The sequence below is a fragment of the Carcharodon carcharias genome, chromosome 11 (genome assembly GCF_017639515.1).
Source record: "Carcharodon carcharias isolate sCarCar2 chromosome 11, sCarCar2.pri, whole genome shotgun sequence".
Taxonomy (NCBI): domain Eukaryota; kingdom Metazoa; phylum Chordata; class Chondrichthyes; order Lamniformes; family Lamnidae; genus Carcharodon; species Carcharodon carcharias.
The window spans coordinates 35,271,787-35,515,579 of NC_054477.1; the positions used below are offsets into that span (position 1 = coordinate 35,271,787).

General features: G+C 41.5%; 1 protein-coding gene across 2 annotated transcripts; it reads right to left on the minus strand.

The window, feature by feature from the left end:
* Nucleotides 1-107,465: 107,465 nt before the first annotated feature.
* cog6 (component of oligomeric golgi complex 6) lies at nt 107,466-243,257 on the minus strand. 2 transcript variants are annotated; one of them, XM_041198510.1, is made up of 19 exons: nt 243,075-243,257; nt 228,575-228,718; nt 219,834-219,905; nt 218,026-218,084; nt 162,304-162,415; nt 162,129-162,211; nt 160,696-160,766; nt 157,315-157,408; nt 138,627-138,755; nt 138,457-138,548; nt 136,511-136,575; nt 131,800-131,891; nt 127,524-127,641; nt 124,787-124,918; nt 120,050-120,217; nt 115,281-115,388; nt 115,128-115,181; nt 110,788-110,867; nt 107,466-108,427 (listed from the first exon to the last, which is right to left on the minus strand). In XM_041198510.1, exons 1-19 carry the CDS (start codon nt 243,207-243,209, stop codon nt 108,280-108,282), a joined length of 1,956 nt encoding a protein of 651 aa, XP_041054444.1. In that variant the 5' UTR covers nt 243,210-243,257; the 3' UTR covers nt 107,466-108,279. The 2 variants fall into 2 exon arrangements, with proteins under 2 accessions (XP_041054444.1, XP_041054445.1); XM_041198511.1 differs by lacking the exon at nt 228,575-228,718.
* Between the last annotated feature and the right edge of the window lie 536 nt (nt 243,258-243,793).

The following is a 243,793-nucleotide window of genomic DNA, read 5'->3' on the forward strand; positions in this document are numbered from 1 at the left end:
CCCACACCTTAAGGGTGTGCAGGTAGAGAGGGAATGGGCGATCACCAGATAGTCAAGAAGGGCCAGGCAGGTAGTACAGGAATCCCTTGATTGCATCTTGCTCTCGAACCAGTATTTCATTCTGAAGTTCATGGAACCTCAGCTGGCTCAGCTGTACAGCGAAGCAGAAGGACGATTTGGAAATCAATGCATCCAGGATACTATGCTGGCTCTCTGGTACCAGGGTCAGGGATGTCACTGCAGAGAAGTCTGGGAAGGGAGGGTGAACAGCCAGAGATCGTGGTCCATATTGGTACCAATGACATAGGTAGAAAGAGAATGATGTCCTGCAGGCAGTTTTATGGAGCTAAAAATGAGACTAGGAAGCAGGACCTCAAAAGTAGCAATTTCCAAATTACTCCTGGTGCCATGCATTAGTGAGCATAGAAAGAGGAGGATAGAGCAGATGAATGCATCGCTGGAGAGGTGGTGCAGGAGCGAAATTTTCGATTCCTGGGATTTTGGGACGGTTCTGGGGGAAGTAAGCCCTATACAGACTGGACCGGTTGCACCTCAAAAGAGCCTGGACCAATGTCCTGATGGGGCAATTTTCTAGTGCTGTTGAAGAAGGTTTTAATCTAACATGGCAGGGGGATCGGAACCAGGGTGATAAACAAGGTTCACAAAGAATTGGGAGATACAGATAGCACTAGAGGATGAAATAGTAAAGTATTAAGTTGGGTCAGACTAAGAGGTGATGCATTAAGATATAAATTAGCTTACAGTTCAGGTAGGTAAATGCATGGCATGTGGTAAATAAGGTTGGGAAGTAAATAGTTGCATGGGAATATGATTCGGTGGCAATAATGGGAACTGGGCTCATAAAAAAGGTCGTGGTACTAAATATTCCTAAATACTTGGTGTTCAGGAAAGATAGAGAAGCAAGAAATGGAGAGAAAATAAGTCACTTAGACAAGTGTAGATTGATTAGGGAAATCAATGGATAGCGTAGATATGTTAAAACAAATTGGCTTCCTCCTGAGGTCTCGGAATTGCAGGTGGCAATTTAGCCAATTCAATTCACTCCATGTGATATTAAGAAATGGCTGAAGGCACCGGATACAGAAAAAGCTATAGGCTCTGACAACATCTTGGCAATAGTACTAAAGACATGCTCCAGAACTAGCCGCGCCTGGAGCCAAGTTGTTCAAGCACAGCTACAAAACTGGCATCTACTCGACAATGTGGAAAATTGCCCATGTATGTCCTGTCCATAAAAAGGAGGACAAATCCATCCCGGCTAAGTACCATCTCATCAGTCTACACTCAACCATCAGCAAAGTGATGGAAGATGTGTGGCATTGCAAAGGAAGATGGTTGTGGTTGTTGAAGGTTAATTATCTCAGTCCCAGGACATCACTGCAGGGGTTCCTCAGGTTTTTTTTTACATTTGTCTATGGGAGGTGGGTGTCACTGGCAAGGCCAGCATTTATTGCCTATCCTTAATCGCTCTTGAGAAAAGTTGCTGCCTTCTTGAACTGCCACAATCCATGTGGGGCACAGTGCTGTTAGGAGGGGAGTTCGTCTGACTTCGTAGTGGTTTGATACAACCGAGTGGCTTGCTAGGCCATTTCAGAGTCAAACACATTCCTGTGAATCTAGAGTCACATGTAGACCAGACCAGGTAAGGATGGCAAATTTCCTTCCCTAAAGGACATCAGTGAACCAGATGAGTTTATACAATAATCAACAATGGTCTTGTGGTCACCGTTAGACTAACTTTTAATTCCATATTTATTAATTAAAATTAAATTCCACCAGCCATGGAGAGATTTGAGCCTGTGTCCCCAGAACATTAACCCAGGCCCCTGGATTACTAGTCTAATGATACTACCACTACATCACCACCTCCCATAGGATAGTATCCTAGGTCCAACTCCCTTCAGCTTCCTTCTGTCATAAGGTCAGAAATGGGGTTATTCGCTGATGACTGAACAGTGTTCATTACCATTGATGACTCCTCAGATACTGAAACAGTCTGTGCCTATTTGCAGCAAGACCTGGACAACATTAAGGTTTGGCCAGATGAAAATGGCAAGTAATATTTGCGCCATACCAGTACAGGCAATAACCATTTCCAACAAGAGAGAATTTAATCATTTCTCCTTGACATTCAGTGGCATTACCATTGCTGAATCCCCCACTAACAACATCCTGGGAATTACCATTGACCAAAAATTGAATTGGACCAGCTATATAAATACTGTGGCTACAAGAGCAGGTCAGAAGCTGGGATTCTGAGGGGAGTAACTCGCCTCCTGACTCCTCAAAGCCTGTCCATCAAGTACAAGGCACAAGTCAGGAGCATTACGAAATACTCTCCACTTGCCTGGATGAGTGCAGCTCCACTCAAAAAGCTTGACACCATCCAGAACAAAGCAGCTCCCTATCCACCACCATAAACAGTCACTCCCCCCACCACTAGTCTACAATTGTAGCATTGTGTACTCTGTGCAAGATGCACCACAGAAACTCATCAAGCATCCTTTGACAGTATCTTCCAAACCCATGACCTCTACCATCCAGAAGGACAAGAGCAACAAACACATGGGAAAACCACCAACTGCCAGTTCTCCTCCAAACCACACACATCCTGACCTGGAATTATATTGCTGTTCCTTCAGCGTCCCTGGATCAAAATCCTGGAACTCCTTTCTTAATAGCACTGTGGATGCATCTACACCACATGGTTCATGAAGGCAGGTCACCATCATGTTCTCAAAGCCAATTAGGCATGGGCAAAAATGTTGACCTTGCCAGCAAAGCTCACATCCCGTGAAAGAACTTCTTAAAAAATTGTTTAACTAACTTGTTTTTTTGATAAGGTAACAGAGATGGTTAATGAGGATAATGTGGTTGATGTGTATATGGACTTCCAAAAGGCATTTGACAAAGTGTCATGTAATGGACTTGAAAATGGAACAAAAGGGAGAGTGGCAGCCTGGACACAAATTTGGCTGAGTGACAGGAAACAGAGAATAGTGGTGAATGGCTATTTTTCAAATTGGAGGAAGGTATACAATGGGGTTCCCCCAAGGTTTATAATAGGAAAACTGCTTTTCTTGATATAAACAACCTAGACTTGCAAGTGCAAGGTGCAGTTCCAAAATTTGCAGATAACACAACATTTGGAAGTATGGTGAACTGTGTGGAGGGTAGTGATAGACTTAGGGTGGGATCTTCCAGCACCGCCCACTGCCGGGATCATCTGCTCCCACCAAAAGTCAATGGGCCAGCAGGGGGCGGGGCCCGCTCGCCAATCCATACATCGACACAGGATGATGTCGGGCGGAACCCCCGACATCACCCCACCCCATTTAAATTTTCAGGATGGCGGGGACGCAGTAAAATCAGCTGCGGGCTCGCCGACCTGTCAATGGCCTTTTGAGGCCATCAACATGATCAATTAAACAATTAAAGGACCTGCCTGTCCAATCAGGAGCCCCAGCAGCAAATAGAAAAAACATGAAACCTCATCCACTGGCGGGATGAGGTTCCATGCAGGGTTTTAAACATTTTACTAAAGTTATTATGTAAATTATGAACATGTCCCATCACATTGTCACATGAGGGGGACATATTAAGGAAATTTTTTTTCTATTTTTTAATATTTTTAAAAGTGTCAGCGATCTCCCTGAGGCAGCACTTAGCCTCAGGGAGATGTGCGCTCTTTTGTGCTCAAGCACGAATGAGCGCACTCTCGTTTTTGGGGAATCCTTCCCACCGGACATCAAACTGGGCGGGGCTTAATTGGCCCATTCACATAAAATGGCGGCAGGGCCTGCTTCTCCGGCGGGGATTGTCTCCCTGCCCGCCCGACAGGCAGAAAATTCTGCCCAATGGATATTTGGCTGGGCCGCCACATTCCCCCGTAGCAGGGCCAGAAAATCTCAGCTTTCAAGAGGACATAGGCTAGTGGAATGGGTGTCAGATGAAATTTAATGCAGAGAAGCGTGAAATGGTACATTTTGGTAGGAAGAATGAGGAGAGGCAACATAAAACAAAGGGCACAATTCCAAAGAGGTGCAGGAACAGAGAGACCTGGGGTAGATGTGCACAAATCATTGAAAGTAGCAGGGCAGGTTGAAAAAGTGGTTAAAAAGGAAAATGAGATCCTGGTATGTAGTAATAGCGGCATAGTGTACGAAAGCAAACAAGTTATGATGAATCCTTTTGTTCAACCTCAACTGGAGCATTGTGCCTAATTCTTGACATGGCACTTTAGGGAGGTGGTAAAAGCTTTGGAGAGGGTGCAAAAAGGATTTATGAGTATGGGTTCCAGGGATGAGGGATTTTAGTTACATGGATAGATTGGAGAAGCTGGGGTTGTTCTCCCTAGAGAAGAGAAGATTGACAGGAGGTTTGATTGAAATATTCAAAATCATGAGGGGTCTGGAAGGTCAAGATCCACCAAATTAAGATGATTAGAGAAAGAACCAATGGCGACACGAGGAAAATATTTTGCACCGTTAGGATTCAGACTGCACTACCTTAGAGAGTGGTGTAGGCAGAATCAACTGGGGCTTTGTAAAGGGAATTGGATAAGTACCTAAAGAGAAAAAAATTGTAGGGCTATGTGGAAAAGGTGGGGGAGTGGGACTGGCTGAGTTGCTGTTTCAGAGAGCTGGCCTGAACCATTTGACCTCCTGCCATGATTCTATCATTTTAATCTCCAGGCCCTACTTGCTTTGCGTGATGGTGGTAGAATTGGTTGAAACGGCCGTGACGTGAACGCTTCTACCTTGGCCCCAAAGCACCCTATCTACTTAGGAGTCACCCCTGACAGATGCCTCACCTTCAAGAACCAAATCGAAAAGACAAAGGCAAAAATGAGCGCACGAAACAACATCCTGAATAAACTCACTAACACAAAATGGGGAGCAAGCTTGAAAACATTGAGAACCAATGCACTTGCTCTTTGCTATTCCATTGCCGAATACGCCTGCCCTGCATGGGAAAGATCTATTCATGCTAAGAAGATGCCGTTCTGAATGCAAGCTGCTGACTTATCACAGGTTGTTTAAAACCAACAAACGCCAACAGCCTATATATCCTGGCGGGTATCGCTCCCCCGATATAAGAAGAACAGTAGCCAGCAAGAAAGAGCGACTCCGTCAAACATCAGATGAGAGGCACCCTCTACATGGTCATACACCTACACCCAGCAGCCTAAGGTCAAAGAAGAGCTTTATGAACAGTGTTGTTCCATTACAATCAACCCCATCTAAAGCCTGCATCGCCTTGTGGAAAGACCGGCTCGCCAGTCTCAAACAACCCCCAGCGATGGAAATTCTACTGGATGAAAGCCTTCTCCCAGGAGCTAATTGCAACTGGGCAACCTGGAAGTGCCTTAACAGACTTAGAACTGGTGTAGGTCATTCAAAGGTGTCACTAAGCAAATGGGGATATATAACCTGCCCGACAACTTGTGAATGTGGAACTGAGCCAAAGACTATGCAACATCTCCTGCAATGCCTATCGCTAGAGGAACCATGCACTGTTGCAGATCTTGCTGAATTCAACAACAAGGTGCAAAACTGTGTCCAGTTCTGGCTGGGCCATGTATAGACTGTCCGTGGACACGATAAGAAGATGATCTCCAGGCCTCCCTGCTAGAGTTGATGAAATCCAGCTCTGTATGGCCATCACACTCATCTAGCAGTATTTAATGACTTGCAGCAGACTTTATAAATTTTTGCACGTTGAAGTTGTATGTGGTTGGCTATTCAATGACAGGAGAATGACAGCTGAACTCAACTCTGCCCTTATCCAATATCTGCAGTGATGTCCTTTTGCTAGCTATATGTAACACAAATGAGGTACATGGATGCCATTTCCTTGAGGGTCATTGGTGGGGTTTATTTACAGCGAAATCAGTACAAGCAGTTGAGCAATCTCTAGACACATCCTGTTGTCTAGAGTACTACAGTGCAGAGAGAGACTGTGGCTTATGGTCACATGATGACATCCAGGTACCTGGCTTACTGCATGTTAAGCTTTTTAAAGGCACGTCACTCTTACAGCGATATTACAACAGGTACACATGGCCAATGAGGGGCAATGAATAGCAATTAAAAGCAGAACCATTGTTTTCTCAAGTCTGCTCAGGTAATTGCAACACCCATAGAGTCATGACAGTTTATGGACAAATTTATGATTGGATTTGCATCTGTCAGATTAATAAAACTGTCCCAACTCACTTTCATAATGGGAAATCTAGAACTCTGCTAGTTTGCGTTGGATTAAAAGCCATGTTCTACTTAATGCACAATATACTGCATTACCCTGGTCACCTTATTCTCAGAGTTATTGCAGCTTTGAACTGTTCACTGCCATTGAACTGAATGGCATCATGTGCACTTTATAGCAATATATCATTACCATCATAGTTTAAAAACCCTGTAATCAGTCCATCATACAGCCAATTGATATCCACTGCCCTGTCTTCAAAATAAAATGGTATTGCGGTGGAAGCAGGCCACCTGGCTGTGTCCAGGCATGGAATATTATAGTAAAAGCAAAATAGTGTGGATGCTGGAAATCTAAAACAAAAACAAAAGTACCTGGAAAAACTCAGCAGGTGTGACAGCATCTGCAGAGAGGGATACAGTTAACGTTTCGAGTCCGAACGACTCTTCATCAGAACTAAGGAAAAATAGAAAAGAGGTGAAATATAAGCTGGTTTAAGGGGGGGTTGGAAAAGGTAAAGCTGGATAGATGGCCAGTGATAGGTGGATAAAAACAAAAAAACTGCGGATGCTGGAAATCCGAAACAAAAACAGAATTACCTGGAAAAACTCAGCAGGTCTGGCAGCATCGGCGGAGAAGAAAAGAGTTGACATTTCGCGTCCTCATGACCCTTCGACAGAACTTGAGTTCGAGTCCAAGAAAGAGTTGGACTCTTGGACTTGAACTCAAGTTCTGTCGAAGGGTCATGAGGACTCGAAACGTCAACTCTTTTCTTCTCCGCCGATGCTGCCAGACCTGCTGAGTTTTTCCAGGTAATTCTGTTAGTGATAAGTGGAGATTGCCAAAAGATGTCTTTGACAAAAGGACAAAGAGGTGTTGATGGTGGTCGAAGTCAATAAGGAAAGAAGTAAATTAATAAAAGGCCATAGTGAAAATCTAGGCAACATAATTAACTTAACTTTGCACACTTATCAGTGTTTTTAGACGTGTCTTGTGCTTTTATTAGCACTTGCTTTACCTTGCACCTAAACAGTTACTAACCTTATAAACTCATTCATTGTTAGCTAATTTTCAGTCAAGTGAAAAACCAGTCTTTTGTATCTCATTGTGTATGCTTTGCACACCGCAGCTGTTAAAGCCTTGGGTGTAAAAGAATGTATCACTGGCACTGGTTTATGAAAAGATTAATTATTTTAAATTGTTAGATTCAAAAATGAAATTTAATAAAATACAAAGTTAGAAGTCAAATTTATTATGAAAAATTCTTGAACGGTGTAAGAAAAACTGAGACTTGTAAATCACACTATCTACCAGAACATCATCTGAAGGGTGTGATTTCATCAGATTAGCTATTCCTCTCATTGTGAAATGAGTTATTATATATCTATATATAGACAAGAATGTAACCTTATTAAAGATCCTTGCAGCATATTTGTAAACAAAGCACCAATACTGTATTTGAAGCTACAAGGATGTTATCTCCTTGATGGAGATGGTTTACGGTGGCTCACTTCACAGAACAATATGCTCAGTGAACAGAATTACCTGGAAAAACTCAGCAGGTCTGGCAGCATCGGCGGAGAAGAAAAGAGTTGACGTTTCGAGTCCTCATGACCCTACGACAGAACTGTCGAAGTTCTGTCGAAGGGTCATGAGGACTCGAAACGTCAACTCTTTTCTTCTCCGCCGATGCTGCCAGACCTGCTGAGTTTTTCCAGGTAATTCTGTTTTTGTTTTGGATTTCCAGCATCCGCAGTTTTTTTGTTTTTATATTTTTATGCTCAGTGAACTTTTGCTTTCTGGCTACTGCAGCAAGGTCACACATGAGGTGATGCTATCGGGGAATTCTTCTTCACTGTTTGCAGCTAAGTCACTACTTTATTCTTTATGCAAATATATATGGGGCTGAATCTTCGGCTCGGTGAGCGGGGGTGGGGCCTGCTTGCCGAGGCGTAAAATGATGCGCAGTGACATTGGGTGTGCGTCCCAATATCACCGGGCGTCATTCAGACTTTCAGTTCGGTGGGCCCACCAAACTGTCAAAGGCCTATGATGGCCATTTAACTGTCAATTAAAATAATTAACGGAGCTGCCCATCCAACCTTAAGGTTGGTAGGCAGGGGAAGAGCCCAGTCGCCCTTCGCATTTTTCATGGAACCTCATCGATGGGCGGGATGAGGTTTCATAAATGATTTTAAATTTTGAAAAAAATTTTTATTGAAATTAATGCACATGTCCCAGCTCCTGTTACAATTTCACATGAGGGGACATGTCTGAATATTTTTTAAAAATCTTTTTCTCAGTTTTTCACACTCAATCTCCCTGAGGTGGCTCCGTGCCTCAGGAAGATTTCTGTGCTCTTTTGCCTGCATATGACTCAGGCAACCCCCGTCCCCCCACCTCACCCGCACAGGAAGCGCACAGCCCTTCTGGGTGCGCATCACACTGGGTGCATCTTAATTGGCTCGCCCACGTAAAATGGCAGTGCAGACCCAATCGGGGGCACCGATCGGGTACGCGCCCACCTGTGCCAGCTCCCGCCCAGCCCACCCGACAGGCAGAAAATTCTGCCCATGATTTCACTGCAAAGAGCAAACTGGGGAAATCCTGCTGCAGCAGAGAATTTTACAATGAAGTTTTAAAAATATTTATCGCTGGCATTCACTCAGCGGTGTGTGCTGTTGAACTGTTCAACCAAGTTTAATTCCTGATGCATTCCAAGTGAGCTCATCTCAGGAGGGTTCTTCAGTTGGACTTAGAACGGCCAAGAGAGCATAAAAGGTCAGCCGGGATTTCAGCTTCTGATTGGTCTTACCGTAAAGTGGGTGAGGGCAGGATGGGGTTCAGATATGATTTGTTCTCTTCAGCCACAAACAAAATGCAATAGCTTGAAAAAGAATTACGTAAAGGACAGCTGAAATTTTTGGGACTGTACTTAGATACTGGTTAAAGGCTTACATGTTAGCTGTGGCTCCATGGTAGCACTCTCACCTCTAACAAGAAGGTTATAGACTCCAGTACCTAAACTAGGCTGACACTTCAATGCAGCACTGAGGGAATGCTACAATGCCAATTGGTCCCATCTTTCAAATGAGCTGTTAAAAATTCTGTCCTTTCAGGTGGATGTAAAAGATCCCAAGGTACCACCTGAAGAAGAGCAGGGGAGTTATTACCAGTGGCCTGGCCAAAATTCCTCCCTTAACCCATATCATTAAACCAGATTTATTGCTCATTATCACTTTGCTGTTTGTGGGAGCTTGCTGTATGCAAATTTGCCATCAAAATTTCCTATATTACAACAGTGACTATACTTCGAAAATTGAATAGGTCTTTATTTTCTATTTTTCAGGAAAGAAGAAGAGAAAATTTGGAGAATTTAGCATATTTACTTTAACTTTATTACAATTAAGTTAAAAAGAATGAAATTGCATTACCAGGTTAAATCATCTGCCCCCACCTCCAGCAGCATCCTACCAGACATGAACTTTCTATATATGAGACCAATTCAGATCAGAATGTGCTAACCTGACAGTCAATCACTGCTGTCTTTCAAAATAATAAAGAGATTATTTCTTTTAACTTCAGCACAAACCAATCAGAAAGATTTTCCAGATGTAATTTGTAGGACACACTATTCCTAATTGGATAGGTAATGTAGTCCAGGTTTTCAGTTGACAAGTGATTAAAAAATTTCTAATAATCACCATATGTGATCACCACAGTTGAGGAAGTCAGCAATTATGCCTGTGAATTATTATGCGATGTGGCAGCTCTGCTTGATCTATTCAAAATGTATGGGCCTAGACATTAGAGTGTGCTGCATACTGCAACATAAAACAGGTACCCAGGTCTCCAGTATGGTGGGCAGCATGCACCTTCATTCAGTGCTGGAAGTGTACAGCCTGTGCATTCTGACATTTTTTGAAGTGACTGATGACTGAGGTCACAGATTCCAATGCAGACATTACAGCCTGCATGGGAATAACAAACTGCGGCAGTCAAAGCTCAGGCAGCTGCCATGCTGTGGAGGCTCAAGAGTCCTTGGTTGAAAGAGGTTTGCAGAGTGTCTCCGATCTGCCATCCAGCAGATCACAAGGCTTGCTGAACAGAGTCCCCAAGGTAGTGGTGTGGAAATCATGGAGCAGGAACTAATCTGTCCAGCAATGCTTCTCCTTCCCCTGCCACTGCACCATTGTCCTTGCCCGTCAGCCAGTTGGGCCAGATTGCTAAAGCCCATACTAAGATGGTGCGACCTGACACAGCGTCTATACAGCCCACAGCCTCTTTAGGGGATTGCAGGAGGACATCTGAAGTGTCTTCTTCAGGTTCTCGGCAACCATTCACCTTGACTGTTGCTGCCATCAGGGGTGCACTTCACAGATACACTAGATTGCATAAGAGCATTTACAGGTAACTACTAAGGGTAAGCACAGGATGAATAGTTTAATATTTGTTGGTTGTGTCATATTTACATTGTTAATTTTTGATGAATGTAAAGATTGACAATGGTAATTGGATAGTGATGGAATTTGTGGTCCTTTTTTATTGTAATTGTTATGGAGAAGAGGTTGAAAGGAATAAGTGCAGATGATGGACTTCTGGCAGATCCTAATTCATATAAGATATATCATGTGGCAACAGTGCTCCAGAGTCTGATGGTGGTGCATGTCTCTCAAAGGCACTCTTCTGCTAGCTGGTGGTGAACATCCAGATGTGGGCTGTTGAACTGAAAGTCTCTGGTTATCCCCTTGGTCCCCCTCCTCCTCCTCTTGAGGCTGGTGAGCTTGACCCTCCGTCACAATTACTGGAGGTAATGACTCACCTCTCCTAATCGCCAGATTCCAAGCATGTGACAAATCACCACAGATTTTCTAGCCGAGCCCTTTAGGGCACCTCCTGGCTGGTCAAAGCATCTGAAGTCCTTTTTCTGGACCCTGATGATCTGCTCAATGATATTACTGATGGCTGATTGAGTTTCTGGGGAGTTTTCAAGGCGGTTATTAGGTATGGCAACAGAGGCTATCCCTTGTAACCTAGCTGCCAGTAATGCACATTGTGTTAAGGCTCATAAATCAATGGGATGAATGACTGTCTCATTATAAAAGCAACGTGGCAACTCCCTGATTGGCATTCATTCACCGACATGATGCACTGTCAGTGATCACACACCACATTGAGGGAATAGCACTCCTTCCTGTTCCTGAACCACTCCAAGTTTAAATGAGGGGGTTGCATAGTCACATGTGTACAGCCTATGGGCCATGAGGAATCCCACAATCTTGTCGAATCCTGGAGCTCTTACTCTTCTTTGGCAATAAGGAATGACATAAAATCATTCCTCAGATCTTATAGACCCTCAGCACTAGCCTTATGCTGAAATGCACAGAGGATTGTAGGATGTAACTTACGTTGCATGTGCCAGCCTGCAACGTTCCAGTAGCATAAAAATTGTTACTGTGACCCTGACTGCCACAGCCATTGCAGTGCAAGCTGTGCTGTGACACTGGACTCTACATTCCAGGTGGCCACGGATGTCTGTAATGATCTCCTTCATAAAGCACAGCCTCCTCATGTACTGGTGTTGTCATATGACTGTAAGAGTGCTGTTCTCTAAAGACTCTGGAAGGATAGAGCCTTTTCCTAAGAGCCCTTCTCACCCTCCTGTTTCTCTCTCTCTTGTATCAGTTGGTGCTGGTCTGCCTGCCCTCACCTACTCCTCCAATTTCTCATGCAGAACGAGATGCCATTATGCCTGGTAACTCCTAAGGTGTCTAATACAGCCCTTGCTCTTTGAGAATGAAGTCTTGAGAAAATATCCAGGTAAAAATGTTGACAGAGTGTTTAAGTCTTGACAATGCCTTCCAATGTCATAGGCAGAGAGTTGTATCAGGGCACAGAAGAAGGTCATTCGGCCCATCAAGTCCATGCCGATTCTCTGTACAGCAATTTAGTCAGTCCCATTCCCGTGTTGTATCTCCGTAACTCTACAGCTTTATTTCCCTCAAATGCCCATTCAACTTCCTTTTCAGATCGTGCATCGTCTCTGCTTCCACCACCCTTGAAGGCAGCAAGTTCCAGGTCATTACCATTCCCTGCTTAAAAAAAAGTTCCTCCTTACATCCCCCTCTGCATCTCTTGCATGAAACCTTAAATTTTTGTCCCTCTAGTCCTTGTAGCATCAACTAATGGGAACAATTCAAAAGTCTTCTTCAAAGGCATTGTAGTCAGTCAATTGTAATCAGAAAGTGAATATTGATAGCTGAACATGGCTTTAAGTAGCAATCGCATACCTCAGAAATAAATTGTTTGCTCCTGTTCAGCTGGTCGCTGTTAGGAGAGGTTGGTAAATGAAACATTATCCACCAAAATATCTATGCAGCGTCTTTAAGTATCAGCAGGCCATGGCCATTCCTAGTGGCATGTTTCAGTTCCTTTACCAAGATGGTATCTTGCACAAAATAAGGGCAAAACCAACGTTGCAGTTTATGACTCCACTTTGGCCACCATGGAGGCTCTTTAGCACCTAAAGTATTCAGTGAAAACCACCACCTTAGTTTCAAATAAACAAAATCCTGTATTTGTACAGTTACACAACAGAAAATAAAGTATGAAAACATCATTGATTGTTTCCTTAAGAATTTTTCTTTGTGAAGTCTGAGCATGATATCCGTAATATTGTTGCAAGATTGCATTTTTAATTAAAAGAGGAACCCATTCTTTTGGATAGATTGTAGCTAAATTGGCAGAATTATGGCTCACTGCATATAAAAGAATATACAACTTAATGTTCTGTGATAATAATGTTCTTGACATCGAATATTGGTGATTGGTATCCTTCCACCTGTGAGAGATGATGGGAATAATTTTTTACTTTTTATTTCATGGATATGTTAATGATTCTCATAGGGACCAATGACCTTTAAAGAGATATTTGAATTTCCAGTGACTGACTGGAAGGATCTCACAACAAGCTTTCAAGCTTAAGGCTTAACAAGCAAACTAAAAGCAACATTATCTAAACACTATTCAGTAGGCAACTTGTACTCTAAATTACAGGAAAGTTCCTCCATTTAATTTTTAAAATGATTATAAATCCCCCGCCACAGGTTACACTTTACTCTCTCCCTTAAGTTGACACTTCATTCTCCAGGAATGAGTCCAAAGCTATTCTCAGCTCCCAATGACTTGCTTCTTTTTTCCTTTTCTAACAAAATAACTCCAAATCCCTGAATGGCGAGGGTTACCCTGGAGATTCCTCTCTTCAGCCACAGCTAGGCGAATCTTCTAGCCTTGTTTAAATCCTAATGAATTCGGTCTCTTTAATTCAAGTGTAAACTCCCTGCCACATTCTGTGTGGTGAAGAATTGATAGTGGCTGTCTCTATCTCGCTGCTCTCCCTCCCTCTCTCTCTCTCTGTCTTAGATTCTTTCAGGTTCAGTGATACCTTAGAAAACCCTGTAAGCCGATACTATAATGGCTTGCTATGGACTCTTCCCCTCTTAATGCCTCTCCATGGTAATGTGAATCACATGGGCCTTCTATCCAGGTAGAAATTCTGATTAGCTATCCTGTAGAGCCCAACTCCATTTTATCTTGGAATTAAATAGACAGCTTAAAGTCTAATCATTTATAAAACCTGACATACCTGACACCTCCCTGTGAGAATTGGAGACTGAAGCCTGAACTTGCACAATGCCAGAGAGGCTCTGTGCCTTAGCCTAAATGGCACCAGAGTCCTGATACTAGAAGTCCCATGCCAAAACCTGGCACCGGGGGAGGGGGTGGATTGTAGTTTGCACATCTGTGGTTCATGGGGCTAGCTGCACAAGTAAAACTGCAGCTGCCTTCAAACAGATACAATTTTTGTTAGTGAGATGCCCAAAGCACGACTTGTGGTCTTTCAGCATTTCAGAAAAAGGTCCAAAGATACCAGAGTTAGTTGGAGAGGTAGGCTATCCTTTTGGAGAGGTCCAGGTACCCTTTAGGACAGATAAAGTGGGAGAGGGCATGTTTCCCTTTGTGGGAGGCAAGGTGCCCTTTGGGATTGTTAAAAGTAGACAGAAAACGCGTAAAAAGTGGACAAGCTCAGTGGAACTGTCAAGGCATTTAAATCCCAAAGCTCTTTAAATTTTTGGTAAAAAGAAAATTCCTGCAGTTGAAATAAATCAGTGCTTGCAATGTCATTAGCTGTCTGTTGACATAACCCTGAGGGCTTCCATTACTGGATTAGTGCTGTATGACTGATTCCATAATTTATCATTATCACAGTGGAGGCCTATAAGTTCACGGTTTGATTGACAGTTTCAAGTGGTTATAAAATCTTTGATGTGGGGCTATGAATACAAATGTTTGTTTTCATTGTGGATTAAGTACTAGAAGGAATTTAAGGTGTCGAATGGACTTTTATGAGTTAGTGTTTTTTAATAGTGAAGTCATCAATAGTCATATAGAACTTTATTTTATTTCATCCCACTATGGCCCCTGAGGTCTGGCCATGTTGGATTCTGGGTGAGTTGGCATAGAGGGTGTAAGGGAAAAGTGCGATGGGTGGAGGGCATGGGTTGGCATTAAGTTGGCATAGGAGCTATAAAGGACCATGTGGATGAGAGGAGGTGCATGAGTTGGCATGGAGGGTATGACAGGTGTTATAACACAGCAGATGGTAAATGCTGAGCTGTTCATATCCCAGAGAGAAACTTGAAACAACCGTCAATTTTCAATTTGTATAAATTTTAAGATGCATGCTTTGAATTCAGTAGTATAAGACCACCAAATCTTATAGGTTTTTACAAAAATAGATCAAACATTTATTAATGAAAAATGATTTTAAATGCATACATAGATCTACAAATTATTATGATAACTTCTGAATCCTCTAATCAATCTAACTCCCAGTTATACTTGCATTAAGGCAACAATAAGACATACAGATTTTAAAGACTCAGGAAATGAAACATGATACCCTGAACAAGTTGAATTCAAAGTGAGTTTTCTTAACTTCAGTCCCTTGAAGACGGCAGCTTGAGACATAGATGCTGAAGGCTTTTTCACACTTGTAAGATGTTAAAATGCCTACCCTTACACACAGCCTTTGCTCCTTTATACATATTTTCCCCTTTGAATGCAAATACCCATTATTTCATTATGTCTTTGGACTTTAACACCCTGCTAATAAAAACTTCTCATAGCACTAAGTTTTACCGGTAATCTTACGAGAAAAATAAAAACACAGTTTCTAAACTTCACCTAGCTAGGTGACACATTTCACCCCCTCTTTTGAAAACAATCTAGTCTGGTTTATTTAAAAATGCAAATGTTCCCTTGATGCCTATGAGCTGAATTTTGCCGTTGGCGGGCAGGGGACGGGGTCTGCAATGTCATCCCGCCCCATTTAAGTTTTCAGGAAGGTGGGGGCGCAGCAAAATCAGCTGCAGGCCCGCCGACCTGTCAACAGCTAATTGAGGCCATTGACACGATCATTGAAACAATTAAAGGACCTGCCCGTCCAACCTTAAGGTTGACGGGCAGGCCAGGAGCCCCGGCGGGCAACAGAAAAAACATGAAACCTCATCCACCGGCGGGATGAGGTTTCATGTAGAGGTTTAAAAAGTTCAATAAAGTTTTAGTGAACATGTGACATGAGTGGGACATGTTAAGGAATTTTTTCCCTCTATTTTTAACATTTTTAAAACAGTCAGCGATCTCCCTGAGGCAGCGCTTAGCCTCAGGGAGATGTGCGCTCTGTTGTGTGCATGCGTGAAAGAGCACACTCTCGCTTCTGGGGATTCCCCCCCCCCACCCCCGCCTGTACAGGGAGTGCCTAGCGCTTCCTGGCAGATGTCACGCTGGGCGGGCCTTAATTGGCCCGCCCTCATAAAATGGCAGCAGGGCCCGCTTCTCTGGCGGGGATCAGCTCCCCGTCCACCGGAGATTGGGTCAGGCCCGCATGCCCGGTAGGGAGAAAATTCTGCCCTATGTTTCTAAACTTCCCCATGTTTACCTAATTAACATTTCAAACCTAACTTCTCTTTCTTCATCAAAGCACCCAGACTAACTGGCTCTAATTCAATTAAGTCTTACACAAACACACAGACATTATAGACACATCCCACTATCACTCTATTTTACAATAAATTCCAATAATATTATGAGAATGATTGTATCTCCTTGATACAGGCCATGAATGTGGGTAGAGGGGCATAGATTGGCACAGGCAGTAAGAGAAGCCATAGGGATGGGTAGCAGGGCATAGGTTGGCAGGGAGGGTATGAAGGGTTGTAAGGGAGGGCGGAAGTGTATATACACTTTGAGGGGCCATGAAGGTTAGGTGGGGGCATTAGTTGGCACGGGTGAGGCATGGAGAATGTGGGGGGGGGGGTGGGTGGTGAGGAGTGAGGGCTGGAGGGCTGTTTTTGGTTTTAGTGTTTTTTTTTACAGCTGGGACCAAGTCCTGAAGCACTGATGTAGGCCTTTCGCAGAGCCTGCCTTGGCACCTGGCAGCCCCTCTGGCTACCTTCACACTCTTTCCAGGGACAGTGAGCCTGACTCCTGTTAACATCTGCTCCAACTTCCCATCCTGGAACAAAAATCCATAAATCCGGGGCACTTTCTCCTCAGTTGGGTTTGCGGAGTTGGGAATTTTCCTGACTCTGTGCTATTGACTCAGGAGTGAAAATTCAGCCATAACAGTCTACCCAAAGTCACGCAGATGCTCTTACCCCATTGTCTACAGGTGTGAACAGCTTGCACCTTCTTCCAAGTAAAACAACTTGCTGCCACCCCCCTCATCCCACAACAGCCTTTAACAACCAATCCACTGAAGCTCATTGTTGGTTAGGATTCAGAACAGGTCACTGACCCCCTTCAATCCTCTATTTTACCCTAGATTACAGAGATGGCCCCAAAACAGAACAATCATATAAACTTCATTTTTGTAATGGTATCCATTTACTATATGCTTGTCAGAATAGGATCCCTATTCCTCAGGCATCTATAGAGGAAGACAGGCGTTGTTGCGTCAGTACCTTATTTAGCTGGGGATTGCCCAACTTAAGGCAGATGGTGGCAACCTGTGGTGCCTTTCATTTACACCATTGCACTGGGCTTATAAACCGTAAACTGCTACCTCTTGTGTTGGCTATTTCATTGGTAAGAGAAAAGAGGAAGTGTCTTCTCCATTTGTATCAAGGGTGAAGTGTCCTCTCTATTTGTTTTGACTGCATAGCTTGGGTAGGAGACACATGCCTTCTCAGCATCTGCATCTCCCTCTCTGCCTTATGGATTGAATCCAGAGGAAGGACAGGAGCCTCTATGTCTGGAGCCCACTCAGTTGCAGGAGTTGTCAGAAGGTGCTTGCTTAAAAGGATCACCAGCCACCTATAGGACTCCATTCCAGTGCCTTAGAGCTAGACCCACAAGGCAGTGGCAACTCTTTGACCCATAATTGGGATGCCAAGCTGTGTCCACATTCTGCTGGTCCTGCATATCAAATCTCCCCTGGGGCCAAGGTTCCTCTGAGATCTCCTGCCATAGGGTGCCTGCTTGCCGTGTGTTGCGGTAACGAGGCATTGATGGAGATACTGTGTATTGGCAGGAGAGACTTAGGTACTTGGCTCCGTCTCCATAATAGACTAGCCAGCGGCAGTGGATCATGCAACTGCACTTGACACATAACATCACCCTGTGGCAAACCACTGACATAGACTATTAATAGGCTGTTATATCATGTGCTGCATCATTCCCAAGTCTGATCATGCCTGTACATGACCCTTTCCTGTTAGTGATTTGACAGGTTTTAGGGGCAGGGACCTTGGCTGATTTTCCCTCCTTTAACATATGGGCATTTAACGTCAATTATAGCATCTCTATTATTGCCCTAACTAAACTGCTTGCATCAGCAAGTTGTTCAGTGGAGCAGCTATCGCATACCAGTCTGATTATGTTTCCATCCATCACTAACCCATGTGCGCTTTGCAGCAGGAATCATCAGACGACAGTTGAGAACACTGACTGATTTTACCTTTCCTCCTAGACTAGGGTTACTGAGGCCTATACTTCAACCCATGCACTGGCAGGCACCAGCCAAGTGAACACTGCTCAGGGATCAAACCTCATGCCTTCCTGGTCTGTAGAATACTGTTTGATGCAGTTACTCCATTGAGCCTTTGAGTTAGGCTCTTTATAACATGAACTAGCTTTTATACGTTATAAGCCATTATATAATTTATTCCACAATCTTAGGGGACTATTTTTTGGCTTCTAGCCTTTATCCATCTTCTCCTCAGAAAAGCTCTAAAGAATACTTCAATTTCATGAAATAAAGCTGAGAAATAAGAGTTGAGAGCATTAATTGATGTCCTTTCCATATACTGAATATTAACTGTCTCTTATTCTCTAGTGTAATATATATTGTCATGCCATAACTATTTCCCTCTTGCTGCATATTAGCTCCATATATATTATAATGGAGTGAAAATGAATATTAACAATGACATATACACTTGACTGATCCGTGGTTTCCAGATATTTAATGTGAATTCTAACCCTGTAGAAAAGTGTTAACAATATACCACAAAACAGACTAAAGAAGCTTTCAAATTCTTTCAATTTATTTTCCGATTTGACAATCTTCCAAAATTTCCAATCAACTCCAACAAATAAAGAATTGCTTTGTGTCAATTAGAAATAGAAGGATTTTATAACAATGAATATCTTACTGTGTGCTGGATTTGAATTTCCTACAGTGCAGGTAGGTAGGAGTTCCTTTGTTAGTATAATAACAAAATTCAAAGCTGCTACTCCTTAGGTTCACAGATGGATGCAGAACTGGACAGAAATCACTTGGGCAGAAAGGGCTAATTGCCAGGAAGGGTGTTTGACTTGGTGTATGTCATATGAAATGTTTGCCAAATTTGAACAGTACAGCAAGGGGACAACAGGGACACTGGGTTCTTACAATCCCTGAGCACAATTAATAAATTGAATGATAAAAACAAAAAAACTGCGGATGCTGGAAATCCAGAACAAAAACAGAATTACCTGGAAAAACTCAGCAGGTCTGGCAGCATCGGCGGAGAAGAAAAGAGTTGACGTTTCGAGTCCTCATGACCCTTCGACAGAACTTGAGTTCGAGTCCAAGAAAGAGTTGAAATATAAGCTGGTTTAAGGTGTTGGGGGGGGGGGGGGGGGGGGGGGAGGGTGGGTGGAGAGAGAGAGAGAGACAGAAGTGGAGGGGGTTGGTGTGGTTGTAGGGACAAACAATAAATTGAGTGTTCCACTGAAGTTAATTGGGCAAAATTAAAGCTAGAGTTGAGCCAATAGGGTTAATACAAATTTCTTCTGTATCTTTTGCTGTTTTTTAGGTCGAAATTGTTTTCAGGTTGCCTTGCAAAACCCAATGTAAACAGAAAAACAAGTTTAAAATCATTCTAAAATAAACAAATTTAGCATTAAAACTCTACCACAAAAGGCTTTGAAGTGACCAAATTCTACTTTCTACACCTCCTGTTTCATAATTGTTATTGCCTTTTTTTCTTAATTGTCATAATTATTTAAACCACATAGATATTCTGCACACAAATGGCACGGAACAGTGGCCTTGAAATTCTGTTGGGGTTCGACTGAATTTAGTACGATTTATTTGCGTAATAATGAGAGCACCATTTCAGGGTGCCAGATGAATACAAATTCCCTCTCAAATCCTTTGACAATGGCCAAAATATAGAATTATTTTTCATTGTTCTTTTCCTTGGGCTGGTGCCAGCCTTTCCACTGGAGCTAACTCTTCTAATCCCATCTCTTCAGCCAAATTTTCAGTTATCCTCCCTAATCTTTTTCCATCATTCGGCACTGGCTTTCCTTATTCATGAAGTGCCTTTGGGCATTTCTTACATTAAAGATGCCAAAACATATGCACGTTGGTATTGCTATTGTTATACTTGATGGCAACTGGAAATCGCATTTAAAGTATCACTTGATGATCTCCAGTTTTATATGATCCCATATTTACTTAATTCAGTGAAGGCCATGATGGGGAGTATTAGCTTTAAGAGGTGCATGCTACCTTTAGATTGCTGCTGGTATTCCAAACCCTTCCCCCTTCCGAATGGGCGAGCTGCCTAGCAGGATATTAACTGAGGATATTAGAATGGTTCAAGCCTCCTGCCAATGCATAACATGATATTCACCCCATAATCTCTTTAAAATGAGAAAGAATTGGTATTGTTATGAGGCAACTGGGGAGCGTGTTTTTCTTTATTTTGTCCAAGAGGCATTTCAAATTCTTTAAAATTTTCAATTTAAATGATTGCAATGATGCACAGGAATCAAACATAGCAAAATGATCCTGAACTAGAATATCTCTCCAAAATAAAACACTTGGGAAAACATCAGTTGTTTATCCCTTTTTTCTCCAAGACTTGACAATTGGTCTTGTCCAAACTCCAGTGGTAGGACCAATGCCAGTTTCCTGGAGGCTCCGCTGGTCTTTCATTGGAGTCACCAGACGGCAATCCTTTTTAAAGAAGCACGTAATCTGGGTTTACATTTCAGTGCTTACTTGAGGGAATGTTTTACTGTCCGGTGTGCCACCTTACATCATAAAGCTTAGCCCTATCTACATGGTCAAGTCAATGTAAAATATCCCATGTTACAGTTTGCCCAAGAGTTGGATGTTCTCTCAGTATCCTGGCCAACAATTCCCCTCAAACAATACCACCACCAAAAATAAATGACATGTTCATTCATTCATTTGCTATTTGTGAGACCTTGCTGTGTGCAAGCAGGCAACTATTTTTGCCTACATAACAACAGTGACTGGCTGTAAAGTGCTTTGGGACATCATGAGGATGTGATAAGGTGCTACATAAATGCAAGACCTTTCTATTTTTACCCCTCATGACTGGATCCTCAGATAATAATATAGTTGCTATAACAAATTAGAACCATATTTCCTCCACACTTCGGTGAAGTTAATGTGGTAACTAAAAGAAATAGTGAACAAAGTCATGACACTCTCCTCCTTTCATCTCAAAGTCAGCCAGATTGGGTTGCATCATAATAGCCTGCTTGACATTACACAACCAACATGATATTGACCCAGCAGACACTGAGGCACACATTTTGTTCACTGTGGGCTTGTATCAGGCAGGAAGTACCTATTCGTTAATCCCAAATTATAGTTACAAATACATTTTTATTTATAAATAAAGGAAAAGTTCCTGATTTCTACTTGGGATCTTTTACACAGTCTGCTGCAAGGTAGGGAACACAACTCAGTATTTCGTCAACTCACAAGGTGAATACAGATCAGGGAGGTCAATCTGCCCCTTAATTTGTCCATCCTAGAAAAACCTACACCCCTCCCAATATGGAATCCAATTGTTTCTTGAATGTGTTCAAAGTTTTTTGCCTCCTCTGTACTACCCAGAAATATGTTGAGCGTGCTCTGTGTGTGAAGAACTTTCTGACATCAGTCCTAAATTTACCTTTACCAGTTTGAATGAGTCGTGCTGTCACAGTTTAGCTACTTAATTATTGAGTATTTTTAGAAAAGGCAGGAAGGAAAACTCCTGTAAGTATGGTCTAGAGATTACGGGTTGAAAATCAGGTCTGTAGATTGTTGCCTACAATGTGTAATAATATATCTACAACAATTCAAAATTCTGGATTTAAATGAATGAATTTCAAAGGAGCTTTTGAACAGAGTCTATGTATGTTATGAAGAGCAATAGTCCAAGATAATCTAAGGCTGGTGCCTTTCTGCCAAATTGTGAATCTTTTTGTAACCAGTCCATGTCCATGTGTTTCTCTCTGTCTCTCTTCTTCCATTTCTCTTCCTCTCTTTCTCTACTCCTCTGTTTCTCTCCCCAGCTCTTCTTTCTACTTGTCCTTCTTTCCTTTTCAGTCCATTTTTCTGACTCTTTCCTCTGGGTGGAAGCTTATGAATAGTATGGTCGATAAAGAAACCACCAATGGCAGCATTTGAGGTGGAATTGTAGGGAAAATGTAGCCACCATCTTCAACTTCTCCATCTCCTCTCCCAATCAGTCTGCTTTCTTCTACCCCTTCATTCCCATTGCATCCCCTACCCCTTCACCTTCATGCTATTTCCTTCTGTTGCTACCACATTCTGGCTCCCATGACTACACCTATGTATCATTCCTTCTTTCTTGGTCACATGTCAATCATCTAAACCTTAACCTACCATACAATCCCTCTTACTCCTCCCCAAACTCACCAAGAGCCAGAGGCTAGAAGCCAGAATTCATCTTGATCCTAAATTTATTTTCTATCTCATTCTTCCATCATTCTTCCTTCCTTTTCTTCATATCTGTTTCATTAAGAGAGGCTTTACTTGCTTTCAAAATTCAATGTTTTTGTTTTAAAAAAGATCAAATTAGAATGAGGAAAGAAATTTGCCATATTCTTAGTTTGTGACTTAGCCTCTTTTTACTCCTTTGATACTTTTTTTACTCCTTAGGCTTGATTTTCATGATAGACTAGAAATTGCAAGTTGGGCCATTTCCATACATCACATTTCCAAGTTCTGAATGAACCAGTGCACACACACATTATTTCCCCTGGACGAGTTGGGGGTGGGCTAGATTTTGGGGCCACCACCTCACGAATCAGGGCCAAGGTAGGAATGGAGGTGGACGGATGCCAATGCTGACAGGTTAGTGTGATAACTTGGCAGGAAAAAACACTGGTGCATATACATGGAGGTATAGTACCCAATTGAACTGGTTTATTCTGATTTGGCTTATATACATACATATACAAATGGCCACAAGAAGGTGCTATTACACTCCTCCCTCCTTAATGAAAAAGTTACATAATGTTCAAACTCCATACACCTTATATATATTTCTTGTTTTTCATTTATTTTCAAATCCAAATTAACCACTGGTTTCCTGTTCCTAAGAGGATACCACCTTTCCTGACCCAAATCTGTAGAACTTGGGTAAGGGCCCTAACTCATCTCAGCCTAAGTCTGAAGAGGTTTCTCCAACAAAGATTGATTTTGCTCTTGACATTCAATTGAATTTTCCACTTCATCAGGCATGTCTGTCTGACTCTGACTTGGATCTGAACTGGTTTCAGGCACAACTTGTCTTGGAGTAACCATTGGTACACTAATCATATCCAAGCTATCCAATTCATCAGATACATTCGATCCTTCCCCACTCCCTCCTTCTTCATGAACCACTGAAGGTAAAACATGATCTATATGTGAAAAACTAATCTTTCCACTACCAAACACCTTGACCAAATATGTGTGAGGATCACATATTTTCATGGCTCTTCCTGGCAGCCACTTCAACCTCTTATGATGATAAGCTTTTATCTTAATCTTCTGGTTCAACTTCTGACTTCTTTCTCTCACTCTACCCCCATCATGACCCTCTTTTTGCCTGGATTGTTTCTCTTCCAGTGACTGTGCTAAATGTGGCTTCAACAATGAACACCTCACTCTAGGCTGTCTCGTAAGAAACAATTCATCGGGCGTTCTGCCAGAGCAGTGTGAGGGTGTGTTCTGGTAAATAAACAGAATTCATCAGTTTGTGACATTTCTTCCAATTAGTGTCTAGCATTTGCTTAACAAGAGCATATGAAACAATTTGTACTGTGCGCTCTGCTGAAACATTTGAAGCAGGATGACATGGTGGACCTGTAGTGTGTCATTTGTCATTAATTTTACAAACTCTTCTGAACAAAATTGAGGTCCATTGTCAGACACAATTTCCTCTGGGAACCCATAAACAGCAAACAAACTCTGCAAAATATCTAGAGTTTTTATAACTGTTGATCGGTTCACTGGAAATCCCTCAACCGACTTCGAATGTTATCCATCATGCTGGTTAGCTGTTGCCCTTCAAATTCTACAAAATCAATGTGCAGTCCCTGCCGCACTCCAACTGGCCATTTCCATGAGTTGCAAAGGTACCAGTGGCAGCTTCTTTTCTGCAGCTTGACATACTCTACACTGCTTCACTATGTCTTCACCTAATCCTGGCTACCAAATGTAGCTTCTTGCTAGACTCTTTCTCAAGCTCATCCCTAAGTGTTGATAAAGAAGGTCACATAGCAACTGCAATCTGTACCTTTCAGGAATTACGAATCTGACTCCCTACATAGAACAACCTTTATCAATTGCCAACTCATTCTTATGCATAAAAAATGGCCTGATTTCTTAACTCAGTATCTGTTTTGGCTACTCATTTGTGATATATTCATATACCCTTGCCAATACAGAATCCTTATGGGTTGTGCTACCAATGTCATCTGCCATGACTGGCAACATGCGAATAGAAAAATACATCTTCCATGTTGGGCTTTACCTCTGAATGGGATGGTAATCTAGACAATGCATCGGCATTACAATGATCTTCTGATCAATTAGTACTTAAAGTCGTACTGATAAACAGACAAAATCAAAGCCCCTCTCTTCATTTGGGCTGCAGCTAAAGTGCGTACTGGAGACTTTGTTTCAAAATAGCCGAAAGTGGCTTATGATCAGTTTTGATCATGAAGCTACAACCATATAGTATTCATGAAATCTTCTTCCAAAAATCAAAGACAATGCTTCACATTCTATCTGAGTATAATTTTGTTCGCTGACATTGAGGGTGCGTGAGGCAATTGCAATTAGTCTCTCCTCACCATTATCCAACATATGAGAGATCAGAGGGCCTACACTGTATGGAGGAGCATCACATGCTAGCTTAATCTTTTTGAACACATTGTAATGTACAAGCATTGTAACATCTACCAAATTACTTTTACATAACTTGAATGCCTTGTCATACTTCCTTGTCCAACTCCACAGAACAAACTTCCTCAAGAGCTCATTCAATGGGCGACCATTGGCAATAAGGTTGCCAAATTTTATTTGACTTTACCGTAATAATTAGGTCAAAAAAAGATCTGTGTTCAAAGATATTCTGAGGGTGTGGCACACTTCTTATTGCTTGAATCTTATTTTTGGTAGGAGGTAACCCATCTTTGACCCAAGTACTCAATAAAGTTTTGAAACATTTCACACTTATGTGCATTTGCCTGAACTCCATGCTTTTCCAAATGTGCCCATCACCTTTTTCAGTCTGTCATCAAGGGTCTGTCTGTTTATAGCTGAACTAAGGATCTCATCCAAAAAGCACACTACACCCGGAATTCCCTGCAAAATTTCATTCATCACCCTTGGAAAATTCTGGGGGCTGAAGAAACATAAAATGGCAGCCTATGAAACTGAAATAGACCCATGTGTGTATTAATAGTCAAATATGACTTAGACTCATCATCTATTGCAGTTAGACATTTGTCAGATCTAATTTTGAAAAAATCTGGCCTCCTGACAACAAGATGAAAAGATGTTCCATGTTTGGCAAATTGTCAGGTGCACTATATTCTAGTACCTGATTTATGGTTATCTTATAATCACCACATATTCTTACACTGCCATCTGACTTTGGTATTAGCATTATTGGAGTAGCCCAATTGTTCTACCTTAGAGATAATATTCTCAGTCTCAAATCTTTCCAGCTCTTGCTCTACTTTCTCCCTTAGAACATAGAGTACTGGACAAGGCCCGGAATAAACTGGTCTTGCATTCCTCTGAACCCATACATCAACTTGTTTCCTTGAATCAGTTTGCTGGTTTCAGGGAACAGCTGAGGGTACTAGTCGATCACATAGCCTTGTGCTGTGAATTGCTTCAACATGTTCCAATTTAACGTAAGTGCTGTTAACCAGTTTCTTCCTAACAAGGCTGGTTTTTCACCCTTCACCACAATGATGGGCACATTGCTGTTTGTATGTGACTGTAACTGACACAAGTTCAATTATGTGAATTTTCTCTCCTCCATAACCTTGTAACTCTATGCACGATTTTTCTCGCTGATGTTGGCTCAAATTTTCAAGATACAGCAATTCACCAATCATGCAAAGGCTATGGGCCCTGATGCAGTCCATGTCCAAATGCAGCAAGACCTGGACAATATCCAGGCTTGGGCTAATAAGTGGCAAGTAACATTCATGCTTCACAAGTGTCAGGTAATGACCATCTCCAACAAGAGAGAATCCAACCATTGCCCCTAATGTTCAATGGCACCACTGAATCCCCCACTATCAACATCCTGGGGATTACCATTGACCAGAAACTGAACTGCACTGGCCATATAAGTACTGTGGCTACAAGAGCAGGTCAGATCAAATCACCTCCTGACTCCCCAAAGCCTGTCCACCATCTACAAGGCACAAGTCAGAAGTGTGATGGAATACTCTCCACTTGCCTGGGTGAGTGCAGCTCCCACAACACTCAAGAAGCTTGACACCATCCAGGACAAAGCAGCCCGCTTGATTGGCACCACATCCACAAATATTCATTCCCTCCATCACCAATGCTTAGTAGCAGCAGTGTGTACCATATACAAGATGCACTGCAGAAATTCACCAAGGCTCCTTAGTTGGTACCTTCCAAACCCACGACCACTACCATCTATTAGGACAAGGGCAGCAAATAGACGGGAACACCACCACCTGGAAGTTCCCCTCCAAGTCACTCACCATCCTGACTTGGAAATATATCGACTTTCCTTCACTGTTGCTGGGTCAAAACCCTGGAACTCCTGGAACTGTGGGTGTACCTACACCACATGTACTGCAGCGGTTCAAGAAGATAGCTCATCACCACCTTCTCAAGGGCAATTAAGGATGGGCAAAAAATGCTGGCCTAGCCAGCAAAGTCCACATCTCATGAATTAATTTTTTAAAAATGCAAACTGAAGCACCCGTATTGACCTCCATATTTACCGGAGCTCCATCCAATGCTACTTGGACCATAATGCTTTGTGAATTTCCACTGGACATAGAACCACAGAAAAGTTTCAGCACAGGAAGAGGCCATTCAGCCCATCATGTTTGCACCGGCCGAAAAATAAAAATAAAAAACTAGCCACCTATTTTAATCTCATCTTTGTGCTTCAGATCTTATGGACCTCAAGCAACTCCTCATTGACCTGCTGCTGTTCAGCAACAACAGGCAGTGAAGGCCATTTTCTCCAGCCAGCATTTTCTCTGTTTACATTCTTCCGCCATGCCTTGACAAAATCTCCTTTCTTCTTGCAGCTATAGCACTCTGACTTCAGAAATGGACAATTCTGTACCCAATGTTGGCTTGAGCACTGGTAACAGGACTTTGTAGTACCATTGCTACTACTAACTTCCTTTGTTGGGGCCTTCTGCTTACTCAGCTGCAGCTTATTTACTTCAGCAGACGACTGGTGGTTGTTAATTCCAATTTCTCTAGAGTCACATTCCACCATGTCCATGGACAATGCTGTTTGGCAAGCTATGTCAAAAGTTAACCTTGGCAACATCAGCAACTTATTGAGAATTGTCCATTTTCCAAGCTGCATGCAAATCTGTCCCACAATGCTCTCTTGAATATCTCTAAAACTGCAATAGACAGACAGCTTTTTCAAAGCCACAATCAACTTTCCAAAGCCTTCACTGGGCAACTGATTCCTTGTTCCAAACTGATAGCTTTCTGCAAGCTCCAATGGCTTCGGACAGTAGTGCTGCTCAAGCTTACACAAAATGTCCGATAGCGGCCTGTCTTTTGGCTTAGCAGGGGTAAGCAAGGTCTTGAGCATTTCATACGCTCCTGGGCCTGCTTCCTTCAAAAATATCTCCCTTTTCCTTCCCCACTACCCCTGACTGATTAACAATTGGATTATCAGGATCTTTGAGGACATTATTAGCAGTGAAAACATCTCTAAGTCGTTCCAAATACTGAACAAAAGACTCTCATGGCTGTACTCTTCTAGTCACTCAATAATGCCTGTTAATGTAGCCATCTTCAAATGTCAGTCCACCCATGTGTAGAAATAGCCTTTTCTCTAAGACTAGATTTTTAAGGCTATTTGCTACCAGAATAAACTCATCTAAACATTCATAATGAGCTTTCATTGTACAACTGTATAAACAAACCCTCCAGGGCTCAGTACAGTAGAGCATTTGAAGTTTCCTGAATAGGTAACCACCTTGAACATTGCTGGAAATAGAAAATGTTGTTGAAATTTTCCATCTTGTACTCATCAGGACAAAGGCAAGAATGCTAAATTTCAAATGACCAGAACAATTTATACAACAGGAGAAAAAGGGTGCTGATTGGTTGACAATATGGCTCTGCTTGGCCAAGGAATTACCATGGAGAAAGCAGTGGGAAATCAAAACAGGCACAGGTCTTGAACATATTCCTTTTTTTTGTAGAGAATGTGTCCTTACCTATGAAGGTATGTCAATTCTAGCAAGTGTAAATGAGCTACGTTATGAGCTTGACTGATTATTTTAAGTTGGTTGTTAATGTAGCTATTAGCGCACTCAGGATTGTTCAGCAAGTGTTGCCCAATAGCATAATCACATCTAACAGTAGATGTTTGTTTTGGTTTTGCAAGCACTGGCTGGTTGAGTACAGTTTGTATTCTGTCCGTTGGAAACATCCAAAGGAACATGTTGTTTGATTTGACAAGCCAATCATTGGGATATACAGCCTACATACCTGGCATCGCACCAGCACCGAATTTCATACATAACATTGCTCAATTGTATGATTGGCAGAATGTATTTTTAGACTGACAGCAGCATCCTATTAATGGGGAATACCACTAACGTTGCCACTGCATAGTAGCAGTGTGAACTGATTTGCTTAATCTGTTGTTCCTATCCCTTTTTAGAATTACCAGTGAGCTTAGGGAGCCTATAATTCCCTGTTGCTTTCTCCATGATAACCCCTCAGCCATTCAGAGCCAAACAATCAGCATCCCTTTTCTCTTGTAGTATAAATTGTGGTGATCATTTGAAATTTGACATTCTTGTATTGTCCTGATGAACACAAGAGAAAAAACTTCAGCAACATGCCTCCTTTTTCAGCAAATTGAAAGATAGGTCTTTCAATCAAAAAATCAGGTGTCTATTCAGCTATTTATAAGGCTGAATTAGATGTCTGGACAATTGATGTAAAATTCAAAGCACAGGGTCCAGATGACACATTAATATTTGGTTCTCAAAACTGTGGAATGCAGAAGAGCACTTTATCCCTGGAGAAGGTATCCTCATGCATCTGAACACTTGCACAATGCTGGTCAATTTAGTGGTGACTTGCCTTTTAAGGACAGAGCCCTATGATCAAACACTGCATTAAAAACATACTTACCTTATCATACAGCATCTAATTATGACATTTGAATTTGGTAACATCTTTTAAACTTACATGTCAAAAGGTTCTTGACTCCACAACAGGTTTACCCCAAGGTTCATGAACTGACTGACCTAACGTGATTCACATAGCCTTCAGGAATCCGCCTACCTCGTTGAAGATTTCAAACTCAGGGAAATTCAAAATTGAGGCAGGCATTTAAAAGGCTGAATCCAACGTCACTTTGAGTAGACATTGGTCACAAGTCACCGCTGGTCAAAATGTCGGCTGGTGGGAATGTGAGAAATTTGAATTTACAGTCGCCCAACTCCATTTTCGGCCACCCGATGTAGGTTTGCTCAACATTGGGATAGCAAGACCCACCCCTTTCTTCTCTTTCGTTACCCTTCTCTGTCACATGGGTTTTAGCAATTAAGAAGTCCGGAGGCGGAACTTAACTCGCATCGATTTCTGATGTGAAATGAGTAACACATTGTGAATACACACCCAAAGACATCTGTCTGAAGCCCCTTTGAAATATGAGAGGACAATTTGACTACTCCCATTTTCAGGCATGGTGGTTGTGATTTGTGATTGAGTATTAGGACAGGGGATGCAAAAGAAGAGAGAAGCAATGTTTCTGTAGGTGGACAGGAGGTCCTCAAGACAAACTCTCAAAAGGGAATGGGTGCAGGTGGGCAGGGAGGTAAATTCCCAAAGTCTGGTCCTGAAGGCTTGGCAGTAATGCAACAAGAAGCTCAATGACCTCACAGGATGTTCAGGATAAGTGACTGCATCTTCATAGAACCACAATACCAACCTCTCAAGCTGTTCAATGCACCACAGCCTATCACTCACTCATCAGCATTCTCTGGCCCTCAGGACTCAAGCATAACATTTAGAGCTTCCATCTCATCATCACACACCTACCAATGCTAGCAGTCTCACATCCACCTTTCACTGCTTCTACATACCTCCAGCTATTCAGCTATAGTAGGCATATCACCCAAACACAGTTCTTCACAATCACTGATATTCTGCTCTCCCTCTCGCAAGGCAAAGATGACCTATAACAGAAGAGAGCAGAGCAGAACCAGAGTGGGACAGGCACGTTTGCTTCACTTAAGCCCTCTGGTGGAGTCAGTGCTCTACATCGTGGGGACAGCTGTCACAGAGCCCATTGCATCTGACATCACTGAGTATTTTCAGTATTATAAGGAAGGTAAGTTCCTGCCTTATCCCACTTCACTATTATCCTGCTCTCTGGCAAAAAGATCAAGCAGCAGACTTGTGACCATGGACCTCTTGCTTTCAACCCTACCCCTGCTTCCCTCACCCCACCCTTCTCTTCTCCTTTTATGCTTTCAGAACCCTAGGAACAGCATCTAGCCAGCCACTACAGCCTCATGAGGAAGGGCAAGAGCTGCTACTAATCTTATCACATGATCTGACACTTGCAGCCACCAGTTCATAAACTGGACTGGGCATACCTGAGAGGGCAGCATAGAGTCAGGATGTGCACAAGGTGAGAAACGGCCATGTGTGGGCTTCAGCCAGGCTAGGAGGAAAGGATAATGCATAAGCTCATTCAATCGATAGCGAGGTTGCAGTCAGGTTCTATTGCAGCAGACACAGATGAGAACTTTGTGCAGGGCACAGGGGGACCATTGATTGTCATGAACATCGAGATGCTTGGCATATTGGCAAAGCTGCCAGACAGCCTGTTGTCACTATCAAGGAGCAGGGAAGAGTCTGGCTTCAACTTGGTCCAGGCTTCGCACAGAGCTTGAAGCCCATCATCTCCCAGGTGGAAGTCGTGGGTAGCTGCATGACAACCATGATGCAGCATTTGGTGGCCAATGACACAGTTTCCACAGCAGGAAATGCAGAAGCCACCCAACATCTAGTGCTGCAATGGAGGCTCAAACTGAGGTCTTGAGGCCTATGCTTGCTTCCACTGAGGCTCAGAGGCACCACCCTAAGGAGTGGCAGTGGTTTCAAATCTGCTGTCCACTCTCAGAATGACTGCTTTCGTGTTCCCACCGCTGCCTCATTACCAGTGCCCTGTTGCCTCTCAGTCAGTCAGCCCATACTGCTGCTGCACATGTCAATGTGCTACAGTCCAAAGCTGGACCTGCAAGGCGCAAGGTTACTTGAGGGTGTCCTGCATGACCACCTACTGTTTCCCCCACTGCAAGCCAGCAGCCTTCCACCGGCCATGTTGTAGCTGCTACGTAGGAGCACTATGACAAGCAAAGGCACATTGGAAGACAGGCACTTATGGAATTGACAAGTGTGATTAGTTCAGTTGTGTATGTATTATTGGAAGTGTTGTTGAATAAAGATTTATAGAAAGGTTTTTACTTCAGAACTTAAGCCAAGTTGAAGCTGTGATGACACTTAGCAGATGAGTTGAAAGATGGGAATTGTGGAGATAATGAGATGATGTTTTAAGGGAAATGGAGTCTCAGCTCTTGGAGTCTCAGCTCTTAGCTTGCTCAGGGAAGCGTTCTTGCACTGCTGCTATACAACATCTACATGAATGACCCACCTATAGAAGGTGTCACGCGCCATTTTATGTATGCTGATGACTTATGTGTCACTGCCCGAAGCACTGATTTTAACACCGTGGAGAAAACGTTTTTGAGGCCTTGGAGGGACAAACATCCTACTATTAAGAAAACAACCTTTGCGCAAACCCATCAAAGATGCAAGTTTGTGCATTCCACCTCAGAAACCGTGGAGCCAAACGCCAGCTTAAAGTAACCTGGTGTGGAGCAACACTGACGCATTGCGAGCACCCTGTCTACTTAGGAATCACCCTTAACAGATGCCTCACCTTCAAGAACCACATCGAAAAAACAAAGGCAAAAGTGAGCGCACGAAACAACATCCTGAATAAGCTCACTAACACAAAATGGGAAGCAAGCTCGAAAACATTGCGAACCAGTGCCCTTGCTCTTTGCTATTCCACTGCTGAATACGCCTGCCCTGCATGGGAAAGATCTACTCATGCTAAGAAGATGCCGATCTGGCTGCAAGCTGCTGACTTATCACAGGTTGTTTAAAACCAACAAACACTAACAACCTATATATCCTGGCGGGTATTGCTCCCCCTGATATAAGAAGAACGGTAGCCAGCAAGAAAGAGCGACTCCGTCAAACATCAGATGAGAGGCACCCTCTACAAGGTCATACACCTACACCCAGCCGCCTAAAGTCAAGGAAGAGCTTCATGAACAGTGTTGTTCCATTACAATCAACCCTATCTGAAGCCCGCATCGCCTTGTGGAAAGTCCGACTCACCAGTCTCAAACAACCCCCAGCAATGGAAATTCTACTGGATGAAAGCCTTCTCCCAGGAGCTAATTGCAACTGGGCAACCTGGAAGTGCCTTAACAGACTTAGGACTGGTGTAGGTTGTTCAAAGGTGTCACTAAGCAAATGGGGATATACAACCAACCTGACAACTTGTGAATGTGGAACTGAGCCACAGACTATGCAACATCTCCTGCAATGCCTATCGCTAGAGGAACCCTGCACTGATGCAGATCTTGCCGAATTCAACAACAAGGCGCAAAACTGTGTCCAGTTCTGGCTGGGCCATATGTAGACTGTCCGTGGACACGATAATAATAAGAAGAGCTCTTGGACAGTTTGTCTGGAACAAAGGGTGGTGGATGCCTTTTCACTGCTTCCTCCCCTCTTTTCCTTTTCCTGAGGTGGCCTTCTGGTGCTTCCAGGTGGCAAGGGCGGTGCCCGCAAGATAATGAGGTTATGGAGAATGCAGATGACTACCACAAACTTGAACACCCATCCTGATGAATTCTGGAGGGCACTTCTCACATGGTCCTGACAACCGAATCAGTGCATGAAGATGTCAATGTTCATTGTGGCTTCATGGCTCTCATTATAGATGCATTGCCCTCCTGTGATTGGATGGCAGAGGAAGTCATGAGCCTTGTATACAATGGATACCACTTTTCTCCAAGAAGCCAACCTTTGGTTCATCATAGTGGCCCAAAGACACTGGAATGAAGGCATTGTGGCTGCTGCCAGGATAGCAGGCATTCATCACCATGCTGCTCTGGGCATGGTCACACACCAACTGCATGTTGATGGAGTGGTAGCTCTCGTGGTTCCTGTACCTGTTCCTGTTACTTGAGAAGCCTGAAGAGCCATGTGCATGCGTTTGATGGCCTCCATACAATTGGGAATTCTGTTATTTTGTGTAAGCCACATGTTCACTCCTCCTGTTTCTCTCTAATAAGAGAGAAGACTATGAAGTCCCCTTTCCTAGTATGTAGAGCCTCCGTTACCACCCTGCTGGAATGGTGGGTAGCCAACTGGGAAATATTGGCTGTGTTGCCTATTCCAGCTGGAAGGATTGGCTTCCATATAAGTTGAAGGTGATGTGACCTTGCTGACCACTGGCAGTACAATTGTTGCCCTTCTGTGAAGCCCTGGCCCTGGTAAAGGAGGTGTCACAGTGCTCCATCTCCTGCTGAATTGTAATGCTTCTTGCTGAGGTGGAGGTAAGAGAATCTAATCCCTGAAAACACAATGGGTATGGCCTTCATCAAGACCCCTGCTCCTTCTGCCTTTGCGTACAGGTTCCCCTCTCTGCAACCAGTGTTCCATCTTCCTGTCATGCTGCAACTGAAGGGGGGTGCAACTATAGGTCCCCATACTTATGTTGACAAGGCAAAGAATACCTCCAACCTCCCTGTCAGGGTGCAGTGACACCTCCTTCAAAATTCAACACTTCACCAAAACTCTTACAAGGACACATCACGGTACTTCCACAAACTTTGCAGCAAAAGTAAGTCAAAAGCACTGTGACTGCAAGTTGGATGGCTAGCCCCTTAAAGAACATCAGTTGAGGGGTCCCTCATTTGATGAACATGCGCTCAATTGGGAGTGCTTTTAGGATACAGTGTTAACTGAACCTGCAGAGTCCAAATTAGAATAACGTGCATCAAATCAGCCTGAGAAGCTGTTTAATGTCACCCATCTTTCCATTGTGAAAGCTTCCAGTGCACCTGCATGAGCACCTTTACCAACATAGCCTGGCATGCAGGAACTAATACTCCCAACATTTTTGGCAATTCTAGCTTCGTAGAAACCGGCACTACAGAACTGATTTTTTTGACTAAGGTCTCTGGCCTTAGCTACATTAAACTAGTGGCCTGTAAACGCCAATAAGATGAGTTGCAGATGCTAATCAGCCATTGGGATTTAACTTGTCATTTGGGGCCTTGGGAATTTTGGCTGGCTACAATACTGAGCCAGCCCATACCTAAATCTTGGGATGCGGAGGCAAAGTGGGTGGGTTAGCAGCCACCCACAATTCTGCTCCAGGCTTCACAAAAATTAAATTGCTAAAAGGTTTTCTTACTATTATGCCAATCTCCAGTAGTCCCTTTAATGATTGCTGCTGAGGTCACTGAGGAATAACTGCTTCAAAATTCAATGTTTTTTGGGAGAATTGAACTCGAATTAACCTGAACTTCCTCTATTTCTCTTGACAGTTGTGGATCTTTGGAACTCTCTACCCCTTTGTGTATATTCAAAATTAGATTGATAGATTTTTGATCTCAGTGAATCAAGGGATATGGGCAGTGGGCAGGAAAGTGAAGTTGAGGTAGAAGGTCATGCTGAATGGCAGAACAGACTCAAGGGGCTGAATGGTCTACACCTGCTTCTATTTCTTATGTTCTTATGAGTTTTTTTCACTCTATCTATCTCTGTCTCTATCACTCTTCCACCCGCTTTTCACTTACATTCCTTTGATCCCTTAGCCCAAAGCAAATGCCACAAAGGTGTAATCTGAACTATGCCAACCAGTGCATTTATGTGGCATCTGTAACAAGGTGCTTCATGGAAGTGAAACCAGAGAAAAATTGATAGTTCTGACAATATCCATAACATTTTCTCTAACACACAGGGTGAGATTTTAATTCATTCAAAACACCAATCTAAAACTGGGCCTCCGCATAGATGCAGATGCATGAATGCATTGGGCAAAATTGAGCTTTTGTCAGTCTGAAGAACTCTGTTATATTTCAGTTGGGGATTAATCAGATAAACTGGCTCAACTGTCCAGTCAGATTGACTCAGGTCTTCAGACAGAAGAGGCCCTCCAAGGTAAGGATAAGCCATCCGAGCCCAGCAAGAAAATTTGCAACCTCTCCTGTCTTCGATGCTCTCTCTCCCTTCTGCAATAACTTCCTGAAACTCCCTCGCATTCAGAATTACATGCATATCTATGGAGTTTACTTCTGGATGGGGTAGAGGCAAGGAGGGACTATAGTGCATTTGGCCAAAGAATTCCAAATGGACAGGACTAACTTGATATACTAAATGCCCTTCATTTATTCACAACTACTTATTTTCTTATTAATGTGTTCCTTATTCACAATGTCCACCTGTGGCATGATTGGAAGAAGCATCCCTTAATATTAAAAAGAAATGACTCCGCTGTGAGTCCGAGTTAGATATTTCATTTTAAGGAGGAAGCATCCTGTCTGTCTATATGCCAGTGCTGGCTGCCAGAATCTTTATATGATTGCTCTGAACTGTGCTTGATCCAAACCCACTCAATATCATGTCAGGCATTCTCAAAATAGACATGTCTGCACTGAGTGGAAATGATGAGGAAAGTAATAGCAACAGTCACAATATGGTTAGTGGAAGGATGCAGCTTCAGATTTATCTGCCAAAGGCATGACATCATGCGGCCTACATTTTGGCAGCAGTAGAGCATGGAGTTGGATCAATGGCAGGTTGCAGTAATTCAGAGGAGACTCAACACTAATGTCAGGTTGACGTATGGCAATTGGCAATCCATTATGAGCCAAGGAAGGGAGAACTATGCTGGAATATGTGTTTCCTGTACATTTGGAATGTAGCCTTATGGTGAAAACTTGGCCGAAGATTTGTGTAATTATGGCATTTCCAATTATATTTAAAGAGATTTTCCCTTACTAAAGTCCAGTGATATCAAAATCCTTATTGCCTAGAGTCAGAATATCTAACAAATCTGTATAGTTCAAACATATAAGTTGTTATTTATTGTCTGATGTTATTTTTCTCCCTTGCTTTAAGCTTCCCTGCATTACTCTCCACAGGCCTCTATACATTTGATGTGGACATCACTGACAAGATCAGCATTTGTTACCCATCCCTAATTGCCTTTTAACTGAATGGCTTCCTCGGTCATTTCAGAGGGTAGTTAAGAGTCAACCACATTGCTGTGGGTCTGGAGTCATATGTACCAGACCTGACAAGGGTGGTATGTTTCCTTCCCTAAAGGGCATGGGCGAACCAAATGGACCTTTACGACAATTGATGATAGTTTCATAGTCACCACTGATGCCAGCTTTCACAAACTGAATATAAATTCCACCAGCTGCCATGGTGGGATTTGAATCTATGGCCTCCAGAGCATTAGCCTGGCCCTCTGGATTACTAGTCCAGTGACATTACCACTACATCACTGTCTCCTCACTATATTGCTTTGTATTTGGTTGTAGGTGTGCATGTCAAAAGCAACAAAGTTACTTTCCCACTTCGCTCTCCTTTCTCCTGATCTTATTCTACAACTCACTTGTGGGGCTCTCAAGGCATAATCTGAAGATATTTATTTTCTTATTAATTTTTTGCCACTCCTTAGAGTTTTTGTTGAAAGTGCTCTTAGGCTTTATCAATCTCCATTTCAAATACTTCCCAGTGCTGTTCTGTCAAGCTTTTGCCAATCTATCCTCCTGGGTTCCATTCTCATTCCCTCAAAACTAGTTATATTACTTTCTATTGACCTTCACTATTTATGTCTTTCTCAATTATTACCTTGAACTTAAATTGTGTTTCATCACTATAGCCTAAATGTTCCCCCATGCTTATTTCTTCTATCTGCTCCTGTTCATTCCCAATACTTGATCCAGTAATGGTTACTCTCTTGTTGGACTTCTTAAGTCCTGGATAAGAAATGAGTCTCGAACACTTGTCAAAAAATCTATTTCCTTTTCCCATTTCCCTACCTCTTCTTGCCAGTTTATTTGGAGGCAGTTGAAATTTCCCATGCTTATTGTTAACAGGATCCCAGCTGAAACCAAGACAAACAGTTTTTCTTTATTGAGAGATATTTTTGACTTGTTCAGTCTCATACCTCTCCTCCCACATAACCCAGTGTCCCAGCTGTCCCCTACTTATACTCTTTTTTTAAGCAAAACAAAAATCAATAAATTGAACAAAAATCAATAAATGAGAGTGTTGACAGCCCCAGGTGGAGCAATCCCCTATTTATATGTGCTCAAATACAATTAATACCCATCATCTGTTTCTTTTGACCTTAACAATGTAATTGACATTAACAAACCTTACCACTGGGATTGATAAGATATTGACAATTATCATGCAATTTTTTTTTTACTCATTTCACAAGTTTACCTATATTCCTTCACTTTTCTTCCACTAGTTGGTGGTCTGTAGAAACCCTTATTCTCATAGGATTGATCCCTTATTATCCTTTGTCGCAATCCATCTGAATTCTTTTTCTATCTTTATGTTTACTATGTCCCTTTTTTCTATTGCCATTATGTGTCTCTGATTAGTGCAATTAACTCCAACATCCCAACATTCTTCTCTTCTTTTCTATCCTGGTAGCCCTTTTCTTTATGTGGCTATTTTTCAGTTACCCCTAGTACCTCTGGCTTCTCAATATCAATTATTGGTTCCAGTTCTGGGGCAGGATTTTCACCCTGATATGGGGGTGGGAACAAAAGTGGGTGAGTGCATAATTTGCCATCTCCAACTGGCTGCCTGGCATCATCCCACCACCAATCCATTTTCCTGGAGGCTGATGAGAAGCGGAATGGGTACTTGCATGCAAGCAGCAGGTAGCTTATTAATACCGTTGCCTAGAGGTGGCCTCCCAGTGGCAGCTGGGGTTGGCAGGAGGAGGGGACAATGCTCCAGGAAGACTTTGAGACCATCCGCCCTCCCAGCCTACCTAGTCATAGTTGTAGCCACAAGCCAACCTGTGTAGAGGTACCCCCTCTACAACGGTGGTCTGGCAACTGTGGCCATTTTTTACTTCAAAAGTTTCAGAAGTGTTGAGAGGGCAGCTCAAGATGGAGGTGCCCTCCCCCTTATCTGTAATGGCAGGCTGTAACTCCTTCCATGCTGGAGGGCTTCCTATTGGCCATCTAGCTTTGAGAGCCTGAAAATATCAAATGTGCCCTCGGCCACTAATTGTCAATCCAGGCAGAATCAATGTTGGGCAAAACAAAAACAGAATTACCTGGAAAAACTCAGCAGGTCTGGCAGCATCAGAGGAGAAGAAAAGAGTTGACGTTTCGAGTCCTCATGACCCTTCGACAGAACTTGAGTTCGAGTCCAAGAAAGAGTTGAAATATAAGCTGGTTTAAGGTGTGTGTGTGGGGGGCGGAGAGAGAGAGAGAGGTGGAGTGGGGGTGTGGTTGTAGGGACAAACAAGCAGTGATAGAAGCAGATCATCAAAAGATGTCAACGACAATAGTACAATAGAACACATAGGTGTTAAAGTTAAAGTTGGTGATATTATCTAAACGAATTTGCTAATTAAGAATGGATGGTAGGGCACTCAAGGTATAGCTCTAGTGGGGATTTTTTTTTTATCATGGAAATAGGTGGGAAAAGGAAAATCTTTATAATTTATTGGAAAAAAAAGGAAGGGGGAAACAGAAAGGGGGTGGGGATGGGGGAGGGAGCTCACAACCTAAAGTTGCTGAATTCAATATTCAGTCCGGAAGGCTGTAGAGTCCCTAGTCGGAAGATGAGGTGTTGTTCCTCCAGTTTGCGTTGGGCTTCACTGGAACAATGCAGCAAGCCAAGGACAGACATGTGGGCAAGAGAGCAGGGTGGAGTGTTAAAATGGCAAGCGACATTCTTGCGGACAGACCGCAGGTGTTCTGCAAAGCGGTCGCCCAGTTTACGTTTGGTCTCTCCAATGTAGAGGAGACCACATTGGGAGCAACGAATGCAGTAGACTAAGTTGGGGGAAATGCAAGTGAAATGCTGCTTCACTTGAAAGGAGTGTTTGGGTCCTTGGACGGTGAGGAGAGAGGAAGTGAAGGGGCAGGTGTTGCATCTTTTGCGTGGGCATGGGGTGGTGCCATAGGAGGGGGTTGAGGAGTAGGGGGTGATGGAGGAGTGGACCAGGGTGTCCCGGAGGGAGCGATCCCTACGGAATGCCGATAAGGGGGGGTGAAGGGAAGATGTGTTTGGTGGTGGCATCATGCTGGAGTTGGCGGAAATGGCGGAGGATGATCCTTTGAATGCGGATAGGGTCCCCCTTGTCCTCACTTATCACCCCACCAGCCTCCGCATTCAAAGGATCATCCTCCGCCATTTCCGCCAACTCCAGCATGATGCCACCACCAAACACATCTTCCCTTCACCCCCCTTATCGGCATTCCGTAGGGATCGCTCCCTCCGGGACACCCTGGTCCACTCCTCCATCACCCCCTACTCCTCAACCCCCTCCTATGGCACCACCCCATGCCCACGCAAAAGATGCAACACCTGCCCCTTCACTTCCTCTCTCCTCACCGTCCAAGGACCCAAACACTCCTTTCAAGTGAAGCAGCATTTCACTTGCATTTCCCCCAACTTAGTCCACTGCATTCATTGCTCCCAATGTGGTCTCCTCTACATTGGAGAGACCAAACGTAAACTGGGCGACCGCTTTGCAGAACACCTGCGGTCTGTCCGCAAGAATGACCCAAACCTCCCTGTCGCTTGCCATTTTAACACTCCACCCTGCTCTCTTGCCCACATGTCTGTCCTTGGCTTGCTGCATTGTTCCAGTGAAGCCCAACGCAAACTGGAGGAACAACACCTCATCTTCCGACTAGGGACTCTACAGCCTTCCGGACTGAATATTGAATTCAGCAACTTTAGGTCGTGAGCTCCCTCCCCCATCCCCACCCCCTTTCTGTTTCCCCCTTCCTTTTTTTTCCAATAAATTATAAAGATTTTCCTTTTCCCACCTATTTCCATTATAAAAAAAAAATCCCCACTACCTTGAGTGCCCTACCATCCATTCTTAATTAGCACATTTGTTTAGATAACATCACCAACTTTAACTTTAACACCTATGTGTTCTATTGTACTATTGTCGTTGACATCTTTTGATGATCTGCTTCTATCACTGCTTGTTTGTTCCTACAACCACACACACCCCCCTCCACCTCTCTCTCTCTCTCTATCTCTCCGCCCCCCACACACACACCTTAAACCAGCTTATATTTCAACTCTTTCTTGGACTCGAACTCAAGTTCTGTCGAAGGGTCATGAGGACTCGAAACGTCAACTCTTTTCTTCTCCGCCGATGCTGCCAGACCTGCTGAGTTTTTCCAGGTAATTCTGTTTTTGTTTTGGATTTCCAGCATCTGCAGTTTTTTTTGTTTTTATCTCAATGTTGGGCAGCTGATTCCGACAGTGCAGGGGTCTAACCCGTATTTGACCCCAATGCTGACGTCCCAACACAAAACGCAAAATTCTGCCCTTCTTGTTTTGTTTTTGATGCTGTGCACATTGCTGCGCAGGCAATTTAATTTGCTCTTATTAATTGTTCCCCTCAGATTATTTTTAAGAGTATCTTATACTTATGTGTTATAACTGTATTTGTTATAGCCTTATTCCAAAGCTTGGTCTAAATTCACTCTAATTCCCTATTTCTTTTATTTACAGACATAAGTTATCAGATTCCTGCCCCATCATACTAATTTAAAGTCCTATCCATAATCAGGTTTATCCTTTCTGTTAGAGTGTTGGTGTCATTCTGGTTCAGATAAAAAGCCCATTGCAGAATTTCAACTCCTGTCCTAATATTGGCGCCAGTGTCCCATGGTATGGAATTCCTCCTTCCAGCAATAATCTTTCAGTCATGCATTCACCTTCCTGATCTGCCGATCCCTATTCCAATTTACATGTGCCTCAGAGAGTAATTCTTCCCCTTCCCTTTCAAAGTTTCTCTCCAGTTGCTCCAAGATATCCTTTACTTTTGCACCAGGGACCCTTCTGGACTCTCGGTCATGAATGCACAGGATGTTATATATCAACCTAATTATAGAATCCCTTATAACTACAACCTTTCTATTCTGCTCCTTCACCTCCCCCACCAACTTGGACTATGTCCTGCTCCAGCGTGTCATGGTTAGTATTTTGGCAATTCTCCCCGCTGTCTTTCTTCACACGGGTCAATGCCAACCACTTTATACCATTGTCCAAATGTAAACTTATTCCCAGTGATTTATAGTTGAAAGCGGCATTCAATTTGGTGCTAATCTTTCTCTAAAACTCAGAAGGATATAATGTGGGAAAAATGTAAATACAGCTAGAATACAGAGGAAGCAGGCTCTTAGAGAAAAGTATAGAGGAAGCCATAATTGCTGCAAGTACACTTCATGGTGTAATGCTCATATATTTTGCTCTTCATTGTACACCTGAGAAAGCATTCTTAAACAAGCCTTCAGTCCTATCTGTAGTAAATGTAAAAACAACTCCTTTCATAGATAACACTGGAAATTTGTTTTCTACAATTTCACGAGAGACATGAATTATTCAAATTGTTAATACATCATGTTCCCACCGATTCTAGATCAGTGAAATGGTGCTACAAAGTATATACAATTGGCAATAAATTCGTTTTGGAACATGTAATCTCAAATGAATAGTCTAAAAATCAATTTTGAAAAGCTTTTAGTGTCAATATCGGGTGTTCTCTGTCAAACCTCTGTTATTGTACCATTTCACTGTGAGAGACTTCACTGATCAGTCTTTTGCTTTTATACATGGTGTTCCGTGAAATCATGTTTTCAACAACAAAACAGATGGGTACAAAAGGTCAGCTGAAGATACACATGTACGCACTGTTTGTTACTTCTACCAGCATCGGTGACTCACTGAGAACCACAAATCAATGAAATATTGATGGAAAACATTGCATTTACATCCACTTAAAATAAATGAATCCATCTTACATTAAATGTTTTGATCTTTCACTTTGCAATTTTACTGACTGAAGCAACTAGAAATGTTATCAATCAGAGGTGGACTGACTCCCACAAATGGGCATAGTAGTCTTATGGTAAAGGCACCAGTAATACAGCTATGGAACACTCAGGAAATCATGTGATTTCCTAGTGGTTAGTCTGACCTTGGTACCAATATATAAAGCAGTGTAACTGGAACTTAGTCCTTTTAATGAAAAAGGAATTTGAACATATCAACAGGAAAGAACTCATCGAGCCTGTCCCATATAGTTGTAGTGACATAAACACTCCCTCCTGACACTGATACAAACATATGAAACAGCTTGGTTAAATTTGTGTGGAATTTGAAACTTACCACGTGAGTTTGGCATCAAGTTACATATAAAGGCAAGTAGTGCTGAGGATGCTGCAATTGGCTTCAATTTCCCTGGACAAGGAGAAAAACATCAAACAGTACTTATATTCCTGATTGCTGTCCAGTTACATTTCCTTAAAGGGCATAGCTGTGTGGAAAAGGCTGAGTTCAAGGATAATGATCCCACCAACACTTGATAGTGCAGCCCATCTGGCACTGGATGATCCAGATGTTGGCTGCCCCATTGCCAAAATGGGCTGTGCTTGCACAATAATGCAAGATCAACTCATTTAAATATTTCAGCTGTGCTTCTGGCAAGATGATAATGCAAAATGCAATTAGGAATGCCACAGGGGTCAACAGTGGAAATTCTGTTAGCTGCAGGTGCAGTTTCTCTTTTAATGTGATGGGGAACTAATGTCCCTGTTGACAATTTGACTCTTGAAGTTCAAGGCACAGGTGGTTGACTAACGAATGGGTAGCCATATGATAAAGGGTGAGCCACTCAACATACCTGACTATCGTTTTATTTTAACAAATATTATTCCGATTGTGTGCATGTGGTCATTTTTCTTTCTTCAAGATTTATTTTTCATATTGATTCCTCTGGATTTTTTTTTTGCTCTCAAGTTGTTTTGGTTACTGAATTTGAGTTGCAGTTCTCTTTAAACTAATGGAGCACTGCTTACATTTATTTGGTAATGATCCTTAACCTAAAACTCTGGACCTTTTCTATTATGTTATTCTAGCTTGTATTTCAAAACCTATTGTTGATTCTTAGAAGTGACATTTCCCTCATGGTATGCCTTGAATTAATTGGCTCAGCTGGTAGCACTCTTATTTTGTGTCTGAGTTATAAGGCTGTGGATTCACACCCCACTCCAGAGACTTGAACACATAGGGCAGAAATTTTTGCTCGGTGGGTGGGCGCATGCCCAACCTGCTCGAGTGTGAGTTGATGCGTGGTGACGTTGGCCGAGTGTGCCAACATCAATGTGCAGTCACACGATAGTTCGGTCAGTGGGCATGCACCGGAGCCAGCAGCACACCCGCCGACAATTAAAAGGCCGGTTAAGGCCATTAAGTAATCAACGAACATAAATTTTTCGCTGCCCGTCCAACCTAACGGTTGGCAGGCAGGCAAAAAAGCCAAGGAGCCTTTGCATTTTTTGGAAACCTCATCCATGGGATGAGGTTTCCAAAAGCAAATAAAAATAAAATAAAAACTTTAATTTTTCATTAATAACATGTCCCTGCCCATGTGAGGGGACATGTTTCATTACATTTTTAGTTTTTTAAATTATTTTTTCATATCTCTTCATCTCCCTGAGACAGCTCTGTGCCTCAGAGAGATTATGAAGCTCCCAACTGCACGCATGTACGAAGTTCGCGCTCGGTCCACCCGCCCTCCTCTTCCCGCACAGGCAACACTCAGCGCTGCCGCTCACATTTCACGCTGGGCAGGCCTTAATTGGCCGATCAACATGAAATCACGGTCCGGTGCCGATCATGGAAGCCTGCTCGCCAGAGGCAAAATTCTGCCCCTAATCTAGGTTGACATTCCAGAGTAAATTGAGGGGGTGCTGCACTGTTGGAGATGCTTTTTTTTTTAGATAAGATACACTGTACCCTCTCTAGTCCAGAATGTTTGCAACCAAGTCATTTCTGGATTTCAGAATTTTCTGGATTTTAGGATGAAACTAGAATGCCTAATCACAAGAATGTGAACCAGAAAACACTGTAGTTTTAAACATAGGAAATGCTGGAAAAACTCAGCATTTCTTCTTCGAAGAAGCATCATCTGATCTGGAAAACATTTTGAGTCCGTATGACTCTTCTCCAGCTCTAAAGAAAACTTTTCTTCAGAACTGGAGAAGAGTCATACAGACTCAAAATGTTAACTCTGTTTCTCTCACCGCAGGTGCTGCCAGACTTGCTGAGTTTTTCCAGCATTTTCTGTTTTGATTTCAGATTTCCAGCATCCGCAGTATTTTGCTTTGTTATTACCATAGATATAAATATTTGCTTGAAATATAAAACAGAGATAAAATGTTATTAAAGTAATAAAAATAGTTCCACTTATCCAAATACTATAGCTTCCATTTTTCTGCCCCCAAACTACTGTATAAAGAAGAAAATGTGAGTTGCTTGGGTCTGCTCAAAAAATTACTAAACATCTGATGTTTCCAAACGGACTGGAGAGGTTACAGTGTATTAAACCAAGGTGGACATAAAAGATCTCATGGTGCTATTCCGAAGAAGAGAAGAGGAGTTCTTCCCAGTGTCCTGACCAATGTTTATTCTTCAATCAACATCACAAAACAGATTATCAGGTCATTATTACATTGCTGTTTTTGGTAGTTATTGGTACGCAAAATTGGTTGTCACATTACCTACATGCAGTAATTATGGTTTTATCTAGTGTGTAATGTACCTTTAAGGGTAATACTTGTTAAGGGAGATCACATGATCCATAGTAACCAATGGGAGAGCAGCATGGGCTACCTCAGCAGTCAGTGTAGAGATAGAGTTGGAGTTGAAAGCACACATGTAGTTGCTGATGAGTAGATTGTAAATAAACTTAAGGGGAAGAATTTTCTGCCTGCTGGGCGGATGGGCCCGACCCAATCTCCGGTGGGCAGGGAGCCGATCCCCGCTGGAGAAGTGGGCCCCGCCGCCATTTTACGTGGGCAGGCCGATTAAGGCCTGCCCTGCGTGACGTCCAGCGGGAAGCACTATGTGCTCTCTGTGCAGGCGGGGGGGGGGGGGGGGGATTCCCTAAAAGCGAGAGTGCGCTCTTTCACGCATGCGCACGAAAGAGTGCACATCCTTCTGAGGCTAAGTGCTGCCTCAGGGAGATCACTGACTCTTTAAAAAACATTAAATATAGAAAAAATAATCCTTAACATGAGATGGGACATGTTCATAATTTACACTAAAAGTTTAATAAACTTTTGAAATGCCTACATGAAACCTCATCCTCTGGCAGAAGAGGTTTCATGTTTTTTCTATTGCCTGCCAGGGCTCCTGGCCTGCCCACCAACCTTATAGTTGGACGGGCAGGTGCTTTAATTGTATAATTGATCCTGTGGGTATTGACAGGTCGGCGGGTTCGCAGCTGATTTTGCTGCGCCCCCGCCTTCCTGAAGTTTTAAATGGGGCGGGATGATGTCAGGGGTTCCGCCTGACGTCATCCCGCATCATTTTACGTGTCGGCGAGCGGGCCCTGCCCCCTGCTCGCCAACGGCAAAATTCTGCCCAACGTTTCCACCCAAGAAGTGTGAGCAGATCAACTCTATCATTAAGAGTACACTGTGACCACCCTACAATACTTCATCACAACTGTGACTGCACTTCAAATACACTTTATTGGCTGTAAGTGCTTTGGGATACCCTGAAGTCATGAAAGGCACTATGTAAATGGAAGCCTTTCTTAAATTCTCACAGTTTTCTCAAGCATTTCTTGTGAAAGATTTCATCTTTGATTCAAACAGGAACAGTATTTTTGAATTTTGTTCACTCTCCCTCCCCTCCCATATTATTCTTGGTTGAGAGAGCCCAACAGTCCCGGATATGTCAATGAATGCTGTTAACATTGTTCCCTGGCTGACTTCCAGGACATGTATTGCAGCAACATATGGATGTTAATGATCCAAGGAATGTAAGTGGACTTTGATGCGTACACTTAAATTATGGAACAAACGTGATGCAATTTTAAAGGTAATGGTGTCATTAAAAGCATGGGATTTGTTGACATTTTCATTCAGAACTTAGGAGTAAACATGAAAAGGAGAGGTCAACTAACATAATAGATTGGCATTTCGATGTTCTGTGCCATGCAGTGGTTCACAAATACGATTCCCTGCAGCAGAGAGTTCTAATCTTAGCCACACAAGAGCAATACCCAAATCAGGCAGGTATCAAACTGCTTATGTCCCCAATTTTTTCAAGTTTAGAAGTATGCAGTGCTTCCAGGCATAAAAAACAGAAAATGTCAGAAATATTCACCTATCTGTTGAAAGGTCATGGACCTGACTCTTTTCTATCTCCACAGATGCTGCCAGATCCACTGAGAATGTTCCAGCATTTTCTGTTTTTATTTTATGTTAAAAATGTAGCAATCTCTCTGTGCAAGACTGGCAGACAGCACATTATTGTTAAGGATGATAAAAATGCAACAACATATTTAAAAATAGTCCTCATCACTTCAGCAAACCTCATTGCTGTTTTTGTAATGTTAAATGGGATTACTGTTCTAAAGGATACTTGTGGTTTAACTGTGTATAAAGAATAATTTAGGGTGACAGGCTGCAAAGAATTTTCAAATTTTATAAAGATCCGTATAAAAATAAGTAAGCCAACAGCATTTTTTTGTAATGTTAACACATACTTCTATAAATGCACCCCACTTTCCCTGCCACGTGGCACTAATTTAATTACCTGAAAACAAATCAGAAGCATAATGGAGTAGGATTACTTAAAAATGAGCTACCAGAGAAGGCGGTTGAAGCTGATGCTAAAAATGAGATCATCATCATGAATAAAAACATTTTTTTGTGTATATTTTTGATATAGATTTTTGTTATATAAAGGTATCAAGGGATATGATTAAAGGCAGGTAAATCATACAGAGCTACAGACCAGATTGAATGGTGCAACAGGCTGAATTGCGTACTCCTCTGTCCTACATTGTGAATGCTATGAACCTGAAACCGTTTAACAGAACTGTTTACCGGGTATATTTATATTCCTAGACTGGTATTTCAGAAGCCTAGACAATCTAAGGTGTGTTCAACTCCCACCATGGTTGCTTTTGAGAATTTGAATGCAATTTAAAATCATGGAAATAAAACTCTGGTGTTCATATAAGTGACCACAAAACTGTCAGGTTGTTGGAAAAATCCAACTCATTCACTAATGTCCTTTGGCAAGCAAACCTGCTGTCTGGCCAATTGTGATCCAATCACCACCAAAGTGACTGATTCTTAACTGGCCTCTGAAGTGGCCTACCAAGTCATTCAATTGTTAAAAGAAGGCCCGCCTCTCAGGGAATCTGGGAGGGAGCAAAAAATGATGGCCTTGCCAGCAATGTCTACATCCCAAAAATAAAAAAATGGTATCCACAGTAGGAACTACGGCACATTTTAAACTTTTAGCTGGTCACATTTCCTGCTGTTTTATAGCTTTCACAAGCCTGTTCCATTCAAATGACTTGGAAGAATGTTTGGAACATACAGTAAATCTTGTGATAATCTGTGTAGAAATTGTACCAAAAAAAACATGCACTTTTAATAAAAGAATTACATGTAAATGGGGTTTCTGCTGCATTTTTGGTGAAATAATGCTGTTGTTCTGAGGAACCCAGTCTGAAATGGCATTAAGGATGAAACTGTCGTGTGTATTGATCATGATATCAAGGCACCAATCAACTCATAAGGGATTGTGGAAACACATTGTGGGTTCATTTATTAGTTCTAGGCACATGTGAACAGATATACATGGACAGAAAGCTTAAAGAAATCAGGGTGTCTGATGTGTGTCTGCGCTATTCTCCAGGCCAAAGTGAAACTGAGTTTAGATCACATGTCACACTTCCCTTAAAATAATGGCATGCAGCTATCCATTAAAGGCATATCACAACAGAAGTGACATCTTCAAAATAGAATAATGTCCTGTTTATGCTGCCAGTTCAGTTTCTGCCATTTTTAAAAGGGCCTACCAGTGGGCAGTCAAAGCACCTGCCTGGTTCAGGTGTTAGGTCCTGTTAGTGATTGCTCCCTGGTTGCTATTTTTGGATGGAACTGAGTAAGAGCATACATCATGGACTTTAGACCAGTTCGACTAATGGTATGATGGAGAAGACGTCAAAAAACGTAAGTTTAAAATAATTTCTATGAGGCCAGATGGGGCACAAGTACTCCACAAAAATAATCTGGCCTACTGGCAAACAGAGCCCCCACCCCCTCCACCCGATCCTAATCACAAAACCACCCTCTGCTTGCTAATAGATAGGGAGCCTCTGGGGTGCCTGATTTTTCACTGGCCTAGATCCTATTTGGCAGGCACAGAAACTGGTTCTATTTAAATGGGTCTTGGCCTTGAAATGGTTCCAACCTCTTCATTCCTGGCATGGCTCGTGCGTTCCACTTCTCTCTGGCCACCCATAGATGAGAATCTTTCCCCCCAGCATGGTTTCTTTCTCCTCCTATGTGCCCCTGATGAGCTATAAAGCAGATCAGAAGGTCGATTTTTCAGAAGATCAAGGTCTAGAATTCTAAAGGTTGGGATGGTCACATTGTCAACAATAGAATTAGCGGTATTCATGTTAACAGTACCCGCCATACAGGAAACAAGTGGAAACAAGTCAGCTGTCGAATATTATGCTGCCTGATTCTCCTTTCCATTCCTGTGATTCCATTGAAGGGGGTGACATATAGTGGCTTATTAGCTCATGTTGGAAACAGTTAATATCAATCCCGGTCTCTGACATTAATTTAAGTGTCAATTTGGTTGCGTGCTCACATTGGATGAGTATATATCAGGCAATCTGATCATGCTTAATTAATAACTCACTATCGGACATGAAGTGACAATAGAGAATGTCTGACATCAGTAAGGAGTGAATTTTGCTAAAGTTAAAAAGGCCTTTATTTCACACTGATGGATGTCAAAAACTGTTAGGTGAAAAAGATTCAGTTTGGAGTTTTGATGATTTACTCTAGGACCAAGATGTTCTTCGCAGGAAATATTAACATTCATACCTTACTCCCAGAATTGTGATATCAGAATAGTTATTCTTATAAAAATATGCACAGTTTCATTAACTGAGGTATGCACATACACACTATCTAGTGATCATGACTGAAGACTTTGGGCTGAATGTGGTGGGGCCTGGGAAAGTATCAGGGAACAACCCCGGGACGTTTCCATTCCTGCTGCCAGGGAACTTTCCCGGGGCAGCCTGGGCAATGTATCAGCTGCCCACACCACAGAGCCATTCCAATGAGGATGATTTAGAGGGCTCACTAGCATTTCGCTGGTGCACCCACACATTCTCAACCACCCGCCCCCGCCCCCACATCACTGTGTGCAGAGGCTGCCGGCTCAAATGGAGGTGGCCTCCTTTTGACAATCTAGGAGTCACTGGAGCTGGAGGCTCCATGCTTCAAAGAGGGGTCCACAGGCATGAAAGTCCATCCCCACCCCATGGTTCCAACAATACATCCAGAGGCATTTTCCCCCAATCCAAAAAGCCCACCACCTTACCCTCCCCACCCCCCCCGACCTCCCCATTTATTAATTTGATTTGAGCCCACCGAAGGCAGCTCCATTTTGAGATACCTTCGCAGTCTCTTACCCGCTTTAGTAACACCCACCTCTCCTGTTGAGACTGCCAAGACTTTGATTGGGCCCACAGCTTTGGAAGCCTGCCAGCCATCCTTAAAATAATGCTGAGCAAGGAGACAGCAAATTTTCAGGTCATTTTCAGGTTGACAAACTGTAACTAGGGGAGTGCCAGAGGGACCAGTGCTGGGACCTCAACTATTAACAATGTATATTAATGACTTGGATGAAGGGACTGAGTTGTTGCAGCCAAATTGCTGATGATACGAAGGTAGGTAGGAAAGCAAGTTGTGAGGAGGATACAAAAAGTCTGCAAAGGGGTATTGACAGGCTAAGTGAGCGGGCAAAAATCTGGCAGATGAAGTATAATGAGGGAAAATGAGAGGTTGTCCGCTTTGACAGGAAGAATGGAAAAGCAGAATGTTATTTAAATGAAGAGAGACTGCAGAATGCCACAGTACAGGGGGATCTGAGTATCCTCGTACATGAATCACAAAAAGTTAGCACGTAAGTACAGTGAGTAATTAGGATGTCACATAGAATGTTGGCCTTTATTACAAAGGGTGGGGGGAGGGGGCGCGGTGCAGAGTATATAAGTAGGAAAGTCTTGCCACAACCATACAGGGCATCAGCTTGCAACTAGATCACTATGGGCAGGTTTTTCCAGTCGATGAGTGGGGGCGGGGCCTGCTCCCCGACGTGTAAAATGACGCAGGTATACATTGGGCGTGTGTCCTGACGTCACCCCACCCTATTAAGGCCATTAAAAAACTAATTAACCACATTGATGGACCTGCCTGTCCAACCTTAAGGTTGGCGGGCAAGCCAGGAGCCCAGGCGGGCCTCGGAAAAAGCATGAAATCTCATCCACGGATGGAAACAGGTTTCATGAGGGTCTTTAAATTTTTACAAAAGCTTTCAATAGAAGTTATGGACATGTCCCAACTGATGTGTGACAATGTCACATGAGGGAGCATGGCAGGGAAATTTTTTAAACCTCTTTATTTAAAGTTTCAAATCGGAGATGATCTCCCTGAGGCAGCACTTTGCCTTAGGAAAATCTGCGCGCTCTTTCGCAAGCATGTGCGAAAGAGCACACTCCCTGCTGAGGGAATACCTCCCCCCCCCACCACCCGCACAGGGAGTGCATAGCACTTCCTGGTGGACGTCATGCTGGGCGGGCTTAAATTGGCCCACCCACGTCAAATGGCAGCACGCCCCCGACCCAGGGCGCCGATCAGAGTCCCATCCGTCCACCCGCCCGCCCACGTCCGCTCCCACTCTTCCTCCCCAATGAGGGGGAAAATGTTGGCCTATATGTACATTTTGGTCTCCTTATTTAAGGAGAGACATATTTGCAGGGAGGCAGTTCAGGGAGATTTCACTGGGATGGTTCTTGGGATGTGGGGTTTGTCTTATGAGGAAAGCTTGAGCAGTACTGGGCTGTACATATTGGAGTTTAGAAGCATGAGGGATGATGTTATTGAAAAATCAGATTCTGAGGAGACTTGACAGGGTAGATACTGCGAGGATGGGAATCTAGAACAGGGGGCACATTTTCAAAACAAGGGGTCTTTCATTTAAGACAGAGATGAGGAGGAATTTCTTCTCTGAGGGTCATTAATTTTTGGAAATCTCTACCCCAAAGAGCAGTGGAGGCTGGGTCATTGAATACATTCAAGACTGAGTTAGACAGAGTTTTGATTGACAAGAGAGTCAAGGGTTACAGGGGCCAGGTAGGAAAGTGGAGTTAAGGCCACAATCTGATCGGCCATGATCTTGTTCATCATCATCATCAAATAGCCTACTCCTGTTCCTAGTTCTTAGGTTCTTAATTAGGGTAGCCTCCATGAACATGGGTCGAGCCAGTCTCACTGCCACCAAGTCCAGGTTCACCCCCATTTTGTCCTGACACTGGGGTAAAGCCCTTGGCACAATCTAACCATTTAAATTGGGAAAGTCTTTAATTGTTTTTCTTTCAGGGATTTTTGTGCTATGTTCAGCTTGATTCAGGGCAGTAACTTGACTCTGAGTTACAATGTCAAAATTTATTCCTCCATTAAAACCGCAGTGGATTTAGTCCCATCTAATTTGCTGCATTAGGCGTTGCTGTGTGAAAATTGACTGCTGCATTAACAACATTGATTATATGTCAAAACTGCTTAAGTAGCTATAAAGTGCTTTGAGAATTCATGAAGTCATGAATAGTACTATACAAACATAAAGCTTTATTTCTCCCTTCTTACATTTTTGTCAGTTGCTAGTCTGCATGTATAAAAATGTATGAATGCCTGAGAAATATTTAAAGCTGTTTAAGTTGAATGTCTCACAAGCCCTGTGAGTTGGAGGTATACAAAATTTTAAGATTCTGTTCCTGCCAAGCTTAATGCAACCATTTGCGATACATGCTCTTCCAATTTATGATCAAGCAGTTCTAAAACAGATGGAGGTTATTTTGTTGTCTGCAGCTCCTAAAAATGGCCACAATCTGCTACCACAAATTGTAATGATTGAAAAGTCAGGAAGAGCCAACTGTGACAGAGTTAGAAGTTACAAATGCTCTTGCACAGCCACAATTGAGAAAATTAGCCGCTTCGTAAATATTTTACTTTGACATGGGATTAAAATATGACAAAGGATCATCATTCCTTTCGATAGGGAAGAGCGAGTATTTGCGGAATTAAAAATAAACAACCTGTACGTTTGGACAGTTCAAGAAAGTTTAAACATTTGGAATGGTCTTGCACAATAATTGGTAATCCTGATGTTTGTCAGACAGGGAGGTATCTTTAACGTAATGGCAGTAATAGACACAACATGAATGACGTCCACATCTTATAAATAAAGCAGATAAAGTCAATGGGGTCAGGTAGGGTTCCTTTAACCTGGATTCATTTAATGATAAATGTTGGCTTTAGCTTTTTGATAACTCTTCAGTGGTGCCAACAAGGAAAGCAAACTGAAATCAATGGACCCAGTCTACAAGAGTCCAGAATATAAGAGATCAAAGGTTAGATGCAGCAATAAGTTATATTGCTCAGAATCTTTTAGTGGTGCCAATTAATATCAGAAATTTAGTAAAACTAAGATACAGAAAAAAACCCAAACAATGATTTGACAAAAATAAAATATTTTAAAAGAAAAAGAAGAAAAGCTTTTATATTTTTGATTGCAATGATAGAATTGTATTGACCAAGACAGATTTGGTATATAGTTATTTATTGAAGTTGCACAGCAACACTTGAATAATGTTCATTCATGAAATTCTGATTTCACCTGATCGTATGTCAGAAAAATGTAGATCAAATGCTTTTTGCTTGAAAAATACACTATTATTCTAAAATACATAGCATGGCATTCTTAGCCAAATATTTAATGAGTTACTCTGGAAATTCATCATAAATGTATTTACAAGTGCATAGGATCCTAAAATGTGGTTCAAACCATTTGCATTTTGAAGTTGTACTAAGTTAAAAGGTTCAATATTTAACAAAGTCTCATCTTCTGGTCTGTGTAGAGTTGGCCGTCACTCAGATATTGACACACTTTGATGCTTCATCCATGTGTGCGGGACATAGATACACACAGTGGATTGATGCCATCATGATGCAGCCCGTCATCCATGATTGGCTAACCTCCTTACAGACCAATTTGACATCTTTGCTTGTAAACACTTATACTAGCGTGTAGGATTCCATTTATTTTTGTGGGCAATGTCTTGATTTGTGTCCTTTACAAGAAAAAGATGAGAGGAGAATATAGAAAAACAGGACAAATTGTCAAAAACCTAATACAAATAACTTGAACAAATGAAGTAATACAGCAACAATCCACAATCTCTGAAGGTCATAGGCCTGGATTTTCCAGCTCCGTTGTGGCGGGGCCTACCATGGGAGACTCAGTGGTCCAGCCAAAAGTCCATTGACTCTCGATGGGACCAGATGATCCTGGTGGCGGGCAGAGCCGGAAAGTCCTGCCCATAGTGTGGAAAATGGGAGAAGCTATGAATCATTGAGAATTGCAAAGACAGTGAATTTTGAAAACAGTACTGCTGCTTGGATATATCTTCTGCTTAATGTGATTAAAGCTCATACAAACTGAAAATTAAAAAGGAAAAATTTATAAAACCCAATGAGCATAAAAATTTCTACCTCCAGAATTTCCTCATGCTTCCACGTGTTCACTAGTTCATTTTTCTTCAAGATCTGCTTTGATGATTTTCTATTAAATTTTACTTAAATGGTTATGAATCAAAAGTCCCTCCACAGTGTCAACTAGAATTTGTACATATCCAATGGTAACTCAGAAAGTGAATAATCCATCAAGTGAAAAATATTTACATCATTTAGGTGTAAAGCAAGAAGATTTCCCTGTGCACTATAGTGGAATGCATACAATTAAATCATGAACACAATTCTAAAGAACTGGGTCATTATTATTTTTTTTATCTTTGAAATGAAGCAATGACGGGTTCCCCTAGAGGCTCATCGAGTTGATCTAGTGACTACCTGGATCACAAAGATCAGTAGGATCCTGGATACAATTGCGGAATCACAGAATGGTTACAGCACAGAAGAAGGCCACTTGGCCCATCATGTCTATGCTGGCTCTCTGCAAGTAGAACTCATCTAACCAAACTTCGCCATCTTTCCCCCGTAGCCCTGTAATTTTTTTCTCTTCCGATACTTAAATAATTCTGTTTTGAAGGCCTTGATTGAACGCCATTATCAAAGCTGCTCTTAACTTTCGCTTCTCCAAAGAGAGCAGCTCCATCTTCTCCAAAATAGGAGAGAGTTCATGGTATGAAGTTGTTGAACTCAATGTTAAGTCCGGAAGGCAGTAAAGTGCCTAATCAGAAGATGAGGTGCTGTTCCTGCAGTTTGCCTTGAGCTTCACTGGAACATTGCAGCAAGCCAAGGACGGACATGTGGGCATGAGAGCAGGATGGAGTGTTGAAATGGCAAGCGACAGGAAGGTCTGGGTCATGTTTGCAGACAGACCAAGGTGTTCTGCAAAGCGGTCACCCAGTCTGCGTTTGGTGTCTCCAATGTAGAGCAGACTGCATTGGGAGCAACGAATGCAGTAGAGCAAATTGAGGGAAGTGCAAGTGAAGCGCTGCTACACTTGAAAGGAGTGTTTGGGCCCTTGGACAGTGAGGAGGGGGGTGTGAAGGGGCAGGTGTTGCACCTTCTGCGACTTCAGACCATGAACTCTCTCCTCCATCCTCACCCCTTTTTTATTCCCTTTTTTCAATATTCATTTTTATTTTTTAAATTTTATTACCTTTTTCCACTTATTTTTATTATTATTTTAAAATTCATTTTCATTTTTATTAATTGTTTTATCCCCACCTATTATCCTGTTTTTGATCTTTTTTCCCACCCCCATCCCCTCCCCCCACCCCACCCCACCCCCACTAGGGCCATGTCATTTGCTTATATTGTTTTTCCAGAGTGCTTACCCTGGTCCAGCTATTATCACTTTCTGCTTTCTACCCTTAATGTCACCATTATCACCTCCTTTAGCCAGTACCACCACCATCAACACCGCTTTGATCTTTTGTTTATGACATCTTTGGCAATCTCTCCTTCGCCTCCACCTATCACTGGCCTTCAACCCAGATTCACCTGATCCAACCCCCATTAAACAGTATAAATTTCACCACATTTTTACTTCTCTTTAGCTCTGAAGAAGACTCATACGGACTTGAAACGTTAACTCTGTCTTTCTCTCCATAGATGCTGTCGGACCTGCTGAGTTTTTCCAGCATTTTTTGTTTTTGTTTCAGACTTCCAGCATCCGCAGTATTTTGCATTAATCAATTGCCTAATTGGTTATTTAAATTATTTACATGATAGGTGCATGGAGCTCCCCCCCACCCCTTCACCTGCATTGCTGACCCAATGAAACCCAGAAGGGGTGGGCGAGACCGTGTCGGTTTTCTGTACCAAGGCCACTTTTTGGGACTTTAACCGATATCAGCACCCAAAATTGCCAACCCCTTGGCTGTTCAAAGTTTGCCTTTGGCTTCTGGTTTTGTGATCGGAAGGGATCTGAGATAATGTTTAGGAATCAGTGATAGGTACACAGCAAATGCATTCTTGTAATTAATGATTTGTGGGAAAACTAGAATCTCCTGATAACAGAGAACATTCAGAAGAAAGCTTTGTACAAGTAGTAAACAAGCTGTTTAAAATAAATGCATTAATGCCTTTGCTAAATTAGCAGAAACTGTTCCTGAGAAACACATTAATGTAATTATTGCATAATTTCCTGACCTTTATGTTTATTTCTGAGTTTTGATATTAGTGTTAAATAAAATTATGCAACATCACAGAACATTTCTGAATTGGCAGTATTGTTCACTGAGCAAAGCATACAACTGGAATTGTGTTTTTCTTAGCTTTTGAAATGTTAACACAAAGATTCAGAGTTCAAAGATTATAGGTTCCAGGATGCAACAGCATTCATGTTAGTTGTTTTTCAATTGAGCAACCTTTGTCTATTGAATAACAAGCTTTTAAAACTAGAGAGCCCAACACTTAGTACACCTACTCAATTAATGTTTAAACACTGCACAGCATCAGGACTCAAGATGTAGGTTTGGACAAAACAATTTACTCTGAGAGTACATGTCTGATTTTATATTATTTTGTAAAGCCTGGTGCATTACATAAACTCACATCCAGTGAGAGAGAGGGCAATTTGCCAAAAGCAGCTAGAAAATTCATTTTAGCTTCAGATTTATTTAAAGTAATAGAAAATGTCAGTGTTAATGTTCCATGAGCTAACTCTAACCCATTCCACTCCACATTTGGAACAGGAATGCTACCTACAGCTGGGTTATTGATTTGACTTTAAATCTCTCTGCCAATTTTCTCCCTTCAACTGATGCAGACTCTATGAAGCACCTGGGCTATTTTCCTACAGTAAGGTGCTCTATATCAAATAAATAAAAAAGTTCCCAGAATACAGTTGATGCAGGCAAGGCTGCATTTATTGGCACTAATGTTCTTCAGGAGGTGAAATCTGTCATCCTTACCAAGTCTGGTCTACATGTGACTCCAGACTCTCAGCAATGTGGTTTGTTTGGCTTTTGAAATGCAATCATTACTACTTGTCCTATCTGCCTTCCTGTAGTCATGTGACCTCTGCCATGAGGCATAGGGTTGCGAGGAAACATTTTACATTCAGTTCAATAAAGACATTACACTAGAAAGACTGTAGTCTTTGAATTCATAAAATGGCTGATGCTTAACCCCTCTCTGAACTGACCTAGTATGCCTTTCAGTTGTATCAAACTACTGAAGAAACATTGAATAAGAATAAAACCTGATGGAGTATCCTCATCAACCAAGGTATTGGAATGACAAAGGCACACCCTGCCCAGTGCCCTGCAAAGTCCTTCTCATTAACATCCTGTGCCAAAATTAGGAGACCTGTTCCACAGGCTAGTCAAACAACAGCCTGATACGGGCATACTCACCAAATCATCCCTTACAGCCAATATTCCAGACTCATCCATCACCATCCCGGTATATCCTTCCCCCCACCAGAATAGATCCACCAGAGGTGGTTTCACAGTGCGATACAGTGAGGAGGGAATGGCCCTGGGGGTCTTTAACATTCATCCTACAACATGTATGCACCAATGTACCATTCCACCAAATAAGATTTACTGTTTTCTTTCTTGAAACCAAGCAGTAAAGACAAGTGCTCTGAGACATTTACTGTAACGACAAACCACTATCATAAGGCTATGGCCTGAAATATCTTCATAAATAGAACCTTATAATGCACTCCACCCTTGAGAAGGATGATCTAAAAACTCCATATGGATCCTTAGGTGTACTTATTAAAAATAGATCCCATCCACAGAAGTTCCACGGGCTCATTATGGAGCCAGTACAAACCACAAATAGAGCAATAGAGTCACAGCTATTTTAAAAAGTCAGGCCCCATAGTCATTAAGCATTGCTCAGTTGCCATCTGATGATTACATTGCAATTACCTTGTTATCAAATGCTTGTTCACATCCTCCTAAAGCAACAATTCCCCTTAATCTCAATGCTGCAATTCTGATTTCAAAAGAAAAACCACAAATGCTAGGAGCCCGAAACAAAAATAGAAAATGCTGGAAATACACAATAGGTTCATCAGCATTTCAAAGCGAACGACAGGTCGGCATATTAGAGAGAACCCTTTATCAGAACTTGTCTGATGAAGGCTTCCACCCAATATACGAGCCTGTCTTTCTCTTCCAGATGTTGATTAACTCATCAAACCATAAACTCTGAGTCACAGCTCCCACTGTAGAGTCTCACTCAAGAACATAATTCAAAAAAAAAAATTAGACACTGTCAGTGTGCTTTAAAGTCAATGAAATAAAACTTAGGAGAGATGTAAAATGGGCTGCTGACTTGGTATCACAATTACATTATTGCACTGAGGTGAGAAAGAAATCTATGAAAAGAAATTCCTTATTGGGCGTAATGGCCTGTCCTTGTTCTTAAGAATTCTGTTTTCTTATATCTCCACAATATTTTGCTGTTTTTGTTCTAATTTGCCTCGTCTATTACCACTGTAGACCCTATAATGAATTTTCTATATCTTAAAATTTCTTGCAATGTAACTTTCATTTCTTGTTCATGTAAGTGTCAGCCTCAGTGTACAGTGTCATTTTCAGCACTTTATCAGCAGGAACTTTATCACAACTGGTAGTGATGAAGAACAAGCCTTATTTGATGTAAAATGCTATTAATGTCAAAATGACTGCATATCTTCCTTATTAAAATATTATAAAACTCCCACCTGTTTTGGATGGAAGTTTCCACTGGAAACTTGGGTGTGAAACAGACTTGGTGGAAAGCCAGCACAATGACCACGTATTTATGTGCTCCATTATGCCCTGTCTACATTTGTATTTGTAAAAGAGATTAAAATAATGCACATTTGAGGTGATAAATGTTAAAGAGAAATACATTTGATCCCGCTTCTTAACTGTGTATTTGTCTATGAAATTACTTACAGGAAAGCATTTAATAGTCTCCTCAAAACATCCTTTACTGCAAGTTGCACTCATGACCCAGCTCCATGGGCTATTATTTTAAGTTCCAAGCAACACTGTTTTCTTTCCAAGCCATATTTTCCTACAGTAACTGATTTTGCTCACCCACTATCCATGGTGGTGCTCAGTCTTCTATGTAGTCTTTGATTTCCATGTTTTTCATGGCATGCACCAGCTGTCTTCTTTCTGCTTATGCTTTGCTCAGTTTTGCTTGAACTGCAAGTACCGTTCCAGGATAGAGAAACATGCATATGTCTGTGCCAGCGTAACATGAGTAGAAACTAAAGAGTTCTATTTGTCAACTTTTTGGAGTTGCATGTCCACTAAAAATTGCTATGTTTAGTACAGTTTTACATTTCAGGATTATTTTTCAAAACTTGCCTTTTATTGCTATTCCACTCCTGTGCTAGAACCCGTCTATTCCAGTAAAACTGGTTAATTTTATGATAAATAACATATCCGTCTCTTTATGCATTGCTTAAGTACTGTGAAATATTATTTTGCCACTAACATTACTTGCCAACTTGTATTACAATTCGAATTGGTTTTTGAGGTGATAATATAGAACCTGCTCCTTGCTAAATTAGAGTTGACACTAAGGTGGCATGAGGATATGGAGGCAATGGGGTGAGTAGAAGGCATTAAGTTGGCATAAGGTAATTGGGCCATGGGGGTGGGTGGAGGCATGGATTGGCTGAAAAAATCCAATTATCTAAATAGTACAAATTAAGAAATTTGAACAAAACAGCAGAAAACTATTTTTATGCATGATTTCGATTCAATGAATAGATAAACTTAATTAAAGGGATTTGACATTAGACCCATAATTGCATACTTTATTCAAGAATCACTTATCTTGATAAAAGACATTGTAAGTGAGATGTTTTATGTTCTGTGGTATATTATGTTTATTTACCTTTTCTGAAAGAAGAGTGCTGTCATCCTCTTTAAGGCTGACTGTACTACACATCAATATCTAGTCCTCTTGCTATCTTATTTTAAGTGACGGACATTTGAGTCACCCAGGGTGAGTCACCATTTTATGAAAAGAAAGGATTTATATTTACATGGCACCTTTCAAGCCGATGCCGCGAAGTACGTCGCAGCTGTCAAGTTACTCTTGAATTGTTATCACCGTAGACAAGTGCGGCACCCAATTTGAAAACAAAAATTTCTACTAATCTAATGAACCAGCTTGATCTAGTATTTTCATGATGTTGGTTGAGGGATAAATATTGGCCAGGGCAACTCCCCTACGTATCTTCAAAAATTGCCTCAAGATCGCTACGTGAACAAGTAAGCAGATTGAAAGCCCTGTCTTTCTCACTTGAACAGTGCAGCACTCCCTCAGTACAACATTAAAATATCAGCATAAACAATATCATGTGATGAAGTGAGACATGAACCTCTAATCTTCTGAGACAGCAGTAGAGAGGTAGGAGTACCAGGATTGAGTCTAGACTTATACTGAAGACTGATGATGATATTGATCACTTCGACATGCCATGTAGGCAATCTCAAGAATAAATCTATTGCCACAGTTTTATAGCATTCTGTGCAAATTCAGACCGGTGTGAGACAGCTCCTGGAGAGTTACACACTTCACACTTGTAGTTTGCTCAGAAGTCTTATTCTGCCACTGTTGCACACCCAAAACTATTTGCATCAACACAAAAACCTAGAGCCAGATTATTGTCCTCGGATCAGGCTCGTAGAGTCAGGAGATTTCCCAGCTTGGCGACTCCAACCATTAAAAATGGCCACCTGCAGGTCAGATTTTCGGTCAGGGGCAGTGCGCTAATATAGGAGTCGGGCCGGGTTACCCCGAAACGAGTGCAGAAGCTGCAGGGTGCAGAGGTGGCCTGGGCACAGGGCCTGCCTCCATGCTCCAGCACTGTGTTTAAATAAATACAAAATAATAATAATAAAACAAAAATCATCCCTCCTGCCCTCACCCCTCACCCTCCACACACTCCCTATTCCCCATCCGTGCCAACCTATGCCAAATCATGTCCCCTACATACCTGCATGGCCCCTCACATCCCCATTCCAACCCATACCCCCACCAACCCCCATGGGTCTATTACCCCATGCCAGCTTAGTGCTCTCTACTCGCTCCCATTCCCCCATGCTATCTTAGTGTCCCTCATGCCAACCCATGCCCCCACCCACCCCAATGGCCCAACTACCCCACACCATCTTAGTGCCCTCTACCCACCCCTATTACCTCATACCCCCATGCCACCTTAGTGTCGATTCATGCCAACACATACCCCCCACCTGCCATCCTTTGCCCTTACTCTATCCATGCCAACTCACCTGGTATCCTTAGACAGTTCCTTGACAGCTTTGACACTTCCTGCATAGCTTTGACAGTTTTGACACTTCCTGGACAGCTGTGACAGCTGGACAACTCTTTAACAGTGCCTTGACAACTGCTTGCAGCTGAATAGCTCTGACAGCTTGTCAGTTACAATGAGTTTGTTTGTAAAAATGCATAATAATATTCACTTTTAACAATCCTAAAGGGTGCCTTGTTTCTTCCAAAGGTGTCCTGGGACCATATCCAAAGGAGTACCTTAGATCTCCAAATGGGTACCCTAGCTCTCCAAACGAATCAACCAAGTTCAGACCTCCTCTTACCTGTTCAAATCTGCACAGTCTGGATTCCACACTCCTGCCCTTCCAAAATCTCACTTCAATGGGATTTAAATGACCAACTGACTCCACAAATCGCGAACCCTGGCCTGGCTTCAGTCCCATCCCCATAAAGTTGGCAAATGCTGGGTTCAGGAGTGGGACTTTGAATTTTCAGCCATTTCCAGGATTTTCGCCACTAGTCTCGCTCTTAGACAAAAACACAATTTATTTCTGAGCACATGGAAACACGGACAACTGACACACTTCCTGGAAAGTTCTAAATCTCAGCTTGTCCAATTATCATTCATTCTAGCCAGTACAGGCATGATGGGCCAAATGGCCTCTTTCTGCATTGTATGGATGATTCTATGATTACATTTACAAGCTGAATGGCATTTGAGGTGCTTAAGCAGTGACATAATGCACCACACATATTTCTACATCCAAAAATGAGAATAAAAGAGTAAAACAAAAAACTGAACAGATATGTATGATCACTAAAATAGCAAACTCTACCATAGATTTATTTACTGGCAATAGCCACTACATTTCTCATTTAAAAAATACACCGTGAGGGATTTGTTATCCTATATCTTGCTTCTTGCAGAGGAGTTTTTAATACAAAGTGTCATTTGAATGTGTAACTTTTTCATCTTTGATAATTATTTGTTTTTGCAACTATTGCATGGATACAATGTCACGATACAGTAACTGGTGTTACTTTCTCAATTTGCATTAAATGAGAGCCTGCCAAATGGAATACAATCAGTGGCCTGTGGATGACCCTGGCATCAGTATGTATGCTGGTGTTCAGTGTGATTACTGGGGGAAGGAGATCAGAGGATTATTATTATAAGCTAGTTAGGCTTAACTATACTGAGTCCTTGTTGGTTTATTTCAATTGATTTGGATATTGTGTGTCTTTTTAACATTTATAGTGAGGGGGTGGAAGTGGGTGTAGGGGTGGGGTAAGGCTGTACATGTTGCCTTCATGCACGCCAACCAACGATTCTGTGATTCTTTGAAAACTGGCAAAAAAATTATCCAACAGCTTCACAAAAACTGACAGAACCCCATCCCCTTGTTCCTCCCCATGCCCCCCAACTCCCCCAAGAAAGCTGATAACTTAAGGATGTCCTTGATGATAAGCCTACGGCAGGTGAAAGCTTTGTAACTTGTATGCTCAGGGGACACACCCGACATTTCTTCAGCTTTACTGAAGGGGGAGAAAATAAGTATATGAGAGCCCAAAGGAGGAAGTCCAAACGCTAAAGGCACAAAATTGACCTTTCCATTGAAAAGCATGAAGTTTTACGTTATAAATAGTTCATACTGGTTAATTTTAAACACTTTTGCACTGCATAGATAAGACGAAAAAAGAAAACCAAAGTAACATACTTTCAACAGACCAACCAAACCATCACTAAATTAACTCAACAGTTTCGCTCCTACATCCAACCACTCTCCCCCTTACCTTTGTTGCAAAGTCTCCCCAGATCTAATTCACAGAGACACCATATTCAATGTACCCTTTTAACAGCGAAGTCCTCATCGTCAACACCCCTTCCACTTCATACTGGCATTTTCCCAATCCACACATAAGAACGCACAAAACTCAGAAAAGCTGATGAATAGATTCACTGAAGCTGACAACACAAAACACAGTGCACAACTGAAGAGTGGCCTGCAATAACGGCCAATGGCCAAGGCCTCTGCTTCAAGACAATTGAAGAAACTAAATTCATTTATATAACTCAGATTTAAAGGTTTTTATTGGTATTTTGTGATCCTGTCCTGCAATTTAGTTTTTTTTTGTGAAAACTAAAATTCAATGGCCTTAAGTAGGACATATCAAAAAATAATAGTTTACAACTGGATATGAACTTACCATGACTTCAGGTGCAGTGAAACCTAATATTTCATCAGTTCTGAACTCCAGAGCTGAGATGAGAGTGACTAGCCTTGACATCAAGACAGCATTTGACCGAGTGTGGCATCAGGAGCCCTAGCAAAACAAAAGCCTAGAATCATAAAGAAAACTCTCCACTGGCTAGAAACCTAGCACAAAGGAAGATGTTTGTGGTTGCTGGAGGTCATCATTTCAGCCCTGGGACATTGCTGCAGGAGTTCCTCAGGGTAGTGTCCTCGGCCCAACTATCTTCAGTTCCTTCATCAATGACCTTCCCTCCATCATAAGGTCAGAAGTGGGGATGTTCGCAGATGATTGCACAATGTTCAACACCATTCACGATTCCTCAGATATTGAAGCAATCCATGACCATATGCAGGAAGACCTGGACAGCATTCAGGCTTGGACTGAAAAGTGATAACAATCGTGCCATAGAAGTGCCAGGCCATGACCATCTCTAACAAGGGCAAATCTAACCACCTCCTCTTGACATTCATTGACATTACCATCGCTGAATCCCCCACAATCAACATCCTGAGGTTACCATTGACCAGAAACTGAACTGGGCCAGCCATATAAATACTGTGGTTACAAAAGCAGGTTAGAGTCTAGGAATTTTGTGGAGAGTAACTCATCTCCTGCATCCCGAGAGCCTGTCCACCGTCTACAAGGACTCTCAAATCCCTCTGTGCTGCAGCTTTCTGCAGTCTTTCTCCATTTAAATAATTTTCAGCTCCTCTATTCTTCCTGCCAAAGTGCATAACCTCACATTTTCCCACATTATATTCCATCTGCCAAGTTTTTGCCCACTCAACCTGTCTATATCCCTCTGTAGACTCCTTGTGTCATCCTCATCACTTGCCTTCCTGCCTATTTTTGTGTCATCCACAAACTTGGCGATAGTACATTCACTTCCCTCATCTAAGTCAATAACATATATTGTAAATAATTGAGGCCCCAGCACAGATCCCTGTGGCAATCCACTAGTTACAGGGTGCCACCCTGAAAATGCCCCCTTATCCCAACTCTGTCTTCCATTAGTCAATCAGTCTTCCATCTATGCCAGTATACCACCCCCAACACCATGGGCTCTTATTTTATTAAGTAGCCTTATGTGCGGTACCTTATCGAATGCCTTTTGGAAATCCAAATATATTACATCTACTGGTTCCCCTTTATCTATCCTGCTTGTTACCTCCTCAAAGAATTCTAATAAATTTGCTAGGCATGATTTCCCCTTCATGAAACCATGCTAACTCTGCTTGATTGATTATGTATTTCTAAATGCTCTGCTATTACATCCTTTATAATAGTCTCCACCATTTTCCCAATGACAGATGTTAAGCTAACTGGCTTACAGTCACCTGTTTTTTCTCTCCCTCCCTATATGAATAAGGGTATTACATTGGCCGTTCTCCAATCCCCTGGGACTTATCCAGAATCTAAGGGTTCTTGGAAGATTACTACCAGTGCATCCACTATCTCTGTAGCTACTTCCTTTAATATCCTAGGATGGAACCCATCAGGTCCAGGGGATTTATCAGCCTTTAGCCCCATTAGTTTCCCTAGTACTTTTTCTCCAGTCATAGTTATTATATTTATTTCCTTCCCTTCCTTTGCCCCTTGATTATTTAGTATGGAATGTTATTTGTATCTTCTACTGTGAAGACTGAGCAAAGTATTTATTCAACTCCTCTGCCATTTCCTGGTTCCCCATTATTATTTCCCCAGCCTCATTCTCTAAGGGGCCTATGTTTGCTTTGGCCTCTCTCTTCCTTTATATATATTTAAAGAAACTCTTACTGTCCATTTTTATATTACTTGCTAGTTTACCTTCAAAGTTTATTTTCTTCTTCTTTATTATTTTTTAGTCATCTTTTGTTGGTTTTTAAAACTTTCCCAATCCTCTGGCTTAGCACTGTTGCCTTTATGTTTTTTTATTTCAATTTGATACTGTCCTTAACTTCCTTGTTTAACTATGATCGGTTTATCCCCTTTCTTGAATCCCTCTTCTTCACTGGGATATATCTTTGTTGAGAATCGTTAACTATTTTCTTAAATGTCTGCCATTGTTTATCAATCATCTTTTCTACTAAACTGCTTTCCCCGTTCACTCCAGCCAACTCTGCCCTCAATCCTTTGCAATTACCCTTATCTAAGTTTAGCACAGTTGTTTCTGACCCAAGTTTCTCACATTCAAACTGAACGCTAAATTCTACCATATTATGGTCACTATTTCCTAGGGGATCCTTTACTCTGAGATCATTTATTAAACCTGCCTCATTACACATTACAAGATCCTAAATAGCCTGATCCCTGGTTGTATTCCAACATATTGTTCTAAGAAATTGTCCTGAATACACCCAATGAATTCTTGCTCATGTCTATCTTTGCTAATTTGATTTTCCCAATCTACATGAAGATTAAAGTCACCCATGATTAATATACTGCCTTCTTTACATGCTCTCATTATCTCCTGATTTATTCCCTGTCCTACAAGTTAGTCAGGGTGTCTATAGGCTACTCCCACCAGTGCCTTCTTCCCCTTGTTATTTCTTACCTCCACCCATATGGATTCTACATCTTCCAATCCAAGATCATTTCTTGCTATCGTACTTATTCCATCTTGTGCTAACAAAGCTACCCCACCACCCTTTCCTTCCTGCCTGTCCTTTTGAAAAGTCACATACCCCCTTAATATTTAGTTCCCAGCTTTGATCTCCTTGTAACCACATCTCTGTAATGGCTATAAGATCATTCCCATTAACATCTATTTGTGCCGTTAATTCATTTATTTTGTTCCGAATACTACATGCATTTAAGTAAAGGGCCATTAATTTTGCCTTTTTACCATTTTTTCCCCTTTTGACCCTATTTGCTGATGTTTATTTATGTTTGTACACTCTGTCCTTTCCTGTCACATTCTGGGTATTACCTAAATAGCTGCCCTGCAAGGCTGCCATGTCCTTTAGCTTTGTAAGCCTATGTATCTCCTTCCCAGAATCCTCCCCATCCCTTCCACCCCAACCCGATTTAGTTTAAAGTCCTCTCTACGGCCCTAGTCATTTGATTCACCAGGACACTGGTCCCAGCACAGTTCAAGTGAAGCCCATCTGCCCGGAACAGCCCCCTTCTACCCCAGTACTGGTGCCAGTGCCCCATGAACTGAAACCCAATCCTCCCACACCAATCTCTGAGCAACGCATTTAGCTCCTTGGAGTTTATTTACCCTATGCCAGTTTGTCCGTGGCTCATTACCCGGGATTATTACCTTGGAGGCTCTGCTTTTTAATTGAGCTCCTAACTGTTCAAATTCTTTCAGCAGAACCTCTTTTCCAGTCCTATCAGTGTCATTGGTACCAACATGGATGATGACAATTGGATCCCTTCCCTCACACTCCGAGTTCCTCTCCAGCCCTGAGCTGATGTCCTTAACGCTGGCACTAGGCAGGCAACACAGCCTTCGGGACTCACGCTCGTGGCTGCAGAGAACAGTATCTATCTCCCCAATTATATAGTCTCCTATCACTACTACATTCCCATTTCCTCCACCGACTTGAATGGCTCCCTGTACCACAGTGCCATGATCAGTTCACTCATCCTCTCTGTAGTCCCCGCTCTCATCCACACAGTTTGCAAGAATCTTGTAACTGTTGGACAGTTGCAGGGGCTGTGGCTCCTCGAACTCTACACCCTGGGTTCCCAAACCTGTTTCACCAGCAGTCACACCCTCCTGTCCCTGATCACAGACCTAACTTGAATTACGTAATCTGAGGGGTGTGACCATCTCCTGGATCAAAGTGTCCAGGTAGCTTTCCCCTTCCCTGCTGTGGCACAATGTCTGCTGTTTGGGCTCTAGCTCCTTAACTCGGATCCGAAGTTCCTCAAGTTGCAAACATTTGGTACAGATGTGTTTGCTCTGGATCACCTTGGTGTTCAGCAGCTCCCACATGCTGCAGCACATACCTGCCCTGCCAGCACCATCGTATTTTATTCAATTTATTAATTAATTACTCTAGTATCCCCACTCTTTAGACTTCATTATAATTATTTTTATACACATCAGTATTGATCTTATACTTAACAAACTACCTTTAAGAAAGAGAAAAACTAGACTACAGATCTAAACACAAACTAAAGACTTTACTTTAAAGATTAGAAATACTGACAATCCTACTCACCAATTAGCTGCTCTTTTCCCTCCCATGCTTTTTAATGGTCTCATACTCTTCTCTCACTCTCTCAATCTTAAAGACCCCGCTTCTCTCACACTCTCTCGCTGTAAATGATGCTGCTCCCCTCACACTCTCTTGCTGTAAATGACCATGTTGTTTCTCTCGCACTCTCTCACTGTAAATGACCACACTGTTTCTCTCACACTCGCTGTTTCAGAGTGTGGTGTGCCTGGCCACAGATTGCCTATTGGTTTACATGGATTGTGTACTTACTGTGAACATTAGAGTATAAAATAGCTTTTGTAACTTGTGTTATCCATACGAATCTGTATATATCTGTAAAAGTATAGTTGTGGGTGAAGGAGTATTGTAATGTACTTCATTTTTTCTTGTTTAATAAATGTTTTATTCTTTTGTTATGAGTTCAACAGCTGATTCCTGTGACTGTTCACTAGCCACCCTCCACATTTCTAAACAAAAAATAAAAGTTAGGCTCTATCAAGCGGGGTTCCACCCTGGAATCTGACTTGTCCAGCTGGGATCATAAGGGTCATAAACTAGGATCATAATCCCAATAAGCTAACATACAAGCTCAACAGGTAATAGGGAAGGTAAATGGAATGTTGGCCTTTATTTCAAAGAATAGAGTATAAAAATAGAGAAATCTTGCTAAAACTATACAAGACACTAGTTAGACCACACCTAGAATACTGTGAACAATTTTGGTCCCCTTTTCTAAGGAAAGATACACTGGCATTGGAGGCAGTCCAGAGAATGTTCACTAGATTGATCCCAGGTATGGAGGGATTTTCTTATGAGAAGAGGTTGAGTAGGTTGGGCCTGTACTCATTGGAGTTTAGGAGAATGAGAGGCGACCTTATTGAAACATATAAGATTCTTAGGGGGCTTGACAGGGTAGATGCTGAGAGTTTGTTTCCCCTTGTAGGAGAGTTTAGGACCAGAGGGCATAATCTTAGAGTAAAGGGACACCCATTTAAAACAGAGGTGAGGAGGAATTTCTTCTCTCAGAGGGTAGTCAATCTGTGGAATTCTTTCTCTCAGAGGGTAGTGAATGTCTGGAATTCTCTACCCCAGTGAGTTGTGGAGGCTAGGTCAATGAAAGTATTTAACGAGGAGGTAGATAGATTTTTGAAATATCATGGAGTTGAGGGCTATGAGAAGCTGGCACGAAGAGGATTTGAGGCCTGTGGCAGATTAGCCTTGATCTTATTGAATGGCAGGGCAGGCTTGAAGGGCTGAATGACCTACTCCTGCTCCTATTTCTTATATTCTTATGTTAACTCCCCCCAGATGCTTGTCACACTGTGAGCCAACCAGTTTCACTGAACTTCGTCTTTCACATGAGGGTTTCCCGATCTCCACTCTTGATGAACCTGTTTTGGAATCTTCTCCCAAACAACACTTTCTCTTGGATGCCTTCCACAAGGGTCCACTCCGGGGTTTCAAACTCTCCTTCCATTGTTCTCTCCCCTGAATCACCATGTGCATTTAAGTTTTGGCTTCCACGCACTCTCTCTCAGATACTCAGCTGTGCCAACAGAACACCAATGCTTCACATGCCCATAGTGAGGAGTCACCAACCTTTGGCTGTCTCCTCAAATCTTCTGGCATCTCGCAAGCCTATTTTGCTTTAAGTTTGTGCCCTGCAGCTTTCTCCCTTTACGCTTGGAGCCTTCCTCTTCTCCTCATTCTTAACTTCACTTAACAGGACCTTTTCCAGATTCCTGTTCTTCCTTTGACTAGAAGGTCTTCTTGGGACCTTTCTCCTGTCCCACTCTCTGGTTTTGGCTTCTTCTTTAGTTTGGGACTTGCTACCTGTCCCTCTCCTATGCTGCTTCTCTTAGCAACTCCTTTCAGCTGAACTGAGACAACTTTTTTCTGTTTTTCTCTGTCTCCGTGGATCCCTCTCTCTGGACCCCTATTGCTAGGCAACAGCACAGGTTTTTTTTTTACCTTGCCTTTGTTTTAACTTCCCTCCAAGAGTCATAAAACCTCATTAGGATGCAGGCTTAATTTAAAGTCAAACCAAAACTTAAGTTCCCCCCTTTCTTAACACAAATGCAGAAATACAAATTAAACTTAATCTTAAAGCTAAAATTTATTCCTAACACCCACAAGTACAAATATAACTTACTTAAAATATCTCTAGTCCCTAACAAGTGTGATAGAATTCTCTACACATGCCTGGATGAATGCAACTTCAACAACAATCAAGAAGCTTTTCACCATCCAGGGCAAAGCAGCATGCTTGATTGGCACCCCATCTACCACCTTAAACATTCACTCCCTCCACCACTGACACATAGTGGCTCCATCTACAAGGTGCACTGCATCAGCTCATCAAGGATCCTTCGACAGCACCTTCCAATCCCATGACCTCCACACCTAGAAGGACAAGGGCAGCAGATAAATGGAACACAACCACCTGCAACCCCAAGTCACACAGTATCCTGACTTGGAAGTATATCGCTGTTCCTTCACTGTCGCTGGGGTCAAAATCCCGTAATTTCCTTCCTAACAGAACTGTAGGTGTCCTTGCAACACAGGGACTGCAGCAGTTCAAGAAGACAGATCACCATCACCTTCTCAAGGGCAATTAGGGATGGACAAAAAATGTTGGCCGAGCCAGCGATGCCCACATTCCATGAATGAATAAAAAAATGTTACATTATAGAAATAAGAAACTTCTGTACCCAGCAGTGTAATTTTTTTGTGGGTGAATTTAGCTGAATGCATATGATAAAGAACAGTAATTTACCTCTTCTGTTCATCACTCTCTTCTGCTGCTGCTCCCTCATTCTTCTTCTATCCCCTCAGTTAAATCTGGCACTCTTTTTTTCCTTCTCAAAAAAATCCCACCTCTCTTCCCTTTCCTCTTTCTTTCATTTCTCCCTTCCTCGCTCTTCTTTACCATTCATTTCCCTCTTTGTCTCATTTCACCTTCTCCTTCATTGCTAACGGAATTGTTACAGCGCAGAAGGAGGCCAAATGGCCCAACGTGTCTGCCCCGGCTCTTTGAATGAGCAACTCACCTGATGCCATTCTCCAGCCTTCTCCCCATAACCCTGCTCATTCTTCTTTTTCAGATAACAGCCTAATTCCATTTTGAATACCTTGGACCTCAGAGGCCTTAAAGTGTGAGTGGCAAATGTCAATGAGGCAGCATCTGGGCAAGGGGGTGAGCCCTGGCTGCTTGGAATGAGTGTCTTGAGGCTCCACAATCGGCTGAGCCCTGCGAGGTGTTCCTCAGTAGGGTTGGCCAGGCTGCAATGGCAATGCAGGTACAGGGTGGATTAATCAATGCTCCTCTGTCCTTTCAGGAGAAGACATCCCATAATAATGCCGAGAGGTTTCAGACTGGAGGAGGACCGCCCAACCTACTCATCCTAACTCGATATGAGCAGGAGGCCCTAGAGCTGGAGAGGCGCCATGCGCCTAGGACAACTGGCTGCGGTGAGGTTAGGGTGCCACCGGGAGGTAAGAGTGCCATGCACTGAGGTCAGAGTGTCGGTAATTGCAACCATTCCACTGTAGCCTCCATGTTGATGTGAGCATCAAGCATGGAATCCCCACTGATATCAGAAAGACGAGAGCACCCTGTTCCAGGTGCCAGGCATGCACAGAAACAGTGTAATGACTTCAACTAATGACATGTCCTTGTTCTTCCTTTCAGGCTCACCATCGGGGTGAGGAACCTGAAGGCCCATCGCTGACCCCAGAGGACAGCACCCAAAGAACGCACCTGCGTCACACCCTCTCAGCCAAGCAGGTACCAGCGCAGTTACCAGCACCTCGGTGGGCATTACATTGGTGGCTAGGATCTCGGTGCACAGTGTTGAGGACATTTCACACTTGCTTGAGGTGCAGATGGAGGCAGAGAATGCCTGGGGCACCGGCAGTCTGACGACTGCTGGGCATCAGGAACATGCTCAGTGGCTGATGATGTGCCTCTGGAGTCGCCCCTGAGGCAGCAGATGCTGGAAGTCCAGCAGGGTAAGCAGGGGGATCTAGCGGAGATACATGAGGGAATGCATGCCATGGTCTCCGTTGTGGAGGAGTCCTTGCGCAGCATGAGAAAGGCAATGACCCTCATGACCAAGCCCACTGCCTCCTCCATGGAGAGAGTGACGATTCTCTCCAGGAGCTGAATCGGGGTTCCTGGGGATACGCTCGGACCTGCAAACCCTCACACCGGCAATGACCTCAGGTGGTCACTGTCCGTGTGGGAGATGGATTGGGCACCCAGTATCCCAGCTAGTTGAGCAGAGAGGTCCGAAGTGACCTCACACCGGCACACGAGCTGCTTGCTGTCTCTGCGGGCTCCTCTCAGGGATCTCCAGATGAGGGCAGCAGCCCCTCTGCCCCTCTGCCAGTGACCATGGCATCCGATGAGGCTGCGGTGGCTGGGGAGATGCCAGCCATGGCACAGGCCACTCCCTCCCACCAAGGCCAGCACAGGCTCCACAGGCCAGAGCACACCTGCCAAGGCCATCAAGGCCAACAGGGTAGCAGGGTGAGCAGGCTGTCTCCAATGCCAGTGCCAGTGAGGGGGGAGCACCTAGATGTAGCACCCGCAAGCGAAAACTTAAAGCACCTTACGCACAACACGGCTTATGACTGGTAATATTTTTTCCCCCACTTTTAAATTAGATACTATTTGCTGTGATGGATAACACCTATCAATTTAATTTGTATTATGTAAGCCAGGCACCACAGCATTAAATGTGTTCCTGTTCAACAATTCTCTGGGTGCTTCATTAGTTCTGCAGGTGCAGGGTAACCCATGATGTTATGCGTAACTTATTTGTCATTGAACTTTATTGAGATGGCACATAGCGCATGTTGTTGACCAAGCAAATGTTCCTGTCAGGGATCGAGTATGGAGCCTGCAACCCTGGCATGTGGTGGTGGTTCTTATTTGGTAGGCTAGCTGAAGGAGGGTTGGATCAAAGCATCCCGGGTGTCCCTGCCTCCCTGGAGGTTGCCCAGTTCAGCATCCATCCGCTCAGTGTTATCCTGACGGCGCTCGTCCTCAGACTCACTACTGGACTCATCGTCTGCTGCCATAGCAGCTGCGTCAACATCTTCTTCCTCCACTGCATCCCCTCTTTCCAGTACCAGGTTGTGGAGAGTGCAACATGCAACCACTAGCTGGGGAGTGCTGGAGTGCACTCCCTGAACGGTCCAGGCATCGGAAACGTACCTTGAGAAGACCGATGGCTCTCTCTACCATCATCCTTGTGGAGGCATGGCTCCTATTGTACTGCTGCTTGGCCTCTGTTCTTGGATGCCAGAGAGGCATTATGTGCCACCTTTTGAGGGGATAGCCCTTATCACCCAGCAGCCATCCATCCAGTCAGGCTGAAGCACTGAAGAGCCTTGGCACCTGGGAGTGTCCGAGGATGTAGGCGTCATGGGAGCTGCCTGAGTACCTTGCACAGACTTGTCGAATCAGCATCCTGTGATCACACACTATCTGCATGTTCATGGAGTGGAATCCTTTCTTGTTGATGGAGACACCGGGCTCACCTGCTGGCGCCTAGATGGCCACGTGCGCAGTCTATTCCACCTTGGACGCAGGGGAACTCAGCAATCGTGGCAAAGCCTCTGGCTCGCTCCGCCTGGTTGGCCTCGTCCGTGCGGTAGTGAATGAAAGTCAATGCACGCCTGAACAGAGCATCTGTCACTAGCTTGACACAACTGTGGACAGCTGATTGGGAGACTCCACAAAGATCACCCACCGACCCCTGGAAAGAACCGGAGGCATAGAGGTTGAGGGCCACTGTGACTTTCAGCGCCACTGGCATGGGGCGCCCACCCACATAGTCAGAGCTGATCTCAGGGCCGATCATCTGACAGATGGAGGTGATTGTCTCCATTGAGAGACAGAGCCTCCTTCGGCATTGCACCTTAGATATATTGAGGTAGCTGCATTGCTGCCTGTAAACCCTGGCAGTAGAATAGTGGCATCTTCTGCAGCTCCTTCCGCCTTGGGCTTTCTGCTGGCGTTGCGCCCCTTGTGCCTGCGCCTCTCCTCCCAAAGGTGGCTCCCCTGGAGGCTGAAAATGGACACCTGGCCTTCTCCCCCTTCTGGCCCTCTCTTCCTCCTCAGAGGAGATGCCTTCAGCGGAGAACACAATCCCCATTTACCAGGGTAATGGAAGGCTGTCTGATACCTGGAAGGACCCAAGTGGTTTGACTCCTCTGGAGTGTTGAACTGAAGCCTGTTATTTCTGTCAGAACAGCTCTGAAGCGAAATGAAGTTGTCCTGTTCACACAAGCAAGCAGCAGCAACTTATAAGCTAAAGTACAAACAACTCACATTTACAAGACCCCTCACCCGGCTTATCCTGCCTATGGATGAGGTTTTTGAAAACGTGGCCTACCTGCCTGCCTGTTGGGCCCGGGCGACACACTGAAAATCGCACGGGCTACGTAAGCTCCCAGACAATTGGTGTCTCAAGGGCCTTAACTGGCCCGTCAATTAATGGCTGGAGGCCTCCGTTTTCATCCCTGCCTGCCTAGCGAAATATCGCGAGGGTGCGTGGTGACGTCGGCATGCACGCCCGATGTCATCACGTGTCATATTACGCTTGGGCGTGTCGGGCACGCCCAATGTAAAATTCTGGCCTTTAAATCTCTGCCCTCTCATTCTCAATCCTTTGCCGAGCCCCAACAGTTTCTTCCTATCTATACTCTGTCCAGATTCCTCATGATTTTGAATATCTCTATCAAGTCTCCTCCCAGCCTTCTTTTCCCTAAGTGTGCATTAAATGTATATATTTCAGAGAGTGTATATTAAATGTATACACAATTTCCAGCATAGATCTCACCTCCTGGTTTTCAAGTTTGCCCTGGTTGCACACGAGTTGATTTTTTTAAATCCATTCCTTGATTAGGAAAAGGAATATTAAAAAAATCAAAAGTGAAGATGCTGCTAGAAGTCACTGCTACTGGCTGCTTCTCTGATCAAACTAATGGTCCAAACAATATTTCGTTGAAGGAGGCAAAAATACTGCAGATTGCAGATACTAGAAATTTAAAATGAAAACAAAAAGTACAGGAAACACTCAGCCTTCAAGCAGCATCTGTGAATTGGGAGGGTGGGGGGGTGGTGAGATGGGGTGTTAATGTTTCAGGTCGATGAGCTTTTGTTATGATGTGGCTTAACACAACTTACATTCTCTACATTCTAATGTTTTCCATGTGGGTGGGCTGTCCATTATGGGTCTAGGTTTTTCAAGCAGGTTTCTCAATTACGAAGCTTCATAAAAAAGTATTTGGCGAAACCTTATTTCATGTCTTTATTAATTGAACCAGCGATCCCAATTATAAGTTAAAAGAAACCCTTTAAACAAATGCCCACACATAAATGCTAACTGCTATCACACTTGGCGTTTTCATTTGCGGAGAAAAATATGCGTTTTTTTCTATAACCCCTTAAATAATCGAAGTTATTTTATGGAATGGATTTTAAAAAATCAACTCGTGTGCAACCAGGGCAAACTTGAAAACCAGGAGGTGAGATCTATGCTGGAAATTGTGTATACATTTAATATACACTCTCTGAAATATATACATTTAATGCACACTTAGGGAAAAGAAGGCTGGGAGGAGATTTGATAGAGATATTCAAAATCATGAGGAGTCTGGACAGAGTATAGATAGGAAGAAACTGTTGGGGCTCGGCAAAGGATTGAGAATGAGAGGGCAGAGATTTAAAGGCCAGAATTTTACATTGGCTGCTAAAGATGGTTTGCATTTTAGATCAAGAAGTGTTTAATTGGCCATTACAAATTTCCTGCCACTATAGATTTCAAGGTCTGCAAATTGACCACGAGAAGGTACAAGTTTAATTGTTAGAGGAAAACTCAAAGCACCCAGTGGTTATTTGAAAAAAATGGCGTTCACCATCTTTAAAGGCAACATCATTTTCACTATGGACATTTTGTTCATGAGGTTCCTTAAACAGGACTCTATTTATGATCTACATCTCCTTCCTTACCCTTGCATCCATACTGTAAGAAAGACAATTGCATTGCAGCATCATTTTTTATCCAGAGTTCCTAACTTCCCTCTGTATTTCTTTCCTTTCACAACCAACTGGCTTTTAAAACTTCACACTGGTATTTGAATGAGATATTAAACCAAGGCCCCATCTACCCTCTGAGGTGGATATAAAAGCACTATTTTGAAATAGAGCAGGGTCATTCTCCCCATTGTCCAGGTTTACCGCTCAACCGACATCACTAAGAAACAGATGATCAGGCAGTGCTCAAATTATTGTTTGTGGGTCCTTGTTGTGTGCATATTGGCTGTCACTTTTCCTATATTAAAACAGTAACACTTCAATTAAGTCATTCACTGTATGTAAAGAGCTTGGGATGTCCTGAGGTTGCAAAAGGTGGTATATTCATTAAGGTTCTTCCTTTATGTTACCTAATTTATTGCATCTTCTTTTTTGCTTCCTCCAAGTTGATGTCTGTAATGTAGGTCTCCAAATGTAAAAATATACATCTTGAAACAGTTTATGAAAAATTTAATTTCTTTACAAATACATTCTGCGTTGATATAAATTGTGTTAAACCACACCACCCAGATAGATTTTGACTTTGTGCCATATTGTAAATTGAATAATAGTGAAGAGGCAACCGTTTTACATCTTGCTTCATTCTTAGTTCTAATGACCAATGGCAATGAAAATCAATGTAAAATGGGTTGCTAACTCACTATCATCCATTTTACATTATCCTACAAAGTCAAAATCTACCCCACCTTTTCTTAAACCATATCAGAAAGAAAAGGAGATTGCCCAATTAATTTGATCAGAGAAAGCCTGTAATGGTATTCACAATAGCAGATCAAGAGCGAAATTTAATCCAGTCCATTGTGACGGCAAACATGGCAGCCAGGCCCACTTAATCCTAGAATAGCCAGTTTATCAGTCTCCCGGCAGCAGGAAATTCTCCTGTAATTAAGCTGGAGACCAAGAGGGGCCCATGTGGGAGACTCCCCTGTTATGAGAGACTGGTAATATCACCAGATTTGTAAACCAGAGGCCTAGCCTAATGCTCTGGGGACTTGGGCTCATGGTCCACCATGGCATCTGATGGAATTTGAATTCAATTAATAAATCTGGAATATAAAGCTTAGTCTCAGTAATGGTGACCATGATAACTATCAATGATTGTTGTAAAAACCCATCTGGTTCGCTAATGTCCTTTAGGGAAGGAAATCTGCCATCCTTACCTGGTCTGGCCGCATGTGACTCCAGAACCTCAGCATTGTAGTTGACTCTTAACTGCCCTCAGATCAATGGCAATTAGGGAGGTGCAACAAATGCTGGCTTTGCCAGCAACATCCACATCCCATGGATGAATAAAGAAAAAAAATACACCCACTAATGGCAGGATGTCAATTAGGTTCATTATTAAGCACTCCTGTTACTTTTATTTCCAGAAATATAAAAGTTGCAAGGTGTTTTTGGGTGACCTAATGCAGTCCTGTTAAGAACCATCGGTTAGGCTTCACAAGCTACGCTGATTTGCACCTGCATTTTGTATTAGGACCTTACAATTGACATAAATCCATGACTTGCATAATAAAACTGCAAAAATATGCCTGATTCAGGCAAGTATGTTCCTCATCCAATTCTAGCCCACTTCAATATGGCATCAAAAAACAAAAAACTAAAAACTGCGGATGCTGGAAATCCAAAACAAAAACAGAATTACCTGGAAAAATTCAGCAGGTCTGGCAGCATCGGCGGAGAAGAAAAATTTTCTTCTCTGCCGATGCTGCCAGACCTGCTGAGTTTTTCCAGGTAATTCTGTTTTTGTTTTCAATATGGCATCAGTTGGACTTGGGATGCAAATGAGACTACAGAAGGGCCCATCCAATTTCAATTTCTGCCTTCCGTTTTCTGGCACAAAATGGACAGCCATGAGTTAAATTTCTCTCTTAAGTGGTCTGCGATATTGCAAATAAAATTTGCCTTTGGAATCTCACACTCTGGTCTTATTTGGAATTTTACATTCTGCATGTTCTATGCAAATATACAAAAAGCCAAGTGTCTGAGGTGTAACTCTTTTTGGCACATCATTTCCTCCACTGCCGTTACCTAGGTTACAAGTATTTTATTTTGTACATGATAGCCTACCACTTCATAGCCACTTATTTTCCTTTTCTTTTGCAGATGGCACTGAGGTTAGTTATTGCTGAAAACCATTCAATTGCCTGACGTTTTTCTCCTGTCACTAAATAGATGGAATTTCACTCAGTGTTATCAGCTGTGTTCCCACTATTACCAGCATTAACATTAAACCTTCAACTTTAAATGGGTGGATTTTGGGCAGAAGGGTAGCAAGCTAAGTTCAAAACTTACCCGCTTCCCCAGAGCACAGTTCCGGGGTACTTTAAATCCCAGAGCTCGTTAAACGCACAGACTGGTTTTTACTGACACAGCGGTGTCCCACTTAATCAGCACAATTTCTGGCGGTTCGGCCAGAGGCCTATTTAAAGACCAAATACACCTCTTAAAGCAAGGTTGCATTCCCTTCCTGCACAATTTTGATGCAGGAGCTGTGGAGCATGACCAAGGCAGCTTGAGTTGTAGGCAAGTCCACAGTTCCTCAGAAGTCTCCCTGAAGAGATGGGTGTGTATTGTAATGAGAATTCCTGCTGGGAAAAAAAAAATCGGGGTGTGGGTAGAAGTTTTCTTTCCACTCATTGGGAGGTGCATCTCTAAAAACTGTGCACCAGGGATATAGAGAAATTGCTGAAATTCCCAGCTCTAGGAGCTTTACCTCCAGGATCTAGATGGAGTACTGTAAGAACTTCAATCACCTTACAAGAGCTTTAAGGATGGGGTTAGCTACATGTCATTACCTCCCTCGAAAACATGTGGCAGTTCTCCTTTTTCCCTTACCTAGTACTCAACATTACCTTCCCCCCACTTGCAGACTTCACCAGCATATGGCCACACGACACCACTTCTCTTTCTCACACACTCACCTCTTCCTTAATCACGTCACATCACCTACTACCAGCATTCTCTTCTTAACTGATAGCTGTATTGCAGAATTAACAAGTTCTTTCACACTTTACACTCTTGAGTAGGCGCTTCCCATTCAAAACGTCGCCATCCTGTTTGCATTTCGCTTCTTATCCCCCTTAGCACCTGTATGACAAGCAGAAACCCTAAACATGTGCACCCTACTTTATAAGAGACACCCAATTATGTTTCACCCTCCCTCGCTGCAGGACAAGACAACACACATTACAAGGGAGAGAAGGACCAATCAAATTCTCTCTGAGTTGCAGCAGCAAGTGCTAGAAGTCAGTGACCCCTCTGGAGATGTCAGAATAGGATTTATCCAGGGTGGGAGTTTCTCTGAACAAGGTCACTGACTGTTACTTGCGTCCCATCATGAGCTTCACTACATCAAGGTGCATTGGGATGCCTGGCATCTGTTACTGCCCAGCCTCTCAGTTCATTGCAACCTTAGTCCCTTTTCTCTTTCCTCCAAGTCCTTCTCAGCAGCTGCAATCTACAGAAGAAGATACTTCTGAGGAGGAGAATCCTTCTTAGAAGCTATTATCACACTCTGCACCATCTCCCAGAATCAACACTGATACAGCATCCAAACTGGGTTAGTGGGTGAGTTAAAGTTATCTGCATGTGGTGATGCACCCCAGCACCAGTGAGAAGTAGCAGGATTTGGTGGCAGTAGGGATAAACCAAGGAACAGCTTGCGGGTGGTCGTAGTTCTCTCTGAGCTCTACCAAGCTTCACAAAGATAAGGAATTCATGTGGCCAACAATGTCAAGAGAACTGCTTGTCTCTCACAAGCAGTTACATCAGGCATTGGAAGGCCTGTCAAGGAGTTTCAGCACCATGGCTGAATATATGGAAACATCAGCTTTTAGCTTGTGTGGTATCATTTTGCAATCAGCTTTCTTTAACCTACCATCTTTAACCAGGGCCACTGCAGCTAGGCCCTCACAATTGGAAGCAATGCATACAGCCTTTACAGCTTTAGTATTTGCCCATACAGCTGCCATTCTTGTGCTGAAAGACAGATGTCCACTGTGAAAAGACAGTCTTTGGAGGAGTTATGAACTTCTGCAGTCTGTTTTCCCACAGACCCAAAGATCTTCTAAGTCTAAATTGTAAATATTATAAAAAGCCATTGAGATAAAGATGGGTTAGGTTAAAACCAGGATGTTAGTGTCTTTGAAAGAAAGAAGTTATGAGTATTCCTTTTATTTTAGTTAGTTGTATTACTTAGCGAATGCAAATCCCTGAATAGAGAAATGCAAAGCTTATTGCAACCTTCACAATTCTGCTCCTCCCCAACAGTAAATTATCAGTTCATTTACAATCTATTTAAAAAACAAAAACATGCAAAATACACAAGTGATAACACAAATATGTTGTTATTTCCCTATTTTTTGTTCCTTATTCTTGTTTATCACGGTATGTTAGATGGAGATAGCAAACAGGTAACATATTCCAAGTCCTCTATTGACTTAAGATTTGTGTGACAGTAGCCTGTGATGACATGCACTTTTTTCCCTGTGGATGAGCAACTTACTGGCTTTTAATATGCATCTTTCCCAGAGCCACACAAAGCACTACAGACATGAATTCATGTTATATCATTTAACAATGTGTTGGAGCATACCCTGTTGTGTTACCTCACCATCAAGCTATTTCACTGGTTCAATTAATTGTTAAAATGAACAATTCAAAGAAATGCAACTCTCACATGACTAAGATAAAAGCAAAAAACTGTGGATGCTGGAAATCCAAAACAAAAATAAAAATACCTGGAAAAACTCAGCAGGTCTGACAGCATCTGCGGAGAGGAACACAGTTAATGTTTCGAGTCCGTATGACTCTTCAACAGAACTAAGGAAAAATAGAAAAGAGGTGAAATTTAAGGTGGTTTAAGGCGGGGTGGGACAGGTCGAGCTGGATAGAGGGCCAGTGATAGGTGGAGATAGCCAAAAGATGTCACAGACAAAAGGACAAAGAGGTGTTGAAGGTGGTGATATTATTAAGGAATGTACAAATAGGTGACATTAAGGGTGGAAAGCAGGTCAAGCAAGGTACAGGTAGACCTAGTAGGGGTGGGGTGGGGGAAGGGATCGAAATAGGCTAAAAGGTAGGGGTAAAACAATGGATGGAAATACATTTAAAAATAATGGAAATAGGTGGGAAAAGAAAAATCTATATAAATTATTGGAAAAAAGGGGGATCTGAAAGGGGGTGGGGATGGAGGAGACAGTTCATCATCTAAAATTGTTGAATTCAATATTCAGTCTGGAAGGCTGTAAAGTGCCTAGTCGGAAGATGAGGTGCTGTTCCTCCAGTTTGCTTTGAGCTTCACTGGAACAATGCAGCAGGCCAAGGATGGACATGTGGGCATGAGAACAGGGTGGAGTGTTGAAATGGCAAGCGACAGGGAGGTCTGGGTCATGCTTGCAGACAGACCGAAGGTGTTCCGCAAAGCGGTCACCCAGTCTGCGTTTGGTCTCTCCAACGTAGAGGAAACCGCATTGGGAGCAGCGAATGCAGTAGACTAAATTGAGGGAGGTGCAAGTGAAATGCTGCTTCACTTGACAGGAGTGTTTGGGCCCTTGGACGGCGAGGAGAGGGGAAGAAAAGGGGCAGGTGTTGCACCTTCTGCGGTTGCACGGGAAGGTGCCGTGGGAGGGAGTTGAGGTGTAGGGGGTGATGGAGGAGTGGACCAGGGTGTCCTGGAAGGAACGATCCCTGCGGGATGCCGCCAGAGGGGGTGAAGGGAAGATGTGTTTGATAGTGGCATCATGCTGGAGTTGGCGGAAATGGCGGAGGATGATCCTTTGAATGTTGGTGGGGTGATAAGTGAGGACAAGAGGGACCCTATCATGGTTCTGGGACGGAGAGGAAGGTGTGAGGGCGGATGGGCAGGAGAGGGGCCGGACACGGTTGAGGGCCCTGTCAACCACCATGGGTGGGAAACCTCGGCTGAGGAAGAAGGACGACATGTCAGAGGAACTGTTTTTGAAAGTGGCATCATCAGAACAGATGCGACGGAGGCGAAGGAACTGAGAGAATGGGATGGAGTCCTTACAGGAAGCGGGGTGTGAGGAGCTGTAGTCGAGGTGGCTGTGGGAGTCGGTAGGCTTGTAATGAATATTGGTGGACAGTCTATCACCAGAAATTAAGAAAGAGAGGTCGAGGAAGGGAAGGGAAGTGTCAGAGATGGACCATGTGAAAATGATGGAGGGGTGGAAATTGGAAGCAAAATTAATAAATTTTCTAGGTCCAGACGAGAGCATGAAGCAGCACCAAAGCAATCATCGATGAACCGCAAAAAGAGTTGTGGGAGTGGGCCAGAGTAGGACTGGAACAAGGAATGTTCCACATACCCCATAAAGAGACAGGCATAACTGGGGCCCATGTGGGTACCCATAGCCACACCTTTTATTTGGAGGAAGTGAGAGGAGTTTAGGGAGAAATCGTTCAGTGAGAGAACAAGTTCAGCCAGATGGAGGAGAGTAGTGGTGGATGGGGATTGTTTGGGCCTCTATTCGAGGTCCACTTCTCCATCACCCCCTACACCTCAACTCCCTCCCACGGCACCTTCCCATGCAACCGCAGAAGGGGCAACACCTGCCCCTTTACTTTCTCTCTCCTCACCGTCCAAGGGCCTTTTCAAGTGAAGCAGCATTCCACTTGCACTTTCCTCAATTTCGTCTACTGCATTCACTGCTCTCAATGCGGTCTCCTCTACATTGGAGAGACCAAACGCAGACTGGGTGACTACTTTGCGGAACACCTTCAGTCTGTCCGCAGGCATGACCCAGACCTCCCTGTCGCTTGCCATTTCAACACTCCACCCTGTTCTCATGCCCACATGTCCGTCCTTGGCCTGCTGCATTGTTCCAGTGAAGCTCAAAGCAAACTGGAGGAACAGCACCTCATCTTCTGACTAGGCACTTTACAGCCTTCTGGACTGAATATTGAATTCAACAATTTTAGATGATGAACTGTCTCCTCCATCCCCACCCCCTTTCAGATCCCCCTTTTTTCCAATAATTTATATAGATTTTTCTTTTCCCACCTATTTCCATTATTTTTAAATGTATTTCCATCCATTGTTTTATCTCTACCTTTTAGCCTATTTCGATCCCTTCCCCCCACCCCACCTCCACTAGGACTATCTGTACCTTGCTCGTCCTGCTTTCCATCCTTAATAATCACCCATTAGCACATTCCTTAGATAATATCACCACCTTCAACAACTCTTTGTCCTTTTGTCTGTGACATCTTTTGGTTATCTCTACCTATCACTGGCCCTCTATTCAGCTCTACCTGTCCCGCCCCCCCCCTCCCCTTAAACCAGCTTTTATTCACCTCTTTTCTATTTTTCCTTAGTTCTGTTGAAGAGTCATACAGACTCGAAACGTTAACTGTGTTCCTCTCCGCAGATGCTGTCAGACCTGCTGAGTTTTTCCAGGTATTTTTATTTTTGTCTCACATGACTAACCCAGGCAAAATGTATGGATTATGACTTATAACAGATCAAAAATGTGATAGGTAAGATAATCCATCACACCTGATCACAATGACCTCAAAAAAACATGCACAGCTACCACAAGGACTAGTTGAGACAAATAGAATATATGCATTTAACAGGAAGCTAGATAAGTACATGAGGGAGAAAGGAATATTAGTAAATGCTGATAGGGTCCGATGATGAGGGCTTGGAGAGGGCTTATGTGTAAGATAAACACTGGCTAGTGTACTTAACCAGTTTGGCTGAATGCCCTGTTTCTGTGTCATAGCCTCAATGAAGGTAGATGCTACTATTCAGAAAACGTTTTGATTGATTTTTAAAAATACATGTTTACCTTCAATACTTAGTTCTGCAGAGTGGAGGCATAATCTGAAAGTGTGCAGTATTCAGGTCCGATGTTGTCACAATATATCGCCAGGCTCTAAGCTGTCTATGGCCCTTTGTAACAGCTGTGCATAATGAAGAATGAAGAATGAAAACACTAAATTGTATTAGGATTGTGTGTAACAGCAACATTTAGAGTGTAAATAGAACAAGGATGTTGTAGGTTTTACAATAAATATCAGTTCAGGAGAGGAAACCAAAGGAAAATTTTGAAACTAATTCCTTTTTTTAAATGCCACCTTCGCGAGTGTAAATAATTTCCTTTCTGGGGATAAATTGATCTGTTACATTTTATAAGTGACTTCACTCCCATTCACAGCTCCAGCTATCATGGACCCAGCAAAATAATAGATTTGTCTGTGCAGAACCATTGCAGTAGTACCCTCATTTTCTTATAATTGCAATACCCCTAGACCATGTGAGGGTGAATATATTGTACACCTGACATTATTTCCAGTGGAAAATCCCAGAAGCAATAGCAGTGAGCAGGTGGAGCAGTAATCAAAAGATTTCGCACTTCAAACCACTGGAGTTATACCAGCAACTCGAGTGGAAAGTCTAGTTCTTAATTTATAACATAATAAATAGACAAATAACAATTCTCAAAAGGAATTGATAAACTAATTTTAGAAATCCCTGCAATCTTCTTTGCATAGGTCTATCCCTTTTACCAGGGGCCATTGATGGAGCTTTGGCACATTTCTTGATATTTGTGCTGTCATTTTATTCAATATTTTCTAGGCACTTAACAGGCTACACTTCTATTCAGTCTCTTTTTATAGCTTGTGACAATTAAGAGGCTGCCATTTTTATTCCTGGCAAACCTTACTTGCGACAAAGCCACACTCTTCACTGCAAGTAATAATAAATTCCAAGGTTCTTGCCACCAAGTTTATTTAAGTTTCCGCTGCTCAAAGAAAAAATAAAGTTTGTACCAAAGTAGTAAAGTGGGGATTAACAGGCAGCGTTTTTAATCTGCCACCAGATCTTTAACTTACTAAATTGCACAGTTACCTCCGATGTCCTCCAAGGATATATCCTCGGCCCCCTCCTATTTCTCATCTATATGCTGCCCTAGGCAACACCATTCAAAAACACATCAGTTTCCATGAGTACACTGATGATATCCAACTTTACTTCACTACCACTCTCTCTACCCCTCCATTGTCTCTAAATTGTCAGACAGCTTGTCCGACATCCAGTACTGGATGAGCAGAAATTTCCTCCAATTAAATTTTGTGAAGACTGAAGCCATTGTCATCAGTCCCCACTACAAACTCCGCTCCATCGCCACTATATCCATTCCTCTCCCTTACAACCGTTTTAGTCTGAACCAGACAGTTTACAAAATCGACATCATATCTTACCCCAAGTTGAGCTTTCAACCAGATATCCATGCCATCACTAAGACAGCCTGTTTCTACTTCTGTCACATTGCCCAACTCATCCTCTTCCTCATTTCATCTGCTGCTGAAATCCTCATCCATACTCGTTACCTCTAGACTTGATTATTCTAATACACTCCCACATTCTACCCTCTGTAAACTTGAGATCACCCAAAACTCTGCTCTTCAAGTCCTAATTTGCACCAAATCCCATTTACATATCACCTCTATGCTCGCTGACATACACTGGCCCCCAGTTAAGCAATACCCTGATTTTAAAATTCTCATCCTTGATTTTTGAATTCCTCCATGGCCTGGCTCTTCTCCATATTTGCAATTTTGAACAGATATATCAAGATGTCTATACTGTTCTAATTTTGGCTTCTTGAGCATCCCCGACTTTAATTGTGCCACCATTGGTGCCTTCAGTTGCCAATTCCCTGATCTCTGGAAAACCATCTCTAAAACACTCAACATCTCCACCTTGCCTTCCTCCTCTAAGACTTTCTCAAGGCCTACCTATTTGTCAAAGCGACCCTAGTATCTCCTTATGCTGCTTAGTGTCATATTTGGTTTAATAATGGTCTGTGAAGCATTTGGGACTTTTTTTTAACGTTAAAGGTTTTGATATAAAACAAGTTGTTGTCAGGTTCTTAGTAGGAAGTCTGTTGGAACATTCTAAGTAGAAAATTTATTGGAGAATGTGTTCTATTGGGTTTGTTACTTCATTGTGGTTTTTGAAATGAATTATTTGAGTTTGTCTTAAATTACCCATGCTTTATTTATTACAGATTTGATCTCATTGCATTCTGATCACAACCACGACCACATTGCTTCCTGATTTCAAAATGCGAATTCATACCAGCTTCCCAGTTCCCAAAGAACTACACAGACATTTCTCAACAGTTTCTTGATTTTGCCTCTTCTGGAGATCAATAATAATTCATTCAAATTGTGGTGAGCCCAAAGCAATAAGGAGTACAAATTAAATAGTATTTTGTCAATAATATTATTGTGATACACATATGTATCTATGTTATTCAAAATCTTGTCTCTGTGTGATTGTGCTTGGCTGTGATGTAGTACTGTGGTGTTGTCGAGTTCCCAAGACCGATTGGATCACTGAACCAGGAACCATTATCTCTTCAACCAATCGGCTGATCATGAGTACTGATTGTTAACAAATCAATTGTTTCTGCTGGTGTCTTTTCCTGAGATGTGCCCTGAATGTCATGGAGACTTCCTGTTTGTACTTTGCATATGCTCCCATCTCAAACCAGTGCATCTCTCTGATTCACCACAAGTGGCAATCTAGCAAATTGAAAGAATTTAAAAAGGCAACAAAGGGAAACGCAAAGTAATAAGAGGTGCAAAAAGAGAATATTGGATAGCAGAAGTTTTTCTAAATATGTTGGGAGAAAGAGAGTGGTAACGGAGAACATGGTCTATTAAAGATAGGTGCAGGAGAGTCAATAATAGAAAATAAGGAATGGCAGGCTGGTTACATGAATACTAGTATGGTTTTCACCATGGAGAAAGAGGATAAACCACCAAAAGGGACCCTAAAGATCATTTGACAAACAGGAAAAGTGGATTTTAAAAAAGTAACGGAAAAAATAATGAAACATAAGATAGACAAGTTTCTAGAACATAATAGTTTTTGCCCTGACGCATTACAGGAAATAGGTATAGAAATTGCAGATGTCTTAGTCACTATTTCCAAAGCTCTCTGGATTCAGTAATTGTTCATTTGATTGGATAATTGCAAAAGTTACCCCATTATTTGAGAAGCATGGGAACGAGAAACCGCAGACTTGTCTGTTTAACATTAGCTGTGGGGGAGTTGCTGGAATTCATTATCTGAGACAGGGAGACAGAGAAAGAGAGGAGAATTTTAATCCCAAAGCTGTGAGAGTTTGGGTTGGGAGGGATGTTAAAAATCTCAAACCCGACCCAAATCATCCTTGAATTCACCCACTTCCAGTTTTAACAGAGGCAAGGTGGTGTTGGGGGGTTGTGGTGGGCAATCAGTAACTAGCTTCCAGGAGACAAATCCCACCTTAAGATATTATATTTAGGCAGTGTGCCTCTGATTTAATCTCCATTTTGCTGATGGGGTTTCTCGGGCCTCAGGAAACGTGGCAGTTACGAGGTGGAGGGGACTGCTGGATTCATTAGGGTAGGTGCTTGCCTCTCCATGATAGGATAATCCTCTGAGCCACAATCTCCCCCTGCCTGACCCTTCCACTTTCCCTCTTGACCCTTCCTATCTCTCTTCCGACGCTTCCGAACTTTCCTCCGGCCTCTGATCCCCACTCTGGCCTTTCTGACCCCTCCCTCCTCTTTGTTCCTTGGCTGCAGCCTGGTGCTAAAGGCTCATCTGCCCAACAGCTTGCCAGCCTCTCAATCCAGCTGGCTGTGATAAGGAAACTGAGGCAAAAAGATGTTAAGATCGTGCCATTAGATACGGCAGGGCCAGAGGGAGACCCATCCTTCCAAGTTTCCTGACCACAAAAGAGTAACTCCTGCCTCCAACTAATATGGGGGCCAGAGTGCCTGAGCACTTGAACAAATATCAGCTGATCAAGGACAGTCATCATGGAACAAAAACAGAAAATGCTGTAAAAACTCAGCAGGTCTGGCAGCGTCTGTGGAGAGAGAAACAGAGTTAACGTTTTGACTCCATGTGACCCTTCTTCAGAACTGAGGAGAAGTGGATATGTGATGAAATTTATATTGTTTAAGGGGAGTGGGGCAGGTGGAGCTGGATAGAAGGCCAGCGATAGGTGGGGACAAAGGAGGGATTGACAAAGATGTCATGAACTAAAGGACAAAGGGAGTGTTAATGGTACTGGTTAGTGCTAAAAAAGGTGCTGATAGTGGCATAAAGGTAAGAAAGCAGAATGTGATAATAGCAGAACAAGGGTAGCATTGTATGAAAGAACAAGATAGAACAAGTAACAGATGGCCCCGTAGGGAATGGGGTAGTGGAAGGGGGAGGTGGTGGGGGAAAAAAAGGATAGGAAATGGAATAGAAAGGGGATTAAAAAGGGGGCTAAAACCATGGATAAATGAATAAAAATAAAAATAAGTGGATAAAAAATAAAAATGAATGTTGAAAAAAGGGTATTCGAAAAGAGGATGAGGATGGAGGAGACAGTTCATGATCTGAAGTTGTTGAACTCAATGTTAAGTCCAGAAGGTTGTAAAGTGCCTAACTGGAAGATGAGGTGCTATTCCTCCAGTTTGTGTTGGGCTTCACTGGAACATTGCAGAAGGTCAAGGATGGACATGTGGGCATGAGAGCAGGATGATGTATGAAGTGGCAAGTGACAGGAAGGTCTGGGTCATGCTTGCGGACAGACCGAAGGTGTTCCACAAAGCGGTATGCATTTGGTCTCCCCGATGTAGAGGAAACCGCATTGGGAACAGTGTATGTAGTAGACCAAATTGGAGGAGGTGCAAGTGAAGCAAGGTGAGGAGGGAGGAGGTAAAGGAGCATGGGAAGGTGCCGTGGCAAGGGGATGAGATGTTGGGGGTGATGGAGGAGTGGATGAGGGTGTCCTGGAGGGAACGGTCCCTATGGAATGCTGACAGTGGGGGTGAAGGGAAGATGTGTTCGGTAGTTTTGAATCCAACCCTACAGTCACCATGGATCTCTGAAGGCTATGTCATTCCTGAATAATGCAGTTGATATTTCTGACAACGTAACTAACATGGTGGATGAGAGTAACTTTCAGATTTGGATGAGATACAGGAGACCATATGCGACTCAGGTAACAGTGCTTTTCTACTTTTATTTCTTAAGTGCTATGTTCTGTTTGAATTTCATAGACGTGTCAGTGCTTGCTACCTCATGGATGGATGAACCCCAAGTGAGAACACTAATACTACAATTTTGGATTGAACAACTGAGGTAATATTTTCTGTTTATACCAGGACAATGCTGCCCATTCTAGGACAGTGCATGGAGATTGTGCTGAACATTCAATATAATTGTATGGGCTTGATACTTGCTACGTGTTGAAGAAAGTAAGTAATAAACATGGAAGAAACATTGTTACTTGAGTCGCATTTGGTCTACACTCCACCCTGTAAAAAACCTTATTCCTCAAAATCACAAACTTTACCTATTTCAAAAGGACCTTTCACGTTGCATGTCATGTTAAGACGCCATCACTCATTAATTATATTTTCACTCCTCTCCTTTAGTTGCTCCTTCTCTGTCCACTTTACCTCTGGAATATTGAAATTCCTCTTGCTTCTTGAACATTAGAATGCTAAAAGTGTTAAAATATTGTGTACATTGTGACATGCCTGGGCTTTATGAGGAACGCTAAGTTAGACTGCATTTGTCAACAAAACAGTTTTTCAGTGACACTCCACAGTAAATAATCAGGAGATTTAGGCTCATCCTATGTTGGCCATAGTGAATACCTCTCTATCAGTATTGCTAATACTACAATTTTGGGTTGAACAACTGACTTAATTTTTTCTGTTCATCCCAGGACAATGCTGCCTATTCTAGAACAGTGCACAGAGATTGTGCTGAACATCCAATAAATGGTGTGTGAATTGCCACAGAGGACTGCAATAATGTTTCTGAAGCTTTGTTTGCTCTTACAATGACAGCAAGTTTAAATTAAATGTATTAAAAGTGAAGAAGGCTGGGAGAAAGCATAATGAAAGTTAACTCTGAAAACAATCCTGTTTACGGGGTTTTCAATTGAGCCACACTGACCCTCCAAATCTTCTGTAAAGCACTGAACTCGACAGTTTCAGCCACCTGTATCTTTGCACTATTTGCAGATGCAGTTAAAAGACTAAGCAGAGAGCAAGTCTTTTACAAAAAATGTTTTCTGAAAATAGACCAGGCATAATGACACTTATAGTAGGAAATGTCCATGCTCTGGGAGGCAAGGGGTGTGTAGGGGTTGCCTTTGGCTGATATTATTGGATTACATCTACTTCACTGTCATTGAGTAAATGAAGAAACTAATTAGATTCTACTGGGACTTTCAATTGTGATTACGTTTTGACATTTTTCATGGGAGGGGAGCATAATTATCTAGGGGTAAATGCTTACGTTTAATAGTGCATATCCTTAGTTTATACTTGAATTTAAAAAATCCTCCTGGCTTCATCACCTCACGTTCTTACTCAGCCCCACAGACAGAGAGTGAGGTGGATTACACATATTGGCTACTGGGCAAGAACTACTGGATTCTGAACTCAATCCCAAACCCACGTTACAATCAAATTATTTATTCATCTCATTTATTGAGAAATTAAGTCTCTGTAATTTTAAAACCACTGATCCAAAACATAATGCACTTTCTTTTTGCAAATAATGAATTAACCTCATCCCCATGAATCTACTGATCAAAACCCTGTTTTAAACAAGATTAATTTTGTACTCCACTGAAATGTATGCATTTAACAAGATGATACACTTAAGCTATACATAGAAATATAGTCATGTTCTGGGTTTTGTCATGCAAAACAACTTGCATAACAGTTAAAATTCATCATCTAGGTGCCCTCTGGTGATCCACAGCATGAAAAATATTGATTGAAATATTTATTTAGCAGCATATATTTTTTTAAAAGGATTAAAAGTACCTAAGGAGGTATTGAAAATTACATGATCATATACCATGTGAGCTATTTCTAAAGTGTCATATGAACCTTTAGATTATGCAACAGAATTCATGCATTTTCCCATATAAAATATTCAAAAGAATTACCTGTGCATGCGTTTATACGTGTTATTAAAACCACCTTTATTGTGCAGGCATCTCCAGAGAATTCTCAACTTGAGGGATGGCTTCTTGAAAAAATTTCAGCTCAAACACTGAGACTGGAGAATCACCTAAGGTCACATCAGTAATACTGTACGACTAAAATATCTGGATTACTTTCATTACTATAATACTACGATAATATTGGCATATACTCAAAATAAGTCCTAAATAACAGTAAGCAGGTTGAAATAATACTTCTAGCTCCTTTCTTCTCCAATCTTTTTCTCCGATATTCTCCCCTAATATTTTACTTTGCATTATTTATTATCTGTATTTTCTGTTCTATTTTATTTCTTAGCCGTTTTGTACTTGCAAGCTTATTTGCTTTCTTGTCACCTGCTTTCAATGTGAATGTTGAAAACCACTATTTTTCTAGCCAACTGGAAGAAAGATAATTGAGGTTTGAACCAACCATGCCTGAGAGCAGCACATTTCTGAAACACTTTTGAGCTGACTCAACAGTCTCACGGCAGAACAAAGCACCCAGTGAATTTATTCAGAGATGGGCTAAGGCAAAATGAAACACTGATGGCAATTTAACTCAAAGATTAAACAATGTTCGCAGACCTGATGACACAGCTGATTTATGACCAGGTGGAGGGTGCAGGAAGGAATAGACGTCTGAGCTTGACAGCTTTCAGGGCCTAACTGAAGTCAAGCCAAGATTGATCAGATGAGCACAGTCACCTCTTCCAGGCCAGTACATTCCTGCGCTTCCTTACCAGTGGGACTTGTATTCTCTTGAATCTAGATTGCTTAGGGGTAATTTAGTAGAGGTCCTTCAAATGATAAAGGAATTTGGTAGGCCGGATACAGAGAAACAATTTCCTCTGGTGAGGCAATCCAGAACAAGGGGACATAACCTTAAATTTAGAGCTACATGTGAAATCAGGAAGCACCTTTTCACATTAAAGGATTTTGGAGATCTGGGATTCTTTCCCCAAAAGACCATGAATGCCAGGTCATTAGTAATTTTCAACACTGAGACTGATAAGATTTTTATTAGGTAAGGGTATTAAAGGAAAATTCAGCCATGATCCAATTGAGTGGCAGAACAGGTTTGTGGGGGCCTGAATGCCCCACTCTTGTCTCTATGTTCCTGTGGTGCAGTGGGTTATATCAGTATCTTTTAAAATAACAATGGCCAATTGAAATAAATTATATTGTCAGTACATTACATCATTACTTGGTTATGCATTAAAATAAAAGCAAAATGCTAGGAATCTGTAGCAGGTCAGTTAGCTTTTACAAGAGAATGATTGGCTGTATCCAAAATATTAAGTTTTTAGCAGAACAGAATTTACAGGAGAGTATTTATAAGATATTACACTTATATATACAGCCAATTTTCCAGGTGTATAGGGCAACCAAATACATTACTTGGGCCATAAACCATATTTATTTGTATGCCTTGACCTCTTGCTAAGTTTCTTGGGGTAGAATTTTTGCTGTGGGCTCAATTGAGAAAATGTGCCGAACAGGCACATGAAATGGCAGTTGGGCTGTACATTTCGGCTAAAATACATTAGCATGATCACAGATGTAAAATCTTCCATGAACATAATAGAAAGTAATAGCTTTTTCCTTTCATTGCCAAGTATCCCTTAATGTATTAAAGAGCTGTAATGTGCTGCAGTTTTATTAATATAATTGAAAACAGGCTTAACACCAAAAAAAAGAGCGGGAGCTGAGAGTCAGCGGAGATTTAAAAGCAGCGGGAGCTGAGAGTCAGAGCAGAGATTCAAAAGGAGCTGGACTTGGACAGAGCGAGAGTTCTGGGGAGACTCGGGGCTGAAAGCGGCGCAAGGACATCACGATTCAAAAAGTGATGTGATGCATGGGAGGCAGCTGATTGGTAACTAGGGTCAGGTGAGTACTTCTACTTTTTCTACTAATTAAACTGCTGTAGTCCATTAGCTCAAATAAAACAAGGTAACTGCTGTAGTGGGAGTGTTTGGAGTGGAATAAGGCCCCTAGCATAATTACTATTCCTCAAAGGGAGCAGCTAACGTTTAATCTAAAGGCATGGTAGCAGAGCTCGCGCCCATGATATGCTCCTCCTGTGCTATGTGGGAAGTCATGGACACTTCCAATGTCCCTAGCAACCATGTCTGCAGGAAATGTATCAAACTGCAGCTACTGGCTAACTGTATTTTGGAGCTGGAGCTGTGGAGCATCCGCAATGCTGAGATTATTGTGGACAGCACGTTCAGTGAGGTGGTCACACCACAGGTAAAGACTGAACAGGCAGAAAGGGGATGGGTGACCACCAGGCAGACTAGAGGAAGGCAGGTAGTACAGGAGTCCCCTGTAGCTGTCCCCCTCTCTAACAGATATACCGTTTTGGATACTGTTGGGGAAGACTTCTCAGGGGAAAGCAGCAGGAGCCAAGTCCATGGCACCATGGGTGGCTTTGCTGCACAGGAGGAAGAAGGCTTTGGTGATAGGGGATTCAATAGTAAGGAGAACAGACAGGTGTTTGTGTAGCCGCAAAAGAGACTCCCGGATGATATGTTGCCTCCCTAGTGCAATGGTCAAGGATGTCTTGGAGAGGCTTCAGGGCATTCTGAAGGGGAAGGGTGTACAGCCAGTGGTCGTGGTACATATTGGTACCAACGACATAGGTTAAAAAAAATGATGAGGTCCTATAAGCTGAATATAGGGAGTTGGGACTTAAATTAAAATGTAGGACCTCAAAGGTAGCAATTTTAGGCACACCAGTGCCACGTGCTAGCGAGATTAGAAATAACAGGATATATCAGATTAATACATGGTTGAAGATATGATGTAGGGGAGAGGGATTCAGATTCCTGGGACATTGGGACCGGTCCTGAGGAAGGTGGGACCAGTACAAACAGGACGGATTGCATCTGGGCAGGACCAGGACCAATGTCCTCGGGAGGGTGTTTGCTAGTGAGGTCAGGGAAGGTTTAAACTAGAATGGCAGGGGGATGGATACCTGAACAGGAAGACAGAGGAGGGGGAAACAAGGATAGAAACAAAAGGCAAAAAAGTAAGAAGCAAAAGTGGAAGACAATAAAAACAAGGACGAAAAACAAATGGGGGTCATAGTGCAAAATAAAACTAAGATGACTAACAAGGTTAAAAAGACAAGTCTAAAGACCTTGTACCTTAATGTGTAGAGCATTCACAATAAGGTAGATGAATTAACAGCGCAAAAAGATATAAACGGTTATGATACAGTTGCAATTACAGAGACATGGCTGCAGGGTGACCAAGGATGGGAACTGAACATTCAGGGGTATTCAATATTTAGGAAGGACAGACAAATAGGGAAAGGAGCTGAGGTAGCATTGTTAATAAGGATTAAATCAATGCAATAGCGAGGAAGGATATTGGCTTGGAAAATCATGATGTGGAATCTGTTTGGGTGGAAATAAAAAACACCAAGGGGAAGAAAACGTTGGTGGGGGTTGTCTATAGGCCCCCCAAACAGTAATGGAGATGTAAGGGAAGGCATTAAGCAGGAATTAGACACATATGCAATAGGGTACTATAATCATGGGAGACTTTAATCTACATATAGATTGGACAAACTAAACCAGCAATAATACTGTGGATGAGGATTTCCTGGCGTGTGTACGTGATGGTTTTTTAGGCCAATACATTGAGGAACCAACTAGGGATCAGGCTATCCTAGACTGGGTATTGTGAAAGGATTAATTAACAATCTTGTTTTGCGGGGTCTCTCGGGGAAGAACGAGCATAAAATGATAGATTTGTTCATTAGGATGGAGAATGAAGAAGTTGAATCCGAAACTAGGATCCTGAATTTAAATAAAGGGAACTATAAGGATATGCGGTGCGAGTTGACAATGATGGATTGGGGAACCTTACTGAAAGGGTTGACAGTGGATAGGCAATGGCTAATATTTAAGGAATGTATGCATGAAGTACAACAATTATTCATTCCTGTCCTGGTAAAAATAAAACAGGAAAGGTGGCTCAACCATGGCTTTCAAAAGAAATTAGGGATAGTATTAGATCCAAAGAAGAGACATATAAAATTGCCAGAACAAAGCAGCAAGCCTGAGGATTGGAAGCAGTTTAGATTTCAGCAAAAGTGGACAAAAAGATTGATCATGAAGGGGAAAATGGAGTATGAGAGTAAACTTGCAAAGAACATAAAAACAACTGTAAAAGCTTCTATAAATATGTGAAGAGAAAAGGATTAGTGAAGACAAATGTAGGTCCCTTATAGGCAGAAACAGGTGACATTATAATAGGGATCAAAGAAATGGCAGAAGAATTGATCACATATTTTGGTTCTGTCTTCACAGAAGAGGAAACAAATAATTTCCCAGAAATATTAGGGAACTAAGGGTCTGGTGAGAGGGAGGAATTGAAGAAAATCAGTATTAGTAAAAAAAATGCTGCTAGAGAAATGAATGGGTTAAAGGCTGAAAAATCCTCAGGGCCTGATAATCTACACCCCAGAGTGCTAAAGAAAGTGGCCCTGGAAATATTGGATGGATTGGTTATCTTCCAAAATTCTATGGACTCTGGAGCAGTTCCTGCAGATTAGAGGGTGACAAATGTAACCCCACCATTTAAAAAAGGAGAGAGAGAAAAAAGAGAGAATTACAGACCAATTAGCCAGCAACAGCAGAGGGGAAAATGTTAATGTATTATAAAAGATATGGGGAGGATCTTCGGCTTGGCGAACGGGGGCGGGGCCCGCTCGCCGAGATGTAAAATGACGAGGGGTGATGTCGGGTGTGTTTCCTGACGTCACTGCACGTCATTTAGATTTTCAGTCCGGCGGGCACGCAGCCTATTAAGTCCATTTAACTAATAACTAAAGTAATTAACGGAGCTGCCCGTCCAACCTTAAAGTTGATGGGCAGGTGAAGAGCCCAGGTGGCTTTTGCATTTTTCATGGAGCCTCATCAATGGGCAGGATGAAGTTTCATGAATGGTTTAAAATTTTCTCTAAAATTTTTATTGAAATTAATGCACATGTCCCAGCTCATGTGACAGTTTCACATGAGGGGACATGTTATAAAAAATTTTTCAACACTTTATTGAACTGTTAAAACTTAAAACTAATCTCCCTAAGGCACAGAGGTGCCTCAGGGAGATTTCTGCGCTCTTTCGCGCACCCCTCCCCCACCCTGCCCAGAAAGGGAGCGCACAGCGCTTCCGGGTGCAAGTCTTGCTGGGGGGTCTTAATTGGCCCGCCCACATAAAATGGTAGTGCGCACCCGATCGAGGGCGCTGATCGGGTCCGGGTCCATGCCCATCCACGCCTGCCCTTGCACAATGCCCCCATGGGGGGAAAATTCTACCCATGGTAACAAGACTTGGAAAGCATTAACAGGATTAGACAAAGTCAGCCTGGGTTTATGAAAGGGAAATCATGCTTAACTAATCTACTGGAATTTTTTGAGGATGTAAGTCGTTGAATAGATAATGGAGAACCAGCAGATGTGGTGTATTTGGATTTCAAGAAGGCTTTTGATAAGGTCCCACATAAGAGACTAGTGGGCAAAATTAAAGCACATAGGATTGGGCGTAAAATACTGGCATGGTTTGAGAATTGGGTGACAGACTGAAAACAGAGTGTGGGAATAAATGGTTCTTTTTCCAGGTGGCAGGCGGTGACTAGTGGTGTACCACAGGGATCAATGTTTGGGCCCCAGCTATTCACGTTATATATAAATGATAAAAGCAAAAAACTGCAGATGCTGGAAATCCTAAACAAAAATAAGAATATCTGGAAAAACTCAGCAGGTCTAACAGCATCTGTGGAGAGGAGCAGTTAACGTTTCAAGACCGTATGACACTTCAACAGAACTAAGAAAAAATAGAAAAGAGGTGAAATATAAGCTGGTTTAAGGGGGGGTGGGACAGGTAGAGCTGGATAGAGGGCCAATGACAGGTGGAGATAGCCAAAAGATGTCATAGACAAAAGGACAAATAGGTGTTGAAGGTGATGATATTATCTAAGGAATGTGCTAATAGGTGCCATTAGGGTAGAAAGCAGGACGAGCAAGGTACAGATAGCCCTAGTGAGGCTGGGGTGGGGGGAAGGGATCGAAATAGGTTAAAAGGTAGAGATAAAACAATGGATGGAAATACATTTAAAAATAATGGAAATAGGTGGGAAAAGAAAAATCTATATAAATTATTGGAAAAAGGGGGATTGGAAAGGGGGTGGGGATGGAGGAAAGAGTTCACGATCTAAAATTGTTGAACTCAATATTCAGTGCGGAAGGCTGTAAAGTGCCTAGTCGGAAGATGAGGTGCTATTCCTCCAGTTTGTGTTGAGATTCACTGGAACAATGCAGCAGACCAAGAATGGACATGTGAGCATGAGAGCAGGGTGGAGTGTTGTAATGGCAAGCGACAGGGAGGTCTGGGTCATGCCTGCGGACAGACCGTATATATATATATATATATATATATAAATGACTTGGATAAGACAACCAAACGCAACATTTCCAAGTTTGCTGATGACACAAAACTGGGCAGGGTTGTGAGTTGTGAGGAGGATGTAAGGAGGCTTCAGGGCGATTTAGACAAATTGTGTGTGTTGGCAAACACATGGCAGATGCAGGAGGACATGGATAAATGTGAAATTATATGCTTCGGTGTGAAAAACAGAAAGGCAGAGTATTATTTAAATGGTGATATATTGGGAAATGTGGATGCACAAAGGGATCTGGGTATCCTTGTACACCAGCCAATGAAAGTAAATAGGCAGGTACAGCAAGCAATTAGAAAGGCAAATGGTATGTTGGCCTTCATTGCAAGAGGATTTGAGTTCAGAAGTGGGGATATCTTACTGTAGTTATACAGGACCTTGGTGAGACCACACCTGGAGTGTTGTGTGCAGTTTTGGTCTACCTAAGAAAGGATACACTTGCTAGAGAGGGACTGCAGTGAAGGTTCACTAGGCTGACACCAGGGATGGCAGGACTGTCGTATGAGGAGAGATTGATTCGACTGGGCCTGTACTCACAAGAGTTTAGAAGAATGAGAGGGGATCTGATTGAAATGTATAAAATTCTAACAGGGCTAGACAGACCGGGTGCAAAGAGGATGTTTCCCCTGGTTGGGGAGTTTAGAACCAGGGGCTACAGTCTCATGATATGGGTCAGGCCGTTTAGGACTGAGATGAGGAAAAGTTTCTTCACTCAGAAGGTGGTCAACCTGTGGAATTCTCTACCACAGAAGGCTCTGGAAGCTGGGTACTGAGTATATTCAAGAAAGAATTTGATAATTTTTTGGATATTAGCGATATCAAGGGATATGGAGAGAAAACGGGAATATGGCGTTGAGATAGTGGATCAGCTATGGTAGAGCGGGCTCGAAGGGCCAAATGGCCCTTTCCTGCTTCTAGTTTCTATGCTTCTATTGCAATTTTTAATAAGAGTATTTTCCACCTGTGAATAATGTGATTTAAAATTAGCTTGAAAAAAATACACTGAACCATTTATTAGTTTATTTGGTATACATTAATCAATTGCTTAGTAACTTAAATATTTTTGATATGAATAAACTTTTAAAACATGCCTACTAGTGCTAAGAAAATCAGTGCCTTTGAAGAGCCTTCTCAAATCAGGGCAATCAGTGGAATATTTTTGATATGAATAAACTTTTAAAACATGCCTACTAGTGCTAAGAAAATCAGTGCCTTTGAAGAGCCTTCTCAAATCAGGGCAATCAGTGGAATCTCACAATTTCAACCAGTGTGTTTGACCAGTTTTGTGATTTGGCCAAATTGATTCTTGCACTAGCTCAAATAATCACAGAAATCATGAACATAAGTGGCTTTGGGTGTAACTCACTGAGATTTAAAATTCTCCAATCTTGAATTGTGCTGATATAACTAGCAGAAACGAGTGGAAACTCAGCCTCATTACTTCCACCAACATTTTATTTTTAATACTGAATTTTGGGAATGATATGTTTTTTTTCATATTTCAGTTTAGAGACCCAGCCTTAGCTTCAAGCACTCCAATATCGCGTGTAAGCTTAGTCCAATACATTGTGTATATGATTGCAGTGTTCAGTACAATTTGCAGTTCCTCAGATGCTGAAGCCGTCTGCGTCCATATGCAGCTAAACCTGGATAACATTCCCGCTTGGGCTGATAAGTGGCAAGTGACATTCAGCCACACAAATGCCAGGCAGTGCCCATCTCCAACAAGAGAGAATCTAACCATCTCCCCATGACATTCAATGGCATTACCATCACTGAATCCTCCACTATCAACATCCTAGAGGTTACCATTGACCAGAAACTGAACTGGGGCAGTCATAGTCTGTGGCTACAAGTGCAGGTCAGAGGCTGGGAATTCTGAGGTGAGTAACTCCAGATTCCCCAAAGCTTGTCTGCCATCTACAAGGCAAGGCTGTCCCTTAAATGTTCTCCTCCTGACACTTGATGCACTTGGCCCACCTCATTCTGGTCCTCTGTTTTTTTTTAATTCATTGGGTGTGGGCATTGCTGGCTAGGTCAGCATTTATTGCCCATCCCTAATTGCCCATGTTCAGAGGGCATTTAAGAGTCAACCACATTTCTGTGGGTCTAAAGTCACATGTAGGCCAGACTAGGTAAGGACAGCATATTTCCTTCGCATTAGTGAACCAGATGGGTTTTTACAACAATTGACTACAGTTTCTTAGTCATCATTAGACTTTTAATTCCAGATTTTTATCTGCCGTGACAGGATTCGAACACAGGTCCCCAGATCATTACCCTGGGTCTTTGGATTACTAGTCCAGTGACAATACCACTACGTCATCACCTCCCCCTTGTACTCTTTAATTTATATTGTCTCTCCATGGTCTTCCTGCTAAAATGAACCACTTCACATTTCGCCGCATTGAACTTCATCTGCCACTTGTACCCCATTCCACCAAATTGTCCGATGTCCTTTTGAAGTTCTACACTATCCTCTTCACAGTTCACAATACTTCCAAGTTTCGTATCATCTGCAAATTTTGAAATTGTGCCCTGTACACCAAGGTCTAGGTCATTAATATGTATCAGGAAGAGCAATGGTGCCAAACTGACCTGTGGGGACCCCCACTACAAACCTTTCTCCAGCCGGAAAATAACATTAATACTGTCATTCAGCCAATTTTGTATCCATGTTGCTACTGTTGCTTTTATCGCATGAGCTACAACTTTGCTCAAAAGTCTGTTGTGCGGCATTGTATTAAATGTCTTTTGGAAGTCTTTGTGCACCACATCAACAGCATTGCCCTCATCAACCCCTGTTAACTCATCAAAAAACTCCAGAAAGTTAGTTAAATATGATTATTCTTTAACAAATCCATGCTGACTTTCCTTAATTAACCTACATTTGTCCACGTGACTATACGTTTATCCAGAATTATTATTTCTAGAAGTTTCCCCACCACCAAAGTTAAACCAACTGGCCTGTGGTTGCTGAGCTTACCTTTACACCCTTTTTCGAACCAGAGTGTAACATTTGCAATTCTCCAGTCCTCTGGCACAACCTCTGAGTTTAAGGAACGCTGGAAAATTATGGCTAGTGCCTCTGCAATTTCCATCCTCACTTCCTTCAGTATCCTTGGATGCATTACATCTGATCCTGGTGACTTATCAACTTTTGAGTACAGACAGCCTATCCAATACCACCTCATTATCAATTTTAAACTTTTTTATTGTATTAATTACCTCATCTTTCACCATGGCCTGGGTAGCATTTTCTTCCTTGGTAAAGACAGGTGCAAAGTATTAATTTAATACCTCAGCTATGCCACCTGTCTCAGTGCATAAATCCCCTTTTTGGTCCCTAATCAGTCCTAATCCTCCTTTTACCACCCTTTCACTATTTAGATGTCTATAGAAGACTTTGGGATTCCCTTTTATGTTAGCTGCCATTTTTTTTTGCATATTCTCTCTTTGCTTCTGCTATTTGCTTTTTTACTTCCCCTCTGAACCTTCTAGTATACTCAGATTGGTTCTCTATTGTATTATTCACCTGACATCCGGTATAAGCACACTTATTCTTCTTCATCTTAATCTCTATCTCTTTTGTCATCCATGGCTCTCTGGATTTGTTTGGTCTACCTTTCCCTTTCGAGGGAATATACTTGACAGTGCCTGACATATCTCTTCTTTGAAGGCAGCCCATTGTTCAGCCACTGTTTTTTCTGAAACCTTTGACTCCAATTTGCTTGGCCCAGATCCATTCTTACCCCATTGAAGTTGGCTTTCCCCCAGTTAATTCTTACTCTGGATTGTTTTTGTCCTTTCTCATAGCCAACTTAAACTTTATGATACAAGGATCACTGTGCCCTAAGTGTTCTCCTACTGACACTTGACCCACTTGGCCCACCTCATTCCCAAGAATCGAGGATGTCAGTGTTTCCTTTCTCATTGGATTAGAAACATACTGTTGAAAGTTTTCCTGAAAACACTCTAGGAACTCTTGCCCCTCTCTGCCCTTTACGCTACCACTATCCCTGTCTATATTCAGATAATTTAAGTAATGCATAACTACTTTATAATTCTTGCACTTCTCTATAATTTCCTTACGAATTTGTTCCTCTACATCTTTCCCACTAGTTTGTGGCCTATAGACTACACTGAGGAATGTAATTGCATCTTTTTTTTTGTTCTTTAGCTCTAGCCAAATAAATTGTGTCCTTGACTCCTTTAGGTCATCCTCTCTGCAGCATTGCAATGTTCTCCTTAGTCAATACCACCAATCTTCCTTTCCTATCTTTCCTGAACACATTGTATCCAGGAATATTTAATAACCAGTCTTGCCCTTCTTTGAGCCAGGTCTCTTGTTATAGCCACAATATCATGGGCTGAATCTTCCATAAAGTGGCCATCACTGTGGGATTGTCACTCCGATAGCTGCTCCTGGAGTCTTTCCCTTGTAGTGTAGGAGTATCGGGGGGAGCTGAGCCATACCCCTTTTTAAGACAATAGCATATTGTGGTATGTCCAACCATTTTGATAAGGTAGGGACAGAAGGTAAGTGTGTAAGTTAAATGGGTGAGAGGATAGGGTGATTGTGTTAGGGAGAGGTCACGTGGCCAGTGTAGTTGGCTGGTAGTTGGTGGTAGTCGGGTAGTGGTTCCGGGGGATAGTTGGGGGGCAGGGTGGTCAAGGGGGTAGAGATAGCTGGGGAGTTGGGAGGGTAGTCGGGGAATAGTGGGTGGTCGGAGGCAGGTAGTCAGAGGCGTGGGGAGGGTAATCGGCTGGTCAGGAAGGAGGTATTCGGGTGGATCCAGTGCAGGATCCTGGGGGGGGGGGGGGCGTTGGTCAGCAGTATAGTTACTCAGGAGTTAGGACTGGTTTTAATCCTTCTAACTCTCCTGCATAACTGTTCTGGGTAACATACTGGCATAGGTAGAAGAGTGGCTGGCTAACAGGAAGCAGAAAGTAGGCAAAAAATAGATCTTTTTTCAAGTTGGCAAGATGTAACAAGTGGTGTGCCACAAGGATCAATGCTGGGACCTCAACTATTTACAATTTATATAAATGACTTGGATGAAGGGATGGGCAGGATGGTTGCCAAATTTGCTGATGACACAAAGATAGGAGAGTAAATTATGAAGAGGGCATAAAGAGGCTACAAAAAGATATAGATAGATTAAGTGAGTGGGCAAATATCTGGCCGAGTATAATGTGGGAAAATGTGAAATTGACCATTTTGGCAGGAAGAATAAAAGAGAAGCATATTATTTAAATGGTGAGAGATTGCAGAACTCTGAGATGCAGAGGGATCTGGGTGTCTTAGTGCAGGTACTCCAAGTAATTAGGAAAGCTAATAGAATGTTATCACTTATTGCAAGGGGAATTGAATACAAAAGTAGGGAGGTTTTGCTTCAGTTATACATACTACTAGTGAGACCACATCTGAAGTAGTGTGTACAGTACTGGTTCACTTTATTTAAGGAAGGATGAAAATGCGTTGGAAGCAGTTGAGGGAAGGTTTACCAGACTGATACCTGGAATAGGTGGATTGTCTTGTGAGGAAAGGTTAGACAGGCTAGGCTTGTATCCACTGGAGTTTAGAAGAGTAAGAGGCGATTTGAATGAAACATATAAGATCCTGAGGGGTCTTGACAGGATGGATGTGGAGAGGATGTTTTCTCTTGTGGGAGGATCTAGAACTAGGGGTCACTGTTTAAAAATAAAGGGTCACCCATTTAAAATGGAGATGAAGCAAATTTTTTTCTCTCAGAGGGTCATGAGTCTGTGGAACTCTCTTCATGAAAAGGCGGCGGAAGCAGAGTCTTTGAATATTTTTAAGGCAGATGTGGATAGGTTCTTGGTAAGCAAGGGGATGATAGGGTATTGGGGTAGGCGGGATGCAGATTTGAGGTACTATCTTTTAAGCCATGATCTTAGTAGGCTCAAAGGGCCAAATGGCCTTCTCCTGCTCCTTGTTCATATGTTCTAGTGAGTCAGAACTATCCGAAGTCTCTGACCTTGAATCGGAGTTTCGGAGGATTCCAGTTGCACAGTAATTGTCCAAAGGAAGTTGAAACATCCCAGGCAATTTCTGTGCAGTCAGTGAGTGGGGACTTGCGAGGGGTCCCACGGTCATCTTCTGGGGTACAATTCTCCGGAGATTGGAAGATCTGTGCCCACATTTGTACGTCAATCTGTGCCTATAACTCACCAATCTTATGAACCACACTCCCTGCATTCACATACATGCACAATAACCCATATTTGGATTTATTACTTTCTCCCTTTTTCTGACCCCACTCTAACAACTTACTATTCCCTATTCTAATGCTATCTATCTCCCAGAATTCTGTGCATCTTCGTATTCCTCTCTGTTAATTCCTTCTGGTTCCCAACATCTGCCAAGTTAGTTTAAATGCTCCCCAGTAGCACAAGCAAATCGCTCTAAAAGGAACTCAATCCTGACTATGTTTAGGTGCAATCCATCTGGCCTGTACAGGTCTAATTTCTGCCAGAGTCAGTCCCAATGTCCCAAAAATCTAAAGCCCTCCCGCCTGCACCATCTTTCCAGCTTTGCATTCATCTACTTTATCTTCCTATTTTTATACTCACTTCCATGTGGCGCTGAGATTAATCTGGGAATCAGTACTTTTGAAGTCCTGCTTGCTAATTTCCTACCTAGCTCCCTAAATTATGACTGCAGAACTACATCCCTCTTTCTGCCTATGTCATTTGTACTAAAGTGGACCACAACTGCTGACTGTTCACCCTCCTCCCTCAGGATGCTTTTCAGCTGCTCAGTGACATCCTTGACCCTGGCGCCAGAGAGGCAACAAACCATCCTGGATTCACGTGAGCTGAGCCACCTGTGGTGCCATGGACCTGGTTCTTGCTGCATGCCTCAGATGAACCAGCACTCTTTATCAGTGTTCAATGAAAATTTGAAATAAGTTTGAAACTGGAATGGTTATCACACAATCAGATTTGTGGTACCAAATTTGGAGGACAGTAATTACTTCATGTAAAATTATTAGGTCTGGAATAAGTGTTTCACTACAGAAAATCTTTCTCTTTATGAAATTATTCTATTCTACAAATGGTTACAATTAGCTCACATAAACACAATCATTATCAAAATGTTTAGTAGATATATTACTGCAACAGTATGATTATCATTAATGGGACAGAAAAGAGCTTCTTTCATATGCCTAATAGTTCAAATATCATAATATGAATGTCTAGTAGCTACTATATTCATAAGCAAATGGTGCTAGCTTCAATTCCTGTTTCAAATTGATATTCAAATTTAAGTACCTTTATTTGGATGAGTTTCGCCAGTTCTTATCTGAAATCTTAATATGCAATTTGAAGAACATTGCAAGGCTAAAAGGAATGCTACTTACATTGAATGCTTCAAAAGATCCAGTTTTCATGCCTCATTATAAAGCTAAAAGTTCGAGAGCACAAATCCAAATCTGGATGTGTACAGCTGCTCTAAGTTCTGTGTTAGGATTGACAAGGGACTGACTAAATTTCTTTTGCATCAAATTTACAGCACAAAAACAAGGCATTTAGCCCAATTTGTCTACGTCACTGCTTATGTTCCACATGAGTCTCTTTCTATTCTGCCCCGCTCTACATACGTCTATTCCCTTCTCGCTCATATAGTTATCTAGCTGCTCCTTAAATGCATCTATTATATTATTAACCTCAACACTTGTAGTAAGGAGTTCTACATTTTCACCACTCTTTTGAGTAAAGATGTTTCTCTTAAAAGATAGGACCAATTTGTCCACTGTCAGCTTTCATATTCAATGTCTTAATCAATGATATGATGGATGACATCACATGTGCTGGCAGTTCCGTGTTCATCCTCAAAATATTGCAGCAAGCCTCCATCTTCAGAACACCTCTCAAATGCTTTATAACCAATTAAGTACTTTTAAGTACTGTTGTAAAGTAGGATGAACACATCTCACTTAGCTTATGTGTAGACCCTTAAGTGTGCACTATCAACATCCTGGGGGTTACCATTGACTAGAAACTGAATTGGACTAGCCATATAAATACTGTGTCTACAAGAGCAGGTCAGAGGCTAGGAATGCTGTGATGAGTAACTCACCTCCTGACTCCCCAAAGCCTGTCCACCATCCAGAAGGCACAAGTCAGGAATGTGATGGGATACTTCCCACATTCCTGAATGAGTGCAGCTGCCACAACATTCAAGAAGCTTGACACCATCCAGGACAAAGCAGCCCGCTTGATTGGTACCACATTCACAAACATTCAATCCCTCCACCACCGACGTACAGTAGCAGCAGTGTATACCCATCTACAGGATGGACTGCAGGAATTCACCAAGACTCTTTAGACAGCACATTCCAAACCCACGACTGCCACCATCCAGAAGGACAAGGGCAACAGATAGATGGGAACACCACCACCTGGAAGTTCCTCTTCAAGTCACTTACCATCCTGATGTGGAAATGTATCACCGTTCCTTCACTGTCACTGGGTCAAAATCCTGGAACTCTCTCCCTAACGGCACTGTGGGTGTACCTACACACATGGACTGCAGCGGTTCAAGAAGGCAGCTCACCACCTTCTCAAAGGCAACTGGGGATGGGCAATAAATGTTGTCCCAACCAGCAAAGCCCAAATCCTGTGAATAATTTTTTTAAAAAGGGTATAGTTTGAGGTTAATCAGCTAAAACTACATAGTTGGTCAGTACAGGTCACTGGTAAGCTTCCTGTTGCTGGTCCAGCAAGGACTATTTTACCCATTGGCCCACTGGATTGGAGGATTATTTGGAGCCAGATGGCAAGAATCCGAATCCCAAGTATCATCCATGGCTTAGCTGGTAGGATCCAGTTGGTGAAGGGTCTAGAGCCTGGGGACATCAATTTAAGCTGAATGGCAAAAAAACCCAAAGGTGACATGAACAAAAACCTTTTTACACAGCAAATGGTTAGGTTCTCCAAGCGTTGCCTGAGAGTGTGGTGAAAGCAGATTTAATCGTGGCTTTCAAAACAGAATGGGAAAATTATCTGGATGGAAAAAAATTGCAGGGCTATGGGGAAAAGGTAGGGGCGTGGGACAGCTGAAGTGCTGTTGCAGAGAGCCAGCGCAGAAAATATGGGCAGAATGGCCTCCTATGTTGTAACTATTCTATGATTCTAAATGTACAATCTAGGAGCTAGTCATTGGACTACATTGAAGCAGCTGCAGAGAAGTTAGCTGCTTAGACTGCCCCATCCTTCAAGGTAATAGTGATCAATAGGCAGCAAATTCAAAATTAAAATAAATAAAAATTGCATAATCAGAAAATTCCAAGTTACTTGTGGGGGAAAAAATCTCAGGTCAACAAAGACATTAGCATAAATTTAAGTATTCTTTCAAATTTGTTTTACAAAAATGTTCCTATTATAAAATTTTTCACAACAGTATTGTCTGTGAGGGTGAGAAAATCAAAAAAAAAAGGGGACACCTATGCTCTAACAGTGCTAACCGGCAGCTGCTTTTGGAAGGGCTGAAAACCTGTTTGAAGAATTGGTTTTGATTGTCACCTCTAAACAAACAAAGTTGCAACAAGATGATTAAATGCCATCTATTCAAACAACTGGCATCTTATATAGACACATCAGCTGGATTAAATGGTTTTCCCATTTCTCATCTGTGCCAGCCCCCTCAACCCCACCCTCTTCCACCACCTTCCCCCCAGCCCCACTCCCCGCCCCAAGCCCCAGAAGGCCCGTCTTCTTTTACGGGAAAAATTTGAAATGAAGTCGCAAATTCTGACATTCAAACCACCGAACATGCATTTCGTTCTGAAATAATTTGGTAATATAAACACATGAAATGGTGCTATGGTCTTTGAACTACTGCTTGGCGTTATGGACAAACTCAACTGAATTTATTTGCTTAACCAAAATTTTAATTTAAGGCAAAATCTTTCCATATACTATACCATCACTTAACGTAATGCATTATATACAAAATAATTCTGTAATTTCAAATCCTGAAGATAACCATTTTAAACAAGAACATTAAGCCACCTTTTACTTAAGAAACATTTTCTTTCCTTTCTGTTTAACTTTTAAACAGGGCATTTGTGAGATGCATATTATCTACAAATTGGCCAAATTACCTGTAAAGGGTGACTTTTTTATTCTGGTGGAAAATGTAACCTTTTCTTCTGATTTCCTTGGGTTTATCATATTTATTATATATTCCAATGAATTTACAAACAGTTCCCCCTCCCTTTTTAATCAATGAGGTTTCTTGCATTCTACTGAAGTTTGTAGCTGCACAGTTTAACATCTCTATTCACTTAAAACTGATTAAAATAGTAAGTGCAGACCAAATGTTGCTAGTTTAGAACTGAAGATATTAAGCCTGATTTGCAGACATGGAAGTTTCTATTCACACAGTTATCTGCATAATGGCAGGAAAATGGTGCAAAGCACCTTTAGTATAAATTGCATTAGTTCCACAGTAATCAGAAAAATCTTCCCTAACAAATACTTGATCTGATTTTGAAAAGGATATCAAGGTTAAATCCCTACCCTCCTTACCTGTGATATGAGGATATTGATGTTAGCTGGATATAGATTGTAATTACATAGAGGAAGCATGCTAACTGAATCCAAAGCAAATTTTCATAGAGGATATAGAAAAAACATAACACATGCTGTACAGTGATTGGCATGAACTAGTCCTGTTGGAATTGGTTAGGATAGCAAAGTCTGCACTTGTTGTGGAGATCTTTGCAGGATTGTTGCTGGTTCCTTGTACTCGTTGGTTGGGTTCACAACTGCTGCGTAGATGTTGCTGTAGGCACCATACACTAGCTCTGTGGATCGTTTGAAAATTTTCTCTCTGAAAGTTAGAACAGAAATGGCCAAAAATGGAAATCTCATATCAGAGTATGAAAAGGCTACAGGTAACATGTACAATTGTGCCATCAGCTAGGCAACATCTAATTCCTTTGCTTTTGGACGATAGGTTTTACTAAATGAGACAAACTATTGCTCACAGGAAGCATCTGAATATTCTAAGCCTCATTAGAACACAAGAAAGAGAAGCAGGAGTAGACCGCATGGCCCATCAAGCCTGCTACGGAATTCAGTACGATTATGGTTGATCTTGGGCTTTAACTCCATTTTCCCCTCCACCCCCCCCATAATCCCTTAATTCCCTGAGACACCAAAAGTCTGTCTATCCCAGCCTTAAATGTATTCAACAATGGAACATCTACAACTCTCTGATGTGGAGATTCCAAAGATTCACAACCCTTTGAGTGAAGTAATTTCTCCACCTCTCAGTCCTATGTAAGCCCAATTTACTTAGCCTCAAATCATAGGACAACCCCCTCATCTTAGGTACCAATTTAGTGAACCTTTGCTGTACCGCATCCAATGCAAGTTTGTTGTTTCTTAAACGTGGAGACCAAAAACGCACACAGTACTCCAGATGCGGTCTCACCAAAACCCTGTACAACTGTAGAAAGGCTTATTTATTCTTTTACTCCAATCCCCTTGCAATAAAGGCCAAAATGTCATTTACCTTCCTAATTGCTTGCTGCACCTGCATGCTAGCTTCCTGCATTTTCTTTTCCTCTCTTTGAACATCAATGCCTACAAGTTTCTCACCTTTTAAAAACTATTCTGCTTTTTCACTCTTATGACCACTTAGATACATTACTCTGCCTCTTCATCCATGTCATTAATATAGATTCTAAATCGCTGAGACTCCAGCACTGATCCTTGCGGCACTTCACTATTCACTGCCTGCCCATTTGAAAGTGCCCCACTTATGCCCCCTCTTGGCTTTCTATCCGTTAGTCAATCCTCTATCTATGCTAATATATTACCCCCAACTCCATGAGCCCTTATCTTATTTATTAACATTTGTGTGGCACCTTATTGAATGCCTTTTGGAAATCCAGGTATACTGCGCACCAGTTCCCTTTAGCTACAGTACGAGATGCATTCTCAAAAAACTTGAATAAATTTGTCAAACAGGATTCCCCTTTTGTAAAACCACGTTGACTAGTTCTAATAATATTATGCTTTCTAAATGCATTAAGAGTTCCTTAATAATAGATTCCAGCATTTTCCCAACAACTGATGTTAGATTAACTGGCCTGTGGTTCATTGTTTTCTTTTTTCTTACTTTCTTGAAAAGCGGTGTAACATTTAGCAATTTCCAGTCTAGTGGGACCATTCCCAAATCTGAGGAATTTTGGAGCTCATCCACTTTTTCTGCAGCTATCTCTTTTAGAACCTTTAGGTGTAGGTCATCAGATCCTGGGAATTTGTCAGATTTTAGTCCCTTACGTTTCTCCAATACATTGTCTCTGCTATATTAATTATCCAATCTTCATTAATTATCCAATTATCCTCACACTTTTTAGCCCCTAGGTTATCATCTATTTCTGGTATGGAACTTGTGTCTTTTACTGTGAAGACAGACACAAAATATTTGTTAAATGACTCCGCTATTTCCTCATTCCCCATAATTTCTCCTGCCTCTGCTTCTAAGGGACCAATGTTTACTTTAGATACTCTCTGCCTTTTTACATACTTATAAAAGCTCTTACAACCTGTTTTCTATTCCTGGTTAGTTTACTCTCATATCCTATTTTTTTCCATTTTTATCAACTTTTTGGTGGTCCTTTGCTGGTTTGTAAAACACTCCCAATCCTCAGACTTGCTACTGTTCTTTGCACATTGTAAGCTTTTTCTTTTAATCCAATACTATCCTTAACTCCCTGAGTGAGCAACAGATGAGTCCTTGCTGAGTTTTTGTTCTTCAGTGGAATGTATTTTTGGTGAACATTTCAAATTGTTTCTTTAAATGTTTCCTACTGTTAATTTACCTCCATACCTTTTAGCTTATTTACCCAATTAAACTTAGCCAATTCTCCCCTCATACCTACGTAATTGGCTTTGTTTAAGTTTAAGATTTTTGTTTGCGATTGGAATATGCCCGTTCAAAGCATTTGCCTATTTTTCACTTTCAGATTCTGGTTGACCTGTTGTGTATTTCCAGCATGTTCTATTTGTATTTCGGATTAGCGGCATCGATTCTTTTCTAAACCTTATCTATATTATAACGGTGTAAGTGAACTGTTTTCCTGTTGGGTTATGTATTTGCATTCCCCCACAAAAAGGCTTAAAATCATTAGTACTAATACATTTTCAAAGTGTTGCTTTGAATCTTTCACATATACTCACTTTAGTGTTCCACTCAAAATGAAATTCAGTTGTGGCATTAATAGACTATCTGGAGAGGACAGATAGCGATCAAACTGGACCTACAAAACACACATATCCAATTTAATTAGTTATAGATATTCAAACATTTGCAACAACGATTTTTACAAAGTTAAACTACTGAAGTTTTATAATAACTGAAGTAAAGGATTGAATTTTCTTAATTTAGCTAGATTGGTGGAAAATAAATTATTCGCATCAATATTGATTTCAATACATTAGAAGTAACATGTGAAAAAAAATCTATATGAAGGAGCATTTTGTGCGTTGGTAATTTTGCTGTGCCGTCATAGGCACAATATAGTCTCCTCCTGTGCTGTGTCATTCTACGAAACAGAGTGAGGGATATCAGTAGTAGGAAATTAACACTGTTACAGCTTAGGCCACTTAACGCCAATATCTTGGAGATCCAGCTCAAGCACAGCTCATATCCTGGATGTGGTGTAAAGCTCCTCTACCTTGTCATTACTGTAACTGCAAACTCACAAGTGTAACCTTTTATTCCACCAGTGTTAATGTAATTTCCTAGAGTAGCTATTGTGATGGCCTCTATTTGTGATTGGTATAGTAGTAAACTGTGGACAGTATTTTGCTGTGGGGTTGACAATATTCAAAATTATTTCACTTGGGAGCCTTAAGCTGTTTGGGGGGGGTGGGGGGCGGATGTGTGTGTGTGTGTGTGTGTGTGTGTGTGTGTGTGGTGGGGTGGTGGTGGGGGAGGCAGAGAGAGAGGGAGATAGATGATAATTCAACAATCTCTTCCATGCAACTAGTTGCAGAGACAGCTGAGGCTTTCCTGAAAATACGTTCAAACAGTTGCTCTGTCTTCCAAATGCCTGGAAGGCTCAAATATTCTCCCACAAGTCTCCCAGCCATACCCCTCTGATCATGATCCTATAATCTTTTGGTCACTGCAATCATGCATCATTGTTTGCACTTTAAATTCACAATGATGCTAGGGCTGATAGGCAAGTTCGGTCTCTTTGTTTCTGATGAAGAATTTACTATTCACTAAGGTTCACTCTTATCTTGATTTTTTCCCAATTTTATTAGCTCAATCAAGAAACTAAATGCTTGAAATGTCTTTTTTAAATATGACCCTTGTTTGTTGTCCTCTCTTACATCAAATTATGCAAATTGCTTATGTGTAATTTATTTTCTCTTGGGCAATCTTGTTCTAGAGTCATGCAGCAAAGATGTGATTCTATAATGTTAATAGAATTCAAACTTTTGTAATGGTTTACCTTACTGCTGTTTGTTTAATAGTACATTCTGGAGGTAAAGTGAAACTAAACTTGTGTAATGAGAACATAATCACAAAGTTAAGAGTCAAATGTTGCATAGGTAGGTGTCCTTTTCAAAAACACAACCATGCCTTTGGCCTGTTTTCAGAAAGAGCTGGGCTTCTGCTGTTTGCAAATTTATAACCTATACCTTGTTGAGTTTTAAACTGCCCATCTACATTAATCCTTAAGGGGAAGTGTTAGTCAAGGAAGCATTGAGCAATTGTCAACTTAACTTGCGACAAATATGATTTAAGGGGAAATAAGTAAGGTGGTCTCAATGTTAAAAAGGGCTCCAACTCTGACCTGTATTGCTTTTCAATAGTGGAAGGACAAGTAAATAGAACATGCCAGAGTTGAGTTGGGAACAGAAGTTGGGGTAGCTAGTGCGGGGATTGTGTAACCTTGTGTTATCCTTGGCGTCATTATGTCAGTGGCTCTGCAAAGCACTAGGCTCATTGTACATTCAAACAAAGGTTCAAAAATGTAATGAGTGTGTCTGAATCCTGCATCATCTAGTGCAAAGAGCCCACTGTGACTAATGTTAAATGAGTCAAGTCTTCATGAGAAAATGCCTTGGTATTCCCAAACTTGGTAACCAATTAAAGAGAGAACATAACACATTACATGTAAAAAGGTAACCCTGTTATATAAACACATAACAAGAATTAGTGACCTTATTTGACTCAGATTTCCCCTCAGTGTTTTCGTGTTGACGTGCTGGAATTCCAGCAGAGACGTCAGGAAGGAAATGGCCTCACATGGCACAACACAGTTGCTGAAGCCATTTCCTCTCCACAATGACTAGACAAGTGCTTTTTGAACACTCAGTGAAATCAGGTTAGACTTTTGATAGCTGTGAGAATAAAAACATACTTTACTCATCTTAAGTGGCAATATTTGACTTCATAACTACCAAAATTGTGTTCTCCACAGAAAGTGATTCATTAACTTAGGTTTCTGTGCAGTAAATAGAGGGGGACAGATGGGTAATGATTTGTGATACAGCAACATTGGCTGCATTATAAAGCACAAAGGAGACACATTTTATTCATAACACAGATATAGTGTTATACTCCTGACTCACAGGAGTATTCACTTTTCATTTTTTTTTTTGGTCAGTTTTCCTGTCATTTATTTTTGGGTGGGGAATGTTTTGTAATTTTGAAATTATAAAAAGCTTCATTTTGGGGTGGAAAAGAACTGTTCAATGGAAGTCAAAGGGGTATCTGCTTCAGTTGCCACATCACAAAGTGACTTATCAAGTGGAAAGGAAGCTGGCCATTTTTGAATACATTTGGAGACATGTTTCTATACAGTTATCACACAATGAGATTTACAAGTACCTCACAGGACCAAATGGCAAGCCAAACCATTGTACCTTTACCACTGCTCCTGAACAGATTCTTGCATGATATTGTAAGACAGGATGTGTTGTGCCAAAATCCCAGTTTTATCTCTGTAAGCCTATCTGCCTGAAAGGATTCAAAACTGAGCCAGTGCGCATGCAGTTAATACAATTGCTGATAAAAAATATGTATGATGTGGTCTTTATTCAATATGTGTCACATTGTTTCTCTGATGATCCTGCACTGAATTTTTGGACCCACTGGAACCTCAGCCTTGGTAGTAGAAATCCTGCCTCTCAGCCAGAAGTTTGGATCTCAAAAGTCGACACTAAACTCATAATTTAGGCTGACATTTCAGTGGAATACAGGGAGTGTGCTGCATGGTCCGAGGTACCTTCTTTCAGATGAGACATTAAATTCAGACCTCATGTGTCCTCTCAGGCAAATATAAAAGCTTCCATGCATTATTCAATTAACTGCGAGGAAGTTTGACCAACATTTATTTCTCAATGCCATCCTTAAAGCAGATTGTCTGACTATTATCCCCCTACTGTTTGTTGAACCTTGCTGTATATTGGCTTCCCCATTGCTCTACAACAGTGATTACACTTCATGGTAGTTAATTGGTAGTACATTATTTTGGGATGTCCTGAGGTGTGAAATGTTTATATAAATGCAAAATATTTATTTATTACCTGCAGTAATATATTCTGAAACTTCTATGAAAATTTTCATTAATTAGAAAAAAATAGAGCTGATGTCAATACTTAAAAAAATTGACTTCAATAAATTTGTACATACATATAAGTATTCAAGCTATTAAAATCAAAAACTGACAAAAAATGATGAATAACATTTACCTCCTTGAGGAATTATTTTGATTATTCTACTTGGTGACATGAAACATAGCAAAAGTACATTTAGTTTAGGTTATGTTTTGAAGTTTCAACAAGAAAACAGAGCAGTACTCTGCGCAATAAAGTTTAAAAATGATGGTTATTTCTCCCCATCAGGGCTAACTGAACTTAGTTTCAATTATGTTTTTAGTCTAAAAATTATTCTTTAAAAAATATTTTCACAAAAATAGTGCTGCTGCCCTGTATTGCTGGAGAAGAGATGAAGGAAGGGGGTGGTCACGAAAAGCAACAGATCAGGATTGAATTATGGTTGAACATTCTGGAGCTTCTCTTATTTATCCTTGGAACATGAGAGGAATTCTACAAAACTTCTGCATAAAAATTAAACAGGAAACGAAGAAGAAAAGAATCATGAAGCTGTAGATTGTACACTGTTTGTTGAAGGAATGAGCTTGATGAGCTGAACAACCTTTTCTTGTTCCATGCATCCTAAAGTCATATTCTTTTCTAAAGCCATATTCCTTTCAGAAGTATAATCAATACCTTATCAAAGCATGGAATGTTATATCGTGCATCAATCTTTAGTAAGCAACCTTCAAGGAAATAATATTGTTAAACTGCAAAACACAAAGAAGTGCATTTCAGCTAATGGAGGGTCAGAATGGATAGAAGTTTCTGAGTTGGGACAAAATATAGTTGCCTTGCAAAACATGATGCCAACACACCTCTGTGACGAATATATGCTGTAGAATGTTGCACTATTCTATTGCTCATCAACAATTATAAATGGTTTTTCTGATTTTCGCACTTACCATGGCAGCTTTCAGTGATCCTCCATCCATATTAGGAAGATTGGATAAAGGACCCTAGCACATAGGACAAAAGGAGAGTTTAGAAATGCGGCATGTACAGCTGTCCTGGCCTGGCATGAATTACAGTAGGCAACTAAATTTACAGGTACTTACCTGCTCTGGTTTGTGTTGTTGTACACTGTTGTAAATGTAACTTAATCCTGCCCTGGTTAACACAAATGAAGCCTGTTCATTTATTAAAGTATCTAAGTGAGCTTCTATCTGCAGAAAGAAATAAAGAACACGTAAACAAATTTTTAACAAGAACCTGAATCTCCTCCACAGAGTATTAAGAATAAAGCTTATGGATTGTCAAGATGTGATCCAACTTGCAGTCCCTGATCATATCAACTAAATACTTTACAGATCATGTTATGGCAGCAGTCCATGCATGTCACCAAAACAGCTCATTCAAAAGCAGAGAACATCCTGATTTGAACTATGAAATGCGAGTACACTTGAGTTCACAGCAGTTCCTAGGTAACTTCTTAGCTAACTTAGCACTTCAAGACACACCCTGGTTGCAGTTGTAACATAAATTAGTAGGACGATTTAGGTGAGAAAACAGACTCAACACACTGAGTCACCATTTCAGAAGAAATTAATTAAAATAAGTACACCTTCGAACAATTAGGAGCTATCTTATGTATGTATGTGTCAGCTATGGCTTAACTGGTAGTATCTTCACCAGTGAGACAGAAAGTTATGGGCTCAAGTACCACTTGAGCTCAAAAATAAAAACTGACACTCAAGTGAGGGAGTGCTGCACTGTTACAGGTGCCTTCTTTCGGATCAGATGTGAAACAGAGGTGCCATCTGCCCTGTCAGGTGAACATAAAAGAACCCATGGCACTATTTTGAAGAGGAGCAGGGAAGTTATACCCGATGTCCTGGCCAATACTTATCCCACAATTAACATTGCAAAAAGAGATTATCTGCTCATTATCACATTGCGGTTTTTGGGAGCTTGCTATGTGCAAACTGATTGCCATTTCCTATATTAAAACAAAGACTACACTTCAAAAGAACTTCATTGGTTGTAAAACACTTTGGGATCCCTGTGATTGTGAAAAACACAATCGAAATTCAAGTCTGGAACCTACCAGGGAACAGGTTCGTTTAGATCTAGTAATGTGTAATGAGACAGGATTAATAAATGATCTCATAGTAAAGGAGCCTCTAGGTAAGACTGATCATAACATGATAGAATAATATCACATTCTGTTTAAGGATGAGAAATCTGGGTCGGAAACTAGTGTCTTAAACTCAAATAAAGCCAATTACAGAGTAGGCTGAGTGGACTGGAAAGATAGGCTAAAAGGTAAGACAATAGGGAAATTGCCACTGCGGCAGACATTTAAGGAGCTTTTTCACAACAATCAAGAAAGAGATATATTCCATTAAAAAAGAAAGACTCAGCAAGAAATATGCACCATCCATGGCTAACTAAGGAAGTTAAGGATGGTAACAAATTGAAACAAAGGATTTACAATGCTGCAAAGATTAGCGGTAGCCCAGAAGATCGTGAAAGTTTTAGAAACCAGTGATTAAAAACAACAAAGAGGGAGAAATTGAAGTATGAGCGAAAACTGGAAAAAAAATTAAAAAGAGATGGTAAAAGCTTCTACAAGTACATGAAAAGGAAAAGAACAACGAGTTAAAAACAAAAAAACTGCGGATGCTGGAAATCCAAAACAAAAACAGAATTACCTGGAAAAACTCAGCAGGTCTGGCAGCATCGGCGGAGAAGAAAACAGTTGACGTTTCGAGTCCTCATGACCCTTCGACAGAACTTGAGTTGAGAACTCAAGTTCTGTCGAAGGGTCATGAGGACTCGAAACGACAAGAACAACGAGTGTTGGTCCCTGATAGGGTGAGACTGGGGAATTAATAATGGAAAATAAGGCAATGGCAGTGACTTTGAGCAAACATTTTGTATCTGTCTTCACGTAGGAGACACAGAAAGCATCCCAAAAATAGTAGAAAAGCAAAGAGAAAAATGGAGAGAGACACTTAAAACAGTCACAATCACTAGAGAAAAAGTACTAGGAAAACCAATGGGATGACAAGTCCTCTGGACCTGATGGCTTGCATCCTAGGGTCTTAAAGGAAGTGGCTGCAGAGATTGTGGATACATTGGTTGTAATCTTCCAAAATTCCTTAGATTCAGAAAAGGTCCCAGTGGATTGGAAAGCCACAAATGTAACAACTGCTACTCAAGAAAGGAGGGAGACAGAAAACAGAAAACTACAGGCCAGTCGGTCTAACATCTGTCATTGGGAACATGCTAGAATACATTATTAAGGAGGTAATTGTTGGGCATTTAGAAAATCATAATACAATCGGACAGAGTCAACATGGTTTTGTGAAGGGGAAGTCATGTTTGACAAATTTAATAGAGTTCTTTGAGGACATAACAAGCAGGGTGGATAAAGGGGAACCAATACACGTAGTTTCTTTGGATTAGCAAAAGGCATTCGACAAGGTGTCACATAAAAGGTTACTGCAGAAGATAAGACCTCATTACGTTGAGCACAGTATATTAGAATGAATAGAGGATTGGCTAACTAAAAGGAAACAAGAGTTTTCAGGTTCGCAAGCTATAGCTAGTGTAGAACTGCATGGATCAATGCAGGGGGCCTCAGCTATTTACAATCCATATTAATGACTTGAATGAGGGACAGGTTGTTTTGCAGCCAAGTTTGCTAATGATGCAAATATAAGTAAGAAAGCAAGTTATGAGAAGGATACAAAGAGTCTGCAAAATAATAGATAGGTTAAGTGGGTGGGCAAAAAACTGGAAGATGTGAGAAAAGTTGAGGCTGTCCACTTTGGCAAGAACAACAGAAAAGCAGAATATCATTTAAATATACAGAATGTTGAAATATAGAAGGATCTGGGTGTCCTTGTAACTCTTTTGAGCACAAACACGTTTCCATCTGTTTCAGATGAAGTTACATTGTTTCATAGTTTGCCATTGTGAGATTTGAACTCTTGATCTTGGGGTTACAAGCCCAGTACCATAACCACTTGGCTATTGAGGCCAAGCTCTGGGTGTCCTTGTACATGAATTTCAAACAATTAGCATGCAAGTACCACAAGTAATTAGGAAAAGTAGGGAAGTTTTCTACAGCTATACAGGGTATTGGTGAGACTGTACCTGGAGTACTGTGTACAGTTTTGGTCTCCTTACTTAAGGAAGGATATACTTGCATTGAAAGAAGTTTAGAGAAGGTTCACAAGGCTGATTCCTAGGACGAAGGGATTGTCTTGAGCAGGTTGGGCCTATACTCGTTGGAGTTTAGAAGAATGAGAGGTGATCTTATTGAAACATACAAGATTCTGAGTGGACATGACAGGGTAGATGCTGAGAGGATGCTTCCTCTTGTGGGGGAAGCTAGAACTAGGGGACACCGTTTCAAATAAAGGGTCTCTCATTTAAGATGGAGATGAGGAGCAATTTCTTCTCTCAAAGGATCATTCCTCTTTGGAATTCTCTTTCACAGAGAGCAGTGGAGGCTGGGTCACTGAATACATTCAAGGCTGAGTTAGACAGATTTTTGATTGACAAGGCAGTCAAGGGTTATGGAGGACAGGCAGGAAAGTGGAGTTAAGCCATGATCTTACTGAGTGGTGGAATAGGCTTGATAGGTCGCGTGGCCTACTCCTGTTCCTATTTCTTTTGACGTTAAGACATTTTTTTTCTATAATAATAGCTTTGAGGCAAGTACTATTACAAAGTGCAAACGGGGGAAATGTGTGTATGCTATTTCTGGCTATCCATCAAAACCATGTGCTCAAACATTTGGATTTAATTATGGTGTGGCAAAAATAATAGAGAAGTGCAATGCTTTGGAAGAGCAAAACTTCAGATTATGAGAAGGGTAGCATTGAAGATCTGATCAAAAATTCCAAGGAAAAAATTGGCTAACCAAAAAAAAAACGTGGAAATGTACAACATTATGCAGAATAAAGGTAAGGCTGAGACCAGGGACGGGGTTGAATGAGTAAATTATTAACAACACAAAACTAGTCAGTTGGGGGATAACTAAGCACAGTATTTTTTCTACTGTAAATAATACACACGAGCAGGGAGGAGGGGGAGAAAAGTACTTCACAAAATAATCTCAGTCCTTGCCACTCTGGGATGCCCACTCTTCAAAAATTTGATTTCCAGACTAACCCCAAACTACCTTGCTGAAGGCTGTCCTGGCCCAATCATAGGGGCTGTTTGGTGCCCCACAGGTTGTCACCAAAGTTCAAATGAAGCTGGGACCTCAAAATCACGGGGGAGCCACTTCAACACCAGATGGGGGGGTTGACCAGCGGAGTGCCCAAAAGTCAAAATCGAATGTGTATCTGGTTTAGATGTAATGAGGAAACCAGAATGGCTTTGGAAAAGTAAAACAGGTTTCAAAAGTCTGAAATGTTTGACTGTATTAGATTTTCAGAAGGTACTTGAAAAAGTTGCACACCGGAGTCTCAAAGAAGGTAAAATGTGTAATTTTTGGTGAAGTAGCTACCTCAACTGAAAATTGAAAAGAAAGCAGGAAGCAATGGTAAGGGGGAAAATGGTTGCACAGAAGTAACAAGTGGAACTCTGCAGGGCCTTCTAGCATTAAAATGAAAAACATGAATCATGGGAATATGAAATAAAAGCAGAAAATGCATGAAATGCAAATTAGGTTAATTAACATGCACCTGAGAAAGAATAATTGATGCTTGAAGATTTGGATATGATGTTCTGCGGGCCTACTACACTGTTGCTTTCAACTTTAAATGCAATTCTCTAATATAGGTTTAGCCTGAATAGACAAATTGAGCAGATCTAAAATCTCCTCTAATTACAGTTGCTTTTCATATGTGAGCACTGAAAAATGTACCTGAAACTGAAGCATTTCAAGCCGCTTATCAGTAAATTCAAAGAGGGACAAAGTTGTCTTCATCATGTGTAGAGAGTTTACCATGTAGGTCGCCATGTCTGCGGTGTCAAGGTTACTCGCGGATACAGTGCACAACTGTAATAGTGGGTCCATTATACAGGAAAGTACCTGATGGTAGAAAGTAAAATACTTCAACATATTTGTTTAGGTAAACAACCTACATGCTGTTCTGCACCTTCACAAAGTTTTCAAAGTTGACTTCTCATTATTCATGTCCTCTCTGCACCAGATTGTCTCCTAAATTCATTTGTAACCATTCATTTGTTGGTTGACTTTTTTTTGCAGTCGACATACCTTTGCCTTGATTTTTTTTCCCACATGCACCACAGTTTTCTGGCTGTAATCCTCACCTTGATTTTTTAACCTTAGCCATCGTAGCTGTGAGACGCACTGAGTGGAAGCTGATTGCTTCCCAATGGAAATGGAAGGAATCACTAAGCAACAGCAACAGAGTCATTGTGATTCACTTTCAAACATGCAGGCTTTGGTGGAGATCTGGGGGCAGGACAGCTGCCTTATTCCTTGAAATTACTGGCAGCCCAAGGGACAAAAAAAGCCTTGGGAAACTTTTAAAAGAATTAAACAGACAGTAGACTTTAAAACTGCTTGCCTGATATGTTTGGACCCAAGAGCTTTCATATTTCATTTTGCAACTTCAATTTAGTTCAACCTTTTAAATTTGGAATTGTACACACCAGCAAATAGAACACAAACTTGTTCAGGTCTTAAAGAGTCAGCTAATGATAAAAATAAAAATCAGTAAAAGTAAAATGGCTGAACCAGAGAAAAGGGAATTGAAACTAAAGGTAATAAAGTGCTTCATTAACATTTTTATATATACAAAAGGAGTATAGTGGAAACTACAGCATCAGCTTGCTTGCAATGAGATAAAAACTTAAGACTTTGGACTGATTTTCCTGTGAGCTTAGGAAAACCTGACCTACAAACTTTAATATCTTAAGAAAGACACACCTGACCCATGCGTTACTTTGCCCAGGATTTTTGTCTTTTTACAAAGAGGTTGGGGTCACAGTACATTTTGCGAGTCGCAGTGGAGTGCATGAGGGGTATGGTTATGGTAGGGGCCAGTTAGAAAGTCCACCTCGGTTCTCCAACACATTGCAGCCCAGCTCCCAACTATGTTTCAAGGTCCCCTAATCATCACCCCTCATCCATCCCACCCCTCCAACCACTCCCACTCCCCCCCTCAAATCGCCCATGCCACCTCCATGCACCCCACGCCCCCACCGGACTCTTGTCATGCTCAGTACAAGCATGAGGATATTAGATATTCCAGGCTGTAAGATTATACTTTGTGAAAGCCAAAAAACCTGTTAAGATGGCTGCCACTTAACATGCAACAATGGGCATTTAAACCGTGGACAGTATTTGATTCTGAGGCCAATGTTTAGTTAAACAAGATCTGACTAAGGGTACTTCATGGCCAACTGTGAAGTTTGAACATCTCATTATTTCAGGATGAAACAGCACTTGAATGATAGGGCATCTCTAAGCTGCTGGTCTCCGAGTGCCATATTGAACAAAGAAGGATATTTGAGCTCAGGTTGGGGCAGAGATAAGAGTGAATGACCATTGTCGACTTCTATGGTATCGTGCTGGTCTGGAGCCCAGAAGTGTTAATCCTGCAGTCATGTGACAAACTGACTTTCAGGGACTGAAGTTTAAAATATCCTGAACAAAGCAAATCCAGCAGAGAAACATCTGAACCATCAGAAACATCTGAAATGCCTGAACCATCATAGTTGAAAGTCTTCTAATACAGCTAGTATTGTATTTTCTCCAGCGGCCTACTCCACCTGAGAGCCAATCTCATGGCTATTTGTCTACAATAGGCTTTACAGCTTCAAGAGAATCCTCTATTTCTGAAAGATGTTCAGTGCAAATAAAGTATCAACTCAACTAAGATGACATCAGGTCTGCATCGAACTAGGGACTGAGTTATAAATTCCATTTGTATGATTAGGGCCTTAACTTCATCTGTATATAATCTTTGCATACGTGATAGTGAGTGAAGAGAGTGATTGAGACATTGGCCAGAATTTTCTGCTTGGCGAGCGGGGGTGGAACCCACTCACCGAAACGTAAAATGACACAAGGTAATGTCGGGCGAGCGTCCCGACATCACCGCGCGTCATTTAGATTTTTGAGCGCCCGCCGAACTGTCAAAGGCCTATTAAAAATGAATTGAACTAATAAACTGAGCTGCCTGTCCAACCTTAAGGTTGACGGGCAGGCGAAGAGCCCAGGCAGCCTTCACATTTTTCATGGAACCTCATTCACGGGTGGGATGAGGTTTCATGAAGTGTTTCAAAACTGAATAAAACTTTTCTTAAAAATTAATTGACATGTCCCAGTTCATGTGACACTGTCACATGAGGGGACATGTTTAAAAATTTTAAAATTTCTTTATTTAGATGTTTAAAACATAAACTAATCTCCCTGAGGCACCTCTGTGCCTCAGGGAGATTTCTGCACTCTTTCGCGTGCATGCATGAAAGAGTGCAGGCCCCGACTCAGGGAACCCATCCCCCCCAACCCGCCCACACAGGGAGCGCTCAGTGCTTCCAGGTGCGCGTCACGCTGGGCGGGCTTTAATTGGCAAGCCCACATAAAATGGCAGCGCGGACCTGATCAGGGGTGCCGATGAGGTTCACCCCCGCTCCCACCCGGCCCCGTACAACCCCCCCAATAGGGGGGGAGGGGGGGGGAATTCTCCCCATTGTGTTTCAAACATCTGAAGGAAGTGTGTGATAACAAATTACCTTCTTTATTTTTAAAATCACCAAAAAGCCTGCTGCTGGAATTTATTTTTAAATTAGGAAAAATCACTCTGCGGTAAGGAAATACACACGCCTTACATAGAAACATCCTGATTACAGACTTGAAGTGACCACACAAATTCTGTCCATAACATCCTCTATAATCACTCACCCAGTATACAATATGTAGAGTCCTCAGAAGCCATGCAATAGCAATGGGAATTATTTTGAAATCATTAGGGAAAAAAAATCACTAGCAATCTAATAAAACCATGAATTCAAAGCCATGATCATTGATAACTGGAAAGAAAAATCTACTACAGTAAAAAAAAGTCATCCTGCAGGTGCCTATTAAGGTTGTAAACAAACAACAAACGAAATAAAAAGCATAATCTGTTATTACTGCCTCTTAAAATGTCAATCATTTATGGATCAATAGAATACCTGCTGAGCAGTTACAGGTATCATAACAAAGGTTTCCAGCTACACTGCCCAAAATCGATGGAATGGAATGGTGTCCAACTTTTATTTCAAAGCAGAATGCCTGTCAATCAATGAAGAGGATCAGGTGTGGAGATTTTTTCAACTTTTAGAAGTAGGATTTTTTTTCAGCCAGAGCTATCAGTCAAATTAAATCATCCCACAAAACATGACAGCAGAGGCTGACAGATTTTTTTTTTTTTACATTTTTTAAATGCATTATGGCATTTTCTGCACTGAAAAAGGCATTGTAATGCATGACACATTGATGGTCAATGTAAGGGTCAACTTACCTTTGCAGGACAGATTTCTATGATGAATCACTGCATTAAAAACACATCTACATTTCAATACCGCATCTAATAGTGATGTTTGAAGGGGCCAAAACATTTTACACTTACCTTTCAAAATGTTCCCGACTCTTCAGCAGGCTTCCTTCCATGGTCATGAGCTCTCCAAGGTGGTGTTTTTTTTTTAGGGCTTCCAAAACCCACACCGATACACAAAAGCTGTGCGCTGGAAGAAATGTAATTTTTTTTGTGGTCCTCACAATGGAGACCCAACTTCAGAAGAGGTGCTTGTGGCTTTTGTCAACCCGCCTTCCCGCCCCGCAAAAAGGCCACATGAAACCGGTGTGAGGTCAGGAAGGCAGAGGAAAATAGTTTTTTTTTTTGCTGAGACAGGAATCCGACCCTTAGATTTCCATTCCTGCTGACTTACGGTTTAAAGTGGGAATGATGAGGCATATCACCTTCATGTCTCATTGAGTGCATACCCACTCAACACTGTTAAGTTGCTGATGCTAACAAATCTTGATTGAAAATGTATCCACAAATTAAACTAAGAATAGCTCTTCAAAAGCTTCATGAAATTCAACCAAGATCAAAACATGCATGAAAAATAAGTGAAAACAGAACAGTTGGCTGGACTAAAACCAAAAAATTGCAGATGCTGGAAATCCAAAACAAAAATACCTGGAAAAACTCAGTAGGTCTGGCAGCATCGGCGGAGAAGAGCACAGTTGATGTTTCAAGTCCTCATGACCCTGTTCTGTTGAAGGGTCACGAGGACTCGAAACGTCAACTGTGTTCTTTTCCGCCGATGCAGCCAGACCTGCTGAATTTTTCCAGGTATTTCTGATTCTGTTTTTGTTTTAGTTGGCTGTACTGTTGGACATCCTGCATTAGAGAGGCTAAAAACTTCTTTAAAGAGCAAGCTTTTGACATTTATAGAATAATGTGCTGAAAATGATGAAAGGGTTTCAACACGTTCAAAACTAAGTTCTTGGCAATGCAAATTCAGAATCTCTACAAACCACGTACTATTGCGATTAAAAAAAGTGCACAATTTGATACATTTGAAAAATATCAAGGCCTTTGACCAAAGGAATTACATTTTTGGGTAAGTTTCAATTTACCTGAACAAAATCCGCTTGTCTTGCATCCAACGGCACAACTGAGGAGTCATGACAGGAAAGAACTTCACGCAACAGGGACAAAGTGTGATTCAGTGCAGTGGTAGGTCCTAGGTCAGGAGGAGGGAGTTCAACCTTTGTGAATTGAAATGGAGGCGTTAGTTTCTTCCTTAATGGTTACTATATCCACAGCCTTTAATGTAGTAACATGGCCCAAATCACTTCACAGGGGCGTTTTGAAACCAAATTTGGCACCAAACCATATAAAGAGATATTAGAACAGTTTTGTCAAAGAGGTAAGAGTGTCTTAAAGTAGAAGAGAGGGGTAGAGCGGTGGAGAGGTTGATGGAGGGAATTCCAAAACTTAGAGCCTCAGCAGCTGAAGGCATCACTACTAATGGTGGAGCAATGATTTTTGGAGATGCACAAAAGGCCGGAATTGGAGGAGCGGAGGTCTCAGGGAGTTGTAGACAGAGTTCCATTTAAGATACGTGTGTCTGTGGGCACACAGCAGGTCAGAGCTAATCACACAGGGAACAACAAGCCGCACAAAGAAGTAGTCTCTTTAAAATTTGCATATGTATGCTGTAAGGGATTACGCAGTCTGATGGGCTGTGCACATCAAAGGGAAATTAGAGGGAACAAGGATTGTAGGAGATTACAGAGATAGGGAGGTCAAAGCATTGGAGGGATTTGAAAACAAGGATGAGAATTTTTAAATCGGGCTATTGTTGGACCAGGAGCCAATATAGGTTAGTGAGCAGGGTAATAGGTGAACAGGATGGGGATTTGGTGCAAGTAATGACAAGGGCAGCAGAGTTTTGGGTGAGCTCAAGTTTACAGAGGGTTCAATGTGTATAGCTGGTCAGCAGAGCTTTCAAATAGTTCAGTTCAGAAATAACAAAAGCAGATGAGATTCAAACAGCAGAGCTGAGGCAGGACAAAGACAGGTGATGTATGGAGCTGGAAGTTGGCAGTCTTAGTATGATAAACAAACAGATTTTATTGAGTGAAATTGCTAAGCAAGGCATTCACAATTGCTCTGGCCCTTCACATGAAAATATGCTGGAACCTCTTAAAATGTTATTGTTTGAGTAAACGAAGATGCTCCTTATCCTAATGAACGTTTTCATTTACATACAGTAATTAAGAAATCGTTTCTGTTAGTTGGCACTTGACAATCCCAATTTTACAGGATCTAGCTAATTAGCTACAGTTAATGACTAGATAATTTACGAACATATATGAACATATGAAATAGGAGCAAAAGTAGCAATTCAGCCCCTCAAGCCTGCTCCGCCATTCAATAAGATCATGGCTGATTAGTTTGTGTTTTGAATTCCACATTCCCATCTACCTCCGATGACCTTTGATTCCCCTGCTTATAAGAATCTTTCCACCTCTGCCTTAAAAATATTCAAAAATATTCGGAAGCAGAGAGTTCCAAAGTTGCACAACCCTCTGAGAGAAAATACTTCTCCTCATCTCTGTCCTAAAAGGGCAACTCCTAATTTTAAAAGTGTTCCCTAGTTCTGGACTCACCCCACCCACATTCACTTTGTCAATACCGCTCAGGGTCTTATATACTTCAATCAAGTCACCCCTCACTCTACTAAACTCCAGTGGAAATAAGCCCAGTTTGTCTAATCTTTCCTCATAAGTAGGCCAGCTCATTCCAGGTATCAATATAATAAACCTCCTCTGAACTGCCTCAAGCACATTTACATCCTTTCTTAAATAAAAAGACCTTGCACAAAATATTCGAGATGTGGTCTCACCAATGCCCTGTATAACTGAAGCATAACATCTTACTTTTATGTTCAATTCCTCTCGTAATAAAGGATAGCATTCCATTAGCCTTTTTAATTACTTGCCGTATCTGCATACTCACTTTTTGTGACCCATGTATTAGGATACCTAGATCCCCCTGCACTTTGGAATTCTGCAGGTGTTCTCCGTTTAATTAATGGTCTGCTTTTTTATTCTTCCTGCCAAAGTGAACAACTTCACATTTTCCTACATTTTTCCTACACGGGCTCTGCGTGACAGATTTTTGCCCACTCAGTCAACCTACCTATATCCGGCTGCAACATCCTTACATCCTCGTACAACATACTTTCCTATGTATCTTTGTGTCATCTGCAAATTTAGCTGCCATGCCTTCACTCCCCTCATCTAAGTCATTGATATAAATTGTAAAAAGTTGAGGCCCCAGCACAGACCCCTGCGGGACTTCCCTCGTCAAAACCTGCCAATCAGAAAAGGACCTATATACGCATACTCTTTGTTTTCTAATAACTGTAGAATGAATAAAGGAAGACAGCCCATGCTGGGTTAAATGTTTTTGGGTACATTATAAATGAATACTATTAGTAAAAGGTATGGTCAAGAATGTGACATTATAACTTTGGGATTTGTTCATTTCAGAGATTAAAAAAAGTACGAATGGAAAATGGACATTATCCAAAAAGGACTACAGACCTTTTTGAAAATCTTGATTGAGTACATTACATGTAAAATTAATATTAGAACTACATTCTCTAAACTACCCTTCTAATCTTTCAGCTGCTCCATTTACATGAATGTGTATTTTGGCAATAGCACTGAAAAGAATGCAAGAAACTGAGTATAATTCCAAGCCGCACACAGCTTGTTATTTTCTTTTGCCATCAGTTGATTTATACTGGAAGAGAATCTACTGAAGGTTGCTACAAAGATTGATGTTACTTCTACAGTTCACCTTATCCATTAATTTACTGGCATGAAGACCCAGGCTATTGAAGAACATTTTCTTGCTGAGGACATGCATTTCTTCAATTGTGGTCAGCAGTGTGGCTGCACAGTTTCCAACAATTCCACTGTGGAAAGGAAAGAAAAGTAATCAGGATTGTAAGTTTTGGTTGAATATCATTTGTGAATTAATGGGTAAATGCACCATGAGGTGGTCCCATACAAATGTGGAAGATTGCTGGTTCATGCTGAGACAACACAACTCAGTGTAGGATGGCAGTGGCACTCCAAGTGGCACCACAGCCACATCTGATTTTTTTTATTCATTCATGGGATGTGCACATCACTGGCTAGCCAACATTTATTGCCCATCCCTAATTTCCCTTGACAAAGTGGTGGTGAGCTGCCTTCTTGAACTGCTGAAGTCCACGTGGTGTAGTTGCAGTCCATGTGCTGTTAGGGAGGGTGTTCCAGGATTTTTGCCCCAGAGATAGTGAAGGAATGGCAATATATTTCCAAGTCAGGGGTGGTGTGTGGCTTGCAAAGGAACAAAGTGGTGGTATTCCCATGCATCTGCTGCCCAGTTCTTTTAGGTGGTAGCAGTCATGGGTTTGGAAGGTGCTGGCTAAGAAGGCTGGGTGAGTTCCTGAAGTGCATTTTGTAGATGGTATACACTACTGCCATTGTGCGTCAGTGGTCGAAGGAGTGAGTGTTTGTGGATGATATGCCAATCAAGAGAGCTGCTTTGTCCTGGATGGTGTCAAATTTCTTGAGTGTTGTTGGAGCTGCACTCATCCACGCAAGTGGAGAGTAATCAATCACACTACTGACTTGTATCTTGTGGATGGTGGACAGACTTTGGAGGGGGTTAGGAGGTGAGTTACTCGTTGCAGGATTCCTAGCCTCTGACCTGCTCTTGTAGCCTCAGTATTTATATGGCTAATCCAGTTCAGTTTCTGGTCAATGGTAACCCCAAAGATGTTGATAGTGGGGGGATTCCATGATGGTAATGCTATTGAATGTCAAGTGGTGATAGTTAGACTCTCTCTTGTTGGAGATGGTCATTGCCTGGCACTTGTGTGGCGCGAATGTTACTTGTCGCTTGTCAGCCCAAGCCTGGATATTGTCCAGGTCTTGCTGCATTTGGACATGGACTGCTTCAGTATCTGAGGAGAACATTGTGCAATTATCAGCAAACATCCCCACTTCTGACTTTATGATGGAAGGAAGGTCACTGATGAAGCAGCTGCAGATGGTTGGGCCTAGGACACTACGCTGAGGAACTCCTGCAGTGATGTGCTGGAACTGAGATGGTTGACTTCCAGCAACAACAACCATCTTCCTCTGTGCTAGGTATAACTCCAAGCAGCGGAGAGTTTCCCTCCTGATTCCCATTGTTTTTAGTTTTGCTAGGGCTCCTTGATGCCATAATCAGTCAAATGCTGCCTTGATGTCAAAGACAGTCACTCTCACCTCACACTGGGAGTTCAGCTCTTTTGTCCATTTTTGACACAAGGCTGTAATGAGGTCAAGAGCTGAGTGATCCTGGCAGAACCCAAACTGAGCGTCAGTGAGTATGGTTATTGCAAAGAAATGCACCTTGATAACACTGCTAATGACCCCATTCATCACTTTACTGATGGTCGAGAGCAGAGTGATGGGGTGGTAATTGGCTGGGTGGATTTTTCCTGCTTTTTGTGTAAGTACATACCTGGATAATTTTCCACATTGCTGGGTAGATCCCTGTGTTGTAGCTGTACTGGAACAGCCTGGCTAGGGGCACAGCAAGTTCTGGAGCACAAGACTTCAGTACTGCTGCCAGAATATTGTCAGGGCAGATAGCCTTTGCCATATCCAGCACCTTCAGCCATTTCTAGATATCACATGGAGTGAATCAAATTGGTTGAAGACTGGCATTTGTGATGCTGGGGACCTCCAGAGGTGGCCAAGATGGATCATCCACTTGGCACTTCTGGCTGAAGATTGTTGCAAATGCTTCAGCCTTATCTCTTGCACTGATATGCTGGGCTCCCCCATCACTGAGGATGGGGATATGTGTGGAGCCTCCTCTGCCAGTGAGTTGTTTAATTGTCCACCACCATTCACGGCTGGATATGGCAGGACTGCAGAGCTCAGATCGGATCCATTGGTTGTGGGATAGCTGAGCTCTGTATTTCGTATGCTGTTTACGCTGTTTGGCTCACAAGTAGTCCTGAGTTGTAGCTTCATCAGGTTGACACCTCAGTTTTAGATATGCTTGGGCTGCTACTGGCATGCCCTCCTGCACTCTTCACTGAACCAGGGTTGATCCCCTGGCTTGGTGGTAATGGTAGAGTCGGGGATATGCCAGGTTATGAGGTTACAGATTGTGTTGAAGTACAATTATGCTGTTGCTATTGGCCACAATGCCTCATGGATAACCAGTTTTGAATTGCTAGATCCATTGAAATCCATCCCATTTCGCACGGTGGTAATGTCACACATAATGGGGGGAATCCTCAATGTGAAGATGGGACTTTGTCTCCACAAGGACTGTGCAGTGGTCACTCCTACCGATACTATAATGGGCAGATGCATCTGCGGCAGGCAGATGAAGTCAAGTATGTTTTTCCCTCTGGTTGGTTCCTGCACCACCTGGCGCAGTCACAGTCTAGCAACTATGTCATTAAGGACTAGGCCAGCTCAGTCGGTAGTGATGCTAATGAATCACTCTTGGTGGCGGACATTGAAGTCCCTCACCCAGAGTACAATCTGCACCCTTGCCACCCTCAGTGCTTCCTCCAAGTGGTGTTCAACGTGGAGGAGTACTGATTAATCAGCTTGGGGGGGGTGGGGTCTGGAGTTGATGTTGAGGACTCCCAGGGCAACTCCCTCCCGACTGTATACCACTGTGCCACCACCTCTGCTGGATCTGTCCTGCCAGTGGACAGGATGTACCCAGGGATGGTGATGGTGGTGTCTGGGACATTATCTGTAAGGTATGATTTTGTGAATATGAAAATGTCAGGCTGTTGCTTGACTTGTCTGTGGGACAACTCTCCCAATTTTGACACAAGCCCCCGGATGTTAGTAAGGAGGACTTTACAGGATCGCCAGGGCTGTGTTCGCCATTGTCGTGCCTAAGGCGATGCCTTATAGTCTTTCTGGTGGTTTCACCCAGCTGTGTAGCTTTCAGAGGGCATTTAAGAGTCTGTGTGCCTGGAGTCACATGTAGGCCAGACCAGGACATTGGTGAACATAATCGACAATGGTTTCATGGTCATCATTAGACTTTTAATTTCAAATTTTTATTGATTGAATTCAAATTCCACCATCTGCCTTGGTGGGATTCAAACCTGGGTCCCAGAGCATTACCCTGGGTCTCTGGATTACTAGTCCAGTGACAATAACACTACGTCTTCACCTGTCGAAGGGTCATGAGGACTCGAAACGTCAACTCTTTTCTTCTCCGCCGATGCTGCCAGACCTGCTGAGTTTTTCCAGGTAATTCTGTTTTTGTGTTGTGTAGGCCATATAGCTCCTCAAGCTTGCTCCACCAGTTAATAAAATCATGGCTGATCTTGGTCTAATTTTCTTGCCTGTTTGCCATAACCCTTGACTCTCCTATAGTTCAAGGATCTGTCTATCTCAGCCTTGAACATATTCAATAACCCAGCCTCCACAGCTCACCGGAGTAAAGAATTCCAAAGATTCATGAACTTCTGAGAGAAGAAATTCCATCTCACTTCCCTCTTAATGAGAAACCCCTTATTCTGAAACTAAGCCCCCTAGTTCTAGTTAACTCCACAAGGCCAAACATCCTTTCAGCATCTACCCTGTCAAGCCCCCTCAGAATCTTCTATATTTCAATAAGCACCTCTCATTCTTGTAAACTCCAATGAGTACAGGCCCAACTTGCTCAACCTTTCCTCATAAGACACCCCAGTAATCAGCCTAATGAACCTTATCTGAACTGCTTCCGATGCAAGTATAACCCTCCTTAAGTAAGGAGACCAAAACTGTACACAATGCTCTAGGTGTAGTGTCACCAACACCTTGTTCAGTAGTAGCAAGACTTCCCTACTTTTATACTCCAACCCCATTACAACAAAGGCCAACATTCAATTTGCCTTCTTAAATACTTGCTATACTTCCATGCTAACTTTGACTATTGTACTTATTTTCCAGATTTGCAGTCAGTTTGACTGCTTTTTAAACCTATTTTGAATCACAAGCTTGTGCACCTAAGGTGTCAAAAAAAATCGATGCATTAGTGACTAAATAAGGTATTTTGTTTTCTTGCTTACCTGATGGTGTGGTGATAAAATTTGAGGAGATTGGAGAGTTTGTATAGCAGAACAGCACCTGGCTCTGCTACTATAACCTGTTCAATACGCACCTAAAACAGCACCAGACAAAACACACCAAATAAATATTGCATCAGGTAATGTAATGAAACAGTTATTCTAATCAAGGGTGAACCCAGGATTGTGGAATGATCCCCATGCAGTGTTTGTTCATGACTTTTTCCTTTAAACACACAGATATAAATAACAAAACATGGGGGGGGGTCTCATGGAATTTTTCATTTTATATGTGTTAATACAATATAATGATAGCAGAACTTAATTCAATAGGTATCTATTTATTTCAAAGCATGAAACAGGAAATGCTCCCAAGAAACAAGCTATGCTCATGAGGAGCTGTAGGAGGCAGAGCAATGTCTACATCATGATAGGTACATGCAGAGCTAAGATAATGCAGTGTCTCTGAAGTGGATGGCAGAAAAGAGACATTGGAGGAGGATCGAATGTCCAATAGTGCTAAAGGTGGAGAGAAATAGGAGAGAAACAGAACCATGATTATGATTATTTGTGATTTTCACCAGTGTGGTCTGAGTGCCGTGGGAAAAAACTGATGCTATTTCAGAATGACCTAAATAAAAAGTTGTGGACAAGATAGAAACTGAAGCAACAACATATTCCAGGCCCTTGTAAAGAAAGAAGGTTGGGGGTAGGATGAAAGCTGGATAAAAAAGGAGGCTTGAGAGTGTGCCTGCTGAAAAAAAGGAGTGATAATAGTGGTCATGAACAAGGTAGAGATAGCACTAAAGCATAGAGATGGGTTGGCAATGTTGTCAAGCACAAGTCATGGATTCAGTTATAATACAATATTATTGCATTGCAAAATACCTAAACAGCTAAACTAACAATTAACCCATACTACACTAGTAAGAGATTTTACTTTCCACTTTAGGCATCTTTGTGGTCTCAGAATGCAAATTGACAAATAAATGCTTACATGGCCATCAGAATCAAGAACAGAATTGGACTCTTACAGCCTTCACAGAGTAGAGACTTTAAGCTAAAGGGTATTATTCCAGTCTATTGTGTCACTTATTCCTCAGATGTTCAGCGTCATAGTTTCAATAGTTTTAAAACAGTACCTCATTGTCACCGGGGTACATGTTTTTTAGGAAAGAATGAATACTATGTAATAGCCATGTCAGATAATCAGATAATCTTTATGAAAAAACATTGTCGAGAAGAAAATGCAAATTATTCTCTATTTTCAACAACTGGAAATACTAGAAATACTCAGCAAATCTGGCAGCATCTATGGAGAGAAAAACAAGAGTTAATGATTCAGGTCTACGATTGATCATCAGAATTCCTTTTTTCCCCATGGTACAAGACCAAAGGGAAACAATGTGTCTAGAGGAGGTGTGAATGGCAGGTCCCCAAACAGCTGCTGTCTAGTATTGAACTGGAAAATTTCATACACTTTGCTTCCAATTTCAACTCTTCTCGAGCTTTCACTTGGTCTATCCCCAACTCTTCCATCCCTTTCCTTTATTTTTGTCTCCATTTATGGGATAGACTAACAACAAATATTCACCATAAGACCACTGACTTCCGTAGCTACCTTGATGACACTTTCTCATACGCCACTTCCTGTAAGAAATCTATTCCGTTTTCCCAGTTTTTCCATATCCGTCACATCTGGCCTGATGTTGCAACCTTCTATATGGGTGCTTTTGATGTCTCCCTTTCCCTCAACCAAGGACTACCCCCCGGCTCTGTGCCCCAACCCCACACCATGGTTGACAGGGGCCTTGGCCACGTCCGTTTGATTGTGTACATTTCTGCTCTCGCCCCATCTCCTCCCTCCCAAAACCAGGTCAGAGTTCCCTTTTTCCTCACCTTCCACCCCACCAGTATCCATATGCAATGGGTCATCCTCTGCTTTTTCCAGCATGATGCCACCACCAAACTGACCTTCCCCCTCCCTTTTCAACATTCTGAAGGGTTCATTCCCTTGTAATACCCTGGTCCGCTTCTCAGTCGATACCAATACCCTCTCCGCCACGCATGGCATCTTTCCATGCAAACATAGGAGATGCAGTACTTGCCCTTTTGCCTCCTCCCTTCTCACAGTGAGACTTCAAACACTTTTTCCAGATGAAACAACAATTTAATTGCACTTCTTTAATTTTAATATATTGCTGCTCACACATTTATTGCCTTGCACAAAATGTTCTGAAGGCTCAAATGATCAGCAAAACTATCACAGAATTGTTACAGCAAAGAAGGCGATTGGGCCAGTCATGTCTTCCTGGCTCTCCAATTCACCTAGCGCCATTGCCCAGGTTTTTCCCCGTAACCATGCACATTATTCCTTTGCAGGTAATAATACAATTACCCCTTGAATGCTTCAACTGGAACCTGCCTCCACCACACAATCAGACAGTGCATTCCAGATCTTACCCAAGCGCTGCATGAAAAAGTTTCTCATGTCTCCATTGCTTTTTTTTGCCAATTACCTTAAACATGTGCCCTCTCTTTCTTGATTCTCCCAACAGTGGAAACAGTTTATCCCTATCTACTCTGTCCAGACACCTCATGATTTTGAATACCTCTTTCAAATCTCCTCTCAACAGTCTCTCCTTCAAGGAAAACTAAGGCAAACCTGATGTGCAGTCAGAAGATGCAAAACAATAGTTTGAAACCATCACGTCAAAGAGAGGGGGAAAAGTAAAAAATGGAATACAACTATTTTTAGCACTGCTGACAACCTACAATTCTCAAAGGGTTGAACCCAATGTCTATGTGAGAATCTTTAAGTGCACCGAAAAGCTGCTGAACAAGCCTTAGCGCAACTTCAAGACACCTGTTTCGGTGCTACATCGGGGCTCCCTTTGAGAATTGATAATATAGAAATTGTAAACAAGTTCTAGTAACGTGAATTCCCTCATTGTTCTTCTTTTCTCTTCATTTTAGACTTCATTCTCTTCTTAAGAGAAGGGCGGATTACCCTCTTTCATTCCTTCATATTAAACTAAGAGGCACAGGAAAAAAAAGGCTCAACAGACTTGCCTTCTATTTTCTATTTCTCTTTTTTTGCCTTACCAGCAGTCCAACCGCAATCAGGAACCTGCTGTGTGCAGAATCATGTAACAAAGTTGTGCCAATCGCTCCTTAGTGCAGTATGTTTTTGTACCAATGTATTATCCCATCAAATTGCTGTATATAAATGGGTGTTATAGGTCCCATTGGTATAGCTTATTTGTTTTCTAAAAAAAAATCTAATCTTTCTTGAGGACAGAGATGAAAATCTATTCATCCTGCTCAAGCTCACCACTTGGCTAGGCGGTCATAAAATGCTACTCACAGTATCTATTGATACTTTATTGCTTCAATATCGCAATGGAGAATAACAGACATAAGAATTGGTGAAGGACAGGAGGAAATAAGCAAACATCAAAAAAACGGAATCTGTTACAAAGCCTTTGCTTAAAAGGTGAATAAGTTACCTTTTCTTGTGATTTAAAATGTCCATATGAACTATTAAATCCTGCTGCTATTCAGCAATATTATTCAGAATGCAACAAAAACATTTACTGTTCTATATGATGCATTTTTATGCACTTTTCCTTTCAATTTTCTTTACACATAAGATACTTTGAATGTTTGAATCAACAATGCCTTGCCCATCATGTGTACAAACTGTTCCTGAAATCAGTTAGTTTTGCTCAATGATTGGAAGGTTAATATCTAAATCTGTAACTATTAAACATTATGTAAGTTTTAATTGAAAAACATACCAAAAGCCATAACAGAAAATGCTTATTGTGACCAGTATATGCACAATTTAAAAAAATTGAGAATCTGTCCAACAAGACTTTCGCATTTTGAGTATCCTCTTCTTGAAAAAGATTTTCCCTTTCTCTATTGATTGCCTGACACACCTACTTTGGCCCAGGGGAGCCAGACAACTTGCTCCCAGACATCATAATTTCAGCTCTACTTTGAGCTAAGACAACAGCAATGCAGGATGACTGACTTTCCTCCTCATTTTGTGGGCACACACTTCATCTCTATCTCAAATGACATCACTGGATATGAGGAACTTAGAGCATGAACATGTATCCTACTGATCAGTGTAACCGTGTGTGCCATAACATCAGAGTTAGCTACTTTTCCACTAGCCCTCAATTTTTGTTTTAGCACTCAAGTTTATGGAAGAAAACACAACTTAAAATAAATATAAGATTTAGGCTAAAAATACAAGTCCAAATATTTGCTTTCTCATCATCTTTTCCTCGTGACGTTTCCTCCTTACTCTCCTCAAGGTGTTTATTGCTGAGTAGGATATGATCTCACAACTTTATTGTACCTTATCCAATTGTCAATTTTACACATATGAACCTTGGCACACTATTCATCTGTAAGAGCGTCACAGCCAGCCAGATGCATTTGGTCAATGTTTCCTCTTTAATCCAGGAATGCCAAGACTAACTGTACTGACCCTAGCACTAACCATTGACTATGTTTCAATCCAAACATGTTCTTGACCTGCACAGCTCAGCTATCCACTGGATAAACTCAAAGCTATTAGGAAGTCCAATACTTCAAAAATTTGAAGTATGTGCCTTTAGGATTACATAAAATCCTTGATCTTCAATGCATTCTTAGCTCAAATGTATCAGCTCAAGTGTCTAATAAATTCAGTCAGTACCTTTAAAGGTCTGCACACTCCTTCAGTGATGTGGCCCACCACCTGCTGAATATTATCTTCCACGCCTGTAATAATAAAGAATGTCTTACTTTAAAGTACAGCTTACCCTAACTGTAGCAAGTCTCTTATTAATACACATCTCTTCCATGATCTCAGCAGAAACCACATTTCTGGCAGGGGAACAGCTTACACCTCTGTAAAATGAAGCTGTAGAAAGAAGAAGCTTTTTTGCCCTTCCTCATAAGTTTGTAATAGTAATATTTAACCCAGTGTTGGTATTGAAATCAGTTTGACTGCAAAACAGTAGCACAGCCTACTAATAACTAAAATTGAGATATAGAGAATAATTGTTACAAGAAATTGATTATTAGACTAATGGAAGTGAAGTATGGGGACTGATCTCATTTCATTGCAGATATGGTCAAACCAACAATTGCTTCCAGGCACAAGAGGTGTTTACCTCATCTGTGATGTTGTAACAGTGCCCTGCAGTCTTTGGAAATTTGACATTTATTTTAAGACTTATTAAAAAACATGTTATGTAATTATTATATAATTATAATCTTTTTGATCGATATTCCAAACTACCAGCACCGTGAATGAAAAGTACCTATAGCTTCTGTTGTACCTTTCTTTTCCTTAAAGCAGATGTGCCCAAGCTTTCTGACTTTAAAAAGGTACTTAGGGATCTATCATTGCAGGCCACATATAAATTTTAAATCAATTTTCCATTTGCTAAAATCTTAAACTGCAAACAGATCTTCTGATTTAGGATTCATCAATTGAACAACCAGACTAAGATCTGCCCTTAACCAGTTTTTAGACCACTGAAATTTAAACTGGACAAATGATTAAGAGATATCAGCACAAAAGAACAGTTGTTTGGGTTTCATGAGCTAGTTTGTTCAGGTTTACTCACTCCTGCTTCAAAGGAAAAATATCTTCACGCATAGAATGACCTATGTATAGACTGCCATCTAGTGTAATAAATTTTGAGTCATCTGCAGCACTGAAACTGGAATTGGATCAATTCAGTTCAAGAGAAAAGTTGGAGCATGGTGTTGGAAAAAGAGCATACTAGTCAGACTAAATCCAGAAAAAGTCATTCAACTCACATGGGATGACAGTTTAAGCTGAATTACTTAATTTAGTTCCTACATGCCTTCCTGATCCATAAATTTAACTGTACTAGAATCCTTATTTGTTTGTTTGGTCAATGATTTAGACTCTTGTAATACTTTCTTAAATAAAGTTACTGAAAAGGAACTTTGAACGAGAGTTTATTAATAATTGATAGAAAAATTCGCAAGGATAAGTTTTTAAAATTACATTTGGGCCTGCAGCACTCTTGATGCTACAATGAGAAAAACCATTACAGAACTTCAATTACACATTTTTTCATACTTCTGGTGCTGCGACTGCATTCTGCGACAGCTTCTCAAGTGTAGCTGGCAAGTAGGTTGCAGGCACAGACAGCAAATACGCACTGAGAGAGTTAAACACAGAGCTAGTCCCAGACACAGCTTCACCAAAATATATATTTTTAAAAATCTATCATTTTTCTTATTTTCAAAAAGTACTTTCCTCCTTCTTTTATAGGTCTATTTTACACCACACATCATTTACAGGGGTGCTAACAGGTGGTTGGTGTGTTCCCCAGTTCCCTACAAACACTAAAAGATATGCAAAAAATACTAAAAAAAAACTCCCTTTTTTCATTTATTCTAACAAGAAAACTGCTTTTTAGCTGAGATAAATTATATATTTTATTGAATATAACAAACATCTCACTATAAAGAACAAATCTGATGTCTGTGTAGAATACTGTTCAGCTTGACAAGGAAATTTGCCTTGCAGTACCATTAAATTTTAGGGATCTGAATTATACAAATGGTTTCTGCATAATCGTGGGAGGAGGCAGCCCACTTAAAGGATTAAACAATTACCTGTCATTGTTACGAGCTTCAGCAAAGCTTCAAGATGTTCTTTCTCTGAAGCAGCTGCCTGGTGTAACCATGCCAACATATCCCCAACATACCTGAAAGCACAAGATTCACTCGTCAGGTTTAAGAAAAGACTAATACCTTAAGCAAATTCGAAGCATCCAATGACATACCTTAAAGGGTCATGCGAATGCATTTCAATTGGCCGAGGAGTTCCACCGGGCCCACCTCTGGTGAGAGCGTCTATAAAACCACGAACCACTGCACTCCTCCTGGCTGTGCCAAACTCATCAAGAATGTAGCTAGGGCAATAAATACACATGTGAAAAGTGAGAAGGGAATATAAGAACATTAGAAAGGAGAAATAAACTTGTAAAGCAAATACCCACTTCTAAACAGACAACTTAATTTTCTAATAAAAAATTAGCATCTAATTTAACCCACTGAGAGGGCTTTTCTGTGCAGCCCCACATTCTTCCATTGGATCTATGAAATACATGTGCAAAAACCTTGTGGTGGGGGTGTTGGAGGGCAGGGGTAAGGCATTAAAGGAAAATCTTGCTTCTGAGCACTGCTGTCTATCTAACAGACCTATTTAAATAAATACAAAATAAAAACAGAATTACCTGGAAAAACTCAGCAGGTCTGGCAGCATCGGCGGAGAAGAAAAGTGTTGACGTTTCGAGTCCTCATGACCCTTCAACAGAAAGAGTTGACGTTTCGAGTCCTCATGACCCTTCAACAGAAAGAGTTGACGTTTCGAGTCCTCATGACCCTTCAACAGAAAGAGTTGACATTCGAGTCCTCATGACCCTTCAACAGAACTGTTGAACTGTACTCAGTTCTGTTGAAGGGTCATGAGGACTCGAAACGTCAACTCTTTTCTTCTCCGCCAATGCTGCCAGACCTGCTGAGTTTTTCCAGGTAATTCTGTTTTTGTTTTGGATTTCCAGCATCCGCAGTTTTTTGTTTTTATCTATTTAAATAAATAACTTACTGTCCTTGATCTTTGACAAATGACAACACAAATGTTTTAAATGGTAGCTTGCATTCAGGAGGTGAAAACAAACTAGCCAATCACATAAACAGTAAGTTCTGAACCAAACACTCCTTAAGCAAGATAAAAGCAAAATACTGCGGATGCTGGAAATCTGAAAAAAAAAAATAGCTGGAAAAACTCAGCAGGTCTGACAGCATCTGCGGAGAGGAACACAACTAACGTTTCAAGTCCGTATGACAGAGTACTGGGGGAGGCAAGGGGGGAGATTGCTGGGGCCTTGACAGAAATCTTTGTATCCTCACTGGCTACGGGTGAGGTCCCAGAGGACTGGAGAATGGCCAATGTTGTTCCATTGTTTAAGAAGGGTAGCAGGGATAATCCAGGAAATTACAGGCCGGTGAGCCTTACGTCAGTGGTAGGGAAATTATTGGAGAAGATTCTTCATGATAGGATTTACTACCATTTGGAAGCAAATGGGCATATTAGTGAGAGGCAGTATGGTTTTGTGAAGGGGAGGTCGTATCTCATTAACTTGATCGAATTTTTCCAGGAAGTGACAAAGATGATCGACGATGGAAGGGCAGTGGATGTTATATACATGGGTTTCAGTAACGCCTTTGACAAGGTCCCTCATGGTAGACTGGTACAGAAGGTAAAGTTGCACGGGATCAGAGGTGAGCTGGCAAGATGGATGCAGAATAGGCTTGTTCATAGAAGACAGAGGGTAGCAGTGGAAGGGTGCTTTTCTGAATGGAGAGCTGTGACCAGTGGAGTTCTGCAGGGATCAGTGCTGGGACCTTTGCTGTTTGTAGTATACATAAATGATTTGGAGGAAAATGTAATTGGGCTAATTAGTAAGTTTGCAGACGACACTAAGGTTGGAGGAGTTGCAGATAGTGAAGAGGATTGTCAAAGGATACAAAGGAATACAGATCGGTTGGAGACTTGGGCGGAGAAATGGCAGATGGAGTTTAATCCAGACAAATGTGAGGTAATGCATTTTGGAAGGTCTAATACAGGCAGGAATTATACAGTAAATGGCAGAACCCTTAAGTGCATTGATGGGCAGAGGGATCTGGGTGTACAGGTCCACAGGTCACTGAAAGTGGCAACGCAGGTGGATAAGGTAGTCAGGAAGGCATATGGCATGCTTGCCTTCACTGGCAGGGGTATTGAGTATAAAAGCTGGGAAGTCATGCTGCAGCTGTATAGAACCTTGGCTAGGCCACACTTGGAATATTGCATGCAATTCTGGTCGTCACATTACCAGAAGGATATGGAGGCATTGAAGAGGATGCAGAGGAAGTTTACCAGGATGCTGCCTGGTCTGGAGGTTATTAGCTATGAGGAGAGGTTGGAGAAACTCAGATTATTCTCACTAGAGCGACGGAGATTGAGGGGCGACTTGATAGAAGTTTACAAAATTATGAGTGGCATGGACAGAGTAGATAGTCAGAAGCTTTTTCCCAGGGTGGAAGAGTCAATTACTAGGGGACATAGATTTAAGGTGAGAGGAGAAAACTATAGAGGAGATGTGTGGGGCAAGTTTTTTACGCCGAGAGGTAGTGAGTGTCTGGAATTCGCTGCCAGAGGAGGTGGTGGAAGCAGGTACAATAGTGGTGTTTAAGAGGCAGCCTGACAAATACATGAATAGCATGGGAATAGAGGGATACGGACCCCGGAAGTGCAAAATGTTTTAGTTGATGGGCAATATGATCGGCACAGGCTTGGAGGGCCGAAGGGCCTGTTCCTGTGCTGTACTTTTCTTTGTTCTTTGCTAACTCCTTAAGCAAGTCCTCCTAAGGTTATACAAACTCACACCAGTGTCCAGGAAGGATAATTGGAATATGCAGAAGACTTTCTTTTCACCGCCATAGATATATAAAAAAACTATGAATAGCTACTTATCAGAAAGTATATATGCTGAAATAAAGGCACCTTTTTCTGCTCTTTGTGACCTAACAGGCTAAGATCCCTAAACAAAAACAGAATTACCTGGAAAAACTCAGCAGGTCTGGCAGCATCGGCGGGGAAGAAAAGAGTTGACGTTTCGAGTCCTCATGACCCTTCGACAGAACTTGAGTTCGAGTCCAAGAAAGAGTTGAAATATAAGCTGGTTTAAGGTGTGTGTGTGGGGGGCGGAGAGATAGAGAGAGAGAGAGGTGGAGGGGGTTGTGTGGTTGTAGGGACAAACAAGCAGTGATAGAAGCAGATCATCAAAAGATGTCAACGACAATAGTACAATAGAACACATAGGTGTTAAAGTTAAAGTTGGTGATATTATCTAAACGAATATGCTAATTAAGAATGGATGGTAGGGCACTCAAGGTATAGCTCTAGTGGGTTTTTTTTTTATAATGGAAATAGGTGGAAAAAGGAAAATCTTTATAATTTATTGGAAAAAAAACGGAAGGGGGAAACAGAAAGGGGGTGGGGATGGGGGAGGGAGCTCACGACCTAAAGTTGTTGAATTCAATATTCAGTCCGGAAGGCTGTGAAGTCCCTAGTCGGAAGATGAGGTGTTGTTCCTCCAGTTTGCGTTGGGCTTCACTGGAACAATGCAGCAAGCCAAGGACAGACATGTGGGCAAGAGAGCAGGGTGAAGTGTTAAAATGGCAAGCGACAGGGAGGTTTGGGTCATTCTTGCGGACAGACCGCAGGTGTTCTGCAAAGCGATCGCCCAGTTTACGTTTGGTCTCTCCAATATAGAGGAGACCACATTGGGAGCAACGAATGCAGTAGACTAAGTTGGGGGAAATGCAAGTGAAATGCTGCTTCACTTGAAAGGAGTGTTTGGGTCCTTGGACGGTGAGGAGAGAGGAAGTGAAGGGGCAGGTGTTGCATCTTTTGCGTGGGCATGGGGTGGTGCCATAGGAGGGGGTTGAGGAGTAGGGGGTGATGGAGGAGTGGACCAGGGTGTCCCGGAGGGAGCGATCCCTACGGAATGCTGATAAGGGGGGTGAAGGGAAGATGTGTTTGGTGGTGGCATCATGCTGGAGTTGGCGGAAATGGCAGAGGAACAACTCCAACTCCAACATGATGCCAACTCCAGCATGATGCCAAACACACCAAACACATCTTCCCTTCACCCCCCTTATCAGCATTCCGTAGGGATCGCTCCTTCCGGGACACCCTGGTCCACTCCTCCATCACCCCCTACTCCTCAACCCCCTCCTATGGCACCACCCCATGCCCACGCAAAAGATGCAACACCTGCCCCTTCACTTCCTCTCTCCTCACCGTCCAAGGACCCAAACACTCCTTTCAAGTGAAGCAGCATTTCACTTGCATTTCCCCCAACTTAGTCTACTGCATTCGTTGCTCCCAATGTGGTCTCCTCTATATTGGAGAGACCAAACGTAAACTGGGCGATCGCTTTGCAGAACACCTGCGGTCTGTCCGCAAGAATGACCCAAACCTCCCTGTCGCTTGCCATTTTAACACTTCACCCTGCTCTCTTGCCCACATGTCTGTCCTTGGCTTGCTGCATTGTTCCAGTGAAGCCCAACGCAAACTGGAGGAACAACACCTCATCTTCCGACTAGGGACTTTACAGCCTTCCGGACTGAATATTGAATTCAACAACTTTAGGTCGTGAGCTCCCTCCCCCATCCCCACCCCCTTTCTGTTTCCCCCTTCCTTTTTTTTCCAATAAATTATAAAGATTTTCCTTTTCCCACCTATTTCCATTATAAAAAAAACCCCACTAGAGCTATACCTTGAGTGCCCTACCATCCATTCTTAATTAGCACATTCGTTTAGATAATATCACCAACTTTAACATCTATGTGTTCTATTGTACTATTGTCGTTGACATCTTTTGATGATCTGCTTCTATCACTGCTTGTTTGTCCCTACAACCACATCCCCACCCTCCACCTCTCTATCTCTCCGCCCCCCACACACACACCTTAAACCAGCTTATATTTCAACTCTTTCTTGGACTCGAACTCAAGTTCTGTCGAAGGGTCATGAGGACTCGAAACGTCAACTCTTTTCTTCTCCGCCGATGCTGCCAGACCTGCTGAGTTTTTCCAGGTAATTCTGTTTTTGTTTTGGATTTCCAGCATCCGCAGTTTTTTTGTTTTTAGGCTAAGGTCCCTCATTGGAGTTACCCATAAAGACTCTCACTTGTTGATTTTAAGCAGCTATAGGATATGACTTCATACCTACAAATTAACACATACCCACACCCCTGCCAATGAATTCAGAATCTTAACCAAGCGATCAGAGGGAGACGTCAAGCTGTAGCAAGATGTTCCTTTAATGGGAGAGCAGGAAGCCTCGTGAATCAATCAACCCCTGCCACTTTCATCTATCACTTTGTTGCTAGCTTCTGGGATAACAAAATCTACACAACCTCTTGTTTGGTGAGTTTACAGACAGGAAGATAGAGAATTTACTTTTAATAGTGGGGAAATAATTCAGATCAGAAACTTGAGAAAGCTGGAAAGAAATTTGAGAACTCTTTGCTCTCCAACACCACAAACAAAAGACAGGCAGAAATTTACACAAATATTTTTGTTAAATCTAAATATTTACAGTTTAACTCTACATTCATATTAAATACTGGCAGTTTATGACAAAAATAAGTTATCAATTTTTTACATGGATACAATGGTTCTATCAGTAATTGATTATTGATTATTATATACCTCATTAGCAAAATTTAATACCAGCAAACCACCAAAATGATTAAATATATGAGAACATTATTGCAAATTTCATGCAACCCAATACTGCCAGATCTTTTTCACAAAATTACTTTTTTCCAATCAGGTCTTTAAACTGGTATTTAAACTGGGGCTCGCAAGAGTGGGGAAAGTGGGGCGTGGGAGGGCGAAATTAGGCAGGAGCCAAAATTTTGGTTCCCTGACATCTGGTTGAGTTTGTGAGATAAGTGGGCAGTGTGTCAGCAGCGGAGCAGCTAACATGTTGCCCAGTGGCAGGAACCTATTTACCATTCATTTGCATACCATTAATTGGGAAATTACACCAAATTCAATCCTACCTTCAAGATTGAGTCAGTGAGGCACAGGAAACTCGTGTCCCCTGTTTCCTGATAGTTTAAAGATGGCACGTACCAAGTGAGGTTGTTCAATCTTCGGATCTGAGGTGAGGTTTTGTCTTTGTCTAACCCAGCAGCACAGGGGACATTATCAGGGGAAGGTAGCGGAAAGGATGAAACAGAGGTGGAGAGTGTTCTGTTCAGATCCTCAAACGGTGCAGCAGTTGGGCTGGCAAGAGGGTGGGTCTTGCTCGGATCCTCAAGCAGCAGCACAGCAAGGTACTGATGTGCATCAGCAAGTGTTCAGCACATGCAACCCCAGCAAGGGGTTGGGAGAGAAGAGGTGTCGGACGGGAGCCAGGCTCTGGCCTATAGGGCGGGGTCCATAGTTGCAATGGCCTCGTCCTGTGTGTCCAACGGAGGCAGCTGCACCACAAAGGGCAGGTCAGCAGTCAGGGGGAGCAAGTCAATGGTCTATGAGGGAGAGTCAAAGGAAAGTGAAGGCAGGTGAAGGATGATGGTTGGATGCTCCAGGATGATTGGGGGAAGGGCAGGGTAATGTTGGGATGGTCAAGGGAGATGGGAGGAACCTCGAGGGTGACAGAGGGAGGGTGGAGTTGGATGGGCTCCAGCTGAAAAGTCACAGTGTTGGTGTTCATTGACATGGTTGCTAAAAAACTGCTACCTTGCTGGAGATCAGGTGCTGTTAGGTAACTTTTATCGCACAGGAGATCAGGCTGTTGTGGAAGGAGGGATGGGAGAAGTTCTGGGTGTGACCCATGGGAAGGTCAATTCCCACTGGTCAACTGCAGCTGCACAAGGAATGAAAGTCACATCAACATGAGGTGCTCATATCATTGCCTGCTTTCTTTACACAGTTCGCTTTATGGATGAGCAATGGGTACAATCTTTTTGCTATCAGAGATTTCAGGCTGGCTGGCCAATAAACGGCCAGCCAACGTGAAACACATGCCGAGAAGCTCAGTGCTCCCGGGGTGGGGGTGGGAAGAAGGCGGGCGACGATGTCACCACAGGTGCGGGTGAGCGCTATGAGAGAGCTCTCGGAAGGCAGACAGCTGCCTCAGTGAGCTGCAGATCTGAAAATAATAAAATAAAGCATAAAGAAAGCATAAATAATCAAAATCAAGCACCTGAAAACATACCTTATAAAAATGCTGTCCCCAGATATTTCTTTTTATTTCATTCCACCCTTGGATGAGGTTTCATAAAAATTATAAAGGCCGCCTGGCTGATTCACCCTTGTGCCAACTGTATGATTGGATGGGCCATGAAAAATTGCATTCAATTGTGCCGTTAATGGGCTTAATTGCCCGCTTAATTGTCGGAAAGCACGTTTTCGACTCCCACGCGTGCCTGCCGAGTGAAATATCACACGAGTGCACGATGACATCAGGACGCTCACCTGACGTCATCTCATGCTATTTTATGCCCGATTGGGTTGGGTGCGCACCCACCCGCGGAATGTAAAACTCTGCCCCTTTCTCTGAGAGGCAATGTCGGAGATGGCTAAGGCTTTCATGAGGCGGTTACTAACCTGTGCGTGTCCCTACAACAAGACCTGCAGCCCATTGTGCACTCGTGTGATATTTCACTCGGCAGGCACGCACGGGAGTCGAAAACGTGCTTTCCGACAATTAAGCGGGCAATTAAGCCCATTAACGGCACAATTGAATGCAATTTTTAAAACATGCATTTTTTAAAATTAATTCACAGGATGTGGGCTTTACTAGCTAGGCCAGCATTTATTGCCCATCCCTAGTTGCCATTGAGCCTCATGGCTTTGGAGGTAACTCCATGCCAGTTGCCCTCAAGGTAACTGCGGCTCTAAAATTCTACACCAGCAGCTTATTTCAGGGCTTCATAGGGGAACATGTGGCATTTTCCAGGCTGCAACACATAGGTGCATACGTGAGGTGACAAATGCCTTGTTCAGAAAGGCCAACGAGGCCAAATGATAGCCTAGCCACTGGAGCAGTTGGCTTCGGGGCCAGCACGCTGCTCCCACAGCTACAGGATGTAATGGACTGCACACATGTGGCCATTAGAGCTCCCTGGGAACAGCCAGCTGTATTTGCAAATTGGAACATTTAAGTTGGCTGTGACCACTGGAACAGAATTATGCAGATGAGTGCTCGTTTCCCAGGGAGCTCTCATACGCATACAACTTAAGGAACTCCCAGCTGCCACAGCTATTTGAGGGCACTACCCAAGTGCAGGGTTGGAGTGTGTTATTCCCAAAGACCTGCAGAGGGACATTACAACGTTGCACACTGCTCAACAACGCTAATCATAGAGCACACCATAGGATTGTTCAAAATGTGTTCCTGATGCTTTCACCGGTCTGGTAGAGCTTTACAATACAATCCACAGAGGGTATCTGGATTGTCATCGTCTGCTGTGGCTTACATAACGTGGCATTGCAAAGGGAAGGAGAATTGCTGATCGAGGACATGGGGAGCTGATTGCCACTTCAGATGAGGACGGCAGGGAGGAATATAAGGAGGATGGCAGAGATCTCGCAGTAGCCTGCCCAGATGCCAGGGCCAGGCAGAGATTGACAGGGCTATCAGGGACAACCTCATCTTCAATTGTTTTGTCCACAAGTGGTACATCTATCTGCCCATCATTTTCTCGCCTGCAAAGCTTTGCTTGTTCTGATTGTGCGCCCATCTCCGCCAGCTTCCACCTGGAACTATCTCACAATACATATCTTCTACCCCTTAGAAGACCAAAGGGGATGGACCGTTTTAACATGGGATGAAAAAAGATTACTCCCCCGAGAGTACTGGCTTTGCACTGGCACTCAATTCAATGAAGCCTCCTTTCTGCTCCTTGCCTACATTGTTAAGGCCATGATTGCATGAGCAGCACATCACTTCTCATGCTTACCAGTGACGTTGGCCAATCTGCTTGGCAAGTCGTACATGGGGAGGCTAGCAGATACTGCATGTGCAACCTTGGGAATACAAATTACGCCACACTCATTACCATACAATAAAGACTAATCTCCAGCACGCTGCCACATTGTTACCTACACAGATGAGATGTCCGTCAGTCTCCTTAATTCATTCTGGAGGAGGACATCCCAACAAATGCACATAATGCACACAATAGTCAAGTAAACAAAATATATTGTGATATCTATATACATGTGCTTACCATAACAGTGTCTCAGCACTGTGCCACCAAAGTACACTCAATATTCCTTCATTTTTCTTATATGACTACTACAAATTGTTACGACCCCGACATCAGCAGCAGATGAGGAGACAGACTACCGAGAATGATCCCCCATCACGTGATTGAACGTGGGAATGTCTCTGCCATGCACACTTAAAATTTGTACTGTGATTGCGTGCATCGTAGCTCCCGACATTCAAGCGGAAGTGGCGCCCTTGTCAGGAGCGACGCTCTTCTTATTAAATTTATTATTAAATTTTGCCCTTACAGTTACTGCTATAATTTTAAATTCACCAATATAGTGACATTTATTTAACAGTGAAAATTTCATGATCTACATAGTGATTTTTGGTCACAATCAACCAATCAGCTTTTCTTCGAATAGTTCTAGTTTTTGATGACTACTGCAGAAGAACAAGTTAAAATTTAAAAATGTCGCAAAAGTTATTAGCAAAATTGAAGCCCATGGGATTGAACAGTCAATGGCACTGTGGAAAGAAAATTGGCTAAGGGACAGAAAGCAGACAGTGGTGGTGAATGGTTGTTTTTCAGACTTAAGTGTTATCCAGGACCACCGCTTATAAATATTTACACATGGCAGATGAAATTCTAAGTAAAGAAATGTGAAGTTATACATTTTGAGGAAAGAGGAGTGGCAATATAAATTAAATGGTACAAATTTAAATGAGGTGCAGGAAGAGAGAAAGACACCTTCAGCTATACATGCACCAATCTTTGAAGGTGTAGGACAACATGGTAAGGCTGTTAAAAAGTCATATGCAATTCCTGGCTTTATAAACAGAGGTTAGAGTAAGGAAATTATGCTTAATTCATAAGTCATTCGTTAAGTCTCAGCTGAAGTGTTGTATCCAATTCAAGGCAGCTTTAGGAAGGATTCCAAAGACTTAGGGGAGATGCAGAAGGCAATTGTTGGAATGTTACTGGGGATGAGGGACTTCAGAGAATAGATAAGTTAGGGTTGTTCTCCTTAAAGCAGAGAATGTTAAGTGTAAATTCAATAAAGGCATTCAAAATGGTGGGGGTTTTGATAGAAAACTTTGGGAGAAATTGTTTCAACTGACAGGGGAGTCAGTAACCAGAGGACAAGGATTTAAGGTAATGGACAAAGAACTAGAAGAGAGATGAGGAAGGTGATGGAAGCAAATTCAATAATAAATTTCAAAAAGAAAATATACAGGGCTGTGGGGAAAGAGCAAGAGCATTAAACTAATTGGATAGCTATTTCAAAGAGCCAGCACAGACATGATGGACCAAATGGCCTCCTTCTGTGATAGCCGGTTTTAGACAGTCACACATTAAATACAGCGCAGATATAGAGAAGATACTGTATGCTTATTTTGGGGAGGGGATAAGTGAAGGTCTCAGAGGGCAAGGCAAGGGATTATAAGTACATATCAAGGTTGATGGGGTGGGGGTCAGGTCTAGCATCAGAGGAGGAATGTCAATGGTGAAGGGGCAGGATCAAGGGGGAGATGGCATGTCCACTGTCACAGGGTAAGGGTGATGGTGGAGGTGTGAGGGTGACATACAGAGGGAAGGCACAAAGTGAACTTTGGAATGTCTTGGGCTCAAGCTTGAAGGTGACAGAGGATGGATCGTGATGGGTTCCAGGTGGATCGTGATTCTTGTTCTGTCACTGGCCATTGCCCAAAATTTATGATTAAGTTGGCAGGAGGTCACTGTGGTGGGATGGAGGGGGTGGAGGAGGAATTTTTGGTTGTGGCTGTATGGATAAAAGCCATGGGCAGAGGTGCTCATATCATTGCCTGCCTTCTTCAAGCAGTTAACTTGATGGATTTACTATATTTCGGACTGAACATTGAATTCAACAACTTTAGGTCGTGAGCTCCCTCCCCCATCCCCACCCCCTTTCTGTTTCCCCCTTCCGTTTTTTTCCAATAAATTATAAAGATTTTCCTTTCCCCACCTATTTCCATTATAAAAAAAAACCCCACTAGAGCTATACCTTGAGTGCCCTACCATCCATTCTTAATTAGCACATTCGTTTAGATAATATCACCAACTTTAACTTTAACACCTATGTGTTCTATTGTACTATTGTCGTTGACATCTTTTGATGATCTGCTTCTATCACTGCTTGTTTGTCCCTACAACCACACCCCCCCCCTCCACCTCCCTCTCTCTCTATCTCTCTGCCCCCCACACACACACCTTAAACCAGCTTATATTTCAACTCTTTCTTGGACTCGAACTCAAGTTCTGTCGAAGGGTCATGAGGACTCGAAACGTCAACTCTTTTCTTCTCCGCCGATGCTGCCAGATCTGCTGAGTTTTTCCAGGTAATTCTGTTTTTGTTTTGGATTTACTATGGATCTGACACTCACTTGGTTCTTACAACCTTGGGGGCAGGGGTAGAGGATGTGACAAAAGAGGGCTTTGCCAGCCAACAGCAGATGCTGGAAGGCCAGCAGCAGGCAGCACCAGAGGGGGTGGCTGGCCAGGAGACAACATCCAGGGCATGTAATTGCCGTGTGCACTGGCTCCCAACACATAAGTGGAAGTGGCGCCACTCCCAGTTCTGTTGTTGGGTCACACATTCCTCTTATTAAATTCTACCCAAGGAGTGATAAAGGTCACATTTAGACAAAGGAGATCTATATTCTATTAGTTTATGCTGCAGTGCACTTATGTACTCATAGCCCTATCAAGAAGTCCACTTTTACAGTGAATGCTGTCAGCAGTAAAGAGAACCAAGTGCTTCTCTATCCTGCATAATGCACATGATTTCTGTCTATGCATATTAATTCAGATCTTGATGCAAACCCCTTTAAGAGCTACTTCAAACATGCTCTTTAGTAGAAACAAGCAAATAGAATATTAATTTTCCTCCAGGAATAACTGGCTAATACTTACAAGAATCACCTATAACCATGCTGAGTTTTAGGACGGAATTTTCCAGAACCCCCATGTTGGGCTCCCCCATGGCGGGGCCGGCGAGCCATTGAAATCTCTGTTCGAATTGGCGGGATTGGTGTTAGGAGCTGGAAAATTCCGGCCTTAGTCTTTAACTAATTTAGTCACTTGGCTCATTCAGTATACAGATATGAAGACATTAAACATGATATCAGATTAAGATCAGGACACATTTTTTTCTTATGTGATACTCAATGAATTAGCCCAAATCATTCTCAGTGCTACTACCATCTGTACTGCATCTCATCTCGTGGGATTTATTTTACCAGAATTACTACCTGGTGTGGAGGTGTATAGAGGCATGAGTCTCTCAGAATTCGCTTAATAGTGTAACAGCCCTGGCTACAATCCACATTCCATGCTAAGTACCTCACTTATCCCCACACCCAAATGCTAGTTCCAGATATGGCTCAGGCTGGAAACTACAAATGAGGTTTATTCGAAGTAAACATTAAACAGTGGCAGAAAGTCAACACAGCAAATTTCACTTAATTTGTAGAACATTTAACCACACTGACTTGGGTACAAAAATAATGAAGGATGTGACAATTCACAAATTTTGTTGATAATGCTAAAACTGGACCAACTTCCATAACACATAATTCTATGATAAAAGCAAAAAACTGCGGATGCTGGAAATCCAAAACAAAAATAAAAATACCTGGAAAAACACAGCAGGTCTGGCAGCATCTGGGGAGAGGAACACAATTAACGTTTCGAGCAAGTGTTGGCTGCTCAAGGAACTTTGGCTCAGAGTTGATGAGCTGAAGTCCGAGCTGCGGACACTGTGACACATCAGGAAGGGGGAGAGTTACCTGGATACTGTGTTTCAGGAGGCAGTCTCGCCCCTTAGATTAATGTCATCAAATTTGGTCCGTGGTCAGGGACAGGTGGGTGTGACCGCAAGTGAGGCAGGTATGGGGATCCAGAATTTAGCTTAGGAGGAGCCTCAGCCAGTGCCCTTGCCCAATAGGTACCGAGGTTCTTGCTCCTGGTGTGGACGAGGGCACAGTCTGTATGGAGGATGAGCGAACTGACTATAGCAGCATGGTACAGAGCGCGATTCAAGTGGGGGGAGAAAAGAGAAATATGGTAGTAATAGGGGATAGCATAGTTAGGGGGATAGATACTGTTCTCTGCAGCAAAGACAGAGAGTTCCGAAAGGCTGTGTTGCCTACCTGGTGCCAAGGTTAAGGACATTTCTTCTGGGCTGGAGAGAAAATTGGAGTGGGAGGGGAAGGATCTAGTTGTCGTGGTCTATGTAGGTACTAAATGCATAGGTAGAATTAGGAAAGAGGTTCTGCTGAGGGACTACGAGCAACTCAGGGCTAAATTAAAAAGTAGACCACAAAGGTAATAATCTCCAGATTACTACCTGAGCCACCTGAAAATTGGCATAGGGTAAATAAGACTAGAGAGGTAAATGCGTGGCTCAACGACTTGTGTAGGAGAAATGGGTTCTGATTCATCGGTCATTGGTACCAGTACTGGGGAAGGAGAGAGCTGTTCCGTTAGGACGGGCTTCATTCGAACCATGCTCGCACCTGTGTCCTGGCGAATTGTATAACTAGGGTTGTAGATAGGACTTTAAACTAATTGGAAGGGGGGAGGGTTCAATTGAAGGGAAGTTTAAAAAACCAAAAAGAAACACAAGAGCAGAGATGCAGGGTAGTGAAGAGGCGAACGATAATCAAAGTGTGACAGGAAGGGGAAGAAAATATAAGCAGAAGAGTGCTGCAGACATTAGAACCAGAATGAGTAATAATGGTAAAAAGTCAAAGCGTAAGGTTCTATCTGAATGCACACAGCATTTGTAAAAAAGACAGATGAGTTGATGGTACAAATAGAAAAAAATGTATATGACTTAATAGCTATTGCAGAGATGTGGCTGCAGGGTGACCCAGACTGGGAACTCAATATTCACAGGTATTCAACGTTCAGGAAAAATAGGCAAAAAGGAAAAGGAAGTGGGATAGTTTTCTTAATAAAGGAAGGTATCAGTGCGATGGTGAGTAGTAATATAGGTGCAATAGATTGTGATGTGGAATCAGTTTGGGTGGAAATAAGGAATAGCAAGGGGAAGAAGTCACAGGTGGGAGTCATCTATAGGCCCCTGAAGAGTTGCCACACTGTAGGACAAAATATAAATCAGGAAATAATGGAGGCGTGTAAGAAGGGTGCTACAATTGTCATGGGTAGTTTTAATCTGCATATTGAATGGACAAATCAGATTGGCAGGGGTAACATTGAAGATGAATTTGTAGAGTACATCAGGGCTTGTTTCTTACAGCAATACGTTGCAAAACCTACCAGAGAACAGCCTATTTTAGATCTAGTAAAGTGTAACGAGGTAGGATTAATAAGAGATCTCATCGTTAAGGATCCTCTCGGGGGTAGTGATCACAACATAGTAGAATTTCAAATTCAGTTTGAGGGTGAGCAACTCGGATCTCAAACCAGTGTCCTCAATTTAATTAAGGGAAATTACAGAGGTATGAAGAAAGAATTGTCTAAAGCAGGCTGGGAAAATAGACTAACGGGAAGGTCAATGAATGAGCAGTGGCAGACACTTAAGCAGATATTTCATAACGCTCAGCAAAAATTTATCCCGGTCAAAAAGAAGGACTCGATGAGAAGGATAAACTACCCGTGGTTAACAAAGGCAGTCAAGGAGAGTATCCAATCAAAAACTAAGGCACTCAAAGCAGCGAAAACTAGTGGTAGGCCAGAGGATTGGGAATTTTTAGGAACTAGCAGTGGATGACTAAAAAGCTAATACAGAGGGAGAAAACTGATCATGAAAGTAAACTCACAAGAAAAATAAAAACAAACAGCGAGAGCTTCAAAGGGTATATAAAAAGGGAATAGCTAAACTGAATGTGGGACCTTTGGAGGATGCACTGGAGAATTGATAACGGGGAACAGGGAAACGGCAGATAATTTAAATCAATATTTTGCATCGATCTTCACAGTGGAGGACACTTTAAACATTCCAATGATATCAGATAAGCAAGGAACTAATGGGAGGAAAGATCTTGTAACAGTCTCTATCATGACGGACAAAGTGTTTTACAAACTAATGGAACTAAAGGCAGACAAGTCGCCAGGACCTGATGGCCTGCATCCAAAGGTTTTAAAGGAAGTGGCTGCAGAGATAGCGGAGGCATTGGTCGAAATATTCCAGGACTCACTGGATTCCGAGAGGATCCTAGCGGATTGGAAAACCACTATTGTGACACCCCTGATCAAGAAGGGAGGGAAACAAAAAGCAGGAAACTATAGGCCAGTCTGTTGTTCGGAAAATGCTAGAGTCCATTATTAAGGAAGAAATAGCAGGACATTTAGAAAGCTTAACATAATCAAACAGAGTCAACATGGTTTTGTGAAAGAGAAATCATGTTTGACAAATTTTCTAGAGTTCTTTGAGGATATAACAAGCAGAGTTGATAAAAGGGGAACAGGTAGGTGTAGTGTACTTGGATTTCCAGAAGGCATTCAATAAGGTGCCACATAAAAGGTCATTGCACAAGATAAGAGCTCACAGTATTGGGGTAATGTATTAACATGGATTGAGATTGGTTAACACACAGAAAACAGAGAGTCGGGATTAATGGGTCTTTTTCAGGTCAGAAAGACATAACTAGTGGAGTGCCACAAGGATCAGTCCTAGGGCCTCAATTATTTACTATCTATATTAATGACTTGGAGGAGGGGACAGAGTGTAATGTATACATATTTGCTTACGATAAAAAATAGGTGGGAGGGCATGTTGTGATGAGGACATAATGAATCTGCAAGGGGATACAGACAGGTTGAGCGAATGGGCAAAAACTTGGCAGATGGCGTGTCATGTAGGAAAGCGTGAGGTCATGCACTTTGATAGGAAAAATCAAAAGGCAGATTATTATCTAAATGGAGAGAGACTGCAATAAAGTGCAGCACAGAGGGATCTGGGTGTTCTTGTGCATGAAACACAAAGTGTTAGCATACAGGTGCAGCAAGTAATTAAGAAGGCAAATGGAATTCTGGCCTGTATGGCTAGGGGGTTGGAGTTTAAAAATGGGGAAGTCTTGTTACAACTGTTGGTGAGGCCACACCTGGCGTATTGTGTACAGTTTTGGTCCATGTATTTAAGAAAGGATGTACTGGCAGTGGAGGCAGTTCAAAAATATTCACTAGGCTGATTCCTGGGATGAAGGGTTGACTTATCAAGAATGGCTGAATAGGTGAGGCCTTTATTCATTAGAGTTTAGAAGAATGAGGAGTGATCTTACTGAAAAGTCCAAGATTCTGAGGGGGCTTGACAGGGCAGATGTTGAAAAGATGTTTCCACTAGTGGGGGAATCTCGAACTAGGGGACATAGTTACAGAGTAAGGGGACACTCATTTAAAATGGAGATGCAAAGGAATTTCTTCTCCCAGAGCTTAAAGAATGTTTGGAATTCTCTACTCCAGAGAGTTGTGGAGGCTATATCACTGGAAGTATTTAAAGAGGAGGTAGATAGATTTTTGAAATATTGGGAAGTTGAGGGTTATGAGGAGTTGGCACGAAAGAGGAGTTGAGCCTGGGGCAGATCAGCCATGATTTTATTGAATGGCAGGGCAGGCTTGAGGGGCCGAATGATCTACTCCTGCTCCTATTTCTTATGTTCTTATATTTTTAATATTTGTGAAAGCTTAGCTATAAATGGTTCCAAGTGCCTTTTAATTTGAAAAGTCAATCCTGTCAGTAAGGCTGAGTTCACATGTGCATCAGGCTGGGTGGAAAGGTATGATTCCTTTCCTGCGGATCATTAGTGATCTAGTCAAGTTTTTTTTACGACAATCCGATAGCTTTCATGATTGTTTCCTTTGATGATCGTCACATATTACCATATTTACTGAATTAAATTTCACAATTTTCTATGGTGGGATTTCAGTTCTCTACTTCTGGTTTGCTTGTCCATTATAATAACCACTACAAAATCCTGGAACTCACTTCCTAACAGCACTGTGGGTGTATCTACGCCACGGAGACTACAGCGGTTCAAGAAAGCAGCTCACCACCACCTTCTCAAGGGCAATTAGGGATGGGCGATAAGTGCTGGTCTAGCCAGTGACGCCCACATACCATGAATGAATAAAAAATATATACCTGCACACTGTGTGAGCCCTAATAGAGCGTTGTCAGAATATCTAATCCTGGAGGGCATCAGAGCTGAGGACAACCCCTGTTCATAGGGTCCTGGGTAATAGGAACCAGGTTCTGGTTCTATTGTTCCATAGATAAAAGGAACTGAGGCCAATTGTGGCACACTTTTATGTCCCTGCTGAGTTCAGTTAACTTAGTACAAGTTTATGAATCTCTTAAATAAAGAATGACCTTCAGCAATTAATTCCAACTCCTGCCAACTGACTATAAAAGATATTATACTTGCAAATTGGACAAGAAGGATAAAAATGGATGACACTCCAATACTGGTTTATGGGACAGTTTGGATGGACTAGGGAATCTATTTCTGTCTTTCATTATTTATATGCTACACAAAGATAGCCATTCTCCTTGAAGGGTTGCTAGGGTTAGTATGATTGTATGCTCCTGATCATCTGAAGCCTGATCCCAATTCACAAGCGGCACACAGTACACGATCAGGGAGAATAAATTCAACATCATTACATGTAACCTTTATGTGACATGGATGAAGATGGGACTACAGAGTTGAAGTAGTTGAACTAAATGCCCTCAGCAAGGATGTAAAATAAAATTTATTTTCCTTTTTGCAGGGTTAACCACAATTTATGGCTTACCACTTTTAACATAAGCATATCTTCCCAGTTACATCTTATACTTATCTGCAAGAAAATAACATTCATAATTTGTATTTTTCTTAGAAATTGGTTGTTATAATCATTTGCTTCAAAATGTCATTTCTCTCCGTCTGCCTCACCCAAAACAGAGACACTAGCCAAGACTAACATGAACCCTCAGAGGCTGTAAAATGTATTTCACATAAATTGACACTTTTATCGTTACAAAGGTCAGCGGCTTCTCTGAAAAGAGCACTAGACAGACAAAAATGTTCCAGCTTTAAACTCAAGAAAGGACTTTCATCTTCCTTAAATATAATCTTTCCTTCGAATATAAAGCCATCTTTATACATGAAGGCTCAAGCTAGAGGCTTAACATGTATCTCTCCATTACATAATTCTTGATTCACAAGTCCATATTTTAAAAATGCTTAAGGAGTCCTCTACAACAGTTCACACCAAAATTTTGGATATGCAGAAGAAAATGGTGGATTTAAGAGAAAAAAAGAGGGTGGGAAAGAAATGAGTTGAGGGGGCGGGAGAAACAAATACGCTGTCTAAGCTCATGCTTAGATCAAAAGCAAGGACTTTGTTAAACTGTGTGGCTCAAAACAAAGTGTGAGTCTTAGGCCGGGATTTTCTGGCCCCATTGCTGGCGGGACCCACCGAGGGCGAGGCGGCGCCCCAACCAGAAGCCCACTGATTCGCGGAGGGACCGGGCGATCCTGGCGGCAAGCGGGTGAGGGAAATCCAGCCCTGACAGTGCATTTGCCACAGAAGAAGCCAAAAGATTGAGTTTAAGGTAAGGGATTCAGGCAATAATTGCATAATTGTTCTACAATTCAAAAGCTTTAGTTAAGAGTAACATAGTGAATTTAAATTAGGGATGATTACATAAAGCAGTACTAACTTGTAGAGCACAAGCCTGTCTTGCAGAGCCTCCATAGCTTGAGCTTGTGCTGGAGAAATATCACAAGATTCCTGAGTCAGGGTTCTACATTCAGCTGCAAAGAAGAAAATAAAAAGATAAGATCTTTCCATAGTTTTATTGCTTGCATTTTACTTCTTAATATTTACAGTGTCACTTGGTATTTACAGCACAGAAGCAGGCCGTTCAGCCCAACAGGTCCATGCCGCTGATAATGCTTTCGCAAGCCTCCTCCCACCCTACCTAACCCCAATAATGTATTTTTATATTCCTTTATCCCTCATGTTTATCCAGCTTCTACTTAAATCTATCTATATTATTTGACTCACCTGATCCTTGTGGCAGTGAGTTCCAGATTTTAACCACTTTCCAGGTAATGAACTTTCCCCTGAATGCCCTACTAGATTTATCAGTGGCTATCTGATATTTAAGGCTCTAGTTCTGGTCTCCTGTGCAAGTTGGAGTTGTTCTAGCTGAGATCAGCTACTCAGCACAGACCAGGGATGAAACATGGGACCTTCCTGGTTTATATTGCTCAGTTTCATTCTGCGCAGAAAATTTACCTAATAAACCACTGAGGTGTTCTTGTCAAATGTGTTGAAAGAATAAAGAATATCTTGATGGAGCTTCTCCAGCTATTTTTGTCCCAGAATGAACCTGAAAATCTGGCCTAATCCCTTCTAATGGTATGTGATCACAAAATGTGACAGACAGGATGGTCATATCTTTCTGATGCAGAGGATGATTTTCAACAGTTCACTGATCTGAATTATTTGTCCTGTAGTGATTCATTCAAAAATAGGTTGTATCCTCTGCAACCTAACTTATCATGGGAAGAGTGAGGCTTTGTAGAACATTGAAATTACTAATGATGAGTGGGGCTAGGTGTTCTCTTCTGTCAGCATGTCCAGCCAGCTCCCTTTCTTCAACACTGATTGCATGGAATTATCAAGCCAAGAGCTTGACTGTCTAAATGGAGAAAATGTGCACTTTTAGAAGTAGAGATGAATGGTTAATAGTCTACCTTCAACAATGTTATTTGCCTTCATTTTCTGAGCACCGGATGCATCATTTTTGCATTTGTTATCCAATTGATAATGTCAAAGAGCTTAATTTATCCAGGGATCTTTTCAGAAGTCCAAAATTGAAAACAGCATTGCACTCCATACATTCAACAGCATAAGAATAATTCCCATTTCAAGGGGAACCAAGAACCTGATTCTAATTAAATTCAGAAGTCTGTAGCTCTTCTCAGGACTCAATAGTAACTCTTGTGCTACTAAGCCATGCAAATAAGAAAAGATCCAGCTTTAGCTTTACACTGGTACTGAATTAGTTATTTTCAATTGGGGTGGCAGCTGGGTCTATGCTTGACTTCACTTGGGCGAGTGAAGGGATTACAGTTAGCACATATCTTGTTCCGGATCACTACCCAGAGACCTTGCTTTTGTATATAATTGAGAATGCCAGAATCAGAACTACTTGAACATAACAACATTCACTGATCTGACTGTGATGAGGAGAACTACATCTGTGGTGTATGCGGGGTGCTGTTGCCATGCATGAAGCCATACCCCAAGCAGGAGTCACCATTTCCAAGAAAGGAGGGGCAAATTTAAATTGTAAGTCAGGGAACACATAAGGCCCATCAAGATCCAACCCCTGACTGGCAACACACATTGCAGAATTTCTGTTCCACGAATTGGACTCAACAAAGTAACGCTACAACTAAACTGTTTTGTAGTGGGGCCAGTGTGGCAGCTTCATAAAGTTTGTTTTATTAAAAATGTAAATATGCACAGCTAGCCTCAGGCAAACTCACCTCACAATGAATACATGTTCACAAGTTACAGACATTGAGAGTCACCAAGGTAGCTGATGCACTTCCACTCAAAGAATTTGATCGTTGAGCTCAGTTTTTTTTAATATTCATTCATGGGATGTGAGCTTTGCTGGCTGAGCCAGCATTTATTGCCCATCCCTGGTTGCCCTTGAGAAGGTGGTGGTGAGCTGCCTTCTTGAACTGCTGCAGTCCATGTGATGTAGGTACATCCACAGTGCTGTTAGGAAGGGAGTTCCAAGGTTTGACCTAGCAACAGTGAAGGAACGGCAATATATTTCCAAGTCAGGATGGTGAGTGACTTGGAGGGGAACTTCCAGGTGGTGGTATTTCCATCTATCTGCTGCCCTTGTCCTTCTAGATGGTAGTGGTTGTGGGTTTGGGAGGTGCTGTCGAAGCAGCCTTGGTGAATTCCTGCAGTACATCTTGTAGATGGTACACACTGCTGCTACTGTGCGTCAGTGGCGGAGGGAGTGAATGTTTGTGGATGTGGTGCCAATCAAATGGGCTGTATTGTCCTGGATGGTGTTAAGCTTCTTCAGTGTTGTGGGAGCTGCACTCATCCAGGCAAATGGGAAATATTCCATCATACTCCTGACTTGTGCCTTGTAGAAAGTGGAGAGTCAGGAGATGAGTTACTTGTCACAGGATTCCTAGCCTCTGACCTGTGCTTGTAGCCACAGTATTTATCTGGCTAGTCCAGTTCAGTTTCTGGTCAATGATAACCCCCAGGATATTGATAGTAGGGGATTCAGGTGATGGTAATGCCACTGAACATCAAGATGGTTGGATTCTCTCTTGTTGGAGATGGTCATTGCCTGGCACTTGTCTGGGCCAAATGTTACTTGCCACTTATCAGTCCAAGCCTGGGTGTTGTCCAGGTCTTGCTGCATTTTGATATGGATTGTTTCAGTATCTGAGGAGTCACAAATGGTGCTGAGCATTATGCAATCATCAGCGAACATCCCCACTTCTGACCTTATGATGGAAGGAAGGTCATTGATGAAGCAGCTGAAGATGGTTGGGCCGAGGACACTACGCTAAGGAACTCCTGCAGTGATGTCCTGGAGCTGAGATGACTGACCTCCAACAATGACAACAATCTTCCTTTGTGCTATGTATGACCCCAACTAGTGGAGAGTTTTCACTTTGTTTCCCATTGACTCCAGTTTTGGTAGGGCTCCTTGATGCCACATTTGGTCAAATACAGCCTTGCTGATTGCTGAGACCAGCAGCCAAAATCACGAGACCTCAGTGCAAAGGATAAGCAGCTGAAATGCTTTGACAATGGTAAAGTTGTAACTACAACATAACAATAAGATAAGCACAGCAAACTGCCTCTCATTTCAGAAATAATTCAAAATTATTCATTATGAATCACTTATGTATAGCAGTTTCCAATTAATTTTCTTGCCAAACATTACTGAGAATCCTTAATGCTAGACTTCTGTACACTTGATGGATGCATTCTGCTTAATTCAATCAGAACTTTGGCAGTTCGTTACATTAGACTGGTGACGTACCTTGTGCCCATCTGTAAAGTTTTTCATATGATGTTTCTTGGAGGAGTGCCATCTGTTCCATGATTTCCAAACTTTAAAACAACAGAGAATGTAACTTATTATTCTGAAGCACTTACTGTTATTGTGTACTTATTTTTGTGATCACACAGACCAGCCACAACAATATGATATTGCATGACAAAGTGCTATATTTACATGTGACATGTTCATAGCTTTGTAAAATGATCAGGTTTGGCAAGCAAGGTATATTCTGCCTGATTAACCAGCAAGCTATATGTATGTATATATATATATATATATATATATATATATTTCAAAGCAATCTTCAAGGAACCTGTACGAAAACTTCAAGCAATCAGAAATTTTCTGATTGACACATCTAAGTACAGATGGGCTAAATGCTGATAGAATTTAAATCTTGGTAAATTCCAAAAATAAATCTTTGGAAATGTCAAGTTTCTTGTTATTTATTATTCAAACTGCTTTAATTATCTTTGCTTTGGACAAAGTTACTGAAAATTCAAGTACAGTGATTGTTTGACAAGTTTGTTAGAAATTTTATTACAATTTTCTATGGCATGAAGCAGTGAACTTATCCGGTGAGTAAGTAGGTGATATGGAATAGGTTGTTTCAGGGTTCAGTTATCAGTGTGTGATGAATAAACTTATTTTAGTAATAGCCTTAACATACTATGTTAAGAAATGAAAAATTGGTCAAGATTTCTGATCTCAATGCAGTAACCCCTGGACATTAAAGCCAGAAACAGGATCAGGCTTGGCTGTGAGGTTGCTCTAAATGACCTTATTTTACTGATTGTTAACTTGTGAAATGAGAAACAAGGCATAAGCTTAACCAGTGAGGCCAGGCTTAGGCAGGAGGCTCAGATGCCAATTTTTTTTTTTCAAAAGAGTAGTGATGATATCCTAGATAACCGCATCATTATTACCTGTGTTCTGTTCCCTTAGCCTCAACCCAAAATTCTATCCCCGCTTCCAGCTCTAGGAATGCTTTCCCTCTCAGCCTCATCACCACTAATCCTCTTCCAGCTTTATGCTCTGAATTTGCTTTCTCATGGGCATCCTGGGCCCTGGAATTTCCTGCTAATCGTCACCACACAGGAAATCGATAGCATTTCATTCCTGTTTCAGTTCAGACTTAGAATCTTATTTCAACTCGCGTCAGACTGCTGTTACCCAGCTTCATACCGTTTCACTCAGTTCTTCCATTCTTTGTCCACGTGCTCTATTTCTTTTCCAAATACTCTGTTCAAAAGCCTATATCCAAGATTACATTTGAACAATGGCACCAAAGTTGTAATAGTCTACCACTATTTCCTTTGCTTCCTCAACTCAACCTATATTTACTAAAAAAACAGTTACAGCAGTTGGAAATTAGAACACTTCATAGAGGGGCAGTTAAAAATACTCCTTACCCTGCAGTTTGCTGGTTTGTTCGTAACAGAATCTTGACATCATTGTGAATTAATTTAACTTTTCCAAGTGCTTTGAAGAAGTCCTAAAACCATAAGAAAGATTATAGGACACAATTTTATAAATGCAATACAGTCCTTCTTCTACATAATAGGAAGCTGAGGACCTGTGGATTACCTCTGTGATCGGACCCTCTCTTGGACCTCTGAGGACATTCAGTTCATCAGCATTTAGTTGAAACTTGGATAAAAAAGCATTTGCTACCTCAGCTCGGATTTCTAATCTTTGGCTGTAATGAAAAAAAACAACAAGATCAGAAGATATGACTTTCTACTCCTCAAGTTTGCAGCTTAACTTGCAGCCTTTAGCTTACTGGACAAACTCAAAACACCATACTAATGCAAAGAATTTGATCATATCAGGCATGAATTGCTTTAATGTAAAAGCAAAATACTGCATATGCTGGAGATCTGGAAAAAAAACTGAAAATGCTGGAAAAATTCAGCAGATCTGACAGCATCTGTGGAGCGAGAAACAGAGTTGGTGTTTTGAGTCCTAATGAATTGCTTTAAACTTGATTAACAGTGTATCCACCATAGCTGAGGTATTGGACAAAACTGAATTGATAATGATGGGGTTGGTATTCACTTGACTAGCAGATGTATAAGTAGCAGTTATCTCCTATTCAAATTGCAAACAACATTACTGCGTTACACGAGCTGATGCCTGCTTCCATATTGTGTTCCAGAAGCTCTGCTATTTATGAAATCACCATTTATTTAAATGAATGTTTTTAAAGTTTAGCTGTACAAAAGGAAAAATAATCAGCTTCACTATTACATCAATAAACATGAACATTCTAACTAATAAACTGGTGATAAAGGCTGTGTTCACCAGCTTTTGCAGAGTTGGTGGAAGCTCAAACAGCTTCAGAACAGAATAAAAACAGAATTACCTGGAAAAACTCAGCAGGTCTGGCAGCATCGGTGGAGAAGAAAAGAGTTGACGTTTCGAGTCCTCATGACCTTTCGACAGAACTAGGTGAATCCAAGGAATGGGTGAAATATAAATTGGTTTAAGGTGGGGGGAGAAGTGGAGGGGGGTGGTGTGGTTGTAGGGACAAACAAGCAGTGATAGAAGCAGATCATCAAAAGATGTCACAGACAACAGAACAAAAGAACACATAGGTGTCGAAGTTGGTGATATTATCGGGAGGGAGGAGAAGGCGTGAGGGCGGATGCGCAGGAGATGGGCCGGACACAGTTGACGGCCCTGTCAACGACCGTGGGTGGAAAACCTTGGTTAAGGAAGAAGGAGGACATGTCAGAGGAACTGTTTTTGAAGGTAGCATCAGCAGAACAGATGCGACGGAGCCGAAGGAACTGAGAGAATGGGATGGAGTCCTTACAGGAAGCAGGGTGTGAGGAGCTGTAGTCAAGGTAGCTGTGGGAGTCGGTAGGCTTGTAATGGATATTGGTGGACAGTCTATCACCAGAGATTGAGATAGAGAGGTCAAGGAAGGGAAGGGAAGTGTCAGAGATGGACCACGTGAAAATGATGGAGGGGTGGAGATTGGAAGCAAAATTAATAAGTTTTTCCAAGTCCCGACGAGAGCACGAAGCAGCACCAAAGTAATCATCGATGTACCGGAGAAAGAGTTGTGGAAGGGGGCCGGAGTAGGACTGCAACAAGGAATGTTCCACATACCCCATAAAGAGACAGGCATAGCTGGGGCCCATGCGGGTACCCATAGCCACACCTTTTATTTGGAGGAAGTGAGAGGAGTTGAAGGAGAAATTGTTCAGTGTGAGAACAAGTTCAGCCAGACGGAGGAGAGTAGTGGTGGATGGGGATTGTTCGGGCCTCTGTTCGAGGAAGAAGCTAAGGGCCCTCAGACCATCCTGGTGGGGGATGGAGGTGTAGAGGGATTGGACGTCCATGGTGAAGAGGAAGCGGTTGGGGCCAGGGAACTGGAAATTGTTGATGTGACGTAAGGTGTCAGAGGAATCACAGATGTAGGTGGGAAGGGACTGGACAAGGGGAGAGAGAAGGGAGTCAAGATAACGAGAAATGAGTTCTGTGGGGCAGGAGCAAGCTGACACAATCCGTCTACCGGGACAGTTCTGTTTGTGGATTTTGGGTAGGAGGTAGAAGCGGGCTGTCCGAGGTTGGGCGACTATCAGGTTGGAAGCTGTGGGAGGAAGATCCCCAGAGGAGATGAGGTTAGTGACAGTCCTGGAAACAATGGCTTGATGTTCAGTGGTGGGGTCATGGTCCAGGGAGAGGTAGGAGGAAGTGTCTGCGAGTTGACGCTCAGCCTCCGCGAGGTAGAGGTCAGTGCGCCAGACAACAGCACCACCCTTGTCAGCGGGTTTGATGACGATGTCAGGGTTGGACCTGAGAGAATGGAGTGCAGTAAGTTCAGCGAGAGAGAGATTAGAATGGGTGAGAGGAGCAGAATAGATTCAGAACAGAATAGCCTACTCTAGTCTGGGCTCCATCTTAGAGAGACAGTTGTATACCTTGGACAGATTGATGGAATGAATTGGTAGGGGTTTTCAAGGAACTATTTATCTTCTAAAGTCTGCTGACTTGCAGATCAGTGGAAGAGATGAGACTCAGCCCTATAAGAGTGACAATGGTGCAATGAAAGCATTACTTTCTGCTTCCATTCTTTTGCCACCTCCTCAACCAATACCCCCCATGGTGCCAGCAAGTCAGCTGGACCAGACTACTCTGACAACAGCTGAGGTGCAAGGGTCTGCAGCTAGGTTCTCACAAGCAAATGAACACAGAGGTCATCAGCTCTAGGCATCTCGACGTTCCCCGCGTGAGGAATAACAGCTTTCCATCAGCTTTTCTGAGGTCACTGGGAGAGAACCCCGTAGGAGTAGCAGAGTTAGAGAATCCTCTTTTCAGAGAAAGCACCATGGATGAGAAATGAATGGAAGTTGGATATTATGTCTGTAATTGCATTTATCATTTCAGTCTGCAGTATGAATGGGAAAAAAAATCATTTCTAACATGCCTTTCATGACATTAGATGTCCTGAAGACCTTCACAGCCCATGAATTACTTTTGAAATGCAGTCACTGTTGTAATGCAGGATCAGTATAGGCAAGAACAAGTCAATGATGTAGTAGTAAATACCCAATAGCTTTATAGGATGGAAGTTTACAGCCCCTCCCTATGGCAGGATTTTCCAGTCACCCAGGAGTCAATGGACTTTTGAATGGCTCTCTGCATTTTCTAAAATTCCACACATAACTTTGTAACAAGGTAGTACTGCAAATAATCCAAAAGGTGGCAGCAACGATCAGCACATCCTCAAACTTTCTCCCTAAACAAAATGCAGCTACTTGACCAATAAAAGAACATTACAAAACAGCAAACTCGAGTTTAATTAAAGGAATACCTTTACTCATTTCCATTCTTTTTTTCGCACCCTATTTTCTCCTTGACAGGTGGCTACAGCCTCTCCCCTCCATCCTCACCCCAAGTACCTCACTTAATTCTGATTAGACTGTGCAGCTTAACAACCAAGCTTGATTTTTTTCCTTGACCAATGCCCTCAAGTACATTTTTCAGCAGGGGACATTGAATAATGGGCAGCAGTGAGAATCAAGGCAACTTTTTCCCCATAAAGTGAGATATGATTGCAGACTTCTCCAGTGGTCCAAAGGTTAAACTTACGTTTTTTTCTCCACGGTATATGTGCATTTAGCCACAGAATCATGAGGGGGTCTTCAGCTTTCATTTTTGTTATTCCTGCATAGTTTTTTCTCCAAAGCTAAGAGAACAAGGTAGAATCTCACCAAAAAAAGTGAAAGCTACCTTATTCGTACAGCAATCCATCAACTAACCATGGGGAACATAGACCATAGCCAAAGCCACTAGATTGCCCTAGACCCCTCTATGATACAGGAACCCAACTGACTCCAGAACTAAGGCCTAAATCAGGTTAACTGTCCCCCAGCCCAAACGCAAATACGGTGAAATATTCCTCCTGCAGAATATATTGGTTTTTTAAATTATATATGAGAGTATGTTGTTCCTTAAAATTTGTGCTGCTAAACATACAATGACTTTATAAAATATCGATGGTTGTACAGCTAAATATACAATTGCTTCATAAGGCACGCGAATACACAACTCTGCATCATAGTTTTAAAAATATAGGCATTCATGTACATACATGATAGCTTCAAAAAACATAAATATACTTTCCTGAGAATCTAATGAACAAATTAAGACAATCAGCTCAAGTCTATGATTTTAATTTAGAATCTCCAAAATATGGAGGGGGGAGGGTTCTGGAAAGGGGGTATATAGGCTTACAAAGCAAAAGGATATTGCAGCATTGGAGGGTAGCTATTTAGGTACTGATACCCAGATTGTGACAGGAAGGGACAGAATGTACAAACATTAAAAAAAAGCAGCAAATAGGGTCAAAGGGAGAAAAATGACAAAAAGTCAAAATTAACAGCTCTTTTCTTAAATGCACATAGTACTTGGAACAAAATAAATGAATTAACAGCACAAATAAATGTTAATGGGTATGATCTTATAACCATTATGGGGACATGGTTACTGGGAATTAAATATTCAGGAGTATGTGACTTTTCGAAAGGACAATCAGGAAGGGTGGTGGGTTAGCTTTGTTAGTACGTGATGGGATAAGTACGATAGCAAGAAATGATCTTGGATCGGAAGATGTAGAATCCATATGGGCGGAGGTAAGAAATAACAAGGGGAAGAGGACACTGGTGGGAGTGGTCTATAGGACCCCTAACAGTAGCTATACTGTAGGACAGAGAATAAATCCAGAGATAATTAAGGCATGTAAAAAAGGCAGTACATTAATCATGGGTGACTTTAATCATGATGTTGATTGGGAAAATCAAATTGGCAGAGATAGCCACGAGCAAGAATTCATAGTGTGTACGGGACAGTTTCCGAGAACAATATGTTGTGGATCGAACCAGGGATCAGGCTATTTTGGATCTTGTAATGTGTAATGAGGCAGGTTTCATAAATGATCTCAGAGTGAAAGATCCCCTAGGAAACAGTGACCGTAACATGGTAGAATTTAGCATTCAGTTTGAGTGTGAGAAACTTGGGTCAGAAACAACTGTGCTACACTTAAATAAGGGTAATTACAAAGGAATGAGGGCAGTGTTGGCTGGAGTGGACTGGGAGAGGATTTTAGCAGAAAAGACGGTTGATGAACAATGGCAGGCATTTAAAAAAACAGTTCATGACTCACACCAAAGATATATCCCAGTGAGGAATGAGAATTCTAGGAAGGGGATAAACCAACCATGGTTAACCAAGGGAGTTAAGGATGGTATCAAATTGAAAAAAAAACATACAATGTGGCAAAGGTTAGTGGCAAGCCAGAGGATTGGGAAAGCTTTAAAAACCAACAAAAAATGACTACAAAAATAATAAAGAGAGAGAGAATAAACTTTGATGGTAAACTAGTAAGTAATATAAAACCAAACAGTAAGAGCTTCTTTAAATATATAAAAAGGAAGAGAGAGGTTAAAGTGAACATCGGCCCCTTAAGAAAAAGAGGCTGGGGAAATAATAATGGGGAACCAGGAAATAGCAGTGGAGTTGAATAAATACATTGCATCAGTCTTCATGGTGGAAGACAATAATAGCATTCCAAAAATACTAAATAATCAAGGGGCAAAAGGTGAGGGAGGAAATAAATACAATAACTATCACGAGAGAAAAAGTACTAGGGGAACTAATGGGGCTCATGGCCGATAAGTTCCTTCGACCTTATGGGTTGCACCTTAGGATATTAAAGGAAGTAGCCCCAGAGATAGTGGGTGCACTGGTAGTAATCTTCCAAGAATCCTTAAGTCCTGGAAAAGTCCCAGAGGATTGGAAAACTGCCAAAGTATTACCCTTATTCAAAAAGGGAGGGAGACAAAAAACAGGTAACCATAGGCCAGTTAGCTTATCATCCGTCACTGAGAAAATGTTAGTCTATTGTAAAGGATGTAATAGCAGAGCATTTAGAAATGCATAACATAATAAATCAGAGTCAGCTTGGCTTCAAGAAGGGAAAATCATGCCTGACAATATTATTAGAATTCTTTGAGGGGGTAACAAGCAGGATAGATAAAGGGGAGCCAGTAGATGTCATTTATTTGGATTTCCAAAAGGCGTTCGATAATAAGGTACATACGGTTACTCAATAAGATAAGAGCCCATGGTGCTGGGGGGAGAATATCAGCATGGATAGAGGACTGGCTAATTAATACAAGACAGAAAGTTTGGATAAGGGCATTTTCAGGATGGCAACCTGTAACTAGTGGAGTGCCACAGGGCTCAGTGCTGGGGCCACAATTATTTACAATATATATTAATGATCTGGATGAGGGAAGTGAAAGTACTATCACCAAGTTTGCAGATGACATAAAAATAGATGGGAAGACAAGTGGTGAGGATGACACAAAATGTACAGAGAGATATAGACAGGTTAAGTGAGTGGGCAAAAACTCGGCAGTTGGAATATGTGGGAAAATGTGAGGTTATGAACTTTGGCAGAAATAATAGAGGAGCTGAATATTATTTAAATGGAGAAAGACTGCAGAAAGCTGCAGAACAGAGAGATTTGGGGGTCCTCATGCATGATTCACAAAAAGCTAGCATACAAGTTCAGCAGGTAATATGGAAGGCAAATGGAATGTTGGCCTTTATTTCAAAGGAATGCAGTATTAAAATAGAGAGGTCTTGCTAAAACTATACAAGGCACTAGTTAGACCACACCTAGAATACAGTGAACGGTTTTGGTCCCCTTATCTAAGGAAAGATGTACTGGCATTGGAGGCAGTCCAGAGAAGGTTCACTAGGTTGGTCCTGGGTATGGAGGGATTTTCTTAGGAGGAGAGGTTGAGTAGGTTGGGCCTGTACACATTGGAGTTTAGAAGAATGAGAGGCAACCTTATAAAAACACATAAGGTTCTTATGGGGGTTGACAGGGTAGGTACTGAGAGGTTGTTTCCCCTTGTGGGAAAGTCTAGGGCCAGAGGGCATAATCTCAGAGTAAGGGATTGCCCATTTAGGACAGAGATGAGGAGGAATTTCTTCTCTCAGACAGTAGTGAATCTCTGGCATTCTTTACCGCAGAAGGCTGTGGAGGCTGGGTTGTTAAGTAAATTCAAGGCTGAGACAGGCAGATTCTTAATCAGTAAGGGAATCAAGGGTTATGGGGAAAAGGCAAGAAGTGGAGTTGAGGATTATCAGATCAGCCATGATCTCATTGAATGGTGGAGCAGGCTCAATGGGATGAATAGCCTTAATCTGCTGCACCTTATGGTCTTACGCTGATGGAGACACTACTGTATAGATTCAAAATGTTAACAGCATATCAGAATATCCAATTAATAGATATAACATTACTTAAGCATACAAGGCAAGTACAACAATAGGCTGGAAAATTAGAATGCTAGATAATTGTTGGTCTTTCCTGAATTTGTGATTAATTCTAGATTGCAAACATTGCTACACTGAATGGTAAAACAGGTTTACACCTGCAATTTCTCATACAGGTTTTGTTGGGATGATTTGTGACATTCTCACCAACATCCTAGCTAGTTACTGTATGATATTCAAAGAAACCAGGGAGAAAACATTCTCTTAGCTTCTTAGAATATTTAGAAACTACAACATGCACCAGGCTATTTGGCCCAATCAGTCTGTGTTAGTGTTTACCCTCCACATGAAGAAATGGTGTGCGCAGTCAGAAAAATACAAAACAAAATACAGTTCTGGAACGTCATCCTTTCAGAAGGCTGATCATCACATCCATGTTGTTGCTTGTGGATAAAAGCATGGAGAATTTGGGGGCAGGTAGATCTGAGGCAAGGGTGAAAGGGAAATCTGAGTCAGAGCTGGGAACAAGTGAAAGCCAAGGGTCTAGGCATTAGAAAGTGGGATGCATAGGGAATAAGGGACAAAACATCAGGAATCTGCTAAGAAGTACTTGTGGAGATTAGTTGTGATTTAGCTCTTTCCTTCTTTAAGATTGTTGGACAGGTTACAGAAATTGTAGCAGGATGACAGCTAAAATGAATCATTTTCCCTTCTACTATCTGATTGGTTGTTTTTCTTACTAGTAACAATAAACCTATCAGAAAGTTCAGCTTTATCTGAACCAATCAGAAATCTTGAACATGAGCCAATAAAGCTACAAAAAAAAATTGAGCCACAAAGATTTATGTTGCCCATACTGGCTTTGAAACCTAATCAGATTAACAGAACATCTTTTCCTCTAATCGTAAATGACAAAAAAAAAATGATTAGGGCATGTCAGCCACCTCCATCATTTTGTTTTTGGATCCCACAAAGGAACACGTCAGCATTCAGAGTTTGTTCTTACACAATCTCTGTGGAAATGAATAAGAAGTAGATACCTTGATATAATTAGCAGAAACAAATATCCTCTCATTTCATATTAACCAAGGAAAGCCTTATAAATAATAAATAAACTTTGACTTTGCCTTGTGACTGTGCTTTAACACCAAAATAAATACTCAATTCTGTTCTTTTTGACAAAAATGCACTTCAGCTGTTCAGCAGGTTTTTAAAGGTAATGCAGTCACATTAAAGTTACATCCTTCTATGAAGACAAACCTGCCTTTCATAGTGCGCCCTTCATACATAAACAAAAACGTGCAGAACATGGGAACTCGAGACAAAAATACCGCCCCTGTACAGGGACGAAGCTGGAACACAAGCCTGCTTTATATTCCCAGGAGGAATCCAGTGGAGCCAGGGAGCCACAACTATAATAGTTTCCAAGGCAATCGAACTTCAGTGAGAGAGCACTCATTCTGGAGTTGTTGCTAACTCTAGGCGTTCTTTCTCCTTTTGCACAATACAAAAGTGAACTGCTCTTTGAGATTATCACCCAGGTGCCTTGACGTATTAACAAAGAAAGGCAACTTTGCCCTCAACAAGAAAGTATTGGTCCTAGTTCATTGAATTTTGTCTGATGTTTTACTTGATACTTAAGATCTCAAGAACGTAACGCTATGGAATACAGTACTCTGACCTTGGCATATTAGGAGACAAGTCTGAAATGGTACATTTAGGTAGCAAAAATTAGGGAAGTAATTATAAAATAAAGAATACAATTCTAAAGAGGATGTAAGAGCCGAGGGACCTGGGGGTAAATGTGCACAAATCATTGAAGGACACAGGGCTGGTGAGAAAGCCATAAATAAGACCTATAAGATCAGAGCTTTATAAACAGAGGTATGGAGAACAAAGTCATGCAAGTTAAGTTGAACCTTTATAAAACACTGGTTTGGTTTCAACTGGAGTACTGTGTCCAATTCAGGGCAAACTTTAGAAAGAATGTGAAGGCACTGGAAAGGACGCAATAAAGAGTTATAAGAATGGTTCCAGGGATGAGAGACTTCACTTATGTGGATAGATTCAATAGCATTACTATTGCCAAATCTAAACTGGACCAACCTTATAAATACTGTGGCTACAAGAGCAGTTCAGAGACTGGACATTCTGCGGTAAGTAACTCAACCCCTGTTTCCTGAAAGCCTGTTCATCATTGACATGTCACAAGTCAGGTGTGATAGAAAACACTCCCATTAACCTGGATGAGTGTGGCTCCAACAACACTCAAGAAGCTTGACACCATCCAAATCAAAGCAACCCGCTTAAACATACACCTCCTTAAACATTCACTCTCTCCACCCCACCACACAATGGCACAGTGTGTGTCGTATGCACGGTGCACTGCAGCAACTTTCCAAGCCTCCTTCAATAGCACCTTCCAAATGCACGACCTCTACCTCCTAGAAGGAGAAGGGCAGCAGACACATGGAAACACCACCATCTGCAAGTTCCCTTCTGAGCCACACACCATCCTTACCTGGAACTATATCATCGTTCCTTTACTGTCGCTGGGTCAAAATCCTGGGACTCTCTTCCTAACAGTCCTGCAAGTATAGCTATACCAGATGGACTGCAGTGGTTCAAGAAGGCGCCTCACCATCACCTTCTTAAGGGCAATTAGGGATGGGCATTAAATGCTTGCTTGCCAGCGACGATCACATTCCATGAAAGAATGAAAAAAAAACATTGGGAATGTTGGAGTGTTCTCCTTAAAGAGACGGTTAAGAGGAAATTTCATAGAGCTATTCAAGCTCATGAGTTTTGAGAGAGTAGTCAGGGAGAAAATGTCCCGACTGATGTAAGGATCAAGAATCAAAAGACAACAATTTAAGGTGACTGGCAAAAGAGCCAGAAATGACGTGAAGAAAATCTTTTTTAGGCAGCAAGTGGTTAGGATCTGGAATTCACGGCCTGAAAGTGTGTTGGTGGCAAGGGGGTGGGTCTAGCTGTGTTGCTCTGAACAGAGAGCTGGCACAGACATGATGTAAAGCTGTAACCCTTCGATGGTTCTATTAGTCTACAAATCTCTTGAATGATAAACTGCTCTAAAATACAATTAGAAGTGACAATGATAGTAGATGGGAACAACAGTATGAGATAAAACCAAATGACACAACTTTTCTTTGCTAGCATATGGTACAGAAAGCGCTTTATTGAAAGCATTACATCCAGTTATAATGTGATTATCCAAGGGTTGGGGAAGAAAGGAGGGAGAGAGAAATTTTAAGATATAATAAGAAAAAGAAACTGATTTGATCTGAAGATTAGCACAATGCAAAAATTTCCTTGTTACATGTTCCTGAATATACACCAATTGTCATATGTGCCTGAACACACCAATAAGTCACGTTAGTAGGCCTACATGATTTAGAGTCAGACACTGAGTAAGATATCTGTATGTTTGCAAAGATAAAGAGAAGTTATAGAATAGAGATAGAAATATTTTTCTTCAACTTTTCCAATTCTATGTAATTTCTCAGGATTTAGTTTGTGAATCTTTGCCATCATAAGAGTACAATATGCAAGTACCAGAGTGTAAAGCTGCCAAATGCTACCCGCAGCATCTGTTGAGGGCAGACGTGCAAGTTAGGAAGGAAAAGGCTGCTCCTCACTAGATGACAACACCATCAAAGCACTTCAGGTCAAACTTGCTAGCTATATACATCCTCTCATTTATCAAGTTGTAATTAAAGACAGGACATGATGTCCCATGACTAGGAATGACCATGGTCAGTGCACAGCTCAGCCAGAATGGGGTCAGTGGATGTTAATTGTTTTCAATTGTACTTAACTGTATGCAGGTGTAGGGCATTAACTGGGGTTTCAATTGAGCACACATAAAGAAACACTGCTTGGCCTGAATAGCCAAGTGGCTATGATACTGGGTTTGTAACCCCAAGATCAAGAGTTCAAATCTCACAATGGCAAACTATGAAACAATGTAACTTCATCTGAAACAGATGGAAATGGGTTTGTACTTGAAAGAGTTACTGGGTTTGTAACCCCAAGATCCAGAGTTCAAATCTCACAATAGCAAACTATGAAACAATGTAACTTCATCTGAATAGGAACAGATGGAAACGGGTTTGTACTCGAAAGAGTTACACCTTCTTAGCTTGGCCTAAATAGCCAAGTGGTTATGGTACTGGGTTTGTAACCCCAAGATAAAGAAACACTGGCCAGGATTTTCCAGCCCTGTCACAGATGGGACCCGCCACGGGCAAGGCGGCGCTCCCAGCCATAGGTCCATTGACTTGCAGTGGGACCGGAAGATTGGGGCGGTGGGCAGGTGTGCAAAATCCTGCCCATTTACTGAAACTATGTGTGGCTGAATTAGCAAAAAAAGCACTAACGAGGGATTTCCCTTGATTATAGTCTTGTGCAAGAGTGTGCTTAGGCACTTCTAAGGAGCAAGATAGTGTAGTGGTTATGTTACTGGAGTAGTAAACATGAGAATAGGAGCTCAAATCTCATCATGGATGGTTGGGATTGGAAATAAAATGCTTTTGCATTGTTATAAGAACTCACTAGTATCCTTTAGGGAAGCAAACCTGCTGTCCTTACCTAATGTGGCTGATGTGTAGCTTCCGTTTGAGACTATGAAGTGGCCTCACAAACCACTCGGTTTTACCAGTTTGCATCAGGAACATTGCAGGTCTAGAAACAGGTCCACCAATGCCTTTCTATATTATCCAAAAATATTATTTGCTGAAAGAAATCTACCTAATTTGCACTTGAATGAATCAACATAATCCCCTTCCACTGGCTCCACAGGGAGCACGTTCCACTCTGCTGTCCTCATGTTTTACTGTGTAGACAAGCTGAGACGGCTTGTCATGATCTACATTATCTAGTGACTGTAGAATCCTAAAAACAGTAATTATGTCACCTCAACCTTCCCTTTTCAAGTTAGAACATACCCAACTCTCAAAATCAATAATTGTAATCTAATCCATCCATCCCCTTAATTATTTTGATTGCCTCCTTCTGTATGTTTTCAATAGTTGCAATTTCTTTCTTGCACTGTGGTGACCAGTAGTTGCAGTATTGATTTATAAAGTGGTAGATGTGCCTCACTCTTTTGGCTCAATATTGATCTTTTAATACATCTGATATGCTTTATTCACTGCCACTGAGAATTGTTGTGATAGTTTCAATATGCCAATAAGGTGCCCCCCACCCCCAGATCTCTTTCATTTTCTATAAACATAATTTATTTTCATTTAAGTAGTGGATAGCCCTGACCACCAGACAGAATTTCTCACTCTGGCATCACACTTCGTGATATGCAAGTGACCTTAGTGTAAGACCATAAGACATAGGAACAGAAGTAGGCCATTCGGCCCATCGAGTCTGCTCCACCATTCAATGAGATCATGGCTGATCTGATAATCCTCAACTCCAATTTCCTGCCTCTTCCCCATAACCCTCGACTCCTTTACTGAGTAAAAATCTGTCTATCTCAACCTTGAATATACTTAACTACCCAGTCTCTACAGCTCTTTGCGGTAAAAAGTTCCACAGCTTAACTACCCTCTGAGAGAAAAAATTCCTCCTTGTCTCTGCAACTTGCTTGAAACAATCTGACAATGGCAATGATTTCTCCATTCCGTTTTTTTTTCTTTTAATCTGCTGTTTATCCATATGCTATTCAGTCACTGGCTGTTCATTTCCTGCTGTATATTTACCTCCTGGCACCATCTTATGTGCTTTCATGATTGAAAAGAATAGCTAGCCAATACACACTGTCAAGGCTCATGTGCAAAGGATGGCTTTGTAAGGGCAATTAGGGATGGGCAATAAATGCTGACCCAGCCAGCAACGCCCACATCCCATAAATGAATTTAAAAAGTTATTAGTGGACTGATGGCACTTATGGAACCATATCCCAGTTTTTAGCAGAGGAACAAAAAGGAAATTATTGTAAACAGAAGGAAGAAGAAACAATTGTCATTTGGAAACATGAAGCATATACAGCACACTTGTGCATACATGCCTTTATAATTCAAAACACAAGTGAGGTTTCCAGACAAGAGGAACACAAAAAGTTTTGGCACAGAGTTCAAGGAACTAAGAAACTGAGCATGCCAACAATGTAACTTTGATCATGTCTGAATGATGACAGCAAATGACTCCATTTCAAGATATGCAACGACAATCTATATAAGTATGAGGAGCAAGCTATAACTACTGACCAATTGCTAAATGTTTTTCTCTAAGACTAGTTGATTTCCCATAGTGCTGCTCACTAGAGAAAAATAATTGTCTTTAATTGTAACAGTCTCTTTGTTTGTCTGGCAGAGTCTAATTCTGATGACTATACATCTATAACACTGACCTTGAAATTACATTGTGGATTAATAGTGTATGAATGCTTAAAAGTGTTTATCCGAAACTCCACTCTGCTGCTTTAATGGAAAAATTAATCAATTTACAATAATTAGGTTACAGTTCCATTAAAATAAGCGGAAAAAGGAATTTCAGACAAATGTATTATAATTTCAAGGTCATTGTACTTAAAATGGAGTTCATAAATCTTGTAAAGATTGATAATGTAGGAGAGGAAAATGTACTATTTAAAAATAGTAAAGAACATTATTAGAGGGAAGGGTGATGGGAGTGGAGAGTGAGAAGTGGCAGAGACAGTTGAACAAATGGTCTCAATCTTAGTAACAAAGAAGTCCAAGAGTTCCTCACACTTCTTGTTGAAGGTGACGATGAAGGAAGAGTGATTTAAGATGACAGTGTGGAAGACTAGAGCAGGAACTGACAGTACTTTATGTAGTCCAACCAGATCTAGCAGTAAATGAGTAACCCTGTTGTCCACCATATCTGTTCATGTCTGCATCCCTTGGACTTAAGGGAATGGAGAATTAAGCTGTACAAGCAGGAACAGCCATGAAGAGAGCAGGTAATGGTCTTAATGTGGACTAAGGTATTGAAAATGGAGGTGAGAGTGTGGTATAGCAGATTGGTAACTGCAGAAAAGTCATGGCACACGGAGGGTCAAAGGCCCAGTTGGTATTACGAAAGAGCAGTTGTAAGGGAGATTTATTTCCCAGGGCAGTAAGCTTGGGAAGGGGATGTGGGAGGAGCGTGATGCAAGGAAGTAATCAGAGATTACCTTTTCTGTGATTAACACAATGGAAGTCGTGAGAACATGTAAGGTGGCAAGGTCAAGGGGTGGTTGTGAATATGGGTTGGGGAGTTTATACGGAGGGATAGATTAAGGGAGGGTAGGAGGGCAGTGAGCTCTAAGGAGAGAGAGAGAGCGTGTGATGAATTGAGATGGAAGTCAAAATTGCTGAGGATGAGAAGTCACTCGGTGTAAAGGCTAAGGAAGGAAATCAGTGAGATATCTTGGTTAGAAAATTATCATACAAAAGCAAAATACACCTGGAAATCTGCAATAAAAACAAAATATTGGAAATACTCAGCAGGTCAGGCAGCATCTGTGGAGACAAAATCAGAGTTAATACTTCAGGTCATAAATGTTTTGACCAAGTAGAAGAGCATAAGACTAAAGAAGTTTTACTGCAATTATATAGGACCTTGGTGAAATCACACCTGAAGTACTGTATGCAGGTTTGGTCCCCATACCCAAGTTAAAATATACTTGTGCTAAAGGGAGTGCAACAAAAATTTGCTAGTCTGACTCCTCGAATGAGTGGTTTGAGCGATTGAGCAGACTCGGTCTACATTCCCTAGAATTTAAAAGAACGAGAGGTGATCTAACAGAAACATTGAAGATATTTAAGGGTTTGGCAGGGTAGATGCTGGAAGAATGTTTCCCCGGCCAGGGAAACTGTTCATTCTTCTAGCATCATCCTAGAATACAAAGATATCCCTGGTTTCTTTTCTCTACTGTAAGCCATCTTCTTAAACCCCTTTCTACCCTGTACTCCTTCACCCTAACTTCCAGCAATAAGTGTGAGGAGCTCAAGAACTTCTTTGTGACTAAGATTGAGACCATTAGATCAGCTGCCTTTACCGCCTCTCTCCTTTCCATTACTTCACTGGGCCACCTAAAGCTCCCCACTGCCCTAGCTCCGAACTTGCATCATTTTTTAGTTTCTCTCCCATCTCCCTCATCATGTTCAAGAGACCCACTCCCTGCTCCCTTGGCCCTATTCCCACTAAACTGCTGACCACCAACTTCCCTTCCTGGTCCCATGTTAGCTGACATTAACCCTCTCTCCTCTAAATATGCAATCATCATCTCTCACTTCAAAAAAAAAAATGACCCCACTGCCCTTGTACACTACCACTCCATCTGCTTCTTTCCAAAGTCCTTGAGCCTGTCGTCGCCAAATCTGTGCCCAACTTTTCCGTAACTCCATGTTAGAATCCCTCTGATCAGGTTTCTACCTTTACCATGTACTGAAACTGCACTTATCAAAATCAAAAATGACATCCAATTTGATGTAACAAGGTAAACATTCCTCCCTCATCCTTCTTGGCCTGCCTGCCGGCTTTGATATGATTCTTACCATTCTCTTCCAATGTCTCCCACTGTCACCTGGCTGGGTGGATTGCACTCATCTGGTTCCATTCTTACATATCTACTCGCATTCAGAGCATCACTTGCAATGGCTTATCTTCCCTATCCCACACTGATGTCCCTGAAGGAACTATCCTAGGCCCGAAGGAACTATCCTAGGCCCGAAGGAACTATCCTAGGCCCCCTCCTATTTCTCATCTACACGTTGCCTATTGACAACATCATCTAAAAGCACAGCATTAGATTTCACATGTATGCTGACGATACCCAGCCCTCACTACCATCTCTCCCGACTCCTCCACTTTTGCTAAGTAATCAGACTGCTTGTCCAACATCCAGTACTGCATCAGCAAAAACTTCCTCCAATTAATTTTGGGAGCACCAAAGCCATTGCCTTTAGACACCATTACAAACCGTTCCCTAGCTACCAAGTCCAACCTTCTTCTGGGCAATAATCTGAGGCTGAACCAGATTGTTCGCAACCTTGAACCTGAGATGAGCTTCCAGTCACATTTCCATAGGCAATGTGACTGCCTATTTCCACCTCTGTAACATCACCCAATTTTGCCTCTACCTCTCATCTGATGCTGAAACCATCATTAATGCCTTTGTTACCTCTAGATTTGACTATTCCAGATACACTTGGACAGTCACTCACATTCTATGTTCTGTAAACTTGAGGTCATTAAAACTCTGATGCCTGAGATCTTACTCGTGTCAAGTCTCACTTGTTCATCATCCCTATGCACAATGACATACATTGACTCCTGGTCAAGCAATGCTTTGGTTTTAAAATTCTTATTCTCGTTCTCAAGTCCATACATGGCCTCGCCGCTTCCATCTTGAAACTGCTCCAACTCCACACACCTCCAAGATATCTGCACTGCTCTAATTCTGACCTCTTGAGCATTCCCGATTTTAATTGATCCAACGTTGGTAGCCATGCTTCAGGCTGCTTGGAATTCCATCCTTAAACCTCTCTGCTTCTCTACGTCTTTTTAAAATGCTCCTTAAAATTTTCCTCTTTGTTCAAACTGTGGCCATCTGCTCTAATATCATTTTATGTGGCTCATTGTCCAATTTTGCTTCATATTGCTCCTATGAGGCTCCTTAGTATGTTTTATTATGTTGAAAGAGATATATAAATACAGTTTTTTGTTGCTGGACAGTCTAAAAGTAGAGATTGCAGTCTCAAAATTGCAGTCTCAGCCACTTAGTACAGGCATAAGGAGAAATTCCTTCACTCAAAAGGTTGTGAATCTTTGGAATTCTTTGAGCACCTTCAAGAAAGAGATTAATATTTTTGGGGTAGTTATAATTAAGGGATATGGGGATAATGCAGAAAGGTAGAGTTGAAGTAAAAGATCAGCCATGATCTACTAGGGAACCTTCCAGGGAACACCATCACCTGCAAATTCTCCTCCAAGCTACTCACCATCCTGACTTGGAAATATATTGCCATTCCTTCACTGTTGCTGGGACAAAATCCTGGAACTCCCTCCCTATCAGCACTGTAGGTGTACCTACATCACATGCACTGCAGTAGTTCAAGGCAACAGCTCACCACCACCTTCTCAAAGGCAATTAGGAATGGGCAATAAAAACTGGCCTAGCCAGTGATGCCCATATCCCATGAATGAAGAAAAAAGACCTTATTGAATAGCAGAGCAGGCGCGAAATGCTGAATAGCCTATTGCTCTTCCTAGTTCTCATGTTTATATGTAATTCTGTTTTTCTCTCTCCACAGATGATGCCATACCTGCTGAGTATTCCCAAAATGTTATGGTACTTGGGTGGGACAAAGATTTTAAATGAGATGTGAGGGGGGTGGAACAAGGTGTGATGGCCAAAAAAGGAGAAAATGCCAGGAGCGTATGGGTTCAGATCAGTGTGAAAAGCCACACTGCCACCATGTTGGTTAGGGCAGGAAAAGCAGTAACAAGTATAGCCAGGTGGCACGGTTTCACATAAGGGTAAGGTGTCATCATCATCCTGCAGCCAAGCTTCCGTCAAGGCCACGATGTCGATGCAAACATCCACAATGATCTCATGGATATAAGAGCTTTGTTCACAAGTGTATGATCATTCTGGACAGAAATGTGGAGAGCGGCAGTGATAGTTGATCCACTGGCAGAGTCCACATGTTCAACATTGGGAGACATGATTAGTACAGAAAAAATAATGGCAAGATTAGCTCCTAGCAAGAGCAATGGGTGGGAATGCTAGTGAGAGAGTAGAATGGGGCAGGTAGGTTGCTGTCCATAAGAAGGTAGTGAAAACTATCTTGAGAGTGCCAAGAGAGGCACTGAGGGAAGTTGCAGGCTTACCTAAGGAATCAGGCCTGGAACAGCAGCAGGAGAAAATGAGGTCAAGACTTGGGGGGAGATTAGGGAAGGCAGATTATCCAACAAGGGAGATATGAAAGGGGGCATAAGGACAGGAAGGGTCTAGGAAGGGTAAAGATTAAAGAAGTAAAATGGGATTAAAAATAGTGAAAATGAAAGTGATAAGCTCAGGTTTGGAATGGCAGCCAAACCACACATGCAGAAGGACACAGGAAAAACTCAGCTATACAGGTCTGGCACTATAATGCTGTGACCTGGCAGATGACGTTTGCCAGGCAGACTAAATCCATGAGGGAAACTTGGATGTGCTATACAACGGTTTTACAATTTGTATTTATTATGAGATGTGTGCACTGAATTCAGAAGTAATAAGTCCACCAAGACCCTTAGAGATTTTAAAAAATTAAATTAAAATACTTACTAACAAAATTTAAAAGATTTTAAGCATATACATAAGACTACAATTACTATTCCTAATTAACCTGACCCCCAGTTACACTCCCTTTAAGGCAATGGTCCAAAACAGATTTTAGATTTAAAATAGACTCAGCAAGTTAACACAATATCGTGGACAGTGGAATTCCAAATGGCTTTTCTGCAGCTTCGGTTCCGTTATATAGCAGACTTATGTACAAATGCTGGATGCTTCATTAAGGCTATTTCACACACTCCTGTTAGACCTTACATGGCCTTTCCTGACACATAGCCTTTCATTCTCCTTTATATATGTTCCTCTCTTTTTAATATGTAAATTATATTGTTCCATACGTCTCTGAAACTGTATCTCCCTCATAATATAAAAACTTTCATGTTGTCACCATATATTGTCAGTAACCTTTGAGAAAAATAAACACATTCCTTAGCCTTGCTTATCTGGCTAGTTGTAATCAGACTAAAATCCTTTCAAAATCCAAATATCCCTTCATTTATCTAAAAATGCAAATTCCTTTCACACCTTATACGCTAAGCCAGCATCCATGTTTACTCATCAGCATGTCAAGCACCTAGCTTCTTTTTATGATTTAAGCTTGGAGTCTCCTTGACTCCAAAAGTAATTAAATCACACACAGACAGATCCAACTATACTTAACCCTGTAAACCAGAAAAATATTATGAAAATTATTATACCTTCATGACAATAGCAATGATTAGGATACATACATCCTGCTGGTAAAAGGACTATAATGAAGAGGCAATAGGAGGGTGTCCAGAGTTAAAGTCAGGGGTCGCATGGTGGGATAAAGTTGACCGAAGTAGGGCAGGCTTAGCATAGAGCATCAATGTACTGCTATCCAAATTTGGAGTCAGGTGTGGTGAGTGAGTGAAGTCCAGAAGCTGTTTGAAGGGATGTTGGAATTAAAATCTGGAGGTCTGCAAATCAGTTGCAGGGCAGGAAAAAAATGGTGGTGAGGTTAGAAGTTACTAAGATCCAGAAGCAGCAGAGGGATATACCTTGGCTTGGGGGAGTGGATCTCTGGCTAGGAACCAGACTGAAGCTGATACTGAAATAACAGTAGAACCAGTCGGTCAGTCACAGGCTCAGCAGGGAACAGGGGCAGTGGAGAAAGGGCTCTTAAGTTGATAACAGTACTTTAAGATTTAAACAGCAGAGCAGAGGAACAGAGGTGCAGCAGCTGAGCCTTATGGTATAATCTCATGTAAAAACAAAATCTTGATGTACAGAGAAGTCCAGGAATTTTGAAGCTGAGTTTGAGAAAAGTTTTCAGTATTCACTGAGGAAGGCAGAGACCAGCAATGGTCTGGGCAATGGGCAGAGACCAGCAATGGTCTGAGCAATGGGCAGAGACAGTTTAAACTAACAGTTAACCTCTCGTTAGAGCAAAAATGCACCCACCATTAAAGCCAAGGGAATTTACAGTGGTAAAGAGGACATTGGAGGAGAAGGGGGAACATATGGCAGAGGATTACCAAGGATAAGGATGCACAGTAAGGAGCTCCTTAGGGAGCCTGATAGCCCGAAATTGAACACCGTTACATTGTGTGCATACTCAGCTTTTTAACCAATTGAAATCTGCTGGAAATGTCAAAGTCACAAATAGGTTATAAAGGATTTTGACAGTTCCTCTGTATTTTGTTTACAAGTTTTAGTTCTATTACTCATGATCTGAAATGGGGAAAATATTTGAGTTTTATAAGGGATAGTATCAATACTCAAACATTCCCTTTAGATTACTGGGTTGCATGGTTACTTTGTATCCCAAAAATATATTTTATTCATAAATTTATAAAAGTACATTACATTGACTGTTCAAAGTTGGCATTACATAAGGTACTATGTTACTCACTACATTTACAATGACAATTAATAGTTACAATATTCATTACATGTCGAACAAACAGCCTGAGGAATTTTTCACTGTTTCCAGCCCTTGGGTGTACTATGACTAAAGGGCCTTAGACAGTGGCCTTTCCCCACTTTGCGGCAGCTGCCCCAAGCTTTACTGCATCCCTTAGCACGTAATCCTGAACCTTGAAATTCGCCAGTCAGCCAACACTGGGTCTTGGACAAGCGTTTGCACTGGAAGACTAACAGGTTTCCTGAGCATCTTACAAATAACATCTTTCAACAAATTGATGGTCCTCTGGCAGCAGCTAATATTTGTAGTTGTATGGTTAATGGCCACTCACCAGCATCTTATTTAAATGCCCATTATTTATCGGTAAGTCTAGATAGTGAGGCCCACTAACTCTCTCACCGTAGTAAGATCATCACAGCTGATCTCAACACTAATTTCACCTGAAGTTTGCACATAAAGAACTTGAAACATTAATCTTAAGACATAATGTTTATATTTAATGTTAATTTTTAAAAACCTCTTTAAATCTATGTAGCTTATCCTTCTACAATTTGTCTGCTGTGGCTCAATTGGTAGCACTCTAGCCTCTGTCAGAAGGTTGTGGGCCAAGTCCCACTCCAGGATTTGAGCACAACAATTTGAACTGACATTCCAGTGCAGTACCAAGGAAGTGCTGCACCGTCAGAATTGCTGGTTTTTGGTTGGGACATTAAACCGATGCCCTATTTGCTCTCTCAGGTGATTGTAAAAGATTCAATGGCACTATCTCAAAGAACAGTCAGGGAGTTATCTCCCAGTGTCCTAGCCAATATTTATCCCTCAATCAACATCATAAAAAACAGATTATCTGGACATTATCACATTGCTGTTTGTGGGAATTTGCTGTGTGCAAATTGGTTGCCATGTTTCCCACATTATAACAGTTACTATACGTCAAAGTACTTCATTGGCTGGAAACCACTTTGGGATGTCCAGAGGTTGTGCAATATGCTATATAAATGCAAGGCATTCCTTAACAATGACCACTAATGATTTTGTAACATGATTGCCTTCTCCAATTAAGAGTATTTAAAAATAATCAAACCTCATGCTTGAAATTTAAAAAAAATTTCCACAACTTAATTCAAAAAACAAAACATTGTCACCTTATAAAAAAAGGTCCAATTTCATGCTTCCTTTTATTCCACTAGTGAAATGTGAGGGATTTTGATTTATATGTGGGTCATGCTACGTAACCGAGATTGGCAAATATTCATTTCACTTTCAGAGATTAGACTTTCATTCCATCTATTTGGATGGAACTCATATCCAGGTCCTAGAGCCAAAAGAACTGTATCAAAGTACACTACACCATTAAATCATTCTGTTTAATAAAACATCTGAACTCTGTAGATTAAATGACAACTGCTTGCTTATAACCTGAGGAAATACTTATCTGTAAAGTCAAATATAGAGGATTCCAATGTAACGTGGTCTCCAATAGTGGACCAAGTCCTACTTTTCAACAACTGCATTTGAAAGGTTCAACTTTAATGAGCAGAACCCTGTATGCATATTTTGTGTCTAGCTCACTACCATTACTTGCTTAACATATTCAGATTAGCAAATGACAACAGGCTGATGGATATTTATTTAATTCACACAACACAATCTGTACAAAGTACTCACACTAACAATTTCTCACAGCTGACATTAACAGTGAAAGTCTAATAAGGCAGCACTCATTATTCGACAGGAGTATACTTCAGCTATACAAGAAGGCAGGGTGTAATTAAGTTGGACCCAAGTAGCTGACTGCGCTCTTGGTGATATTTATTAGCTTTTATTAATACACTGTCAGAAGATAATGATGACGGATATTAGCTACTCTTTCCGAAGAAAAGGTTTTAGTTGCAAATTCTATTTTTTTTTCTCTGAATACAGAATGTTAGGCTTATTAACACTGCTTAGACAAGTCTGTGACAAGAGTACTATGTACTCAATGTATGGAGGGATTCTACTGAGTTAATGGTTGACCTGATGAGTTAAAATGAACATTGGGCAGTGCAGGGTATTTTAAAAAGAAAAATCACAGTTGGATTTAAGGTTTAATTAAAAAAAGGCTACAGCTCCTGCAAAATTCCAATGGATAATAACACTGCCCAATGAGCATCCATAGCAAAACAAAAAAAAAATCCCAGATTCGATCCATAGCCTGTTCCAAATCAGCTGATCCCAATGGGGTGAAAATGGAGAAGGGTATAAGTTGCTTTATAATTGGTCTCAGTGATCCTAAATTAGAGAGACAGTAAATAACCAGCAAGATTTCTGTTAATATCCTACTAGGTAGTGAACTTCAGGTAGGGCAGGATCAAGCTTGACTGATGAAACTTCTGGATACTTACAACAGCTTACAGCATAAAGCATTCCTTAACACCACAAAACATTTCAAGGCACTTTGCAGAGGCATTATCAAGCAAAAATTGACACTGAAGCACATAAGGAGAATTTAAGGGTAGGTAACCAAAAGCTTGGTCAAAGATCTAGATCTTAAATAGCATCTTAAAGTCGGAGATGGAGGTAAATAAGTGGTAAGTTTTAAAAAGTCCAGGACCTTAGCAACTGACAGTATGGCTGCCAATGGTGGAGCGATTAAAACCAGAGATGTGGGAGAGGCCAGAATTTGAGGAGCACAGATCTCTTGGTGGATTATAAAGAGGGCATTACAGAAGTAGGTGGTTGGGGGTTAGTAGGGGGGTGCGTGGGGGGAAGAAACAGTGATGGCCATGATTTGAATACAAGGAAGAGGTTTTAAAATTGAGGCATTACTTAACTGGGAGCCAATATAGGTCAGGGAACACAGGGGTGATGGGTGAACAGGACTTGGAGGGTAGAAGGTGGGTGGCTGGCCAGGAGTGAAATAGTGAAGTCTTGAGGTAACAAATGCACAGATGTGGGTTTCAACATCAGATGAGCTGATGCCAGGTTACAGTTGGCCAGTGATAATGGAGGTGAAAATAGGCACTCTTAGTGATGGCACAGATATGTGGTCAGAAGCTCAGCTTAGGGTCAATTTTTTTTCATTCATTCATGGGATGTGGGTGTTGCTGGATAGGCCAGTATATATTGCCCATCGCTAATTGCCCTTGAGAAGTGGTGAGCTGCCTTCTTGATCTGCTTTCTTCCTGATATGACACCAAGGTTAAGAACAATAGGGTTTAGCTTCAGGCAGTTGTCAGTGAGAGGGATGGAATTGTTGGCCAGGGAATGGAATTTCGGATGGGAACCAAGGACAATGGTTTTGATCTCAAAATATTGAAAGAATTTCTGCTCAACTTGCACGGAATACCTGACAATTTAGAAACAGTGGGGAGGTTGAGAGAGGTGATAGTGAGGTAAAGTTGGGTGTCATGAGTAGAGATGTGGAAATCTATGCCGCGTTTTTAGACAATGTCGCTGAGGGGTAACATGCAGATGAGAAATAGGAAGCGGCCAAAGATAGATCCTTGTGAGAAAGGAGAAGGAATATAATGGGAGCAGGAACAGAAGCCATTGTAGGTTATTTTCTGGCTACAACTGGATAGATAAAAATGGAACCAGACGAGTTCAGTACCACCCAGTTAGATGATGGTAGAGAGGCATTGAACAAGATTGTGTGGTCAACCAAGTCATGGCTACGACGGATCAAAAAAGACAAGGGGGCTAGCTTACCTTTGTCATAATCACATAGGACATCACTTGTGACTTTGATAAGAACTGTTTCAGTACTAAGGCAGGGGCGGAAACCTGATTGGAGGGAATCAAACATGGAGTTCCAGGAAAGACGGGCATGGATTTGGCAGACAACAGTAAGTTCAAGGCCTTGGTTCATACATGATAAATAACTGATCCAGTGAAGTAATGGTGCCGTCAAATCACATTGGAAAAATACAGACAGAGACGTGCTGCAGGACAAAATGCTCTTCCATTTTAAAATTCATTTATAGGCTATTGAATCCATTAACTGCCTCCTTATGAAAGTAGTAAGTGCATATTTACTTTTGAGCTCTTATCTGTTATTCTTTACTCTCCTCATCAGTCATATAAAAGGATGCTTTCTTCCTGATCCTAACAGTAATGAATGTATCATTCACTTTCAGACGCTGAATGACTTCCTGTTTCTAGCATTTTCTGCTCTTATTTAAGATTTTTAGGGATTTGCAGTTTTTTTTTAATTTTGGGGGAATATTGAGGGTGAAATTGACCTTGGTTGAAACACAGCTAATAGCAAATCAGCAGCCTAATTTAAGTCCCGTTTGATTTTCCTTTCCAGGGTAGTCAATGAAAAATCATCCAGGGTATAAAATGAGCAGGCAATTCACTTTGCTCTACTGTCCAAGACCAAGTTCACTCCCATTCAAACTGCATGTTGTACTAGAGACTGGAATTACAATCACTTCAGAAGGTTGTTCTTGGTGATACATTGATGTGAGCCCATTTCAATTTTAGATTGCAACAAAGGCTTTTTTTTTAACTGTGTAAAGATTCTTAGCAAGTTAACAGATATGAAGATTATACAGCAAGTTATTGAATTTGTACATTGATTGATTGATGTTTTTCCTCCTATAATTTTCTCTCTTCATGAGTCTCGTTCTAAGGAATTATTAATGCCTGGGTATGCCATGAATTCACACCCTTTAACTCAATGCCCAATTGTTTGCTCTTCTGGCAAGAACTGGACAGCGAGTGCCATGTGCTGTTTCACGACAGTAAGACATCACAGCTAAACCCAATTCTTACTTATACAATATCCACAAACTCAATTTCCAGCAATGGCTACTTAACAGCAATCAAGAGTGGCAACCATTTCTCATTCTTCTAACTATCTGGAGAGCAAAGAGAAAACTACTTGCTATGGTGTTAAGATCAGAGCAAAGTCATTGCAGGTTATTCTCTGGCTAAGCTGAGCTAAGCATGGAGCTATGTCAGTGCAGTGATTACATTTCAGAAATATTTCATTGGCTGTAAACATTTTGGGGCGTTCTGAGGTTGTAAAGGCGATGTATGAATGCGAGTTTGTGTCTCTCTATATAATGCTTTATTATAAAGATGGTAGACCGGCAAACTGTACATGTGTGAAAATGCATATAAGCAGTTATCCATCAATACCACAGGTTGAATTTGACAAAACAATTGCAGTGGTTCTGTAATATAAATGGGATATAACTCTGCTTCCAGAGCACACCATTCGACTAGTGCACCAGCTGAAAAGTGAACTCAGGCCTGCGTGGTATTTGGGTATCAAGTTTGAGTAACAGAAGTCCTGATGTTTAAACCCATAATAATCTGCTTGGAAATGCTTCCTACATTGCAACAATGACTACACTTCAAAAGTAATACATTGGCTGCAAAGTGCTTTGCGACATCTGGTAGTCCTGAAATACGCTATATCAGTGAAAATTAGTCTTGTTGTTCAGCTAAATTTATGCACTTTTACAACTTCACTGCAGTGCAGTTAAGATTGACTACTAGAGTAGCTATTAGCCTTTTAGCCGATATTAGTAGTTTGATGGCTGTATGTCAACTTAATGTCACAGTAAATTTAAGTCAGTTTATACAGTTTACGACCATTGGACTAGCCTCTCTGGTTTCTGACAATCTGACCATCTTCAGTAGTAGCTGGAAAAGACAAATTTCCTTTGTGAATTATTTGAAATGTTCTGGAATACTTGGAAACCTGCAATAATCAATGAGACAAAGGGCAGAATTCCCCCCCGCCCCCCCCGGGTCTGGGGTGGGGGGGCAGTTCAGATGTGGGCGTGTAGAGACACACCTCCAATTGGCGCCCCTAATTGGGGGCGCGCCACCATTTTACGGGCGCTCTTTCGTGCATGTGCGCAAAGGAGCACACTCATCTCCCTGAGGCTAAGTGCTGCCTCAGGGTGATTGGCGCCAAATGTAAAAATGCTAAAAATAGAAAAATAAAATTTCCTTGATGTGTCCCCTCATGTGACACTGTCACATGAGTTGGGACATGTCCATCACTTTTCGTTAAACTTTTATTAAATTTTAAAAAACCTACATGAAACCTCATCCCACCTATGGATGAGGTTTCATGCTTTCTCTGAAGACCACCAGGGCTCCCAGCCTACCCGCCAACTTTAAGGTTGGATGAGCAAGTCCATTAATGATGTTAATGAGTTTGTCAATGGCCTCAATAGGCCGTTGACAGGTCGGCGGGTGTACAGCTGATTGGGCTGAGCTCCTGCCGACCTGAAAATTGAAATAACGCAGGGTGAAATCGGGAGTTCAGCCCGACGTCATCCCATGTCATCTGCTGCATCGGCGAGCGGGCCCCGCCCCCCCGCCCGGGAAATCCTGCCTAAAGTGATTGTTACTGTTGACTCAAATTTCGTTACTAAGGATAAAAAAAATCACTCCAATCAGTGAACTATTACTGTATCTAAGCCACATGTCCAATTATTTCAACAACTGTTTAATTGCTGTTTTGGTTTGCACAGTTCAGTATTTAAATTATTTTCAATATGAACTGATCAAGTAGATGAGAACAATGCAGAATCCAAAACAGCCAAGTGGCTGTACTTTTATTTTATCCATAATTTTAAATGCAATGTAAATTAACTAACAATTACAAATAAACACTATTTCATGCAACAAATATAGGAAGTTCATTTCAATGACTACAATTCACCTACAAGAAAGAACCTGCATTTAGGAAGCTGGGCGGTGGTGTAGTAGTAATGTTACTGGGCTAGTAATCCAAAGTCCCAGGCTAACCTTCTGGGGACATGGATTCAAATCCCACCATGGCAGCTGGAGGAATTTAAGTTCAATAATAAATCTGGAAATCTGGCAAATCAACAAAGCTAGTCTCAATAATGCCCTTTAGGGAAGGAAATCTACTGTCCTTAACCTAGTCTGGCCTATATGTAATTCCAGACCCATAGCAATATGGTTGACTCTTAACTCTCCTCTGAAATGGGCCACTCAGTTCAAGGGCAATTAGGGATGGTGTGTTCGCCTTGCCTGTGATGCCACAACCCAGGAAAGAATATAAATATGTGGCTTTCACGTCCTCAGGATCTCCCACAGCCAATGAATTACTTAGTATGCAGAAATCCCAGAAAGAGAAAATTGAGATGTAAGAGAGGTAGAGTGAATTTGCATTTTGTTGAATAGTGCGTTCAAGAAGTGGAGTGAAATCTGGCACCTAACTAGCAGAGACCAAGCAATGTTTATATTACTAATAAAATTAGTACTATGAAAGGGGTTTTATTGTTAGAAGAGGTGGAGTTCAAAGGGGCTGGTGATATAATGAGAATTTGCATTCAATGAGATGTGCTGAATTATGTTATGACCCAGCAGTTGGTAAAGCTGAGTTATTTAAAATCCCAGAGGGAAACTTTAAAAAACTGTCATAACCTATATTTTTAAGTGGTCTGTTTGAGATGCAGCTCTAAATTCAGGAATCAGACCATCAGTTTTCGAGGGGTTTTTATATTAAATCAAATGAAACATTTTATTAAGTTGCAACACATTAAACATATACACATGGCTACAAATTACTACTATTGTAACTTTTAACAAATTCTCAGACTAATCTCCACTAAGGCAACAACAACCAATAGGCTTTAAGCATGACGCCAGGCAAAGCACTTTCACCTTACAAATTCAAAATGAGGTTCCTTTCACTTTGGTTCCTTTGCAGACACAGTGGTAGGCTTACAGGCTTTGATCTTACATTGCCTCTGCCTTGCACACACAAAACTGCTATTGGTTATATTCAGCACATCTCATTGAATGCAAATTCTCATTATATCACCAGCCCCTTTGAACTCCACCTCTTCTAACAATAAAACCCCTTTCATAGTACTAATTTTATTAGTAATATAAACATTGCTTGGTCTCTGCTAGTTAGGTGCCAGATTTCACTCCACTTCTTGAACGCACTATTCAACAAAATGCAAATTTTGTTATGAGTTCTGAGATGGCTGATAAGTCCAGTGCATGGTGGTTCTTGAAGGGTTGGATAGATAGGTTGTCTGGAGGTTTGTGCACTTCCTCAGATGCCTTGACTTCATTTCTGCACTTTCCCAACAAAGTCTCTCGATGTGTTAGGTGTTTTCCCAGATGAGCTTTCTCCATTTTGGTCAGTCACTAGCCAGGGACTCCCGTGGGTTAGCTGGGATATTTACCTCTCTTACATCTCAAAACTAGTATACATCAAAGCACCCAGACGAGCTGGCTTTAATCCAATTAAGACACATCCACAAACTAAACCTCTATTTAAAAAAAATCCAATAATGTTATATACATTAATAGCTTCATGACAATTAAAAAGCTGTTCTGGTGGTGTTGGCTGAGGTATAAAATTTTGCTGTGGAAACTGGCAGAATGTCCTGTTATTTTGAAAATATGCAATGAGCTCTTTTAAATCCAGCTGAAGAAACAGACAAGGCCTGGGTTTACAGTTGCAAACAAAGAAGTAACACCCCCAACAATGCTGTCTTCTCTTAAGCAGTTCCTCGGGATTGAGGATGACTTGCTTCCATGAGTTCTGAGATGGCTGATAAGTCCAGTGCATGGTGGTTCTTGAAGGGTTGGATAGATAGGTTGTCTGGAGGTTTGTGCACTTCCTCAGATGCCTTGACTTCATTTCTGCACTTTCCCAACAAAGTCTCTCGATGTGTTAGGTGTTTTCCCAGATGAGCCTTCTCCATTTTGGTCAGTCACTAGCCAGGGACTCCCGTGGGTTAGCAGGGATATTTAGCCTCTTCAGGGATGCTTTGAGGACATCCCTAAAGTGATACTGCTGTTCTCCTGGGAATTACCTGCCATGACTGAGTTCTGAGTGGAGCTGTTGCTTTGGGAGTTTGGTGTCAGGCATATAAACTACATGTCTTGCCCAGCGGAGATGCTGCTGAGTGATTAGCACTTCGATGCTGGGCAAGTTGGCTTTCCAACAATGCAGAACTCCCTTTACCTAAACTGCATGCTAAATTCTGGAAAGCTGCTTCATCCCACAGCATTCAGTGGAGACAAGAGTGTGACCATTGCACCAAACTGATATTAGCAATTAGATCAACACTATGTAAAGGTTAACAAATCTTAGCTAGGGTGGAAGGAAGCCTCTATCCAGTGACCTTTTCTGGAAAATGCACCTCAGAATGAAATAATCCAAAATGTGGTTTAACATCTTGGGTTAGCCACTGAAATGTGTTACGATTTAAGATCCAATGAAGGACGGAAAATGGTAGTACAAAAACTGGAATACTGGACTGCATTTGGGCATATTTTACAAAGGTGAGTAAGTTAGTTGAGTTGGAGTGGAAGGAGAAACTGGCATACCAACATGTAAAGTAGCAGTTGGAAATGTTAAACAATGGTAATGCAAAGATAATGCGAAATATAGTGCATTAAAAAAGGTTACGACTAATCCTTCCAGATTGCTGTGTATAAATAAATAGTTTAGTTACCAAGTGAAATTGAAGCAGGCAGCCTATAGGACAATATAATTTAAAAAGTAAAGAATAAGAGAAAGCTAGAAAAAATGCTAAGAGTAACAATACGAAATAATTAATTGGGAAACCATTTCAACCATTTGACAAGTACATCCGTAAAAAGTGATTTGTTAAAGTGAGAATAGACTCCTAAGAAAAGACCATCAATTTGAAAATGATGATCAAAAATTGCAGAAGTATTTGTAAGAACTTCACGAGTCTTCACCAAAGAGGTGGTTGGCAAACTTCTGGATGCAACTTGTGGTTGATGTCAGATGAGAACAGGATCAGACTAGGCTGTGATACGCTCCTCAGATGAATAACAAATATGCACATCCAAGTTCACATATGAAGGATGACTGCTTGGGAGTAATGGGAGTAACCTGTGGTCTGTCCGCAAGAATGACCCAAACCTCCCTGTCGCTTGCCATTTTAACACTCCACCCTGCTCTCTTGCCCACATGTCTGTCCTTGGCTTGCTGCATTGTTCCAGTGAAGCCCAACGCAACAACACCTCATCTTCCGACTAGGCACTTCACAGCCTTCTGGACTGAATATTGAATTCAACAACTTTAGGTTTTGAGCTCCCTCCTCCATCCCCACCCCCTTTCTGTTTCCCCCTTCCTTTTGTTTTTTTCCAATAAATTATATAGATTTTTCTTTTCCCACCTATTTCCATTATTTTTAAATATTTTTAAATCTTTTATGCTCTCCCCACCCCCACTAGAGCTATATCTTGAGTGCCCTACCATCCATTCTTAATTAGCACATTCGTTTAGATAATATCACCAACTTTAACACCTATGTGTTCTTTTGTTATGTTGTTTGTGACAACTTTTGATGATCTGCTTCTATCACTGCTTGTTTGTCCCTACAACCACACCAACCCCCTCCACTTCTCTCTCTCTCTCTCTCCCCTCCCCTCACACCTTAAACCAGCTTATATTTCAACTCTTTCTTGGACTCGAACTCAAGTTCTGTCGAAGGGTCATGAGGACTCGAAACGTCAACTCTTTTTTTCTCCGCCAATGCTGCCAGACCTGCTGAGTTTTTCCAGGCAATTCTGTTTTTGTTTTGGATTTCCAGCATCCGCAGTTTTTTTGTTTTTATCATATGGGAGTAATGGTGTCAGGAGAAGAATAAATGGATTTGCTGCTTTATTCACTGTGGCTATAGACTATTTTGATGATCCTATGAAATAATACTGAGAACATGTATAAGAAGCAGCAGATAAAATTTAATACAGAGAAGTGTGAGGTGATGTATTTTGGCGGAAGGGATAGGGAGAGGCAATATAGACTTAATGACACAGTTCTAAACTGTGTGGAGGAACTGAGAGACATGGGAGTTCAAGTGCATATATCTTTGATGGTGGCAGGACATAGTGAGAGAATGGTTAGCAAAGCATATGGGACCATGGGCTTCATAAATGGAGGTATGGAGTACAAAAGCAAGGAAGTTATGCTTAACCTGTAAAAAGCTCTGGTTAGGTCACAACTGGAGTATTGCATCCAGTTCTGGTCACCACACGTTAGGAAGGATGCGAGGATCCTCAAGAGAGGCAGAGATCTACCAGAATGATTCCAAGAATTAGGTTGGGGAAGCTGGAGTTGTTCTCCCTGGAGCAGAGGAGATTGAGCAGAGATTTGATAAGAGTTTAGATAAGGTAGTCAAAGAAAAGGTATTCCCATTACCTGACAGTACATGAACAAGGGGGCACAGATTTAAGATTTTGGATAAAAGGTGCAGCGGGGATGTGAGGAAGAACTTTTTAACGAAGCAAGTGGTAATGACCTGGAATTTGCTGCCTACGAAGATGGGTTGAAGGAAATAAACCTGCAGTGCTACGAGGGAGGAGCAGCAGAATGGAACTGATCAGATTGTTCTACAAAAAGCTGAATTGAACTCAATGGGCGTAATGACTCTAGGACTATGAAGGGAGTCGAGGGTTTGGCTAGCAAAGTTGAAGCCCATGGAATAAAAGGGAAAGTTGCAGCAACGCAACAAAGTTGGCAGAGTGATAGGAAACAGAATAGTGGGAAATAGTTGTTTTACAGACTGGAGTTTCACTAATACCACTGTTCTTCTTGGTACATAATGACTTAGACTTGGGTGTGCAGAGTGCAATTTCAAAATCTGTAGATGATACAAAAATTAGTATTGTGAACTGTGAGGAGGATACAGTGGGGACATAGTCAGGTTGGCATAATGGACAAACAGGTGCCAGATGAAATTTAATGCAGAGAACATGAAGTGGTGCATTTTAGTAGAATAGGGAGAGACAACATAAAATAAAGGTTACAGTTCTAAAGGTGCTACAAGAACAAAGAGACCCTGGGGGAACATGTGCACAAATCATTTAAAGTGGCAAGGCAAGTACCGTAAGTGGTTAAAAAGGCATGCAGGATTTTGGGCTTTAGAAATTGAGGCATAGAGCACAAATCCAAGGAGGTTATGATGAACGTTCATAAAACAATGGTTTGATCTCAACTGGAGTATAGTGTCCAATTTTGAGCAACACACTTTTAGGAAGGATGTGAAGGCTTTAGAGAGAGCGCAGAAAAGATTTAAAAGCACGGTTCCAGGGATGAGGGACCTCAGTTACATGGTCAGATTGGAAAAACTGAGATTATTTTCCTTAGAAAAGAGAGGAATGGGAGGAGATTTGATAGAAATATCCAAAATCATGAGGGTTCTAGACTGAGTAGATGAGAGAAAAACTGTTCCCAGTGATGGAAGAGTTGAGGACCAGAGGACAGCAAAAAAAATTGGCAAAAAAAACCCCAACAGTAACATGAGGAAAAACTTTTTTTTTTTACACAGCAAGTGGTTAGGATCTGGAGTGCACTACTTGAGATTGTGGTGGAGGCAGATACAATTGGGGCTTTCAAAACAGGATAGGATAAGCACCTGCAGAGAAATGTTTGCAGGCCAGGGATATGGAGAAAGGAGAGTTAGACTGAGTTACTCGTGTAGAGAACTGGCACGGACATGATGGACCAAATGACCTCCTTCTGTGCTACAACCATTCTGTGATTCCATGAAAACATCCACAGAATTTAAAGCATTGAAGCACTACTTTTGCTTCATTCTGCCTATTTAATCGACCTGACTAATCTCATTTGGACTCCCTTTCTTCATATCCTTTTCTATTTTTCCTTTTCAAAATCTTATCCAATTCCCTTTTAAATTATGTAATAGTGTCTATCTCAATAGTCAGGTAAAGGGTTCCATGTTCTAAGAACCTTCTTGGTGGCAAGTTCCTAACTTCCCTCTTCATTCTCAATATAGCCTACTTTCCCTTTATTATTAATTCACTGATCCGAGGAAATAATCTTTTACCATTTACCTTTTCAAAACCTCTCAAATCTTTATTCTAAATTTCAATGTAAGAGAAAAATGGGCAGCTTCTTACTTCAATGCTCAGTTACATCAACAGGGTCAAAACATTCTTACTTTGCCTTCTACTTTTTATACTTCACATTGTTTCTGGATGCTTTACAAGCCAGTTTATATAACATATTTTCCACTGATGTAAAGTCTGGTATTGATGTAAAATGAGTAGCATATCCCAGCTGCAAAAGTATCAAACAGATGTTACTTTGATTTGCAAATAAAACTATACTGCTTACTCTTTTATTTAAGGTGAGAGGTGCTTATTATTTTTCACACTTCTCAGGCACCGTAATGTTGTTTTCCTGCCCAACCACGATGTCTGCAACTAAAACTCTTACCCTTTAGTGTCAGCTGTGCTCCAGAAGCAAACTGTGCACTAAAATCTGATGATGCTTGTGTAACAATAATGCATTTTCACACAAGATGGAACCAATGTGAAGTGAAATTTTAGAAACTATCCAATTTGTTTAATCTTCATTTTATTTTTTTAAATATTAGTTGAGAGTTGCCAACTCTATAGTAAGATTAAAATGTCACTGGCATTTTTAACTTCAGTGTCAGGTTCAGGGCATGTTGCTTATATGTAGAGATGCTGGTCTGCTTTGTTAGTGGTACAATGTCGGTAGTATAATTTAAGTCTACAGAATCTGCAGTGCTTGAGACTGGATCCAAACAAAGAGCTGCACAAACGTACCTCACCCTAAAGCAAACATCAATCCAGAATCAAAAGTTATAAACGCTGACGCAACAAGGTCAATGTGGTCATCTGGCAGTTCCTACCAAATGGATCAAATCAAAGGGTAGTTAAAAAGCAGGGTGTCAGTGTGGACCAACATTTCACTCATAAAGAAACACTCGCATTGATATTGCGATATTCCCAACCTCAAGAGATCCTAAAGTATTTTACAATCAATAAGGTGCTTTTGAAGTGTACTTACTCACTGTTGTAAGGTAGGAAATATAACAGCCAGTTTCCACGTAGCAAAGTCCTACAGACAGCAATCAGATAATCAGTTTTTGTGATTTTGATTGAGGGATAAGTATTGGCTATGACACCGGTGACACCTCGCTTGCACCTCTTCAAAATAGTGCCATGAAATCTTTTACATCCACCTCAGAGAATTGACAGGGTCTCAGTTTAACGTCTCATTTGAAAGATAGCACCTTTGACAGTGCAATATTCCCTCAGTACTTCAATGGGGTGTCAGTCTAGATTTCTGTATTCAAGTCCTGGAGCAAGATTTAAATCCACAACCTTCTGTTTCAGAGGTGAGAGTACTACTGTCTGAGTCACAATTGACAGTAAAGGGCAAATGGTTGTAGTTGTAGATGTCACAGCCAGGCATGAAAACAACAGCATAGCAATGGAGAACATATTGATGGAGAAGTCCGAAATATAGAAGCATCTCATACCTCAAATAAAAGAGTAATTAATTCACCTTTATGTGCAAATTGAGCAGGACACCCTGCTGTTTGATGTCACCTCTAAGTCTTTCATTCAGAGTTCCAGAATGCTGCATCTGAATGATAAATTTTATCCTGGAATTTAACTCAAAAGAAAGACCAATTTAGGAATAAACTACAAAGAAAACTTTGGAATAAGGAGCTAAACATTTATAAATATTCAAATTAAGGACCTTCAGAACTCTCTCAATTTCATTTGTAAGGAGAAGAATAATATATTTCCGAATTATAGTGTACCACATGATGCAGTACATGGAACATTTCTGATCAGTGTGAGCAAGAGACATGAGTGGACAGCCAGTTATACTCCTAGTACAAATTACTTACTCATTCTTGGGAACAGCAATCCATATGTACACATAATAGATTTTCTAAAACATTGTAAGGGTTAAAGGATTTAAAAGGCAACTCTACACCAGCAGTACTGGCAAACCAGTTTGCCCTAACCATGCAGTCTATTATCAAACTGCTAATTTTTGAGAAACTGGCAGCATCATACCAATAATTTGGCTTCTGTGTAGTGTTAAAAGTTTGTACATACCATCACAAAATTAAGTATGTATGCATTAGGTAGTCTCATTTATTAAAAATGCTTCAATATTCTGGGAGATAAGACAAAGAAGGATGAAATGAGCTGCTGTCAATACATTACCACCACACGCACTACATAAATAACTGTGGCTTGAGTAAGGATTTGTATTCATTGCCTAAACTACATTGTAATTTTTGATATTTATGTTAACTGTTGAGATCAAAGATTTCTCCAAACCAAAGCAATACTCATAATATTCGTTTTCACCTGTCTTGATGTGCAAAATAGGTATTATTCTTACTGCAAACTTACTTACAAAACAAAGTTGTAGCTATAAATCTAAAACCAACTGATTATACATAAAAATTATACATATTGACATGACAGCGGACCATAGCCTGAATTACTTACAGGCATACTGAACTTTTAGACTGCAAACATTTGCTGGAAAATTCCTATGTGGATTACACTTGACCAACTAGTCCAGAGAATGGAATGTCACACCTAATAAGGTGTCAAGGCCTACTTCAGACAGGGATACTTCAAAGGAAAAGATGCAATGCAAAAACTGAACTGCAATCTCTTGTGGTTGCAGAGATAATGAAGCTGATTACCATCTCAGCAGAAACCATCTCCCATGAGTTATATCCCAGACTGTGGACATGATGTCAGTTGAAAAGAAAGCAAATTTGGGGGAAAGACATGTTTGTTTATCCCCCTCTGGAAATACACAAGAAAAGGGGTTAAAAGCCAACTGCTACCCTGGTCTGTTTGTGCTAGTTTTGGTGTTCCAAATCTGGTGTGCAAGAGTATGCTGTGAAGGTCACAGATAAAGAACATCAACTAGGTGTCCCTGCGCTTGCAGGTAAAAATGTCCTCTCTCTCTCTGATTGCTGGAAGCATATCACAAGTCAACAAAGCCACAGTCGAAAAGGGAAAAAAACAACTCCTTTCAGCTAACCTGCAGAATCAAGAATCTCCAAACCCACTGCTCAACTGACAAAGTCAGCTCTACTGGAATCACCCAACTTAACGGCAGCAACGTTTCACCATCTACTCCTTACAGACAAGCCAAAGGACTGATTTGTACATTTTTTTTAACCTTTATTTCTGGACTCACTTCTCATTTCTAATCTGTGTGTATGTGTGTTGTGTTTTTATTATTTTTTCTTTCCTGCATTTTAGTAACTAATAAACTCACTCTTTCTTTGACTCAAGAAAGCCTAGTTAAATTGGCTCCTCTTAAAACATAAATACATTGGAACTGGGAAAAGGTATCCACAAGAGAGGGGATCCTTTTTAAATTAACCTAGTTGCGACCAATTGAGGGGGTTGAATAAAGAAGGGGAGCCAGTTCATCCCTCCTCACCTGGCAGCATAACAATTTGGGGTGCCTTGCCCGGGATCATAACAAATTGGGGGAACCTCGCCCAGGCACCAGTCATAGCACTATATTATTAGAATTTGTAGTCTAATTTAAATGTCAATTCATCATGATTATGTGGGAAAAATAGAACCACCAGTAGAGCTACCCAGCACAAAGGAAGATGATTCAGCCCTAGGACACTGCTGCAGGAGCTCCTCAGGGTAGTGTCCTAGGCCCAACCATTGTCAGCTGCTTTGTCAAAGATCTTTGCCCCATCATAAGGTCAGAAGGGGGGATGTTTACTGATGATCGTGCACAATGTTCAATACCATTCGTGACTCTTCAGATACTGAAGCAGTCCATGTCTGCTTGCAGTAAGACCTGGAAGACATTTAAGCGTGGGCTAATAAGCGACAAGTAACATTCGCGCCACACAAGTGCCAGGCAATTACCATCTTCAACAAGTCAGAATCTAACCATCTCACCTTAACATTCTATGGCATTACCATTGCTGAATCCCCCACTATCAACATCCCGGGAGTTACCATGGACCAGCCATGTAAATATTGTGGCTACAAGAGCAGTTCAGAGACTGGGAATTCTGCAAGTAACTCATATCTTGATTCCCAAAAGCCTGTCCACCATCTATAAGACACAATTCAGGACTATGATGGAATACTCTCCACAACATTCAAGAAGGTCGATACCATCCAGGACAAAGCAGCCCACTTGATCGGCACCACATCCACCACGTTAAACATTTACTCCCACCAATACAAGATGCAATGCAACAACTCACCAAGCCTCCATCGACAGCACTTTGGAAACCTGCGACCTCTACCAGCCAGAGAGACCAGGGCAAAAGACACATGGAAACATCACCACCCTCAAGTTCCATCCAGGCCACACACCATCCTGGCTTGGGACTATATCAACATTCCTAACTGTCACGGTGTTAAAATCCTGGCCAACACCACTGTGAGTGTACCTGCACCGGATGAACTGCAGCAGTTCAAGAAGGCAGCTCACCGCCATCTTCTCAAGGGCAATTAAAGATGGGCAACAAATGTTGCCCTCTCAGCAACACTCATATCCCATGAAAGAATAAGAAAAAAAAAGTTCAATAGAAGATTTAAAAGTATAAGGAGGATTTAGATGGCAAATCTCTCTATGTAAATGACAGGTTTCATTAATTACTGGAAAGCATAACTTCTCTAACACCAAGAACCAATTTAGTACAGTGACTATTTAAATCAATTTATGTTTGTTTGGAAAAAAATGCATTTATAATGAACAAACATGTAAACACCATTAACTTTACTAACACTAAAATTACTCATGAGTGAACCAAGTCAGGATGGTGGGGAACTTGGAGGTGATGGTGTTCCTCAATCCCCTTGTCCTTCTTGATGATGCTGTTTGCAGTTTTGAGAGACTTGCTGCAATGCATCGTGTAGATAATGCACATAGTAAACCTGTCGGTGTTGGAAGGTGTACCAATTAAGCGAGTTGCTTTGTCCTGAATAGTGCCAAGTTTGAGTGTTCTTGCAACTCCAACCCTTCAGGTAGGTGGAGAGTATTCCGTCACAGTCGTGATGTGTGCTTTGTAAGTGGTATAGAGGCTTTGGGGACAGAGGTGAGTCACATGTTGAAAATATCCAATAATGCATTGAGATTGCAAAGAGTTCCTTGGGCATTTCAAACATTGCAAATATATTGCAAGATGGCTTCATAATGACAGAAAGCTATGAATTAGGAAAGAGTAAAAAACCTTCACGTTAAGCCCCCAGTCCAGAGTGGTATTCAGTGCCTGATATATACTGGATGAGCACATTTCACTAATGCCCTCCATAGTAAAATAAAATGCTGATACTCCCTGTCTGAGCTCACACATGAATTAAGGCCACTTCAGAGGAGTGGCTCAACAAGACTGTACAAAATTACATTGTGAAGTTTGGTCACATAATGAATTTCACTGTGGTGTAAATGCTTCAAACTTACAAGTTATATGGATGGAGGCAGCTACAATACTTTCTGGTGGAGAGAAGAATTGCAACTTATTACTTTAAAGTTTACTATACAAAATCCTGTCAGAAGAAATAATAGTAAAAAAATCGCTGATAACCTTCAAAGGAAGTGAACTATTGCAGGAATTCAGTTAACAGGGAAAGTAGGTTGGTTTTACGTTCTGAAGATAAACAGGAGCAGACCTACATAAATAAAATGCCTGTCTGAATCTGATAACATTGCTACATCCAGCAAGCCATATTTTGAAAGGTTATAGTCCATAAATAACTATTGCCTAATCAAAAAAATCTCAGTGATGATAAAATACCAGGTATGTTTCTTGATGAATAATCTTATCAAGATTAAGGGGGAATAGAAATTAGAAAATGGAAGACCAAATAACGGTCAAGCAACAAATGCAGTGGTGGAACAAAGGACTTCAAAGGCCCTGTGAAAACATAATGCCTGATAACACTGAATTTTTTTAAAAGAGTGTGAAATCTAAAAGATACAAACATAAATTTCAGTTTGAAAAGAAGAAAATGTCTCAATAAAGATAAATTGCCATGCCTGTGCTAGTAAACAGATTTGTGCCCAATGATGCCCAACATCACAAAGTCTGCAAATCCAGGTGGGTGTGGAGTGAGGTGAAGAAGAGGGAGGGATATTGGAGGGCTAGCAATCCATGTCAGTTTCACACACTTGCTAGTGTTGGGTTATAAAGCAATAGAGTGATTGCACAAGTGTTAATGATCAGCCCACCCTTTGGCCAGGAAATAGTGAAAAGGTATGGGTCACCTCCTGGAGAAGGCTAAGAGAAGGTAGGCAGGATTGAAGTAACTCTGATTTGGCATGATTAGCGATAGAATCAAGCCAACCCATTATGGCAGTTCTGGTAATGTGATCTCTGAGCCAGGCAGATCATGAGTGCTCTAGCCTAGTCTCTCTTATGCTATAAGTTGCTATAGTGTTCATAACCAAGACCATGCAAGCTTTCCCATGGTTGTTGATCCAACACTACTCTACTACGTAGATACTAATTGTAGAACTATACAGTACCAAGTGGACACAACTCCATTTCCCAAAGTTCTACCAATTTAGGTTCCATCAATAGTCCAAGCTAGCTGGTCAATCATCAATAGCGGCTTAAGAATGCTACAAGTCTCCCAGGCAAGCCTACCAGAGTCGATTAAGTTTCAAACTTCCATCGCCAGCTATGCTCTCTTGGGGCCAACTCTACCCCAAAGAGACACCCTTCTACATTTCCTGCTCTTCTCCAGGGTAATATTCTTCCACTAGTTCCTAGTCAAGGAAAGGCAACTTACCAGTTTTCATCCTTCTATCACTTAATAATCCAAAGCTATATGTGTGAGAGACTCGCATGGCTTGCTGTCTTCTATGTATTTGCCTCTCTCCCTCACTTTACTACAAGATGGTTGATTAGGAAGAGTATTCTAGGATGAGAATCACTGAACACTTAATGCTACCACTGGGCATAACTGTTCAACTTTTTCAAGAAAAGGCAATTGGGATTCACAACATCATGGGCCAGTTAACAGTCTCGCCCGTCAGTCAGATGAGCAGGGGTTTGAGTCCCAATCCTGATTTGAGCATATAATCTAGGTGGATGCTGTGCTTCAGAGGTGCCATCTTTTGACTGGCATGGCAAACTTTTATCTATGTCCCTGTTTAGGTTGCATTCCTCAAAGAACACAAAGTTTTCCCATCTCCCAACTAGTATTAATTCCTCAAACAACATCACCCAAATAGATTGACTGGTCATTCATTTGTGGATTGATTTCAGATTTCCAGTATCCACCGTATTTTGCTTTTATTTATTTGTGGAACCTTGTCATTCATAATTACATAGGCATTGGCCTATGTAGCAACAATGGCCGGAATTTTCCAGCCCCCTTGGCATCGGGGATCGTGGCGGGAGGGGAGCGACAGTATGGCGAGAAGGCCAAAAATCAGTTACACACCGGTGTGAAAGCACAGCAGGATCATCTGATGATGTCCGCCATGATGGAATGTAAATCCCACTGGAGGCTGTCGTGAACCCCGCTTTGCATCCTGCTAATGGGATGCAAAGTAAGGCCCAACTGAAATCGTCCCCCAACACCAGATAAACTAGTATACCGACGGGAAATCATGCTGACCCAGAACACGTATGGACAAGTGTGATATGCAGAAGTTGGGACTTACCATTAAGACGTTGCTCAAATCTTGAACATTGAGGGAGCAGAAGACGCCGGAGCCCTACAGCTACTGGCCCCTGGACGAACACATGCATCGCATGCTGGGTGGATTCTCATGGAAATGGTTCAGCTGTGAAGCAGCTTGCGGAAATTGGGAGGTCTCCGCTGATGTCTCAGGTCTGCTTTGGAACACCATGGTCTTAGCCATGGGCTGATACAGACGATCAGTGAGGGTGGGGAGAGGAAGGTGTACCGGTGGGAGGCAGAGGGGCTGAGTTTGGGAGAGGGGGCGAATGCGTCAGGAAGGGTGAGGTTGGGGGACGACGACAAAAGTGTCAGGGGGCTCGTCATCTGACACGAACCTCACTGCTTCTTCCCCAGCAGTCCTCTGAATGCTGGGGAGCTCGGCTGAACCTGCCTCCTCTTGCTGTGGACACATGTCCGTACGGAAACCACCAGATTGTGAACCCGAGCCTGCTCTAGATCTAGGTCCCACTGAGGTGTGTGTCTCTGTGCTGGTGGAGGGTGTGGGTAAGCACTGTGACGGATCTTCCAGGCTGCTTATTTCCAGCCGTTCAATGGAGGAAGTGTCCTTTAGGCTGGTGGGGAGGACCTGGATGGAGCGGTCGGACTGGCTGGCTGAGGGTGTCGGTCGCTTGGCAGAGCTCCCTGTGGACTGAAGCAGAGATAATTAGTGCATAGCACCAGAGTCACAAGCAGGAGAGAGAGCACTCACAGTTGCGTTGAGAGAGGAGTGATGTGGTACAGGATCATCATGTGGGTATTCACCGCCGACCTCATTGTTGCCACAGACAGTATCAATGTCCTCACCAGTCAGCGTGATAGTGAGTGAGGGGCCTAATGTGGGCCGCTCTACCCCCGGTCTGGGGCCTTTCCCTCCTGTAGTGAGCCAGCTTCTCCTGTATGAAATCAGATGGAGAGTATGAGCAGGGCAAATGAAATGTTTCTGTGGTGAGCGAAGCTATGGACAGGATGAGGACACAAGCTCCAGAGGATATGAGTGTGATGGAGATGTGAGGGTGTGTGAGAGAGTTAGTGGTGTTGTCCCTTGAGGTGTGAGATCCCTGTGGATTTGTGAGTGTGAGAATTGAGTGATGAGGTGGTTGACTTACCCTGGAGGAATGGATGACAGCATTCACCCTCTTCCTGCACTGGATGGCTGACCTCTGTGCTCTGGTGGCACTGATCGCCGCTGCCACCGTCTCGCAGGCCAGATTGGTGACTCTGGTGGACCTCCTGCGGCCAGAGTGGGGTAGAGGACATTGTGGGGGCCTTCCACTGCATTCAACAGGCGCCCTAGAGAGGCTGCCGTCTTCTTTGCTTTCAGGGCCATCTGTCGCCTGCAGCAGTCCTGGTCTTAGACATGAAGTAGGCATGCGCTCTGGTGAGCTTTAAATATGACGCCCGGAGCAAGGAAGCACTCAGATCACGGCATGGCGGGCAAATCCATGCCAGAAATCTGGCGTGTTACCTGTGAATGCATCATTAATGAGCAGGTATGTGCTGGGAATGGGACAATACCGTGGAAAATCCGCCATTGCGACCAGTGGGTAAACGACTTTTTTCCCACCCGCTCCTGCACTTTATGCAAATTTGGAACAATTCTACCCAATGGCTGCACTTCAAAAAAGCAATTGATTGCTGTGCAGTGTTTTGGAAATTTTACATAATCCGTTCAAAGCAGAAAGTTTGGCAGTCAATGATCTTTTCTCATTCCATGCTTCGTTTTTATAATTTTCTCATTCCATGCTTCGTTTTTATAATTTTAAATACAAGCATCTATTTTCTTCACAAAATTAATTCTTCCTTCACTGTTGACATTTCTTGTCTATCCATTAGGAACACTATGGAATATTTGCCAATGGCAAAAGCTCTTTAGAGCATGGAACTGAGCCATAGGTCAAGGAATTTCCAGGTTTCATCACCATATGTGCTAAATTAGCTGATCCAAATCAGGGAAGCAGCAGGGTACTAGAACTGGTTTCAGCATCCACAGGTTAGGAGGAAGAGGTAAGGAAAATCAGGCATGCATTTTCTCTTCATTGCTCTCCCATGGCTACCTACTGAAATGTGCATCAAAGTTAACACTGGTTGAGGACTCAACTTCATGCTTAAAAAGCCTAACACTCACTCTACTGCTCATGTGCTATCAGAGAGCAAATTAGAATCATGCCCCAACTTAAGCTGCCATCTTAAAGCAAAGGGAAAAATTAAAGAAAATGTTCCTAAGGTTACTGAAACATTTATAGGTTGGTAAAAGTTAGCAAATTTGGTTATGTGAGAATAAAATCCTGCTTTTTAAGAATCAAACTCAAGATTAAATGTCCTATTTTTAAAAAAATTACAACAGGGGAAAAAAAGCAGCAAGATTGTTCATCAACATAATCACAAACTAGTTCAGCTGCTGTAAATTAAAGCTGCACTGGCTGGCATTATACAGGGATGTGCAGATTCTAAACAAAAAGCTTGCAATAGAGAGAAAATAAAAATCAGTCCAAAATTAGTATTATCTACACAAGTCCTGCTTGTAGAATTCACAAAAGGCAATCTGAGGACACATTTATGCAACAAAAGTAGTGTTTCTCTTAGCTTTCAGGGAAATAAAAACAAACAGGTTGAGTTGCATTTTTCACACCATTTTGAATTCTACTGAATAATTATTTTCCACAAGTAAGTTTATTATCCATTTTTTCTTCCAGAAGGGTGTGAAAATACAGCATGAAAGATGTTCCTCGTGGTCACAGTACTTAAAAACTTAGTGCATTCTTTTTATTTTAAAAATGACATTTGTACATGAAAACCAATAGTGCCTTTCTTCCGCCAACTGCTATCAAAAACATTGTCAGGAATACTTATTGTATGCCAGAACGAAATGATTCAAGATGACCCATTTTGCTCTCTATTATTTAAATGGAAGCAGCCCATTAATTAACAGGCTTTTGGGTACTATTTTAAGATAGGATGCAAATTAAATCCCCTGGTTTCTAAAAGGCATTTAGCAAAAGGAGATTCCATAACTTTGACTGCTAACACATGCTTAAGGAAATATAAAAAATAGTCACAGTATTTTTTAAACAGCTTGCAGGCTAAACATTTAAACTCAATCTTTTAGGCATTCTGTAATATTGGCCCAGATCTTCTAGTCAGTGTTGGTGAGGGTGCATCTGATGCTGACTCTGATTTAATCTGCCCACTTACCATTTTACTCTGGAGCCTTTGCACCTTCTGGTGCCAGCCCCTGCAGGGATGCAGGGGCAAACAAAGTCAGGAGACAATTTGTTGGATGTAATTCCAGCGCAGTCACATCCACTTTTCTCATCAGGAACTGAAAACATACCCCTTAAGGTCTGTCTTCAGTTCACTGACTTACATTGCTTTTAATAAGGCTGTGAACCCCTACACTGCACAGCCTCACACCTCGACAATGTTCAATCCCATCTCCCTTACTCCCAATATTATTCACCATCCTCCCTCAGCCCCTTGACAATGTTCACCCTTCCTACCTCACCCCCATCATTGTTCAATACCCCTCTCTCACTCATCTGGCATAAACCAAAATCATAAGCCTCCTTGTTCTATTTTATTTTAATCTCTTTATCTTTAGTCATTCAGGGAGCTCCAGCTTTGGATGCCCATCCTTTCCCTCCTGATGAGAATCTGCCTAATATGTATTTGAACTATCTCCTCTTTGAAGGTATCCCACTACATATATACAGTTTTACCTGCCAATCTTTGATTCTAATCCATCTGGGCTAGATCCATTTTTGAACTCTCCTTCAGTTGGGTACTTGAACATTTGCTTTTTCTAGCTCTTTTTCATAATTACTCTAAATCTAATGATATTCCCAAATGGTCCACTTCATTTCCCAGAAAGATCCAGCATTGCTTTCTTCCTCTTTAGGCTAGAAACATAATGATCAAAAAAGTTCTTATTTCAGAAATTCCTCCCTTTCTTTGCCTTTTATGCTATTATTTTCCCAGTCTAAATTAGGATAGTTGAAATGCCCCAATATCAATACTCAAAAGTTCTGATATACTTCTGCAGTTTGGCTGCAAATTTGCTCTTCTAACTCTTTTCCATTATTGGATGTTCTATAGTATACACACAGCAGCATAACAGCTCCTCCATTGTTTCTTTATTGTAACCAAAATAGATTTTGCTTTTAAGTCCTCATGTGCATCATCCCTTTTTGTCGTTTTGCTATCCTGTCCCAAAATTTAAGCGAAGAGTTACAATAGCATCCTTGGGCATGAAAATGATATTCTAGACTTTGATGTACTGAACTTCAAAGTCAAGAGTAACCATCCATTGTAGCAGTAGCTATACAGAACAAAATGTTCCACATCAGATTCTAGTCTATGCTGACTAAGTTCATCTTAGCAAGGGCAGTAGATAAGGTATGTAGCAAATGTATCTCCTTTATTCAAACAGGGAGGGAAACGGAAAGCAGGAAACTATAGGCCAGTTAGCTTAACACCTGCAATAGGGAAAATGTTAGAAGCTATTACTAAAGATGTCATAGCAGGGCACTTAGAAAAGTTTAAGACAATCAGACAGAGTCAACTTGGCTTTGTGAAAGGGAAATCATGTCTAACCAATTTATTGGAGTTCTTTGAAGGAGTCACAATGGCTGTGGATAAAGGGGAACCGGTGAATGCACTGTACTTAAATTTCTAGAAGGCATTTGATAAGGTGCCACATGAAAGGTTATTGCAAACAAACAGCTCACGGTGCAGGGGGTAACATACTGACATGGATAGAAGATTGGGTAGCTAACAGGAAACAGAATAGCCATAAATGGGTTCTTTTCTGGTTGGCGGGATGTAACAAGTGGTGTGTCACAGGGATCAGTGCTGGGCCTCCACTTTTTACAATTTATATAGATGTTTGGATGAAGGGACAGATGGTATATTTGCTAAATTTGCTGACGACACAAAGATAGGTAGAAAAGTAAGTTGTGAAGAGGACGTAAGGGGGCTACAAAGTGACATGGATAGGTTAAGTGATGGGCACATACCTGGCAAATGGAGTATAATGTGGGAAAATGTGAAATTGCCCCATTTTGATAAACATGATTTTAAAAAAAGCATATTATCTAAATGGTGAGCGATTACTGAGATCTGAGATTCAGAGAGATCTGGGTGACCTAGTGCAGGAATCACAAAAAGTCATTATGCAAGTACAGCAAGTAGTTAGGAAAGGGGAATTAAATACAAAAGTAGGGAGTTATGCTTTATTTGTACAGGGCATTGGTGAGACCACATCTGGAGTATTGTGTACAGTATTAATCTTATTTAAGGAAAGATGTAAATCTATTAGAAGCAGTTCAGAGTAGGTTTATTAGGCTAATACAAGGAATGGGCAGTCCGTCTTATGAGGAAAAGTTGGACAGGTTAAGCTTGTACGGACTGGAGTTTAGAAGAATAAGAGGTTGATTGAAAACTTTAAAATCCTGAGGGGTTTTGACAGGGTGGATGTGGAGAGGATGTTTCCTTTTGTGGGAGAATCTAGAACTAGGCATCACTATTTAAAAATAAGGGGTCATTCATTTAGACAGAGATGAGGAGAATTTTTTTCTCTCAGAGGGTTGTGAGTCTTTAGAACTCTCTTCTTCAAAAGGCGGTGGAAGCAGAGTCTTTGAATATTTTTAAGGCAGTAGTGATAGATTTTTGATTAACAAGAGGGTAAAAGGTTATCGGGGGTAGGAAGGAATGCGGTGTTGAGATTACATTCAGATGAGTTGGCACTAAGTTGGTATGGAGAGTGAGGGGCCATGGGAAGTTGGTGGGGGCATAGGTTGGCAGAGAGTGTATGGAGGCCATGGGGGGGCTCGGTGGGGCCATAAGGTGGCATGAGTTGGCATGGATGGGGCATGGAGAGTGTGTGTGGGGGTTGAGGGCTGGAGGGCTATTTTACATTTTTCTGTTTGGTTTTTGAAACTTCGATACAGTGTCAGTGCACCAAGACAGGCCTTTTGCTCAGCCTGCCTCCGCACCTGGCATCCTCTGCACTCATTCCAGGATCACCCGGCCCAACTCCCAGGGAACCCTGCCATCCTGGAAAGAACATCCGACACTCTGGGCCACTTTCTTCCAAGCTAGGTTTGCAGAGCCAGGGAATGTCGCGACCACACTCCAAACCCAGGAGCCAAATCCAGACCTCAGTGTTGGACTCACAAAGGAACAATATGTAATTGGTTATATAGGGCTGCTAGTGGCTTTAGACCCATGCCCCAGCATGCGCCATGCCTTCAAATGAGCAGGGAAGCATATAACAGACTCAACTGTTGAGAAGCTAATAAACATCTCTTGAATTCACATGAAGGCAATTTTCCCTTTGCAATCAATTTTAAATATATTTTATTTGGTTTGTATGTGTTGCTGTACAAAATCATAAATCATCCTCATAGCATTCTGATTTGTGAATTCGCCATTTAAAAGTCAATGGTTCAAAAGCATTTGGAAAAATAAATACTGGTAGCATTGATGCTGCACAGGAAAGCTGTTAGATGTAGATTTATTATAAAATGACTTATTATCATTAATATCACAGATGAACATTTAAAAAATTGAATATTTTACCATTTGGAATTCACAGCATATTGAAGAGTAATATTAATTATTTGTCGTTCTCAGTGCCCTTATCAGCAATGAAACCTGTATCCAATAAATGGCGCATGCAGTAACACCTGCTGAACGCATATGTTCAGCTTTCACATACTCCTAAAAAAAACCACAAAACCATCAGGACCTGTTGAGTTTGACTGAGACAGTCTCAGATATGTTGAAGCAAAACTTTCTGCTTTGGATCTGACTCAAATAATGTTATAAGCCTACTATTTGAAGTCAGGTTTAATGTGAGAAAGGAGCAGGTCTTAAAACTCAGAAATGTCATCTGACATTATTTCTGAGGGTAGAATGGGTGAGTTTGGGAATCAATGTTGCATTTCAACAAGGCAACTTTCCAATTAGATCTTTACTTAGTTCACACTGTAACCACATAACTCAATTAGCCTAAAATAACAAAAATGGTGGAAAATATTCAGCAGATCAGGCAGTATCTGTGCAGATAAATAGAATTAACATTTCAGGTCGATTATCTTTTTCACTTCAGTGCACCCTGAGATTGTCAGAAGAAAAAGCATGAGAATTCTTCCACTACCTCTGCTGTGTAGTAATTCATGTCGGAAAACACATGTTCATGTCAACCGAGGAGAAGATCAAACACCGTTCTGATATTCCCCACAGTTGAATAGTTTGTCAATACTTACTGTGAACGTTTACATATGAACAGTAGTGCCTTGGATGAGCTATCAAAATATGACTTGCATTCATGCAACCGCACCCCAGCAAAGGGTTAATGCATTTTGATGAGCAAGATGAGAAAAACAAGCAACAAATATTATAAAACTGCACCATGCCACTATAATAAGTACTGTATTACAGCAGTGACAGTAAAGATTTAAAGCACAGCATGAGCATTAAAAGAGGTACTTGATGGCCACTTAAAATAATGACCAATTTGTAAAAAGTAGCTGATTGTTTTACTTTGACTCAATCATTATTTACATCCCTCAAACTTCATTGTGAACATTACAGGGCAGTTCAAATAAATGCAATTATGCAACTGCTTTCAGATCAAGATGAAGCAACAGGAGAGCGTTGGGTGTGCACTGAAAAAGCAATAATGAGGTTTGGAAGTCAGGCACTGATCGTCATGAGGCAAGTAAATGTAAGGCTGCCTGTTGTAGTACCATAGTCTCAGTAAGCTAGGATATGCTAGTGTTTTCGATAAAGTGTAGTGTAACATCAACTTGGCAGAGAGTAAAGGTTCAAGAATGCCTAAGCAATCTCTTGAACACTTTTATGTTGGAGTTGTTTTTGTGTTAGGTGTAAGTCTATGCTTTCATATTAAAAATTAACTGGCTGAGGCAGTGATCAATGTGCATTCATCTTTGTAGGCAGTCCATATGGTGCAACATTGTGCAGTCAGCTGTCTAACTTAAACCTGCTGGTCATGCACTGCACTTTAAAGATACTGGGCCAACACTGACATTGCACAGAAATCACCACAAAAACAAGACAAAGATGTGTAGCTACAATAAATTAATCAATTCAATATAATCAGACTTTCTGGAATAATGCTATTTCCTTTCAGACTAGACATATCACAATAGCCACAGTTTCATTTCTAATCTCTGCCAAGTTAGCTGATCCTAGCTGGGGAAATACTTGGGGTACTGCCATTCCAAAATTTTTATCCTCCCTTGAAGTTACTTGTGATCCCTTTAGGGACTGCTGGTTTGGTTGCTCAAGATGTGATACAATTAAGCAGAAGTTGCATATTGCAAGCTCCGCCTATTTGTACACAAATTTTAATCGGGGTCATACAATTAGTGTGGGGTACCCTCTATGTACATGCAAGGCACCCAACACTTGTTTCTAGAGAGTGCCCTGGACACTTAAAAAGTCACCAGCTTCCAGTTTAGCATCTGACACATTTTTGAGCCAAATTATGCGCAGAAGATCGTAAGGCAAAACTCATCCCCTCGGCTCTCATGCTTCACTTTGCAACGAAAAGACCAGTGAAACCAGGTTTAATTTCTCCTCCAGCAGAACAAATAACAACAATTTTTAAAAAAGCAAATTCATATGAGATTTACAGGCCACAGGAGAAGTGAGGCATAAACCCACAATCTTCTGACTAGAAGACAACAGTGCTATTACTGAACTGAGGCTCAGTAGTATTAAAGTATTTAGGACCTCCCCTGCTGTATAGTTAGCAGAACAGGATAGCTCTGCACTAACCAATGAATCAAAAGTACAACCTAATAGAGGTTTATTACTTTTATTTTGATCAGGTTTGCCAAGAACCCATAACTTTGGTCCCAATTACAAACTTTGGTGGCAAATTAAAATAAACTCACCCTCTTCTGGTCTTAGCTTTAATACTAAGCAGATTCTGGTGGTGGGATGCATAAATACCATTCTAGAGTACAAATCCACTTTTGATCTATGAATGTCAGCACCAGAAGAAAAGAGCATAATGGTATAGTGGGTGAACTTCGGGGAAACTGAAGTTGAACGGAAAATTACAACGGCTGTTGTTGTGTGCTCTGGGTTTACCACATCTAAACATGTAACCATGATAATACAATGCTGCAAAATAGTTCACATAAGAATATAGCTTTTTCATTCCTTCACATTTGTTGTTATTTGGTAAAAATACAGTGCACCCCTGCACATATTAACATTTCTGAAAATTCCAAAATTCATAGACAATAAATGTAGCAAGGCACTGTAACTACTTAAGTTTATAAGATTTAAGAAGAGCAATAGAATTCATTTAATTCCAGGTCGAAACCGTTGCTCTGTGCATTTGATGGGATTTTCTTCAAGATAAAATAGTATTTTAAGATAACACTATTTGAAAATTTCAATTTAAAGATTCCATTCTGACTTTGACTTGGTAATCTGATTCTTTCCTGCTAACATGCAGCTGAAGGACGAGTACCTGTACAGCAAATCCTATACAAATAGTGTGACATATTATGAAACTGCAGGCCAGTTATATTATAGGGAAATTGCTGGAATCTATTATTAAGGAAGTTACAGCGGGACACTTAAAAAATCTCAATGCAATCAGGCAGAATCAACATGGTTTTGTGAATGGGAAATCATGTTTAACTAATTTATTGTTTGTTACTTCCTCAAAGAACTCCAAACTGGGTAAAGGGGAACTTGTGGATGCACTGCACTTATATTTCCAGAAAGCATTTGCGAAGGCACCATATCAAAGGTTACGATGTAAAATAAGAGGTCAAGTTGTAGGGGATAGCTCAAGTTGTAGGGGATAGCATTTTAGCATGGATAGAGGATTGGTTAACTAACAGGAAACAGAGAGTAGGCATAAATGGGTAATTTTCGAGTTGGCAGGATGTGACGAGTGGAGTGCCACGGTGATCAGTGCTGAGGCCTCAACTATTTACAACTTATATCAATGACTTGGATGAAGGGACTGAATGTATGGTTGCTAAATTTGCTGATGACACAAAGGTAGGTAGGAAGGTAAGTTGTGAAGAGGACACAAGGCGTATGCAAAGGGATGTAGGTAGGTTGAGTGAGTGGGCAAAAATTTGGTAGATGGTGTATTTTGTGGGAAAATGTGAATTTGCCCACTTTGGCAGGAACAATACAAAAGCAGCATATTATTTAAATGAAGCGAGATTGAAGAACTCTGAGGTATGGAGGGATCTGGTTGCCCTGGTACATGAATCACAAAAAGTTAGCAAGCAATTTGGAAGGCAAATGAAATCTTGATGTTTATTGCAAGTTGTACAAGGCATTGGTGAGACCATACTTGGAATACTGTGTACAGTTTTGGTCTCCTTATTTAAGAAAGGATATAAATGCATTAGCAGTTCAGTGGAGGTGCACTCGACTGGTGCCTGGGATCTTAGGAGGAAAAGTTGGACAGGTTGGGTTTAGAAGAATATGAGATGATCTTACTTGAAACAAGAAAGTTCCTGAGGGAACTTGACAGGGTAGATGCTGAGAGAATGCTTCCCCTTGCAGGAGCGACTAGAACAAGGGAACACAGTTAAAAATAAGCAGTCCCCCATTTAAAATGGAGATGAGAAGAATTTTTTTTCCCCACAGTGGGCCTCGGGTCTTTGGAGCTCTCTTCCCTAGAGACCTTGCCTCTCAAATAGCTTTAAGGCAGAGGTAGATAAGTTCTTGACTAACAAGGAAGTCAAATGGTATAGGGGATTGGCAGGAAAGTGGAGCTCAAGACACAATCAGAGTAGCCATGATCTTATTTAATGGCAGAGTAGGCTCGAGGGCCCGAATGGCCTACTCCTGCTCCTAATTCAGATGTTCATATAAAAATGACTATCATTTTCACACTTCATATTGACTGCATTTCCAAAAGCACTGATATTGTGCTTCTGGTTTCAATTAATCTCAGTATGAAACTAATAAGAAAATCCATAGTGCAGAAAGATAATGGTTGATTTCACAGGGCTGTAAGAAAGTAACAAATAACTTAATTTACAGAATAAATTAGTATTTTCTGTTAAACCCCGAGGAGCTTATTGGTTAATATATTACTCAAGCATTTCATTCAACCACTCCCAATAGCTTATCTTCTTTGGAATATTATCTGAGTTTGGAAATAAGAATTGTAATCAGTAGTTGACAGCTACGCTAAAGGTAAAAAAATATATCCACTGCAAGCTAGTAGAGGTCTGATAATCTGTAGATTACTGTACTTAATCTCTGTTTCAGTAAAATCTGATGAAGCCAACCATGGATGCATACATTCATTTTTTTCTTTGCTACTACAGTTAACAGTTACAAAGTCCAGAACCAGCCATTGCAGAAATATGAAACAAATGAATTTTGGAAGGTGAGTGGTTTTCACAGAAACAGCAGATAGATAAAACCTACTTTCAAATTGATGCAGTGACATGGGTCTTGCACAACTCTGATCTAAATTTGCCAGATTTGTTACAAGCAGTAGTCTGGAAATTTTTTACCCTTTTCACCCTGTCTCCTTTAATGCTGGTCTTAGCAAATCTTTCTGTTTTAAGATGGTACAAACAACAAGATAGGCACTTCAAAAATCAGCAGCTCTATGCCTACAGTGGTTGGGGATTTGTCACAATTCAAATCAGAAAGAGCCTACCTATTTCAACAACTATTTATGATTTGTCCAGTCACTTTAAGTTTGATTACTGCAAATGCTGGAAGGGAATCTTTATTATTTAGATTTAGTTGTTGCTACTAATTCATCATCCACATATTGAAGCAAATGCAAACCTTCAATTCAAAGGCATTATGCTTTCTGCAAATGCGTTCATATTACATTGAAAGCAGAAACCATTTAATATATTCTGATGCTCTGTTTCAAAGGTAAATTAAGTCAAAGCAATGAGTTCAGGTCTAGAGTTGGGATTAAGATGAAGAAACTCGAACCTGAATTTGATAAACATTGTTCAGCTATGAAACACACTGCATTTTCTATATTCCAGATTTAAACCCTAAAAAAGTACTAACAGCATATTCCATATAACAAGACCCAGCTCAAGTTATATTGTACTTACAGTTACATCTAACCCCCAAAGTAATCCCTATCACTTGTGTTGCTATGTGAAAACTTATGCAAAAGTATAACAAAATGTCACATCTGTGTCAGTTTTGTACTTGAGAAGGTAGAAGTTAAAAGTTCTAAAGATGAACCTGCTGTAGTCATTTTCCATTACTAGGTTTTTTTTCTTGTAATAAACATGATTTGAAGTCACACGTTCTGACAAAGTGCTATTGTTCTGCTAACTGAATACTATTCTTATCAGAGGAGAGGTGAGAGGAGCTGCACTGAATATTAAAGCAGCACAAAAACAAAAATACCTGGAAAAACGCAGCAGGTCTGGCAGCATCTGCGGAGAGGAGCACAGTTAACGTTTCAAGTCCGAATGACCCTTCAACAGAACCAAGTAAAATTAGAAGAGAGGTGAAATATAAACTGGCTTAAGGGAGGAGTGGGACCAGAAGAGCTGGATGGAGGGCCAGTGACAGGTGGAGATAACCAAAAGATGTCACAGACAAAAGGACAAAGAGGTGTTGAAGGTGGTTATTATCTAAAGGAATGTGCTAATTAAGGGTAGAAAGCAGGACGAGCAAGGTACAGATAGCCCTAGTGGAGGTGGGGTGGGGGGAAAGGGATCGAAATAGGCTAAAAGGTAGAGATAAAACAATGGAATGAAATACACTTAAAAATAATGGAAGTAGGTGGGAAAAGAAAAATCTATATAAATTATTGGAGAAAACAAAAAGGAGGGGGAAAATCGGAAAGGGGATGGGGATGGAGGAGAGAGCAGCATTTGACTGAGTGAGCAGCCAAGGAACTCCACCAAATCTGAAGTTAATGGGAGTTGAAGGGAAAACTCCAGTGACTGGAGTCTTAAGCAACGCAATGGAAATTTATCATGGTTGTTGGAGGTCATTCAACATACCCTCAGGACATTGCTGTGTGAGTTCCTCACAGAAATGTCCTCTGCCCAACCCTCTTTAGCTACAATATCATAAACCTCAACTTCAAGTCTGGAGTGAGGCTGTTCAATGACAATTCTGAGATATCCAGCTCCCTTCACAATTCCTCTGATCGTAAACAGCCCTTGTCAGCCTCCAGCAGGGTCTGGACACAATTCAGGCTTGGACTGACAAGTGGCAGCTAAGATTTATACTACATAATTACCAGGTAATGACCATTTTAAACAAGAGGAATCCTAGTCTTATCTCTGCTTACCTTTCAAGGCACCACCACTTCTAACATCCAATAACATCTTGAGGATCACCAATGACCAGAAATTTACCTGGACCAGCCAGATTCACAATTTGTCTATAAGAGTTGAGGCTGGGTGATCTACCATGACGGGCTCACCTTCCGACTACTCAACATGTGTATATCATCTACAAAGGCTCAAATGGTGAGCGTGATAGAATTCTCATCACTCACTTGAGTGGGTGCAGTTGCAGCTACACTCAAACTTGACATTTTTTAAATTCATTTACGGACTGTGGGCATCACTGGGTAGGCCAGTATTTGTTACCTATCCCTAATTGCCCTTGAGAAGGTGGTGGTGATGAGCTGCTTTCTTGAACCGCAGCAGTCCACATGGTGTAGGTACACCCATAGTGCAGTTAGGGACTGAGTTCCTGGATTTTGCTCGATTGGCTCCCCAACTACTGAAATCATGATACACTCCCTCATCACCAACACTGTAGCAGCAGTTTCTTCACTTCTAATAGGATGCACTGCAGAAACTAACCAAGTTTCACTGAATCAGACAGCACAGAAGGAGACCATTTGTCTGGCTTACTGTGCCTGTGTCAGGTGCTTGAAAGAGCTATCAAATATGTCAACAGCACCTCCTTTGCTTAGTGAGCCAACCACCAGATGTACAGTAAATATAATGTTGTGGTAACCTTTAAATTTCTCTTCCAAGTCCATACCAACCTGATGGGCATATGCTGTCGTTCCTTCATTTGCTGCTTGGCCAATGTCGTGGAACTCCCTAACCACCACTGTACGAGTACTATCACTACAGGAACTACAAGGAGATAAAGGAGAGGGCCTACCAACCCCTTCCCATGGTAACCAGGGATAGGTCATAAACGTGGCATGGCCAGGACACCCAAACCCTAAGAACAGATAAAAATCTATGAGGACATAATGGTCAGGATGAATTCCTTAGTTCCAGAATCATAATAAGAAAATTAATAGGTGATTTGGAAAGGTAGGCTAGTTAAAAAATTGATATTCTCCTGCCCAAAACATTACTAGGCCATTATGTGAAAGTATGTAGAACTGCCTCAAATAAATCTGTTTCTGTCTGTCTGGTCTTTGGTGCTTTGGGACTTGCCCCACTGATGAATGTGGCCACATGAACTAATGGCAGCAAATCACAGCAATTGACAACATCACTCCCACTCCATGCTTCCAGAGGAATTCATTCTGTCTACCCCACCATCAGGAGTGCCACTAGCCCTGATTTAATGTACCAAACTGCCAAAGTCAAGTAAGCCCTCAGCAACAGTACCAAGGTATAGAGACAGCCTTCGACCCACAAGCTTTTGTGATTGAAGGTGACCAACTTCATCCAGCCTTCTTAGAAGAAACACAGATTATAGTGCACAAGAATTCTTATCGGAAATTCAGAGAAATAATGACATGCAATAGAACATATCTTTAAAAGGGCGGAATGAAACACAAGATGGAACCCCCAATAGCCTCCATGAAATAAGTGGCCAGGAAATGTAATACACTACTTACTTTTCTGATTGAAGCTTAGTAGTTTTAATGATTAGGTCTTGTGTCTGTTCCTTTGCTAGCTGGAAAAGAACACAGAAAAGATGTGTTTTGCTGTTAGATACCTGAGAAAAGTCAAATACATCTTCAAATAACATATCAATAATTCTTATACAAATAGATATTTTACTCATATCACTTATACAAATCTAAGTCAAGAATGAAAATTACATTCAACACATTTGATTTTTCCAGCCAGTACAGTTTTAACCTTCTCCCTACTCCCATCTCCTCTCAAGGGGAGGCAACAGGTAACCTGCTCCCAGGCTTATATGAGTGGCATTCTGAAAGTTGAACAAGGAGGTTATGTCAGAGCAACCCAAGATGACTGTCTTCCAAATTTGGCAAAGCAACTACTGTAATCTCCAACCAGCAACAGCAACATGGATAAAAATAGAAAATCATCCTGTGGAGTTATGGCAGGTTCCCACGTTCTATTACTCGGCACTCCTCACAGCCCCCTTCCCCCTCCAAACCCCACTTTCTGTTCTGTGTAGGAAATCACTTACAATGGCACTTTCAAGTTCCCAACTGCTTAGCCTTTGGCCCTCCATTCGTTTTGACATATCTGCTCAACTAAACCTTCACCTCCACCTTTAATCTCCTTGTCCTCACCAATACTAATACACTCTCCCTATCTATTCCTCATGGTACAATCTGTTTCTTAGCTCCCTGAGACCCAAGGAACACAGACTTGAATATGTGGTTTAGCCTAGAACATCGTAGAGTGCAGTTATAACAACCAACTTCTCTTCGCAACAAATCATCTTTTTAAACCAGTCTCCCATGGCTGCTCCACCATGATTGCTAACAAAAGTCGTTCATGGACTTCTTTGTCACTAAGATTGAGACCACCTGTTCAGCTACTTCTGCTGCTTCCCTCCTTTCCTCTAGTGCACCAAGGCAAAATTCCCCTCAAGTCATTGAACATTCATTAATAGTTATCTCTTAAATGAGGCTCACAACATCTTACTGTAAAGGTTAGGGGAATAAGCTGAAGTATTTTCTTATCATATTTTGAAACAAGAATAGTCTGCCTCTGTTCATTTGCAGACTGAACCACTCAGTAAAGCTACACTGGCCAACAAAGTGGTTCCATGAGCCCAAATTGCATATTCCCTCCAGTTCTGGGATTTCTTATATTCCTCAGTTTATTCAACCCACCATTAAGTGGTCGTCAGCCTCAAGTTTTGGAATTCCCTCTCTAAATCTGTCCATTTCTCCACCTCCTTTAAGACACCTATTAAACACTATCTCTGTACCCTGCTTTATGTCACCTGTACTAATGCTGCCTTATCTGGCTCATGTCAATTTGTGTCTGATTATACACCTGTAAAGTGCCTTGGGATGTCTTAACATGTTAAATGCGCTATATAATTGCAAGTTATTGTTGAATGTTAAGCAAATGTGAAACAATACATTTCAAGTAAAGAAAGTACTCTGAATCTTGTTTGTTTCTTAAGTGTAAATTTATATTTAGTCACAATGTACTCCTCTGAAACAGATGGAATCCATAACCAATGTACACATGTACTGTTGGTTGGCTGGCAGAGAATGCTCTCCTGCTTTAATGTCATCATAGTCTTGTAAACGTCATCAGGTAATGGCAAGCATCTGCCAACCCTCACCCAAACCACAAAATGCCACAGCATACATATCACATGAAAATAGAAAAGTTAACAGTAGTCAATATTTATCAGGCTTGCTGCATAATATCAATCCAGCCATGTTCCTATGCATACTGTGAGAGGTGTAGATTTCTTACAGCTTACCTTTAAACGGCTGGTCATATCCTGGCAGCAGGCACTCATTGCTTGGACATCTTCATGAACACCCTCTAGTTCCTACAAAAAAGTGAAATCAACATGCCATTTACATAATAAAAGCAAAATATTACACATGTTGGAAATCTGAAAAACAGAAAAAACTGGAAAAACTCAGCAAGTCTGGAAGCATCTGTGAATCAGTTCTGAAAAGGAATCACATTGGACTTGAAAATTTACTTTTCTCTCCTCAGTTGCTACCAGACCTGCCATTTTACATAGTTTACATAAAGGAGATAGGATTTATCTTTCTGCTCAAAATAAAGTTATACTTTGGTTAACGGCATAACTGGGTATAAAAGTATCACACTGCTGTGGGAATTGGATGACGGGCAATGCCTTGTCATCGAGGATAAGGAAAGATTGGACAGAAACTCATCGCCTAAAGCAGTATTAACAGAGGTCTAGAATCACATTGTCCACTAGTGGTGCCTGGCTTAGTGAAACCAAAAACCACCTGCATTTATGCAAAGGTTGCTGTCTAAGACCTTTCTGCCATAGTGCACTGAGGGGCTGGGAATTGTTTAGACCCCTCGGGCTATACAACTCACAATGAATGAATGTAGTAAAAACTAAATTTATCATAATTGTATTGAAGCAACTCAGAGTGCAACATGATGTATATCGATAACTCCAATACCACTGCACTGTCTGACAGTCTGTAATGACCATATTGAAATAACTGTAATATTCATTGATTGTGTTGAAGCACCTCGTGATCCATGTGTTAAAGTTGAATATGATTGTACTTTTTGTGTTGGCCATTTAGAAATGTTTTGTAGTGATCTTTCAGATATTTTATGAATAAAGTATATTTTTCAAAAAAAAACATTATTAAAGTAATAAAGTGTCTTAAAGTACTGCACAGAGACAAAAGCAAAGGCTCAGTGATAGTTGCAGTAGAAGTGGCCAAACCATAACCAAAGAGGTAAGATTTGAGGAGGCTTTTGAAGATGGTGAGAGAAATAGCAAGGTAGAGGGATATAGGTCACAGTAATGGATCAAGGTGTCTGAAGTCTCCACCACCAAGGATAAGTTAGAGGGATGGAAAAAGGAGTGTAAAAAGAGATTCAAGTCAGAGAAGCAGAGCGCATGCATTGCTACATGGCGCTGAACCAATTTTTTTTTAGGGAGCAACACAATTCAGGACAAGAATTTTGAATTAAATGTACTCTAGGATAGGAAAAAAATCCAGGCAAAGTGGAATGGGACTAACTGAATACTCTTTCAAAAAGCGGCAAAGGCATGATGCTGAATGGCCTTCTGCGCTGTAAAATTCTAAGTAGAGCCAATGGACAGCCTAATGGCAAGTACAAGTGTGCCTGATGAGCAGTTCTTAATGCAGAATAGGATGAAAGAAATAACAAGTTGAGTTGTGTAAGTTGGAGTTTGCATAAGAAGTAGTTTAGGAGGCCAACAAGGGGAGAGTTGCAAAAGCTGAACAGCAGAAGGTGGCTTAGGGGACCAAGCGGGACATGGTGCAATGAGAAGGAGAAATGGGAAGTGTTGAAAAGAGGAGCAAGGCAGAAACAGGGAGGGGGGGGGGTGTGGAGGGCAGAATTAAACTGAAAACAATTAATAGAAAAGACAGTGAAGTTCCCAGGTACAAAATGAAATAAAATGTACATGGAGGTTGTCAGAAAATGAAACTTCCCTTCCAACTCAAGTCAACAGTATATGGTGTCTGTGTATATATCATATATACACATTATTTATTACTATTAAACAATGGTCACAGAAGTTCTTACCATGCTGTAAGTTCTTGACAGGATTCATATAATAAGCATTTCTCAGTTGCACTTTTATGGCTTACAACATGTTCTAAACTCCATGTATAATTAAGATTGTAACAACTTGCTGGTATCCACCACCTCCATCCAACCATTTCTAGTTAATAATTACTCTATCAGATAACTTTTAGAATAATGCTGCGATTGTATATCACATTATTGTAAATCCTTCCTGCTCCCCATGGCAGCTGCAGCAACAGCCATATGTACACACAGGTGAAAACAAAACTGCTCCAGAACTCTCTATTGAGGCTCAAGAAAATTAGAAGTATAAGTTATGTACACTCTTCAAGCCCTCTACTCTACAGCTGCATGAAAAGAGGTACAAAAAAAAATTCTTAAATTCAAACATGATGAGATACACAAAACATGAAACCTTGATCTGTTTATTATGAGATTTTATTCAGAATAAGACTGCCATTAAAACTGTAAACACCAAAAAATGTCCTAACTTTACATAACTCCTGCTAATTCAGGATGTGGGGTTGCTGCATTTCCTTCGATCCACAACTTGCCAATTATATTTCAGAGAAATTATTACACCATGTCAACAGTTAAGGCACTTTTCAGAGACAATCCTGGCAATTCGGGTGAAGAATTGGAGTGGTCTGTACATTTATGGCTGGAAACTCTGTTTAAAGTCAAAGTCAATAAAACACTAAACATGTCAGCAACATGATGTATATTGCTGCTTCCCTTTCCACTAGCTAAAGCACCGTGTATACAAGAGAACATTATAACTTCCCATTCAAACAAGTTTATATATGGCTCGCAAAAAGTGTTAACTGAAGAGAACAAGTTCACTGTATCAAAGCAAATAGGTGCTGGTTTAAAACTAAACCTTTCAAGATTAATAAAAATTCAAATCTGCATTTTGTGTTTATAAAGGGAACCAGTCCACATGTAGACTAAGGACAGGATGGTTATAATTTCCATAATGCAACTTATCATGAAGAGATTAATGTCTATAATGTTATTGGAAATTATTTTTTAAAATAGAGTTCTAGTGGGGTCTGTGTCTTATGTGTGTCTTAATTGGATTAAAGCCAGCAAGTCTGGGTGCTTTGATGTATAGTAGTTTTGGGATGCTAATTGGGGAAACAGTAAGGAAGTTAAAAGGTAAAGTGTACATTTGCACTTGTTGAATAAACCATTCAAAATAATGGGTGAAATCTTGCACCTAGCTAGAAGACGCCAAGCAATGTGTTTATCTTTTTCATCTTACTAATGAAATTGGTGGAATGAAAGGATATCTTTGTTAGAAGATGCAATGTTTAAAGCCTGGTGCTACAGTGGAAAATTTACATTCAAAGGAAAAGCTAGGTATAAACAGAAAGGAGTTTGTGTGTGCAAGGCAGAGGCATTTATGATCTCGCCAGCCTCCAACTGTGTCTGCAAGGAACCAACTTGCAAGGAACCTCATTTTGAATTTGTATGGTTAAATGTGCTTTGCCTCAGGTCCTTTAAAATCTATGGGTTACTGTTGCCTTGGTGGAGATTTAACTGGGAGTGGTTAATTTAGGGATTGGTTTAAAAGTTATTATAGTAGGTATTTGTAGCCTTGTATGTGTTTAATTTGTTGTTAAATTAATAAATGCTTAATTTAGTTTTATATAAGAAACCTCTTGAGACTCAGTGGTCTTATTACTACTGAATTCAAAGCCTGCATCTCAAAACATACAAATTGCAAAAATGGATTATGATGGTTGTTTCAAGTTTCCCTCTGGGATTTGAACAACTCAGCCGTTACCATCAGCTGTGTCATAATACACTATAAAAGTCTCCACTGAAATGATAAACCATAGTTAAGCCAAAAGTCACACTACAAGGAAGTAAAATGTGTTGTGATCATTATTTGGATATCTTATTTGCAAATTCTCTGGACAAAGCAATTGGTTCTGGTAAAAGAAAAATATATTGTCATCTAATTCTCAAGGATTCTAAATTAATCAACTCCAGCGATCAGAAAAGGAAAATATTTAAGGTATTAAGAAAAATGTTTAAGGTATAAAATATTCTGTAAATTGAGAAAGCTTCCTGCATTCAGAACTATTCTTAATGAAAAGGGGCCTTATCATTGCCTTTCACTCTTCCTTCAGATAAAATGACTGGGTCACCTTATATGCTTTCTTTACATTGAGTGCTACAGTATGTAGGTCACTAGCTTGTGCATAACAACAATTAGCTAATCAAGTTTGCTGAAACAGGGGGTGCAGTAGAAACATAACATGCAGCAAAAGATTTGGAGGATTTCAATTGGTTGACCTCAATTTGCAGAGTGATTTGATAGTGACCTGGAAGTAATAAAAGGCACACCACTTTTACAGTCCAGAAATGTAACAAATTACGTTTTATAAAGCAAATGGAATGCTAAGGTATATACCCAACGTGTGGAAATTATGACGACATTTGGAGTGCAACTGGGGTGTCCATTTTAAATGGCTTGTTTTCATGCAAAACTGAAGTTATAAATCTGGATTCAACATGGAGGAAGGAGTCTCCATTTTTCTCCAGTCAGATCAGACCCCGATCACAGAATTACACAACTAGAGCACTGGCATGAAGCAATCTTGCTTTGTATAGACACAACAATCATAGTGTAACTGTAGCCTAAGTCTTGTTATGAATGTGAAGTTTAATAAGATGATTTTGTTTTGAGACATAATTCCTGGTAAAATGGAGGAATTAAAAAGGTCATGTGACCTGCTTTGAATCTTGCTTCGCAACAAGCCTCGCTGGCTTGGTTACTATAGAGACAGTTAGGGCCCAGGTTGACTTACTAGGAAGAAGGTGCAAGATTTTCTCACCTGAAAACAAGGCAAGAACAGCTGTGCTGATGGTGGATAGACTTTCAGTCTCCAGGTTTTTGGACAGAAAAGTAGAGAGAGAGGTATCTCTGAAAGAGACAAAGGACTGCAGGTAGTGTGGTCAGCAGAGAAGAGCGTGCTGCCTTATGGTTAACTACGAAGTAGGATACAGGAGGGAAGAGGGTCTCTGGTCGAAAAGATGTATCCCATGGTAACCTAAGGTATTCGGGAGATAATTCTGGTGTGGCCCAGGGGGGAAAAAGAATCACCAGAATTGGCCTTACTGCTGTTATTTGGTTCAGGACTCCTCCAAAAACTGAAAAGTGCTTTTTGACAGTCACTTGCTATTACAACTGGTGAATTGGGGAAGCTGGGAGCAGTGTTGGACTGGTTCTTGAGAACACTGTTATTCAGCTGAGAGAAGGGTATAATGTACAATGGTATGGGATTTTCAATCAAAATAAAAGTTAAAAGGCAGATATCTTTTTGGTAGTTTAGTGTATTAGTTGCTTTCTAAGTTATGTTGCTTTTATATTTGTTTGTTATAGTAAAAGGCTTAAACTCAAAATCTTGTTAGTGCAATCCCCTTAAGTTGGTCACTAGGAATTCAGATATTTTTTTTAAAGGTTACTGGTCTCTACAGAGATCGTAGCTGTGTACATAAGTTCTGGTGAATCTTTGCAATGAACTGGAACCCATCCCTTATCGATCATAGGCCAATAAAATACTGCTAATCCTTCACCAATATGTGACTGTTCCACTTCCCAGCATTATCATACCCATTTTGATCTGTAGTGAAATCAGAATACATTCTGTACCCTTGTGGCACTCAGTGCATCTGTCAAGTGGTTTTCAACATGGAGGAGTACTGATTCATCAGCTGAGAGATGGCAGTAAGTAGTGACACCATGAAACCTCATGGGATCCAGAGTCAATGTTGAGGACTCCCAGGGCCACTCCTTCCTGGTTGTAGATCACTGTGCCGACACCTCTGGTAAGTTTATTCTGCCGATGGGGCACAACATACCGAAGGATACTGAAGAATAAGTCTGGGAAATTGGCTGATTGGTATGATTCTTTGTGTATGTCTATGTTAAGCTGTTTCAAGCCCATTTTCTATCCTGTTTTCCCTTCACCCAATCCCCAAAAGGGTCATCTGTTACTTCCTCACATTGTTTTTTTCAGAGTGCTGGCCCTTATTCTGCTATTATCACATTCATCCTTCTTACCTTAGCCACTAACTGCACCTTTTTTAGCTCTTACCACTATCAGCACCTTTTTTAGCTCTTACCATGACCATTAACACTCCCTTTGACCTTTAGTTCATGAAATCTTCGTCAATCTCTCCTTGGTTCCCATCTATTGTTGGCCTTCTATCCAGCTGCACCCCCTTTAAATAGTATAAATTTCATCACATTTTCACTTCTCTTTGGCTCTGAAGAAGGGTCATACAGAATTGAAACGTTAACTCTGTTTCTCTCTCCACAGACGCTATTAGGCCTGCTGAGTTTTTCCAGCATTTTCTGTTTTTGTTTCAGATTTCCAGAGTCCACAGTATTTTGCTTTTATGTTAAGCTGTTGCCTGGCTAGTCTGTGGGACAGCTCTCTTAATTTTGGCACAAGTCCCCAGGTGTTAGTGAGGAAGACTTTGCAGGGTTGGCTGGGCGGGGTGTGCCTTTTTATGTGTAATGCCTGAACTTGATGCCTAGATTGATGCCAGGTGGTACATCCAGTTTATACTTATTAAACCTTTTTTTAGACCTTTGGTACAAGTTAGTGGCCATTTCAAAGGCAGTTAAAACCACATAGCTTTAGGCATGGAGGCCAGACCAGGTAAGGATGGGTTTTCTTCCCTAAAGGACATTAATTGTACAAAATGGGCTGTTAAGACAATCGATACCCAGCATGTATTTACATAACAGAATACGAGTTCATAATCTCCTATGGTAGAATCTGAACTCACATCTCCAGATTATTAGTTCAGGCCTGAGGAACTAATCCGGTTAACATATGAACATATAAACAAGGAGCAGGAGTAGGCCATTCAGCCCCTCGATCCTGCTCCGCCATTTAATAAGATCATGGCTGATCTGATAGTAACCTCAAATTTATATCCCACCTACCCCTAATAACATATCACATCCTTGCTTACCAAGAATCTATCCACCTCTGCTTTAAAAATATTCAAGGACTCCGCTTTTGCTGCCTTTTCAGGAAGAGAGTTCCAAAGACTCATGACCCTCTGAAAGAAATTTTTTTTTGCTTCATCTCCATTTTAAATGGGCAACCCCTTATTTTTAAACAATGACCCCTAGTTCTAGATTCTCCCACAAGAGGAAACATTCTCTCCACATCTACCCTGTTAAAACCCCTCGGGATCTTATATGTTTCAATCAAATCGCCTCTTACTCTTCTAAACTCCAGCAGATACAAGCCTAGCCTTTCCAACCTTTCATCATAAGACAACCCGCCCATTCCAGTTATTAGCCTGGTAAACCTTTTCTGACCTGCTTCCAATGCATTTACATCCTTCCTCAAATAAGGTGACCAATACTGTACACAGTACTCCAGATGTGGTCTCACTAGTGCTCTGTATAACTGAAGCATAACCTCCCTACTTTTGTATTCAATTCCCCTCACAATAAATGAGAACATTCTATTAGCTTCCCTAATTACTTGCTGTACCTGCAAACTAGTCTTTTGTGATACCTCTGCATCTCAGAGTTCTGCAAACTCTCACCATTTAGATAGCATGCTTTTCTTTTATTCTTCCTGCCAAAATGGACAATTTCGCATTTTCCCACAATAAACTCCATTTGCCAGATCTTTGCCCACTCACTTAACCTATCCATATCTTTATGTAGCCTCATGTCTTCTTCACAACTTACTTTCCTACCTATCTTTGTGTCATCAGCAAATTTGGCAACCATCCAACCCATCCCTTCATCCAAGTCATTTATATAACTGGTAAACAGTTGAGGTCCCAGCACTGATCTCTGTGGCACACCACTCGTTACACCTTGCCAACCTGAAAAAGACTCATTTATGCCTACTCCCTGCTTCCTGTTAGCCAGCCAATCTTCTATCCATGCCAATATGTTACCCCCTATATCATGACCTTTTATTTTCTACATAACCTTTGATGTGGCACTTTATTAAATGCCTTCCTATGTTATAGACTTGATATGGCCAGGCAGCTGAAGGCATTAATGATGTAATGATTGAACTCAGGGATATAGGAGAGGTCAGAATTGAAAGAGCACTGTCAGAGGTGCATGCCATCTCAAGTATCATAAAAGATTCGATGTCACTATACCAGGAAGAGCAGGGGAATTCTCCTGTTGGTGCCCTGGCCAAACTTTATCCTTCTGCCAACAACACCTCAGACTGATTATTTACTTGTTACTTTATTACTGTTTGTCAGACCTTCCTGTGCACAAATTGTAAGCTCCATTTCTCTAGTTACAACAGTCTCTACACTCTAAAAGTAGTTCACTGGCTGTGTCATGAATGGGCACCATATTCATGCAAGGTGTTTCTTTCCTTTCAGCAAGAAAAATCCACATTATTGCTTCAAAGTACATCAAGGTAGTTGAGGACATAAATTGCGGCTGAGTAACCTGCCAGATTAGGTAATCAAGGCAAAATACTGGGATTGTTCAAAAGATAGACATCCCACAATAGGAGAGTTAAAACAGTAGAGGGATGAGGTTTAATGGGTTGAATGGCTTTTCATGCCCTTAACATTTCTTATGTTCTTCATTGTGATCACCCAGATTTAAAAAAATAGAAAGTTCAAATCTGGTCATGCCATCCCTTCTCTCCGTCTCTCTCTATCAAGATGAAGCATACTACTTCAGCAAACGTTCCATGCAGCAGCCTGTTGAAAGTGAGCAAAAGCTCCCTAATGAAGAAAGACATGTTTAATTTTTGTTGATGCATAGGTGCAAAATGTGACTTTTTGTCATCAGTTTGCTCCAATTTCTTTCTAGTTTTTTTTGAAAAAAGAATCTGCATTTATAATCTAAATTCCATCAATCAGTACTTCACAAGCCGTAAGTCCTCTTCATTGTAAGAGATGTTTGACACGTACCTCTTTGACTTCTTTGAATACACGTACAAATCCCTCATTAATGGACAAGCTACGCCGCTCTATGTCTCCTCGCAAATTTCTCCTGGTACGTAAACTATTCTCAGTGAAGAATACAGACAAGGCTTTAAGAGCCTCCAACATGTCCTGTGAATTGAAAAGGTATATTTTACAACTTAATAGGAAACGTACTACATTGAGACTGAACGCTTTAAAAAGTCTTAAATTACAAGTTGAAGAGCTGATTACCTTGTCTTTACTGTCCTTGCTATGGGAAATTATGTTAAAAATATTGTAAAGCACTGTGATTATGTAACCTGAGGTTTTGGACTTGCATTTAAAGCTAGTAGTATAATGAACCACAAGTGAAATGCACAGCAGCATCCCATTCATAGGATGATAGGTCTGGAAGCTCTATTCCATGAAGATCTTATAGAACTAATGCTGCACATTTTTTTATTTTTAAAATTAAATTCAAGGTTCTCATCAGTTCTACATTTAAATAAATAAAGCTGGTTTTAAAAAAAATCAATAACACAGATTTTAGCACTATAGCCCATCTCTGTATAAAGTAAGGGCTTTACAAGAAGCTGATTTCCAAGAATTTAGGGCATGTCTGTAAGAAGCCTGTCAAAGCAAGTCCCTTTCAGGAATGAGATCGAGGAAATCCTTAGAGAAACAAGAACTGTCATGAATCACTGGCAAATTAGTATTTACTGGGAAATTCCTACAAGAAACTGGAGCCACTATGAATCACTGTGACAAATGAAAGTATTACAGAGAACCAAGGTATTTTATTGAAAATAGTAATAAGGATTTTAAGGCTTTATTGATTGTAGAATTAATGAATGTTTCTTTTTCTGTACTAGCATTAAGTCTAGTTAAACGCCTAGCTGCTTCAAGCGCAACAATCCCAACACCTCAACATCTCAATGGGTACATACAGTAAATACCTAGGGCATATAGGTCAAACAGCTCTGGGGTAAGCCCTTGGACTGTCTTGCATTGGCTGAAGTCTGGCAGGCGTTTATAGGTAAACTATTCTTGGCATCATATAAGCTGAAACAGTGAGTTCTCACCATTGATCTCTATGAAGTGACCCTTGCTGGCAGAATGCATTTGGACAAGATCAGACTCGATTATGCTAACCCCATATTGAATAAACTGCTAACATTTACTGTCAATGCCTCACACGTGAGTATTAGCAAGGGTGAGGTACCAGAGTAGCAGGTACCTGCAACCATGCTCAAATCAACATCTCAGAGAGGAAGGGGGGGCGAGGTGCAAAACAGTTAAGGGCAAAGTTGTCAAAACATGTAACAATCTGTTAGTCCAATTCACACATTTTGTATATTTCAGTAAAACCAGTATAAATTTACATCCCTAAAAATGAAACACATTAAGAGACCCAAAGTAACTCATATGGCAACATGTTCAAGAAACACTCTGAAACTACGAACTAAGGACAGCTTTTAATGCACAGGACACACAGCTTGTCACAAAGCTGCTGTATCTTGAACATTCAGTGAGTTGAGATCAGCCATGCTTTAACTTGAAGCTGGCTTCCTTTCTGCCCTCAAATTCTCGTGAGATCAGTGTACACCATCTCGTGCAATGCAGTGGTGCGTTTTGTGAAAGAAAAATCTTTTGTGGAATGGAAAGATTTTACCTAGCATGTAGGGCAGCAGAGACGCTGCTCTATCTTGAGGAGTGAATGCATCTGCAGTTCTACCCCAAGATTGGAGAGGTTTCTTTGCTACTATGGATCCTGGGCAAAGAACTCCCCATTTTACTGATGATGTCTACAGCACAAACAATGACCATTTTGAAAATAAAGAAACCTGCAAAATAATGATGCCTGGTGCCAGTTCCTAAAGTGTCTGTAACGTATAGGTTTCACTGTACTTATATTCAGCTTGATGTTTCAACTAAGATACAATTGAAGCTTTAGATAACGGCAATAGCATTTCTGGCTAGGGAGAGAAAAGGAAAATCAGGTAGTGTTCTTCTTCCTGATCACTATTCAATGATCCCAGGTGAAAAGTGAACTTGTGAACAGGATTAGACTTGGCTTTAATGTTTTCCAGGGTAGGAATGCCAACACTCACTATATAGACTTATATAAGAATGGCCAATGGAACGAAGTGTCAAAGGATTGCTAGTGTTTTTGGAACCATGCAGCAGCATGGTGGCAAGAGAGGTAAAATAACTAAATAGCAATCATGCCAAATCTGCTAAAAATTTTCTCTATTTCAGCAGGAAAGGACAGCTCAAAGTGAATGAAAAGGATTGTGATGGGTTTGAAGTAAGCTATTGAAACTTTTAGAATGCAAGGATTTTTACCCTTTAGGATTGTGATGAGTTAACACCCATAAAATGATTGTTGGAGTCAACTTTTCTTTCGCACGAAAGCTGCTCATTTCTCCAGCTCCACCATGCAACAAGATTAACAGATACATTTAAGAGGTACCAAGAACAAGTAAATGCATGTCGCCATAACAGGACTTCAACAAATCAAATACTTCTGCTTCAATATATTTTCAGAGTAGGTTAAAAAAAATTCTAAAAGTTCCCAATGACACTAAGTCAAAAGGAGTGAAGTGATTTTTATTATAAGAGTCATTTTTTTTTGGGAGGAGGAGAAGAGATTCTCTTTTCTGTTGGCGATATGCACCAATGGTGGTCCTGCTTCTTAATAATTGTGTACAACTGTCATTAGACATCAAGAGGTTTGAGACCCATATCACAGATTTATCAAGAGGTTGATTCTGTCTAGTTTTCTTCCATTATCTATCTCCATGGCAGCAACACATTGTGTAGTATAGTTCGACATGTGGCACAGGCCCTTCAAGGCATTTGTCAAGAGTTTGTTCTTCTGGGTAGCAAGGGTCACAGTGACCATTACAGATACATCTGACTGTTTCTAACACAGCACTATCAGTACCAATAATCTTGATTCATTTTTAGTAGGGCTAAAGCTAATTGCGGTGTTCCCAACACTGTCAAGCAGGAATCAACTGACTCAGCCAGTTTGGATTTTTTTGATCCACACGGAATAGCTGGTAAACATATAGATAAACATATCCACTGAATCATTAGAGAAACATATCCACTGAATTATTAGAGAACCCTTACAGAATTTTACTTATGCCTCATATGTGGTATTTTTAAAAGCAATTATTTAATTTAGAATTAAGGCCAGTAATTGAGAACAATTGCTGGCGGCAATATTTGAAAGTTAAAACGTTTACAATAAGCAGTTTTAGAAACATAAAAACCAAGTTACTAGTATGAGAGAGTACAATCAGAAGACATGCAATATTCATCAGAACATGCTCACTGGTGCACTGTTACAAATTTCACTGGTCTCAATTCTACAAGCTACTAACATATGAACATTATAACAGATTAGCTCTAGACAACAGGATGCCTGAGAATACCATGTATGTTGCTCTCATAGTGATCCCTTCCATCTGGCTTGTTTCTCAAGATTATTGCTTTCCACGTACCTTCTTCTTCCCACCATTCCTTTCCATCTGGTTCTCCCTCTTGCACACTATGCATTCCCTCACCTGCAGCTACAGACTGTTTTCTCAATGTCACCCTGTTTCCCAATCAACCAAACTTCTGAACAATCTACTGATACATTAAGTTATTTACCACCAATAAAATGAATGAAAGCATTTATGTTACCATAAAAACTATCAGATTAGTTTTGTTGCTAAATTAGCATTCGTATTTTATTCTGAACAGGAAAAAATGCATTATCTAACAGAAAGTTAGGAATGCATATGAAATATCAAAATAGTCCTTTCAGCCTTCCCTGAATAGCAGAACAGTCATATTTATGAAAACACATGCCATGCGAATGCATTTTAGTCACTGATAAAAACACTCCCAAGTGTTATAACACACCAATTTTGATGTCCGCTTACTTTCTCCAGCATTAACTGACACTCGAACATGCACAAGAGAGGTTAACTTTGAGTTGCAGCCATCAAGTTTACAAGAAAAGCTTTTGTTCAAGAATACTGACATAGAAATTATTTGCACAATTATTTTGTGTTGATAGATGTTAAAAATATTTGCAAAAGTGGCTGATCATTCTTCCAATACATGTATTAGTTCGGCACCGCAAAGCAACGAAAAGGGAAGAGCTCAGAAAATGCCTTGACTGTGACCTGGCTTGTCTGGAGTCAACACTGTTTCTAATTTACTTTCAAAGAAAACAAAATATAATTCTTGTCTCTCCAACAGGCTTAGCAAAGAACAAATACCCACAAGCTTTGGTGCACTTTCCCTTTGTTTTCCCTTTTCTGGCCCAGTCTGAGCCAGGTTGTCCAAATGCCTGTGACACACTGAAAAGCAGGCTCAATATCAGGTTAATTATTGTGGTATATTTCAAATAACTTCAAGATTGGGATCGCAGAGAGGTCACTATCAAATAAAACCATCATGTTATTTATTGCCCATCCCTAACTGCCCTTGTTCAAAGGGCAGTTAAGAGTCAACCACATTGCTGTGGATCTGGAGTCATACGTAGGCCAGACCAGGTAAGGGCAGTAGATTTGACAGCATCTGCAGAGAGGAACACATTTAATGTTTCGAGTCCGTATGACTCTTCATCAGAACTAAGGAAATATAGAAATGTGGTGAAATATAAGCTGACTGAGGGGGGGTGGGACAGGTAGAGCTGGATAGAGGGCAAGTGATAGGTGGAGGCAAAGAAGAGATTGCCAAAGATGTCATAGATAAAAGGACAAAGGGGTGTTGACGGTGGTGATATTATCTAAGGAATGTGCTAATGGTGACACTAAGGGTAGAAAGCAGGACAAGCAAGTGACAGATGGCCCTAGTGGGGGTGGGGTGGGGTGGGCTGGGGGTAGGGATTGAAATGGGCTAAAAGGTGGAGATAAAACGATAGATAGAAATAAATTTAAAAATATGTGGGAAAATAAAAATATATTTAAAAAATTATAAACTTTTGGAAAAAGGGGGAACCGGAAAGCGGGCAGGGATGGAGGAGAGAGTTCATGATCTGAACTTGTTGAACTCAATGTTAAGTCCAGAAGGCTGTGGAGTGCCTGCGTTTCAATGCAAACTGGAGGAACAGCACATCATCTTCCGACTAGGCACTCTACAGCCTTCTGGACTTAACATTGAGCTCAACAACTTCAGATCATGAATTCTCTCCTCCATCCCCGCCCACTTTCCGATTCCTCCTTTTTCCAATAATTTATAATTTTTTAATATATTTTTCTTTTCCCACCTATTTTTAAATTTATTTCGATCTATCGTTTTATCTCCACCTTTTAGCCCATTTCAATCTCTTCCCCCCACCCCACTCCCACTAGGGCCACCTGTCACTTGCTTGTCCTGCTTTCTACCCTTAATGTCACCATTAGCACATTCCTTAGATAATATTACCACCGTCAACACCCCTTTGTCCTTTTGTCTATGACATCTTTGGCAATCTCTTCTTTGCCTCCACCTATCACTGGCCCTCTATCCAACTCTACTTGTCCCACCCCCCTCAACCAGCTTATATTTCACCACATTTCTATATTTCTTTAGTTCTGATGAAGAGTCATACGGACTCGAAACGTTAACGGTGTTCCTCTTCGCAGATGCTGTCAGACCTGCTGAGTTTTTCCAGCTATTTTTGTTTTGTGGGTTTTTACAACAATCAGCAATGGTTTCATGGAGTTTTAGTGAATTCAACTTTCACCCTCTGCCATGGTGGGATTCAAACCCATGTCCCCAGAGCATCAGCTTGGGTCTCTAGATTACTAGTCCAGTGATGCTCCACTATGCCACCATCTCCCCTTGGCACTTTTGTTCCTTTATGTGAGATGCGCGAAACCTGCTCAATGGAGGGAAGAATCTTAACACTTCACAATTAAAATATATTCCATGTTTCAATATCCAGGTGCATAATTTGAGCGCTCAACCCACAGGCCTCTTTAACTTAGGGGGAGATGGTGGCATTATCACAGAATCTTTACAGTGCAGAAGGAGGCCATCTGGTCCATCAAGTCTGCACTGGCTCTCTGAAAGAGCATTTCACCTAGTCCCATTCCCCTGCCTTATCCCCATAACCTTGCACATTATTTCTTTTCAGGCAGTAATCCAATTCCCTTTTGAATACCTCGATCAAACCTGCCTCCACCACCCTTTCAGAAAAGTTCCAGACTCCAACCACCCTCTAAGTAAAAAAAAAATTCCTCACATCACATTTACTCCTTTTGCCAATTATTTTGAATCTTGATGCTCTCTTGAGTGGGAACAGTTTCTCACTACTTACCCTGTCCATATGCCTCAGGATCTTGAATACCTCTAACAAGTCTCCTCTCAGCCTTCTTTCCTCCAAGGGAAAGAATCCCAAACTCTCCAATCTATCCTCATAGCTACAGTTCTTTAATCCTGGAATCATTCTTGTGAGTCTCCTCTGCACTCTTTCCAATGTCTTCACATCCTTTCTCAAGTATGGCACCCAGAACTGGATACAGTCCTCCAGATAAGTAGTGTCTTATACAAGTTCAACATGACCTCCTTATTCTTGTACTCAATACCCCTATTAATAAAGCCTAAGATACTATATGCTTTTTTAGCTGGTCTCTCAACATGCCCTGCCATCTTCAATGACCTATGTACATATAAACCGAGGTCCCTCTGTTCCTGCACCTCCTTTAAAGTCCCTCCCTTTATTTTATACTGTCTCCCCCTATTCTTCCTGTCAAAATGGATCACCTCACACTTCTCTCCATTGAATTTCATCTGCCATTTGTCTGCCGAATCCACCAATATTTCTATGTCCTTTTGAAGTTCAAGACTATGCTCATCACAGTTGATAACATTTTCAGTCTTTGTATCATCTGCAAATTTTGAAATCATACTCTGCACAACACAGTCTAGGTCATTAATATACATCTAATATACATCAGGAAGAGCAAGGGCTCCAACACTGACCCCTGGGGAACTCCACCACAAACCTTCCTCGAATCTGAAAAACAATCACTTATCACTACTCTCTGTTTCCTGTCACTCAGCCAATTCTTATCCAAGTGCCTACTTTCCCTTTTGTTCCATGACCTAGAATTTTGCTCACAAATCTGTTGTGGCACTGTATCAAATGCATTTTGAAAATCCATATACACCACATAAACAGTGTTTCCTTATCAACCTTCTCTGTTACCTCCTCAAAAAAACTCCCAAAAGTTAGTTAAACATGATTTTCCCTTAATGAATCCATGCTGGCTTTCCTTAATTATCCTGCACTTGTCACAAGTGACTACTGATTTTACCCCAAACTATAGCTTCCAGAAGTTTCCCTGCCACTGAAGTCAAACTGACTAGTCTGTAGTTGCCAGCTTTATCCTTGCACCCCTTTCTGAACAGGGCTGTAACATTCACATTTCTCCAGTCCTCTGGCATCTCCCCTGTGTCTAAGGAAGACTGAAAGTTTATCACTAGTGCCCCTGCAATTTACACTCTCACGAGTGATCATGTCTGGTAATCCAGAGACCCAGCCTGATGCCCTGGGTCACAAGTTCAAATTTCACCATGGCAGCTGGTAATAAACCTGGAATATAAAGCTCATCTCAATGGTGACAATGACAACTATCATCGATTGTTGTAAAAAAACTACCTGGCTCACTAATGTCCTTTAGGGGAGGAAATCTGCCATCCTGACCCAGTCTGGCCTACCCATGTGATTCCAAACACACAGCAATGCGGTTGACTCTTAACTGTCCTCTGAAATTGCCTGGCAAGCCAATCAGTTGAACCAAACCGCCACAGAAATGCCAAAAAGGAATAAAATCAATCAACGACCTGGCAACAACTTAGTCACTGGAAACGACAAAAGGTATGCTGTCAACCCTGCAAAATACTCCTTACTAAAATCGGGGGCCTGTGCCAAAATCGGGGAAGCTGTCCTACAGACTGGTCAAGTAATAGCTGGCCTTGCCAGCAATATCCACATCTCATTAAAGAAAAAAAAAGCGCCCGGGTTCTAACTTAAATCAGTAGCTACACGATTATCTGAACCTGACTTTGACTGTTAAACATAAACATTGTCGACATATACAGTGCTATGTAAAAACTTCTTCAACAAAGATCTTTATATGTCCACCTATATACAAAGTTCCCAGTGTCATAGGAACACAAGCAGGCCATTCAGCCCCTCGAGCCTACTCCATCTTTCACTGAGATCATGGTTAATCTATATTCTAACTCCATCCATCCAGCTTGGTTCCCTATTCCTTAATACCGTTAGTTAGCAAAAATCTATTGATTACAGATTTAAAATTATTAATTGAGCTAGCATCGACTGCTTTCTCTAAGAGAGAATTCTCTACTTCTACCACCCTTTGCACAAAGAGATGTTTCCTAACTTCTGTCCACAATGGCTGAATTCTACTAGGTTCAATAGACATGACCTAAGCTTTACAAATCCATGCTAGCTCTCTCAGATCAGCTCAAATTTCTTGAGGTTCTCAGTCACTCAGCCAGTAATTATAGATTGCGGTAACTACTTATTAGAGGCTAGTAAAAAATCTTTAATTGGCTATACTGACTTAATATATCAGAGCTGTCAATACTGAAGTGTAAAGAATCGCATTTATGTCAGAGTGACAGACATTGCAAACCCATTTTAATTTCCTTGGTCACTATGTGTTTCTAATATGCTTCCATAGTGTCATAACGGCACAGAGGAGGCCACTCAGCCCAATGGGTCCATGCCAGCTCGATGTAGAGCAATCTGGTCACTCCTGTTCTATCTCCATTGCCCTGCAAGTTTATTTTCCCCGAATGTCCATCCAATTTCCTTTTGAAATTATTTATCATTTCCACTTTCATCACCCTCATAGGCAGTGAGTTCCACGTCATTACCACCCGTTGCATAAAAAAGCTCCTTTTCATATCCCCCTGCATCTCTTGCCAGAAACTTTACATCTGTGTCCCCTAGTCCTTTTATAATCAGCTTTTCTCCATTCACCTTATCTAAAGTTATTATCTTGTACACCTCTATCAAATCTCCCCTCAATCTCCTTTGCTCAAAGGAGAGCAACCCAGCTTCCCCAACCTTGTAACAAAGATCCCTCATCTCTGGAACCACTCTGGTAAATCTCCTTTGCACCCTCTCAAGGATCCTGACCTCCTTCCTAGAGTCTTTTTTATTATTCATTCATGTGATGTTGGCTTCGCTTGCTGGGCCAGCATTTATTGCCCATCCCTAGTTACCCTTGAGAAGGTGGTGGTGAGCTGCCTTCTTGAACCACTGCAGTACATGTGGTGTAGGTACACACACAGTGCTGTTAGGAAGGGAGTTCCAGGATTTTGACCCAGCAACAGTGAAGGAATGGCGATATATTTCCAAACCAGGATGATGAGTGACTTGGAGGACCTCCAGGAGTTGGTGTTCCCATCTATCTGCTGCCCTTGTCCTTCTACATGGTCATGGTCATGAGTTTGGAAGGTGCTGTCTAAGGAGCCTTGGTGAATTCCTGAAGTGCATCTTGTAGATGGTACGCACTGCTGCTACTCTGCATCGGTGGTGGCGGGAGTGAATGTTTGTGATGTGGTGCCAATCAAGTGGATTGCTTTGTGCTGGACAGTGTCAAGCTTCTTCAGTGTTGTGGGAGCCGCACCCATCAAAGCAAGTGGGGAGTATTCCATCACACTCCTGACTTCTGCCTTGTAGATGGCGGACAGGCTTTGGGGAGTCAGGAAGTGAGTTACTTGTCGCAAGATTCCTAGCCTCTGGCCTGCTCTTGTGGCCACAGTATTTATATGGCTAGTCCAGTTCAGTTTCTGGTCAATGGTAACCCCCAGGATGTTGATAACAGGAGATTCAGTGATGGTAATAGAACCATAGAAAAGTTACAGCACAAAAGGAGGCCATTCGACCCATCTTGTCCATGCCCACCCAAGGACACCCAGGTGCCCTTTCTAATTCCACCTTCCTGCACCCGGCCTATAGCCTGCAGCTTACAGCACTTAAGGTGCAAATCCAGGTACTTTTTAAAAGAGTTAAGTTTCTGCCTCTATCACCAACTTGGGCAGCGAATTCCAGACACCCACTACCCTCTGCGTAACAAAGTTCTTCCTCACTTCCCCCCTATACCTTCTGCCACTTATCTTGAATCTATGTCCCCGGTTCTAGAATTCTCCGTCAAAGGAAACAATTTTATCCTGTCCACTCTATCTATTTCCCTCATAATTTAGTACACCTCAATCAAGTCACCGCTCAGCCTTCTTTATTCTAAGGAAAATAACCCCAACCTATCCAATCTCTCCTCGTAGGTACTCTTTTCTAACCCTGGCAACATTTTTGTAAACCTCCTCTGCACTCTCTCCAGAGCTATTACATCCTTCCTGTAATGTGGTGACCAAAACTGCACACAATACTCCATTGAACATCAAAGGGCGATGGTTGGATTCTCTCTTGTTGGAGATGGTCATTGCCTGACACTTGTGTAGCCTGAAATGTTACTTGCCACTTGTCAGCCCAAGCCTGTACATTGTCCAGGTCTTACTGCATTTGGACATGGACTGCTTCTGCATCTGAGGAGTTGCAAATGGTGCTGAACATTGTGCAATCATCAGCGCACATCCCCACTTCTAACCTTATGATGGAAGGAAGATCATTGATGATGCAGCTAAAGATGGTTGGGCATAGGACACTATACTGAGGAACTCCTGCAGTGATGACTGATCTCCAACAACCACAACCATCTTCCTTTGTGCTAAGTGTGACTCCGACCAGCGGAAAGTTTTCCCCCTGATTCCTATTAATCCAGTTTTGCCAGGGCTCCTTGATGCCACACTTGGTCAAATGCTGCCTTTATGTCAAGGGCAGTCACTCTCACCTCACCTCGGGAGTTCAGCTCCTCTGTCCATGGTTTGAACCAAGGCTGTAATGAGGTCAAGAGCTGATTGGCCCTGGCGGAACCCAAACTGGGCATCAGTGAGAAGGTTACTGCTAAGCAAGTGCCACTTGATTGGAATGTTAATGACCCCCTTCCATTACTATACTGATGATCGAGAGCAGACTGATGGGGCGGTAATTGGCTGTGTTGGATTTGTCCTGCTTTTGTGTACAGGACATACCTGGGTAGTTTTTCACACGGGTGGATGCCAGTGTCGTAGCTGTACTGGAGGAGCTTAACTACGGGTGCGGCAAGTTCTGGAGAACAAGTCTTCGGTACTATTGCCGGAATATGTCAGGGCCCATAGCCTTTGCAGCAACCAGTGCCTTCAGCTGTTTCTTCATATCATGTGGAGTGAATTGAATTGGCTGAAGACTGGCCTCTGTGATGCTGGAGACTTCTGGAGGAGGTCAAGATGGATCATTCACTTGGCACTTCTGGCTGAAGATTGTTGCAATGCTTCAGCCATAGCTTTTGCATTGCTGTGCTGGGATCTTCCATCATTGAGGATGGGGATATTTGTGGGGTCTCCTCCTCCAGCGAGTTGTTTAATTGTCTGCCACCATTCACGACTGGATGTGGCAGGACTGCAGAGCTTAGATCTGATCCATTTGTTGTGGGATCGCTCAGCTCTGTCTATCTTTTGCTGCTTATGCTGTTTGGCACGCAAGTAGTCCTGTGTTATAGCTTCACCAGGTTGACACCTCATTTTTAGGTATGCCTGGAGCTGTTCCTGACTGGCCCTCCTACACTCTTCATTGATCCAGGTTTGATCCCCTGGCTTGATGGTAATGGTAGAGTGGAGGATATGCTAGGCCATGAGGTTACAGATTGTGTTCCGAGTACAATTCTGAGACTATATTCCTTGATTCTAGACACCCCCATCCCCTAGCCAGGAGAAACATCCTTTCTGCATCTACCCTGTTGAGCCCTTTAAAAATTTTGTAAGTTTCAATGAGATCACCTCTCATTCTTCTAAACTCTAGAGGATACAGGCCCAGCCACCTCGATCACTCATAGGACACTCCCACCATTCCTGGAATTAGTCCGGTGAATCCCCGCTGCACTCCCTCTATGGCAAGTATGTCCTTCATTAGCTAAGACCACTAAAACTGTACACAATACTCCATCTGCGGTCTAACCAAGGTTCTATATGAAGCAAGACATCTTTACTCCTGTACTCAAATCCTCTTGTGATAAAGGCCAAAATACCATTTGCCCTCCTAATTCCTTGCTGCGCCTGCATGTTAGTTGTCAGTGTCTTATGAACAAGGACTCCCAAATTCTTTTGTAAATCAACACTTCACAATTTCTCATCTTTTAAGAAATACTCTGCACCTCCATTCCTCCTACCAAAATGGATAACTCACGCTTATCCACATTATATTCTATCTGCAATGTTCTTGCCCACTCGGTAAGCCTGTCCAAATCTTCTTGAACATCTTTGCATCCTCCTCACAATTCACATTCCCACCTAGTTTTGTGTCATCTGTAAAGCATAGAAAAAGCATCCCATCAGGCTTCACTGAGAAGCAAGGGAAGAAAAATCAACTCCAAGCCAAAGAAGGAGATGGTACCAGGGTGATAAAAAGCTTGGTCAAAGGAATTTTAAGGAACATGTTTAAGGAGCTGGAGAAGCAAATGTTTTACGGAGGGAATCCCAGAGTGTGAGGCCTAAGCACGAAACATAATTACCAACTGTGGGACATTGGCATGCACAGGAGGCCACAATTAAAGGAAAAGAGAGATGTTGCGGGGTGCTGGAGTAGTGGCTGTAGGGCTGAGGTCTAAGGAAGTTCTTGGGATAGGGTGGAGCAAGGCCATGGTTGATTGTAACCACAAGGATTAGGATTTTAAATTGAAGATATGGGGAGTCAAAAGCCAATATAACTAAGGTAGTGAAGACAAAGGCAATGTCAGAGCAGGACTTAACAGGGACAGGATATGAGTAGCAATGTTTTGGACAAGCTGAAGTTTATGCTGGGTGCAGGGTGGGAGGTGATCCAGGAGTTGATAACGGATGAGAAGCATTTCAGCAATAGATGCATTGGAGGAGAGGCAGAGTCAGTGCCCAGTGATATTATGGAGATGGATGTAGATGGCCTTTGTGACAAAAAGGATCTGAGATTAAAAGCTCAACTCAGGATCATGAAGGATACCAGGTTTGTGATCAGTTGAGTTCCATCAATGGCAAAGGAATGGAGGAGGCCAAGTGGCTTCAATCTTCCCAACGTTTAGGTGCCAGAGATTGTGGCTCATCCAAGACTCATAATATTTCAAGCAAACAGTCTCACAAAACATACAGTGGAGAGCTGATAGAGGTAAATCTGGGTATCAACACCAAACCTATAAAAACTGACCCCAAGTCTGCAGATGATGTCATTAAGAACCAGAATGTTGATGGGGAAGAAAAAGATCCAAATATATATTACAGCGCAGGGCTGGGAAGAGAAGCCATTTCTAGAGAACTCTGGATATGATCAGGGGCAAAAACTGAGAGTTTCAAACATGACATTATGTGGAAGTATAGATTTGGGTGGCAACAGCACATTCAAAGTCTTTGGAAAGGACATCTATATTGCATATAGATATCCGCAAGAATAGAGATATCAAGCACATTTCTTTTACGATGAGGGTGGTGACAGTGGTTTGATAAAGGGGGGGTGGGGGCAATACCTGTGGAGAGGGAACCAGAGTTTTCAAGACAAAAGGAGGTGAATTTTATGGGCTAGGTGAGCTCAGAAAGGGCATGGAGGAAGATAAGAAAGAAACTAGAGTGAAACATAGGTGTGTCCTAGTTAGGGCCTGAGGAGAAGCATTCAAATGAATTATATTGACAAAAACATCCGCAAGCTCCTTGCACCTTTTGTTGAGGATGAGGGTGGAGGAAATAGCAGAAAGGAAAGGCAGTTGATAGTAGAGAAAAGATGCCAAGGATTATCTTTGTTCTCCAGTGATCCTGGACTAGTAAATAGTTTTGAGTGTGATAGCACTTGATGCGATTGAATGGATAGCTGAACCAGTTGTGCATCAAATATGCTCAAGTCTGTACCCTTTAACTTGAGGGAGCGATTGTGGTCCATATTGAGAGTAGGTTCATGGTGACCAAAGGAATATTGCTGTTTATGTCTGAGTATGAGAAACGTTTTAAATCAAAATGTAAATAACACCTTATAACGAGTGAGAATGAACCGATTTACACAGCATTACACTTTGTTAACCTATTTAAGCAAATGGAGCTGCTCCTTTTCTTTCTCATTGACATAGCCAAGCAGATTACATTTACAAAATGCTAGAGGAACATAGTCACTTCTAATCTGAGGCTCTCTACATTGGAAAGAATTGTCTATAATTGCAATATATTCAGAAGCTTTGCAGCTTCCATTCAGTGAACTGTGTTTATTTCTTAGTTGCAGGAGGCTTATTTCTGTCTAACGTAATTCTCACTGAATAGATAATGAATCTGGTTATTTAGTAGAGTGAAGTCATACATTGACAGCAGGCTGGCTGGCTGGCTGACTGACTGACTAACTGACTGACTGACTAACTGACTGACTGACAGCCCCCACCTTGTCATTGTCCAGCCGGGTCTCCAGGATTTTATTCAGCTTCCTGGCCAGCGGGTTATTGTTAGCCTGCGTGGCCCCGCCACCGATCCCCGGCTCCAGAATCGGACCCGGTGCCTCCACTCTGCAGTCAGCCATCTCCCAGCAAAGCAGCCCAGCCTGACCCGACCCAGCACCTGGGCCACCTCACCCGGAAACCGCGCAAGTTAAAGCACCCGGCGGCCAGGCGCTGCTGGCCCCGCACTATGGTTCCGGGAGAAGGGGAAGGCATTGAGTGGGACACAAACACACAGAGATAGAGAGGACTATAGAGTCACTTGGTCTCTGTGTAAATGACCCACTCTTGTGCCTGTATAATAAGGATGAGCAGTTAATTTGGATTGCTAGTGGTTTTGGTGGGGGGGGGGGGGGGGGTGATGATGGGGATGGGGGGGTGATGAGGGGGGTATGGGGCACATTCAGGGTTACCAACTCTCCAGGATTATTGGCCTGGAGTCTCCAGGAATTAAAGACCAATCTCCAGCTAGGATGCTTGCGGTGTGCAGCTATGATGACTCTGGAGCAGGCTGGTTTCGTCAAGAATCAGTTCAACTTTATTACAGAGACATTTTTAGTGCTTGCACACTCGACCAGATCTCTCATTGGAAACGCTCACCCTGCCTTGTGGATTGCCAGCGCTAAGAACTCACTGGTCGGAACCCCCAAAGTACTTCGCATGACCC

Coding starts and splice junctions, on each gene's coding strand:
- cog6 (XM_041198510.1), bottom strand. CDS start 243,209: ATGGCTGACTGCAGAGTGGAGGCACCGGGTCCGATTCTGGAGCCGGGG. Junction 136,576..138,456: donor GAAGCTCGTAACAATGACAG/GTAATTGTTTAA, acceptor TTATTATTACAG/GCGTGGAAGATAATATTCAG. Junction 115,182..115,280: donor AACAACACAAACCAGAGCAG/GTAAGTACCTGT, acceptor CCTATGTGCTAG/GGTCCTTTATCCAATCTTCC.